Source organism: Thunnus albacares, chromosome 20 (genome assembly GCF_914725855.1).
Source record: "Thunnus albacares chromosome 20, fThuAlb1.1, whole genome shotgun sequence".
NCBI lineage: Eukaryota > Metazoa > Chordata > Actinopteri > Scombriformes > Scombridae > Thunnus > Thunnus albacares.
This window is the reverse complement of record NC_058125.1, coordinates 9382460-9591602: the sequence shown is the minus strand read 5'-3', so window position 1 is coordinate 9591602 and position 209143 is coordinate 9382460. Positions and strand designations below refer to the sequence as shown.

Here is a 209143-nt window from a genome sequence, read left to right as displayed (position 1 = left end):
ACAATGATGCCAGTAAAGTCACCCTAAATTAAAGCCAAATTAAAAAGATAGGTCTTTCACGTCTTTTTAAAAATACAAGTTTGCTGATCTAAGATATGAGGCGGGGTTTTTTCCCTCTATGGCCCATAAAAACCGGAAGCAGCCTCACCAGATTTCTTGTGGGACACCTTAAGAACTTCTAAAAGAAAGGCAGTAGAAGATCTGAGAGTTCTTGTTGGGACATAAAATGAAAGGTAGTTGCTAATATATGAAGGTGATAGGTTATGTAAGGCTTTATATACAAGTAAAAATATCCAGTTTGTATCAAGGACCCTAACACAAGAGGCTAGACTCATGTTTCTTATATTTATTTAACATATTTCATACAAAAAGATGCAATACAATGTGTTACACAAAACATGATAGAAAAAAACAACTAAAAAGACAGATGCAAGTACGTATTTTAGACTAATCAAAGAGAGATTTAGAAAACAAAATTAATAGGGAAAATGACAATTAATACTGCAGGTGAGGTTAAAATATAGTAAAAGTTTCTAGGTGAAAGAATTTTTAAAAAGTAGAGTTTTAAGTTTTGTTTTATCAAACCAACCTCCCACCCCCCAAAAAACCTAAATATTAGTCTTAGGGTGCTAAAAAGTGATAAAAGGCAAACAAATTTATAATATATAAGTATAATATATATATAATTAAATAAACAAAATGTAGTCACAGACCAGCATCCTTCTCCTCCGACTTCTCATCATTGTCGGAGTAATGTAGACGATGTAGGCTATCAAATAAATACGTTATTTTGTTGTACACTTCAATTCTTCTCCTTTTTCCTATTTTCAATATATCAATGCATACAGGTTATTTTTGGATTATCATGAAAACTGTCATCCTTATACATTTCACCTGAGCTCAACTCAGTGAAACTTAATTAAGAATTAAACACTTGATTGTTACAGAATGCAGTGAGAAGAAAAGAAAAAATGAGATGGAGAGCTCATTAAGTATGCAGACTTTATCGTGTTTTATTGAGAAAAAAAAAAAGACTACATCGTCAACACAGTGGCAAGGTGCACACTGAAGGAAGCATGTGGGAATAACAATGTCAGTATGATGAGTTCACTTACACACATCAGTGGGTCTATGAAGATCAATAAACTGTTTCATCGATCAGTTCCTCATCATACAGTATACATTCTGTAAAGCAAATACATGGCAAAAAAGTCCATTCCCTCACAAAATATTTAATACTTTGTATATTACTGTGACCCAACATATTTACATACAATGAAAATGTCAACCCAGAAGGTACATTTTCATGTTGCATAAATTGTGCATTGTACACTAAAAAACAGTGAAACCATGAGGAGTGAAAAATATTCCCTTTCATCAAAAGGTCACTTTACCCATTTAAATCACATACCAGCAGTCAAATCAAAACCAGTGTGGGATCCACGGCTCAGATTGAGCACATCAGTGGGGATCGTATTCAAAGGGACATCTGTATACGTATGTTATTCAAATATCTCATACAAACTTACAGTATATAAATAGCGGTCTCATTTTAAACAGTGACATACTGTTTTGCCGTCACTCAAATGACAAACCCTTTTCCCCAACACGTCACTCTCCCTTCATTCTCACAACCTCTGTTTATCACAATGCCTCTTTTAAAAAAAAGAAAGACAAAAATAATTCTAATAAAAATAGAAATAATATGTTGGTTTTTTTTGGCAAGTCAGGAAGACAACCTGGCTGCTGGTCAGTTTCTTCAGCATCAGGTCAATATCATTTACATTTGAAATTCTTCATTCTGCATTAATCACTGCACTGACTGCAGCACAAACAAGCTCAGAAAAGACCTCATGACACTGTCTGAGCATTCTCATCCCATCTTGAAGGGACATTTCACCTCAAAATGATTATTCAGGTTTTATTTCCTAATTTCCATGTCAGCATAGGGAGTCCTTTGATGTTTATAGTTCCATTAGATGTGCAGTTACTGTAGCCCCGATAGCTCTGTATCAGCCTTCTCCCAAACTAGTGAAGTTAATGAAACAGATTTCAGGCTGCTAATAAAGGCAGTTTACACCTTTAAATATGATACATGCAAACATAGATTTTTAGCTATGCTAGCGGTATGGCTCTTGGGAAGGCAATGCTGGTCCGTTGCTGACTGAAATATCTCTACAACTATCAGATGGATTGCCATGAAATTTTTGGTACAGATATTCATGGTCCCCAGAGGATGAATAATAATGACTTTGGTGATCTGACTTTCCATCTAGCGCCACCAGCAGGTCAAACTTTTCACTTATCCTGTGAAATATCTCTACATCTACTAGATGGGTTGGCACAGATTTTCGCACAGGCATTCATGTTCCCCAGAGGATGAATCCTAATGACTTTGGTGATCTCTTAACTTCTCCTCTACCACCACCGTGAGGTTCACATTTGTGGCTTTGAGTGAAATAATTCGACTTTCAACTGACAACTATTGGATGGATTGGCAATAACTTTGGTGATCCTCTCACTTTCAATATAGCACCACCACCAGGTCAAAATGTTTGTCCAGAACTTTAGTTTATGACCACCTACAAAAACGCTAATTAGCAAATGTTAGCACGCTAAAATGCTAAACTGAGATGGTGAACATGGTAAACGTTATACCTGCTAGAATTTTCATGGTGAGCATGTTAGCATGCCGTCGTTAGCATTTTGTTCAAAGCACCACTGTCTTGTTAGGTTTTTTTGCAGCTTTTGTAATCATTACATGATACAAATCACTTGGATCATGGTGTACAAGATTTGGGAAATTTTACTTCTGTGCTTTTTCATTTCCTTTCATTAAAAAACAATAGCCCCACTCATTCAGTAGTTTGAGAGAATTTGGAGGTCTTATTAACTTCAGTGGAGGGACGTGGTGGTGAGACAAAGTCTGAGTTTTAATTTTGGGGTGAATTATTACTTTAACACAAACACAGACTGGATGCATACCTACAAGGCGTATCAGAATTCCTGCTCCTTTGTGTGTAGATTATGCAATGTTTCCCTGTTGTAGCTAATGTAAAACACACACTGGCACAGTATAAGACATTTATACCAAGAAACAATGGATCCCTTTAATAGAGCAGACTGGTACTGAGACAGACTAGCATGCAGGCTAGTGAGATGTCAGGTTAGGGTGATACTCGGTGTGTTGCAGGGGTCCCACGTTGCATGATTCCCCCTGAAGGCATGACAGCGGTGAAAATCCTCCTGCTCTGTGTTAGATGTTTGGTGCTGATCTGTCATTCGTGACAGTTGGTCTCAGCTTGACCGTGGCGAATGGATTCCCTCCTCTGCAGGGAGAAAATGGTTGAAATCATCTCAAATCCACCAATCCATGGACATCAATAATTTAAGTCTTCAATTAGTCGCAAACAACGGTGAGAATCTGTGAGTGTTTTTGTTAGTTGTGTTAGGTCACTCACCCTAGAAAAGGAGCCTTTGCGGTCCCATTGACTAAAGAAACCTGCTGTGAGGAAACAGAGACAGAAAGACCCTTGAAGATCCAGTGGACACAGAGAAATAACACATAACATTAAACATACACACACACAAACCACTACAGTCACCACGAACCCACACCCTCCCTCCAGCTGTGATAAAAGTCAGTGTTGTCAGACAGGTTTGATTAGATTTCTCCTCAACGGTTTCCCCCCCTCCTCCTCCTCCTTCCCGATCAGAGCTTTGACACATACTTACACTACAACCTCAGACCTCACTAAGTCTGGAATCTAGATAATCTAGAAAGGCTGGCAAGAGACACACTCCTCTTTTTCTCTCACCTGAGGACGATGATAATCTTATCGCCTCCACAGAGCCAAGTGAGCATGGGGAGGATAAAGTAGAGGAACATGAATACCTGAGCTGTGAGCCTGAGGGCTACCAAAGCACATATTTGCTTATAAAATAGTATAAAGCTGAAAAGAAAGTTTATAATCGCTAATAAATACATCAGAGGAACTCTCTTCTGCCTTTGAGTTTGTAGTTGTATGTGTGATGTTGTTTTCATTTTAGATCAGATCAGAGAAGATATTTAAACCAAAGTTTTATCATTTATTTGTTTATTTATTCAGCATGCAGAGACAAGATAGAAAAGGTAAGTTGAATCAAAATTCCTAAATGATTTTATTCTATTTTTCATATGCATATATTTATAATTGACCTCTTTTACAAAGCTCATAGAGACGGCTTTTAATGCGTTCATTAATTACTGCAGAAAAACATGCTTTCCCTTACTCTTCCAGTAGAGAGCAGGCAACATCCAGAAGTCACAGAGCATGCAGCCACAGTAAAGGTTTGTTCCCTGAACTCTGCCTTTCAGGAAGCGACAAACTCTTAAATTCACTATTTAAGCCTAAATTATAGTAAAACATTATTTCAACTTTAACTCGAAACATTTCAGAATCTTTGTAATGCAGGTGTTTCGAATCTAAATGCCAGAAATGGAATTTTCTTATCATCCACATAAACTTTTAAAAACTTTATCTTGTAAATAAAATCTCTTCAAAACATTCTAAACTTGCAAAAGTATGAACACTCACGTCAGGATTAGCGACGTTTTCACTGCAAGCAGACATATGGCATTAAAAAAAATCGATACATACAGTTAATTACAGTGTTGGCAGCAAGTTACATGACTACGTTACTTGAGCCAATACTCCAGTTTATGTTTCCCACTGAAACTGGGAAGCCTAAATCTGTACAGCGTGTCAAAAGTCTGTATCACCCAGCATAAATTGGTGGTAATTGCTGCCTGAGAGGCTAAACTCAGGGAACAAAAGTCCCCACGCAAACGGAGACAAGGTCCACCTTTGCTTTACAGTCACAATAACAAACCTAAAAAGCACAGTCAGCCTGTTCTGCCTTCACTTGAAGGAATGTGTCATGGGTGAAATAAAGACTTTTTGTACTGCATGTGACGTTATTAAAGTTTTTGTCCATGCTGGGCAAAATTCTCCAAAAGTTATGTAAAATTATAACACAACGAGGATGAAATGAGAAAAACAATATGTGGAAAGCGTCGGGATTCCTACTGTATCTCTAATAGTGGTTTATTTCATGGTAAAGCCCTGAGGCAGCAGATACAGAGGACACTGAGTGCAGACAGAGCAATGAGGAAGGTGATGATGAGGGAGAAAGAAGTGTGCCTGGGCTTGTCTGCTGGCTGGCTGGCTGGCTGGACAGCTACTAGTTCATTCTGTATCAGCTGACACACCGTGAACTGAAACTGTGTCTGTACCCTGTTATCCTTTATGCTTCCATCTGTAACTCTGTCTTCATTCCTGAACAGAAGCAAAACCTGGCTGGGAGCATTTTTCAGATGTCTCTTAAATTTGTGAGCCAACAGTTCTCTGGTTGGTCTGTTTTACACGTTTACTTAAGTCTGTATTAGTTGAAAAATTGCAAAGAGGCTCCTGAAGAATGCAAATAAAACATCTTTTTATGGCCAACACATCCTTCAGGTCTTGATAAATATAGTATATTTCCTTGAAGTGGTTTCAGGAATTGAGGTGTGTTTTTGGCTACGCTCTGTTTTAAGGAGGCGATGATTATACAACAAGGCGATGTAGATAAGACAAGATTAGTCAGACCAAATTTATGTGATGGCGTTTTGAGGTGTGGGTGTGAACTGTGTGACATGTCAACTAAGGCAATAAAGATATTGTATCAGGAAACATGGTGTAGAACATTTCTAGAACATGTGAAGGACCACTGAAATCACACTAATACATGGCTGCTGCATTGTATAAGCACAGTTGTCTAACCTTGTCCTTTAGCATAAATTTAGTAATAAAGTAGTAACATAAGAAACTTTTGAAATACTTTTGTACGTTTTGAGAGAAGTGAGGGTGCATGTGTACTTTAATTGCTATTTATGCCCGCGGTAGTTACTGTTTAACAAAAGTCTCGCACTTATCTCGCAAACTATTTCAATGTCTTTTATGCGTGTTGACCGTCATGGTTTTAAAATGTAATGGAATCACCCTGTTTCGACAATGCTAAACATACATATATAAATGGTACAGTATTCCCACATTATTAAAACAAGTAATAATTCATTAATTCAATTCATTTGTTACTTTCTTTTAAAAGTAACAAATGACCAATTAGAGGAATAAACAATGTTAACCACATCCAAAGAATACCTTATTTTAGCCACAACCACAACCACAAAAGCATCTCATGTCTTCTTGTTGCAGAAAAAAAGTTGCTTAAAATGACATTAAAATTACAATATGTTAGTATGTTACAGCGTCAAATCCATAACCATGAACTCATATATAACAGAGTTGTCTGCTCTATCCGTTTTCCCTAAAGCACTTTTTGGACACACTCTTCTCTTAAAAGGTTCTTTGGTAAATGGGAACTTCAGAGCATACATCAATGACATCATTAAACTGCATGTTCATATTGTACCATGCCCACCAGTCATTGATGCTTTATATCAAAGGAAACCAAAGAGATCAAGGAGGCAAAAGATTTAATACTGCTATTAAGGATACTTTCTTTGTTTTGTTCTCATACTTCAGCAGTTCTCTTTCTGTGATTGTATAAACGGACACACACATTTTATAACTCAATAGCGTCGAAGGTAAATGGTGACGGCACATTACGTTGTCCGATCTTAATATTTAGGCCGATGAAATGGGTTTGTTTTTGAAATAAGAAAAAAAAAAATCTTTCTTGTTCAGATTTAATAATTACACCAGACTTCACCAGATCAGGTCCTGGTACTGACCGTGTGCTGTGGCGAGGGTGTTGAGGTGACTGCCGGGCGGGAGGGGAGCTCGTCGCTGTAGTCTGGCGGCGGCAGCAACACCGGCCCCTCCTCATCCTGCTCTGGGAGACTGGCCACACTCAGACTACGCACCGGCGTGCCCATATTGCTGCTTAGACAGGTGACATAAAGGTTCAGCTATCCAATGTCATCTATAAAACAAATCACTGACTCATCACGCAGCATTCTGTAAAGTTCTCTTACCTATTCGATATCACAGGCTCAGTATAAGGTCTGCAGTAAGATGAGGGAAACCAGCCCCGCCTAATATAAGAGAGACAAACATACCACAATATCAATAACAATATCAACAACATCATAAAACAATCTTATATAGCTGGCTGTATAAAGTGTTTATTGATTATTTGGATAATCATTAGTTGTTAAAACTATTCTTTCTAAGATGCAGTATGAGCTATAAATGCTTTTACTACTATTAAAGCAATAACCTCCAATATTCCAACAAAGGTATGATGTACAAAACACTAAATAGAAGTTTAAACCATAAAACATTCAACAAAAAAGATTAGAGCTGAAGCAATTAGTCAATTAGTAGATTAGTCAACTGACAGAAAATTAATCTGCAACTATTTCAATAACTGATTCATCGTTTGAGTCATTTATCAAGCAAAAATGCCAAATGTTCTTGTTTTCGGCTGAGGATTTTCTGCATTTCTCTGTCTTATGTGGTAGTTAACTGAATATCTATAGACTTCTGCCTGTTGGTTCAGACAAAACAAGTGGAGTATTTCATAGACTGAACAATTTAATCAATTAATCAGGGAAATTGTTTATATTGTGGTCATCTGAAAAAATACATCTCTCAATCAGTATAAGTTTATTAGCCTGAGTGGGCTGCATGATGACATAATAATATGCCCAAAAATCAATTCTGCTAAAATGATAAATGAATTATGCTCAGATGCTTGACTTCATTCAATAATATATCAAATAGTAAGAGCTAGAATGACAATGACATTCATTCTACTTTCACGCAAGCGTTCTCCTCCCGACTACAAATAAATCTGTTATTTGGTTGATAATCACTGCTGTAGACAACACATGAGATCGTGATGCACATAACAGATAGAAAATACATCACAGACAGCAGGTTTTGCTCAGTAAGACTCAGAAGTTGTCTCCAAGTCACGTCTAGAGAAAAAGATGGCCAATGAAATGGATTTGTTGCTAAGAAACAGAAAGTACTGTGATTTATTCCCAACATGTCCTCTTCTTGACAAACCGCCACTGACTGCATTAAAACCACTCCAATTCAAAAGGCTCTTAATGACACACACACGCACAGGGAGCAGATAAGGCTCGTGTTAATTTGTTTCAAAGTGGGGATGAAAAAAAAAGGCTCTGACACAAGCTCTGTGAGCATTCTGTAATCCTTTCGCCTACATTATAAGTCCTAATTGATCCAGAGAGGCGTTTAAGATGATTTTGATCACAGATGCAATCCAGAGGCTACTTCACAGATTTATTCCACTGCAGTTACAAATACAAACATGACTTGGTGTGCACAAACAGGCTCGAACCTCATGATTTGTGCAAACAAGACACATTAAGGCCAACAGGTGCAATGTATGTTTATATAGGAGAATATTAAACAGGAAAGAATGAGAACATTTTTCCCTCTCTGCAGTCTGGAGGTGACATACAGTCACAGCTGCTGTACGACTGCCTGATTTTACCATAACTGCTTTTAAAAAATCCTGCCTGATATATTCATTTCACTCACTCATCATCACATGTCTCGGAGGAAGAAAAATCAAACATTTTGTCATTGTTGCGCAACTTATAAAACACCATATTTCTCTTGTTTGTGTGTGCGCACCTGGAGTATGTGTGTATGTGTGTGTGGTTTTGTCATTAGGAGAGAGAAAGATCGAGCTTTACGACTGTCATGTCAAACATACCTGACATACTCTACTGTTTCTAGGCATGATGTATTAGCACAGCGAAATATTAACAAACACATAGCAGAAACTAGTACTGCCACCTGAGGCATGTGAAAAACGCCTGTGTGTCAGTGCTGCCACATATTTGTTGGAATGAAAGTACATTTCCACTTGTGGGTGTACCAAAGGTTGTATTTAAATCCAGCATGTGAGAGGAAGGGATTCTACAATAAAACTTTCTATTTCAAAAAGAACGTTGTGATTCATTTTTAATAAGTTATGTACGACTTAAAAACTATATATATCACTGGAATCATTTTATACTCCATATCTCAATACTTTCCCCCTTTTTTTTTAAAGACCAAAACCAATTTCCTAAAACAACTGGGCACTGTAGATTATAGCAAACATTACTCAAACTGGAATAAATTGTGTGGGGACCATTTTCAGTAACAGATTTTGCATGCTAATGAGTATTTATTGCAGGAGGACGGTGTATGTGGAATTGAGTCAAAATAAACTACAGTGCCTGTGTTCGTGGTAATGAGAGAACATGTCACTAAGTGCAACGGCGTAGCTCATTGATGTGTTTTTAATAGTTTTTGGACAATGGACACCTATGGCGAAGAGGAATAAGCCTTATTGAGGGTTTGGATACACAGACATTATTGTTCTTCGTCTTTTTCTTTCCATGGGACTTGAATAAAATAAAAAGATCGGTAAGCTATGACTCATTGTAAGGGGGAAAAAGCACCAAAATTAACAAAAATCATTTATATCTCCATAAAAAACAATATTTTCATTCATGTTTTTTCTCTTAAAAGTCCCTATCTTTATAGAGCTAACTCTAATTTCATACTCGTAATATGATAACACTCAGTTTTACAAATTGACAGGTTAGGTTAACTGAGCTGAGGTGGCTTAAGCCATCAACATGTCATACAAAAAAGGGATTAATATAACCAAAGTAAAAACTTACTGCCGTGTCTTCTCTAGCTCTCCGTACAGCCAGCCGTCCTTCTCCTCTGAGATGAGCAGAGCGATGATGACGCCGTCGTCAAAGCTGAGGAGTGTGTCGTTGTTGCCCGCCGTGTGGGGAAAGATGGTCCTAACTCGTGGCTTCCTGGCCATGTTGAGACCGGACGATAAGGATGGGGACCTAGACAGACTGCCCTCTCCAAGGCTGCCCTGGTCTGGAGGCAGTGAAGGGTCACAAACAGGAGATTAGAGATGTGATACTGTCAGTGGCATGTCAAAAGTTAGAATTAAAGGTAATTCATTTAAAGGAGTAGTTTGACATTTTGGGAAATACACTTATTTGCTCTCTGGCTCATATCTATCCATTAAATATAAGGGTTCAGCCAGTAGCCAGTTAGCTTAGCTTAGCATAAAGACTGGAAACAGCTAGCCTGGCTCTGTCCAAAGGTACAAAGTCTGCAAACCAGCATCTCTAAAGCTCACTCAGTAACACATCACTTATATATCATTCATTTAATCTACACAAAAACCAAGGTGTTAAACAATAATTTGCTGCTTTACAGGAAGTTAGGCAGCGCCAGACTATTTCTTGGCTGGGAGCAATAACTCAGCAGTTACAGTGAAAAAAAACCCCATCAAATAGTGAGCTTTAAAGCTAAAGCTATCTACCAGCTGCCTAGATTGTTTACATTGCACAAAGCCAAGCTAACTGTTTCCCCCTGTTTCCTGTGTTTGTGCTAAGCTAAGCTAACTGGCTGCAGCTGTAGTCTTACAAATATGGTGTCAATCTTCTCATCTAACTCTCTGTTTTCTCGAAGTACACCAATAAAGCCTGATAAGGAACATATGATCAAAATTTCAATATGTAAAACAGATGTCCCATTCATGGGAGCCAAAAGTGTTTCAGCCGTCTACCTGAGTTTTTGTCTGAAGAGGAGGTGAGTGAAGATCTAGGCTCTTGGTTGAACATGTTGGCTAGTGGACTGATCTGAGCCTTTATTGGCGGTGCTGGAGGTGGCACCGCAGAATCCATGTTGTTCTGAGGAGATGACAGAGAACATGATAAGCAGATGTCATAATGTGACAAAATATGAGTTGGAAATATTCAAATCATAACAAGCGTTTTACTTGAAAGACGTCATGTGCATGAGCGAGGGTAAAGTCCGTATCAAGGCAATGATGTTTTAACAGTCTATGCTGCAATAAACTGCCATGGCCAAAACACTGATTGGACTTTAAAAGAAGGCAATAACAACAGCACATGCAGGATTTCCCGTGGCTGATAGCAAGCTAATGATAGTCAATTTACACACAACAGCGTCCATCTGATACATCAGATATCAGCACTATCACAAGATAAACTACAAGCAACAAAAAGACAAGATCTACATGATTTACACTATTTGTGAACTATCTGGGCATGCTTTCATCCACTGCTTTTATCTGAAGCATCTTGAGCATGAGATATGTGTATGTGATGAAAAACAACACAAAGTAACAGGTGACACAGAGCACACGTCATTGTGATACCAGCTTTGGTGCGTGGTTTAACACAATGAATTCATACATGAACGCTCACCCTGTTGTAGCGTTCAACAAGTGGCGATTGCTCTGGAGTGGTGGAAAGCCCATCTATCATTGTCTCCACCGTGTCTGGGACCTTGGTGATGTCGCTGCACTTTTCCTGCCAGCTGGGGAGCTTCACAGCCAGCATCTCTTTGGCCTGGAAACACCGGAGAAAGAAAGAAAGAAAGAAAGAAAGACAGACCATGTTTAAAAATCTACTGTGTCAGTCTGACTATGCAGGATTACTCCTTCGTCCCTTCTTACCTTCTCATGGAAGTTGCTAATTTGATAGGAGAACATGCAGTGTTTGTCCGCCAGGAAACAGAAACGCCGCTTTTCTTCCAGCAGCGCCTCTCTGCAGCCGTCGGCAATGAACTTCTGCATGTCCATCTGGCGCGATGAGATGGTCTCCATGTACTGTAAACAGTCATGTCATGGGAGGTCAACAGGGAGGTCAGAGGGACTGGGTGTGGGATTCAAATCTTTTCAGGTTTCAAATGAGCAACAAAATTGGAGAGTATTTTCCAGAGGTGCACTGCAAAATTAACGTAGGCGTACAGAATGAATCTACAGGGCATCAATTAGGAGGGATGTGCAGATTTTGTGCTGACCTGAGTGTAAAGCAAGCTCTCAAGTCTCTTACTGAGCAAAAACTGATTAAAGCTAACTCGGTGGCCACAGCTTAATGTTTCCGTGCTTGTGTCCGATTCACTAATCGAGGCACTAATGAGTTTTGTAATCAAAGTCGATAGTTTAACGATAAGTTTCCTGCTGTTCGTGGAGTGCGCTTAGCTCAGTGGGAAAGCAAATTAGTGCGCTGAAAGACACACCTTCCCCACTGAGACTGAGAACGATCCTGCCTGTCACACAGTGCAGACGGGCGACTGGACCTGACAAAATCAAACTCTTTAAAATGACTTCTCAACCCCCCCCCCTTTATTTCACACCCACTCCCCCTATTCTCTCCCGTTCTCCTCAGGTTGTCATGGTGATGGTAAAGCAGCCTGTCTCTAAAGGGCTCTGCTCTACTGTCTGATCTCATTCTCTCTCTCTCTCTCTCACTCTCCCTACGATAGCCTGTCAGACGCTGAATCAAGGCTTTTCATTTCCCATTTTCCCAGCAAACATTCGCCCAGACTCTCAGCGAGAGGTTGGAGAGCAGACACAAAGAACTGAGCAGCTTTCTCAAGCCCTACGCTGCATGATTATTAGAAAGCTGGGGCGGTAAGCCTCACCTCTCTCGTAGAGTGCTGGAGCCATTTCTATCAGATAATAAAAACCTGTGAGGAGGAGGGGCCCCGGTTTCAGCTCACCTAGAGAGCCAGGCACAGGCTATTAAGCTCCACCCAGATAAGAAGACTTATTGTATGGGTGTCTTTTACAAGGTGCCATTCAAGTATAAAAATAAACACGAGACCAATTTAAGCAGCAGAGAAGAAAGGAACAGCGCGCCAAGAAAAGGAGAGAGATGGAAATCGAGTGTCTAAACACCAACGGCCCTTTTACAACCTGCAACCACTTCTTGACTTTTCAATTAAAGGCTCTGTTTAATAATCCTCTCGAAAGTAGCCAGGCTCACACATCATCCATCATTTAAGTGAGGCTATGAAAACAGTCAATAAATTAAAACAAGAGAGGGACAGGATTTATTACTCAAGCATACACACACACAAATCCCTCCTCCATTTCACCACATTGATTTACAAAGCAAATCACAGTCTGAGGTGTTAGAATGATTGTTGCTGACGGACAGTTTGAGTAGTAAAAGTCAGGCCCAATGAGCATCGTACAACAAACCTACTCAAGCAAGGTGATGTCAACACTGACTAGTAAAACAAAGGATTTTCCAATTTTAAGAACATACACACAGCGAGGTGAAGACCAGTGTTGCATCAATGTAAGTCCATCAAAAATAAACATCATACACTATGTTTCAAATGTTTTTGGCACTCTTGACTTTATGCCCGAGATTGTTAAATGAGGAACTAGTCAACTGGATTATACTTGTTCCCAGAAACATGTAGCCAGGTGGAGTAAATATTGTAAAATGTGTCGCAGTAATGTTTGTTTTTGTACACTTGGTTTCTATGGTGATTTATGAGTGTACTGTATAAGGAAACTAAAACAACCTCAGTTACCATCTTGATGAAAGCAAGATAGCCGGAAATATTTGGTGAATAAAGCATTGTGCGCTGGAGAAGAGAAACAAACCTAGTGCAGCTTCCATACTGTAATCTATACTATATAAATCCATCTGTATCATCTGACATTTCTTTACATGAAATCTTCATTCAGGAAATATTGAAGTCACCTTCCTCGTCTCTGCAGGGTCTGGAATTGTGTGTGTGTCTGCATGCATGTGAGCATTCCTGCATACATTTGTGCAAATCTGGGTGTGTACGTCTTCAGTGAAAACACAATCTTCTGTCTACAGCTGAACGCAGGGAGCAGAAGTCTAAGCCCTGTAAGAATCTGCAAACAGCTATAGGTGTGGTGACACCTTTGATGGTTTTAGTCCCTTGTTCTACTTACAAAGGAGCTTCTATTCTGGCTTTTCATCTCTTGTGCTGAGTGTTCAGATCTGAGGACACTTGAGATGTTTTCTTTTTTGGATATTAAGTGACTGCATATGCATCTTAAATGTCTGTCATCAATTCTATCGTGCCTTTAATATCAAAATACAACTATAAAGCAAAACCTGGAAGCATATTTCTACATCCATGAGTGCATACTATGTCTTAAAAGGAAGGAAAAGTTGGGGTGGGTTTGGTTTCAGTCTCACCTCGTTCTCTTTGATCTCATACTTGGATGAGTGCTTGCCCTGGCTTTTCCTCCTGAGCTTCTTCAGGTCTGTCTGAGAGCGCTCCAGGGAGTCCTGCTTCAACTTGTGCTCTGACTGATAGCGCTTGAAGGTGGCCTACAGGAGACATTTGACAAGTGAAGCAAGGGACAAGTGAAGGAGAGGAATTGATGAGATGAGCAGATTGCAGGTTTCATTATACGAACGTTCCACAGATGCAGAGAAGCTGAAATAATGTCTTTGTTTGAAATGAACTTCCTTGAGCTAAACTTATTTTTTTTTTAATCTAAGCTTTGCCTGGGTTGGTTTGGGTTGGTGGATAATTACCCTGAGGTGACACTTACATTCATGTATTTAACATCCATTTCTGTCTTCTTCTCCAGCTCAATAATGACCTCTCTGTGGAATCTCTTGAACTGCAGAGAGAGAAAAAAACACGTCATATTTGTTTCAACATAAATCATTCTGTTCTAAGCACAATGTACAGTTCAGTCACATGGCTTGATGGCAGTGTTATGATAAGAGTGGAGTGACCCGGTGGAATGCATGATAATGAATTTCTGAGAGGAAAAGATTCCACGCACTAGGGAAAGCTTATCAGCCTGTTAAGGTTAAACATTTACAACTTTTCCCCTCTCACAAATACATTACAGTCAGGCAGTCCAGGAAAGTCAAAAGGTAACTTAGAGAAATGAGAGTAAGTCTGTCATGTGCACAAGACGTTATTTGCATGTTTGTGCCTGTTTCCAAAACTCTTCTTACGTCAGACTGCGTGTTGTGTTGCAGTCGTTGCCATGTTTAAACTGGTGACACTTCGATATACCTCCCGTCGCTCGCAGGTATTCGTAGCATTTCACCCACCCCGCGGCGACAGGGTCAGGAATGATTCTGTGGCTTTTTCACCAATGTCAAACTCTCTTTCACCTTTTGCTACGACAATTTGAAACTCTTTCAAATGAAAGGAATGAGCTCAAAGGGTTGTCGAGGTTATGTGTCCAGAGAGGAGAGTGTAACAAATGGCCAATCTCTGTCTATTGTGAAGTTGGCCTTAGAGTACTTCTAGGAATGACAATTGGTCACTCATAGAGGCTCAAAAGGGGACCTGTCCATGTACAAAGTTGTTTTAATGACAAAATTGCAACATAGGAGAGGCTTTTTTCACTTTTTATCCTTCAGTTCTATTATGTTGCTTTCATTCTTCTGAGTCAGGACCAGACAGACTGGAGCGCAGTTGTAGGGAACAACCTAAAGAGAGGCTAGGAGGAGGCAGGGTGTCCACTTTCTATAGTCCATATATTTTCTCATTGTCAATAAATCCCACATAAAGACCGAAGCCAACAATGTGTTAGTCCATTTTTCAATACTTACTACCTGTACTACTAACGTGTCAGTGCCACTCAGCTCATTCATTCCTTCTGGAGGTGTAAATCTTAAAAAATTGTTCACAAAAATAGACTTTTATTTCTAAAAAGGTGAAATAATTTCCTAAAACAGCTGGTCACTGTGGTTCACACACAGCCCACAACACAAAGATATTCAGTTTATTAGTTTCCTAGAAGACTAAAGAAACCAGAAAATATTCACATTTAAGAAGCTGGACCCAGAGAATTTTTTCTCGATTATCAAAATAGTTGGGGATTAATTTTCTGCTGATTAATCAATTAATCAATTAATCAACTAATCATTGCTGCTTTTTTGGGGATTGATGCAAAATAAACTACAGTGGCCGTTTTATGTTCGTGGTAATGAGGAAACATGTCACCCAGCCAACGATGTGGCTCACTAGGAATAAGCTATATCAGGCTTTGGCAACACAGGAAATACTTGTTAGTGGGATCAATTCATTGGATTTGTTGACAGTAAAAACAACATGGAATATCATCAGATGTATCTTTTAAGGCTACTCACGTTTTCCTCCAGTTCATTGTGGACCTTCCTCTGGGCCTCTGCTATCTCCATCAGGACCACACCTAGAAAGACATCAGGAACATCTTTTAATATTTCAGAGAGGTCAGTACAAAGAAAGAGAAACTGGTTTTGTGGTTTTGTATCCTGACTAGGGTCAAGAGGAGTTTTTAAGGGAGGCACACGACAGACAGCAAACAACAAACCCAAAAGCAGTGAATGAAAAGATGCACATTCAAGAGAACTTTATTTTACAATCATTTGTAAAAGAGCACCATCAACAATAAAAAAGTGTTTTCACCAAGACTTGCATACATCTTTAAAGCATATATTTTACAGATGACTTATCTCTTCTCAGTATTTGAACAGCTGTGAATAAGTAATCTGTATGAAATGTTCTGGTATTTTGTGGTCAGATACAGAACAGTCTCCATTCACAGACAGGCTGCACCACAGATAGAGCAGCATATGACATGAGACAATAGCAGTGAGTCAATACTGTAAACAGAGGTGGACAATCGTAGCTAAGCAGTTTATAGAGCTACCTCTATCACAATGGGGCGAAATCTAGACTCAAGGTTTACTATAGGACACAGTGTTCTAGTAAAACCTGTGAAAACTGTACGGGACATCATATCTGGACATGTGACAGTTTAGGACAGTGAGGGAAAAGAGAAAAACTAGAATTTCAACACCTTAAGATGAAGTCAAGACAGCGTTGGTGTCAGAAAATCTCTAAAAGTTGCCCATGTTAGCAATCAGCACCTTAACATAAGTAAATGTGAAAATGAACACACACTCATACACATTTGACCCAACACCTGACATTCCTCCCTGCACCCACACACTCAGAGTAAACAAACGTAATGACCTGCTGATACAGAGCTGTGCTTCTGTGATCCAGCAGGCAGCGTCCAGCTACAACAACATTGCCCTCTGAAGGTCACCAGAACGTACTGGTAAATGCTGCCTTTGTGCTTGGACGGGGAGGGGTGGCGCTGGGCGCGGGGGGCTGTTTGTACAGCCCCAACAACAGACGGCACGGGAATGGAAGGGGGAGGCTGAGAAAGGGCAGGAGGGGGGTTCAAAGGGGCTGTTGTACACCTGCAGGTTTCACCTTTGGGGTTAACAAGGTGTGAAAGTCTGCCTAAAGACGTAATGGGGCATGAATCTGTCAGATGAACAACCTGAAGAGGGTGAATCAGGGTAAAGAGAGAGAGACTCTCATGTTGTAAAGAAGTCAGAGATGCTTGAAGGGTTTCTCTCCATGGAAATAAGGTGTGAGTTGAGGTGTATAAAGTAAAAAAGTGTGAATGACAAACTATGAAAGATAAATCCATGGCAAGAACTGCCATTCATGTTCATCAACTTAAAAGAACAACATCACAAGGCGACGTTCCTCCATTTATCTTATCTCCAATCTACGTCTGTTGCCAACAATTTGTTCTCTTTTGAGGATTTTAAGTACCAAGATAATCTAATCTCACCTAAACAGTTTTAAATACACACCATGTTCACAAGGATTTTTACACAGACCAGTACAGAGTTGATTAAAGATTTCTGTGGAAAGCTGCACCTTCCATGATTCACTCATATGACTTATGATTCATTATTATAAATACTTTGCCTATTCTCTTCTAGACTTGCTCATACAACACCCACCCAGTTTACCTCAAGTTTACCGTATGTGTATGCTGATTCAGATACTGTCGCTCACAACTTAAAAAAATGACCCTTGACCTCTTAATCCATCACATGTTGCTTGCAGATGTGAAGATAAATACTAGGAGGAAATAATATCCATAACCCAACTGTACCTTTACAGTAAATGCTGAAAAGCGTCAAAAATACAATTAAAAAGACACTTCTTTTTGTGTTGTAATGACTGAATTGGTAGTAATTTTCAAGCAATCTTTACGCTCCCTGTATCAAATGCCTGTTTTAAAGGACTGTTGATAGGACACCAAGCAACGCCTTCCACATTGTCAGCAGGTGAAATGATTTATGAGCTGGAAATACCCTGTGCCAACACAGCCAATGCCCGTTTGGTGTCTGATAAGGTAACTGTGCAATATGAGATGACGTTGGTGGAGCAAAACATGACCTGTTTCTCTTTATTTCACCACTTAATCTAACCTGCAGTCCTTCCTCTATTTGCTGAGTGCACACATCATCTGTTCTTGCGGTTTTGTAAGAACTTTTCATGCATCACTGGGCTTGTCTGCGCAGGCTTGCAGTGTGTGTGATAGAGTGTGACCACCTCCTATGTGAGTCAGGATCTCAATCATACACATTCCAGTGCAGGTGGGGAGAGACTTTGTTTGGAGGTTGCCATAGATGAGCTACTCCCTTCCAGTTATCACAGTGATGTCACTGTGATCAATTGTTGAAACACATGAACCGGTGAGTGGTTAAACTCCCTCTACATTCACAGTTCCTTGTGGTAGAGGTTGCACCAAGAGGACTCAGATCTTTCTAACTTTCCTGTCATCCATTGTGGGGTAAAAGAAAATCCTGTCATCTGAGGGAAATAGCACTGCTGTCATTGTAAAAACTTCACAACTCCAATTTTGATAATTGTCATCTACTTGAACCGAACGGAATCTACAACTCCTACAACTTGGAGTACGTTTGAAGAACTAATTGTTTTAACATCCAATCACAACCGACAAAGCTCCAGAACAGCCAATAAATGGACCTTGAGATGAGATTGTTTTCTCAACCGCTGTCTCCAAGGTCAAGACTGAACTTTGAAACTAAACTTTTGGGCAAATTGTGCTCAGAAAAAAAATAGAAGTAGAACATCTACATTTCATGACAACTAGGCCATCTGCCGATGAAGATAATGTGATATGACTGAAAGCTCCATAACCTTGAGGTGAGATTGCTTTGTCAACAACCATTGGATGAACTAAAAGCTGCATTGCTTGGTTCCTAAAAAGCTGACATTTGGGTGATACACATTTTAACACAACTGTACACACAATTCACACACAAATACTAAGAGGCTTGTGTGTGGAGGCTGCTGTCCAAAGAGCTTGGAGCACTTTGCATTATTACCAATCAAATATGCCCCCTTGAGTATTGATCATCAGTTTATCACACTAATGATGATCAAAAAACAACCTTTTTTGGTTTGTATTAATTTATTACTGTTTAGTGGTTTGAGCATCTACTACCATTCAGCATGTTTACTGTGTGTGCTGCAGATCAATACCTGTGACAACTTCTTCAACGCAGAATGATGACCTGCCATCACACACAGAACATAACATCATTTCTTACTAGAACGCATAAAACTAACTGCAGCCTCAAGCATCTCCATTAAATCTCTGTTTATTTAACACAAAAACACAAAGCAAACCTTGAATAACCTTAAAACGGCATGTGTCTTTCATATATTTTGAGAAAATAAAGAACGAGTTGCTGAAAATTTTTATAGACGGTGATTTCCACTAAATACTGGTTGAAATATATTACAGTCAATAAAATGACTCGAATTGCTGAGCAAACAAAGGAGAGGTCAGAAAGAATCATGAGATATCTTTGTGGAAGAACTGAGGTGTGACAAGGTTTTACATTACGGTTTATTGAGCGGTAAGTGAGTCACTGGTCTCTTTGGAGGTCCCTTGGAGGAAACTCCCTGTGTACTGGAGTTGGCTTTAGTTTAATGGTGGGTGCAAAATGAGAGTGTTTGAGGTCCAGTGTGATTAAGAGAGCTGTGGAGTGTTACGATAGAAGAGTCATAACTGAATGAACAATAAGTGGACTATTCGAAAATAACCTCCACCCTCCTGCTTTTTTACTTATTGTTATCAGTCTCTGCCTGCTTTGGTAAAACAATCTGTATATGTGTGGCTGATATTTTAGAGCCTGGATAAATGATCCAGCTAATTGTCCTCAGCAGTTTCCTATACTTCTATCATGAGCAGGAGTAGTTAGGCTAAATGTTTTGGGAAATGCATTTACTTGGAAACAGGGGGAACAGCTAGCCTGCCTACCAGCACCTCTAAAACTGACAAATTAACATCACCAAGTCTCATTTGTTTTATCCAGAGAAAAGCACTTAGCAGGTTCAAATAGAAAAGGCCCAAGGAGCCCACCATAAAGTTCTTAACAAGGAGATATTGATTCCTAAGTTTTGCTCCAGACAACTGTTGATTTTTCCTCTTTTTTTTTTAGCCTGGAGAGATGAGTCTGCTCCAGGTGCTCTCAGACAAAATATGACACGGGTAAAAATGAAGGGAGGTGTATTTTCACTGACTTTTGGGTTTTGACACCAGATGCTTCTGGTGATATTGTGTCTGTAAAGAAAGATGAATTGCCCATCACGCACGCCTGATGATACAGGCAATACTGTGTGTCGTGTCTAGAGAGTAAAACTGTCTCATGAAATAGCTCTAAGCCAGATGGTTGAAATGCCACAAAAACTCTTATTAACCATGACATCAACCTCTTCTCAAAAGCCAAAATCTGTTACAGAAGCTATCTGCGGGAAACACTCAGCGCTCTCTCCGTTCTCAATCAGCATTCTCTGTGGGAAAAAAAAAAAATCGCTTCGGCTGACATTACCATTTTTCTCATGCTGACAGTGTACCTCAATATTTCATAAAACAATTTCGACTGAGGCTTGACAAACAGCGCAGAGAAAGGGTGGAAGGGGTGGGGATCGTGCTATTCTTTCTCCAGTAACATTTTCAGTCCCTCAATACCTGCTGCTTTTCAGAGTGGAATGGCAACTCCCTAAGGAGTCCAGTCATGCACTCATGCACAGGAAGTTTCTAATTGTACACCCACTGAAAACTATGACTTTTAAATATACAGAGTGTTATACGACATACACTGCCACGGCACTGTATTACAGATGAATGGCGACAAAAAGCTATATTTACTAATGTCAAGCTATAATCATGTGTGACTTCACATGTAAAATTAGTAGCCTTAAAGTTGCTTATTTACACATCCAGCAGTTAGGGAGCAACATTATCATTAATTTGGAGATGTGTCTCTCTCCATGAATGATGAATGTTAATCCAATATTCACTCTCTTTTAGCTCTATTTTTGGTTTCCACCAACCCCTGAAGGAAATATCTTAGCTCTTAACTGCTAAATGCTCCACTATGTTCACCAGCTAGTCGGTAACTGTGTCTGTTCGCTGGTTGGTGCTGAGCAGGTAGTGCACAGTGGGGGTTTTTAAGCTTTTTCTCTGAAAACTGCCCAAAAACTGCTCTGTCCAAAAACTATGCTATGAGCGCTTAAAGTGAATCGAAACAGTAAAGTTGGGGACCATACAGCTAAACAATGAGCTGAAACTCGCGATACAGCTCTGTAAAGTTGATTCTTTGTAGGTTCATCACTACAAGTGACGCCTCTCACATTACACAAGGTCATTTGATACATTGTTATTAAGAAAAATATTGATTATAGCTGCTTTAGCTATGACTGAGGGGACCACAAGCAGGAAACAAAAATGTCTTCTGGTTAAGTGTGGTCTGTTTACTTTTTGTTTTACCTATGTGAAAGAAAATCAAATGTATATGACTTGCTAAAATGTAGTGTAACATTTGCACAAGAAGGAGAAGTAGCATAAAGTCAGCAAACTGACTCAGTTTCTGTCAGTTACACAGCAGTATCTTTCCTATGTTACCATTAGCCACCATAAGCCTGTAAAGCTGTAAAACCTGTACGAGGATTGAATTGAACAAGGTTTATTTTATTGCTTATTAATTCAACACTTCATTTGTAAGAGGGATATTTAAGGTACATACTACATTTGTATAGTCCTCACATCATTTTTGCTCTGTCACCAGATCACTTTTTTAACTTTTAACATTTGCAACAGTTTGGTGTAATTGGTTCTAATTGGCCCATTAAATGATCACAGATGGAAGAGCTTAGATAATGTGGTGATTTGAAGTAGGTCATAGGGTGAAATTTATTCTAGGGGTTTTCAAAAGGCTGCCTTTTATCAGAACTTCTGCAAATAACTAGCAGGCAAAGTGGCAGTTTTTTACTATTCCTAAAGTTATGGTAAGAGAAAAGAGATCACACAGCAGATGATTACTGACATCGGTTGCAGCCTTTCACTGTGCATATTCTTTTAGTTTTCCTTTAGGTAGTTTTGACATTTGACTAGACGTGTTTCCTTATTTATAGAACACTTTCACCTCCATTATGGCATCAGCCTGAAAGAGAAAATGTGGACAAACTGTAGTCATGTGGACAAGGAGCAGTGCGGTATGAAATAAAAAGCCTCAGGTGACTTTCTGCAAATACTTGTCAACCACTGTGACGCAAATGCTTTTTTACACCACACCATTCACCGAGGGGGGGAAAAGAAAACAATCTATCACCTTGGAGAAAAAAAATCTTTACAGGTGTCTGCAGTGGAGAGATAGTCAAAACGACATCTATTGTACAAGGTATTTTGTCTATCACTCTTGACAGCGTGCAGTTTAAAGGAAATTATGCTGAATTCTGTGACTTGTACACCTCAATCGTGTATTGTTCTTTCAGTGAGGGAAAGAAGGATTAAAGATTCACTTAAGGCAGTCATTTCCATACAGTTTGAGCCTCCTTGGCCTCTGCAGACAGACAGAAAAGACCGACAGTGGGTTTGGTGAGGCAGATGGAAGAACAGGGGATGAGGAGGGTCAGTGGTGGGAAGAGAGTCTTCTCTGTCTATCTATTTGTTCAGTGTGTTGGCTACTACGCTTGCCGTAGTGTGTGAGAGAATTCACACCGTCTCGTTGTCATCTATTCCAGGCAGTCAAGGAATGACTGAGGCGCCGGGAGTTCAAGACTGCATGTGCCTTTTTACTAGAAACTCTTTTAGATTTTGGGATGGATTTTTATGATTGGGGTCAAATAATATGACAGTGCAACATATTTTTTTCTTTTTATCAAATTTCAGTGGCCAGTTCTGTCTTTTCTATCTTGTTTCATTTTTTTCTGTTAATATTCTGCAGCCACATGTACACTCCCACATACAAATTCTACACATGCTCCCTAATGGCAAACAGAAAAAAGGGAAACTACAGGAGGACAATATAGAAAATGTTGAGATTCGCTGGACTTTTTTGCTATTAACCAATGAGAAGCTTTTCATAAGGCCAGATTTGATGCTATTCACATTGTATTTTTGAGATTAAAGCTGCAATCCATAACGTTCCACATGTTCATGCAACAACTAGTTTGGTGTTTGTGAAGTTGTTTCACCTTGTTGTTTTGCAGTGAAAATGTCACTGCCAGGCCGTGTAAGATGAACATATTATTAAATGAAGTGATGAAATACTGGCATTGTTAACTGGCAGGTGTGGTATTTCGTAACAGCAGTGTAAAAAGAACGTCTCAACAGTAACAGACATATAAAAATAATAATACATTAATTTAACTCTAGCTGACTTGCAGCTAAAGGGTTTTCATACATTTTTCCTTTATTGTCTGAGTATCAAAAGTGGTCTCATGATGTGTAATAAACAGTGTTTAATCATCATTAAAGGATCAGTGTGTAGGATTTAGTGGCACCCTCCCCTTCCAAGAGTGTAGGAGAACCTACAGTGGGTGCAAAACTCGCAAAAAACATGAAAGGCCCTCTCTAGAGCCAGTGTTAGGCTCGTCCGTTCTGGGCTACTGTAAAAACATGGCAGTGCAACATGGCGGGCTCCGTGAAAGAGGACCTGCTCCCTCTGTAGATATAAAGGGCTCATTCTAAAGTAATGAAAACACAGCGATTCTTATTTTAATGGGATTATACACTAATTAAAACATACTTATGAGGGGGGATTCAAGATTGCAGCATAGCGGACAGTCCACATTGCTGAGCTCTGTGCCACAACATTGATAGTATCAATTATTCTCGCACACTAAGTAGTATCAGTCTAGTGCTTTTGCATCAGCTATATTAATATGAGTATCGATGAGTACTTTTTGAGTTGCTCTGACACCATTGAAAAATGCCAAGAACTAAAGCAGGAGCAAATGCATCTTGAACTTGCCTAGCCTCCTACCTAGCAGCTAGCAGCTGCTAGCAAGACCAGTGCACTTGACCTTGCCCTTCGTTAAGCTATCTCTCTGTATAAAGCAAGGAATCTCTGTCTGTATGTTTGTCCTTCACATATCTTGAGAACCGTTCATCTGATCTACTTCACACTAGGCGGATGCACTGCTTGGGACACAGGGGAGTGCGGTCTCGAATTTGGTCACTCAACATGTTCAATATGAATTAACTTGGAATAAATAAATGATGAGTGAGCCGCTCCTTTCTGCAGCAACAGGACAGAGAATTTCAGGGCTGGAGTAGGCTTCTGACCAGGCCCACCGACGGATTAAGGCACTCGAGAAAGAGATGCAAAGCATGGCTGAACACATTGATGACCTCAAAAACAGAGGCAGGAGGAAAAGTATACATATTATCGGACTGCCTGAAGGTGATTAAGGGAGATCAAACAGGCATTTTTTAAAGGCCATAATTCTGGTAATAACATCAGAAGATGTCTGCAATAGATGGTCTTGTGGTGTCCTTGGATGCAGAGACGGCTTTTGACTGTGTCGAATGGGCTTATCTGTTCTTTACCCTGAAGCAATTTGGTCTAGGCAGCAATTTCATTAAATGGGTGATGGTTCTTTATAATCGCCTGATGGCAGCAGTCATAACCAATGGGGTCAGATCAGGAAACTTTGAGGTCCCAAGGGGGAGCAGACAGGGGTGTCACTGTCCCCACTGCTATTTGTGTTGGTGATTGAGCCATTAGCTGAGGCAATTCGGTGCAACCCTGCAATATCTGGGCTGGTTGTTGGCCAGAAATGTCATAAATTGCTTTATACGCTGATGATATTTTATTTTATTATTTTATTATTTCTGTCTAATCCCGCTGCACCAGTTCACCACCTTATAAAAACTATCACCCAATTTAATGCTCTCTCTGGGTATAAAATAAGTCCAGCAGATGCTGGATGAAGCCAATTTCAGTCCATTATTTGTGAAAATCAAGCAGGACCTGGAGTGTTGGAACTCCCTCTCTATATCCTGACTAGACAGAGTCTCATACTTTTTCTGGCTGGTTTGGCTCTTTCATTTGGTGTAAACAAAGACCTCTAATTAAAATGTCCACTTTACAGCTCCCAAGTGAGGTGGGTGGCCTGGATCTTCCAGACCTCAAAAATATCAGTTAAGTGCCCTTTTATAATATGTGATGGACTGGGTTTGTACTTAGACTTCCTCAATCTGTCTGGACATTGAAGCTTCACTGTCTAATCTAGTCTAGTCTAGACTCTGTGTAGTCTTGAAAAACTTGAGAAAACTGTTCAATGTCCTGACATTCTGTGCAAGGAAAAACATATTACGTCAGTGGATTTCCTGTAAGGCTCCCACGATTTCTGGTTGGCATAGGATAATACTGGAGCATATCCCGCTGAACCTCATGACTTACTTGATACTGTGATAGCTGACTCAAAATGATATGAGATATTTGACAGACTTGCCTTTTTGGGGTTTTATTCTGTTTGTTTGTTTGTTTTTTCTCTTTTCTTTGATCATCTGTGCTGAGCTGTACGGTGTTATGTTCTAAATTTTAGATTGCTGTTACCCTTTTAGTCCTGTTATGATGGAAAATTCAATAAAACATATAAAAAACATACTTGTGAATATTATATTCCATTTCTGCCAAGTCAGTTCTGCTAGATGCCACTAAATTCTACACACTGGACCTTTAAGTCTGAAATGTGTATCTATATTTATCTAAACCACTAGTATATATGAGACGAATGCATTAGAAAAGGCAGAAAATGTCTCTGACTAGCAGAGGAGAGGTGATGTCTGGGAGTCTGGATTTTTTGGCAAGGCTGTCCATTTAGCATTATGAAAGGCATTGTTCATAGTGTCATTTTCAGACACTGACAAACTTCCTTATTCCTTTATTTACATCTTAACCAAACGTGGCAGACACACCTAATCCCGTCTCTTTCACACAGCGACAGCTCTGTGAACATCGTTTCACTTTGTCTGACATTTCATCCATTGAAATGCTGTTTATTACTTGAAATATTGCAAATGCCATCTACAAGAAGGGAACTTGGTCAGAAGTAGTAGTAGGAAAATCCACAGCTATATTTTCCAGAGGCAAAGGAGAATGATGTAAATGGCCTTAACATTCACTTTGGTCACAATTTTCCTTTAGGGCTGAATGACAGGATTATCTTTCCATTTTAACTGCCCTGCTCTCATTCGTCACATCAACCTGAGCTCACACGAGGCTAATTTGTAACCCCCCCCCCCCCCCCGCATTATGGTGTGACGCAGCAGAATACAAAAACAACTTGATGAATTATAATAGCATGGACAAAGTACAAAGTAGCTTGGCTCCAAATATTATCGCTAATAAAATAATTGGAGATGAGTCATAGGATGGATGAAAAGCAACCTGCACAAGCTTGATGGCAGCCTGACAGAGGAGATAAAGAAGAGGAAGCACTTCGATCAGAGCGAGAGGTAGACCATGGAAAATAACGAATTTCTGCTGCTGCTGCTGCTCTGCCACAAGGCTTCAATCAGTGTTGTTTCCAGATATTTGTATAGTTAACTCGCATTTGGGGTGATAGTTGCATGCAGGTGTGGAATAGAAAAAGCGTTTTGATGATGTCTGGCTTCCATAATTCAACAGAATGTTTGTAAGAAACAAAGGTGGTTACTGAAGTGATAACATGATCACGACAAAAAAGTCACTTTCATTACTTCATGGTGACTTTAAAGGAATAGTTTCACTTTTTGGGAAATGCACACATTTGCTTTCTTGTCAACAGTTAGATGAAAAAATTGATATTAATCTCATGTGTATGTAGGGTAAACATGAAGCTAATAGCAGCAGCTGATTAATTGAGCTTAGCACAAAAACTGGAAACAGTTGAAAACAGCTAACCTGGCTCTATTCGAAGGCTGTTCGAAGGTAACAGAATCCACCTACAAGCACCTCTAATGCTCACTAATTAAAATTTTATATTGTGTTATTAACAAGAAATAGATGCAAATTGTCATTTTTTTTAAAACAGCCAAGCCAGCTTTTTCTGCTTGTTTCCAGGCTGCTGACTGAAGCCTTATAGTATAATGAATGGGCAAAAATGCCTCTAATTAGAGCTGGGCGATATGGACAAAATTGATTTTTGACCAAATACCTCAATATTGATATTGCGAAAAGGATTATTGGTGCTTTCACAAAATATTTACACAATGAGATTTTTGATAAATAATCATCAGTAATGTGGATATAATGAGTAAGTGGGTAAAGGCAAATAATAGAACAGCTAGAACAGTCTGGTGAGCTCAGAAAATTACATCACTTTACTGTAACGCAGCCTTTAAAACCAGGAAAAGACAACACTTACACCATATCATGATATTACGTTAAGTACATATAAGTAAATCTAAGACAATATCTAGTCTCATATCACAATATTGATATAATATCAATATATTGCCCAGCCCTACTTTTAACTCATCTAACTCTCACCAAGAAAGTTAATAAGTGTATTTTCCTAAATGTCAAACTATTCCGTTAAGTACTTTTCAGCAGAAATGGAGGTCAGGAATCATTATCTTTTTTCCAAGCTCTATTCTCTCAGCAGAGACACTTGAGCGTGGATATGATGTAGACTCCCTGGAGATATCGCTCATTGTGGGTAGATTTAACCTGGGCTCGCATTAAACTCACCAAGCTCCCTGGAGACTGGAGACACGGTAGCGTTCTCTCCTATCTTTGAGACGGCATCGAAATAGACCTTTCCAGCAAGGGTCATCGCTGCGTGGGGAGACAGATACACATCATCAAGTTACTGGCTGGGAAACGAAGACTTCATGTATCAGCTTGTGTTCTGGTGAAATTCATGTGAAGGAATTTTTCAACTAAAGCTGTAGGATTTTAAAAGCTGAGCTGTGTAAGCGACAAAGCTCACATTAAGACGTGTTGATCATTAGATGTCATGTATCTTCATTTTGTCCTGTTTACCTGTGACTGACTTCTCATAGCTCTTCCCGAGGTTGACCAGGTTCCTCAAGCCTGGGTTGAACTGCTCCATCACATTCTGGGACAAAGAGCAGAGATTTAAGATTGTGGAGAAAGCAACAAGCACACAGCTGCTCCTTTCCCAAATTATACAATTTTTAACACTTTTCCAAGTCACTTTCTATTTACACACAAACATCTCTAATGACTTTCTTTTTTTTCTTTTGAAGAAGGTGGCTTGTTGAATGTAATAAAAGTCATGAGAGCTATTTTTGTGGGAGTGGGTGGAGAAGAGAAATACATGAAAACAAGTGCAAGTGTTTGTGCCATCGCTCTATAAATATCACCATGTGAGAACAATAAAACGTTCAATCTTTAACTTGACCCTTCACGTATGCTTTACAAGTCCCTCAAAAGAGCGAAGTCTCACACAAAGTGGCAGCTATTTGTGGCATGAACCTCAGCGCTCTCCCCTCCCACCCCCCAGCCCCCCATATCTCCCTCTCTCTCTCTCTCACTCTCTATTGAAATGCCTCAACAATCAAGTGCTGTTCACCTCCCTGTCTCTATTCCCCTGGCACACCCTCAATAGAACAATGAAGGGGCAGGTATGACTTTACACAGAGAGAAGAACAGAGCTGAGGAGAGAAAAAAAGGGAAACAGGTTCCTTGTTTTCTTTTTTTCTTGCTCTCCCAGCTGAAACTGTGGCACACTGTAAACCACAGGTATGACTCTCTCTCTCTCTGTCTGTCACACACACACACACACACACACACACACACACACACACACACACACACACACACCAGTGAGTATATTCCACAAAAAAATACTCTAACTCTAATTTTACTATTAAACGTAAACCCCAAACCATAAAACAGCCATTTAACTTTTAATCTAAACTGTTTTTTTCTAGTTTTCTTCTGTCTTTTTGTCACACAGAGACAGGAATATACAAGCACACACACCCTGACACACTCTCACCTGCATTTAACAGGTGAGAGGCAGCAGTGTAAACTTGATTAGATTAATTTAGACAGACTAAACTCATCATAAAATGACTCTTGATCAAATCATTGTGTGTCAGGATGATTGATGGGGTAGGCAAAACTTTCTCATCACATGTCAGATAAACAAGAGGGTTTACGGCACTGTGGTCAGCTGTGATTTATGCATCTATAAATAATCAGATACCAGGGTGTTTCCCTCAAGTGACAGCGGTTTTGTTGCACTTTACAGGTTGATAATGAAGTGCTGAATAGTTTCAGTATAGTATAGAATAGTTTCTTTTGTAAACAACAACACGGTTTCAGGAGCTCAATCGGATGTTTTGGAAAGGGTTTTTTTGGCAACGTGACAGCAAAAAAGGAAATAAAACTCCTATAAAGAGTTACAAGTCCTAATAAAAGACAAGCATATAACTCTCTTTAACAGTTTTTAATGTTGTTATTGCTGTGATTTATAGTCAGGGTTAAAATGCAACAAATCACAACCCAACTGTGGAAAGCCGATTTCCCAATTCAGCCTACCAAGAATTAAATCCATCCATTGTCAATATTTGCTCACTCACCTTGTATGTACTTTCAGTGAGCTTGCTCACACCATCTGGAGTGCGAGACATGCTGGCAGGTTTATTTCTCGAGAAATATAACAAAACAAATAGAGAGAAAAAAATGAAAATAAAAATTGTGTTTCGTAATCCAGGTGTTCACTCGGAATGGTAAATCCCACAGCCGGTCCTGCTCTCAGTCTGCAGCTTCGCTGCGTGCATGTGGGCAGAGAGACGCTCAGCAGCCGGCGGCGGCGGACGCACTGATACACCGACACTCTTCCCTGGTGCGTTTAGGGCTGAGGGCGGAGGAGGGAGAGGGAGGGGGCCGTGACGTCACGAGAGGTGTTCTCATGTGGTGAAATAAAAAGTTATGAAGCAGCGACTGAAACTACATGTGTGTTTTGAGTGGAGGGGGGATAAACGTCTTTAGAGGGGATGACGCATTTTGAAATAAAGTGCTCTGATTGGCCTGGAGAGGGCGCTGTAGGTCAATAAAAAACAGTTCATGGAGTCGTGGAAAAACTGAGCCTTTGAATACAAATAGCAATACAATACTACAATATAAAATACTCAATTTCAATCAATTTTAAATTAGTTTTAAAATTCCTTCATTCAAAGTTCAACTTAAGCAACAGTTTGTAAATATTTTCAACAAAATGTAATGAAGACGTCAAACGTAAAAGATGGCTATTCATGATGCAGATTGACTCCATGTTAAAGGATTATCATAATGGATTAACATGATAGCAGCATTTGTATGTCTAATTTGTATAGAAGAAGCATAATATGAAAATCAGGTACTCAAGCACAAGTACTTCAAAACTGTGCTCAAGTACACTTTATTTGTACATATGAATTATGAATAGAGCACTAACATTTTATTTTACATTTTATGAAATGTGAATGAAATATTCCAGTGTGCTGTTTGTTTTCACATGTGGAACGCTGTTTTCATACTGAAAGATGAGATAGCAAATATGTCACATGTAGACTATAAGTTAAAAAGAAATGTAATATGTTGTTAGACACTGAGTAGAAGAGTGGTCTGGTACTTAAAACATACCTGTCAAAGGCCTGATGGGGGTGATCTAATCCATCAATTGAAAAGCTGTAAACGATTCATCTCCAGGCTGATATTGCTGAGACCTGAAGGTATCACATATCATGTTTGGGCTGCATCTTTTCTAATTTAAAGTGTCTTCATCTATATACATAATGTATATTTCACATAAAAGCAAGGCTAATATTTATATTGCAGTCCTGCCATCCCATGTCCTGTTGGCAACATGGTTATGTATGGCTAGATTGATGCAGTTGGGGGTACTATAGGGCAAAAAGGAGGTGTGGGCCCCTACTGACACCACCACCACCACCACCACCACCACCGTGTATCCTATCACTGTCAACTAAACAAATGAAATAGATTTATTCAGGAATATGCTTGTTATGAGCATAATTTATGACACAGAACACCTCCATAAAATGTGGCCTCAAGATAAACTGATAAAGCAGGATCTTGGTCATTTCAATTGATATAAACAAATTTTGGCACTTTAAAAGGTCCTGGGTTATTACATCTCCACACAGTCCTGAGAAAAGACCCAATTAAGCAAAATAATTGAATTCACCGGTGTGGGTTTACTGTGGGTGTGCAGGACCTTTAAGGTATATTTTTAAAGTTTAATTAAGTTTTATTCATGATGGTTTTTATTGGCATGTTGTCTTGAATGTCGTCTGTCCTGCACTATGTGTTCACCAAGGCAAGTTCCTAGCTACATTTGTTGTAGCTACAAAGTTAAGTCAGCTCAAATTTGCAATTATATAAATCACCATAAACCAAACCAAAGCAAACTTTGGCTGGTAATCCAGCCTTTTAATGTCACTATATTTATAGTCAGATAAAACACATAATGTGTTGTCTCCCATCTCTGTTTAATCCATTTTTGTGTTTTTGTGTATATTCTCAAATATTTTATATATATATACTGAATACTGTAAAAATGTATTATTTATATCATCACTTGTATGTATGTTCTTTTTATGTGTGTGTGAGAGAGTGAAAGAGGGAAGATTATGCTGACTCTTACTGTCAAATCACACTATAGGCTTGTCAGAAATATTGATATTTTAATTATCCATATTGACCTGTGTAGCCTGCCAAAGCTGCAGTTGACAGTAGCCCAGTATATCAATCTGGTAATTTAATATTCTAGACATAATTTAAAAATAATCCCAGTCACTAGTTTGAATAATTGCTGGTTGTGTAATACTTGGTTTATTAGCACCACCATGTGGATGTTCCCTGTAGTAAACTGAAATGTATGACTATACCTCGAGTGTACTTCCCAAATTAGCCTTTTGGTCTTATTTCTGTTTCAGAGAAACACATAAATAAAGTTTGTCACATCTGAGAAGATGTCCCACATCACCGACAGGAATGTGACCCAGGACTGAGCCTTGCATTCAAAAGCTGATTGTTGTTCTCCATGCAGACACATGATTGAAACGCATGGTGACAATTTCAAGCCTTTACAGCTCTCATCTGCATGCTCTGAATCTCACAGGCAGTCAGAAGAAGCCACAGCACATCTTCCTTCCCCATGTCCATCCACTCTGCCTTCTTTATTTTTTCTACTTGAGGTCCTCCAGTGATCTCCAGTGAGAGGACCAGCAGATATGGAAAGGTATATCCAACATCTATTAAGACTTTTGACATCTCTTGAATCTGTTTTAAACTTTGGGATGTATGCTTACAGAAAAAATGTTGGACGGATCTTGATGCTTCTCCTCTTGGCTCCCCTGGGTGTGGCAAAGACTACAGACCCTTTGACAGATTTGGGTATGTACTTCAGCATTTCATTTATACTTCTCTTACAGAGGCTTCATAATAAGATATATCATCTTTTTTAAACAGAAAACATTGCTGGGAAGTTGGTTTTCTATCAGATTGAAGGGAATGCCACCTATGTTAGAGACACAGGAGAACTGGCCTCTGAAGTTCCCACAGAGACCATGTTTGAACTCTACGATCCCCAAAAGAATTTCAGCACAGCAAAGTTCACCTATACGTGGGACTTGGGGAACGGGTACGCAGTTTTCTCATACATTAATTCTTCATGAAGGTTTGGATGCTTTTCTTTATCATTTGCACTTCTTCTGATCTTTTTGTAATGCAGAGAGGTGATCCAGGGGACTGAACCGGTTGTCCGGTATCATTACGCTAATTCAGGGAACTACACACTGCGGCTGAAAGTAGGAGTCAATGTGACCAAATATACACCTGCAATCACTGGGGACTACTCCATGGATGTTAAAGTGCTCGGTTTGTAGTGTTATGTTATTAAACATTAGACCAATTAGATAAGTTAAAATCTTTTACATTGTTTGTGTACAGTTTGCCAATTTTCAAAGTTTCATATTCAGTCTTACATCTTGATTTTCTTGAAATAAATCAGAATGGTCAGATGGTTCCAAGTGCAATTTCAGCAAATACCAATATAACACGGCAGAAGGAGGCAGATCTTTCCTTATCTTAGAAAGAATCTTAAAAATTAATCCAAGAAAATCCCCCACAAAATTAGATTTGCATTATGAAATCATCTCCCATATCTACCAGTAGCTGTTCAGTTCAAAATGAACTGGATTTGTATAAAAGTACATGTTGTATTTTTATGATTCTTCCAGAAGTAACGTTAATCCATGTAAGTAATAAAATGACTAATAATTGAAAGTGATTTGCAGATGCCATCAAACACATCGAGCTGAAGGGGCCTTCAGATTATGAGATGTCTCAAAACAGCAGTTTGGCTATTCATGTCGATGGAAGGTGAGCTTCGTTTGGTTTGTTTACTCTCTCTTCATTCCTCTTCGTTCAGGGAATAGGAGAAAACGTTGTTTTATGAAAAGTAATCTGTGTGTATGTCTTCAGTCCTCCCATGTGGGTGTGCTGGCGTATTCTGCCCAACTGCAAGCCGGACAGGACGGGGGGCTGCACACTGACCATGCTGTATGAAAACACCCTGCGACTGAACCACACCTTCACCTCTGCGGGCGTCCACTGCCTGGACATCAGCGTCCGCAATGACATCAGCAAGTTTCAGACCTCCCTCAGCCTCTATGTCAGGAAAAAAAGTGAGTGGCCACACATACACACACACACACACACACACACACACACACACACACACACACACACACACACACACATACACACAAATACCTGCAGGCCATCAGGCTAATTTCCATAACAAAAAGATGGCGAGACAGAAACTTATATAAAGAGATTGGCAGAGACAGAAAAAGGGCCAAAGAATGAATTAAAAGGTGGAGAATTGCCTAATGATTGGCATGCTTTATGGCATGTTATTGTTTTCTGTGTGAATACATTGAAACTTCAGCTAAAGTGATTTTCATAATGGTTTCTTTGGAGGTTTAGGACATTCTTTGCCCTTTTAGAATTATGAAAATATCCCAAAACACATTACATAATCTCAAAAATGCATTGTCATCGAGTTACACAACAAGGTTCAATGTCAAGGTTCTATGTAGATTTAGTCAGTTTATCCACAGCACAGAAGAGGACTGGACTGTAGTTATAGGGTTTAACTCATTCAAACAGTTTCATCAGTTCTACTGAGTAGTAAGGGGAGCACCAGGTATTTGTACTCATTATTTGCAGGCTTTATTCTGGTGAAACCACACAGCTCTTTTGCAAATGGTTGGTAAAACACAGAAGAGTAAACACATCAGGTCAGGACTCAGCAGTGGTCAACCTAATGCCTTGACTGACCTCCTCAATTGTTTTACACCTATTAACACCTTGATCCATGTCACTCATTTTGAGATTTGCAGCTTTTCAAGAGATTACATTGTTGATGATTGCTTTCTTTTTTCAAAACTTAAGCTGGTGCTGCTCTTATATGGGATAATTCTACACACTGGAGGTTGTTCCTTGTGTGCACAAATGTATGTATATATGTATAATCAGAATATGAATTTAATATGATGTATAATAGTGCGAAAATCCAATACAGTGCATTTCTAACCTTAGTAGCAGCTGGTATGGAGGACCTAGAGAGCATGACAAATGGTTAAAAAGTGACTCATTAACTGATGATTAATTTAAAATAGAGGGGAAAAGGACACGAATGAAAAAGTAATTAGCAAAAAACAATTGGGAAATTGATAAAGTGCAAATTGTCCTTTTTCTTTAATTCAGTTAATTATTTATTTATTGTTAATTTTTCATTTATTTTTGTTGTTTAATAGTTTCTTTTTTACACTTTATTTAAATGTTTAATAGCATCATCAAATTTATTTATAAATTCATTCATTTATTCAAATGATTAATGTATCTATGTCCATTAAGAAGTAAGTTGGTGAATTGCTTTTTTTCTCTTTGTAAAATCTTTTTTTTTTTAATCTATTTTCAGATTTTATTATCTTTTTGTCATCCAATGAAGTATTTGTAAATGATTTCTTTACAATTTGATCTGTTTATTATTTAGGATTAATTCTTTGATTAATCCCTTTTTTAACTGTCCAACTGAATATCAATCAATGAACAACTTTATGACCATTTGGAAGGCTCTCTTTGTTTTCTGTAGACTTCGTAGATTCAGCTTTGAATCAAAACCAGTAACTATTTATAATGATTCATTAATTTGATTTAGTGCACGCATACAGGTAATTATTTAGCTAAGGAATAATAAAGAAGATTGATTTTTTCAATTCATTATTCCAATTTATGTTTTCTCCCACCATCTATAGAATCTGTGACCTTTTCCACAATCAAAAAGAATTGAGGAACTAAGAGAAGCTGTGCTGTGTCATGAGATGTTTCAGATAAAACTTACCATGTGCCATTTAACCACATTAGTTCCACAGACAGAGAGGGAACAGAGAAAATCGAGGAATCCAGGCATATCAGAGGAGACTGATCTGACTGGCCAGCACGTTTCTGCTGTGCTCAATTGATTTGCTGTCGTTGCGATCTCACTGAAGTTATGATCAAACTGAAACTCATAATAACGAGCTTTTAGTGTCAGTTTTCTTACTTGCTGGGAAGCAGCTTTTTTCTCAGAGGAAACTCAGAAAAGAAAACACTTCAGTAACACTTTGGTTGACATCTGTTGCTGCGCTATTGCAAGCTTTTCAACAGGCAGCCTCTCATGGTCACGTACTAAACTGTGTCTAATGCCAAACAAGAAATTATAGCAACAGCTTTTACCTGCATTAACCACAACTTCTACTTAACAAAGTGGTGCACTAGCAGCTGGACCAGAACCTTATGATTCAAACACAATTTCCGTCCTCATGTCACCCAGATGCTAAGATGAGATGTAGATATGGTGATTAACACACTTTAATTAAGAGTACCTTTACTTTTACATGTACTATACTTTAAGGAACTAATACTAATACATTCAAACATCAAATGAGACCAAAAGAGTCACTTAACTTCCTATTAACTGAGTAGAAATGATCCCTGCTGGAAAATAGTGACTATGGGCACCATCTGATGGTTTCCATCTCAACATGATTGCCCCTTCAAACCAAAACATCAAAACAAGTTCCAATTCACTAAAGACTTTCTTTGTTTCAATTGGAAAAAACACCAAATGAAGAAATCACTGTTCAAATGTTCAATAGTGACTTTGATTCTAAAAGCTGCACACTCATTACAAGTGACATGTTTTTTTTGTTCTGTCAATTACAGATAGCAACTCCCACATGTTCTTCATCCTGTCCTGTGCTGCCATTCTTGTTGCAACCTTCTCTTTCATCACAGTCATTGCCTGTCGCCCTCGTCATCAGAGCAGATCACAGGTATTGAACGTGTTACAAAATCTTACAGTGACAATTCACAATATGAATAACTTCTCTTTGCAAATGTCAAATATTCTTTCAATATTCATTACCTTGGGTTTAAAGGGTTAAGATGTGGTGAGTATTTAGTGTCCAACTGGGTTCAGCGCATGCCTCTGTACTGCATGTGTGCTATTTTTATGATAATTACAACCAGGAATAGTTGTATGTCAAAAAATGATATTGAAAATGACGCACCTTATCATGCTATCCTATTGTTAAGTGTTAAATGATTAGTTTTGCTGCATATTTGCTAATATGTTTAAATTAGCTCTGATCCCATCCCTCAGTGTATCGAGTATCAGTCATTGTCCTTTGATGCAGATTATGACCACAAGGAGGCTGTCTGTGCCTAGATATAACGTGCATGTTGAGCAACAACGTGTGTGCCACAAAAACTCCCACAAATTTAAACATACTGTAGATGTAGGATGCATATTGTCCCTTTTTATAGTTTGTTGATATGTCTATCTACTCTAAAGGCAACTTTGAACCAAATAGACATTTCATAACTGACTGTCTTATTGTCTGGATATGTCATTTTGCAGATTGCACCTTCCGGTAATGCTCTATTCCTGAAGAACCAAGACTCTGATGGTCAAAGCGCTATTCTTTTTAACTTCTCCACCGCAGACAAAGAAGAGAAAGAGCCACTCCTCATGCAGTATGGGACTCAATACTCCTCTTAACCCTCACATTGTGTGTGTTTGGCAGAAGAAAATGTACAATTATGTACAGAGCTACAGAGCATCCATGTTGTAGATGTATATAGCTAAATTGGATCATTGCACAACAAATAGCTTGATAAGGCATTTTAATAAATCACATTCACGCTGTATGAACAGTGCCTTTATATGTATGTACATGTATTTAGCCCTGCTATGCTCAAACCTTTTTAAATGAATGAGTTAGTTATGTATGTTCAGTAAGCTAGCAGGTCAAGTACTGTCTGTATTTTCCATAATCGAGGTGATAGTGATCAATTATTGAGTCACAATGCTTAGGCTGACATTCAAATGAACTCATAATAAATTAATAGCTCAAGTGAAGGTCATGTTTAAAGAATGAGTGTTAATTTAAGCTTGCTGAGAATGGATCAGACCACTCATTTATTTATGTTTTTCCCACATTAATATACATTTGCTTTGCTTTTGCTTTTCAGAAAAAGAATAAAACATTTATTTCCTTTGTAAAAGTTGTGCTTGTAGTGCTAAACATAAAACAATGTATAACTAAGCTCCATATTGATTGTTGTTAAGAGGAAGCCTAAAATTGGACAGTTGAGATTTTGAACATTTAAAGAAAGGCCTCTTGGCCAGTGCAACATACACGTGCAGCAGTGGGGACATAACACACTAAAATACCACCACTATCACTTTCATAACACTATTGCTACTACTACAGAGAGTAGTGAAAAGTGGGTTTTGTTGGATAGCTGAAATGTTGAGAGGGAGGATGGCTGTGTGATAGAGAAGGCTGGTGATTTCAAGCCTGTTGGACACACAACACAGCAGTTAAGATATGAAGAGTCTTATGGAAACTGGATCGTCTGCAGGGGGAGGAGATTTGATTATAACAATTAAGATTTTAATCAAATTCTCACAACTAAGATTTGAGTCAATTCTAAATTGCATAAAACTGCATGACTCCGTGGTTCATTTTGTGGCCTGGATATGTTGAAGAGGTTCACTCTCATTTTAGTTATCAGCATATTTAACAAGCTTTAAGTCAAGTTAGCGGCTCTGTGAGACTGTATTTAGGAACAGTGGTGCTTTGGGCTAATTGCTAACAACAGCGTGCTAGCACACTCACAATGACAATGCTAACATGCTGATGCAAAGCTAGGTATAATGTTTACCATGGTCACCATTTTAGTTCTAGTTCCCCTTGCTGCTTTAAGTGGGATAAGAATTAACAACAGGGAAGCATGGCACCCCCTACTGTACTGGAGTAGCTGTAAAATTGCCATATATGGTAAGGGTTGGATATCTGACTCCACCCACCCCCTTCGGCTTGGGGTGGGGTCAGACGAGCAGGTCAGTGGGTATTTGGTCATAAACCAATGTATCTGACAAAGTCAACTTTCGACCTGATGATGGCACAAGTTAAATGATTTGTGATTTTCAAAGTTACTGTAATTCATCCTGTGGGTAACATGAATGTCTACCAAATTTTATGCCAAAAAATTTAACTCAAAACCACAAATCAGAACCTCATGGTAGTGTTAGAGGAAACAGGGATCACCAAAGTCATTATGAACCATGAATGTCTTTCCCATCTTGTAGATATTGAGATATTTCACTGGACAAGTAAAAACTTTGACCCTGGCACTAGAGGAAAAGTCAGATCATCAAAGTCATTAGAATTAATGACTTTAATGATAACCTCACACAGAACAAAACCCTTGACTCTTTACCAACTGCGCTGATTAGTTTTATGCCTTTTATTACCTTGATGGTGTTTAATGACAGCTTGTCCTCTGTTAGAGATGTCACAACATTATTAATTGTGAAGTCTCCTGATGAATGCCAGCTGTCAGAGATGCTGTGGGGAGCTGAAGTTGGGAAGATGAATACCTTGTCAACGACCTTGAGCTGTGCAGTGTTTAAAGTCTTTATTGGTCCACGTTTTTTTATCGGTTTTTAGAGGCTTAAACATCTCATGAACCTGTCTACTTAATCTATCACTTGGTATTGTAGTTAGATGCTGAAATCAAAACCAGACACGTAACTGAGACAAATACAAGTAAGACATGTTGGAGCACCTTTACTTGCTCAACTGAAACAACCTTTTGATTACAAGAAGTTTTTTTAAAGTTTCTGATGTGTCAGATCTATTTTCTAGGTTACTGTTTGGGTTTAAATGGACAGAACAGGCTTAAATAACCTCCTATATAAGTAGCATGTCTTTTCAACTAGACCAATATTCAACCCAAATATAAAATAGCTTGTGGGCATAAGCACAACCACATGCTCAACATCTATGACTATTGTTAATATAACCACAGTAAATAAAGAGGCAGCACAACCACAACAACCTGGAACACTTGTTAGCAGTCAACAGAGCAACATGAGTATTCATTTTGACTCTTGTTTCTGTCCTCCTGATCAATATAAGTCTGATATTCACTCTACCTAAAGGTCTTTTTTTGTCTCCACTTGCTCCCAGGAGAAATATCTGGCTCCTTTGCTGATAAATGCTCCTATGTTCACCAGTCACTAGTCACAAACGTCGTCTGCCTGCTGTTTGGTGTTGGACAGTGGCTTTATAAGAGCTGTAGTTCAGTGATTAAGAAATTACTGAGAAATTACTATTACTGCTCCTTCACACACACACACACACACACACCCACACACTGACACAAGATTTTATCATTTTCAACTCTGTTATTTCTATTTTATTAAATTTGTTGTGTCTCACCTTGTCACCGTGATTCTTATGGTGAGTTTTTGCACTTGATTACTTTTTTCGAGGTGTCAGGGTTATATGCTTTTCATTGCACCTCTATCATTTTTAATAAATCCTAACTTTTGAATTTTGTCCTGTACAAATAAGCCAACTATTTACCAACTAACTCTTTTTTTAATCCTTTTATCCAGCTTGTAAAATCAGACACAAAATACGGGCTGATAAGTGTAAACAGATGTAGACTGGCCTTGGACATCTTCTTTTCCATTTCCATGACCATTATTGATGAAATTCAGCTCTGAACAGCCAAATGAAGACTTTTATGTTATTGCTTCTTTTCTTTCAGCCCAGATAAAAGGCTGTGACATATAGAACATCATATGAAATGACATATTGTGAGAACAATAAAGAACGTTATTGTACTGTGACATGAACATTCAAGCTGCATTAATTCTGTCCTCAGATGAGGCCACCTGAAAAACAGTCTGTGTGGATTAATATCATATAAATTAATCAGACGACTTCACTGAAGAGGCTGCAACAACAAAACCCTATGTCTGTCTCCAGAGACACATACTATATAATGTTTTTATATGTAGCAGGCCAGTGTCACCATTTTTTTTTTTTTTTACATATTATCTCAGATATCCAAGAGGTGCATTTAACAGTCACATAGAAACTGTCTGTAAAACCTTCTTTACACATTTTATTTTTTTGAATGTTTGACAGTTGCATTTAGAAACAAAATGTAACCCAAAGTTTTTACTTTAACAGGTTAAGCCGCTCATCTTGCTTTTAAAGAGCTGATAACCATTTAGGATTTCTTTAATCTGGGTTTATGTCACATATATGTAACCGTATCCAGTAATATCAGCGTATTAGTATTAAAAAAACATCATTTTAGCTCTACTTGACATGTTTTCAGAGCAGTGAGTGGTTGGAAGGAGCTGCTTTGTCTGAGGGAATGTGTCTGTGACGTCACCCCTGACCTTTCGGCCTCTATCTTCTGTTAAGCGTCACTAATGCCACACAGGACACCTGTTGTTGTCTTGACCCAAGCCATCGGAGTCAAAAGATCTTGCTCAGCCTGTGTTATTAACTACTCATGTCACTCCTCCTACCAAGAGTGGCCAGGTGATTTTAAACTGGTGTCAATCTGCCATATGCCTAACCCTAACCCTAACCCTGCCAATACAGTTAAAAACCCAAGTGGTGTGTCAATTTCCTGATCAACAGGAAACTTAAAGAGGTCCAAAATATAGTGGTTGACAGATAAACCACAAACATTTGTCAATTAATTTCAGCTGTAGTTTTATTTATTTTCCACACTTTCATTTATTGGCAAAGCAAATCATTTTTCAATGCTTATAAAACATTTAATGGCACTTTAGTCTCCATAGGAAGGCCACAAGACAGGGTGGACGTTGTCTGATAAATATTCAGTTAAATTAACTGTGTAAAGATAACATAAAAAGCTACATAACAAGTTTCCTGGACAGACACTGTAGTAGTACACTTAAAAATGATTATTAGTGTACAAGTACATTCAAAATAGATGCTCAGAGAGTTTTGATCGGTGAGCTAATCTGTTACATTTCTCTGCTGAATGTTTGGTTCGACAATCCACTGTAACAACATTACAAATCACGAGTAAAAATATTTCACAACATTGCAGCTATGAACATATTTTTGACATGATCCTCCATTCAAAGAGGTTTTGTTCAAATGGAAAAGGCAACAAAAAAAAGCACTGTGATAGACTCACTAGTATCACTGGTATCAGGTCTGCGTGTGAAGAATAAAAGAAGGTGAAGTTTTTGTTTGTTTGTTGCAACTCTAAATGGACATTTGTATTTCTACCCAAAAATCAAGTTTAACCAAAGTATTTAATGCCATTACACACAAGCTCCAACTACCAGCCAGAGCCAAGACAAGAGGTTTGATTGATGTTGGCTCTAAGCCCATTCCCTAGTTAAGGAATAGACATAACATTAGCCAGACCTTTAATCTTCCCTCTTACTTACTCCCACACAGCACGCAACGCCGACTCACATGTCGACGCCAAACTGTCAGCTAGTCTGGGCCTCGATGTATTTGTAGTAGTAGCGCTGCATGCATGCGTCTGTGCTGGACTACAGTGGATTTTCATTACTTCAAAGCCTTTGAGGGTGGAGGGAGGGGTATTGGGAGACTGTGTGGGAAGGCGGTTGGTCTTATGTCTTAGCAATAATACCTGAGGGCACCTTTTCACCATGGTAGTAGTACTGAAGGAGTGAAGTATCTTAATTATGGTAGAGAAAGACATGTTAGCTCTCTGATTGCCACTAGAAATGAAACAGCAACCAGTCAATGATGGCATTGATGTGTAAGCCTCCACATCACAATTTGCACTTAAGTGTGTTTTCACGCTCAATGCTACACATCTGATTGTCAAAGTGTTTACAACTATCACGTGTATGTGCCATGCTTTGTTAACACATTTTCCATAAACAGCTTTACAATAAGAGCAGACAATTAAAAAAACAAGCTGAACAGATGGAAACAACAGCTAATTAAATGAGAGGCAGACAGACAGTTTTCAAGCATTGGGCAATCGCTCCTGACACACCTCCAGAGGCCTTTTGAATGCCCCCCTCCCAAAGACCTCCACATTGCTTGCTAGCCAGGAGATCACATTACCGGGCATGTAGGATGTACAGTTGGCCATAGACTGGATTTCAACCGGCTTCAGAACGCGGTCCCAAATGTTTACCTGACTCAGTTCGCCCACGAAAGCCTGTCCAGCATCAAAGCGCCCACCCACGACGTCCTGTAAGAGCCATAAACAGCAGGATGTAAATTTAAACAGCATCAACAACAACATTATCAAAGGTAATAATCTTTTTAACGTGGAGGAGGCAGTCTGTGGGACTATAGATGGACTGGTCATTAAACTTTAAGGTTTAATGAGTGTTATTCCCTTGTTTTGGCTAATCAAGCACATAAAATGGAGCTACAACCTTTGTGTTAATGTCTGTACATATCTCATTCACCAGTGAAAGTGTTGTGATGAAACTTGTGGAAATTATATCTCATTACTCCATTTTGCCCTTTTCAAAATTGCATTAAGTAGCCTAAAAGCGTCACTATGTACAGCGCCTATTTAAAAGATAGGTTGACAGTTTTTCAAGTCTGTCTTAAAATGACAGTGAGGTATCCATATGAACATTGAAACAGGTTTTTCTTGCTATAATCATCCCCCCTGTTCATACTGACCATTAGATGATTCCCTCCAAATGTGCTTATAATGAAAGTGATGGGGAGACCGAATCCACAGTCCTCGTTTTGAGCAAAAATGTATTTAAAAGTTTATCTGAAGATAATGATATGAGGCTTCAGTCATCTGAGTCAGTCAAATAAAGTGGATATCTTCCACAGTTGCTCTCTTTTTTAGTAAAAAATCCCCTCTTTGTGTCTTGATGGACAGTGTTTTCCTGTTCAGATGCAGTGGAAGGATCATAACAAAAAGAGGGAATTTGGTGTTTGGTGTGGATGCACTGTTTATGATACAGTTGGACTTTCATTTATAAGCGCAAATTACAACTGAATAACTTTGTTGCCTTCCAGTTTAGCTCTTCAACTGTACTTAAAAAGGATAATAATTTTTAGGCGCTAGCAGCTCTGTGAGGCACAGTGGTGCTTTGAGCTAAATGCTAATGTCAGCAAGCTAACATGCTCATGGTTAGCAGGTGTAATGTTTCTTCACTATCTTAGTCTTGCATGTTAGCATGCTAACATTTTCTAATTAGTACTAAACAAAAGGTACAGTAGAACGATCGTTTTGTAAACTGTTTAAAGTTTGACGTAAGTTGCTACATGAATGTAATAATTGGTATGAGGAGGTTGAAGAGGAGTGGGCTCAAAGGTTTCTCTCTCATTTCCATTATGACATAAATTCAGACAAAGTTTGAAAGAATATTTTGAAGAGTGTGAATGGTATTTAAAAATTTAAGGCAACCAGTAATGTTGCTGAATAGTTTCAAGTTTGAATGGAGTTCATAGCTAAAAGTATGAAAGATTATATTGGGTTGAAAAAGTTTGAAATCTGATTTCACAGACATTCCAGGACCATGAATGTGTGTGCCAATCCATCCAGTAAATGTTGAGATATTTTACAGGATATTTTACAGTGAAAACTTTGACCTCATGGTGGCAATAGATTAAAAGTTAGAGGATCACCAAAGTAGGTTTAATTGGCAGGACACCATGAATATCTGTACAACATTTTGTACAACATATGGCAATCCATCCAATAGTTATAGAAATATTTCAGTCTGGACCAATATGGTGAACCGACTGACAACAGACTGACTTTGCCATCTCTGATGCATGCTGCTGGAACAAATTTTATCATTCAATAGTTAAAAACACAATGTCTTAAACACTGTTGATTAGATTTTTGCAGAACTTAATAGACTGATGCATCTCATTCCTCCATTCTTTTTAATAATGCATTGATTGGTCCGTAGGGAGACCTCAGCATCTGTGGGCAGTGACAGGTTTACTGTTGTCTTGTTAATTGTTTTGTTTAGATAACCTGCCACTATCTTATTATTTGCTACTTTAGGCCTGGTTGGTTTTCTTGTTTTGCAAAGGCACTCTATAAATAATGTTGCTTATTAGTAGAACAACTTGACATTGTACTTTGAAGTGTTTGGCTTGTGATAATATGAACATGCTGTATTAGACGGCTGATGGTTCGTTTTGTCTGTTCTATGTAAAGAAATGTCACTTCATAAAGACGAGAAGTACTGGTGATGTAATTCCAGGTAAGTAGCTGTTGTCTTTGATCTTGACAAAAGAGGCAGAGCAATGACTAAATCAACAGATGCAGACATGTGTCAAACACAGTCCCTAATTTCCTCTGACATTTTGGGACCCGCTGCACGTCCCTACCTGCTCCTGCCCCAGGATGATGACTCCCCCAGGTTTGATGGGGTGCCAGGCCGCCAGGTTGTCGCCAGTTCCCTGCCTCTCCCCATCTTGGTAAGCATCCCACTGGCCATCCCGTGTGGTCCAGGAGATGCAGATGTGGTGCCACCTTCCATCCCGTACCTCCAAGGGCAACTGGGCAACCTAGAGGCAAAATACACTGTACTTAGCTATGGCTTCAAACTTTAATTTTGCCATTTTCATATTGTGAGTGACCCACAAATAACCATGACTCGCCTTGTCATTGATGAGCAGCTCGATTGGGTTATTGCCCCATTCGATCAGCACAATCTCATTCGCTTGCCCTGGCACGCCGTAAGAGAAAGGTGTCCCTATGCCAGGACTGGCGCTGGACTTGATCCACATGCAGAGTGTGAACGCGTACATCTCTGGAAGGCTCTTGGTGATCCGGCCGTACAGGTAGTTGGTACGCTGGGGGAGGGACAGCTTAAACTGCTCAGGAGACTTGAAGTCTCCTCCTCCTATAATGAGACAGGCAGAGATAGAGGAGACAGGGAGAGGTGAGAAGTGTCCCAAGAGGTTGTGTCTTTTCTTAAACTTGTTAATTGCTGCTTGAGAATGAAAGTGAGGAAACAGCAATGTCACCTTCCCTTTTTGTTTAAGACAAAAAAGCTGCTACAAATTAAAAGCAGAGGCCCTTTTATGTAAAAAATGTGCATGTTTGTCCTCCTTCTTTCACCTTCTGTGATTCATCAGGTCCTCTCAACTCCTTTATTTCTCTGAGTGACTTCCCTTGCCTCCACTCCATTAATGTATAGTACACTTATAATAGGTTTCATGCTTTACTTGCTTTCTCCATCTGTGCAACACCATGTATCATTTTATATTCTTTTCATTTTCTCCTCTATCAGGCTGTTTGTGCCTTACTTATAGTGCTACATACTTCAAGTGAGTTACCTAATCATCTCAAAACAATATTTCATCTTGACTTTATCTCATTATGTAAACCGGGTCGTGTTGCAGTTGTTGGATGAACAGACATTTAGTCATGGTGTTTTCCTATACCTTTCTCCAGCTCACTGATCCTCTCCACCAGGGCGTTCAGCGTGCTCTCTGTCTTCAGCCTGTACGCGGCTGTGGCATTGGACAGCATGCTCTTCTCCTCCTCCAGGTTGCTGACTTTCTTCAGGAGCTGTTTCTCCAGCTCCCCGAGGCGACGCTGCAGCAGGTCACGCAGCTCACTGGGGAACGAGGCGCCGGATACATTGGCCCGCATCTGCTGTTGCTAAGGAAGGATGGACATGGCAACATGAGCAGGAAGTGCACAAAAATAATCAGGGACAGTGAGCCCCATGAGAGCTGCAAGTGATGCTTTTACATCACTGTCACAAGAAGTTACTCTGTCTTGACAGGCCTACAAATGTAGTTTCAGCATTCATCGTGGGAGAAATTGTAAAAAGTTGCAATTTTTGGTCTACTGTATGATAGTTCTGGTCAATTTTCTAATCCTGTTCAAATCTGATGAGTTTCCTCTGGCAATTATATGGCAATAAACAGCAGCATGCATGAGAGGCACAAAGTGAAGAATCAGAATCACTAAAACATTTATATACATATTGTCAGACAGTCACTTTAGGACTGTGAGGACAGTGTTGTTGAAGCTTTTTAAGCGCTGTAGTTGATCAGACAAGCAGAATAAACACATGTGACATAATCGGTCCTGCGTAATAGGAAGTTGAGGCTGGCCAGTTAGACAATTAATCTCTTTCCCACCCTCTGTTTAATCTCCACTATAGGCTCTCTAATTCCAAGAAGTGCAGATGGACTGTTGAGTTGTAAATCGACAATGTATCGTAATCCTGTAAATCCATATTGAGAATTAATCCGTATTTTTACGCATGGCTTTGGCACAACGGTTGTGCTTTGCGCGATTTGAATGCGCCTTACCTCCAGGTTCTCCAACCGGTCCTTGAGCCCCTGCATTGTTTTCCCAAGACTGTCGATCGTGTCGTTTGGATCTCTGGGAACATCTCCCATTGTATTTTGCTTTACTTTACCCCATGAACCCCCCTTTTCGTATTTTCTATCGTCGGTGGCTGAGACGCAGAGAGACAGTTTGGTGGTCAGCTCGTTGATGGTACCTAACTGTTTGGAAATCGTTTCTTTCTGCTGTAGAATTGTCTCCCGTAGCTGCATGACAGTGTTTCTGAGCTCCTCTTCTTGGCTTCCGGCGTTTAGTTCAGGTAACAATGTCACCGGGCAACTGGCGTCGCCGCTAAGGGGTATTGCCCGGCAGATGTACCGCTTCCCATCGTCCACCTGGCCGCTCGCTTGTCGACTGCAACCCAGCGCACAAAAACATAACAATCCGTACAAGAATGAAAACATAACTACAATGTTTACCGTTAAGGAAAGCCGAGTGAAAAGTGAAAAGCAGAACACTAAAGCCTGAACACTCTCTAATGAAATCCAGTCTCAAGTTCAGTGCGTAAAAGTATACCCCCACAGTGGTGGTTTACCCACAAAACATCACCAATAACTATTTTCTACAAAATAGCGCCATGTCAAGCAAACAAAATCAAGGAAAGCCTGAGCAGGAAATCCCATCAAGCATGAGTCGGTCACTGTAAGCCCGGTTAATGTGGCTTGGCTACCGGGACTATTCCTGGCGCAAACAGAGCGCACAGTGTGGTGCTGATCGGACAGCTCCTCTTAGAAAAGAGGATTACCAAAAAAGGTGTCTCTAGAAGCGCCTTGATTGGTTGTAGTAGGTTGACGTCACCAGTCAGGTGGGTCAAACATTTATTTATCGATTTGGAAAGTTAATTAAGCAATGACGAGTTAATTATATGGGGATGCTATAAAAAGTGGAAAGATCTAATTTTGTTGCATCTCAGTATAATTTCATGGCCTCATATTTATTCTGTCTCATGCTTACTGTGATGTTCTCTTTTAGTTTCCTTATAACTTAATTCATATGATAGCTTTATTCCCTGAATGAGGCATATCCAAGTGTCTGACTGTGAATAGTGTCTGGATCATAACTCAACACTGAATACAGGGCAAAATCATTTGATAAGTGAGTTAGGTCAAGATATAAGCATTCAGGTAACTTTTCCTTGCTGTGAAACACGTGACAAATCATTTTTAATGCAGGTGAGTCTCAATAAATCAAGTGGTGAACAAACAGGATGTGGTGGTAAACAATTAGCAACAGCTGCCTGCCTGGCTGTGAAAGGTCAATAAAGCCTGGTGTGCAGACTGGAAGACATACCACTGTGCTTTGAACATGTTTTCCAACCATGCTCCAAATCACACAGTCAATCAGAGATTTCTATGACAAAGTAAAAACAAATTCACAAAGTACCCATTGTTCCACTTTGTGCTTTAAAACAACAGTTTTTTGTATTAGAGGAAGCTGTGAGAATTCTAAATTTGCTCTGAATAAATGTTTAAAAAAGATGTGTCAATAAAAAATGCTGTTATTAGAGTGATAACATATGAAGTTGTTGCTTTTTGTAAAAGGGCATCCAGTTGCAGGCAGTATCAGGTTCAATAAACTATTTCCACAATCAATAAATTTAGTTTGTGCCATTTGAAATGGAAAGCCTGTTCTCAGTATGTCCCCCTCTCTTAAATTATAGGGGCTGTGGTTGTCAGCTAATCAGTTTCCTGTATTGTGACTGTTCAATAAATACCAATTTAACTAAAGCCATTTCCAATGAAAAAATGAAGAACATTAATCTTGAAAGCAAAATTAAGCTTACCAATGTGAGACGTTTAACATTGTGGCTGATTTCATTGATGCATTATGTTTGGATGTACGGTTTCACATCTGGGAATAATAATTTCCCAAAATTCAGTTTTTGGCTGTACAATATTTATTGTGATCATAAATTTCTATTTATACAGTACAACACATAAACTACAACATTAAGTTAATAAATACACAATAAACCCAGCACATGACAAAGAAGAAAGAAAGAAAGAAAGAAAGAAAGAAAGAAAGAAAGAAAGACAGAAAAAGAAATCGACAGAGGTGGGATCTGGCAGCTGTGACTGACTATCAACACCTCCAATTCTCTGTACACAGGGTTTGGTAGCTTTGTGAAGCCTGTGCAAACCAATCACCATCATTGGTGACAGACTCTGCCTCCCTTGGTTAAACACAGAATATTTTACTCTGACATCACACCTATTTTCTGGTTACCAGGTGACAAATGACAAAAGCTACCTGACAGCCCAACATAAACTCCAGCTGATCAAATAGCTCCTTCGTGGAAACGGAACAATTGACTTTAATTAGACTAGGAACAAAACGCTCATTATAAAATGAATATGTTCAATAACGATGATGTGCAGGTCTTTTACACAACTGTTTGTCTGCCTGATTCATAAAAAACATCTCCTCTTATCATACAGACCTCAGGGGTGCACATGGGTAAAAAGAGTGCATGTGCAAGTGAGCTTTCGAATGCATGAATAGATTTTCAGGGTATTGTTGATGATTCAGACTCAGTCTCAAGGAAAGTGCACTTCTTTCTATATGAGAAATAATGCAGGGGGGCATCAGCAGCCGCAGCGGTGCACTGGCAAAACACAGATCTAATGGACAGATGAGTGGTTATGGAAAGCTGGAGAACCATTGTGTCATTTACTCCCCCCTCCGTCCCCCCGTCCCCCCACTCTCAGGATAAAGCTCCTGTCAGAGAGAGAGAAAAAAAAAAGAAGAACCTACTAATGAAACAAACAGGACACCGCAATAAGCCTGAGACAAACATCTTTTAGCAGATCGTTATTACTCAGGGAACAGAGAGCGCGAAAGAGAATGAGAATGTCATATTACATGTCAAATTATCTCTTACATTATGTGCGACATTTACTGAAAGGAATATCTCATTCTGCAGTCTTTTGCCAGTGGGTTCATTCTTTGGAAGGAGGAGGCTGTGAAGGAGAGAATTATGAATTAAACCCCATTAACTAAGCACGGGGCCAGGAGACAGGCTTGATAGATTGAGCAAGATAAATAATGACCATCTTTCAACAAGACTTTATTACTTACAAAGCTGTTGAAACGAGCAAAATTGTGAGACTTGTTGCCAGATACGCATACGTCCATTTGTGAGCCACAGTGGTGTGCATGACAGCAATATCTGACATGACAGCGACTGGTGTCAATGAACTTTGGAGCAATTTTTAGAATGATTATGGAAGGTAATATGCTCTGATTTGACACTGTTTTGCTTATTTGACTGGTCAAGAAAAGATACAGACAAGATTATTCTTGAAAACTGAAAGGGACAATGCTATATATACATTTTTGGCCCCTGTGTTCTCAAATTTGATGATTTCTTACATTAATATAACAAGAACTGACAAATTGAAGATATAAAAAACAAGCATGAAAATGTATTTTGACTGTCCTGACACTGATCAGTATTCCTGGAAAATGATCAGAAAAAAATAAAAATAAAGAAACAGAAAAAATACAGCACCTCTACACTTATCCTCTAGCACTGTCCTGGTCTTATGAAAGTCTCAGTTATTAAAAAAATAATCTCTGAAGATCAAGATATGGGAGCAATTTCCTCTGTTTCTTCCCAAAACATAGGTTTTTATGACAGGCATCAGATAAGAAAAGCGATGTGGAAGTGTAACATTTGCAACAATTCATGCCAACTTCATTACCTGTTATGTTCAAAGGGGTCAAACGGCCTATGCTGGACTCAATTCAAGAGATGAAATGCAGTCCCTGGTGTTCTATTATTCATAAAGGGTTAGCATCAGGTTTTTCTCACGTAAAACATTGAGAATGTCAGAATGTGGAGAGTTCACAGACCTGCAGTCTGCTTCAGTGAGCTGCCATCTTGTGGTTAAAAAACAAACCACACTAATATGATGATCTGTTGAGTTGCTAATTTGCAAAATATACCTCTGGTTGGTGTTTATTCTCCTTCAGCATGACACTTGCATTGTGTTTTTAAATCTTTAATTCATTAGGAAGACCCCTCCACTGAATCATTTGACCTTTGACCATCTGGAAAAGAATTGCAGGACATATGGACCAAAATGAATTTAACAATTTATTAAAATTTACAACTACAGACTGGATTCCTCTAAAACATTTTATTAATGACTTGCCAATAGTTATAACTGCAGAGTTGTTGGCTTATTAGAAAATGTGAAACTTACGATCCATTTTTAAAATTTTTAGTGACATTTGTAGCTGCAGAATTTGTTTTAGACCCATTAGCCTTTATTAATGAAGAGGAGAAACAACAGCAAATGGGATTTTTCACACAACCTGCACATTTGTTCTACTAATGGCTTATAAAGCTTTAGTAAATTTAACTGAATTTATTAACCATTAATTAGAACTTATAACCTTAAACCCTATATAACTCTTATTAGAAAGTGGTACCAAAATCATAATAATACAACTTCAGGCCTTTAGAGTTGACATTACAACTTAAAAATCCTTCTCCAGTCAAAAATCTGCTTGGCTTGTTGCTTATTACTTCAGTTGGATGTTTGAGCTTCACCTTAGATTTGAGTTTAATACATCCATATACGAGCATAGTTTGTGACATCATAACTAGTTTGGAAGCAAATGCCAGTCCAATAGGCACATACTGTACACTGAGAATCAACTTTACACTAAAGTAGGAGAAATGTGTTGTGTTCAGTAGTTTTGAAAATGAAAAATACATTTTTCATTGATTGAGAAGCAGATGAAATTTTAAGAATTTTTAACTATTCAAATGAAATTTTTGTGGAAAAAAATAAGTCAGACACAAATTATTAGTCCAAGCAGTGTATTTTTATGGCTTAAAAACATGTCTGGAGGGGATCTTTAAATCTCTTGCCTAAACAGCAGACTAAGTTTTTATTATTTAGCAAATATATTTAAACAATATATGTCTACACAACTTTACATTCTGTATTGTAGTACAGTATAAAGGTGCTGTTCAACTCTCCCAGATGGCGCTGCCGCAGCGTACCATGCGCAGTTACCCGCAAAGTTACCTCCTTTAGTGACAGTCCCAGCAGTCAGAAGACCATCGAAAACGATGGTCTTATATCCACTGGTTATTACACGATATCCTTCCGCTGGTACTAGAATAAGACGCTTTGACCAGTAAACCCATTTATTTCCACAGACTTGGACATCGCTTGTATCGCTTCTTTGCATTAAACCCACGTCACACAGACATAACTATACTGTATATTTACATTTATAGGGAAAGTATTGTACGCAATGTGCGGAGGGATATCACGCATCTGAGCAGCAGCGCGGCAGCTACAGAGCGGCGGTTTCCTGTCTGCGGCGCTGGGTAAGTGCAGATGGGTTTGCTTATTTTAATACATTTTGGCGATATATCAGGTGCTTTTCACGGCCTCTTGTATGCATGTTGCTTTTGAACAGGTTCTTATCTGAGAAAAATAGATTTCTGCCTTTGGTTTCTGTTTATTTGCTCTCATATAGAGTTTAACGGCAAGGGATGCACGAGCGCTTTCTTTCTTTTGGGAAAGCGAAGTTAGCTTATTAGCTAACTGCAGCGAATGTGATCTGTAAGATTTACCTTATAAGTGACTTTGTACCTTGTAAGTGTGGCTTATGGTGCGGGTGACCAAGAATGTACGGCCTCTAAGTGATAGAAGGGTTCACATTTGACGCCGAAAAACCAGCTTTTTCACAAATTCTGCCGAAGTGTACGAACATTGTGCTAGCTGATGCTTTAAATGACGTCATCATTAAGCGCCCGCTGGGCTTTCGAGGCATGTTTGGGAGTCTGTTACCGGTTTGTTTATCAAGCACTAATTTTTCCTCAACAACATTGATTATTGCCTAAATGTTCAGTGAACATAACTTCTATTTCTTCATTTAGATTAAAATCTCTGCATTGCTGTCAGTACCAATGTTTTTAAGTCTTTTATTTCCTCTTATCTGTGCAGTGTTCATGAGACCACACTGAGATCTGTGTAGTTCTCATTAAACCACACTGAGATCTGTGTAGTTCTCATGAGACCACACTGAGATCTGCCCCCGTTTTCACTCTGCAGCTCAGTCGGTTCCAGCTGCCACCATGGCCTTCGTGCCTGCTCCGAGCCCCACTGTGGTCGACCAGACCACACTGATGAAGAAGTACCTGCAGTTTGTGGCAGCACTCACAGACGCAAACACACGTAAGTTCATTGATCTTAAAATTTATTGCTGGACATGAGTTATGTTAGATCTCTGAAAAATGACACATTCACATTATCAAAGTCAGGTTTTACAAAGTAATTTATTTATAATATAAAAGTCAGTAAATTGAATGCACTTTCTCAGGAGTTTGGTGCTAACCCAAAAAGTTTCTTCCAGCAGTAATGCAACACCCAAAGATGATATGCTGTACCTGCATTGCATGTTTTTCTTCCTTTATTTTTCATTCATGCTACCTTTTGGGCTGATGTCTCACTTTATTGCATGAACAGATGTGGTAGGAACTTGTGTGAGTGCATCATATCCCCTTTGGGTGTCAGTTACTGTAAATCATCAGTTTAAATATTTGTATGTTAGAAAGATAATGCATGTGTGTTTAAGAGTTAATGAACACACACCATAATAGGTCAATATAAAATGTCTTGTTTTGAATTTGAATAATTAAGACTGCACATTCAGACAACTAAATTATTGTAAATAGTCATACTTATTAGTACACACTTCTTGCCAAAGCTTTAAACATTTTTTTGATTATTAGATTATTAATAATTAATATTAGATAATATTAGGCATCTGTGTTAAGCATGGGCGATGTGATGAGAGCGATATGCTTTAGTCCAGTCAAAGGTACGTGTGTCTGGGAGAGTGCTTGTCAGTGTGTGTGAGTTTGAGTGCGAGTGTGTTTCCTGATGTACCTTTTGATAAACTGGGCGCTGAAAGTAAAACTGATAAGATCTGAGAGTCCCTGCTGAGCACATGGAGATGGCCATGAAAAGTCAAATTGTATCATTAGCAGCTTTGATTAATAGTGACACTATGTCCTTCAACTTCCAGCTGATGAAACTAAGCTGAAGATGATGCAGGAGGTCAGCGAGAACTTTGAGGTGAGTTTGATGAATGTTCTCAGTGTGTAATGGAGGGGATTCATTTTCTTCTGTCTCTGCTGATGGATTATGATGTGTTTTTAAGAGGTTTTATGGATCCCACTAAAGAGAAATTCTCCAAAGTTTTTTTGAAGTGGTAACTGAAACTAGAAAAAACATGTTTTTGATTTAAATAAACGTTGACATTGATAAAATGTTGCACAGCGCTGAAACATGACTCAGGATATACTGAGTTCTTCCAAATTCTCCAAAGTTTTTTTTTGAACTGCAAATAGAAAAAACATTGATTTAAATAAATTTGCTGCACGAAAGAAAAAATACATTGATAAAATGTTGCACAGCACTGAAACATCACTCAGGATAGTCGCTTGATGGCCAAAAATGTATTTCTTGTACTATTTATTGACTTGTCCATTTCAGAATGTGACATCTTCGCCTCAATACTCCACCTTCTTGGAACACATCATCCCTCGATTCCTCACATTTCTTCAAGATGGAGAGGTGCAGTTCCTTCAAGAAAAACCTACACAGGTATGTGGCCTCTGCCTACACTTGTCAATTTTTATCGATTAATTAATGTTCAATAATGTAGAACCACTGTAGTCCACTGTAGCATAATGCTAACACTGTAATCCTACTTTTAATTCAGAGTAGTTCAATTCTCTTTGTATTGGAGTTGTTGAAAGTAATTTTGTGTTGTGACTTTCATCACAACACATCACCTGGACTATCACCTCACTGGTTCATATCAAATAGTATATGCAAGGCTCGATTCTTGGCTTTAAAAATTTGGTCTATTTTTACAGCAATTGAGGAAGTTGGTGCTGGAAATCATCCACCGCATCCCAACAAATGAACACCTTCGCACACACACTAAGAACATCCTGTCTGTGATGTTCCGCTTCCTGGAGGTATGAGTCCTGTTCTTTTGCAATTCAACAGAAACATGCTGTTCTTTTTATATTTTATACTTTTGCATCATTCAGTTACTGTAAAACTGCATTTTGAGTATTTTATTGCTAGTAGTGAATTTTGCCTCAAGTTCCAAGCTAATCAGTTTCAAAGCTTAGTAAATGCACATACAGTTGTGGAGAATTAAAATTAACCACGTGTCAAATACTGGAAAATTTAGCCTGTGGCTGTGATAGTTTCCTTCTGTGGTCAACAATTTCAAAGAATTAATAAAATGAGAAGGGTTCATTGGATGAGAAAACTGAGGAAATTGCTTGTGATGTTCGAAATTTATAATTCACTGTGGTTACTGTGAAAAATACATATTAGTTGCATATGCAGTTATTACATACAGACTGGAACTATTGCATGGCCATTTCATGTTAATGTTTTTTCTTGATTTTTTTTTTTTTTTTTTTTTCCAGATTGAAAGTGAGGAAAATGTGCTGATATGCCTACGCATTATTATCGAGCTGCACAAACAGTTCCGCCCTCCAATCTCTCAGGAGGTGAGAATCTCAACCTTATTGCTTTGAAATTCCTCTTGAGTTCATGAAGTGATATTGATAGAGCTGTTCTCAACTTAAGACATTCTTAACTTACTATTCAAATTCAGTGCTTTGATTCAAAAATCTGTGAAATTGTTTTCCCAGTATTGTGTCCGCATGCAGATGAATACAGTTTTCGAAAATTATCTTTTGAATGTAGTGAAGTTCACAAAGTGAAGAGCATTAAAAAATGTAATTAACCAAAAATTACTTAGTTGACCAGGAGCCGAATGAATAACAATAGACGGCAGCGCTAGTAAATACATGATAACTGATAATGATGATTTTTCCCCTCTGGTTTAATCAGGATAGGTTAAGTAAGACATAGAGAAATAATCGCCTTCCTCTTATTCTTTATGAAAAAGAAAAATATTTGAACATTTCCTGAGTTGAATGTTCCTTGCATTTAAATGTTCTCTATAATCTTCTCTTCAGATTCATCACTTTCTGGACTTTGTGAAGCAGATTTACAAAGACCTTCCTAAAGTTGTTGTAAGTACAGCCTCAGCAGCAGGTGGAATTGCATGCAGTGAAGTGTTTGGTAATGATTTGATTGAGCTTTTTACTGGAAGCACTGACTACCATGCCATTTTCTTCTTTTCCTTTGTAAAATTCCTAATTCCCCTCTGTTTCCTCTAACCACTTTGTCTTTCTGCTCCCACCAGGCCAGGTACTTCGAGAACCCGCAGGTGATTGCAGAGAACACAGTTCCCTCCCCAGAAATGGTGGGAATGATCACCTCGGTGTTGGTTAAGACTGCACCTGAGAGGGAAGACAGTGAAACACGAACGGTAAGATGAAAAACAGTTTCTAGGAGTTTATGTGACCACTGTTAAATCTCCATACTGCATTCTTTCACACTACTGTCTGTAACCACTGGATGGTAGTAGTGCGCTGTTAGCAGACTAACTGAAGAGACAACAAAACTGCAATTATTCTCAGATAGAAAATCCATAAAATCCAAACATTACACGCTGTAGTTCATGTGAAACAGGTCACTGAATATGTAATTATAATCACTGACCACTGAGATCTAAATCTCTAAATATATGGAAAGCTGATATTATGTTAGTAAATTCGTGAATCAAAGACAAAGATGCACAAATAGACAGAATGATATTTTTAAAGTCATATTATGCCCCTTTCCCAGTTTGATATTTTCATTTTCGTGGTCTGTTTGCATGTTTTTCTGGTCAAAAAGCACCTAGTTACAGCTGTACAAGCCCTGGATGCAGCCCTTCTGTCTCACTCAGCCTGAAATCTGCTGTTTTGTGTTTGCTCAATGTCCCTCTCTTCTGATTGGTTGACTATTTTCTATTTTCACCAAGGCTAACCACAGGTAACAGATTGTGAACTACTGTAGCTAGGTAAAACCAGGGTTCTGGGTAAAACTCAGTGTTAAATTGTGATGGCCACCACTGAGGATAATGTTATCCAAACTTTGGAAGGCTGTGCAATGACAAATTGGCTTCTTGACATCCAACAACTGTGCAGCGTTTCTTCTGCAGCTGTCTCTCCTCTGCTCCGCTCTGTGTGTGTGTATGGAGGGGTTGAGCCCCACCGCCGGTGAAATACAGAGAGCAGAGGAGAGGAGAGAAACTAGTGCGACGATAAATGACAGCAAAACACAGAAGAGAATCTCACACTGAGCTGAAATGAAACAAGTGCACATAAATTAGGTAAATGGGGGGGAAACACTGAGCGTATAGTTATGACATCACAACATTACGGCAGTCCAAACGACTCGTTTAAAGGCACAGTCTCTGAATACGGGCTGTGTGCATATCTCTGTGGACTGAGCATTTTGATACTTTCACATTATTTATATAGCACCTAGAACTGCTTTATAGTCAAAAAAGAAATGGAAATCTCCCTTTCTACAGTATGTCCCTTTTAATTCATGTAACAGAGATTTCATATGTTTAACTTTAGCAAAGTTGCAAACAAGCCATGTAGCCATACTACTTAATTGTATTCCAAGCAGCGGACATCCAGATTATAGTCAGTGAGGGTCGGTAATAAGGTCAAAAGAATGTTAATGAGGCTTAATAAACAGCCCTCAGCTCTTGGTGAATTAAAAGTTTGAACACCTAAGCACTTTTTTTTTTTAGTTGAATGTGGTGCTGAGTCTTGGAGGAAGTTGTTGCTATACTGACTGCCTGTCTCTTGAAGATCATTTCTCTTGAAATTAAATGTGGTCTTCAGTTGCACAGACTGAAATCAAAACAATTATGGGGTGAGAAAAAAATCCTGAAACTCTACTGTGATGGAAAATGTAAAAGAACTGACAAGTATTCAAACCAGCAACCTTCTGTTCTCTAAATTTGACGTAGTTTAACCTTTTGTTTACTGAGGCAATGGTCTATCTGTCAGAATCACCTTATTTGATATGTATCAGATGTAGAGGAGTGTGGCGAGTGACCAGCATTTACGTCATTCAGTCATTGTAGTCATTAGAGTCATCCTCATTATGTTGTTGACTTTGTTTCTGCCGCTAGCACACCATCATCCCACGGGGGTCGTTGTCTCTCAAGGTGCTGGCGGAGCTGCCCATCATAGTGGTGCTGATGTATCAGGTGAGAGAAATAAACACAGCGACAATGGGGAAATTAAGTTGCTATTTATTTCAAGTATTTTGACACTGCTAACTGAATTGACTCATCTACATTTTTAGATAATTGGAGTCGTGCAAGTTGTAGCATGTTTTCCCTTAAAGTACATATAAAAATATGGAGTCCAGTCCTGGAATTATACCCTTCAGCTGTGATAATGTGTGTGTATTAAAATGAGGTTAGTTTTTCATTTACTGAGGTAATGTGTTATCCCTTCAGCTGTATAAGCTGAACATTCACAACGTGGTGTCAGAGTTTGTGCCCCTCATCATGAACACCATCATGCTCCAGGTGTCCCCGCAGGCCAGGTAAGATGCATCTGTGTGTGTGTGTGTGTGTGTGTGTGTGTTAATGCTCATGCATGTGGGCTGTGCCAGTGTGTCTCAAATAGGAGTTAGAGTGTGCCTTTAACAAATTTCATTTTCACTTTACAGCCTTCGAAATGAGTTTGGGCATGTTTAAGAGAATTGATTTTTTTTTTTTTTTTCTCGCCCTTCCTCCCTAGCAGTAAGTTTGTTGATGGTGTTGCTCGGCACTTTGCCTGCCAAAGCCTGAGTTAAAATCCATTTGGGGAAGTTAAAATTGTAGAAATTGGCTTAGCAGGAGGTGAAACCTCTCAGGGTTGGGAAGAGGGTTGCGTTAAGCATTCCGAACAGGAAGGAAATGGAGCAGAGTTAATTTAGAAAAAAAACCTCAGCAGTCTCTGGCAGGTACGGAGAAAGTTTCTTCCTGACGTGCAGTAACAGCTGTGACACAAACACAAAACAAGTCACCCATGTAGAATTGACTCATGTAGACCCAATTTTTCAACCTCTATAATTGCCACCTACTGCAGGTATACAGCATCGTTAATGTCTTTCATGGGACTAAATGGCTTTTGTATGTAAATTGTGCTGTTTTTCTTTGCAGGCAACACAAGCTTTATAACAAGGAGCTGTATGCAGACTTCATTGCTGCGCAGATCAAGACTCTGTCATTTCTAGCCTACATCATCCGAATCTACCAGGTACGCCTGTTTGATGGAGTGTTTCCACTGTTAATGAATTGGTTTAGTGAGTCATCCTTTGTGAGTCAAAGCCCTTTCACTTCTGTCTGTGCATGGTTATTCCCACCAACATTTTGCCGTATGTGTTATACTTATTTAAAGTTTTAAAATGTTTTAAAAATGCTACTTAAAGTAACTTCTACAAAGATCCCTTAAATAAAAAGATGTAGTAAATGAAGCACACATGTTTTGAGGGATTCTTTTATGGTGGATTTCTTTTCTTCCTGTGGGTGTCAGGTGATTGGCAGTAAGCAGAGCCTAATGTAATGCGCTCAATGATATGAAGACACTGAAAGCTGCAAAGAATAAAGATAAAACCCACACTTTGAAAAACTAAATTAAGACTTTATATTTACTTTAGTTCTGAACATGAAATTGAAATAGCATCTTCTGAAACTATCTCCAACTCTGCTGGCTCAGGAACTGTGTAAAAGACACTAAAAACTTAGGAAATTGGCATGAGTATGAAAAAACATTGATAATACCATAATAATGAACTTCTAACCCACCTAGAAGAATTCCATTAGTATGAGATTTAGTGTACTGTTGTTTTGTCCTCTTAACAGCACCCATCCCCCACCTCTGTCCAGAAACAAAATATTAAATTTAAATGAACAGACATCGAAAGGTTGCTCAAAATATGAGGCATGGCCCTTTCAGTAGAAACATAAAAACAACAACTAAAACCTGACAAAAGGTAAAAGTTGCAAAAGTTGGAATGAAAAAAGAGAGAAAATAAAGTGAATTGAATGTATCACAACATCCTGACAATCTTACCAACAATAAGATGTGAATATATATATATATATATATATATATATATATATATATATATATATATATAAACAAATTTGATTTAATCTGTAAAAATATAATTCATAAGTACATCGCCTCAGTTTGAGATTTTAATCATTTTTTATGTGTGTAGTGCAATTCTGTATTTCCATAGGTAGAGTTTTCCTCCAATGTCCAACTTTGTTCCTGTGTTCCTCAAATTTTATTTAAAGAACATGGCTTGCCAGGTATACAGTCATTTTAAAAATGAACTGCACTTTTTATCATATGTTTCATGTGTGTGTCTCCACTCTATCAGGACCTGGTAGGGAAGTACTCTCAGCAGATGGTAAAGGGCATGCTGCAGCTGCTGTCCAACTGCCCCTCTGAGACGGCTCACCTCCGCAAGGAACTGCTAATTGCAGCCAAGCACATCCTCACGACTGACCTACGCAGCCGTACGTACACACACAAACACACACACACACACATTTATATGAAACAAGATTGTTTTTTTTCTCACCGGTGAAAGCTGGAGAAACTTTAAGGCTAATTGCAGCTTAATGTGTTCTTCCTGGTCAAAACATTAGCAGTCTACATTTTCTTGCCAAGTCACACCTCATTTTTCGTCTTTCACACCTCTGAAATAACATTTTTATTAGCTGTCAAACTGAGCCTTTAGAACCTCATTTTGATTTGGTGACTGAGCAGTGAAAAGTGAGACTGAATGAAATGGAATAAAAGCTCAACTGCCCATCAGTGAAATCTTGAGACAACGATGCACATTTCTGATGATTTTCTGCATTACTCTGCGGCTCAAAACATTTTCAGCAATTCGGCTCACTTTGTACTAGAGATTTTACTTTGTGGAGTCATAGAAAATGGAGGAAATTATTCAACCACAACTGGGTGTTTGGGTGACAGTTATTTGTTTGCTTCCAAAGCAATAAAACAAACAGCTTTGGGTTTTATTATTCTTTGGTTTTGCATTTATTTAGAACTGCAACCTAAATTTGAAATTTCACCTAACATCTTTGAATCCTGCCATTAAAATATATCTTCATGGTGTGTTTCAGAGTTTATACCTTGTATGGACAAACTTTTTGATGAATCCATCCTGATTGGTTCTGGCTACACCGCTCGAGAGACTCTTCGGTGAGTTGTGTGTGTGTGTGTGATTACGATTATTTGATCTCCTTGGCGTCAGTACCCTTTCTCTCCTGGCGGTTCACTGCTCAGCCAGGTGCATGTTAAGTGTCCTAGCATATTAATCAGGCAGATCTCAGCACTGCCGAAATTCTCAGGGAAGCTGAGTAGAACACTGCAGCACAGATCGCACTGTCAACTTGTCATGTACACCTGCATCTCCAGAGGGCAGGCTGCCCGCACATCCTCCCTTATGTCGATTTCAAAACCTCCTTGACCCTCCCTCAGTTGCCAAACTGGCTCACCTCATCAACAAAATAGCTGTCAATCCGCATTAGTACTGCATAGGAAACAAGGCAGTTGGATGAAACCTGGCAGGACTATCAGTGTCACTCATTAGCTCACCTTCTCTCTCTCTCTCTCTCTTTCTCCCTCGCATATGCCAGTTTTACTTGCATCCCCAAGCTACTTTCCATATCTGTCAAGCTTTTCCTGTCTTCTCCTCTCCTGATTGCTATTTTTTTCTGCCTTTTTCAAAAATGGATCAGTTCATCGGAGCACAGTGTTTTTCACTACAATTAAGTCATAAAATCTGATTAGAATTCTACTCCAAATGTCACAGTTACGATGTCTCTCTTCCTTTCCAGACCCTTGGCCTACAGCACGCTAGCAGACCTGGTGCACCACGTTCGTCAGAACTTGCCCCTGACAGATTTATCCCTGGCTGTGCAGCTCTTCGCCAAGAACATTGATGACGAGTCACTTCCCAGTAACATCCAGACCATGTCCTGCAAGCTGTTGCTCAACCTGGTGGACTGCATCCGCTCAAAGTCAGAGCAGGAGAACGGCAATGGACGGGACATCCTGATGAGGATGTTGGAGGTAGGCGGTGCAGAGCTGAGATCAACAGAAAACACAGGTATTGTTGAAGGAATGTTAAATCATTTCTCCCTCTTTCTCTCTCATCAATCAGGTATTTGTGCTGAAGTTTCACACCATTGCACGCTACCAGCTTGTCTCCATCTTCAAGAAATGCAAGCCCCAGTCAGAGATGGGTGTGGTCGATCCGGTGGCTTTACCGGGGGTACCAGCCACACCCACTCCATCCACCACCCCTGCCATTGCACCTCCTGCTCCTCCCACGCCTGTTGCCACGGCACCACCATCAACTGCAACGGCCTTTGACCGACCTGGTGAGAAGGAAGACAAGCAGACGTTTCAGGTGTCAGACTGCCGCAGCTTAGTCAAGACGCTGGTGTGCGGAGTGAAGACAATTACCTGGGGCATCACCTCTTGCAAGGCCCCCGGAGGTGAGAGGACACAGATCCATGCTCAACAACCATTTGTTTAAAAGCATCTTGCAAAGTGTCAACAACAATCACCTTCTAACTTCTGTTTTTTGTTTTCTGTTCTTTTTTTAGAGGCTCAATTCATTCCTAACAAACAGCTCCAGCCAAAGGAGACACAAATCTACATTAAGCTGGTAAAATATGCCATGCAGGCCTTGGACATCTACCAGGTAAGAGAATTTCTTGGCTATACCAACAGAGACCAGATTTGAGCTTGTACATTTTTTGTGCAATATTCAACACAGATATAAGAAAGCACAAGGGTAAAACAAAATAAAGTTTGCAGACTTTTATGCTCCTAGAAGCACTTATAAAAAAAAATCCAACAAATAAGTACATGGCTATGATTGATAAAATGGTTTTGAATCCAACAACAGTGTAACAGCTCTCATGTCTTTTATGACTAGGTACAGGTTGCCAACAACCAACAGACATACATCAGGGTGGCCAACTGCCAGACTGTACGCATGAAGGAGGAGAAAGAGGTCCTGGAGCACTTTGCTGGGGTCTTCACCATGATGAACCCCCTGACATTCAAAGAGATTTTTCAGACTACTGTGCCGTACATGGTGGAGAGGATCTCTAAGAACTACGCACTGCAGGTACACGCTATCTCACATATGGATAAGAAATGTGCTATTAGTTTTGTGAAAGTGTTATTCAGTCTTCATTTATCACTTGAGCTCAAATCTCATCTATTGTTCTCTTTTTCTTAGATCGTGGCAAACTCTTTCCTGGCCAACCTGTCAACATCAGCTCTATTTGCCACCATCCTAGTGGAGTATCTTCTGGAAAGACTGCCAGAGATGGGCTCCAACGTGGAGCTCTCAAACCTCTACCTCAAGCTCTTCAAACTGGTCTTCGGATCGGTGTCGCTATTTGCTGCAGAGAATGAACAGATGCTCAAGGTAAGTCAGCATGCGGTGAGACGGATAGGCTAGTTTTCTCCCATCACATTTGTCACTCCTTAGTAATATGACTACTCCTGTTTCCTTAGCCACACCTCCACAAGATAGTGAACAGCTCCATGGAGCTGGCCCAATCAGCTAAGGAACCCTACAACTACTTCCTGCTCCTCCGGGCTCTCTTTCGCTCCATTGGTGGAGGCAGCCATGACCTGCTCTACCAAGAGTTCCTACCACTTCTACCCAACCTGCTGCAAGGTAAAGCTTCACGCCATTTCTCTCATTTCTCTGAGGTGAAAATCAGTTGTATTTGACAAGTGGGAAAAAGAATAATCGTTTGTATGAACCACACATAAATTCTTGCGTATCACTTATCTTCATGTCATTAGGTCTGAACATGCTGCAGAGTGGCCTTCACAAGCAGCACATGAAGGACCTGTTTGTGGAGTTGTGTTTGACAGTGCCAGTGCGTCTCAGCTCATTGCTGCCCTACTTACCCATGCTAATGGATCCGCTGGTATCTGCCCTCAATGGCTCTCAGACTCTGGTCAGCCAGGGCCTTCGCACCCTGGAACTGTGTGTGGACAACCTACAGCCCGACTTCCTCTACGACCACATCCAGCCTGTCAGGGCTGAGCTCATGCAGGTGCGTGTTTGCTCTCACCATCTCACCGCAACCAGCTGGACACAGTTTTGAATCTTAAAAGTAAAGTCACTTCCCCACATCCATTCATCAGATCATTCTCTCAGTATCAGTTAGCATATCTGCCCTCTAGTGGTCAACACACTGAATCAGGATCACCCACAAGGACCGTGTAGGTTGATTCACACCTTCAACACTAAATTCTTTTTCAGTCACAAGCTTGGTATTGGCCAGAGTTTTTACTTTTTCACCAGCCAAATAGATAAAAAGGATTTCTAATTTAATTAAGGCTACAATTCTGTGAGCTTAGCGTTTTATCGATGTCTAGTAGCGGTAATGATTGTATTCAGTCATTTTGACAGTGATCAGTTGTACTTTTTAAGGTATGCAGCAATGCTCTGGTTCGGTTTGTTCAACATCAAAGCATATATTTTCTCTCTTTTTGACCCTGTGCTCCAGGCCTTGTGGCGTACCCTCCGTAACCCAGCAGAGAGCATCTCCCATGTAGCCTACCGAGTCTTGGGAAAGTTTGGTGGCAGCAACAGGAAGATGCTGAAGGAGTCTCAGAGGCTTCATTATGTGGTGACTGAGGTCCAGGGGCCCAGCATCAAGGCCGAATTCACCGACTGCAAGGCGTCAATACAGCTACCAATGGAGAAAGTAAGACCACACTGCTATTTTCAACAAATGCTTGCATGATGTCCTCCACTTTGTTGAGTTATTTGCGGGGCTCTCAAGAGGAAAGTTTTGCGATCTTTTCGCTCTGCAACACTGCCTAAAATTACTTTGACACTCTCTCCCCCCTTATTGCTTTATATTTCAGCTTTAGAAAGAAAGAATTAAGCGTAAAAGAGCTTGATATTCCTCATTATTGTTCTCCACAGAGAGCAATATATCCTTGTCAGGAGGTTTGTGTGTTTGAGAGACTGAGTGAGGAGATGTGTGTGTCCTCAAGGTAATTAAATTCATCTCCTGTTTCTCCTCCTCATCCCCAGTCAGTAATCATCAATCTAGTGCGGGCCACCATGACGGCATTATTTACTCTCACTAATGGTTGCTCCTTCTTTCTGGCTATCCGTCTGTGTGTTCACCATCATCATAGGCGCAGGCAGCACACACACACACTCGCACACTGCAAATCCACATGCAGAGGCTGAAGGCATGAGTCTGGTAGACTTGTGATGCAACCATATGATTATTTGGCACACTGTGTGAGAGACATTTTAAAGTGCTCTAAAGTAGACACTGAGATCAAATAACAGTGATCAGAATAACTTGAATCTCTTCAAGGTAGGGCAACTTACTGAAGGTAAATATCTCTTCTCCGATTCCATTTTAACTCTTAAATCTTACTTTTTACTGACCACTTCAGAAACGTTTTTCCAGGAATTTCAAGCTCTTAGAAGCCTGACGAGAAAGCCGTGTTTTCTCAGAAGTTGGACCCTTCGATTTCATATCTAAGCACTTGTACTAGAGGACTTGTCAGAGTCCCATTCCTGGCGGAAATATCCTGATATTCTAAAGGACTGACAGGTCTACGATTCAATTACGCTGTGCCCTCAACTCTTCTCATCCTCCCTTTATTCTTGCCTCCCTCTCATCTCGTCCCCTCTGTTATGAGTGGCATTAATTAGTTCATTTTCTCCCTTTTTAAATGCCTGGCTGCTGTGGCTTGTCAGCCCATAATGTAGAAATCATAATGACCTTTGCTCGGCCAGATGGTGCTCTGTTACTTCCTGCGAATTTATCACACACATATATATATATATATGTAGTCATATATCGCAATTTAACTCCCATATGAATAATTTAAGAATATTGGCATTTTGCAACATCCAGACTTGTCCTTTTAAGAATAAATAGAAGTTGTCTTTTGTAGATTTTGAAGTAAGATATGTGTGTTATATTCTTTCCAAGGCGATAGAGACTGCTCTAGACTGTCTGAAGAGTGCCAACACAGAGCCTTACTACAGGCGACAGGCCTGGGAGGTCATTAAGTGTTTCCTGGTGGCCATGACCAGTCTGGATGACAACAAACACTCTCTTTATCAGCTTCTGTCTCATCCCAAGTAAGTAAACTTTCTGGTTTTGATTTTGAACAGGCCCTGGAATATTATGATACATTGGGATTTATTAGCTATTATATTTATTTCAGAATAAGTGATTGTTATTTCAGTTATAATGCATTAATAGAATATCGATATGTGACACTTACCTATTTTTCTGTCATAAAAAGTCTATTTTGTTAAGAAGGTCCTTTGCAGTGTATGTAACTGCATATATTCATTGTACAGTTTTATCAAGGGAAAATGTTGCTAGCCTTGCCTGATATTTTTGTCTTATTAGTTATTCAGTACATATTTAGAATATTTATGTGTTGCTGTATCCGTACTGATAGGTCATGCATCATTACTAAACTCTTGTGGCTGGAATTGTTCAAATTACGACTCATGAATTTGAGCTTTGAGACGTAACACAGTCACGTCTGCTATCAGTCACCCCCTTCTTTAACCTTTTATGTGACTCAACTTGACCTTGACCTTTCTCCCTGCCCACTGCTCACCCCTCTCTCCCTGTTTGCCCTCTCCCAACCCCACCCACCCACACCAGCTCCTCCCTGCTTCCTCCACCCCCTGTCCCGCCACCTGCTGACATGCCCCGCTTTCAGTCTCTTGCGTCACGTCTTCACCACCGCCTCATCAATTCCGCCTCAAGACTGCGAGTTGCTAATTACACAGTCGCAGCCCCCCTACCCCTCCAACCCTCTGGCAGGCTTCACTGCGAGGCAAAGACACATACATGAACAGACAAACAGGAAGGAGGGGAGGTTGTCGGGTGGGTTAGTCACATTACCATCATTGATCCCCGGGCAGGGGCTAATTGACTTTCCCCTGTCTGTTTACGCTACACCCTGCCCCTTACACTCTCCTGTCATTACACACTAACACACACATGCACACGAATGAGTCTGTGTGCACATTTCTGCAGGGATAATGAAGTGTGTCAGTTATGATCAGCGGGGCTGCGCCTGCCGCCTCCTCTTGTCAGATGTCTCGATTTGCAGTGTCCTCTCTCTCGTGAAAGATTTTCTCTTCATTTTTTTTTTCTCTCTCCCTTCATTCATCCTCCTCACACACTCTCTCTTAACCTCAATATTTGGTCACTGTAAATATAGCCTTTCAGTGTAAAAAGAAAAAAAAGACACAGAGCAATTCCTGAAATGCCAAGCGGGGAGAACGGAGCAGCGTAGGAGTGGCAGGCCCCTGAATGAGTGAAGGGCAATTGATCTGACATTCTGTCAACCATACCACCCCTGCCCCCCCCCCCCCAACCTCACTTTCTCCACCCGCCACATTCCTTGCCCACTCCTTTCCTTTCCACTCAGTCCCCCCCCTGCCCACCTCTTCCCTCTCCTCCTCCAAAGAGCAGTCTTTTAAATGGCAATAATGAAATGAAGCGATCCATCAGGTCTGCCCCTGGCGTGTGGCATAAAACACAAGCTCAAGCATGGAGAAAACAGCTGCTCAATCACACCACGGCCCAGTTGTCTTCAGCTGCAGTAAATAACAAAAATACCAACAGGGGACTAAGAGAGAGAAAGGGGGAGGCAGGAGAGTAGAAAGACAAGAGGGAACCGAGAAGAGAGAAAATTAAAGAACAAAGAGAATCAGAGATGCAGGCTGGGGGACTGCAGACCTGATTGTCATTATGAAATAATTGGCAAATGGCTGAACACTAACGCTTAAATTATTGTTGGGATTCCTTGAATTCAAAAAATGTGAATGTATTGTCCTTGTTAATACGCCGTCCTCTTACTCATTGTGTGTGTGTTGTTTTGTTTTTTTTTCCCCCCATCAGCTTCACTGAGAAGTGGATCCCCAGTGTCATCATCTCTCACCGCTACAAGGCTCAGGACACACCTGCTCGCAGAACTTTTGAACAGGCTCTGACTGGGGCATTCATGTCTGCAGTGATAAAGGACCTGAGGCCCAGTGCGCTACCCTTCGTAGCCAGCCTGATTCGTCACTACACCATGGTCGCCGTGGCTCAGCAGTGTGGTGAGGGACTCAAACTCTTCTTACTCTCTACATCTAATATTAGCTCTCTGTTTTGATCTGGGATTGGTGTTTGTTTCCCAGCTGCACAAGAATATCAGTCTCTCTCCACTTTCTTTGATCTCATTAAAATCTTCTTAAGAAATTTAATAAAAATTGAATAAAGCCACCGTATTATTAAACAAGTACATGAGTATAGCTTTAATCTCATATATTTCATATTAAACACAATTCTTTTTATTTTCCTTCATATCTCTTGCTGTCCTCCCCCCCCCATCCCAGGTCCCTTTCTCCTGCCGTGCTACCAGCTGGGTAGCCAGCCGAGCACAGCCATGTTCCACAGCGAGGAGAACGGCTCAAAAGGCATGGATCCACTGGTTCTGATTGATGCCATAGCTATCTGCATGGCCTATGAGGAGAAGGAGCTGTGTAAGATCGGAGAGGTGGCTCTGGCAGTCATCTTCGACGTAGCCAGCATCATCCTCGGCTCCAAGGAGAGAGTAAGTCACCGGGAGGAGTTTTCAGTTTTTTGTGAATTTGTGAAAGTTTTAGTTACTTAATAAATATTCTCCTATGTGTTTGCTTTTTGTTTTTAAATGTACGTAATTTCTAAATGGGAATCAATTATTCATCTTGGCCTGCAGGCATGCCAGTTGCCCTTGTTCTCTTACATTGTGGAGCGTCTGTGTGCGTGCTGCTACGAGCAGGCTTGGTACGCCAAGCTTGGTGGTGTGGTGTCCATCAAGTTCCTGATGGAGAGACTGCCTCTGATCTGGGTGCTACAGAACCAGCTCACCTTTCTTAAGGCCCTCCTCTTTGTCATGATGGACCTCACAGGAGAGGTGAGATAGACTTAAGCTAATGTTTAGCAAATAATGTCAAAAGGAGTAGAATTTTATTACCTCTGTTAACTTTTTATTAAGTGTAAAGATTTACCAGCTTCCATTTGTTCTTTAGACTTCTGTCCTCCTTTGATCATTTACAAACGCTTGCAGCAGGTGCACTGTTACAATTTGTAACGTTCTTTTCTTGTTGGACTGCTGTACTCTCTCTGCTATGGCATTGTACTTATGTATTGATTTTAACTCAGGTGTCGAATGGAGCGGTAGCCATGGCTAAGACCACCTTGGAGCAGTTGTTGGTGCGTTGTGCCACTCCACTGAAAGATGAAGAAAAGACCGAGGAACTGCTGGCTGCCCAAGAAAAGTCTTTCCACATGGTCACACATGACCTGGTCCGAGAGGTGACCTCCCCCAACTCAACCGTCAGGAAGCAAGCCATGCACTCCCTGCAGGTGCTCGCCCAGGTCACCGGCAAGAGTGTCACTGTCATTATGGAACCACACAAAGAGGTGAAGCTGAAGACTGAACTTTTTTTATAATTGTATATCATGATTTACTTGTATGTAAAATGCACCTGTTTTATCAGCTTAAACTTAAAATAGGTTACAATAAGGGAGTGTGTCCCATCACCCTGGACTGATACCTTCTGATAGTCTCTGGACTTTGAATCTTGAGAGTGTAATACAAAATGTCCTTTAATCCACATGAACTGATTGATTCCCTCTCTTCAGGTTTTGCAAGATATGGTTCCTCCCAAGAAACACCTGCTGCGCCACCAGCCTGCAAACGCCCAGATTGGCCTGATGGAGGGCAACACCTTCTGCACCACCCTGCAGCCCCGCCTCTTTACCATGGACCTCAATGTCATGGAGCACAAGGTCTTCTATACAGAGGTATGCAAGATACAGAAGTCAATAGCAATTGAGCAAATTCAGTTTTTCTCTTTGTTTTTTTTTACCTCATTTGTTTTTATGTGTATAAGAACATTTAATCACATTGTAAGCTCTACTTTTAGATGAGCTGATTGTTTTTTTTCCCGTATTAAAATCCATCTGAATGAATGAATCATATATCAATGTTTTATATATTGTAAAGGTGTTTCAGACGCAAATCTGTGTTCCATCACTTTAAACATTTCACATTCTGTGGACTGCTTTTCACCTAAATATCTTAAACGACCACTTTTAGTACACTGATTGATTCTGAATTTTATTGTTCTATGTCTCTTTCTCTAGCTGTTGAATCTATGTGAGGCAGAAGATGCTGCTCTGATGAAGCTGCCGTGCTACAAGAGCCTTCCCTCCCTGGTTCCCCTCCGCATCGCCGCTCTCAGTGAGTAGACCCAGTTTCACTTGATATTGTTTCCTTGTAATGTTGGTATTTTGCAAATGGTGCTTCTTTGTCTTTTCATTGCAAGTCATTCTAAATGAAGCTATATACCTGCTTTCATGCGAACAATAATCCTCAACCTTGTGTCTGGGGAAGATCAATTTGACAGATTTTATTATAATTTAATGGTCTTAAAACTACTCATGTTAGCAGAGACTGTCACCATTTTTACTTTTTATTGCTTTCTTTGCTTTAGCACTGAGTGAATTAAATTAGTAACAAGCTCACTAAAATCTTAAAAGCTTTTTTAAATAATCTGACTTCTCATACTTGAATTTTTTTTATTTGATTAGTTGATTTTCTCTTTCTTGTCACAAAGAGAGAGTCACTGTTATTCATATTCTTCCTTCTTGCTTAGATGCCCTGGCAGCCTGTAACTACTTGCCACAGTCCAGAGAGAAGATCATTGCTGCTCTGTTCAAAGCCCTCAACTCCACCAACAATGAACTGCAGGAAGCAGGAGAGGCATGCATGAGGAAGGTCAGTGCAACATGTCTAATCCTTTTATTTCTGCCGCTTTTGTTTCTCACTTAAGCTTTTCTTCTCTCCACCCGCTCCAACACCAGACATGGAAAATTAGCTTTCCATGTATTCATGAGGTAATTGTGAATTTGCAAATTGTCACGAGGTATGCCGCACCCTTATTATCTGCAAATCCTATCTTAACATCTTTATGCTGGCTGCCAAATTGTTTTAGAATTGATATTAAGATGTTATTGACTACTTGTAGCCCTGCGGAATATCACTTCAACTTCAACTCCCTTTGAGCAAAAACACAACCTTACGACCCGCATACGTGACCTTTCTACAGCTGGATTAAACACTCTGCCCTTTAGCTACAAAGCAATCTATACAGAATCGGACTTGTGGATTTGGTGGCATTCTTTAAATCTTTTCTAAGATCACATTTTCCACACCTCTGTATGGCACCCTGCTTTGTCACCTGTTTTGCCTTCACCTCTTTATCAAGATGTGTCCTTTTCATATTTATATTATCTATTTGTTTTGTTTTTTTTATTTTGTAAGTATAGTTTTTATTATGTTGTATTCCGTCGTCCTCTTCCTCTGCTTCCTGTCTTTTTCTGTTTCTATCATGCCATTTGCCATCTTAGAAGTCCTTTATAAATCCTCCCCTCATCCCATTTCCCCACCCAGTTATCTTCATATGGACTTCCTTCTGCTTTATCACACTCTCCATGAACCAGTCCTGCCTCTATTCATCACAGTATCCATAACTTCTTAGTCTCTATCCATCCACCCCAAGCTCTTTGTCCCCTTTCACCTCCATTTCTGTGTCCTCATTTTCTTTCTTTACCACTGTCACTCCTTTTCACTATCCTGTGATTTTTTTTTTTTTTTTTTTTTTGCCTGCTCTCTCCATTCTTTCATCTCTGCCCTGCTAGCACTAATGAGCGTTGCCATGGCCCGATCGATACAGGATGGAGTGTTTGTTCTCAGCGCTGAGAGGAAAATGAATGTGGCTGCCATGCATCATTCCCCTCCCTTCTGTGTGAGGGTGCGGGTGTGCGTCATCAGTGTTTGGTGTTGGCATGTGTGCTTGTTTACGACTGGCTGTGCCCTCATTTGAGTGGCCTTAGTTCCTTAATGGAGACAGAAGGGTTAGTGAGCAGTTCACAGGGCTAGAGAGCCTGACAAGGCCAGGTCTAATGTACACGGAAAATGATTTGTTTTAATGCCTTGGGTGGTAAAAAGATCTGGTCACAGATGTGAATAATACTTTGAAGCTATAATGGATTTTTTTAAATGTAAGCTTAATAACATCAGAGTAAAGCAGACATGTATTTTTAGTTATGATAATAACGTAACAAAATTCTATAGACATATATTTACAATCTACCCTCAGTATTTGAACTTGTATCTTGTTTATTTAAAATTATTAAGTGTACTAGTTATAAAACATTTATTGAAATAGTAAATGATGTGACTCTGTATTCTTTTGCAGTTCCTGGAGGGTGCTACGATCGAGGTGGACCAGATCCACACTCACATGCGCCCCTTACTGATGATGTTGGGTGACTATCGCAGCCTGACGCTCAACGTGGTGAACCGCCTAACCTCTGTCACACGTCTTTTCCCCAACTCCTTCAATGACAAGTTCTGTGACCAGATGATGGTGAGAAACCTCCTCTTGTCATCTTGCAACATTTGTTTGCTGTCTTGTTATTTAAAACACCCGACAGCACAGCAGTTATCATGGCATCAACATGGAAAACATGGCAATAAAAACCTTTTTAACTGTACTACTAGGACTTCAGCTATAGATTATATGTCTAAGTATTTTATTATGTGCAAAGTTTGAATATTCTGCAGGTTAATCAAATTGTAAAAAATTAAAACAGCAATTAACACAAGACCATGGCTCAAGAACTGCATTTTTACAACATGTCGGTGTTGTTTCTGTGGCATATGGTAGTGAGCATTTAAATGGATATGCCACTAGCAAATTAGCAATTATTGTCTGCACACTCATTTCCTGTATAATAGTTTCACAATGGAACAAAGCTTTGCAGCAGAGATTTTGTTTATTTGTCGAGATTTTGAGTAATTCTTTCAGTCCTAGTCGGTGCGTTGGTCACACACGCTACACCTACACACTGTCTCAATCTTTTCTCTCTGTCTCTGTCAGCAACACCTGAGGAAGTGGATGGAGGTGGTTGTAATAACACACAAGGGAGGCCAGCGGAGTGATGGCAGTGTGAGTATACACAGACAGACAGAGTCCCCCCCGATACACACACACACACACCCTACAGCTCTAAGAAATGTGATGCACATGTAAAGCTTCATTCATAACGTGTAGATGTGTTTTGTTTCTTTCATTTACCTTAGTTGAATTCCTGTTTGAATTCAATACAGAAGGATGCAATACATTAGAAGCAGGTCAATACAGCTATCCATTTTTTTTTTTTGTTCAGTTGATCTGTCCTTCCTAAACCAAACAGCGCTCACTGAGGGGGTCGAGAAATTGTTTCTTATACACACAAAGCCATAGTCACATGTAGACAACACCTTCTCAGTGTGGCCTCCTCCCAGATGAGTAGTGAGTGGCCATATTACAATCAATGATTAATTAGGCGCCAGGCAGGCGGTGGTGGGCCCGGTGCTGCGTCTCCTCATTATCTCCCCGACAGATAACCTTTTAAAGGCAGAGAAAAGGTGAGACAGAAACAGGTGGAAAAAAAACAGCTGTCTCTCCCTCGTAGAAATGAAGAATGTAGAATTTTTTTTTTCTTCCCTTCTCTTTATGAGAGTTCATTCTATCCCATCTCAAAACGGTGCGCTTAATGAAATGCAAATTGGCCCTTTGTCTTTGCCTCACCCCCCAACTCCTGGTCTTTGTGCCTGTTGACAGCAAGGCTGGCAGTGACAATAAAGCCAGGGTCATGGGGTCAAAGACTGATAAAAACTGGAAAAGAGGGATGGACGAGGACCAAGCAGGATGGCCTCAAACATGAAGGCATGAAAGAAGGTTTATATATAGTGTAGGAATGAGGTGTGAGTCTGAAAAATAGGAAAATTAAAAGACTTAATTTGACTGAGTATGAATATGGAACAAAGACACAGCCACACAAACATGCATACATACTGCTCTGCTGACTCTTATCATTGTCTCCCGTTCCGGTACAGCCTGCGTTGGAGGGCGTTGAGGTGAGATGTGACCTGGTGTCGCACCCTCTGTTGGTGACTCTCTGTCAGTGATTGAAACTTAGTTGAACCAAATGTCATGCTGGTGAACTGAACCAATGTCGAGGTAGTGGTGCTGGTGGAGTTGCCCTGTATTTCTGTGTCCGTGTGTTTGTGGTCGTCTTCAGAAACGTTACTGTCATCTCAGCCTCGCTCTAACCTCACATTTTGACTGTTTAGAGATGTCCAATTCGCCCCTTTTCCCCAGTGACATTTCTACCTCCAAGATACATATATGGTTTATAGAAATAATCATGCATACTGTCCTTTATTTGTTTGTGCCCCGTGCGTTTGTAATCCAAGAACTCAGGCGAGTCGAAGTTATCTACCTAAAGAAACACAGACCGCATTTTCAGTCGTTTGACTAAAATTCATCCTAGACTTTTCACAGTGGCTGTCCATCAAGACTGTCTGTCAGAAATGATGTCTGTGTCCAGCACTGTCATCTTTCCAAGACTTACATTCACTCCCTTCTTCCCCTCTGCTCTCTTTCTCTGACTCTCTCTCTCTAGGAGATGAAGATCTGTTCTGCCATCATTAACCTATTCCACCTGATACCAGCCGCACCGCAGACTCTGGTCAAACCTCTGCTGGAAGTGGTCATGAAGACGGAGAGGGCTATGCTCATAGAGGTAGGAAACAAACTCCACTCCAGTTGGACTGAATAGTGATTAGAGAAAGGTAAAGATATGGATAGTGTTATTAGTTGTTTTTAACATGCAACTTTTTTTTTTCTTTTTTTTTTTTACCAACATGTGTTCTTACAGAAGACGTTTGGTGCTTTTGTGGTTCATTATTGCAGTTTTCCTTGGTGATATAAGGCTGTAGTTGTAAAAAAATAAATCCCTTAGGAGAGTTGGATCAGAATTTATTTGTACAATGTAAAAAGATGAGGAAATTGGCATTAAGTGTTATGTAAGTTATGTTTTAAAGTATCTTACAGCTTGGTCATTGACATTACTTTACAGATTGTAGTGTGAAAATAGATTATCAATTTACAATAAATCCTCATCACTTGATAATGATATTAAGGAATGAGCTTCCTAATCCTGTTTGATCTACATCTTATGATAATGCCAATGGCACATTATACTATGCTATTCAGCTTCACAAGGAAGTGATAGAATCTTAATCTGCTTTCAGAAAAATCATTCCCATCTTTCCTTTTTCTGCCTTTTGTCACATTTTTCGCCTTGGTTTCTCTCCTTTCCTTCCACGCTACTATTTCTCTCCCTCTTTTGCCAGGCTGGCAGTCCATTCAGAGAGCCTTTGATCAAGTTCCTGACACGTCACCCATCTCAGACAGTGGAGCTATTTATGATGGAGGCTACGCTCAACGACCCCCAGTGGAGCCGCATGTTCATGGTCAGACACTGGGAGCTCTAAGGAGCTATCCCTTTAGTCTTTTCACAGACAGATTTGCTGTTCAAACAGCATTTTGCTTTTTCGCTGCCTCAGTATGAGCCAAAATCAGGGATTTATTAGGTGTTTTGAGGCTCTGAGTCCTTTTAACACCACATTGAGATGGATCACTCCTAGTACAAATTCCCAATTTTCTGTATCATGTTACTTTAAATGTGTTGTTACAGTTCTTGATCCAATGCAAACATAATTCTCTCTAGCCTTTTGTAATTTGGTGTTGTAGTTACAGTATATGTATGCCTCCATATACAGAGTTTTCTGAAACACAAAGATGCCAAGCCTCTAAGAGATGTGCTGGCCTCCAATCCCAACCGCTTCGTTCCGCTGCTGGTTCCTGCGGGCACTGCAGCCACTGTCCGACCTGGATCTCCCTCTACCACCACAGCCAGACTGGACCTGCAGTTTCAGGCGATTAAGGTATACATGTTGTCATTTAAATTCTTGCCAGGTATACATCCTTTAGACACACTTTTACAGATTAGGATGATGTGGTACTTCATCCTGATCTGAATACTGTTTAACTCTTCCTTCATCCCCTCTGCTCAGATCATCAGCATCATAGTGAAGAATGATGAAGGTTGGCTGGCAGGGCAGCACTCCCTGGTGAGCCAGCTCAGGCGGGTCTGGGTCAGCGAGGCCTTCCAGGAGAGACATCGCAAAGACAACATGGCTGCCACCAACTGGAAGGAGCCCAAGCTGCTGGCCTTCTGTCTGCTTAGCTACTGCAAGTATGTACTCTTGTTTGGACTGTAATAGGGGTGACAGTTGCATAAATGTTGTACAAAGTTGTCATGTGACCTGAAAATGGCCATTTGATATCAAAATCTGGGTTATGAACTGATGAGAAACACAATGCGATTAATTGAAATTAAAACATGATGACTTAAGTTACCCTTTGAGTACAGTTTTCAAGTTATTAGCTTATGTAAGGCCCACAAGCTAATAATGCAATTTATTTAAAGTTAATGCAGTTTCTACCTTTAACTAACTTAATGACATTCCAATGATGATTGACCTTCTCAACCCACTTCTCTGCCTGAGCACCAAGAAAGTAACACACATGGTGCACCAGACACTTGGCAAATGTTAAGTTCAAACCCTGCAATTAACCCCCAACCACTCCAGCAGATAGTTAAGAGTGTATGAAGTAGTCGATTTGAGTAGGGATTGGGGGGGGGGTGGACTCTGAAATATCAGTAGCTTAACTGTGCTGTGTGTGTATTGATATATCCATGGCGCTGTCCGTGGTGCTAGTAGCAGAGTAGCAGATGGATTTGTGATTGCGCCTTTTTCTCCTGTCCTGCCTTTTTTCTTCTGTCAGTTTTTTCTTGGATCTATAATATTCTCTAAACTATTTACTATAAATACTAAATTCTGTAGTATATTGTAGCCTATATACTCTATAGAGTAGTGTCACCTTCATGATCAAAGTGACAAGTAGCAACATGTAGTTGCAGAGGATCATAGAGGCACCCTGCTGCCTGGAGTATTCTTATAATATTTCTATTATCATTCAGTAGTGTCTGTGCTGCTGAAAATACACCCTCAGACCAAGCCACCTCTGTAACAAAATATTTTAGGGGAGACATGACAACAGATGGAGTTTTTAGTATAGATATTTGGTGTAACCTGGGAGTGGAGCAGGTAATGTGACTGAGGAAATTAACGTGCGTGGACTGCACAGTGCTCTGCTGTAAAGTTTACACTGTCAAAACTATGATGTGTTTTGAAAAATAAGCCTTATTAAAATGCCATATCCAGTAAAATAGGCCTACACAAAGTATGTATCTAGCCGAATAGCAGTTCTATCAAAGTGAAATTGTAATCACAATGAGAATATCAAGAATTAGGCTTGGCCTGTATGATAATCCCGCAGTACTAGGGTTAGGGTTAGGTTCATCCTAGGGTTAGGTTATAAATTAAAAAATCACCTACTGAGTGTTTATTTCAATACATATATATTTTTAGGGCATTTATGTGCCTTTATTATAGCAACAGTGGAGAGAGTTGACAGGAAAAGAAGGGGAGAGAGAGAGAGAGAGAGGGGGGTTTACAAGCAACAAAGGTCCGCTGCTGAAATCGAGCTGCAGACGTCGCGGTTATGTAGCATCCATCTCAACCAGTAGGCTACTGGGGCACACCTCAACCTTCTTTTTTAAATTGTGAAAGTAACAAATGACCAGAGTCACATTGTTATGTATCTTATTTGAAAGGTCTGTTGTATAGTGTCATGACATTAGACATATCTCGACCAGTACATTGAACTTGACTGACCCCCTGTCTCCTCAAAAGGCGCAACTACTCTGAGATCGAGCTGCTGTTCCAGCTGCTGCGAGCCTTTACGGGTCGCTTCTTATGCAACATGACCTTCCTGAAGGAATATATGGAGGAGGAGATTCCCAGGAACTATTCCATTGCCCAGAAACGAGCCCTGTTCTTCCGCTTCGTCGAGTTCAATGACCCACACTTCAACGATGAGCTCAAAGCCAAGGTACGTACACCAGCAATCAGAGCAGGAAAGTCAATTTACGACTGCATGCCACAGGGACCTGAAATTCTCCAATGACTTACACAATTTTGTCAACCAGCTTTTAGAATTGACATTCAGATGATGGTTGGCTACCTACCCACAGCCTGAACCAATTCACATTGTGAAACAAGAGAATTTCTAAAGAAGGAAGGAGTACATGACGGACTGAATGAAATTTAATTGAAGGATAGGCTTGTGTTTTTCTTTTTGTACAATGTGTAAAATGTCTGACTTATGGAATTGTATCAATGGTGGTATTAGGATTATAGGACATCAGGTATAATTTATTTTTGTCTGATGAAGCCTGCTAAATAAAAAGATATAATTGAGTAAATATGCTATTGTAAAACTGGGGCACATTTAGGGTTTTATTAATTTATAATATTTGAATCAGGTTTTAGTATTTTTGCATTGTATGGGAGAATAGATTTAAATTCTGGATGCCCATAAGCTTTAAACACATTTTTGACTGGGCTTTTTAGCCATGTCTCCAGCCCCAGACTGAATAAAACACTATAAATCATGTTGCATAAATTCTCAGAGCGTCACCTCAGCTTACTTACTTTGCTTCCTCAATATGGGAAATGCAGGCATTTAGGGACCTGATCTGCGTGACTTTTATGGTTGGTGTGCTTTGTACCAGAAGTTCTTTGATAGAGTCAGGAAGGTCATTTTGTCTGGTTCTAGACCCTTAGAGGCTCACAGATGAATGCGTCTGTCCTCTCTACCTGACCTGCTGCTCCAAGCATTACAATCATTCAGGCTGCTTTTTAATTAAGCTCACTCTCCCGCATGCATGCACTCACGCATACACACACACACACACACACACACACACACACACACACACACACACACACACACACACACACACAGACAGATAGACGCACACACACATATTTTGAACAGCTGTAACAGGCACACAACCTGGCACAGAGGAGCAACAGCACTGCTGTTAAGTACAAACGGGTCAGTGGGGAAGGCCTGCCCTGGCACACCATAGCACATAACCAAATGGCTGTGTGGCAAGAACACACAACTGTACACATGCACACATACACTCAAATACATGATTAGGAAATACTGTATATATATAATTAATATATATCAATCTTAATGTTGTGTTAATGTTCATATTATCATTATTATGATATATATATATATATATATATAGTATATTTGTTAAGAAGCTGACAAATGCACTCAGACCCCAAATCCAAGGACATACACTTGTGTTTATGATGCTGCTCACTCCACCCTGCCCTTTTTGCTCATGTTCATTTTGCATTGTGTCAGTGGCATATGGACTCTGAGAGGAAAAAAAAAAAAGAGGAGACAAAATAAAGGCAGGGGAGAGAGTTCAGCCAACTCACTGTGCTGTGTCTTTCCCAGCTGAAATGCTGTGGTAGAATTTTTAGTAGTTTACTCTCTTAGCTAGCAGAGCTGCAATACCCCCACCCTCTACCCCCCCAACAGAATTTTGCTCATATTGTTGTTTTTCCCTTAATTGTCATCCTCTGGTGCGCAGCAGAGTCTAGCTGTACATGTTGGGCAGAGAGACAGACAGACAGGAAGAGAGAGGATGTGTTGATGTGTGAACATGTTTGTGTTTATTGGTGTACGAGTCGTGAGCAAGAGAACGAGCGTGTGTGTGTTACCTCCCCTGACATTTAAATAATTGCCTTTAGCATTTTCCCAGAGGCATAATATCAAAGGGAAGTGTGTGTGTGTGTGCGCGCGCGCGCGCGTGTGTGTGTGCACTTGCGAGTGTATGTGTGTGTGTGTGTGTGTGTTCTCAGTATGCCTGGGTGTTAGATAGAGGCAAAGTTTCTTGTGTAGCATCACAGGGGTCTGGGAGAATATTTCACTTGGAGCCAGAAACAGGGTACATCTCAAGTCTCTTAATTGCATCCATGTTTCCGTCACTTGCGTCCTTTCCTTGCGTCTTAGTCCCTCCCACCAAGGATGCATGGAGACATGCAAGGAAACCATGAATAAAAACCTGCATTTTGTATTTATACCGTGTACTGTGTCCTGCTCAGAGGCACATGAAAAATTTCTACTGGCAGAATGTAGTAATATTATTTATTCATTATTTGCGTCTGTATTTATTGATATTCTGATTGTGAATTCATTATTTAATAACCCAGAATATGATTTGGGTGTCTTTTGAACGCTGGAAATCATCTATTGGCCTAAATGTTTCAGGGAAAATGGAAATGATGTAACTCATAACAAAACCCTGCACTCAGGATTATATTCAGCCTCACATGTGAATGAACGGAAATGACGAGAATTGATGTCAAGTTAAAATGTGTTTCTTGCTGACAGACAGACTCTCCATTACTTTAACTTTATCCATAATAAAAGTTAATGGGGGAAATAACAGGTCATGAAAAGAAAAAAAATTTTAATAAATGAAAAGTTGTTCATGGTTCTTTTGTTGATCAGACTGACAATTAACACAGATTTTTAACTAGATGGTGAATCAGAAAACAAAATATAAAACATGGGAGTGATAAACTTGAGTTTAATCTGTAATCTGCCTCCACTCAGTGATGTTGTGATGTATCAGACAGTCTGATCAGCTGCAGCGTCCAATCAATAACTGATATCCAATAAGGGGGCGTATTGGCCGGTAAAAGACTTCAGTGAAGGCTGCTCTTGCGTATCTTCGCTCACAGCTCCTCAGAGATCCCTTCTCGCTCCTCAATCCTCGCTCCTCAGCGCAGAAATAAGAGCTTTGAGACTGCCTCTAAAATGGCGGTCCAGATTGACTTACGGTTCATGCGAGGAGCGAGGAAAGATCAAATAAGAGACTTGAGATGTACCCATAGAGAAGAGTGTGTAAGTGAGAGGAGAGAGACAGTGTGGGACAGCAGCAAATGAATCATCTGTGATGGCACAGACTCACCTTATGCTGCTCTTGTATCGCTTCTTTTGTTTTATCCAATTATTACAGAAAAATGCTCTTTGTGCTGCTTTTTGTTCAAAAGTATATGACTATTCATGGAATAGATTTCAAGCAGACAAGCAAACACGTGTATGAAATTTATGAAGCACAATGCATCTGTTTCATATTCTGCTCGAGTGCTTTCTTTTGTTCCCAGCCTGACATATACTGTAGCAGAGTTTTCTACAAAGCAGAATGTGTCTATATGCTGTGCTAGTATCGTTTCCTAAGTGAGGATTGAAATCAAAGTATAATGTTAAGTTGAAACAACTTATGGATATTTTTGTCAGTACCTGTTATATACCTGAGCATGTGTATGTAAACAACAAAATAGATTGAACAGGAGGAATCCAAATTTACAAGTGAAGACATTTCCCTGCAAGTAACTAAAAACCAAAATACGGATCCATCATCCTCTTGTGTAGCAGGAGACCTTATTTCGATACAGCAAATCAAATCTTGCATAAAGCGATAACGTGGTGTTCTATCAGACAGTCACGCTGAGCCTGATAACATCCTGTTACACAACACAAGAGCCACAGACTCCGAAGAACAACCCACATTAGCTTTCCTGCTAAAAGTCTACTTCTTATTGAATTTACAAACATGAACACACATCTTGTTCTGCACCTTAGCTTGTTGAATGAGCCCCCAATTAAACATTCACCGGGAGAAAGGTGCATCGGTAATGTCAGTTAGCAGGCTAGATAGCTAATTAGCTGCTCAGCTGCAGCACAGTAAACAGCATGTTAACAGACCTGAAAATGTCACCTCGGTCCAGTTAGATGCTGGTTTGGTCATTACTCTTCAAAATCCCTGTCAGCAACACACTGTCTGTCCATGACTCGTAGCTACAGCAGTTTGTTTACTTGGTCTTCATTCTGTACGATGTCACACCGGTAGCTTGCCAGCTAATGTCAATCAAACAAACCACTGACATGCCCTCGCAGCTGGCTGAGACAAAAAGGAGCATTTCTGATATTTTTCCAAAGATCTTTTTTCTTCATTCTGATAATACAAAACTATTACCAATACATTTTAAAAAAACATGTTGACATTGTTTTCGACTGCAAAGACGGTTTCAGTTGGACTCAATTGCTTACCTTGATTATGTGAGGTTTGAGGTAGAGATGTGCCGGTATTCCTTTTTAAAATATACTGTGGTATCAATACCGCCAACCATTTCCATTACCTTCATTACCATAATAATCATTGTTTTCAGAGGACAATGTAAACAGTTCTCCTGCCTTCATTAGCAGTTTGATTTTGTTTAGCCACAAGGAAGGAGCTTTCTACTGGTTAAACAGGTGCAGAACAACCCCAACACAGAGAACCAGACTCCTGTCTGTTGAGCTAGATACTCTGGTCATGATCATCTATATTAACATTTACTGTCCATTAGCCACCCACTGAAGCGCAGCTGGCTTTTGCGTGTTTAGTTGTAATGTTCAGTGAGAGAGAGAGAGAGCTGCATTTTACCTGACTGAAAAACTCCCTGCATCAAGATCACACACATCATGTTCTACCTCACAGGTCAGCTTCAGCTCTGCTGCTGTTTGTTAGTGGTGATGTGTGTAGAGAGGCAGTCAGCGCTAGTGGTTTGAGCTAACACATTTCTCTGCCTTTTTAAAAATGAATTTAACTGTTAACAGCCAGAAGATAACACTTACTACAAAGATCTCACGCTCCAGAAATTGATCTGTCAATTTCATCAAGAAAAATACATAAATCTTCAAAATATGAATGGATGCGTATAAGAGACACAGACACTGGGCTGCATTTAAAGTGATTTCCAGTCAACAACCTACTCTTGTTTACAGTTCAAAGTGTTTTTGATTGATGCTGTTTCTTATGACTCCAAGCTGCAACATACAGACCACTATTCAGTGAATAAAATCCAAGGGGATCATGATTATCATGATGATACCGTTTACTGTGATATTTTTACCTACAATAATCATAGTGTGAAAATTTGATACTCCCACATCCCTAATTTGTGGTTTGCCCAGACTGAAATAAGACTAGATAACTTAACCAATCTATTCGACTGGTAGTGGATGATACATATTCTGTGCCCAGCTTGTCACTATCTCCTTCCTAATTTGGTTGGAGAGGAACCCTAGCGGGACCGCAACACACACTCACTTGTTATTTGTTTACGGGTATGGAAATGGGATTTAAGATAATTAAGACACCTGCAGAACGAGATCTAGGCTGCTTGCCCAGAGGTATTGTGTGCGTACACATGCACTAACACACACACCCTGTAGGAGCACATCATCTCATGGTATTACAGAAATATGCTGCGATCGCGCAGTGATTGATGTCAGAGAAGCTCAGAATTAATAGGAACAGATGAGACTGAAGAACAGACCGGTGCTCGATGCATTTTCTTTGTGTCTTCATTTAGGGGTGCATGTGTTTCTGCATGCATGTGTGAGTCTATCAACCATGTGTGTACATTGTGCAGAACGTGTGAATAATGTGCTAATGGAGGAGCTGGAACATATGCTGCCACAGCTCGTTCTCCACTGAGCGATGCCCTGTCCTCCCCAGTGATGGATTGAATAGGGGGGTTCATTAACAGATCGCAGGTTCTTTAATAAATGCAGTCGTTAAGCTGTATTGTGCTCGGGTTATTCTGCATTTTACTAGCTAATCAAGCCTTTGTCTTCACGGGCACATCCCTGGTAACAATCGCTGCAGGTTTGTTAGTAAATAGTGTTTTATGCCTGGCCTCTGTTGATAGTTTGGAAGTTTTTGCTGTCAATGCTTATGTATTAATTAACAGAATATGTCAGAGTAGAAATAGTTTTCTTAACTGACTTTTAAAATGTCACATCATTTATTGCCATTGTTAAGGGTCACATTTGACATTGCTGTGCCTCAAGCCTGTCTTCAGGCTCATGAGTTGTTGTTTTTTTTACCTCTAATGAATCAAAGTTTTTTCACCTCCTTATTATCAATTTGAAAAGGTCCCTGTGTTTTTATTGTAGATTTTTGAGTAGATTACGATTTCATCACTTAATTGTGTACCATGGAGAGCTGATAGTGTGCAGGTTTTTCTTTCCTGCAACTTTTGAGTTTGAGACCACACTAGGTGATTTCACTAATTAGTTCCTCCTCTCTGCTTGTTGATGTGCCGTCAGTGAAATCATCTGTTATTGTTTTTTGGAAACCTGAAAGAGTGAAGGTTGCATATTCCCCTAAGTAAAGTGAGAAATTCTCAGTAGTTTCTTCCATCAGTAAAATGATTTCAACTTGTGTTTTTCCCGGCTAAAAGGTGCTGCAGCACATCCTGAATCCAGCCTTCCTACACAGCTTTGAAAAGGGGGAAGGTGAGCAGCTGCTTGGACCGCCCAACCCTGAAGGGGACAATCCTGAAAGCATTACCAGTGTCTTCATCACTAAGGTACACTTGCACAGATTTGTTTGTGTGCGTTCTTTTTCCTCCTCTCAACATCTTTTTTTCACATTCAGCCCATTTGCCCCCCCCCCCCCCCCCCCCCGCCCTTCCTTTGTTCATTACTCAACAGCTTTGTCTCTCCATCCGTCTCTCTGATTTCATTACCTGCTGCATTTCCTCTCATAATGTTTTATCAGTCCAGCACATCTCCATACTCTCAGTCATCATCAACTACAGCCCACTCAGTTCTGATTCTTCTCTCATGTCCTCCGCACATTACTTGATCACTTAATTGCTGTCATTCCATCTTTCTCCTCTTCCTTTTTCTATTTTCCATCTGTCTTTGTTTTGCCCTCTCCCTCCCATCCTCCCACCATCCCACTGGTCCTCTATTTCCATCACGTTTCATTCATCAGACCAGACTATAATTCCTAGTGTAAATGTCACGGTGTGACCATGCTAAAGGTCAGCATGTTTGTTTGTGCTGTGGCAGATCTCATCACTGACTAACACCAGTCCTAATGGCTGCTAATGGCTCCTCTACGGTCTGGTTAAAACTCATTTTCTCACTCACCTCCCTCTTTCTGTCTGCTCTCCTCTCCTCTGTATCTCCTCTCCAGGGGATTCAGATGGTGATGTGTATGTTGAATGGGGAGCTGTCATTTTCTAAGAGGTTGTCAGTATGAGTAAAAAATAGATTGCTTTGTGCTACACTGCCAATGAAATATAATTTTGGGAAGCCAACATTAGTCAGAATTGCAGTGTACTCAGGCAATTTAAGAAAACAGAAACATTTTTATCTTTCTCATGTATGTACATAAGGGGCATTAAGTAATGTTAGACTTCTATTGACCTCTGTCGGCAACTGGTTATAATTACAGCAACACCTCAACCTCTCATGCCCTGGAAGGACAGTAGCTTGTTGTTGAGAAGAATTGTTCTGCTGCATTTTCCTCACAGAGAGAATTCAGTTACTTTGAACAGACTTCAAAAAGAAACATTTAGTAAAGACATAATATCACAGTGAAAAACTCCGTAAGTACTGTAAAAGCTGCTTTATTAGCTTGAAATTTGAATGATTTGCAAACTCATGCACTCATAGCTTCTACCATTGTAAATCAGCTAATGATAGAAGTATAGTGATATTTCTTTCCATTTTTGTTTTATACACAAAAAATCTCACCACCTGGAAAAATACCACTTGATTTGTTGTGGTATCTATCATCAACATGGTCAAATCCTTGCAGATGTACAGTGTGAAAAAAGTTTCACCCTTCTCACAATCTTTAATCCGGCATCTCTCCCATCCCCTCTCCAAGGTGCTGGACCCAGAGAAGCAGGCTGACCTGCTGGACTCGTTGCGAATTTGCTTGCTGCAGTTCTCCACCTTGCTGGTGGAGCACGCACCCCATCACATTCATGACAACAACAAGTCACGCAACAGCAAGCTGCGGCGCCTCATGACCTTCGCCTGGCCCTGCCTTCTGCCTAAAGCCTGTGTGGACCCTGCCTGTAAATACAGTGGGCACTTACTCCTGGCACACATCATTGCAAAGTTCGCCATTCACAAGAAGATTGTCCTGCAGGTAAGGAGGAGGGGAAAGAAACTCAGTGGAGCGTGGGTTTAAGTTGACACACAGTTAACAACAGAGGACAAAGATAAAATATGGCATGTTTGTGCAGCAGATATAAAAGCACCAAATGAGTTTGTAAAGCTAATCTATGGGAAAACAGGCGAAACAAGCAAAACACCAAGATGACAAAGGCTCAACTGAAGTGAAATTACAACTCATGAATACACGATAGAAAACAAGATACTTACAAGGACACTTAACGTGCAAATAGTGCCTCTTGAGAAAGTGATGCCATAGGGGAATTGAGAATGTGATAGGGGTGTGTATGTGTGTGCTTGTCTACTCCATCTCATATCCCACATCCAATGACATAAGAAAGCGTAGGAAAGGAAATACAGCGGTTGAAGGAAAGAAGGTATGTTACCAAATGAGATTTGGTGTTTGTGCTCTGTTTAGGTGTTCCACAGCCTGTTGAAAGCCCACACCATGGAGGCCCGGGCCATCGTTCGCCAGGCCATGGCCATCTTGACCCCAGCCGTGCCCGCCCGCATGGAGGACGGCCACCAGATGTTGACCCACTGGACTCGCAAGATCATTGTGGAGGAAGGTCACACTGTACCGCAGCTGGTCCACATACTGCATCTCATAGTGCAGCACTTCAGGGTAAGTAGATAGAAAACACACAAAACTACTTGGAGGCGGTCAATAGTGCACTTCCTCTTGCCAGCCCATCATCATTGAATGTATTGATCCCCAGTGTATTCATTCATACTGGGTGTGGCAGAGAGATCAAGCCAAGCGAATCTGAATCCTATAATGTACAGTAATCATGATGGACGTGTCTGTGCGCTCTGCTGTAATTAACCTTCTGTGGCGTTCATCACAATTTAGACCACACAAAGTAATACCTCTCTAAGGATGACAGATTACTGACTATAGAATATGAGCATCTTATACTGTACCTTTTATGGTAAACTGAGGTAAGCTGCTGCCACAGGGAGTGAGAAGACATTGCCACTCTACCGTGCATGCACGGCTATTTGTTGCTGCTGCTGCCAGCTGAGCTCACTGCTCAGTGTGCCTGTGGCAACTGCCGGGAACCACATGGGGGGAAAACAGTGGAGGAGCTATTTTTACTGATTGAGTGTCCTGAATTACCTGTTCACCAGTCGTAACGGGAATGGAGGAACAATGTTCAAAGTTGGATTAATCGTGTTTGGCCCGATTTATAGTTTTCATGACATTAGTTAGCGAAGTTTGAGTTTCATATTGGCAGTAGCCATGACAACAGCGCTACGCTCAAATGCTTCCTACTCAAAAGCTGGATCATTAACTGCAACGGGCAGTGGAGCTAATGGTGACTTCCTGTAATCGCCTTAATGCAGATACATTCTCAGACACACCCTTCACAGCGGTGATCGGCAGAGTCAAACAGTGCCTTGTCTGCAGCCCAAGTCAACACCCCAAAGGATCATTGGCCCTGTATGTTCGCGTTCCTCTTTCAACTTCAAAGACACTTTCTGCCCTCTCGCTCCTTCAGCTGATGTTCACCGCCTCGCCAGTCAGAGAGCGACAGTCTCTCAGCAGAAGACTGACATTTTCCTCAGCGCCCCTCTCTCTCTCACTGACAGGCTGCTCTCACTGGGCCAGATGACTAATCTAATGTAATCACATCAGCATAATTACGCTGGGGAGGAGATAATGACAGACAGATGAGAGACTTTGTGTGTGCGTGTGTGTGTGTGTGCGTGTGTGTAAGTTTGATAAAGAAATAGAGAGATTGTGTGCTGTTTGTCTGTGTGCACACGTGATGGACAGGGCTTAGCCACACTTTCATAAAGGGGCTGTGAAGTCCTGCTCTATCAACTATAATTACCCTCAAACTGAGAAGCTTTAATATTCTTTGACACTGGCAACAGCCCTCAGATAGACATCTCATCTCTTGCTCTTTTGTCTGTGTGTTTGAGAGTCTCAGTTCGGTTTGCGATGAAGCTAAGTGACTCTTGAGTGTGACGCTTGAGAGTGTGAATGCTCCAGGCTAAGTGTGTGTCATCATGTCCTTGAGACTAAGTGGAAATATGACTTCAGAGTTTGCCTCCTCTGACTCAATGTCTCAGAGTGATTGTTCATCTTGTTGAACTTAGTATGTGTTATCACCCCAAAATCTAGAGTGAATCGGCGGTGTAGAAAAATTACACTCTTCTTTTAAATAAATGTAGTTGCCTTTGATTCATCATAATGATGCTTTGTGGGCAGGCTGGCCGGATATCTTGTAGCAAGATGAAGCTGACATGAGGCAGGGGTTCTGGTCAGGTCGGCAGTGATTTTGGAGATAGTAACAGGGTCTCACACTTAAATTGCTTTGGTTGGTTGCCAAGGCAATAGATGTCAGTTTGTGTTGATACTGGCAGGACTATCCATTTAACATCATGGTATAAGGTGAGAGAAGTTGAGGGAAGATGTTCTGAAAATGAAGCAAACTATTAAAAAAAAAATGCAAATCAGAGTAGTTTGTAAGCTTATAATCCTGCACAGTTGGTCACTTGTTTCCCTCTCTCCAATATTTGGATTCGGTATCTGGTAGATTGCATTTTTGCCAAAAGTGGAAGTTCAAGTTTTGGGATGTTGGGATAAAACTAGAGAATGCAAAAAGCAGGCCCCAAGCAACAAAAGCATTTTATGTTGAAGTTTGAGTTTTGAACTTACTGCTCTGTCGTCTGTTCAACCTTGCTGGCTTTCATTGCTCATGTGAACTTCTTCCTTTCATTTTTAACTCTGCCGTTGGCATCAGTGCCCATCTGCCATTGATGCCTTAGGAAAGGGAAATGCAGAAAAGTCCTACCTGACACTTGGTGTTTAGAATGCTAAATATAGAACTATATATTGTGTTGAATCACTATTATTTTTTTATAACATGTATTTGCTTAAAAATGTTGTATATTATTACTTATATTTTTACTGTGGTCCCTCCCCAGGTGTACTATCCTGTGCGCCACCACCTGGTGCAGCACATGATCAGTGCAATGCAGCGTCTGGGCTTCACTCCAAGTGTGACTATAGAGCAAAGGAAACTGGCTGTGGACCTTGCCGAGGTGGTCATCAAATGGGAGTTACAGAGGATCAAAGACCAACAGGTGTTTGTGAATTGCGATAAATACACAGATACAATCGCACCTAAAAAGCAAGCAAAAGAGGCTGTCCCAACTACAGTTTTTTACTTTAACAATTGTCAGTCTTGTCAGCTTGTGACTATCAAAAGCAACAAGACGTCCTGTTGACATACACATTCAAACTGTTTCACCAAATGATGTGTTTAACTTTAAAATGTTACTAATGAATCACTGCAGGCTGTGGATACTTTAAGTTTTACAAGAAAAGGGCATTCATCATTAAGATGAAAACATTTTCTTAGTCATATTCCATAAATACTAATGACTCCTAACCCTGTATGAGCTTCTCAGGAACTTTGACAAGATATACTCATATGTTTCATTTTTTTAACTATAAGTATGCTATCCTGTCTTGTCCTGTCCTGTCCCTTAATTTGGTGTTGCAGCCGGAGTCCGAGGCTGAAGTAGGAACTGGCGGTGAAGGGACAAGTGGCGGTGCTGTAAAAAGAGGACTGTCTGTGGAAGCTGCCACCGCCGGACAGGACGTCAAGAGGTTCCGTACAGCAGCTGGAGCTGCCTCTACGGTGAGCTCACTTGGACATCACTCAGATGCCAGAAGAATGCAGTCACTTTAGAATTGGCGACACAGTAGCTCATTACACCTTGTTAAATTCTCCTAAACCCTCCAGAATTAACAGCTGCATCCTCTTTACCTTCGAGTTTCTCCCTGAATTCATACTTCTCTAAATGATAGCAGAACAGTTTGAAACATAATTTGATCAAACTGCTGTTTTTACATCTGAGACAAAAATTGTCAACAGGAGATGACAACGTGGTAGTTGCTACCTTGATCCATTTTACTGTATAACAGTATTGCAGCCAAACATCTGTTTCATCAAGAATCCCGCTGTGGTCTGTTGTTTTTGTGGTCTCTGGTTGAGATGCTTTGTGGTAAGAATTTGTTCAAATCAGCCACTTCTGATTCTTAGTTGTTGGATTTCACCATGGGCAATCACTGATACACTCAAAAAATAATGTTTTAAAGGTTCTTTGGAGTCCCAGAACAGTCACCTGTTTATCTGTGCTTTGCTGTGTGTTGGAGAACTAAGTTTATTTATATATTTCACATTTTTTCTTTGTGAATTTTGATACATGTAATGAATTCCAAAATGTGAGCATCCCCCATTGACAGCGTGGAAAACATCAAGCCATCAGTCTGTGTCATCTGTTGCTGATGATTCTCTAATAATACTCCTGAACCAAAACTGACATATTTCTGACATAACAACATTTTGATTCTGTCTCTCTGCATATAACTTCCGGTTATTAGCAAAGCATCTCTCATCACAGATTGTGCCTCTTTTAAGATGGAATACTTTTTTATTATGATGTGTTTAAAAAATGGCCTTGATGCTTAAGCAAAAATTATTATTCTTTCATTAATATAATGTAAACAGTATTGGTGAAAATGTCTTTTTTTTTTTTTTTACTTGTTATGAGAAAAGTGTAATAGCAGCATTTGTTTCTGCTTGAGCCAAGGAAATGTTAATTGCTCTGAAAGTTGCCAGGATAATTATCTGAAATTCATAGTTGCAGCCTACTTTTCACTTTAAGTAATGCAGGCAGAAAACCTGACTCGCTGACTGCAGGCTCTTTGATATTTTCTGCCTAAGGACTTCATGCAGCATATGCAGTGCTGTCACAGAGTTTTATTATGAAGTCTGTTTAGTTTCCTAGCCCTCTAAAGTTTAAAATCTTCTTTGTTTATAGATTCTTTCTTTTCTCTTCATTAAAAAAAATATACATATTAGAACACACATAATGTTTGTGTTTTTAGGTGTTTGGCCGCAGCCAGTCCATGCCAGGTACAGAGACCATGCTCACCAAACCTGTCGAGAAACAACATACGGACACTGTGGTCAACTTCCTCATCAGGATTGCATGCCAGGTAACACTCCCACCATTATCATCACACACCCTGCACCGTCACACTCTCTCTCTCACACACACACACATACACCAGGTACAGCTCTGCCATCCATAGCGCCTGCCAGGTAGGACACAACTATTCTAACCCCTCGGTGGCGAAGGTAGGACACACCTGGTGGCTGTACACACACACGCACATACACACACACACACACACACACTCACTCACTCACTCACTCACTCTCTCGCACACACATACACACACACAGTCCTTTATGTGTCTCCTAACACAGCTATCCTTTGGTCTAGTGGCAGCGATGACCTTGGTTATAAGCCTGAAATAGACTGTTGAGATTTCACTCACCTTGACTTTTCCTACTTTCTTTTTTGGGCCAAGCTTCATTCTCACTGTTCATCCAACCATCTCTGTTGAACATAACCTTCTGTATAACCGGCGGGGATCACTCGCTGCTCACAGAAAAGTCTATAAAAACATAATCTTTCCTTTGTGTTTCACTTGATAACAGCGTATTGTGATACTAAACTGATCCCTGTTGAAAAATCGTATCTTTGAACTTACCCCAGGGATCACCATCGACCAAAAAACGCCACAGGACAGTTTCCTTTCTGGCTATGCCACTGTTAGATACATGAATGAAATTGCAACAAACGGTGACAGTCCTCGTCACTCCTTGCCCTGTGTGATTTCTCCCCTTTACAGGACACCATTGTGATATTGAAGATGAAGGACCCATTGTCAGAGATGATGATAATGATACTAACCTTCCTCCCCTCCTCCCTGTTTAGGTAAACGACAGCACTAACGTGGCTGGGTCTCCAGGAGAGCTGCTGTCTCGTCGCTGTGTTGTCCTGATGAAGACTGCCCTCAGGCCTGACATGTGGCCTCGTGCTGAGCTCAAGCTACAATGGTTTGACAAGCTGCTTATGACAGTGGTAAGATGGCATATGTTTTCACAATGAATCAGTCAGATATTGTGACGCTGTTAGTCTGCCTGTTTCATATAGTTAGTTATAGTCATATTGTTTTGGTGACATCTCGGTGCTAAGCTTTTCATACTGCAGTGTTTCTGCACCGCATTTCCCAGAGATTATTAACTTTCTGAGGGTGTCTGGCTTATCTTTTTCATTTAGTTATGGTGACTTGTGCTATTTTCTGTACAGTCCAAAAACAGCATTTGTTTATAGAAGTATGTCACTGATGATTTGAAGCTACTCTTGCAAGTGTATTTTATCAACATTGTTTTAGGAAAACATGTTTGAATAAAAGTCAGAATATTCAGACTTGTTATTGTCACAGCTCCAAGCAATAAGCAGCATACAGGAAAGGACAACTAATGTGCTTCTGCCATTCACCTTCCCAGTGACTGCAGAAGTTTCCCTGTCCCTGCTTAAGCTCTGTCTTAGTGTTTGCTCTAACGCCTCTGAGTCCTTTGTCTGTTATCAGTAATACATGAAGTGAGGCGCCAACCGCCATAATGACAAAATAATGACAGTGGTGAGATAACAGGAGTCTATCCGGGTTGGCCTGTGCCTTCTCGTTCAACGCCCCCACCCCTCTTCCTAAACTCCTCATCCTTGCCTTCTGTATCGCCCCACTGTGCCTCTCTGCACCTCTCCTCGCCTTTCCCTCAGTCTCTTTCCACCACTTCCCCCTCTCATCTCTTCTTTTCTTTTCAGCCTCTTATCGCAGCTGCTCTTTTCTCTCTCTCTTTCTCTTTCCCTCTCTCTCTTTCTCTCTCTCTGTTTTATCTGTCGCTCCTCTCCTTCTCTACTCATCTCTCTGGTCTGATTCGGTGCCACTGTTCAGACAAGGTTATCGCCATGCGCCGGCAATTGTCACGTACTTCCCTTGTTCTCTTTTGGGGATCACTGCATCGACCACGCCTTTCTCTCTGCCTACAAACACACACACACACACACACACACACACACACACGCAAACCCAATCAACTCCTCCAGATCCCTTGGGGATGATCTGACAAACAAGGCTTTCTGTAGGTCTTATGCAGATGCACATACACGGGCACTTCTCCCTTGGGAGCATGCACTACCTGCCCAGCCGTCTTACTCAGACTAATGAACAATGCCCTAAATCGGATTACCTTTTTATCAACTCATTGTACTGGCATGGTTGTGATTGAGAGTCAGAAGGAGTGGTGTGAGAGGGTAGGGGACACGCACAAAAACATGCAGGCAATCTTATGCTAGCACACATACATGCATATTCCCTATCTGCATGACCCCAGAGACAAGGTCCCGTTCTGTTAATACAGTGCCAAATCAATACTACCTTAATATCTACCAGGAGCCTTATCACAAGAGTCACCTTGTTCATTAGCCAAGATTAGCGCCATGGATCTGTCCCAGATTATCCTCTCGACCCCGCCATCTTTGTAAACTGTGATTGCAATTTAGACAAAATTAGGACCCGATGTTGGCCATTGATCTTTAGTTTAGCAGCGATCACATTGCCTCAGTTCTTTTGTGTGAGAAATACCTCTGTGTGTAGAATATTGATTTCTGAGTTGTCTGGATTTTGTATAGAGTAAAAACTGGGGTAATTAATGTATCTAATGTATGAATTCTTGCTTTGTTTCACGGTTTAAAATGATAAGCCGATATTTATCAAGATATGGGGATCATGTTTTTTGAGAACAGTAGATGGCAAATATTCATGTCTTTTGTAAAATTTAACATGTAAGAAAAAAAGACACATTAACCCTTCTTAAGGCATATTAACCAGACAGTTACAAAAAGGACTAAAAGGATATTTTGTGGTCATTGATAAAAAGGCGTCTAAGCAGAAAACCATCAAAAAATAAACATGACGCTTATGCATACACTAATTGTGCCACCCTTCTTTGTTCCATGTACACCCTCTTTTTACTCATCTGTCTCCTGGTTTCACTCCTCTCTTCCCTTCCATGTCCTTTCAGGAGCAGCCAGCACAGGCTAACATCTCCAACATCTGCACTGGATTGGAGATTCTCTGCTTCCTGCTGACTGTGCTGCAGTCCCCAGCCATCCTGGCCCACTTCAAGCCCCTTCAGCGAGGCATCGCTGCCTGCATGACCTGCGGCAACACCAAAGTCCTGCGTGCTGTCCACTCTCTCCTCTCTCGCCTCATGAGCATCTTCCCCACTGAGCCCAGTAAGCTGCCAATACTTAATGCCTAAATACGTCACCGAGTCAGGGCCAGCTACATTTATAAAGTCAGGAAAACGAGACATATCTGAGTTCTAGCTCTGAAATTCCCTGCTATTTTTTATTAATGAAATGCCAAAATATTTGAACTATTGTGTTAGGATGATTGATGATTAAGTTCTGAAGTCTCCTTTTACCATGCCATTTGTTAAAAGGAAGTCATTGGTTTAGATTTTTAGCTTTTCTTTTTTTTGAGGCAAAGCTTGTACTTTTCCTTTAGGCACATCAACAGTGGCATCTAAGTATGAGGAATTGGAGTGTCTGTATGCGGCTGTGGGCAAGGTCATCTATGAGGGACTTACCAACTATGAAAAAGCCACAAGCAACACTAACCCCACACAGCTCTTCGGTAAGACCCTCAGCTCTCCTTTTTTTTCTTCTTCTCATTTATCACTTTCTAGCCCCTTGTGCTCTCTTACTGTGTTGCTCATAAACCCTGTCATTTAAAAAAAAAAAAAAAAAAAAAAAAAAAAAAAAAAATTCACGCTCTCACACTTTTCCCTACAAAACCAAGCTACCTCTCAGTCAATTTCAGCAATTAAGGCAGTGAGTAGGTCGTTAAAATGCAAGCCGATGGGCCATGCTGCTCAGGCTAACATCTGGTCTGTTTAAACAGAGGCCACAGTCCAGAATGGGAAAGGTTTTCTCGGGAAGGACTGCTGATTTCGGCCATCCTCCCTGTACAGACATTACTTTTATCCACACAGATGTCAGTGGGTATTTATGGAATAGCTTACATTGAACCTTATTCTAAAGAAACAGTAATTAGCTTTTCCTTCCTTTTATTTTCCTCAACTATTTTGAAACATACAGTAGTTTTCCAAATACAGGGCTCTCAAGGTGACAAATAGCTATTTGAGAGCAGTCTAAAGGTAATGCTATTTGATACGGTTTCCCAAAATGGCAGTTGTGGTCAATAAAAAGCCTTTGGTATCCTGCTGTCGCAGAGAGGTAGCACTGATGTGATGTATCCGTCTGGCCAGGGGGGGTGACATTTTAACATTTGTCTCCCCTCCAGGGAGCAACAACAGAGAGGGGACATTACTCATACCTATCCCTGTCTCTGTGACACCCTGGAACTTCTGTTAGATTCCCTCCAAAAAATAAAAAGTCAAGTCCTTATCATGCTGTGTGAGAGAACACAAGCTGACTGCAGATGTACATGTGTGTGTTTGTCTGTTACGTTACCCCACAGAGCTTTAGGTTCTTGTCAGATTATCGTATTTCCCATTTTTCCCTCCTTTCATGATCATCCCTTCCCCTTCATCTGTCTTCCAGGAACACTGATGATCCTGAAGTCAGCCTGCAGTTATAATGCCAGCTACATCGACCGCCTCATCTCAGTGTTCATGCGCTCCCTACAGAAGATGGTGCGGGAACACCTGAGCCCCCAACAGGCCAACCCGGGGGTTACTGAGACCAGCACAGGTACATACATGGACATGAATTCAGTCCAAAAATATGAGTTAGTCAGACGCAGTCATACAAGAGAATGCAGTTCACTTTGTATAACCACATAAATAATACAATAGACAGTAAAGTACAACGGAATAACGTTTGTTGGACATACGTAACAAGCATCGCTCAAACAGTTTTAAAGTATACAACAAACACACACACACTTGAGCATGAATTAAAAACCATGGACGCACCCATGTCTCCACACCAACCTCAACACACACACAAACAAAAAGATAGTTTCCAAATCTCAGTAAATCACTGATTCCACAGCAAGGCCTGTCCCACTATCCCTATTTCCCTATTTCAGAGCTCAAAGGTTCACCAGACTGTGCGACAGTCTTACCATTTCAGCTAAACTTATTCTGCAGGGCTACAGATACAACTGGCTGACATTTATCAGGAAGGGTGGTGTGCGTACTTTCCCCAACCTGTGTGTGAGGTCAGTTGTGCATGTGTATCTGAGTGGTGCTTGGCTCCATAAAAAGACTGTATCAAAAGTGCTATATCAGTGGCCCTAGCTGTGTTCTCAATAGCTAGTGGTCAGGGGAGATCCACTCTACAGATAGTCTGGTTTCACAGGTAATGTATTGTCTCCTGGTCTTTCTCTGGGGTAAAGCAAACAGATGGTCACCTTGTGCTGTTTTGCTGTGGATTTGAAAGGAAAGGGGCAGTTTAACGCGGAACTTCTTGACAACTTGCCTTCCTATGTCTGTCAGCAAGGGTAAAGAAAAGAGTTTCTCAGGTTAAAATGTCATTGAAAATAAGTTTAGTTTACTGCAGAATTCACTGACATTTCCTGCTCACTTTCGTCTCTGAGCTTTGCTTCACCAGGTTTATAGAAGTCAGGCAGTACATAATTCCTGTTGCTACTTCTCAGACCAGAGGTAATGGCTGTAAGATGCAATCAGTGCTTTAAATGGGCCTCTAATGACTATATCGGGAAACAGACATTTACCCTCCACTAGGAGCAGTTATAGTCAGACCAAAGGCTATCTGACCAGTCAGGCCTTTGTCTCTTAAGATTGTTCATGTCTCACTAATCTAATAAGTTTAACTGAGGTAGTTTTACCCTGACTGTATTGAAACTGTTTAGTTATATGTTGGCTGTTATCACTATTAGAAATATATTAGGAAAAAACTCATAGTAAATGTAAAATTAGTGATGTGAACTTAAATGTGTCAGCTTGTCTCTTGACTCTCTTATAGCTTATTAATCCACAAACTATTACAAATATTTCTCATAAATATTAATACTGAAATTGCTAATTTTGTGACACTGTTTCATGGTAGCTTCTGATAGTTAACCTCTCTGCTCTCATAGTGACCAGTGAGCTGGTAATGCTGAGTCTCGACCTTGTGAAGACTCGACTATCTGTCATGAGCATGGAAATGAGGAAGAACTTCATCCAGGTCATCCTCACATCGCTGATTGAGAAGTCGCCTGACCCCAAAATTCTCCGAGCTGTCGTCAAGATCGTGGAAGAGTGGGTGAAAAACAATTCGCCTATGGCTGCCAATCAGGTGAGAATTTTTCTCAGTAAGACAGTTCAGAATGTGAAACAATATTAAGTTGTGCAAACAAATAAAAATGCGTAATTTAGCAGATCGCTTTATTTCTTTGAGACTAGCAGGTGTATATCTCAACTGAATCAGCAAAGTACGTTTTTAAAAGGTGCGAAACCTTTTAAACAACAAGCAAAGCACATTTTAAACCCTACTGAGGTTAACATCAACATAATACTCGCAGAGGTGTCTTTACTCTTTATTTTCTTTTAAGCTGTAGAAGAAGAACGAGCCACTAAAGGCTGAGGTGGACAGAGAGATGCATTAACAAATGGGAGATGCATTTTCTCCTCTCCTCCTGCCTGTCACCTTCAACCCTGTATCTCTCCTTTCTAACCAACATTCCTCTTCCTTCCAGATGCCCAACCTGCGCGAGAAGTCCATCTTGCTGGTGAAGATGATGACCTACATAGAGAAGCGTTTCCCTGATGAACTTGAGTTAAACGCCCAGTTCCTGGACCTCGTTAATTACGTCTACAGGTAATTACCGCCATTCATCACATGGCCAAATGGCCGTGCCACTGACGCCACGCCGCCCTTGCATCCATCTTAACAGGGGGGATGAAGGTCAGGGGGTTGAGGCGGGGAAAGACACGGGTGGTTGGGTCAAGGAACAACAGAAAATGGAGATTAGGAGGAGGGAATTTGAAGCATGAGCAGTGTACCATGTATCTTTTTTTTTTAACATGGAAGGCAGGAAAGGGAAAGGCAGATCATAGTGTGATACATGGAAATGGTTAGAATCAATAGGTGATACATGGAATCAGAAGAATGAATTAATAGAAAATGATAAAGATATAAAAGAAAAGGTGGCGGGATGTGGACTTGTGTGGACCGGGGCAGAGAAACAGCAGTTAATGATAGAGACAGATAATATGCAAGGGTCTTTCACAAGACTACAGTGGTGTCAGGACTCAGCCAACTCATGACAGGACACCCAGCAGGTGGGGTCCAGAGGGGAGAGACTGCCCTACTTACTGCATTTCATCAAACCATAGCTGTCTTTGTCTTTCTGTCTTACACACATACACATTTAATCAGCTAAATGTGCCCTATATCCCTCCACCCCATCTGCTCTTCATGGCAAAAGATTTAAAACAAGTAGTAAAGCTGTGATGGACAGCAAGTAATGATAATGGCATGATAAAGCAGCCGTGCCAGAACAATATGTGATTAAGAAAATGGCACAAATAGAGGCAATATGCAGCTGTGGTACCCTTGACTTTATTGTTCCTTTTATACCACTTTCCCTCCCTTCTGTCATGTGAATCATACCCTTGAGGCCCATTCAATGCAGCAGGATGATGTAGAAATGATGACATTTGTTATTAAAGTGTTTAATGTGTGACCGTTGGTGTTTTACTATCCCAGCCGTCTCTGCATTTAAGACACTTAATTTCACCCAATATTCAGTGTTAACTGCCACCTCCTCACTGTCAGTGATCCTCAGCAGTGCATGACACGGCTGTTTAAACATGCTGGCACCTTACATTTGAATATATGTATGAGATTAGTTTACTTATATTATATATATATATATATATTTTGAATTTACCCCTATAATAATCTCAAGCATGTTTGGTTAAAATGTTACCAGAAAATGAGGGCTGCAATTATAGACTACTTTCATAGTATTGTTGAAAATATATGGTTTAAAATCATGATAAAGAGAAACAATATGTTGGCGCTTGTCTCCTAAAAATGAAGAGCGCACAAAGATGATGAAATTGCTGCAACATATTGGTGCTGGCTTATACCGGTGAATATTTGCATATATCACAACTTGTCTTAACATGTCACTCAGCTCTTAGTTTGACAGGGATTGTCTGTGCACTTTCTGCTTTATAAAAGTTTCTTGATGAAATGAAGCTCTGAGGCAGAGAATTTGTATGAAGTTTTTGTAATACTCATTTTGCTTGAGGAACTCAAGTAATTGACTTCAATGCCTACAGCCTTAGATGACCTGCTTAAACATGCTTAACTTCTAAAATGACCATAGAGTTGAATCAGAACCTCTCTGACATACTTTACATATAGCATACAGCATACTTCGCATATGTCATATAGCATCAAAAATGTAGGGCTTATTGCTTGAATGTTACTGACTAAGCATATATTACATTAGATTGTACGGGTGCTCCTACTTTTCTAATTTTCACAGTTGACTTACTGCACTTTTTGGCTCTCTGCATCACTGTCTTGACTACTTTCACTTACAGCAGATGTTCAGAAGTGCAATAAATGTTTAATGATCAACAAAATGCCTGTATTCTACTTTGATGAATAGTGGAAGTAAAACGGGTAAGAGTCAGCATGCGAGCCTTGTCAAGTAAATGTTTTGTCCATCACATTATTCAGGGATGAGAGTCTTTCAGGAAGTGACATCACATCAAAGCTGGAGCCAGCCTTTCTCTCGGGGCTTCGCTGCACTCAGCCACTGATCAGAGCCAAGTTCTTTGAGGTGTTTGACGCCTCCATGAAGCGGCGGGTCTATGAGAGGCTCCTCTATATCTGCTGTTCTCAGAACTGGGAGGCCATGGGCAGCCACTTCTGGATCAAACAGTGCATAGAGGTAAACAGAATGCTGCCTCTGATCATTCAGTAGGCCTTTTAAGCTTTACCCAGCATTAAAAAGAATATGTTGTTGACTCAAAAGACAAATCTTTTGTTTTTTTTCTTTAAAAAAAAAAAAAACTCAACTAACCTCATTTCTGCTACTTGTCAGTTACTGTCACTGATCTTCTGTTTCTTTGTGTGCTTGTTAGCTGCTGCTGGCAGTTTGCGAACGAAACACCATCATCGACACCAGCTGCCAGGGATCCATGCTGCCGTCTATCACTAACGTCATCAACCTGGCTGACAGCCATGACCGTGCCGCCTTCGCCATGGCAACGCATGTCAAGCAGGAGCCGCGTGAGAGGGAGAATAGTGAGACCAAGGAGGAGGTAAGACACAAACACATACGCACACCACAATGAGTCAAGAGACATGCTCTCTCACATAAATTAGCACATTATCCCATTAGGAGTGTGTTACATACTGTGGTCTTGAAAAGAAAAGATTGCTTCTTGGCTTCCGCACTTCATCTGTCTTTAAAATGAGTCCCTGTTCTCATCCTGCACCCATTACCTTGAAGCTGTTGACGGTTAATGTCATTCACATAAAATTCCCTTTAGAAACAGCATTGTTTCCAATATGAGCACTAAATGTCAAGACTCTCCCAAAAGACGACTGTTTTCTTCTGTTCTCTTGTCGTCTCTGGCAGGATGTGGAGATAGACATAGAGTTAGCCCCAGGTGACCAGACAGCCATCCCCAAGACTAAAGATCAGGCTGAGAGAGACGCAGGCAACCAACTGCACATGCTCACAAACCGCCATGACAAGTTTCTGGACTCACTACGAGAGGTCAAGGTAAGGATGGTCTTTCTGGCTGTGATTTTGACAAAACTTGGGGAGAATGATAAGGAATTTATTCTAGCTAAGGAACTGATTTTGACCGGGAACAGCAGTTGAATACAATTAACCACCCACTAGGAAAGGAAACTGGGGGACAAGGATTTAGAACCTTGCTGAGTCAGCCGCTGTCATTTTTCTCTGCTCTATATTAGACGGGGGCACTCCTGAATGCCCTGGTCCAGCTATGTCACATCTCCACACCCCTGGCTGAGAGGACCTGGGTTCAGCTTTTCCCTCGCCTCTGGAAGATCCTTTCTGACAGGCAGCAGCATGTGAGTATAATTTACTGGTGTCACTCCAGTTACAACTGGAACAGAGAAGCAGAGCGAGATAACTTTAGTAGTTGTATTGCTTGGAATACAGTTACAGAAGTTCAGATTTGGCATCAAACTTATTTATTAACATACCATTTACTGTCTTACTATTATCATTCTATTATTATTATTATTAACAAACATGGCAAAAGTAGGCCAGAGGTTGAGGTTACATGTGTGAGCCAATCATCACATATTTCCAACATTGTGATTATTCTCCTCCAATCCAGGGGGAAATATGTAATGTGATTTTGCATGTTAGCAATTGCCAAAATATTTGACCTTCGCCTGACACAGCTTGCATACTTTGTATCTCTTCCCACTACCTCTTAAAATCCAAGATGCGTCCATTGTGTCCAAATCCAAAATGACAATTCAACTACAGTCAGAATATTTATTTTCTTCTCTGCATCTTATTAATTACGTTAGCAAGCAGACAGTAACTCTGACCTTGGCCATCCCATTTCTGTCTCAAAACGTGCCATTCCACTTAATGAGGACAGATTCATTCATGCTAAAAATGGCAACGAGAAAGCTTGAGAGAGGAAAGCTGTAACGAGTTTAACGAACCAGATGAACATATTTTTGAGACTCGTTGAAAGGCCTTGATTTCAAGTGATTGAGCTCTTAAAGATGATCTGAAAGATGCCTTCAAAATGGTGGTATTTTCTTCCTGTGACAGGCATGAAGTCACACATACTGCATGTCACATGTGTTTATTCTGATGCCTGTCTACAGCTCTGCATTTCATGCCACCATCACACCGTATCAATCTATGGTGAATAGAGTGATTACTGCTGCTCAGGCTTTATATCACTGAGCTGATTATTACACAGGAATGATAGAAATGCATCTTCTTCTTTGGAAGAAATTTGATGACATATCAGCCTTTAACACCACCAGCCTAATTAAAGTGACATCAAGGCATTAATTATTCCGTGCTGTCAACGGGCAGTGAAAATTATATTCAATACCAATGCATCATTTATTTCTGAGTGTGTGTCAGTCATGATTATCGGAGCACTAGCGGTCACGCTCTAAGTCTATTCTGTCCAGTTGTGGGCGTTCTGAGGAGCTCTCATTGCATAGAGCAGCCCTGTGCAGTTAGAACAAGCACATGACGCATTTTTTGCATTGCCTTAAATAAAAGTGCTAAATAGGTTACGTTAATTGAAAGCAAATGAGTATGACTAGGAAAAATGGTTGGATAAGTGACTTGTTGATAATGTCTCTTGTGATCTGAATACACGAGAAGACTGCATACAATTTGTCATTTCTCCCTTCGCAGTCCTCATACTTGTTCTGTCTTACTTCTTTCCTGTTTCTTCACTGCTCTCTTACTGGAAAAAGGTGTCACGTTGCATCCCATACATGCAACAGAACGCCTTTATCAATATGCTATATCAGTGCACTGCTGTTAAAGTGAGACTGGGTAGCTGATTATCTCACCCCCCCTCTCCTCCCTCTCCAGGCTCTTTCAGGAGAAATGAGTCCCTTCCTGTGCAGCGGCAGCCACCAGGCCCAGAGAGACTGCCAGCCCAGCGCCCTAAACTGCTTTGTGGAGGCCATGTCCCAATGTGTGCCTCCTATTCCCATCCGCCCCTGTGTGCTGAAGTACTTGGGCAAGACACACAACCTCTGGCTGCGCTCCACTCTTATGCTGGAGCAGCAAGCCTTTGAAAAGGGCCTCAGTCTACACAGCAAACCCAAGCAGAGCACGGAGTTCTACGAGCAGGAGAGCATCACACCGCCTCAACAGGTAATATTTTGATTTAAATTAGCTTATCTTGTTTGAACTAGACTCATTAGCAAAGCTGATCTCAATTAATTAGTTTGATCATCTTACATTTTTCAATTTGTTCTACTTCTCTATAGGAGATTTTGGACTCCCTAGCAGAGCTCTACTCTCTGCTCCAAGAGGAGGACATGTGGGCAGGACTGTGGCAGAAGAGGTGCAAGTTTCCTGAGACCGCCACAGCCATTGCCTATGAGCAGCATGGCTTCTTTGAACAGGTGAGAGAACGTTTTTAAAGGGCAACCATGGACCACTTTCAAATTATGTATGATATCACTCAGTTGGCAGTTCATTAGGTTCACCTAGTTAAAACAAAGGCAGTTTAATACATTCTGCAAATAAATCCTACCTTTCTGAATGTGTTAATTCAATTTTATGGTCATTTTGGAGGCTGTAGTTTGTGTTAATTGCATTGCAAGATATTTCTAATGTTTTGTCTACCTCATTTATATCAATGACGGCAGACTAAGTTTTGCTGGAAGTTCAATTTATTAGCATTATATAACTCGTACTGACAACGTGTCTTTCCAGGCCCAGGAAAGCTACGAGAAAGCAATGGAGAAGGCAAGAAAAGAACATGAGAGGAGCAACATCTCCCCGGCAATCTTCCCTGAGTACCAGCTTTGGGAAGACCACTGGATACGGTAAGATTCCTGGTACAGGAGGGCAGTCTGTCTAACATTAAACATGGCAAATTTTTACTTGAATGTACAAAGTAGATAAGGTTTATTCTGTTCATCATATGAATTACACAGCAGTGCATTTGAAGGACGTAATGAACAAACTGAATTTTTATATGATGTGCATGTTTTTTTTTCCTCCATGATATTGTCTATCACCATTCTTTATGAAAGCATGCAATATAATTTTTGTTGGATGGATGTGATACTGTTGCTGAGAAAATATGTATTTGTCAGCAGGGAATTTTTCATCAAGTCTACTTTGTGATATGTCTGAATTAGATGGCTTCATAATAACAGTCATGGTCTAGGATGACCACCATGCCTCCCTGCAGAACCAAATGACTCTCCCCTGTTGTATGTCTGCCTGTTTAGAATCCAGTATTTAGTGTTTTTTACCTCTTGTACTTTTCTGTATTTACCATGCAAATCATTCATAAAATTAAATGGAGATACACAAATTATATGGGTGAGACAAGGGAGCCACAGGTGGCATCTGCAAATATGAAAAAGTCAAAATGATGAACAGTGAATTTTTAGCTTGGCAAACCTCCCACGGTGGCACCTCCAAATGATGCACTGTGAGCTGGACTAGCAGAAAGGATACATTTTATCACTAAAATATTGTTAGGCACAGCTGTAGCACATGTCAAAGCATGTTTAAAGTTTAAAGTTGCCTTAACTATTTATTTCCTTTGCCTTCTTCACATCCAGCTGTTCTAAGGAATTGAACCAGTGGGAACCGTTGACAGAATACGGCCAATCTAAAGGCCACTCAAACCCTTATCTAGTGCTCGAGTGTGCTTGGAGAGTTTCCAATTGGGCTGCCATGAAGGAGGCTCTGGTACAGGTGAGGAGTGCACAGTCACTATTTAAAAATGCATGCATGGATTTCTACACACTCACTCGGAAAAAGTGCAGCAACTGTTTGAAAGAAAGTAGAAAACTATAACCACCAGTTCTTACTAACGCAATCACAGACATAGTGGAGCCTCAGGGTTTGAACTCAGTGAACCAGAATCTCCACTCTACTTTTTTAATTTTATTCCCGATTTCCGGTACAGTGCTGTAAATTCAGCCCAGGCCTTATGTCAGTGTGAAGTATAGTAACGTGATATTGAGACCGTCCGGCCCCTCAGTAACCCCTCACCCCCACCCCCACCCCCCAGGGGAGAATGAGAGAGCCAACCGTAAAGCTGTAGAAATGCACTTCAGCTGTTTGGTCTCTTAATTTATTGGCCTCATGTTTCCTAAAACAAAGTGTAGACGGGTGGCAAGCGCGTGATAGTACCTGACATATAACAAATACTCCTGCTTTGCTCTTTCAAGGAGACTTGGAACCAATCCATTGAGCCACTCTGTCCTAAGGTGACACCTAATTAAATTGTCTGGATGGCAGCACCAACTCCCTTTCTCCTTGTTTCATTCCTTCCTTCCTCAGTGTACCCATTTCTCTTTCTATTGTTTCGTACTTCTCCAACTTCACTTCTTTACTTGGTCTTCTTTTTGTTATTACCACCCTCTCTTCTTCCAATTCCACCTCCATCTCTTCATCCCTCGCTCCGTGGCTCTGGTTTTAGCAGCTAATATTTACGACAGCTGTGTGCGTGAATAATTACCCCGGCATCTGCTGCAGGGTGATTTGTTTTATGGCGGAGGAGAGGAGCAAGGCTTTTCCGTTGCCTGCCCGCCCACCGCTCACCAGCACAGAGGCGAAGTCCAAATGTCCCCGCTTTCAATTAAAGCTGGCTCTTGATAAGGCCAAGGGCGGCCCTGTCTCCAGGATATTCATGAAGCGCCACCTCTGATAAGTGCCCTTTGACCGATCACTGTAATTTGCTCCAACATCAGAAGAGCCTACACAAATACACACCTATGTTTTCCTACTCCGTCACTCTTTTCACTCTTCCTTGTTTCGGTCTTGTCTCATTCTTTCTCTCACTCACTTATGAACACACAACAACAAAGCACAGGTTTGACGCAGCAGGCTCCCCAGGGCCGTTGTTTGTTTAGTGTTAATGCACTCAGCGTTTTAATCAATAGCAGGGCCTTTTCCTCTCCTCCGCCTCCGTGTCAGACTCGTCAGGTTGATTAGTCATTAGTACGAAAGTCCTGCTGAAACCATTCAGAAAATGAATTGGAAACAGTATTGTTGTGTGTTTGTCCATGTACTAAATTATGCAAGAAAAGTGTCATAGGCCCTTTCCCCTCGGATGTTTTCATTTAATTAAAACTGCCACACTGAGTGCTTGCTTTTCTGCTTGACACACACACAGGAAAACTACGCACCACATACACCAACTGAGTAGCTGTTTCAGTAGAGTATGTCCCCAATTTTTTTTTTTTTTTTTTTTTTTTTAGCTGCAACTAACAGCATCTGTCAGTGAGTCAGTCAGCTGCTCCCAATAATATACATTTTCACTACCATGACACAACACAGCTGTAGTGCATATGAGTCAGATTACTGCATCAAGTCTGCCAAGCTGAGAATTTATGGTAACCTATGGATTGTACACAAAATTAAGAAAAATGCAAAAGTCTGGAGAGCCAGTCTTTTTTGTGCATGCATAAATCTTCTGGTTCCTGATGCTGAATTCTAACATCAGTCAATATTAACAAGGACTGATCTGTCTGTTTACTGCAGGGAAATTGAGACTTTTAAAAATAAGTGCTTAGTAATATTTCCTTAAACAAGATGTTCATTGAGGAGATTAACTGCTTTCTTAATGCTGCCTTTCATCCCGTGCGCTACCAGCAACGATTTTGCAAGAAAACTGGCGGATTGCTTCATGACATAAAAGAGCAAAATGAAGCTATTCCTCTAGTGCAAACACAAGTACAGCTTTGATTTTCCTGGGCACAGCAGATGGTAGAACAAGTGAAAAACTGATGAAAAAAAAACCTCAAAACAAATTAAAGTACATTTATACTCTTTAGATGAACAAAGAGCAAAACTAGCAAAAGTCCCATTTCTGACATTAGCAGTTTTCTTGTGAATCATTTTGATAAGTAGCTTTCATTTTGAGAAACTCAAGCATTAAGACCACTGCTGACTGTAATCTCAATGTCAATCATTCCCTAACCGTTATTCTTTAATAAAACAAAGCTTTAGTTATTCATCAAGTATTTTATTTTAAATCAATAACTCATTTTGTATCCACATGCTTGTATTACTGCATGTTTGTGTTTTAAATCTGGATATTCGCTTTCTGTGCGAATCTTCAGGTCGAGCTGAGCTGTCCGAAGGAGATGGCCTGGAAGGTCAACATGCACCGCGGCTACCTGGCCATCTGCCACCCAGAGGAGCAGCAGCTCAACTTCATAGAGAGACTGGTGGAGATGGCCTCCAGCCTGGCCATCCGAGAATGGAGGAGGTTGCCTCACATTGTCTCCCACGTGCACACACCGCTGCTGCAGGTCAGTACGAAAAAAAATGCAAGAGTTTGACTGTTGAAAGGCTCCAGTTAGACCGAGTCAGGAGGCCAGGAAGAGAAGTGAAAGGAAGTCAGTTTATTGTGATAAGCACTTGAGGAGATGCATGTCAAGAGATTATCAGTAGCCTTGAGACATTACGTTATTCCACCACGAGAGATTACAATAGACAGGAGCAGAGAAGAAAAAAGGAGAATGAGGAAAGAAGGGAGACTAAGGCGATGGAAATTGAAAAAGGTGGAGAGTGAACAGAATGGGGGGGGGGAGAAAGAGAGACGAGGAGGAGGGAAGAAAGAGAGTTAGTTTAGAATGGCTGTAATTACTTCCCTGCCATCAGATACCATTTGATTAAATACCTGCAGCAGAATCACATTTACATGATGAATGGGACGGTCTGAATGAAGGTTAGAAATGGGCCATCAGCTGATATTAACAGATAATTGTGAAAAATATTGTATTGCCTAATTTATTTTGTTTAGGAAGATTTGATTTCGGCAGGGGGGGTTAAGTCTTCAGCACAACTCTGATTCGCTACATTTATCTTTTCAAAATGGGTATTTGAATTGGGTGACTACGTTCTTTGTTATTGTGCGTGCGTGCGTGTGCGCATGTGTGTCTATCTGTGTGTTCTGGTGTGCGTGCGCTTGCATATGTGCAGTCCAATTATTTACTCTAGCTGAGGGAAAACAAGCTATTTATTCCTCTCGCTAGCCAAGCAGCCTGTTGTAAATCTCCATCCCAAACTCTATATCCCACGTTCACGACTCCATGAGCCTCGGAGAATGAGAAGCCCAGACTCTGCAAATACAGAAGGGTTCAAATACCATTTGAATCAAGCTATCATCAAATCCCAGCTCTCAGCAGTGACTGACGATCAATGGATTATCACCCACGCTATCGATTATGAGGGTTGGCATTAATATTGATTGATGAGTAGTTATAATGGAATGATTGATTATATGTTCACAAAGAGGCTTTGGACCAATCAATGAGGCTTCTTTTCACAGAATGAAATAGAAGCCCTCGCTTATCATTTCACATTTTCCCATCTCCTTGTCCTTTTTTCTCTGCCACATTGGAGTCGATTAGCTATTGAAGGAATGTAGGAACACATAATGATTTTTCTCACTAAATTGTGTTGATGGCCTCACCATTTTTTTTTAATGTACAAATTTAGTGAGGGTATTTCTTTTTCCTTTTAAGAAGAATGTTTTTGTGAAATATTTACATATGCAGAGCACCATGTTTCTTCTTCTGATTATTCAATCAAATTGGTCTAAAAAGTGTCAAAGGTTTATAGTAATTTGTGTTGAAGTCTGCTACAAGAGGCTTTGAGAGCATTGTGTTTTTTCCCTCTAGTCTAGCTGTCCTTAGAGGTAAATATGTTCGGTCACTTTGATCTATCTAGCTTGTGGTGGCTTTCAATCCTTGGGATCAAGCCTTAAGCCAGTGATCTAGAGGAGGACAAGCTCTAGCGTTGTCTTTTGTCTTCATAACCGTCAATACCCAAAACAGTAACAGCCCTCTTTTTCATATTATTTCAGTCTCTACCTTTCACTTTATCTTTTATGTCAGTGCCTTTACCTTATTGTCTCACACAGTCATTTTCTCCAGTAATATAGCAGTCTCACTTTGTCTTGCTGTCACATTCCTCCCATCCTCATCCTTTTCATTCTTCACATCTCACATGTTAACTCTCATTTCCACACACGCCATATTCACACTTTCTAACACTGGTATCACCTTCTCTTCTAACTCTAAATCACCTTCCTCCCTCTCCTTTCTTTTCATTTAATTCATTTGGATATTTTTGGAGTTTTTCAGCTTCATCATACTTTACACCACCCACAAAAGACAACAATAAATAACTGCATTTTGTTTTGGAGCATCAACACAACACCAAAAGAAAACAAATGGTTTACATGAGATTTCTCTTTTATGAAATAAGTGACCAGATAACCTTTTGAAGGCAGATGGACAACATGTGTGTCATGCAGTGCACATTTGGCCAGCAGCATCCTTTTTTTGAGATATGTAGACAAAGTATTATCAAGATTAAGTGCAGCTGGTGTACTGTTTGGGCTAAATCTGTGAAACAGACCGTAGAACAGGCCTGAGACCGCAAAATGTTAAATGTAAACAAAACATTTAGCCATTGCAGAAGGACGGGGGGGAGGGGGGTCATTTGCCCTTTGGCTGCTGCTCCAGATCTTCTACCTCTTAGACAGCATAAAAGTTTTAAATTAGAGTCAAAGAGTGAAGTTAGTGTGGTCAAGCTCACGAGAGCGTATAAAAGATCCAACAAGTTAGAGAGCAGACATTTAACTTATAATTTCTCCCCAGGCTGCACAGCAGATCATTGAGCTGCAAGAAGCAGCCCAAATTAATGCAGGGCTTCAGCCAGCTAAACTGGGCCACAACACCAGCCTCCATGACATGAAGACTGTAGTGAAAACATGGAGGAACCGACTGCCCATTGTGTCAGATGACCTGTCCCACTGGAGCAGCATCTTCATGTGGCGCCAGCACCATTACCAAGGTACGACACACACTCTGACACACCAAGTGCTGCTCCTAATGTCTGAAGTTTTCTACCAGTGATATACAGCTTGCTAAAGCACTCTCTTTCTCACTGCAGGACATAACACACACACACACACACACACACACATATATATATTTACCTTGCTCAGTGCTCAGCTCTCTCCCGCGGTGACTTTGAAACCATTCAGAGAGGCAGCCACTGCAAAATGTGATGTCTCAAGCAACTTGAGCTCCAACTCACACTGTGAGGCGCTGAAATAATGATAGCGCTGGTTCTGCAGCACCATGCCAATAAAATCCACTTCATTTATACATGACAGCCTTCAAACTTATGTTAAAGTGAAATGGAATTTTCTTGATGAAATTCATTGCCATGCCCCATTTACTGTTCAATATGTTTAGTGTCCCCAGTGCCCTCCTCTGCGTTATGACAGCAAAGCATTTTAGGATCCTCAATATTCACACATCTTTATGCTCCCCTGTTCTTGCTTACTTCTTCAACTATTCACACTTTTATAAAAGAAAAGCCATGTTCATTACTGTTTTGTTTCTGTCCGCAGCCATAGTGACAGCGTATGAGACAAACACACAACACGATCCAAACAACAACAATGCCATGTTGGGAGTTCATGCCTCGGCTTCTGCTATCATTCAGTATGGCAAGATAGGGCGCAAACAGGTACCGGTTCAAGCTCATAAGCCTTTTTTGATCAGATAAATTTGAAGTGTGAATCAATAAACAGTGAGCACCTTGATTAGAACAATGAAAAGGTTTTCAATTACAGCTCATCAACACAGATTTTACTTGAAGTGTTAAACACCTTTCTTTCTCAGGTTTCTATAAACATGCCAGTTCTGTCTGTGAAACTACATCACACTGTTTTTATTCCCAGGGCTTGGTGAATGTGGCTCTGGACATTCTGAGTCGTATCCACACCATCCCCACAGTGCCCATCGTTGACTGCTTCCAGAAGATCAGACAGCAGGTTAAATGTTATTTGCAGCTGGCTGGCGTCATGGGCAAGAATGAATGCATGCAGGTAAGATGGAAGATCACTCTGTTCTGCTTTCTGTCTCAAATGAGAGAATCTGTTGCCACTTTATGTATTTATTCAACAAATACACTAAATATGCATGCACATGTAGACACAAACTTAAATGACTCTTGTTCTGCCCTTTTTTTTCTGTGATGTTTTACCGCTGAAAACATTTTGAACTGTAGTCACACTTGATTGGCTTAATCTCGGTGTGTTTGGGTCAAAGGATCATTGGGTAGAATCTTTTATTGGCAAAATAATCACACACAGAGCAAAAATCATTTAGTTTGTACAATCTAATTAAATGTGATCAAAAGATAGTTTAAATATATTGTAGCACCTGCATCATAATGCAGCAGAATTTGGATCATGGTAAGATATACTATCATTTGAAATCACCCAGCGTCTACTGAAGAACAACGCATTTGATGTGTTTAGTGTGATTTCAAGTACTTGGGTTGATTTCTGCTGACTATGCCACCAGCTACTGCTCTACCGTTAACTACACCACCAGCTACTGCCGGTGGTGTAGTTAGTGGTACTCTGAGTGGGAATAATAGCAAGAGCAAGAAGTGTTTGGGGTGGCTCTAGGTTACAAGCTATAGCAGCGAGACTTATAAGAGAGTGTAACTCAGGAGCTTGCTCTTAAGCCCATGGAGTACTCTGATTAATAGAAGCAGTTCAGCACACCACAAGTCATTAAAAGTGCCAGTAGACACTCTTCTCTCTCTCTCTCTTTCTCTCTTCTATCTCATCTCCTCTGGTTCTCTCTGTCTCTCTCTTGCGCTACACATCGTTTGTCACAGCGGTACATAGGGGACACCTAATCAGAGTCTCACCATAATGGAAGTTTAGTTCCCTGAACACCTCTTTTCTTACTTCTTAATGAACACCAAGCAGTTTGTTTGTTTTTCACCTGTGATTACGGCCCTGTCTAAAACAAAATGTCGTGGCATCTTCTTGCCACACGATTCCTTTCTCCAGTGTAGACGAAAGTTTCTTCACTGCAGTTTTGTTTGAAGTTGAGCCTCGTTTGTTCTCTTTGCTATCGCTTAGGGTTTGGAGGTGATAGAGTCGACCAACCTGAAGTACTTCACCAAGGAGATGACAGCTGAGTTCTACGCTCTCAAGGGCATGTTCCTGGCTCAGATCAACAAGTATGGACACCAGCTGTCTGGTCTTTGACTAGCTTTGCATAAGCATTGTCACTTTGGAGCCAACTTTAGATTAGCTTCTTTCACCTTTTTTTTTATATTCCAAGTCTATCAGTCTGTCTGTCACTGTCTTCTCTTTGTTCATTATCACATTGTCCTCAAACTGTGTCAGTGGTCCCTTAACTCTCTGTGGGTGTTATCCTGTTGGGATATGGCAGTCATATTTAATCGGCACTTCTTGCCTCAAGCTGACACACCTCTGAGATTATGTTACTAGGTAACCCCCATGACAAGGCTTAGATATTAAGGTACATCTGTGTCATCAGTTTGTGACAGTGTCAGTAATGTGTTTTTTGCTGCTAGGGTTACCTGTGGAGCACACGGCTGTTCTCTCAGTGCTTTGCCGGGCCGCGTATACCCACAGCCACGCTCTGTAACACCATATCAGCGGACCCTTTTTTTTTCGCCCATCATCTTTGACGTGACATGGCATCCTGAGGGGTGAAAGACAAATTGAGGGAGGCTTATTAAATGTATATGCAGCTCAATAATTAACTCCAGGCAATTTGCAGGAATCTCTGGGATCAGCAGAACTTGCCTCCACCTCAGCAGGGTTTATTGCAATCATTAAGTTTCTCCTACACCGGGGGAGAATTAACCGTAGAGTGGGGGTTAGGGGTTGAGAAAGCCTTTATGTGTGTGTGTGTGTGTCTGTGTGCATGTGCAACCGCATGTGCTAAAGATTTTGGGATCGTTCAATTAAACGGGTGTCAGAGATTTGACAGTCTGTTGGGTGCCGGTGCTCCTGTTGAGCCGGGTAGTAGAAACTGTTAATGTACTTTAACACTGGCAAAGTGACTGAGGCAACCCCATTAAGTATTACTGGAGGGTCTTCGGCTCTGACTCCCATAGCAATCAAGCTCCCATTTCTTAATCACATGCCAAAATGCCTTTTATAATAACACATTTTAATTGATTGGCTTGGGAGGCATTTCACTGTAAGTAAGCGGGAAAGTAGTTTTGGAAGCATTCCTAAAATGGAGGTCCATTTACTAACTGCGCCTCAGTAAGGCTTTTTCATTGTCAGGCCTGTCTCCTTGTTTTGACTGCAGGGGTAGTGCATCTTGGGGTGCCTCTTGCATCTTATTTATTAATCAAAGGCTGAAAGGTGCGTTAAAAATTATTCAGCCCGTGTGCCAACGAGTGGTTAGAAGCTGCTTGGTGTGGTGAAAACAGCTGATGATTCAGAATATATTTCCCTGTCAGCATAAATGGTGCAGTCAAAACGTAGGTCTCCTGCCAGATTTCACCTGTCTATTTCTTTGCCTGCTATTTAACAGTCTCCAAATCGAATACTGAAAGTGTGACTGCTAGATTACTGTATAAAAATAAGGATAAAGGGATTAAAAAAATTTCCACAAGGATTCTCAAGTTTATCAGCCCGCAGATTTCTCTAAGCTGTAGCAATGCTCTTCACGGTCAATGTATTTGTATACAGATAAATATAGCCATTACTCTGAGGTTTATACCTTGCTGCGGCACTGTCATTTCTGATAAAATAGGAAGATGTTAAGCTCGTATGTCACCCGGTATTAAATGTATTGATCGGCACAGTATGATAGGGCTGGGTTCAACTCATATCACATTATAGCAAAACGCCTGAACCCTTGGTGACATTAATTCATGCTGGGTTAAATGCTTACTCTGTAATGCCAAGGGGAAAGGCCTTGAAGATTACAGCAAATGAAATATGGTGCTTATTGATGTGTAGTACATAATTCAGAATATGATCATCATAATCTGTTTCTTGCTCACTCAATCTTTCTCATTTTCTTTCGCTCCTTCAACCCCCCTCTCCTCTCTCCGCACGAACATTGCATCCATCTCTTTGACTCTTTCAGCCCCTTTCCTCAGTGTCACTTTCTATTTTGCATCTCTTTTTTTCCTCCTGGCTTACTTTCACTCAATCTAATTTCCTCTCCTTGCCCTCCATCTACCTCCCTTTGCTCACTTGCCCATGACACTTTGTGTTACCGTCGCTCTCTAATGCTCTCCACCTTCCCTCCCTCCTTGTTCCAGGTCAGAGGAAGCCAACAAGGCCTTTTCAGCAGCAGTGCAGATGCACGATGTCCTGGTGAAGGCCTGGGCCATGTGGGGTGACTACCTGGAGAACATCTTTGTCAAGGACCGTCAGCTCCACTTGGGAGTCTCCGCCATTACCTGTTACCTCCACGCATGCCGCCACCAAAACGAGAGCAAGTCCCGCAAGTACCTAGCAAAGGTGAGAAGATGGGAAAGTGGGAAAGAGGCCTTTTGTGTGTGTGGTCGTTACTTTAGATCATGATTTTGGCAAATTGTGAGGACTTCTTCCTGTCAAATGCTAATATCATAAACATAATTGTTTGACTGTTTGATTATCTCATGCCCTCAGTTGCTGAGTAGTTGAGATTTATGAATGGATGCTTGTTTTGTTCTGAAACTACCACATCAGCTACCCCATCCTGCACCTGCAGTAGCTACTGTTTCTATAAAATCAGCAGCCTCAATCAGGCTACAAATTTTCAGATAGGGTCATTATTAATTCCCTGGTTTCCTGACCCCATCCAGTTCATGCATTATTGGTGCTGATGAGAAGAAAGGCTTTTCCCCCCTCTCTCAGCCTCTGCCACAGTTACAGCCAGAGAGCAGTAATTTGATCAATTACAGTCCAGTGGTAGACGGTGTGGATGGGTTCCCACGGCAGATCGATGTCGGAGTGAAGGCCATCCTCTGGCGCGGGGGTTAACGGACTAATGGCCTCCCCTGACACTCCAATCTCATGACCCTCTACATGGACCGACCTTTCTCTAACAGTCGGACCAATGCTACCGTACTTCCCAGTTGAGTGTGGCCTGTGTGGGAGGTAAAGAGATGGTCTCTGTGCTAACAAGCAACCCTCCCTCTTACACCGACACACTCCAACTCATTCTATCGGCTTCTTTACTGCCTCGCCAGAGGTTAGCGTTAGTAACACAGAAAGACCTCTATATGCTCTTTTAATAGGTAAAGCTCTGAGACCCGTTGTGCTTCACCCTACTTAACTCAGATAGACAGATGGTGAACATGTCAGGTGGCACCTTTACTGGAAAAAGAGGCAACATTAAATCAGATAATCACAGCACAAAATTAAAGAAATTTTGGTAAATTCTTGATGTGCTTTTAGCTCTTTTTTTCTCTTAGAAATGATGATTAATGAGCTGGCTTAGAAATTATGAAAACCTTCCTAAACTGCCTGCTAGGATCTCTGCTTTCAAACAGCCTCAAGAGAGTTAGATATGAGAGGCTTATCCAGAGAGTGAAAGTCCAGCTACCTCTATGTGCCATGCTGGATAAATTATAAATATAGTCTTGCCAAGTCCAGTGTTAGCATTATTATCATTATCTGTTCTAATAATGGCTGCTACCAGCTTCACATTCCAATTAGATGTTTTTTTGGTGACCCCTTGGTATTGTGCTGCCAAGCTGGGTTGGCAGTGTTTAGTAGTCCTGATGGATGAAGCGAGATGACCAGTCATTATCAGTAATTATACACAATCTGTGTACCCTGGTCGGCTCACTGAAGAGAGCCTGGGGGGGTTGAGTGGGGTTAATGTCTTCATCATAATGTAGATGCACACACAAGTACACCAAGGGAGGAGAGATCACCTCCATGTTGGCTCAGCTTTGATCATAGTTAGGATTGCCAAGATGTACTTGTTCATTGCTCTGCAACCCCCCCTTCCTGCTGCGACCAAAGCCAGGGAAGCAGTGATGGTCTAATTAATGATAGAGACCTTTCCTCTTGCTACTTGGTGTGTTATAGTTACTTTGTTGGGAAATGTATGAAATATTTTCATGTGGCTGCCTTGGCAGAATAATGGGAATGTTGCTTTTTTTTGTGTTCTTTTTTCATCTGCAGGTGTTGTGGCTACTCAGCTTCGATGACAAGAATACCCTGGCAGATGCTGTGGACAAGTACTGCATCGGAGTCCCGCCCATCCAGTGGTTGGCATGGATACCGCAGCTGTTGACCTGTTTGGTTGGTTCAGAAGGCAAACCTCTGCTCAACCTAATAAGCCAGGTAAAGCCTTTACAAATGTCCCTGGTCCTATAGCCAGATGTAGATCACTATTTGTGCCCAAGCCAAAATCCTCTTCATCACTGTTATCAATGTTTTATCAGTAAAAGCATTTGTCAACTTATCTGACCATTTAGAATATGTTTGAAACTCCCCCTCATCGCTTTTTTTTCTTTTTTTACTTCGTCTTCAATTTCATGTCTGGATGTCTTGCTCACCCATCAATCATTCTCTTTTTTTTTTTTTTTTTTTTTTTGGGCTTCCTCCATCCATTCAGAGGAGCACATCTGGCTGATGTGTTAGCGTTAGTGCTCATGCACGTCTTTCTAATCAAGATAAATTAACTGCATTCACGCCAAAGTGGCCTCTCTCTTGCATTCTGTTTACCAAATTAAGCATTCAGATTCTTTCACTGTCCCTTTTACAGCAATTTATTGGCTTTCACTCGTCCCTGGCGAATTGGTTTTTAAATTATTTGTTCAAGAAATGATTATAAAGTTAATATCGTACGCATCCGCACTGCGGGAACAGAGCAAGTAATTAAACCGAGGACTAATTTGCTTTGCTTAATGGAGTATTATTTCCGCACAATTTGAAGAGGGTGATCTTCAAAGAGTAGTCTGTTATAACAAACAGCCAGTCTCTCAGCAGAGCAGGAATATTGTATAGAGGATATGAGAGAATGTGTGGAGAAGGATAAAGGAAAGAGAAGGAAGAGACGGGCTTTTGAAATACAAGTGGGCAGTGTAAGAGCTGGATGTACTATCATGGAAAGACAGAGTAAGTGTGTGATGAAGTGATGTTTACTTAAGGAATCTTTTTAGCAGGCAGATAAATAGGAATTAACATTAACAAGCTGGCTTAATGTAAATTAGATGTTAAATAAATGAACACAGTAGAAACATTCTATATAGTTTGCTTTTCATGTTTTAATTTTTTAATATAATGTATTAATATTTTCAGGTTTGCTAACACTTGAGCAGGACATTTGGTTGTTACAGCGTTCAAAGTTGTGACTTTTTTTAGTTGCACTTTAGTCACTTAAACCAGTGCCTGCCCTTCTGCATGATTATGAGTGGATGTCAATGGGTGAATGTACAGATTTTCCATCTATAGAGATCCAGTCCTCCCTTTGGTCTGCCTTGTCACCCTGTAATGACTGAAGGATAAAAGGTTGTCCTTTCTTCATCCCTTTTTATGTAAAGAGAGAAACACATTTTAATGCATGGCAGGCTTTATCTCTGCCGCTCGCCTGAATTATTTAGAGTTTCTCTGCGGCGGCGGGATGTTTAAAAAACGTATGCTGAAATATTGATGAAGGTGAGGAGAAGAGTGCCGGGGGGCAGGCGGGGAAGATGAATCAGAAGTTAACAGAGAATCTCAACACCCCTCCTCATGTGCCCCCCCACCACCACCGCCACCACCCTCCCTCACTGCCTCTTCCCTTGTCTACCACTCGCCCTCTTCCCCTCGGCCCACCTCGGCTTCGCCAAAATATGACATTTCTTATCTTCCCATTAGCATGCTGATCTCTGGTTCCTCCTCCTCCTCTCTGCCTTCCTTCCTCTTTCATCTTTAATGCTGCTCTTAGCTGCCACTTAGAACTCCCTCTTCCCGTTACTCCTGACTCTAGCCCTTCACTTCTCATTTCAGTAGTATATTTTTCATTTTAAATATTTCTTTCCTTTCCTCTCTGTTTTTGAAGCATGTGAAAAAGAGAATTGTGAAAATTACAGAGCTTTTACTGTATATGCAAATAAAACTGAGAAATATGAGATTTTAAGAAAACAGCATGTAAACAATTGCAGAATACAGTACATTCATGTAAGGGATGTAAATAAGTATAACTTAATAGGTTTTATATATATATATATATATATATATATATATATATATATATATATATATATATATATATATATATATATATATATTCACTTGACTTTGGAGAAATTACATCTGCAGGAAGTGGAGCCCCCTGTATGGAAAAGGTGACAATAACTTACTTTGAGTTTTTCATGGCTGAGGCTTTTTGTACTTGAGGCACTGTACAGATCTACTTTAGGCACAAAAGAGCAGCTAAACACTTCTCGTGGTAAAGTTGAGGCTGAAGGCGCTCCAGGAAATGGGAAGTGTATTCGTAGCTTCAATTTAATAATGGTTTTCTTTGTTCTCCTTTGTATCATCTCCAGGCTGTCCGGGCTTAGACCCACAACAGCAGCAGCCTCTTTCACCACTTAATCCTATCTGTCTCTCCTGCCTTGGTGCTTCCTGTGCAGCACACCACTGCTGACTGACTGACTGACTGAATGACTGACTTGTGTATAACATGCATTGAGAGAGCTGCATCTGAGCTCTGGTAAAGCTCTTTGAGTGGTCCACTTTGTTTAAGGAAAACTACAGTACACTTTGCCTTGAACTGACCCATTTTCACTCCAGGCCGCTTTGAACCCGAGCTACTTTTCGTGTTATCTTGACATGTGCAGTTTGAGAACCCCTCTCATGACCTGCGCTAGATGTCAAAGGAATGTGGATCCAGTCAGAGAAACCTTAGAGGTTCCAAAATCAATTTACCCTTAGACTAAGTGCGAAAAAGTCCTCTATTCTTTCTCTGCGTCTCTCCTGTATCCCTCCTCCACCGCCTATCCTCGATCCACCTTCAGTGGTATTGAGCTCCGTTTTGTCGAGATGTGGAGGTATCCCTTTCTGCCTCGCAGGCGTATAGGGGGTCTAAAGGGAATCAAATAGCCTTGTAATTGCAGCCCATGAAATTGTGCTCAGAGACCTCAGAGAACCTTGTGGTTTGGTCTTCCAGCAATATCAAATGGGCCTAAAGCCAGATTCGCTGATCTCTCCCACATAGAATTTCAAGGACAATTCAGTGTAAAACTTGGTTATTGTTTTTGTTTTTTTGGTCATCATTTTAAAAAGTATTTTACATTACTACAACCCTGGCAAGGAACATGAGTGGTCAGACAATCCTCCATGTTATAAACAAACCTCCAATATTACTCTGATTATATGAATGTTAAAAAAAAAGATCTTTCCTTAAAGACAGCCACCTTTGGAAAGGTTAAAAAAAAGAAAAGCTGTGGGCAGAGCTTGTTTTACTTTGGCTCATAGTTTTACAAAAAGTGGCAGATATCTATCCTCACCCCTGTACAATTTCAGGGTTCTTTGTCACAGCTGATGTTCTACCTTTAGGCACTCGCTTTGTGCAGTCACAGTGATAGCCAAATGTCACACACACAAAATACATCAGTGTCGAGTTGAGTTTACCTCTCTCATTCAAAGGGTGATTCCTTTACAGTTTCTGCGTGTGATTTGTCGCAGTCGGTGCCCTCTTATGTATTAGATTGTCATTTGGTGACAAGTGTGGAATTGGGATTGTAGCCACAGAAAGGGGGCATTTTGAGAATTAAGCTTTTACTGCATGTTAGGAAAACACTTAGTGTTTGTGTGTTGACAGGGGAGAGCAGAAGGGCAATCTGTCTTAACATTTCTATATTGCCATCGGACCTGGCAGGACAACATGACTGATAAAGGAAAAACTACAGCAGATGAACGTGCCTCTAGTTATGAAGGGCTGTTTGTAGGATGTATAATCTTCCTTTGGGCATCTACTCTCTGAAAGTGCTGGTTGGTGCATCCTTCTCTAATGGATGACTGGCATACAATAGACGACTGTGTACATACACCATGTCTGGTGCCCAGCATGACTTAAAACAGCCCTATAGTAAATACCATACATAATACACTGAACAAAACAAAAACCGAGGATCAGAAATGTCTGCTTTTTCCAAAAAAAAAAAAAATCTGCTTTATTTCCTGGTTTAATAACAGATGTTTTCAATGAATGTAGCAGTTCAGTAAAGTATCTACCTTAAACTACAGGCTACGTAGCTAACTAATCCTGCCTTCCCAACGAACTGTGACCCAAGACAGATATATGAATTATACACCAAAGGTATACCTGATGTATTACTTATCAAAGGAATCCTCCTCCACTAAGTTTGAGATGAATTTGCAATGTATTTCAAACTTGAAACCTCTTATGTCCTGACTTCAACCATTAAGCCTCCAAATGTTGTCAGTGACTTTTCTTGAAAGTCTTGAGGGCAATTTCATCATCAGTCACATTCAGTTTTGTAATTCAGCCATGACATGTTTTTAAGTTGCCTAACTCCCCTGACTCAAAGCTTCAAACACTCCCTCTGTTACAGCAGAGGTCTCTAGCTGTATCAGTATGATCTTTCTCTCTCTCTCTCTTTCTCCTCTCTCTGACACACACACACACACACACACACACACACACACAGTATCTCTCTGTCCCTCTCTCCACCTCTGTCTGCCTCCTCTCTCTCTCTCTCTCTCCCCCTCTCTCTCCGCTGCAGTCCTGAGGGGGAGTCTTTGAAATGTAATCTGTGACCCTCTTTTATCTGCTAGGTGGGACGAGTGTATCCCCAGGCTGTCTACTTCCCCATCCGCACCCTTTACCTGACGCTCAAGATCGAGCAGAGGGAGCGCTACAAAAGTGGTAAGTAAATGGCTGGCTAAAGTGTGTTGTCTCTGTACCACACTCTGAACATTAAAAGCTCCTGTCTGCTTTTACTAAAAAAGTACATATAGGTGCAGAAAATGTGTTTAAGAATATAGAATGTGCTCTATAAAGTTCAGTATCACTTCTCCAGTTGTACCAATAGCATTCCTCCCTACCTCTTCTTCCTCCTGTCACATCTCCATCACTCATCCTTTCCTTCTCCCCTCAGATGCATCCGGACAGCAGCAGCCCACTTCAGTTGGGGCCCAGCCTCACTCGGGGGCCTCTGACCCGGGGCCTATCCGGGCCACAGCCCCAATGTGGCGCTGCAGCCGGATCATGCACATGCAGCGAGAGCTACACCCCACCCTGCTCTCCTCCCTGGAGGGCATCGTGGACCAGATGGTGTGGTTCAGGGAGAACTGGCATGAAGAGGTGAGAAGAACAAAGGTGCCGGTTGTGTTCGTGTGTGACTTTGTTGCTATGTGTGTGTGTGTATGTGTGTGTTTTCAGTGGATCAGATGGTGAGAAAATAATACAGCTGGCGGTGAGAATTTTCATGAATCTGTGCATATGTGTGAAAGCAAGTTGGTGTACACATCACATCAGCGTATTTGTGGGTCACACCACCTGGTCAAACAGATGACCGCAGTTTGGCAGATCCTGTCTCTCTAGTGGGCCGACACATCTGTTTAGTCTATAAGGTTTTTTTCCTGACTTGTCTTTAACCATGAACAGGTCATCACTGCGTCCTATTCTCTGACTGCGCTAGTGTGATGCAACAAACTGACAGACTGATCCACCATATTTATACTAACTTCAACAAAATCCAAGACAGATTTCCCCCTTAACTTTATTATATCTTGTGTGCCAATTTCTCAAATCCCTTTTTTTTAGAAGGGTTAGGTAACATGTCAACTCACCTTGCTAATTGTGTGGATGTCAGTGCAGTCAGTACTCCTGACATTAGTGTCCAAACTAGACTTGGTGCTGATGCAAATTGTTTTAGCCATGCTTGGCAGCATCCATGCAAGGTAGCTGGTCTGTAGGTGGAGGGGAAGACTGGGAGAAAGCGAGGCAGCAGGAAGGGAGAAGACTGAGACAGGTGATGGATGGGTGCAGTGAGCGTGTAGGATGGGGCTAGGGATTTAGGGCCGGAAGTTTGTGTGTATGTGTGTGTGCGCGTGTGTCTGTGTGATTATCTGTGATGGTTTGGGGCACTCAGTAGCAGCTGCAGGCTCTATGCTTCGTTCCGCTGGGCAAGCAGGGGCAGAGGCATGCTATGCCATCATCACCCCCAAACAGCCACCCATCCCCCACCCAACCCCCCCCGCTTTGGTTACTGTATGACATCACATCGCTGCACCTTTGTTCCTTAAGAAACATGTATGTGTGTCTTTGTTTCTTAAATGTGTGTTCATCAAGATACTCAAGCTGTAAAGTTTGTCCATTTGACAGAAATCAGACTCAACATAATGAAGGAAATGATTCGGATCAGAGCAAAAAATTATATCAGACATTTCTAATTAATATTAATATAATATTATTTCTCTTCCACCCTCCTCTCTCTGCAGGTATTGAGGCAGCTCCAACAGGGCCTGGCTAAATGCTACTCAGTGGCCTTTGAGAAGAGCGGCGCGGTATCTGACGCCAAGATCACGCCTCACACACTCAACTTTGTCAAGAAGCTAGTCAGCACCTTCGGTGTCGGTTTGGAGAACGTTTCCAATGTTTCCACCATGTTCTCCAGCGCCGCCTCGGAGTCTCTAGCCCGCCGTGCCCAAGCCACAGCCCAGGACCCTGTTTTCCAGAAGATGAAGGGACAGTTCACAACAGGTTGGTTGGCTTTAAAAAAAAAAAAAAAAACAACTCACATCTGGCTTGTGTAGACATAGAAACATACAGAACAGACAGAAAGAAAAACAAGTGGAAGAGGCCTTTCATTTTGAGGTTTTCTTTACAAACACCTGCCCTCTTTCTCCTGTGTTTACTTTTTGAACTTAACATGACTCCCAGCCATGAAACTTAACTTTTAGCATCACTTGTTTACCTCTTTGAAACTGCATCTTAACACTTAGAAATTTGAAAAGACACAAAACATGACGCACATGATTTCAGGCAACCAACAAGTAGCAAGGTAACAAAACAAGCAACACCTCCAAGTTCTTCTCCCTGCAGCCCTTTATCAGAACTCAACAACCATTCAGCAAACGAGAGCAGTGTTCATTCTACGTCTACAGCAGTTTAAATGATGAGACGGCTGCTCAGCTGGCCTCTGTAGAAATATATTGAACCGGTTGCGTTATATGTGTGTGGACACTCCCGCTGTTCATATCGTTCATATTTCCAGAGCAAAGTACACTGCAGAATTGGTGTTCTGCGATGTAATTAAGGTTTCCAACCAGATGATTTGATTTCAGGGAGGGGTTGGGGCCAGTGACTGGTCAGAAAAAGGTGTGTGAGTGTGTGTCTGTTTGTGTCTTTATTACACTGTGTGCACACACCCACACTGGATTTTGATTATACACAAGTCAGCGGCATTTCTAATCTAAGCTGGAGCAGCACTGTGGCGATGATCACAAGAGGCACCAAACCCGTCCAGGTTTGATGAAATGAAGCAGAAGACTGTGTTTGCTCTTGCCTCTGCTGAAACAGTGAACTCTGGTCTAAAGGTCCAGTCTTTAATCTTTAAATCTGTATAAAAGTATTTGTTCTACTACATCTCTTTACTGAAACGCACTGTAATGAAATAATTGTATTTCTTAGCAGCTTTTTATATCAGTGTGAAATGAATCTCAATGCAGTTTTATAGACTTAAAGTCCACCGGAGGCTGAGTAAAATGATTTCCACCATACTGGCACTGGGCTACTTTTGCTCTTTTATATTGAAATATAAATGTAGTATAACCGCAGCTAGGCAAATTACCACTAGCCACCAGTCAAGTGGTGTTTTATTGTTGCTGGAGCTGGACGTTGTGTCTCTTTGACAAGAAACCAAGAATTGTTTACAGGCTGCTTGCGAAAAAAAAGCGGATATGGCTCATAAGATATTGTAACAGGTAGCTGAATTCAAGAGTCTACCGCTACTTCAGCTCCTGTGGCACAGAGATGAAACCCTTAATTCAATTTCTTTGGTATATATCAGTCTAAAATAACACCAGTGTTGCTGTTATCTCCCCATTACGGAGAAAATCATTCATTAAAGAGTACGATTGGCAATGAATTACCAACATAAACAACTCTCGTCTGTGCAGGTTCAATTTAGTCATCAAGGTAGGATGATATACAAGAGTACCCTGCTGTTTAACATCATTGAGGTGACCCATTGACAGTGTGAATTATAAATTATATGTAGCTTGTATTTCCAAATTGACAACCTTCTTAATCCTGAAACCTCAGAAAATTCCTACTGGCATATTTTCTTCTTTCCCAATCTCTTCTCTGAGGTGTTGTATGCCAATGTGACATCAAAGATTAGGAGTTGGAAGACACTCTGCAATGAGAGACAGTTCTCTCATCTATCCCCAGTTCTAGATTAACATATTTCAAAGCAGAAATTCTGTGATACTCATGTGGATGCTTGTAAGGCCATGACGAAGCCTCCAGTCATTTTGGCCTGCGTGTTGGGATTCATATGCAAGCTGTGGAATCCAACAGGACAGGTGCAGTTTTAGCTTAGCCAAGGCCCCCTCTGAGACATTTTTCTGAAAACAATCATACCCCTGTTTTGGGAAGCCACGTGTCTGTTTTCCTACATTACATAAGGGAGTTGAACCACAGTTCACTGGACCCGGTTTATACAAGGACCGTCTGCAGCTCCCCCAGCTTTCAGCATTCAAATAAACCTCTTTGCTGACTCCGTTTCACTCCTACGGGCTGACTGCACATACATGTTCTCTAAGTTACACTCTCAGTGAAAAGCCCAGTGTCTCCTTTTCATTGCATTTACACACAGCAACTCCTCCCTCTGCTTCTTTCTCCACCTGTCTGCTCTTCGGTCTCTCATGTGCTTTTCTCATCCACTGGTCCTGAGAGTGGCCAATAGAACTAATGTGTTTGGCCCCAGGATAGAGGAGGACAGGGAAAGTGAATGGAAAGTAGCTCGGGAGAAAAAGGATCACCTGACTCAGAGAGAGAAGCCACAATAAGGGCAAGCCAGAACCGACAAGCATAGAAAATTACAGATAAGATGGAAGAAAGGAGATTAGCAAATAGAAAACAATAGGAACGAGAGCCTGAGAGGAACCAAGAAGACAGGTGTGATGGCATTAGCGAGCAAAAGCATGGAAACGGCACATAGACCGACTGAATGAACAGCACAAACAAAGGGTGAGCGAGACTCAGAGCGAGCGCTGCGTTGATGAATCTTACCAGATGTTGCAGTGCCAGCTGTGCTCACGCAGCCAGGCATCACCAGGGCTTCTGCCTCGCAGGGTGCCTGCCGACCATCGCTACCCAGCTGTCCCCACGGCGACGTGGGAGCAGGGCCGACAGAGACTGAAACCACACAAGCCTTCCAGAGCGGAACAAACAGGGTTTACAGAGCTGCTGAGCAGCCAAGCTCCCATTCCCCGCACCACGTTAGTGGCTCACTCGCTTTCACAGGGTTTGTGGGCCGGAAAATATGGGTTTATGTGTGCACATATAACATTTGGCAGCAGGGAGGCATTCAAATCCAATTACGGAGAATGCTATTTGCATGAGTTACTGTTTTAGCAGTGGATCTGTTCCGGAGACTTTTGTCAGGAGAGCTTTTTCTGAAAAAAATTGCACAAGTTTCCTATCTTTTTAATTGTGTGCCTATTGAATACTCATTAAAATGACATTAAGCATAGTTAAATGCAACTCACTTTAATTTTGTATAATAGTTTGGCTGAGTACCTGCGTACCGTCAGTTAGTCCTCAGTAGTAACCTTTAAATGTGAATCTTTACTGCTTGAAGCCAGAAACCCGTCTACCTCCTTCCACACTGCTGAGATGACCTCTGAAACACTCACAACTTCAGCCCACCAATCAGACATAATCAAGTGACTCCAGCACACCACACACATACATGCAGTCCCACACTGAGCTCGGAACAAGGAGGTACATGAAGCAATAATGGTCCTATACACAGAGGTGGGCTACCTCCTGATTTCTGGAGCCATAATTTGGTGTAGCAGTGCAGATCCTCTGTGCTGTGGTCTGTCAGTCAGGCCAGATAGGGCAGAATACCAGCACAGGTTTCTACACACAGGTCAGAGAGCAGCCTGGCTACTTTCCACACCGCACTATTTTTCTCAGCATTCTATTCCCCCTGCTAGCTGACAGAGCAGGGGTCAAAGATGAGTTCAGGGAGAGTGAAAATAACTCTCTCCTGGTCTGGCTGGCTGTATTGCACTCACTACAGAGCACTCCTGTAGTTTCTCTGTGCAACTGTCTACAGTTTTAATCTAGTCAGGTTTAAGGGTTAAGGTTCTCACCATCAAAATGTTTTGCGCAAATTTGTGTGGCAAGGTAGATAATAATGAATATGATGTAACTGTTCCATTGGTTTGCTCTGGCTGGCCTGAGGGTGGCGCTACAATGTTTGTTAGGTTTACAAATTGGATTTTACTAAAATGAGGAGTGATGCATCTCTTGCTGTCACTTCATTTTTTAAAGTTAAACTAAGTGGCCTAAGGGGGAGATAGGTGCTACATCATTTGTTCACACTTTAATATGTGATGCACAATATCTCATACACCACCGATTTGATTTTTAACAAAAGGTGTGGACATGTTGCAGCTCACCACGACATTCAAGCATTCAAATTTGTGGAAAGACTCGTGTTAGAACTATAATAGAACCTTAAAACAAGGTTGCTCATGTTTAACCAAAGTTTTGGCTTCTTAAAATATTTCAAGTCCCCCTCCGCTCAGAAAGATGTTTTTCTTCTTGTCCCTACAGTTGAATGTTTGATCTTCACTGTGCAGAATGATATATATGCAGAGTTTGACACTAGAGGGCTGTTTTCACATTCATCTGCTGAAAGTTTCTTTGAGCTCATTGAAAGAACTATTTTAAGAGGCAGGCCTACAAACAGGGGTTTGTGACATCACAACTATTTTGGAGGCCAATCCTGGTCCAATATTCAACTTACACAAGTGGAATGAGGAAATTTGAGGCCTCCAATGCACAAACACAAACATAAACTTTACAGTGAACAAGGAGGCATCTTGTGTCCAGCAGTTAAACTTTTGAAATGAAAAATATTTGCATATTCATAGATCCTGGAATTTTTAATAAGGGAAACGGATTAGAAGTAATTTTATGGATTTTAATGAGATAATTGAACTTTTTTTGTGGAAAAACATATCAGACACAAACTATTACTCAAAGTAGAATTTTTTTATACATCTTAAAACATGTCTGGTATTCTTTCTTAGTTCTGATAACACAATACATGTGACTTGTGTCGTCTCCAGATATAAACAGCTAAAAGGTTTTATATCAGTCCATAAAGCTGGAATTATATTACTACATGGCTTCATAGCTACGGAGGAGTGGAGCATGCCTTGCCATTTCTATTTGTAAGCATTATACACTTTCATGGCGCTGAATTGTCGGGTGGCAATTTCTCAGGACTGTTTCAATTTTACCTCTGCTGTCGAGGCAGGTGAATTGCAGGCAGACGGATAGCAAAATAGGGCCGCTACAAAAAGAACATTGGCTGTTTTAAAGGGCTTATTTAAAGTATTAGGAGGTCTCAGATTGAACGTGTTTGAAATGGCAAGGCCTTGCAGTTTCATGGATTCATTATAACAGGCGGCACAATAGGGTGTACTGAAATAGGAGATGTAGGTGTGTGTGTGTGTGTGTGTGTGTGTGTGTGTGTGTGTGCACGCATTCATGTTGCAGAGATGTCCTAGGGGCTTTTCTCTAAAATGGAAAACCTGCCTGTCTCACTTCTCCTCCTTCCGTTGTTATTGCTGCAGCTCATCACAATATGTTATATGCAATATGAGTTGTGACTTGAAACAGGAATTTAATACTTTAAGACTCTCATTTTTATAGCTCTAATTTAATCAGCTCCCAGCCTCCACGAGGGAGTTTTAAGTCGATAGAGCAAACAGTTCTCCTTGTACTGCCTGCCTGCCATGAATAACTTATCTGTGAAGTTCCCTTAAGCAAGGCACTGCACCACGCTGCTGGAGTGGAGTGGCCAGCAGTGCAACACAATATTTATAATGGACATTTCCCAGATGTAAGTTTGTGTAGCAACTGCCCTCCCCCAAGCCATCACTATGAAAAACAAGGTGTTCTTAGTCCACGTTACTGGGTAAATAAAGGTAAAGTCAATACCCAGATCTCTCTTTAATTAATCTTAACTGTTTGTGGCCTCGAAACATACAACCTTTTAAACGTTATCCTTTTTGATTCTATTTATTTCCGTTCTATTTCCTTAGCTTTATTTGACTCTACTTTGAGCAGCGTCCCTTGCGTGTATGCTGCCTGCTTGCGTTTTAACCCCTTACAGTGTTTTATTTGGCAAGGTTACTAAGAAACATGTTGATATTTTTAGCACATGTCTGGGAGCATATAGCTGCGGGGGAGGTTAAAGGTTGCACACACACACACAAACACACCTGGGAGCTGCCCACTACTGTTACAGTCTTGCAGTGTTGGCAGCTGAGAGCAGCTTCTCTTTAACAGTTGGGGGGGTTAGTGACTTGCTAAAGAGCATTTTGAGGATAGTTGATTAATAGTTAATTCAGTTTTAAATACCATGTTTTAGTCATTGATCTTAATTCATCAAGCCCACCAAGATCCTGTTATTTAGTTAGTTTTAGAAATCATGATTGGAGGTAGCTGCAGGATGTTGTTTTTTGTTTCCATGCAGTTCTTAAAAAGCGGTTTGAAGCACAAGTGAGTTTTATTTGATTGTCACAGAGAAAGGCCATCAGAAGATTCTTGTTATAACCACAGCATTTCTCCTCTCCTCTCCTCTCCTTCCTACCAGACTTTGACTTCAGTGTCCCAGGCTCCATGAAACTTCACAATCTGATCTCCAAACTCAAGAAGTGGATCAAGATCCTGGAGGCCAAGACCAAGCAGCTGCCCAAGTTCTTCCTCATTGAGGAGAAGTGCCGCTTCCTCAGCAACTTCTCAGCACAGACGGCCGAGGTGGAGATCCCCGGGGAGTTCCTCATGCCCAAACCTACGCATTACTACATCAAGATTGCCAGGTAACAGACTCGTTATTAACATCAGCTACTGTATGAGCCAAAATCAAGGACTTTTTTACTCATTTTGACCAGCTCTGCTCCTTCAGGCACGCCAAAATGTGTCATTATTGTAAGAGAATGTACAAAGTATAGTTAAATTGCTTATTTTCTTGTCCTGTTAAGACTGAATTGTGTTGTAGATTTGGAGTAGAACAATATTTATCCTTAACTTTTACACCTATTGGAAAAAAATTGTATAACCCAAACAGAAAATGAATACACACCGCACACAGCAGAGATGAACCCACAGTTGTCCCTCTGCACCTCTCTCCAGGTTCATGCCCAGAGTGGAAATTGTTCAGAAACACAATACCGCGGCACGTCGTCTCTATATCCGCGGCCACAACGGCAAGATCTACCCTTACCTGGTGATGAACGACGCCTGCCTGACCGAGTCACGCAGAGAAGAGAGGGTCCTGCAGCTCCTGCGCCTCCTCAACCCCTGTCTGGAGAAGAGGAAGGAGACCACCAAGAGACACCTTTTCTTCACTGGTAGGACCAGGGATAAGAGAGATGGGGGGGTGTAGGTGCTTGCAGCAAAAATTCATCAGTATTGTGTCCCAGTGTCGCAGTGACCCTCTCCTTTTTTTCTTCTCTTTCTCTGTCTCCAATACACACACACACGCACACACACAAAATTTCAATTCGCTTTCAAGCACTATTTCCTCTCCTGTCATCCCCTTGTGGTTAGCCTCCACCCAGATGTTTGCCCACTCTCAATTTATGCACTTGATTGGTTTGTTTAAGGGGAAATATGGACGGGGAATTCAACAGTCCCTTCCAACCCATTTCCTCCCAACTGGAATGGCTCGTATTGATTTGATTTGGGGTGCCAGTGTATGTAAATGTTTAGACTGCTTTCACCATGCAGCCCATGCACAGCATTTTACCTCCTTTGACCCCACTTAGTGTTGATTGATGGCACGCCTTCAGAGCAGTTGTTTTCCCAACTCTGGAGTATTTTAGTTGTAGGTTTAGATCTGAGGTTTACACTGTGGTAAAACAGGAACTGTGTGCTAGCAAGTGCAGCCAAATGTTTACAGTTTATGTGTCACTGACGTGGTTGTTTTCGCCTCTTCTCTTTTTTCCCGGGCTTCCCTTCACCTTATCTGCTCCCTCTGCTCTCCCTTCTGCCATCTCTTCCCCACCTGTGCCCTCCTGTCTTCTTCCTCCCTCCCTCCCTCCGTCTCTCCATCTCTCCAGTGCCCCGAGTGGTGGCAGTGTCGCCTCAGATGCGGCTAGTAGAGGACAACCCTTCATCTCTGTCACTGGTGGAAATCTACAAACAGCGCTGCGCCAAGAAGGGTATCGAGCATGACAACCCCATTTCCCGATATTATGATCGTCTGGCAACCGTGCAGGCCAGAGGCACACAGGCCAGCCACCAGGTACGGAGGACGATCTGCATCCACACAAACATAAAATAGACAGCACATAATCCAGCTGTGCAGCCTGGGATAACTTTTAATGCCCTGCATTAATATTCATCCTTAATTCTAATTTAAAAGTGGCCTTTTGTAAGCTTTTATATTAACCAGTCAATGGATAATAGGCGTGTTCTTCTTCACGGAAAACTCAACATTAATCCTTCCTGCAAGTGAATATAATAATATTAAAGTTTGTTTGTATAGTACTTCTCAAAACCAACGTTACAAAGTGCTTTACACACAACAGACAGATGTCAAGCATTAGAGACACAGTAATTATTGCTGGACCAGATGGCTAAATGCCACTACGTACTGTGTTGTCATTCACTCTTATTTCAAGATTACAAACTGTAAAATCATGGTGTTTGTTTCTGGAGATCTTCACCTAAACTATCCTTTTAAAATCAAATATATTTTTTTAAAGTCTAGCTCATTCAGTTGGCAATGTTTTTGTGAATGCATTGCATTCTGGTTTCTGGAGAAATTGTATCTTTTGTGTCTATTATAGATATATCTGTATGATTAAAAGTTAAATGTTGGCACCAGCAAAAAGCCTTCACACTCAGATTCTTAAATACCAAACCCTGACATTTACTGTTAACATTTCAGAAAATGATCTGCTCTCTGGTTGTTCACTTTTGCCCTCTGGAATAAGAAAAATCCAGCAGCAAATTGGAATGTGGACAGTGAATCATGTCTACACATTGGTATCGGCAGCGTGTTCAGATCCAGCGCCACCTACCTAACCTCTCCTCCCTCTCTGTTCCTCCCTCTCGCCACCAGGTCTTGCGGGACATCCTGAAGGAGGTGCAAGGCAACATGGTACCTCGCAGCATGCTGAAGGAGTGGGCTCTCCACACCTTCCCCAACGCCACCGATTACTGGACCTTCCGGAAGATGTTCACCATCCAGCTGGCCCTCATCGGTCTGGCCGAGTTCATGCTTCACCTCAACCGGCTCAACCCCGAGATGCTGCAGATCGCGCAGGTAGGAGACGCATACATACATTCATACAAACACACACACAAGCAGACGCATGTTATCAAGGGCGAGCGGGGATCCATGTGACGGCTAATTCAATAGATACACGCTCTCATAGATGCATTGAGAGATCAGCATTACCCGTTTCATATCTGGCCGTATGAATTACCATTCTCCCCGATGACATTCACGCTAGGCCTATCAGTCAGCCAGCTGCTGTCAATGCGAAGGATGTTTTGACAGAACATTATATGCAGTCCCTCTGCTCTCCAGCTATCAAAGACGTTTCAATTTGAAGAGGCCGTGTTTGTGTGTGCGTCCGCCTCCTGGTTCACACGCATCCGTCTGGATGCTCGGGGTCTGCAGACAGCTTTCTCAAAGTCATTATTAAAGATGATTGTGTCAGTCGGCCACCCCTCCCCTCTGATCCTAATCGGCCTTTGCTGACAGGCGTTCCTCCGGGCAGCTAAGTGCTGGTATTAAGCCCCCACTCTGCCTGTTCCACTCCGCAGATCCCATTAGACACAGGAGGATTATGGTGCGGAGAGTGTACGCACACACACACAAACACACACACAAACAGAGAGAGGCAGAGAGAGTGCAAGGACAGGACATTATAGCCTCAACGTCGCACCCTACCCTGACTAAATAGAGACCTCATGTTCCTTCAAGTTGGGCTCCTATAGAGCCCGGTGATGCTGCAACACAAAAGAAGACACAGCTTTATGAAACACAGCTTGTGTGATCAGGGCTTAATTTTTGAGAATCTGTTGAATTTCCTGGTGTAATTATCTCCTCTGATATCTTTGACATTAGTTCTGAAAATTACCCAGTATCCATCATTTCCCACAGTCAAGCACAGAGTCGCTACATGTGACACTCTAATGTTGCGTCACCGCATTCACACCAGCCCCCAAAAATGAAGCCATCGCTGGCCAGTAGTGTGGCGATTGAGCATTCCAAGCGTTGCCTCCACATCCAACTGTCTGCGGAGCTTATCGGTGCCTCCTGGGGGTTGCTGGTGTCTCAGACCACTGCCTTGAGGCCCTCCGCCAGGGCCTGGAGGAGCAAATGACATGGGAGAGAGAGAGAGAGAGAGAGAGAGAAAAAGAGAGAGAGAAGTGGGAGGGGAAGGGAGGGGGAAAGAGGCGAGACGGAGGAGGAGGAGAGGGAGCACGAGCTGGAATGAAATGCTCCGCTATAAAGCTGTCAGAGCCACTCACCTTTTCATATAAGGGAGCTTATCTTCCCCGGACTGGCTGCTCGTGCAGCGGTCCTCTCGCACATAAATGCAGGCTTAAAGATGAAAACTCGGCTGTATATATTTAAGTCAGCAGAGAGGGATGGGGGGGAGGGGGGGGGGGGGAGTGGGAGTGAGTTGAGGATTATAGATGTTCTGCTGCTGATAGTTTGACATGTTACTGTGTCTGGGGCACACAGATCAATAACAGAAGCCATTTCGTTGGTGTGAGCTTGTTTTGTGCCTCCCCCCAGCCTTTCTGAAGAAGAGTCATTGTCTTATGGTGCTTATGTGGTCTAAGAGGAAGAGCGCCGCATTAAGTGATATTTATAGATCATTTTTCCTTTTTTTTTAGCTTTATGTGCAGATACTTCCAAACAAAGCTTTATTTAAAACATTCTCCCTCTTACAAATACATATATACACACTTGTTTGCAAGACTGCTAACATGTAGCTTAAATTTGACTTCCTCTGCTTCCAGGACACCGGCAAGCTGAACGTCTCCTACTTCCGCTTCGACATCAACGACGCCACGGGCGACCTGGACGCCAATCGGCCCGTCCCGTTCCGCCTGACGCCAAACATCTCAGAGTTCCTGACCACCATCGGGGTCTCCGGGCCGCTCACCGCCTCCATGATCGCTGTGGCGCGATGCTTCGCACAGCCAAACTTTAAGGTAGTTTGTCTGCAAGAGCTTGTCAGCTATTCACAGTATTACATTATTATGATTTTCAAAAAAGCCTTTATTGTAGCCTATATTGTTCATATTATATGGCAATATTGTGTTTTCTGAAATACTACAGCTCAGGGTTGTTTTACAAATCAATATAGTGATTGAATATAGTACGTGATTAGAGGCTTTCCCCTTAAAATACATGACATGAGATATGGAGTGTAAAGTTTTTCGCAATGGTTTCAACTTTAGCCAGTTACACTTGAGCCTTTATAGCGTTAATCAAGCAGGGATACATGAATTAAAAATTGGAATTTCTGTAATAAGGCTGCTTTAAAGGACATATATTCGATGTGTTTTTGTTAAAAAGTTCTGCGAAAAGTGCTAACATTGTCTTGAAACATTCAACCAAACTGTGACAATGTTACATTAAAATAGAAGTATTTACATATATGTGCAGTCACTCGACTTGGAGAAGAATTATATTTGAGAGGTGAGGTTCAGTCAGCTGGCGGTGTCATTGAGGTTAATTTTCATTCTGAGGATGCAGTGAATGATCATCTTGTCAATTTTAAACTCCTGCCGAACTCTCCGGATGTCGTTGAGCGTTTAAACTTAGACAAACCCAGAAAGAACGTTCACCAAACCAAACAAAAAACAATTCAATGAAAAAGACAAGCAGAGGGTGGTATGATGTATCTACAGCAGGGCAGTAATGACGGGCTTGTGGTGTCTATGTATAGCTCAAACTTTAAGATGCAAATAAACAAAACACTCCACTATGTAAGCTAGTTAAAGCTGAATGCCAGAGGCCAGCGTTTCTTGAGGTCGAAGAAAATGTTTCCAGGGAGCGCGGAACAACACAACAAACACGTACCAATCATCCACTCAAATATAGTGAAGCCTTAAACCATATAAACAATCTATTGCCGCCTGAGACCATATAAACACTTAAGGGAAGGGAACTGTGTGTACCTAGTTAGGTGATGATTGCTGGTGTTGTGGCCCCGTCATGATGTAGAGTGTTATATATCTCAGCTCTTTGTCGCCATAATGAGCTGCTAACAACACAGACAGATTTCCCCGAGGAAGATTGACACATCCTAGATTGGAGGTAACAGCTTTGTTTTATGTGTATGTTTGAAATTGGCAATGAGGCTTATATAACCGAGGCTTGATCATGTTTCAGTGCTTTCATTCCCATGACGGACAAAAACCGTTGCAGCATTCTTTAAGACGCATAATTGACAACTTCATTTAAACTTTAATGGTATCCAGTTAGCTCTGAATCTCATCAGCAACTATACAGGGCTGTGAAAAGCTTGAGTTTTTGCATAATTTGTTGCAACACAATATAAAATTTCAATAGTTTGTTTTTAAAAAGAATAAACACACCCCACCTCTAATTTTAAAAAAGACAAAAAATAAATCTTTGTTTCTTCTGTCTCTGATAGGTGGACGGCATCTTAAAGGCAGTCCTTCGCGACGAGATCATCGCCTGGCACAAGAAAACCCAGGAGGACACATCCATGCCTCTGTCCCCAGCCGGCCAGCCAGAGAACATGGACTCCCAGCAGCTGGTCTCACTGGTCCAGAAGGCCGTGACAGCCATCATGACCCGCCTCCATAACCTGGCTCAGTTTGAGGGAGGAGAGAGTAAAGTCAACACGCTGGTGGCTGCAGCAAACAGCCTGGACAACCTGTGCCGCATGGACCCTGCCTGGCACCCCTGGCTCTGAGGAAACAGAGAGAGAAAAAAAAAATGACACGACACAAAGGAGGAGAATTAGGAAGATGAGGGCGAGAAGATGTGTCTTCGTTTACTTTTATGACATATCTGACAAACACAGATGAAGGTTTTTAGGCGTGTGTTGCTCTTCACTGTAACAGAGGCCTGATGCACACGTGGGACTATTTTTTTTCTCTTGACACAAGTACACGCAGATACTCTGCAAAGTGGAATCAAGTTGAAACAAAGGCTCGACCGTCACATTGTTGGTTTGAACAGGGTTTGCCAGTATGCGAATCTTTCTATGAAAATACAATTTCTCCTTCAACTTCTATTTATTTTTATAGCTAAATAACAAGGAATCTATCTGTGACGCCACTCGTCGTGTCTTAAATATGACAAGGAGGCAGAACAAATATGTGTTGGTGTCATAATGAGCCACTCAGTAAACCTAACAGGACTTTTTTTATATAATTTAAGAGACGGGAAAAAAATCTTTTTTCTTTAACTGTGTCCGTGTTGTATTTCACCTGCATCAATAGCTTAAAAATTTTCTACTTGGATTTGTTTTTTTTTTCACAAAATAGCCATTTGTCTTCTGAAACTTGTATTTTTATTTAAACAGAAAAATGTGTAGCTTGTTTTCTATTCCTGCGGAATGAAGAATATTGTGCTCGTGTGAATAATAGATGATGCTCTTGTTTTTTTTTTGTTTTTTTTTTTTTTTACCCACGGCCTGAACTACTCTTCCAAAAGCCATTTTACTTTACATATTTTCTTTCCATCAGTCCTGTTTTAAGAAAAATGTAATAAACTTCAGGGTGAAATAGACACTGTAATAAGCTATAACAGCTGTAATGCCTATATGTCATTCCCAAGCTGGTCGTGTATGCATATTCTTCCTCTTTTTGTAAAGGTACAGAAGCCTTTTTCCAACAGAAGTATTATCTCTTGCCTTGTAAATAAGCATTTTGTTTTAATAAAATGCTCTTTTTTTAATGCGGAAACTGTGTGCAGTGACCTCCCCAAGTGTCTTTCTTTACACTTTAAGACATTTTCAACCAATGAATCTCAAAAATAAATTTCAACTGTGCTCACAATTACCATAAAGCAAAACAATTACTTTTCTACCCGAGTTGTTTCTTTTAAACCAGTTGTAAAACAAAAATAATAACCAGTAATCCCCATCTGTGCTTCCCGTCTACTGCATCACTGTCACAGCCATAATCACCCCCAAGGATGCACTCCTGGATATTATTGCAGTAATAACTCATGCAGTGAAATGACTCTAGACAAACTGTTCTGTGACGTTAAAAAGTCTATTGCCATCATCCTTACGGTTCACAGCTAGTAGACATTTATGGAGAGGCGTTGCAGCGCAGCAGTGTCGCTCTGTCTCTTGGAGGTACAATAACCTTGTGGTCATTCCCTCCCTGTGTTTAGAAAGTCCTGTGGAGGTGCGTTGAGGCGTTTCTCTCCTCCCCTGGTGCGTGATTAATGCGCGCCTGTAGATCTCCGAGTGGGCTTGCCCCGTTGACTTATACACGCTGTCAGCTGGCCCGCCTGCGCTCATAAACAAAGGTTATATCTCTGTTCGCCTCTATAGAATCCACATACACAGCCTCCGCTTCAACATGTTTACACACTGTCTCTAACATTTCTCTTCCCCTCTGATCCACACAGGAAAGGAAACACTGTTTTGTCTATAAGTCTCAGCAGCTGGTAGTTTCCAACAGAATCTACATTTTCTAGTTTTTTCAGAAGGCTGCGGTATATTTTTATTAGGTGCTTAACTGTGTACATGCAGGAAAAGTCTGTGACAGTTTGTACAAATGCATGAAAGATCGTTTGTTCCATCTCGCTTTGAAAACACTCATGGAAGAAGAGTCATTTCAAGTCGCCTGACAAGGTGAGTCATGTCATTTTACAACATCTGACTCATTTGAATTAAAGCTCCTGAAACTTTATTGGCATGAAAAAAGCAAAAAAAAAAAAAGCCAAAGGACAAAGTATATATGGGAACAAAAGTGATTACATCCTGTTGACAAGCGATCATAATATATATATATATATATATATATATATATATATATATATATATAGCAACACTGACAATATGACCTTTCAGATACATCAAACATCAAAAAAGTTGCACAATGGTTATAGATATCACACAAATATATACAGAAATACTTAAAAATAAATATGGTTGAAAGCTTTTTTCAGAGCTTTAATCCAGTGTGCGGATACTCTCCATTTTTCCTTCATTTACTCTGTTATACTGCACCTGGCTTAAATAAGAGGACATCTTTCTGCATCTGCAAATCATGCTTTCAAAACAATTTTCTTCAGTTGCAGTATTTTCTTATGCTGGAGATGTGAAGAACTTGATGATCATTTTGCCTCTGAATTCAGGGATGGCGTGATGGAGCACCTGAATAAGATCATTTTTAATATCTTCCAACATCAGGAAGCAGCTGAGCATCAGAGTTACAGTATTTTATGTCTCCCAACAGTCTCAATGTGCAAAACCTTTAGTGCACAGTGACTCACAGAGTTCTACAAAATGCAAAACAGTCAGTCCTCTGAATACAGCCACCTCATATTAGTTTCAATCCTTCCATCCCCCGGTGTACAGATCACTGAATCCATGCAACATGTGTCCACAATTACTTTAATAATATTATCCTGGCGGTAACATTGAAACATAATTGCAAATTACTTTTTCCTTTTAATAACCATCAAAATGTATCGAATATCTCTTACAGTTATATAAATTGTGGTTTAATGTTATATTTTTTCCAGCGTTACAACATGACTGTAGTTCTGATCAACATATCCAAGGTTTTCTTTAAGGTTTGATGTTTTGAATAAAAAACAAATGTGGTCGATAAAAGAACGGAAAATGGAAACTGATGCAGTAAAACACAATCGCAGTGATGATTTTTCCTCGTGTGAACGTCAGATTTACTGTTTGATTAAGTCCAGACTTCATTATCTATTTCTCACTAATCCAGCATGTTCAGTAAATAAAACAAACCCTACATCATTTTAGATACTGAGTTCTGCATACATTTATTTTTTTTCATTGCTGTCTGTAACCATTAAGATGATTGTTTCAAACTGTTTTGATGAGAATTAGTTCCAGTTTTAAAGCATTGTATGATAATGAGCATTTTAGTTTCAGTCAGAACAATGTCGACTAAACTGTGGATCACTTTTCACTGCTTTGACACGAGATGCATTCAGTGACCACATCTTTAAAAATTTATGAATCATTTTCTTACTACAACTTCAAGCTCGGTTTATTTTCAGTCAAATTTTGCACATGCTTATATACTATTTTAAAAACTGTTAAAATTCACTTCCAAACCTCACATAAAACTAAATTACTCTTACAGTAAAATGTCTGCTATGTGAGATTTTGAGGCCAAAATTAGGAGTATACTGTAAAATACTGTAATTATATCATCCTACTGACTCAGACACTTTCCCAGCACAGTCACAGTGGGTTTCGGCAGCAGTCAGACTGACATTATGACCTGAAACCGATGCCTCTTCAGAAACGAGAAACGATATTCACGTCATGTCTGAGGTCGTTACATGATGGAGAGAATCAGTTTCTGAATGAGAGGAGACGGAGACACACGTCCGGTCTGAAGTTGTAGCTGCCCTCTGTTGGGACAGGCGTCCATTTCACGCCTCAGGTGTCTGTTACAATTTGAGGGAGATTAGGTGAAATATGAAACCCACAACAGCAGAACATACACACACACACACATGCACGCACACACATGCCCCTTTGCCCCTTCTTTTATTCGCATCAGTCCCGCCCTGCGACTGCAGACAGATATCACAGGATCAGAGGTGATGGCTGCAGCCACCTCCACCTCCTCCTTTTCTTTCCTTTTTTCTCTCTGCCTGATATGAGTAAAGTGGAAGTGCAGGGCCCCAGCAACCCCCTCCCTCCTCACTCCCACACCTCCCTCCTTCTGCTGTAGTGTGAGAGGAGTGGAGGTAATTGATGTGCTCCAGGGGGAGCGGAGGTGTAGAGCCTGGATCATCGTCAGCGCTGGCACAGAGCAGAGATCTCAGAGGACACACCAAAGCAGGAATAGATCCTGGCAGGACCAGATGATGAAATCTCCTCCTCCCCCCCCACCTCCTCCAATGATCCCCGCGGAGGATGGGTGAGGGGGAAGAAAGAGGAGGAGGAGGAGGAGGAAGAGCTTAAGGGAGGAACGGAGGAGGGGGAGAATTTTTCAGGAGCTGTCTGTTTGCTTTATCTGGCAACTAAGCTGTCACAACATTTGTCTAGATGCATATTTGGATACACAGCAATGAAAACTTACAGTAGAAATGAGAGTTGCGTGACACAAAAGCTCCGTCTTCCTGATTCCCGCTGATGCAAAGTGTCATTTCACATTACCGCACATCGTTCAACACATCTGTACACAAATCGGCGGCTGTAACACTGAGTCTGCTGAATCACAGAAATGTGGATGAAGCTGTTGTGAGTATAAAGAGAACAGAGGTGAAAAATACCCTCTAATCTTTCCTCTCTTCACAGTTCATCATTCAAGACCAGGATGCCACCAAATCTTTTTTTTCCTGTTTTCACAGCCGGCGCATTGTATCAGGCCTCGTTGCACAGTAGGCGGAAGAATCTTTTTTTTTTGTATCTTCGTGTAAACAAACAGTGTTAATCAAATAACGATTGTGTGTTGTGATCTCTAGTCTGGGAAGCGTCTCATATCAGGCGGCTGAGGATTTGTTTTGTTGCTCAGTGAAGGAGCCCCATTAGGACTTCTAATGGCGTTTTCACTCAGAGGAGTTGAGCTCATTAGTTTTGTGTCTAAAATCTGCCATTATGATTTTAATTGCCCGAACTGCACGCAGCAGTACGGGAGGCAATCAAAGTCCCTTTTTTTCCCTCCCCTCTTGGTGACAGTGATGCAGTGGCACATCAACAACTCACGCTGGTTTAAATATGTACTCATACACTTTAGAGGAGGAGAGGGTTCAGAAAAGAATGGGCTTCAATTGACAGTTTAATAATTTTATAGCAATGTGGAAACATAACTTCTAATGACTGGATCTTCTTCGGTTTGAAACATAATGTAGGAAGCCATTATTACTTTTCATTGTTACTTTTAACTGAGTGGCTCAGTGTCACACTGTCAAATAAAATGGAGCCATTATTAATGTTATTAGTAACACCTGCGCTTTTCCTGCTATGACAAGTCAAAAGGTCTGCGGTGGAAAACGTCCATAATTTACCTAATTATATAAGCAACCAGCTTCCATTCTGACATACAGAATGAGACCAGAGTAATATTTATTCCTTAAACAGAGTTTGTGATTAAACATATTCATGTTTTGTGCTTCCTAAATAGCAACAGTTGTGCTGCAGGCAACTCAATTCCAAGTATCATGTTTGTGAACTTAAAGGGGCCAATATATTCTGTCTGGTTGAATAGCTCTGGAAACTTCCCCCTACACCTTTCTAAAGTTGGATTACAAAGGGCCGTTTCTGTTACTTTCCAAAACGGACAATCCAACGTTCACACTTACTTCACACACGCCGTGATCAGCCAGCTGTGCGGAGGTGAGAAATGAGTCAGGGTTTGAACTTCTCTCTCTGGCTCACTTTTTTCATTTGTTACACAATATTTCAGTCACTGCCAACTCTACCAGGAGAGACTGTCAAAAAAAGAATCCCTATATTTTAACGATATCACGCCCCCTCTCTGTGATGGCCATCTTTTCACTCCACCAGTGTAGCCGCTCTGAACAACTATAAACACTTTTGATTTCTAATGTGGTTGGACAACACATCATATGAACTTCTGAATAAGCATAAACTGACCCTAAAGAAGTTACGTTGGCCATGTTACTGTTATTACTGAACCTACTAGCTAGCATTACAACAGCAGGATTCTATAAAAATATTACATATTTATAACCTCAGTCATTGTGAAGCTGGGCGCACGTACATGAGCCTCATTTCCACTCCCACAGTTATCCATATATGGATGAAAATATGCCCTTAACCAGCCGTTTTCATATCAATTTCTGCCTGCTCTACCAGTCTGTACACCTGGTAATGAAACAAACAGGAAAGAAACATGCAGTTTCACAAATTTCTAAACCAACTTTACAAAGTGTGTCACAACTAAGGATAAAATAAAAAGAATATTAACAGCAAAATACAGTGTTGACTCCTTTGTAAACTAAAAGAATCAAAAGAATCATCAAATGAATCACACAAAATGGATTAATCAACACGCCAATTTAAAGGCCCGTTTGTAAATGCGCCATTGATTGGCATTTTATAAATCTCAGTGTAAACACCAAAAAAATTACACAATCAGTACATCTGGTTATCAACCAAAACAAACTTTTACTCAAAGATTTTGTCGCCCCCTCAGCTGTCTCGCTTCCTGAGGTTCCGGAGGTTTGAGAGTGGCTCTCACAGCTGTCAATCATGACATCACACCCCTTTTTATATCATCAAATAACTAATTAAAAACAAACCTACCAGAAAAATGAACATTTGGACAAACATCAGTGTGATAAGAACTGCCTAAAATGACAGAAACAATGACATGTACTTTGGGGTTTTTTTTAGAGTGGCTCAGGTCCCATCCGCTAACATGGAGGGGGCGGGGTTTATGACCTATACAGCAGCCAGCCACCAGGGGGCGATCAAGATGTTTTGGCTTCACTTAAAGGGAGCACGATGTCCATATGTATATACAGTCAATGATCTGGCCACTGTGTTGATGACATCACGTCATGATGTCGAAGCTTAAACTGAACTAAAGACAGTGATGACATCAACTTCCTGCTCTTAACTGTTGCCATTTGGCAGCGTCAGCTGTAATGGAGTGTGGAGCAGTAGAGCGTGATTAATTAAGGAATAAACTTGGCACTGAATACCGTGCTGAAGTGGTATTAGTGTAAGTGTGCATGAAGTGGTAAGGGTACTGTATTTCACATTGGTATTTTTCAGACATGGGACATAGTGAAAATAAATCATTTTGTAAACAACCTTTTTCCCCTCAAAATAACAAAAGTGTGCATGTGCTTGTTGCTCACATAACTGTATAAGTATCAAAAAGATTTTCTATGCAATCCACTGTATTAATTTATTTAGTTAATATCAGACCTGTGGCTGATCCTCAGCTTTGGCTCACTGTGCACTCTTAAAGTATGGTTAAGTAGGTTGCAGGTGGACAGAGTGCAGGTAAGAACAGAACAGAACAACATTAAAGTGAGATATCAGTACTGACTAGGACAGAAACACATGAAATATGAATGACCCGAGTTCTGTTTTAGTACCGTCTAGCTTGTAGCAGTACCAAAAAGTGTGTTGCTAAGTTTTTCCTTCGAATGCACTCTATGTAACATCATCTGTTGGTCTTTTTCTGTTCTTTGTTTCTGTTTCTCTTAACTGTGGTCCCTTTCATTTCCATGATTAGAAAGCCTTACTCCTTCCTTAATCAAGCATTGTTCTAATCACAGGAGTAGCTGGCTGAGTAGTGTTCACATGATTCCTGATATTGAACATTATTTAGCACATCACAGTGCTTCAGAAATCAATCCTGTGCGGTAGGGCTCAGTGTGAACCTTTCTGCTCCTGCTGCACACATTGATTCGCTGCTACGTATCTGGGAATGTGTTGGATGTTGTCAATGTTACTGCCTGAACAGAACAAGGAGGCTGTCTGACCAGCAAGTCAATTACCAGTGACGGATTTTGGATTTGAATGAAGGGTAGCCCGAAATGGCACCTGAGAGCAGTATGAGGTGGTGTGGCTTCAAACGACACATGTAATGACAAGTCCTTTGCATAGTAGAACATTTCTAAACCATTTCTAAACTTGCTGCAGTTTAATTCCAGGAGAAATGGTGACTGTTGTGATTGTATTTGTAAGAAAAAAATGTTTTCCAAGAGAGAGGAGTAAAGCAGTAATGCTATCTCTTGAATTTATCAGACTACATAATGCAGTCCCTCCAGGAAATTGTGATTTTGCAATCATAATAATTACTGGAATTTCAAGAAATCTCCATAATATTTGAGAGAGCTTGCAATTTTGGCCAAATCATTAGACTGCTTATGATTTAGACCAATTGCTGCATTTCATTTTGCGTTAAGTTAGGTCATTGCAGTGCAAATTCAGCAAGGATTCAGGCGTTAATGGATTTATTTTAATGGCATTATTGACTGATTTTATTTGGTGCTAATGCTGAGGTGAAAGTTAATTTAATAAAGGCTTATAAATGGAACTCAAGTACAATATTTTCTTTTTTACATAACTTTGACCCTATGTTCAGAAAATAAAAGAAATTAGCACTGAAATTAAGTTGCTTCTGTGAGATGCAGTATGCTTTTTATCGAAGGAAGTTATTACATACGCCTCTTAATTTTTTTTAAAAATGCATTATTTTCATTTGCCTGCAATTTAACCACAAAAAGAGCACATAAAACATTACAAATTGTATTTTTGAGAAAAGTCACTGCAAAATCAAGCATTTTTAGCCACATGTTACTTACCACCAGTTAATGGTATAAAATAGTTTGACATTTTGGAAAAAAAATGTATTCACTTAAAGAGTTGGATAAGGGGATCAATACCACTGTATAGTAAATATGAATCTAAACCAGCCAGCCGCCCATTAGCTTAGTTAGCACAAATGAAAAAGGGAAAACAGCTGATCTGACTTTGTCCGGAATAGATAAACAAGATACATGTAGATTTGTGAACTTCAGATACACTCTTAAATACATTTTGTTACCTGCAGACAGAGCCAGGCTAGCTGTTTCCTGTCTCCAGTCTTTATGCTAAACTATGCTAACTGGCTGCTGGTGGTAGCTGCATACTAAAAGACATAACAGTGGTATCAATTTTTCTCATTTCACTCAGCAAGAAAGTGAATAAGAGTATTTCCTAAAATGTCAAACCATTCTTTTAAGTAAAAAGTCTCTCTGAGGTGGTTGACAGTTAATTTCCTGCTCATTTGGTAAATGCAATAAATCATGGTTTTACATTGAGAACCTCCATTCATGAATTATATTATAAAATGATTCACTTTAAATCGAGAGATGTGTCTGTTTCCAGAATACGAGCTCATATCGCACTCATATTTTTCTCCTTTAGCTTCAATGAGCAATGTTCTAATAAAATTTAAACTTCACTCAGTGGACACTTTCTCCAGCATCAATGTAAAAAAAAATGTAAGGTATCTTTCCCAGGTGATGAAATAGATTTCAAAGCTTTTTGAGATAAATGAAAAAGTAATTCAGAGAATATATTATACATGCCAGCAGGAATAAGTAAGTGAACCAGTTTTACTTGATGAAAACTTCACCCCATGATACTCTTACTGTTATGATCAATCCATTCCAGTAGTTTGTGATGAAGTGTTGTAATATACCTTTTGGTGCACATTTTCCCTCAACCTACCTTATCTGCTCTACTTAAGTTAGAGATTTCCCACCTTTCACAAAATCACTTTCAACAACAACCCCACCAGGCCTGAACTTGTGGCACTGAGCAATGGTTTAGCTGTGGAGCTAGAGACGGCAAAGCAGTACTGATGGTGTTCAGTAGTAAGAGCAAAAGAGCATTTTGTTTTCAGTGAAGAAGTTGCACTTTTTATTCAAAATGCAGTGGCTAACACTGAGTTATGCTGTTTCCAAACTGCAGTCGTCCAACAGCATTCACCTGGTGTCTGGTCTAAATCATTCCTTATTAGCCATGTCAAATGAAAAGCAGCAGGAGTGGAGTCAGGAAGCTCTGTTCAGTTGATTGAGGACACTCTTGGTAGGAAAGTTGGCAGTTCTGTTTCTTGTGTAATGGATTTCTTCCTGTATAATTGTTGACAATCAGCAAGAAGTTTTGTTGTATGATCATGAGGCTGTGATGCCAAATGTTGCCTTGATACATTTGATATCGTCACAGCAGCTCATGTCTGTCGGTCAGACCACTGCTTTGTTCCACACTAAAATATCTCAACAACTATTGGATGGATTGCCATGAAATTAGGTGCCAACAACCGTGTCCCACATAGGATGAATTCATCTCTCACCATCATCAAGTTGAAATTTCCAATTGTTTAATACTTTGGTTTAAGATATAAATACCTGAAAACATTCCCATCAGCCTCAGTTGTGCTGTATTTATGTCTAATTGGAAAATGTAAACATGTTACAGATGATGGTGTTCATGATAAACATTAAGTTATACCTGCTAAAAATCAGTGTGTTAACATTGTAATTGTACAGATTTTAGCATGATGACGTTAGCATTTAGCTCAAAGCAATGCTGTGCCTAAGTACAACCTCACACTGCTGCTACTGTGGCTAGTCTTTCTGCTGAACCTCCACAAAATGATATCACATCATTTGTGACTTAATCCATGAGGAGAGGACGAATAGACCACCAAAACATACCTGGAAATGTTAAATCAGGTAGATTTTTTTCAATTAACGTGACCAGTTTTTACTCCACTTCATCTCTGATCAGGCCTTTAATTGCCAGCCATCATGGCTCCGTCATGGACATGGCCAGCAGCAACCGAGTCGTCTCCCACCAGTGCTCCCCTCCATCGCGAACCAATTAATGATTCTCCTCCTAGGATGTCCTGATCAGACCAGGCAGAGAACTGCTAAGCCTGGTTGACAACTGCTCCCCTCCCCACCCCCTGTCCTCCACCCATCCATCCCAGCATCGTCAGCACTCTCCCTCTCCTCTGCGCCCAACCGCGTGATTTAATTTGTTTGGTAATATCAGGATTGGCATGTTCAGCCCAGCTTCACTCCAAAGTGAAATTGGACAAGGGCATTGGAGCCTCACCATGTAAAACCGCCTCACCTTGACAGCTGCTTGAGTGGGCAGCGGATTGCAGTAGAGAGAGGAAGAGGAGGGAGCAGAGGAGAAAAGAGGAATCAAGGATGTACCTGAGAGGAAGACAGACACCAATTCACTTCTCTTTTTTCCACCGGGGAGTTTTGTGTCAGGAAGGGAGCCAGCTATGAAGACTGAAGCTGTTTAAAATGGAGACAAAGCACCAGGTGCTACTGGGGACCAGTCTGCTCCACAACAACATGCTGGAGCTCATCCAATCAGTCCAATCAGCTTCCAAAGAGATTCTGGCAAGACAGCTCATCCTGTAGTGTGTGATGGATCTCGTTATAATTTGTCACATTTATTTTGTCAACTCAGATCTTCAAACTCTGTGTTTGATCACAGATATTACAGAGGACAGCTTCTTATTTTTATGTCCAAACATTCTCAGTTCTCCCAATTTTGCCACTTATTTGCAACAGTTGTTCTCTTTCTTTGTGGTAATCTAAGATGAGATACCGGTAATGATTACGTTACCGGTATCTCCTGTCACCTAATTTCCTGTGAGTAAGGAAAGTTCATTATGAGCATTTTAACAACAATAAAATACAAATAACAACAAAAAAATACAATAACTACAATAAGAATATCATCTTTTCTTGAACATATTTGGAAATAAGCACATTCAATTACTGAAAGTCAACTTTTATGTGATATTTACTCAATGTAATTAAAGTTAAATATACTGCAGACTAGAATTTCTGCTAACAGTGAGACGCAGGGTGACAGCTGTCTCTGAGTGGGTCCAATGAGCTCTGTAGAATTCATCCTGTAGGAACCAGAAATTTCTGTAGAATATTTGGTGCCAATACACCGAATACATGTTGAGATATTTCTCAGGATTAGTGACAACTTTGACCAGCTAATAGTACTAGAGGAAAAGTCAGTAAGATTCATCTTCTGGGCACCATGAATGTCTTTACAAAATCTCATGGCAATCTGTGACATAGATGTTGAGATATTTCACTAAAAGCCAAAAACTGCAACTCAGATTTGCTAGAAGGTCAAGGGATTACCAAAGCCAGTAGGATTCATCCTCTGCAGATTAAGAATGTCTGTACAAAATTTAAGGGCAATCCATGTAATAGTTGTTGAGATATTTCAATGGTGGACTGACCAGAAAACCAGCAACGCCATGTTTAGAGTCACTTAAGCCATTTTAGCAAAGCTAAAAATATGCCTACCAGCACCTCTAAATCTTACTAATTAACATGTTGTATTTTGGTTGTTTATCTTACACACAAACAGAAATGTAAAAATGTAGTTTTGGAGGCTGGAGTCCTTACTGGTAACCTGGAAACCTCACAATGATGACAACATTCCAAGGAAACTATAAAAGAAGGAAGGGTCATTGTCATAATACCAACATCTAATGCTCTGCTTGGTGCCAGACTTTGATGCCAATTCTATTGAAGGCTATGGAAGATGCATGGAGAAGCACACAAAAACCCAACATATCTATGTCGTATGACCTTTGATGAAGAAATGCCTCCAGCAAATGAAAGAACATATTTCAGATAACACTGACTGATTTTTCCAAATATGCGCATTCGTTTATTTGCTATCGGACTCCAAATAGCATCCAAAGATGATTATAGTCATATTTAACAGGGCTCATGGCAAGTCAAATTTAAATGCTCACCATGGCAAATTAAAAAAAAAAAAAGTTGCAAGTGTTAGGGTATTATCACAGTTTAACTAATTTACTAACGTTAGTCTGTTACTAACCTCAATCACATAAGAAGCTCCAGTCTGTTATAAATCTAGCATAACATTGATGTAACTTGCGTGCAAATAAATGATTGAATTACCATTCAAATCGAATGAAATTTACCTTGAAAAAACATGAAACATTAGCTAAATAACAACACAACAAAATACTGGTGCCTCCATCACCCAGACTGATAACCTGTGAAACTGAGAGGGGAGAGATGACAGAGTGGTCTGCCCATTCAACACTATGCTAACTGCGCCAAGAGCTTTCAATTGTGGCACAAATGTGTGTTCACATGCTACACAGTGATGTAATGACCCTTCCTACTTTTACAATTTCCTTGCAGGACTCCAGGAAGTCACTGCCACCTAGCCGCTTCTCACCACGAAACAGTTACAGCATGTAAGTCCCTGTAAAACACAGTATATGAACTTTTTAGTCATACAGTTGGTTTGCCAAGGTCAGATCAGACACCGCACACTATAAAAGATCCAGCTAGTTCATTTGTCATTTCTTGTTATATGACCAACTGAGCACTATAAAATGCATTACATCCACTTCTCAATAGCATTTTAATAAATCACAACACTAGCACGGTCATGGAGGACTTGTTGATATGAATTTGCTATTTGTGCGGAGTGCTAATGCTAACCAGTAACTAGCCAAACATAGATTAAATGATTTCATATCAAAACAGTTACAGCATTTTTACAGTGGAATTCAGTCGCACTAAAATTATAGTAAACGACGTTTTTGCTTCAGTCGTCTTCCCAGACTCATTTTGCACCACCATTCATAAGGTTCAACATTCATCATACACAGAGGAATCCAGGTATGCTAACTAGCTTTATGTAAATGCACATTTGACTGACAGAAAGTTCTTGTTTATTCTCTGGGGAATTTTGAAACTCATCCAGGGAACTACTGAAAGTCACCAAATTAAAAAATACATTTTTAGAGAAAGTTTAAAGGAATGGGAGTGAACTGCCCCACCCACATACCCCACTCCCACCCCACTCCACTCACACACACACAAAATAACTCCTTCAATGAACTTCACAGATCAATTCATAATTAATTCATGTTTTATATGTTTTTGTGTTTGAATGGTAGTTTGATTTTGGCCATTCTCAAATGACCAGAGTTCAGGATTTATTCACACCTGCATTATTGTGAGTGATACCCACCACGTTGACTTAACATTATTATCCTTACAGCAATCCTCCTGAAAAGGGTTTAATAAAAGAGTGCAGAGGCTGAGAGCAGACGCTGTGTATATACTATGTCTGGAGCGACATCTTAACAACCCAGTAGACAGACAAGACAACCGGTGAACCTTATTACGCGTATATATGGAAACTCAAAGTCTGTGTCTCTGCTTCTCCACTGTGACTCAAACATTAAAAGCTCCAGGAGCAGAAACCTGCTGAGGCAGTGAGGAGAGATGGTAATCAGATCAGTTTTCCCAAAACTTTCATTCAAGGTAGATGGCCATCATTTGTGACTATGTCACTCTGTCAAGGCCTCTGTTGTTCCTGATAAGTCATGGCGGCTTGATGGACAGTGATGAAGAGCAGGAAAAATGTGAGTCCCTGAGTGTTTAGCTGACTCTGCTGCTTCAGAGCATTGGATCAGCCTGAGAAAGAATCGAAGGCAATTGCATTCAATAAAATCGTGCTGCAGTTGATCATTCTGTACTTTTGGAAAGTTGAGGCTTTGGCTCACAGATATACACACATGTACCCACACACACACACACAGATATCCACTGCTCGCATCCGTCACGTCAAACGAAGTGAGATGGCCTAGATAGGTAGACGGGGAGACAAGCAGGGTGTTAGAGGGAGCAGAAAGGAGTGGGGATCTGAGGCCAGATTCATTTCCACCTCCAGTGGAGGGAGACCACCTATTTAGCCTGTCTGTGAGAGGCCAGGCCACAGGGAAGATAACAGATCACAGCCCATCAGCTGCAGGGAGCTCAGATCTAACTGATGGCCTTGAGAAGAGAACTCATGACTGCATTTCACGAACTTACGACTTCAATTTCCATATCATTAAGCTTGTCTGCATTAGTGTATTTCAGTGCTAGTCTCCATAAACCCACAGAAACACATAACAAATAACAATTGTCATGAAGGCTACAGTAAAAGTGCTTGTGTTGTTTATAGTTTAACATCCAAAAATGTATGTTTTTCACTCACTGTTTTGTCTGCAATATCACCAGCATATAACCTTGTTATACCTAAGGTACATAGGGGAATTTTACACACTGAAAGATCATTTTCTGTTGTTTAGTGAGTGAAAGAATGGAGGAGGAGTCCCAATCTCCCGTCTTCCCACCTCATTACCCACACCTGGATAGGACTGCGGGGATCCTAATTTAAGTCACTCGTTAGCAACGTCCTAATGTGTTCTGACAGCGACAAGAGAAGGGGATGGAGGGAAGGTGAAAGAGAAAGATCGAAAGGAGAAAGAAGGTGGGGGGTGTGGGGGGGTGGGGAAAAGGCACAGAAATTGTCTTGACAGAGACAACTGCAGGACAGAGAACCAGGAGGAGAGGATGCATCTGTGCGTTACAAGAACTATTCTTATTTCTTGCTTTGATTTCCATAAAACGAGCATCACCCTAAATCATCCGCGCCCTCCGCTGTTGGCCTCATATGCATAAACCATTAGACTCCTTTGCTAATGCACATAAACTAATGAACACAATATCATTTTCCACTACTGTATGCTGCAGCACAACAGGAAATCAAATAAAACCCTGTTTACAAAATAAATTCTTCTGTGTCTGTTAGGTCTGCCTCCGGTTGATTGTATGTTTTGCAGCAGACGCAGCTGCACGGCAGCTACAAACAACAAAGCACATCAGCATGCTGGGTAATGGATCAGAAGAAATTATCAGGGGAGTTGGGGTAAATTTGACTTCTGAGAGGGAAGCCTGGTGAATTTACACCTCCAAATGGGTTTGGAACAAGGTCGGAGATTTTCAGTGAAAGCAAATCCCTGCGTCTGACTGAGATGTGGAAGGATATATCCTCCATTACCTCACAAATGCAAGAACTAATGTTCACTACTACCACAAATCCCATTTGCTGCCCCAGTGAAACATTTTACAAGATTTCCATATTAGGCCAGTTATATCCCATATTTAGTAATTGAAAGTCAGTGAATGTCTCTTCCACAAGACTGCTGGTAAAAGACAATCGTGTGATTCATTTGAGGGGAAAAAGGGGGTTTGTAGGTCTTTACCAAGTAGGGCAGAGAGAAATTTAGAAAGAGTGAAATGAAGAAAATGTCTTTCATCCAGTAAAGCAGGGAGCAAACTCAAATTGTTATTTATTATTTAGCATTAGACAGTATTTTTTTCTAAACTTTTACTTGATTGTAACAGAGCAGAGTTAGAGTTCAAAACATCTGACACAAAGGAAATGCCAGAAAAGGTTCCAGTCTTAGACCAGCATAGTCTCCAGGGTGCCCATTATTTAATAAAAACTTCCATAATTTCTAATCCCTGTGATATTGTGAGTGAAGTCTGAAGTTGGAGTCCCTCTAAAACTTTAGACAACAAACTGAGTAGAGGGCTGGAGAGACAGGGGATCAGCAGGTTCATCTTGATGAATATGAGAAAAATGTTCCAAAGCCACTCATTAATCCTGAGATGCCGTATAATTCTGGCTCGGCAACCTGTCGACGAGGTTCAGTGAGAGGCAGAGAAAGAGACGTGATAGGAGGAGCGCAGAGAAAAAGAACAGCTTGTGACAATATGCTTCAGTTTGGCATTTGCAGATGAAAAGAGACCTCCTGACTTTGTTGGCACCGAAAGATGAGAATGAAAAGAAAAAGAGGAAATAATAAGAAAGTGTCAGAATTAATGGACCTGCAGTGGATATCACTGTTTTTTTGAGGGACACTGACACTTGTTATCATTGACAGCAACCACGGGGCGGGAAGGTTAAAAATAGTAACTCTTTTACAGACATGGCCCTATATAGTGTAAGATTATTAAGCTTATTAAAAAATAATATGTACATTTTTTGAGATACTTTCATGATGTCATTTAATAGAAAACAGACTTTAATAGACTCTGAGTTTTGGGAGTTGAACATACAAGACAAAGCCAAATTTGTTGCAGTGCTCATGTTAAGTGCATTGACTGTATAGGTAGACTGATGGCCGGTGACTGTGACACCTTGTAGCAACTGAATGTTAAGTTAATAATCAGAAATATTTGATGTGATCTGTTGTTAATTAAAAATATTGATAATACTTTTTTTGTTTTTTAGTAAGATGAGGGTTAGGGTTAGGGTTAGGATTAGCCCTAACCCTAACCCTAACCCTAGGATGAAATTAAGAATTCCTAGTAGTGACAGATACACAAATAATTATCACTCAACTCTGCAGTTTCTCTCAGCTCTACTGAGCATTTTAGTGTCTTTCAGCGGAGTGTTTTAGTGTCACAGCTTTACTGTTTTAATTCACTCCCACTGCTCTCAGGTGCTATACATGGTGGAGCATTTTGCAGCTAAAGAGTCAGATATTTCTCTCAGGAGTTGAGACCAAAACAGAGTTAAAAAGGAGAGTGAATACTGGATCGACATTCACCAGGTGGACACAAACACAACTTCAAAACGAATACTGATGTTGCTCCATGCAACTGTTTGCTAACACTTTGGCCATATAAACTTTTATAGCAACAATGCTACTAGTCAATGCTGTTGCACTCATTTACCACTGAACACACATCCAGCAGGTGCAAAAGACATCTGGTTTCAGTTTCACCTGGTTCCCTTCAAATTCAGTCTCAATGATAACACCATAAGCAGCAACAGCAAATGACATATTGTAGCTTGCAAATCATATGTTTCACTGTTATAAATAAAATAAAAAACTTGTGTTTATAATGTTTCTCTGTACTGGTTGAATCATTTAGTGCTGATATTTTTGTGGCTTGCAGAACAGAAATAAGGGCTCTTGTCCAGCACAGCCTGCATGCTTTTCGGCAGGGGTGATAAATATAAATATGCAGTATAAATACATAAGCAATTAATATTTAATCTTGTCCTTACTGTACCCTCCCATGCTGGTAATATGCCCTAACCGTTTACAAATATAGCAGGTCGCTATAGTCACACAATGGTGAATAATTCTCTTCCTGATTGGAAATAATATTGGGAAGCCTGGAGCACAAAGATATGAGTTTTAATTTGGTTTGCTGATGCATTCTGTGGGATAAACAAATAGATAGTGGCGTGATCTTAGACAGAGATGGATTTCCTGGTTATGTTTTTAATGGTTGACTTTGTGGGTGTAGCATGTAGTAACACTGGTAATGAGATTTTTAAGCTGAAAGACGTTTATATACTGGTACATATAAAGATGGGTAAGGGCAGCTAATGTAAAGAGAATATTCATAAATGTATTGAAGTTAATTACTGTGTGTTCAATTTTAGCTACCTGCAGAAGATGAAAAGGGTTCTCAACTGATTGTTGGCTAAAACCCTTCTCTGAACTGTGACTATCCAGTCATAACTTCTAAATTGTAGCAGGCCTGTCAAGCGTCAGCTTTCTCCACAAGTTAAAGTAGTGTGCATGGGGTTGTAGTAAGAGCAATACACTCCGGTTAAAGTCCAGATGAAACAGCATTTTGAAAGTATCAAACTTCCGTTCATCCCTCCAGAAGAGTTCAGAGACTGTAGAATCAATGCCAAGGCTGAGGAACACCATTCTTCAAAAAGATATTCCCTAATTTGGTGTTTTGATGATGGTAGTGGAGAGCGCTGTTGAACACGTTGGTCTAACATCTCCCATAGTTGTTCAATAGGGTTGAGATCTGGTGACTGCAAAGGCCATAGCATGATTCACATCATTTTCATACTCATCAAACCATTCAGTGACTCCTCATGCCCTGTGAAATGGGGCATTGTCACCCTGGAAGAGATCACTCCCATCAGGATAGAAATGTTTCATCATAGATAAAGGTTATCACTCAGAACAACTTTGTATTGATTTGCGGTGACCCTTCCCTCTAAAGGGACAAGTGGACCCAAACCATGCCAACAAAATGCCCCCCACAGCATAACAGAACCACCAGATTCCCTCACTGTAGGGGTCAAGCATTCAGACCTGTACCAGTTTTTCCTTTAATTTGTCACCCATCTGTAGGTGTAAAATATGACCAGGGATGTGATCTAAAAGGGTTAAAAAGGCATTTTTCATTTTATCTTGACTTTAAAAAGTTTTAAAAGTGCTGTTTTTTTTAGCTCCCCCAAACCCCAAAACACAATGGTCTAAATGGATTAAACAGTGTGTTTATATTATTAACTATGTAGCCTACTATCTACAGGAGTAACTGCCCATTTCTTCCAAGGACAAGAGCATATCATTAATTTGTGGCATTACAGGTTACACTTACAAAAATGCCCAATTCACGACTAGCACATCGATTGTGTAGCATTTACATGTGAAAATATGTAGTTTGAAAATAAGAATAAATCACCAAACAGCTTTAGAATAAAATTAAAGCTGCAAGCAGCGTTGAACGGGCCTTCGCGCCCCTGCGCACGTCGGGCCGCGGCGCAGTCGAAGGGCTTCTGTCACGGGCATGTAGATGTCAGACCCGGGCTGTTTTCAGACAGTGCAAGAAGGATATAAACATCACTTCCTTTGTCCACTGTTTTGCCTGCTGCTGGGGCTCCTTTGCTGCAATTTCGTAGGGGGCGCTATTCAGCCAGTTTGCATCACTGACTGAATATTGTCATGAGGACGTGTTCAGGCCGGGACAGACCGGAGCATTTGCACTAAAGTTATAGCATTGTCCTCTGTCATGGCGAAACATGAAAACTCGATGCCACCCCATGGCCACACGCTTCAATGATAGCTAAATTATAGCATATTAGGTACATTACTGCCACCCTCCGCTTCGGACTGTAGATCAAATATTAAATCCTACACATCAATCCTGTCTGTCTAATAAACTCAAAAAAACAAAACAAAACTGCTACTCCACCCACTTGGCAGATTCATTAAAGTTTTAATGCTGAGCTCTGGGACTCTAGTCTTCCTGAGTTCTTCCATCATAAATTGTCTTTTTTGATCATACTTAGTACAATCTATGCTTGCATGTGTAATAGTTTCCTCAGCAAAATGGGAAAAAATATGTGCGTTTCCCCCCAATACTAAGCTCTGAAATACAAACACAATTGTTTCTTCTATTTTCCATGTAGAAGGATCATCAAGCTAGTGAGGATGCTCACTTTTTGCCTGGGACATATGTAGCTTTAGACTCAGTCTTTAAACACAATATCATGTATGTAGCCATCGAGTGCATATTTGAGACACTTTTTACAGGATTCCAGTTTTAAAATGACTTGGCAAAAAAGAAAAAAGTCAGCCAAAGACTTTGTTTGTTTTCAACCACTTCATGGAGCTAACAAGCTTAAGTAGCTAGCTAGCTATACTAGCTGATAAAATCTGCTGGTGATGATTGTTTTTCAGCTGACAAAATACGGTGGCCAACTAGAAATGAGAAGCCTGAGTTAGTCAACCTATGTTTGAACACAAGGACCCATTGTTTTAAAGATTACTCAGAATTTTTATCATTTGTAACTGCATATGCTGTGTGAGGAAGAGAAAACACATTAGCAACACTCAGCTAAGTCTAACTCATTGCTTGCTCAATTAATTTCAGCTTGAAAATCATGCGCAGTTTAGTTTATGTCACTTTGATATTATGCTGATCAGCCTGTGATTCTGCATTTGTTTGCTGTTAGGAACACCTTTCAGGCATCAGATCCAAAGGTAATGACATGAGCCTGCTTCATAATGCTTTGTCCTTGTCCAGCGCACCAGCGTGTGTTTACAGCTAGTTGAGCTAGTTTGAGCCTCTGCCACTGCTTAGAAGGCACTTTCCAGCTATTAGTCTAATTTGTTCTGGGCTCCTGCAGTCCTGCAAGAGGAGGAGTGAAAAGGTTTCGGACTACAGTGTACCTTCACAGGAGGGTTGTAATTAGCACAGATTGAAGCGCTGTGCCTTACCTACCCCTGTGCAGCATGACAGATGCCTGGAATGATAAACACAGCGTGCAGCCATGTGAGACTGCATTTACGGTTGGATTTTAAAATCTGGATAAACAATAAATATTGATGACATTCGGATTTATGGAAGGATATTGCAGTGTGAGTAGGATCACTTAACCTTTTCGTTTAACCTTTTAATGTGTTTTTTTTTTTATTCAGTCCTACTGAAGTGCAATTTAGAAGGGGTCACCCCCTGACCTTCAGCCTCTGTAATAGTGTCAGTATCCTACTAGGGGGACTTGTAACACTGGCTAAAAGATTAAATGGGTTTAAATGTGTGCGTACGTGTGCGCACATGCATGTGTGTGTGCATGTACCTTCTTGTGAGGTGGGTCAATGTCACCGGATCACTGGGAATAGCCTTCTTATCTACCTGCCGCTGCTGTACCACTTGACACAAGGGACGGTTGTCAAATGAATCAAAGTTTAAGGGCCTCCACCACAACAAATAACCCCATTACCTTTGTGGGAGGATTGAGAGATGACTCCCATGGACTCTTCCTTCTAAATAATTAAAAACACTGATGCTGTTGTCACTTTTCATAAATCTTATTTAACAGTATGGCAGTGGAGGGTTCGTGTGCATGTGTCAGTGTGTACTGTCATGTTTGTGTGTGTGTGTGCAATGAGAGGCGTAAACTACAGAGGAAATGACTTACAACGTGACCTTAGCAGCTCGATGATGGATTGCTGTGTTTTTTAACATCCGTAACAGAATTATTTTGATGAGCTGTTGACAACTGAGCGTAAAAAAAAAACTTAAACTTGATGTTATACTCACTCAATAAATGTGCGTCTGTAAAAATAATGGCCAAAACAAAATTTGCTTAATCGGTTTTTATGTTAATGTTGCGTGGCACCAAAGTGAGAGGTTTGTTTACCTGCAAAATGAAAACTAATAGAATAAAAAAACTAAATGTGATATTTATAGAAACCAATTTGCTGGCCGCACAATGAATGGCTGCTGCTGCTGCTGCTCTTGTATGTGTGTGTCTAAAAGAGTCATACAAAACCTTCCTCAGGGCACTCAGCGTTATCACGAAGGACAGAGAGGTAATGTACTGTCACAGTGACACCTGTGTGTCTTTGAGGCTCCGTGCATTCCTGTAACTTTGTTTGCCAACCCATGCATTTGTGTCCGTACACGGTCACATTCTTGTGTGTGTGTGTGTGTGTGCGTGCATGTGTGTGCATGAGTGTGCATGCGTGCAATCACGTCCAGCGTCAGTGTAGGAGCCCATGGGACCTCAGTGATAAATTGTTGACAACCTGCAGTAATTACTGATCTGTGCTCTGATAGCTTCAGCCACCAAGTCCAAGGAGGGGGAGATAAAGCCGCAGATAGTTTTCAATCTACCAGTTCGTCATATATAATGAAGACGTTGTCCCATTTGATCATCACAGAAATCTGATCATACAAATTAATATTGGACTCTATTTGTTTCCGGAGAGCATTTCTCATTTGAGAAGGTAAAAAAAAAAAAAAAAAATCGAACACTTTCCTTGGCTGTTCCTTGGCTTTTAACTTTGCTTTCCAATTTTTCTTCTTCTGTGAGTCACATTCCTTTGACAGAGTCATAATGGTGGTGAGATGAAAATAGATGAAAATAATGAATTCACTGTGCACATTCTCACACAAGGTTCTGCAGCTACAGTGTGCCTGATAACATTTAGATAGTATTTGTGTTTCTCTGTGGGTGACCCGTCTCAAAGAGCAAATCTTCTCTTTTCATCTCACTGAATCTCTAATTACAGTGCAGTGAATCATGTTATTTCCTGCTATTGATAATCTTCTCACTGACTCATTCGCGAGCTCATTCAATTGCAGACGGGGTAGGAAATCAAGTAAATTGTGTATTACTGATGTTTGGGATGTGATGCCTTTCTTGTAGCATCTGTTTTTATTATCAGACCGCATGTTTTCAAGCTTCTTTTTTTTTACCATAGCTTTTTTGGCTGGGCGTGGTAGCCAGCATGCTAGCAAACTAATATAATGGTAAATTATCGCTCAAAGCCAGAGAAAACACTTTGGATAATGAGGCACTTATAATGCAGGTAAGGCATGAATGGGTTAACAGTGCTAATTTATAATTGCGTGACAGGCTCTGATTGAATATATGTGATCTGCAGCTTTGAAGTTTTTAACATACTGTGTATTATAACTGCCTTTGTGTTTTCTTTCATAAACTTTTTTTTAAATGTGTTATCATCAACCTCCAGTGATGCAGCTATTCACCAAGCCTCATTTTCACTCTATTCAACTGTTGTCTTAAGCCCCCTCAAAGACATGCACTCTGTTACATAAATGTGGTCACATTTTTACACGTCATTAACAAGTTTTTGGAGGCTTTTCAGGTGGAACTGTTATTCAAAAAAGAAATATCAGTACCAAAACAATACATATTAGAAGTGAAGCTGAAGATTTTACAAGAACAGACTTGTTTAAAATAAACGAAATTTATACACAATCTTAAAATTTACCCTTTTTTAAATAAAGAAACTGGAGAATATGTTATTAAATCCAGATGCATCTTGATAATGCACACTCTATTTATTAAACCTGCATTAATTGATTTTTTTGCAAGTTGCAAACATGACATTGACTTTTTATCACCTTGTAAAATCAATATGGTGAACATGCTAACAAACAGTCCGCTATTTGCAGCAGTTGGATTTTTTTGGAGAGGCGTTTCTGGCCCACCTGATGAATATAAGTCAAAATTTCACTCTCCTTTTAGCTCTGTTTTGGTCTCCACCAGCTCCTGAGGGAAATACCTGGCTCTTTAGCTGCTAAACTTACTTAGATTAATCAAGCTTTTAACTGGAAACGATAATGGTGAGAATTAATCAAAACAGTGAGGTTGCACGCCATAAAATGTCACGACTCCTTTCACATCATTCATAGTAATTTTACCAATTGATATTGGTGAAAAATAAAAAAATAAAAATATGAATGAGTAACCTGACATGCCAGATGGTTTGTTGCACGGAACCATCTGAGAAGTCATCCTTGGAAACTGTTTGGAAAAGGGCAGGCACTTTCAAAAACAAATACTTGGCAGGTGATTGGATGAACCATCTGTCTATAACTGTCTTGCGAGACAGCTGGATTCTCGAGATCTCGCGAGAATCCTCAAAGGACACTGACTCAGGCGCATAACTTGAAGTCTGACAAGATGGATTCTCTCGAGATGTCGTGGTCCTGCCAATCCAGCTGCCTCACAAGGTAAATCATCTGCTTCAACTATTGATTGTGTTGACTGGAAGACACAAGACACCCACTGTGGCTTTGAGTCGTCGGCAGCGTGAGAGTGAGTTTTTTCCCTTCTTTTTTAATTCCATTTCATTCCCTTTCATTGCTTGCTGCCACCATATTGACACCAAATGTATTATACACAATTAATGGGTGCACTAACATTGTTGAAGTTTTTCTTTAAGAACAGAAATCATGATGTGTCAGCTAATGACTGACAGCGTCATGTTTGATGATAAATATTCACACCAGTGCAAACATTTAAAGATAGTGAGCATAGCAAGATAAAGACAGTAACAAAATGAAGGCGTTTCTTATTTTATCAAGTACTGTATCAACTATTCATGCCTTTATAAAACCAATTTCAACTTTAAAAATACATTTGTCAGTTCAGTTTCATCAACTTTAATCATCTAATTTTCTTGAGTGGCTCTCATCATTGCGGCCAATTATTTTTGGCCAACAAGCCTGCTGTTTGTCACGACACTGGCTGACTTTCCCTGTTCACCAAGCTCTGGAGTGAATAAATGGAGCTCTCGTGACTTGCTGATCTCATTTCTCACAGTGGGAACATATGGTAACATCTTAAAAAACTGAGACTGAGAATCAGTGTCACTTGTTTACTATTGTCAGGTTGAGGAATTTGAAGTCCAAATCCACCAAATCAATGGCTATATTGTAACAATTAACATCAAGTCATGTATCGATAAACTATCACACTACTGCAGCTGGGTACAAGGCCATAGCATGAAGAAGTAAAAATAACTAGCTATTTTTCAAAGAATATTTAAAATTTGATTGAATGATTCACAGTTTTGTTTTTTGGCTTCCTGGGTCATTCAGGAATGAGGCTTAAGATGATCTCACTACCCACAAGCCCTCCTGACCCCGAATTTAACTAAAAAAATAATGTAAAACATGATTGGTTTTGCAAAAACAAACAGCCACAGTTCTGACTGTGTGCCAAATACATTTAGGTTACAGTTTGTAATGTAACCTCTTTCACATTGCAGCACACGGCTTCCTAAACCAATGAAAGGTTAATGTTAACATATCTGATCCCTGCTTGACACTATGAACATTTCTCTGCACTCCATCAACTTCCTGCCCTGCTGTTTTACTGTCAGACGCTGTTTGCAAAAACCTGCACTGCTGATGCAGGATAGATGCAGACTGAGTCGGACTCTAGCAGACCTCTTAAAACGTCCTCTCAGGTGAATATCACATCCAAGAGTGCCAAGTCGATAAATTAGTCCTCGCAGAGAACGCTCCTGTGATGTTATGGAAAAACAAACTTCTCAAGAAAGCAAGATGGGAGAATATCTTTACTGTATGAATTGTGCGTTTTAATGTGACAACATCAATTTGGGCAGAGTTGTTCCTTTGTTCTACTGATGCAGCTGCAGCTGTACTACAAACACTATAGTGCTGTTGGATATTGCATAAATTATACAAGAAACAGGAATATTGATTAAGAATCTCCTATCATCTTGTAGCCTTCTTATCATCTGCAGAATAATAAACTTAAAGATCCAATCCAGACATGTATTAAGACATAAAAATACTCTGCTTGGAACAATAATCCGTGTATGATATGTTTTACACAAAAACGTATAATTACCACTTTAAAATCCTTAAAATGGCATCTACTCATTCATTAAAAATGATAGAATCTATGAATAAGCAAATGTTTCATTCCAAAACTTAACTGCTTGACAGAGGTTGCATACTAGACCATTATTGGCTTCCAAACCAGTGTTGATGCCACAAATAATGCTCATAAGCCCTCACCTAAAAATCTGATTTCCAGTGAGCACAGAGAACATTTCCACTCTCAGCAGATGAATGTGAAAACAGTCTTCTAGTGTCAAACTCTGCACATACATCATTCTGCACAGTGAAGCTCAAACATCCAACTGTGAGAACAAGAAGAAAAACAGTTTTAAATGGAAGTTGCTTTAATATATTCAATGCATCAGATAGTGTCTTATGTACAAGAGAGTGCTCTGATTTTAATTGATACTGTGTTTTGTTTGGTTAATTCATGCCCTCGTTCAAATTATTTTGTGTGCACATGTCATAATCAGTGTGAACTAATTAACAAAAAATGTTTTTAAATTAGTGTGTATTATTTAGTTCATGAAGCAAATTTCTGATTTCCCTTGCGTGCTATGATTAGTTACATTTGCTTGATTGCACAGGTGTATTGATTTTATTTTTTTCATTTAGTGTTTACTAAACATACAAAGTGGAATGAATTGATGGGTATGATATGCTGATCCCTAATCAATCATCAATATGTGTGTGTGCGCACATTAATACTTCGCTACCACGACTACGACTCAAGTGGAGACCACTGCTGGGCTCCGTAGTCAGGTGGCAGGGAGAGTATAACAATTCTAATGCTTACAGTGTATCCTCTATCTTTCTGATGCCACAGCAGCAGTGAACTGAGCCGTGATACAGCCCCTAATTAGACGTGATGGTTTAATCAGCCTAACAAGGCACAGTCAGTCAGTCACTCCGACAGGTTCCTAATGAACCAACAAGTGTTTGCTGTGAAAGGAAACCATCATACTGTCTGTGGAACTGTGTCTGGGTTGTGTGAATGGATGCAGAAGGGAAGGCTTTCTGTTGCCAAACGCTGATCGATGATTCGTGAAGATAACGCTGATAAAAAATACAGAGAATCGGTCTGATTCTTGGTCAGCAAGTGCCTTGAGGATTATACAGACGGGCGGGAGCAGAGGAATAATGCAGACACCTACATGATTCAATATAATAACTGCAGATGTCATAGAGAATGTCCTTCGCTTTATGGAGGGCTATTTAAATAAATCCTATTATCAATATGCTGAGGCAGTTTTTACATCACAGAGAAGAAGACATCGTAGAGGAAAAAGTGAGCGGGAGGAAAGAGTGAATGACAAAGAGGAGACAGATAGACAAGGAGAGAGAGCGAGATGTAAAATGGTGTCTAACAGAGATGAGAAACAAAGAAAAGAGGGGTGGAGGGGTGAGGAGATATGATAATAGATTCACTTCAGAGCCAAACCAATTTTCATTCTTAACCTCATCCAGACCAGCTGATGATTAAGAACTCAGCTGGGTCACCTTGCTCCAGCTCTCCTTTCTCCATCCCAAATTAGAGACACTTACGGATTCATGACATGCATAGAGTGGATAGAGTTGCTCTGAGTTATATGCCAATATATAAATCAGGACACACAAGTTAATAACTGAGACTTTCCCGAGATAAGCATATGTATGAGGGTGCGTTAAGGAAGAAGAATGATCGAGCGTGATCCGTTTCTGTGCTGCATGTGGAAGGTTAGAGGTCAGAGATAATAATCAAGAGACTTAAGTTGCGTTCAAGATGAGTTGAGGTTCACCTGCATGTGACCTTATTGCACAAGGTTATTTTTCAACTTGACGTCCAGACTTTAGTAGTGGATGTGTTAATAGTACATGCTTTAAATTTAAGTTTAAGTTCGCCTTGAGATAAAGTTTGAGTTTCTGTAAGTTATGCTGTTTTCTTAGTCTTTTCAGTCATGCTGGCTATTAATGCTCACACATACTTTCCAGTTCTTTCTGTAATTATTCCAAACAAACCACTTCTGCCACTTTTAAAAACTTAAAGATCCCCCCCAGACATGTTTAAAGATGTATATAAAACACTCTACTTTGAATAATAATCTGTGTCTGACATGGTTTTTTCACAAAGAAAGTTCAATTATCTCATTAAAACCCTTAAAATGACACCTAGTGCTTCTCATTCATTAAAAAATCCAGAATCTATGAATATGTAAAATATTTTTCATCTCAAAAGTTTAACTGCTGGATACAAACTGTCCTCTACTTCACTATAAAGTCTATTCTCAGTGGAAGCACCGGAGGTGTGAAGTTTCCACTTCACACTCCAAACTAATTGTGATGTCACAAATCACACTCATAGCCTTAATAATCAGATTTTCGATGAGCACAGAGAAACTTTCCACTTTTAGGAGATGGATGTTAACACAGCCTTCTAGTGTCAAACTCTGCACATACATCATTCTGCACAGTGAAGCTCAAACATCCAACTGAAGTAACAATAAACCAAACACTGGGAGAGGGACTTCAATGTGCACCAGAAGATTTTAAGCTCGTTAAGCTGCTATATTTCTTGTGTGGCTCCTGGATTTTGTTAGAACAGTTTTGTGACAGGATTTTGTGTTCCAGGACACCAACATTCAAAACTTAATTAAAAGATTAGGGATTTATTGCAGTTGGCTGAAGTAATAGACTATTTCTTGTATCAAAAACATAATTTAGATTATGTTTTAGATACAAGAGTCCACTCCGCAGTAGGATGGACAAAACGAGTTAGTCTCCAAATGCAGTAGTTGTGCTAATTTTGAGGACTTGTAAATGTAAAAAGTGAAGTGAATGAAGCAGTGTTGCCTTCAGTTTGAGAAACAGCAACACAGAGAGTGAATCAGCTGTAGATCCATCTTGACCGTCTTCTCGTTACTGAGGATGTCAGACATTGTGAGCTTGTAAAATGGTCAGTTTTACACTTTCTTATGCAAATAAACCTTTAGAAGGATCAGAGGAGTTTAATAACTTAGACTGAATTATAATTTTTTTGTATAATTTGGATTGGGCTTTTAAACAACCAGTATGTAGGATTTAGTCCAACGGTAACGTTGCAGATTGCAACGAACTGAATACCCCTCCTCCTCCTGTTCCAAGCGTGTAGGAGAACCTACGGTAGCTGCAAAACTCACGAAAAACGCAAAAGGGGTTAGCAGACAGAGTGAAATGGTTTTCCACCTTTGTCGAATGCCTAAGGTATAATAATGATGAAACAAAATGTGACAGAGATAACATTCTATAATATCCTAAAACTTCACAGTGAAAGCTTCACACAGTAATTTGAGTTTGTTGAAATAAGGGGGTGAAATATGTTTAAATGTGCACATGTGCTACAGATGCATGAGTTTACTTGTTGATTCAGTCAGGCGTGACAATGGGTGTATTAAAATAAGGAGACTGCATATGTATGGCACTCAGATTTTTACAACAAGCAGATCCAGTCCTTCTTTCATCTGTCCCTCTTCTCACATTCTTTTCTTCTCTGGACTCATTTATCCCCAAGCGGGTAGCTCCGTCTGAAAAGTAAGGCCAACGCTGAAGTCTTAAACTGCATTCTGTCTAATGATCAGCAGGGGGAGACTCCACTGACTCCAAAAATAAGTCTCATTCTATGGCAGTCTATGAGAAAATTAGCCTACTTCTCACTTGATTTATTACCTTAGTAAACACTTTCCTAATGAGTTTATTTTTATTTTAGTTTTTTCAATACAACATGATGTTCATTTTGTAAATTATGGTCCCATTTACAGTAAAATAGATGATAAAACAGTGTAAGCTTTAGGCCATGGCTACCTTGTGATTGACAAGTCGCTAACCATGGTGTAACCCTGTGTGTTTTTAATTCATGAAAATTAATTGTAACATTTTGGTCACCTCAAAAAGTCTTGTTCAGCGTTTGGTTGTACTAAAAGACCTTTTAAGAAGTTGGCTTTTCAGTTTTTCGGGTAAGTACATTTAGTTTTAATGGTTTTAAGCCTGTTTTTTGCTAATGAAAATTAGCATTAGCATTATCACATTTAACTATAGACAGTAAATGCACCATGCTAACCAAGCTAGCAGCTAGCACTAGCATCAGCCCCACCCTCTTGTCCAAATATGGTCACTTCTGGCTCCAAAAATCAGAGAAGGGGACGGTCACATCTCCAAACTCGAAGCTTCAAAATGGGAGTCCACAAACCAATGGGTGACATCACAGTGGCTACGTCCATGTTTTCATTACAGTTTGTGTTTATCCCATTTGAGTGTAGCTTAGTTTAACTGACTCCTGTGACATCCTGCCCTGCTCCCTAGTGTAAATGAAAATATTGAGAACTTGTAACTGACAAAGGTTCAGGAGACCTGAACCTATGCAGAAACATTTATTGAAGCTCGATCAAGGAGAACAGAGATAAGCAGTACAACTGAAGACACTTTGTAATGCCACCCAATTCTGAAGGTTTCTTCCTGGCAAGGAGTATTTAACCCTTCACTAGACCTACAAGATTTACTATGTGTCCAAATAAGGTTATTCTTTATTCATTAATATATGTGTGAGGATTATATTGGGTATTGGATCCTAAACAAGAAACTATGCTCACTCAAGTTAACCGAAGTCACATTATCTACATTCAGGTCACATGCAATACATTCTAAGAGGAGACAGTCTGACTGTCTGAAACAGAGCACAGCATATCTTCTATGACCATGGTTCCCACAGGAGACAGCCAGCCTTATCAGGACAGCTGCCTTGCCCAGTCATCCTTAGCAGACAGAGAGATGTACTGCTCTGAAACAGACAGGCCATGACCTGCTGCTCCCAGGTTTGCAGATGACCCCGAAAATGACCCGGAGAAACACTGTGTCTTACATTTAAGCCTCAAGAAGGAAAATTCTTTCACGCCAAGGTTATGTTTTTCATTGTTTCATGTCATTCCTTCATTGTTGCCTGATTTTTTTTGAAATACTCACCTTCTTATCTCATTTCAGATACTTCCTGGCCTTGTGTGTTTCCCACCTGTGTGATTGTTTACCCCGCCCCGATTAGTTCCACCTGTCCCTCATATCCTTCCCTCCCTAGTGTAGTTAGGCTGTGTGTTCCCCTCTCAGGATAAGCTTTATTGCATGGTTACCTTGTGATTGATAAGTTGCTACCACGGTAGTGCGTGACGTTCTGCACTTGGACCCTTGAGAGCTCCTCCCCAGCCTCCACGTTCTCGTCCAAATATGGTCACTACTCATCACTTCTGCCTCCAAAAAACCAAGATGGCGACAGTCAAAATGGTGAACTTGAGGCTTCACAACAGGAGTCCATAAATCAACGGGTGACGGTAAGGCTGTTTTCACATTTATCTGTGCTCACTTAAATCCCAGTTAAGACATGTGCATCCAGCAGTTTTTGAAATAAAAAAATATTTGCATATTTATATATTTGTGATTTTTCAGGAGGAGTAGATGTCATATTAAGGGTTTGAACAAGGTAATTGAACTTTTTTTGGAGAAAATGCCAAACTCGAGGCTTCAAAACAGGAGTCCACAAATCAATGGGTGACGTCACGGTGGCTACATCCATTACTTTTATACAGTCTATGGTTTTTGATCTCTGCTTTGTTTTACCTGGACCTCACCTTTGTCTTCTCCTTGCCAAATTTGTTTGTTTTATCTTCTGATTGACTCCTTGTGTACCGAACCTTTGCAAGTAAAGACTGTTTTTGATCAAGATTTTTGTCTCTGAGTCATGCGATTGAGTCCTCTTGCCAGTTATTTCACCAGTTGATACAACTCCAAGTGAAAAGCAGAGCTGAAATTGTTCACAGTAGTGCCTCTATTTCCAGTATTACAGCAGGAAAATGGAATGCTGTCATTTTCATAGGTCTGACCCTCTGTTGTGAGGTCCTTCTGAATCTGTGCAATCCTTGTACAGAGCTCCTTCTGACTCCTTAAGCAATATTTCATGCTCATAACATTTGATCTTATTAACATGTAAGCTAAGTCTTCTGCCTTGTTTGATTCTCATGCAACATTTATTCACCATCAATGACTGTAATATGAGATTTATCTTTGTTAAGACTGATCGACTTATTTCAGTCATTTTTATTGGGATGATTTACATAATTTAATTAGTGGTATTTATATACGTTTTATATTTTAAAATGTCTGTTTTTCAGTAGACTGGGAACTACATAACATTGTGTTCCTTGCCTGTAAGTAATTGTTTAGATTGGTGGAGTGATACACGGTAAAACACTGAATGTTTGTGGTCAGTGTTCTGTTTTCTCACTGTTGCAGTGGACATTAAAGTACACAAGATCGACCGAGGAAGCTGTCCCTGAAAGTAGTTTTTATTGCAGTAACTATCAAGTTAATAGTTAACGCTAGGAGTAACCAGTGTTTCAACCGTAATGGTAACTACGTCATCATTGTAAAGCCATTAGGGGATGTTGGTTTTATCTTTACAACTATAATTAGCCAGAAACATTCAAATAATCCCCCAAATAGTGAAAACACATGTATAAGAAAAGAAACACATCCGGTCCAGAGGACAAAAACAATAAACAGCATAATCAGTGGTGACGACTAGCTGCTCTCTAATTGCTGCATGTGCTTACTCTGACCTTGTTACCTTGTTATCACACACACACACACACACACACACACACAGAGGTAAACTCTCTGACATTACACTGATGCATGTTGGAGATATTTCCATGTGACTTAATGTGTTTGCCATTATGTTGTGGTGAAAAGGGACCATTATCTAATGAGTTTGGATTGCAAAAAAAACAAAAAACCCCACTATCAGTTCAGGCCAGGCCTCTGAGCAGAAAATTCAATGTGAGGATATTCTAAATAAGCGACAGTAATCTCTTGGATTATGTTCCTGATTACAAGTTTGATGAATGCAATACCCCCAATCATATATCACAAATATATGAAGTAGAGTCCCATGCACACACAGCACCTCTCAATCTAATTTTGCTCCACCTGAAGGGCACACATTACATGATTTCCTTTACAAAACACCACATTACATCCTTCCTCCAGTATCCAATTTCCTTGCAGTGGCGGTGCAGGCTAACAGGTTAATAGGTTCAGTGGTAACCCTGTGGTAAATTGGTTGCTCTGCAGTGGTTAAGGGAGTAATCAAAGCGGCTGATTGCGGCCACTCACCTGTCCTGATCCCTGGGGTCGCACCATCAAACTGGCTGACCACACAGACGCCGCTGCTGCTGCTGCTGCTGCTGCTGCTGGTCAGACCAGCAGATGGCTAACTGATCAGGCTGAAGCTTTCAAAAGGGAGATAGAGGAGATGAAAACAAGCTGAGAGGTGGGGAGACAAAGGACAGACATATACAAGAACATATATAGAAGATTTTTACAGGAAGGTCAGCTGCAGAAACTGAGAAATTGTAAATATAGCTGCAAACTCAAAACTGAGACATCAGTTATTGTCCACAGCTGCAACCTGCATCATGTTTTGAACACGTGACTTAAATGCCTTCATGATGAAGCTATTGAAATGTGCCATAACATCAGGCTTGTTTTGGATAACTTCAATTTTGCATGTCTCTGACATGTGCAAAATGATTTCTTGCTGAGGAATATATAAGCATTGAGAAAGAGGAACAGCAGAAAGTATAATTGTAGAAAGGTATAAAGATGTGAGAAATAATGTGAATACACACCTCATGGAACTATGTGACCAACTAAGTTTCTTGTTTGCAGTATAGTTAAAGACTCCCTCCACTCAAAAATGTGTTTTGCTTATTGTTACTTCACTTTGATGTTTGAGGTTCACTGTGCAGAAGGATGCAGAAAGAGTTTTACACTAGAAGGCTGTTTTCACATTCATCTGTGCTCACCTTAAATCTCAGTTTAAGACATATGCATCCAGCAGTTTTTGAAATTCTGATATTCGTGATTTTTCAGGAGGAGTAGATATCATATTAAGGGTTTTAACAAGATAATTGAACTTTTTTTGGAGAAAAAACTGTATCAGACAGAAATTATTATCCGACACTGACTATTTTTACATTTCATTAAAACATTTCTGGAGGGGATCTTTAAAGGATAATTATGTTCTTTGAGTTTTACTTTATTTTTTGTATTCTTGGCCATCATTCTTGTTGAAAATATTACTATTGTACTCACTACTAATTGTATTATTTTAACTGCTGAGATCTGGGAACATATGGCAACAAAAATGAACAGTCCAATAGTCAGAGAGAACTTAAACAAACCCCACATTAACCAGAATATTGGTAGTTGTAGCTAGTAACGTATTCGAAGAGGAAACAGTAAAATTATAACCGTGACTCTCGATTGTTCTACATCACAGTATAACTTCCTGGTTCGACGTTAACTTACGGTTTTTCTAGAGTACTGACTTCTCAGGTGTGCTCTTTTTCAGATATATATACAAATAAAGTATTTTAGATCACTGCTTTGTAACCTTTTTGGCTTGCAACCCTTTAAAGTAAAGCAATGTTTACTAGTGACCCATGTCACAGGCTGCATATATATTACTGTAAGTTGCAAACAGTTCAAACAAAGAGTGATGTTCCCTTCTCAGTTTATTTCATTTGCATAGTTTTTTGAAGATGAAAACATAAAACTAACTATAATACTAAACAATAAAAAAGTAGAAATGAGAGGAACATCAGAAAAGATAAACATAATTTGTGAACAAAACAAGGCTTCTTTTTTCCCATTATTCATCTTGTGACCCTTTGTGGGGTCCCAACCCCCAGGTTGGAACCACTGTTTTAGATAATCTTTCTAAAGTGTTTGCTTCTTCAGTTTGTCTGAATGCTTGACTTTTTCGACCTGTTGGACTTTGGTAGTAGTAGGCCAGTAGGGGGAGGTAAATACCGAAAGAGACCAAGCAGCAGCTGCCACAGCTTGAGGCTGAAGCCAATGTGGAAGTATCTTAAAGTGCAATTATATCAATGGCCACTAGATGCTCCTACTGACTCCCGAACAAAAAGCTTTAACTTCTCTCATGAAATAGTAAGTCTTTTTCTTTTTCAACAAGTCATTAAAGTCTCTAAATTTGGGCCCTCTAATAAATGTGCTGGAGGTCATTTGGGAAATTATTGCTCCGTTAATAAGACTTGAAGACTTATAGTAACTTATGCTGTGTGAGCGTTGAGCGATAGCTGTGATTGACAGCTCACTCACCTATTGTTGCAATAGTCAAAAGTTTAATGTTACTTGATCACAATATCTGCCCTGTTAGCACAATGTAGCTAAAGTAGCTAATGGTAACCCAAGTGTGCAGTGCTCAGTGTTCCCAGTAAGCTAGTGTTAGCTTCGGTCTGCAGTGGCAGGACGTGTTTCCATGAAAGACAACACCCTGTAATCCTTTTGGAAGGTCCTGCCTCCAAACAGATGGTGCCAACCATTCGTAGCATCTCTGGGCTTTAAACCAACTCCAATGCAAACCAATGGGTGACGTCACACCTTGTTACATTCTATCTTTATAAACAGTCTATGAGAGGAGGAAGGAAGGAGGAATTGAGGTGAATAGGAAAGGAGATTTATGAGAATGTAAGTTTAAAGTTTAAGTGAGGCGAAAGCAACAAGATGTAGGCGTTTAAGAAAGTAAAGAGAGAAACAGTAAGACAGAGGCAACTTTTAAATATTATGTACAGAAGAAATGAGGCAGGCTATAGGGTCATTCAGTCAACATGACCTATATCAACCTTTTGCAACACGCAAGCAAAACTCTGTTTGAATAACTACTGCTTTCCTTTCACCCACCACGACCCATGGACCATGGGTTTGAATATTTATAGAGACAACATGGAGAGGAAGAAGCTCTGCTGCACATTATCCCAGTGAGAAATTCATCTGCTATTCCCTCTCGCTGCAATAACTGCTTTACAAAGCATTTTTTGACCTAATAAAAAAATAATAATAATGCACCACATGCAATTTTTTCCCCAGCGAGAGATCCATTTCGGTGCTAGCTGTGGCCAGTTCTCTTGCTCTGATTATCACAGTGGCACTGAGCGTCTCACCTTGAATGTCCAGATGTAGTTGCAGCAAACTTGAAGTAGTTAATGACTTTGGTTTTGAGGACAAAACGTTTGGAAGGAATGGTTTGCAGTGAATCACATGACATATGAGGTATTGTCAGCGACAGTCTGTGAGATGCTAATTTTACTTTGCTGTTTCTTTCTTTACCATTTCATGGGTTACAGCAGGTTGTGTTTATCCTTTGCCAAAATAAAACCATTGTCAATGATTTCATCTCCATTTTCCTGTCACTTGATGTGATTGGATGTGATTCACTCTCTGGCCCACTCAGCCAGACAGCTACTGACAAAAGCAGGCAGGAAGAGAGACAGGTGTGCGCAGTCAGGTAGTCAAATATTCAGGCAGACATACAGGTAGTCACACAGTTCAGCTTTCAGGCAGAAATTCAGGAAGGCTGTCAAACAATTAGGTTTTCAGACACAAAGACATTTAGGAAATTTGATACTGATGCAGTCAAACAGGCAGTTTTACACAGTCAGGTGTTCAGACAGGTGGTCAGTCAGTTCAGCAGCCAGGAAGTATAAAGATGATGACTCAGAACAACTTTGTATTGATTTGCGGTGACCCTTCCCTCTAAGGGGACAAGTGGACCCAAACCATGCCAGCAAAATGCATGACAGAGCCACTGGATCTCCTCACTATAGGGGTAAAGCATTCAGGCCTGTACTGTTCTCTTGGTGTATGCCTCACATGCACTCACCCACTGACTATGGTGATGACTCATCTGATCATATCACTTTTTTCCACATCTCTGTAGACCAGTGCCTAACTCTCAAATGTGCATTCATCTTTGTAATGAGGGGTTTATGCACTGCCACCCTGCTATAATACCACTCTCTATGTAATTGTCGACGGACTGTTCTTGCTGACACAGTCTGATCACGTCCTGCACTGACATTCTCAGTCACCTGAAGAAGAGTTGCTCTTCTGTTTTTCCTTACATATTGTACTAATGCACAAGCATCATGGTCATCAAATGTGCTCTTTCGACCACAATTTCCAACCCTATTTACTGATGTTCTTCCCATAGATCTAAATCCAGATGACACTTGCAGAAGCTCCTTCCATCTGTGCCCCAACAATGAGCCCTCTTTCAAAGTCACTTAGATCTTTTCCTCTTGCCATCTTGATACAAAATCAGAATCAACTGGGCCTGCTCAGCATTTTTATACATACCACAGAACATGATTGGATGTCAGTTGCTTAATTGTACCATGCAGTGCATCTGTGTGGAAGCATCTGCATTCTTTATGTTTCTCTACTCATTTATACTGGTTTTTCCTTTAATTTGTTAACTGCCTAATATGCCAGTCAGAGATACATACAGGCAGTTAGATCAGTGGGTAGGCTGCAGTGTAGGGAATACCAATAACATTCAGACAGTGCCGTTACAGCCCTACAAACACAGACAGCATGGCAGATTAGCCACTCTCCACTGGCCAGAAGCTCTGGATGAGCCAACAGAGCCACAGAGAAGGAATGGATCATTTAACAATAGGCCCCTCTTCCTGGAATGAGTGGAGGGTGGGGGGTTGAAATGACCAATATGGCTGCCAGAAGGACAACTGTGAACACTAAAGGTTTGAGCACGACAAGGTTTGTCTTGGTTAGGGACACAAGCTCTATCTCTAAAATTGCATTTAGAGTGTCTTGAAAGTGAAAACCTTGAGCTTTGGGTAGTGAACGTCAAACACTATGAGGTGTATTCTGTAGTTTATGTGACCACAGTGGAAACAGAGGGCCGACTTTTTAGTTAAATTGACTGGAATGGTGCAATTTCTGCCTCATTAGCCAATCACTGCCCATTAATTCTATTAGAGTCAGTGTTGTGATGCTGGGTTTCTGGTGTGGACATTATCTACGACCTAATCTTCAACAACATTAGTGATCAGGCATTCTTATAATAGGTGATTATGAATGATAGCCTCAGTAACTCAAGTTCAGAAGGTGTAGAAAAAAACTGTAAAAGCATTGTAAGAGCAATTCACACAAATTCCTTACTAAAAATATAACATGACCTGTGGTTGCACTGCACTGTGTTTGACTGAGGCTACTGGGGGTGGAGAAAGTGATATATCTCTGCCTCTTCCGTGATGGATGTTTCTGTTGCTTTTTGATTCTGAGGAGATTTATGCCAAAACTCAGATAGCTGAAATATCTTGATTCACGGGATGAATTTGTTGAAATAAAATCATGGTTAGTATTAGCTGGAGGCAATTTCAACAGCTGTTTCTAAGTTCAGACATTGCCTAGCCATTATGGATGTGAAGAGAGCCCAGTATTTGTATCTATATTTGTTGTGGCAGCAAAATTATTTGTATTTGTAGTCTCATAAAAGTGGAAAGAGGCTTAAAAATCCTGTTTTTGTTTTTATTACACTTTTTAATTTTGTTACAATAAGTGTTCATGAATAAACTACCTTACGAAGGAGGTCCCCACACCAGGTCATGAACTGGAGTCCCCCAGATCATAGACAATTGCGCTGACTACTGAGCTAAAACTTTACTCATCACCTCATTGCAGATTGACCTCTACCTATTCATGCAACCATAACATAGAGACAGCACAGCGTGTAACGTGTACAGAAGAACTTCAAAGGCAATTATTGCTTTGGAGAAGGGGAACAACAGGTTATGGAGAGTCCCTCGCGAGCACTTCGCGTGTGTCAGTAGCTCAGCTTTATCTCTGGGGAACACCCCTAACTCTGAGAGTGATGTCCAAATTAGGAAATGTGCATCATGTAGCAGGTGGATGTGACTCCCCTCGTTGAGACCTGCTGATAGAGTAACAGTGGAGCAGAGGAGAGAGACTGAGATAGCAATGTAACTGACCTGCGTGCTGGTATTTGACTTTTTTTTCCTCTTTCTGAAAGCAAATAATTTTTAAAATATTTGTACAAAATAAATATAAAAACCCCCTGCTATTTGTGCTTTGCCGAGTAATGTATTTGTATTCAAGCACACCCCTACAAGCTATAACGTAAGAGTTTACTGTGTAAGTTCACACATTCCTTAATTAAAAAGGGTTGCATCACACAAACTAGTTCTTATGTAAAGATTAGTTTTACTGTATATTTAATACACCCTGTAGCTGCCAGGTGTAACTGTTGTGTGAGCTAACCGACAAAACCTTAGCAAGCTAATATATGTCCAATTTAGACTGAAGAGTAAAATATGGTCAACATATCAAACACCAACACTTGTCAAATGCTGTTTAATAAGAATGTAAACTAGGAAGAACTTAAATTACATTTAAAAAAAATAACACAATATACCTCAAATTCTAAAATGCTATGCCTAGTGCTGGTTTGGTTAGCATAATCTGATTCAAACTGTCAAACACAAATACTACTAACTCTACTACAAATATTTCTCAATGTATGTATATATATAAATGAAGTTATACCTACATTCACAAAAGATTGAGAGTTAAGTTAATTGTGTATCGTTTGGTCGCCTAAAGCTGTTATTTTTTAAAGTTATGCTACAGCTTGTAATGCTAGCAATGCCGATTTTAGACAGAAAAGAAAGTAGCTCAAATACATGATTAACTTAGACATTTTACACAAGTTCAAATGGTGCGATCTGAAGACACAAGTTTGAAACTAGCTAGTAGTTACCTATAATTTAGGAAGGGATTTAAGAGAAGATGCAACTCAATCCTGGTTGATTTGTTCAGTGAAATAAAATGACAATTCAGTCCGATTGGCCTTTTTAACAGCATTTTGACTCATCATAGTAGGAAAAGCACAAGTGTCCCAGTAAACCATGACAGTGTGACAGTGAGCCAGCATGCACAATACCAGGACCCTGTAACTGAAGCAGCTACATTTCAACCATCATTAATTTTATTATTTACACCCGTGCTTTTCCTTCTGTATTTAAAGGCTCCTTATCATGCTAGGTCAGTATAATAGTACAACAATATGAAACACAAGTTGTCCTGCACATTCTCCTTTATTCTGCTCTTTGGATCTGCATAGCAGGCACAGAGACTTTTAAATATATTCAAAACTTTGCAAACACTAATAGCTCCTCTAAATTCTCCTCACATACCTCCTTCTGCCAGGTTGTTTGTTAAGATATTTTGCCTGCTCACAGCCACTAAATGATAGAGAGAGATTTATTCCAACTCCTGCTCAGGTCAAAAGCCTTGTTTTGCTTCCGGGTGCAGCTTAATAATGCCCATAACGAGGGCTGACAGAGAATTAATATAAATTAAAATGGACCAAAGAGTGCCTGCAAACTTGTCTTCATTAATAGGTAAGTGACAATATAATTTTTGTGGGGTACTATTGCCAAGAGGCTCATACAATAAGCTCTGTACAGACTGCCATCCGATGAGTTATTTCATTGTTTTTGAGCATAATTAGCTTTTGATAAAGCTTTATGAGGGGGTGTAGACGAAGGCAGGAAAGAGGAAGGGTAAAATAAAACTGCTTTAACTGGGTATTAGCCTCTGGGCCTGTCCTCTTATAGTGGGGTCTCAGTTCTTGATGTTGTGTATTAGGTTATAATAATTTGGAGAGTGGTATCTCTTGCAGGAAAGGGGGGCCTCTCTTTGATGTGCTCTCCTCTGCGGTTTCCCCTGAATCATTTTTCATGTAGGTGCTCCACTCCGTATTGATTAGGCCTCATAAATTGTGAAAGAGTATAGGGGCGATGTAGAGGCCTAAAAGCTGCCCTAAATAGGTTAATGCTAGGCAGCAAGAGCCAGCAGGGAGTAGAGAAGCGAGAGCCTCATTTCAGAGCAGCTCATTCGAAGGCACTGCTGAGACCATGTATAATCCCCTTATGAAATTAAAGTAGAAACAGACAACTTTTCAAGTTTCCCCCCCTAGCGTTTCCAAGTGGTATTATTGTTTGCGCCACTGACACAAAGACAATCAGATCGCTTTTCCTCAGAGCCTAGCTCCATGAGGAAATGATGAACACCACTTTGGAAATAAGAGAGAAGAATGAAGCAAGTTCACTGAAGAGGTAAACTGAAGCAAAAGCTATTGTAATGATGTGTATTGCAAAGTAATAACATAGTTCAAGTAACACAAAGAAGTAACTACAGCAGGAGTTGGCGTCAAGGTGGAGGGGGGAGTAATGTTAGAAGAAAACATTCAGAGAAAAAGCACAAGTTTGTTCATTCATTCAGTCTATAATGGAGACATGAAAGCAGATAGAAATTCTTTATGTGTTGAGAAAAGCGAACTGGGTTGGTACCATGTTTCTTTTTACAAAATGAAAGAAACTGCACAACGGAGACAGTGATAACATATTTTCTCTCTGCTGATTTTCATATGAACAAGTAGATCATATGATTCATATTTGTTCATATGATTTTCATATCAGCCTGACTGGATACTTATCCAGTATTCTGTGGCTGTAGGGCTGGTAGTTTAGGTAGTTAGTTAGTTAACTGATTTCTAGAGGGCTTTCTTCCCCTTAGCTACCGTAGCTACCGGACCGAAAGCCCACTAGAAATCAAAAGACAAGTTTATTCAGGTATTACACTCAATGCAACTAAAATGTAGCGCATGCATATACAAGTAGTGTGTCATTAGATTTGCACGTTCAATATTCCACATTTATCATATAGCAGTAAGACAATAGAAAAAGGCTGGCCATCTAACAAATTATTATAAGATATAGCAACCAATAGCTATTGGGTAAAACAAAAGCATTATCCTCTTCCTCTTTTGGTTGTACAATGGTTGATGCATTTCCTTTGTGCTGTAAATCGAGCCTTCATTTTCCCGGGAGATTGTACACGGTGGCAGACAGAACTGCATAGTGAAAGCGAGGTTTACAGGGAACCAATCTAAAGGCCGATGATGTCATTATTATATAGCCATTACACTGTGCAATCAACATTTACTTCATAATAATAAGTTAAAGCAAAAAAGTCTATTTCCACTTTAACTAAACATGCAAGGAGATCTTATCCATGTCTGCCTTTGTCTCATACAAATACAGATATCTGCTACATTCGGTGCACAATGTTGCTGAAAGATTTTCACTCCTGATTTTCAGCAGATTGGATATTTTATCATGGTTTATCATTTATTGTAGATTTTCAATTCAATGTTGGAACAAATGACCAAGAGATCCAAAATGGCTGTATTTGAAATCCCTCATCCACTCATTCGCAGTTCCCTGAATAGCAGAAACTCAGTAGTTTAATTTATTGTGCACTGAATTGAGATTTTGGACACTTGTGGATGATTGTCATTTTGCGTCATAATAATCAAGTGTAGTCCCACAACTGTAGTTTTCTCTTGTATTAAATGTGACACATTGCACTATGGGTTTGTTAGCAGAAAGTACAAGCCATGCACATAACTTTTTTTCGTTTCACTGTGGGAATTTTTGAGGTCACTACATAGAGCAGAATTTAGACACTCAAATAAAATGGCAGACAGCTAAAATATAGTGCACTATATAGTAAAAAGGGAATGATTTTGGAAACAGGTTAGCATATAAATGTATTTGATAAGTCAAACTGAAAATTGTCAGTGTTACCATAGCAATAAAGCAAATTTCACATAATTTTTCACTGCTCCATGTGATTTTTTATACTGGAGAACACCAAATTTATGGTATTACTGGCTGGAGTAACTCTAGGTTCATCCATTCCCCTTGCTACACTGTGTTCATGTTACCCATTTTTCAAACTTATTCTATCGGCGCCACAAAGAGATGTTAAAAGTATATCATTTTAAATTGCATACAGCATCTCATTCCTGGAGAAATACTACTTGGATTTGTAACTGAGCCCAAACTTTTGGTGTCAAATTAGTAATTTCAGAAAAAACTACTAATACCCAGGAATGTTCATGATATTATCATTCTCACGTCTCGGTCTGTACTGAAAGATGACTTCTCCTTTTTGCACTGGAGGAGGCAATCTTTTTACCTCCGTTTTTGGCTTAATACAAAATCATGTGTGATTTGTTCAAACCCTTTCTATCACTGATGGATAGATTCTCTAGACAGCCAAATAAAGTCTTTAAATTATTTTGGGATTTCTTTGTTATTAAATTTTACTCACTGGAGACAATTATAATTTTGTTCTAAGGCCTCTACCAGTGTTCGATCATGACAACAGAAAGAGAAACATCACAGTCTGTTTATACTGATATATTATTTAAAGCGGGTAACACTGAGTAGATATGAACATTCAGTCCTTCACAACAGTCATATGTGAGCAGCAGCAGTCCCCCCCTCCCACACACACACACACACACACACACACACACACACACACCTACAGTGTTGTATGTGTACTACTTTATATCTCTCTTGCTGTTATGTTGTCTCTGTCAAAACTGGATATATGCTTACAGTCATGTGCTCCGATCCCACAGATACTGACGTGTTTAGATTAAACCCACCTCGCTTTGTTTCCCTTTATCACACTAGACTGCTGGCTGTCACTGCTGTGTTCGTGTGGAGAGGACAGAAAGATGGATGGCTGTGTTACACTCTGTGTTTGTTTTCTACAGTATATTACAATGCAGGCTATACGTGTTTCCTCTCTGTTTGTGGTGAATGCCCCGTACGGATACAGTGCGTGTGTCCTCCACCTCATCCCTTGCATGGAAATAAGGTATGAGTTGTAATGGCGTAGCAGGGAGCCACAGTCATCTGTCTTTGTTCAACGCTGATGTCCTGTTATATATCAGAGGCAAAGATGAATGAAGTTAATAGACTGTGACACAGCCATTAACTACAGCTGTAATAGAAGTGTAATGGAATCAAACAGCCATTTCTCCCCTCAGCATAGGCAGGCACAGGTAAATGTTTAAAGACCAGTCGCTGTTGGGGCACCTGTCTCTTCCATTCTCACTCCAGTTATGGTTCTCTTTCATCTCCCTTTTCCTCTACATCCCCTCCTTTCTCTTTTCTCTAGCGTATGTGCACATTTTCATTTTTTTCCACTTGCCCCACCCCTCCTCTGTCCCTACCCTCCCATGGCGTTGCAGTTGTCCTTGAACCTCCATCAGCCTCTTCACCAACATCAAAGCCAGCAGATAAAAGTGTCCAATTGTCCATTTTCCTACTGATACTCACTGCTGCCAGACAGATCCACTGATGTCTGCTTTTATCCCCTGTGTCTTGGGGATATAATGGGACATTGCTCCCCCGCACACCCCATCTGTAACCCCATTTGTAACTCCTTGTATATTCCTGTATGAAATTACCGTATTGATTGGTGAAATTGTCGCTTATGGTCTGGCTCTTGGGTTTCAGGAGATAATGGAAGTCGTGTTATGCACAAACTCGGACAGAAAATCGTTGGAAAATGGAGATCAGTCATTTCTGCACAATAATATCCATGTATGAAGAACACTGGAAAAGTTCATTATGAGCATACATGACCAATTTTTGTACATTGTATGTGATGTGCATCAAAAATGTTCATTATTGATATTGAACTCATACTTCCATTTAGGGCAGGGTTGATATCTCAAATTAATTTGATTCATCTGAATTTTTGTTTTTTCACAATGAGTAAACTGTCTACGTCGTAAAATCGAGCGACTACAATCTGCATAAAAAGGTTCTTTTTAGTCAAAAAGTAATGTAGGTAGTAGCTGTCTACATCAGCCATTTTTATGAGAGTCCCAGAAACTGTGATGTGATTAATCACAGTGCCACCCGATTGTCGTGATTCTGACAGGTAGCTGTCTCTGGCTATCACATAATGAATTTAATGGTCGCATGCATGAGAGGGACAGACTGAACATGATTCTGCGCACTAATCTGTGCTCTTGGTTTTTGTTAGTTGATGAGGTTTCATCTCTGGTTACAAGAATTAAAGCGCTGAGATTCAATGGAATTGTTCCTACCATCAAACCGATGTCTTGTGTAGAAACACAAACATCAGATCAATTAGTGAGCTGACTTTTTCTGCTCTCTGTGCTGAAACTGATTATTAAATTGGATGTGCTCCACTTACTGGAGGGCCTGAATTTAGCGATTGAGATCATAATGACTCATTGGAAAAAAAAAAAATTCTAAATAGAGGTTGATACTTTTTGAAACAATTGGAGCCAGGGATTTTTTGGAGCCAGCATCTAGCAGCAGTCTGTGGCATTGCACTTTAAGATACTTCCACGTTGGCTTCAGCCTCAAGCTGTGGTAGTTGCCGCATGAGTAATATTCCTTAAACCAACAGCTATATCAACTTCTGAATAAGAGATATTTTTGGGTTGGCAGAGGATGCAGTTTTAGGAGGATACAGTGATTCCACAGATGCCTGCAGGTCATTGAAGACACTGCATTAAAAGAGTAATTAACTCATATCTTTCACATTATTGTTTAGTTTTTTCCATCAGCAAAAAACGTAATATATTTCTTCATAGTTTTCACAGGCTAATATCTGAGACAATTCAGAAATGAACCATTGTGATGCTGGTGTGGTGTATTGTATTTGTATCTGTGTAGTAAATGAGCTATGTGACAGGTTGCTTGATTTCTTGTGTCTAATCCTTAACTGTCTTATATTTGACATGAATAAAGTCAGATTTGGTTTGTGCTTCCATGTTTCTGTGTGTGTCCACTGTGTTCAGCTCAAGCCCTCACATCAGAATATCAGCCATTTTCGACCTTTTCCCACATTTCTACATAAGACCAATCAATTCTGAACAAAACATTTTCAATGGCCTGACTATAGCCTAGCATCCTTATATGCACATCTCTCCAATACAGCATAAAATCAATTAGAAAGCACATCTTCTCAAACATATTGATGTTAGCTATGTAATGAGATATGTGTTTGATCCTTTAACCACTGCCTCACCTCTTATCAGCTCATGGATAACTTGAGAAATATTTTAAAAAATTAAATGCTGTTGATATGCCATGTGGGCTGTAGCCCTTGGTGCTTGATTTAAAAATAACCTTTGCTTGATATGTATCTCATTACAATATAAGGAGAAATGTGCTGAAAAGATTAGATTTGTGTGACTTTTTCAGCACCATTGGCTCTAAAGGACAGCATTGAATGTCTTGTGGCTTGTGAAGCAGTTGATGAGATTTTTGTCAACTTGCATGATGGGAAAATATGATCTGAAATGGTCCAAAGTGACTACAGTAAGGCTTTAAAAGGAACATTACAAAAAAAAGAAAAAACACTCCACAACAGCAAAACTCTTCAAGGAGATTTTCATAAGGTCCATGCTAACAGGGACATATTTCGGAAATGATTAGGGTGAATAAGCTCCATCCTGTCCAGCTGAGAACAATCAGCTAGTCATATATGAATTGTGTCTGCTTGCTGTTTACAAGAGCTGTGTAGATGCTTCCTGATTAATCAGACTCACCTGTTTTCAGCCCCGTCTGGGACCGGACAAACCGAGCAGCGCATCATTACCTGGTCTGATTAGAGCTGGATGGCTGCAGACGGCCACCACGGGGCTCTGCACCTGCTTCTCCTGCCAGGTAAAACTGCATCATAACTTTCAGCTGCTGCTTCATTTAGCTAGTTAGCTGATTGGTTTGCCCATTCTTCCTTCTATCCCTTCTTCCTTTAAAATTTCAAATCGTTTAAATTTCACCTCTTTCTCTGAATCTCCCCTGCATTGCTTTACTTGAGTTCAAAATGAGTAACAGTTGTTGATGCAAACAAGAGCAAAGCCTGTGCTGAAAACCGATGTTCAACATCAGCAGGCAGAGCAGCTCCACTGTTGGGCGAGAGGTAAATCAAGCTCAACTTGTCCTTCCACCTACTGTCCCCCCATCAGTGTTACGAGTCATTGCTCTCCGGAGCACAATCCACCATTCTGGCTGCTTATGTGGCCGCCTGCTCAGGATTTAGTAGACTGGTAAATGATGTCATCCATAGTACACACATACACACTCAAGGCCTCTGTCGTTTCTCCTGTCGAAACTCCTGTTAGTCAGACAGATGGAGAATTACAGCCCTGAAAATTGCAGTTTGCTCCCATTCTGCAAACAGGCACTCACTCGAAAAACACACCTACACTTTGACACGGACACGAGCACACAGTCAGGTTAAGATGTTTTCTCAGACAAACACTGGGTTAGAAATGACCGGGGCACAAAAAAATGACTGAATTCCACATTATTATTAGGAGTTTTCATTTTATTCACTGAGCTGTTGAAATTCACATCAGGTGATGCATTTGAGCCTCTGTAATCTGGGGATTCTCTCTACTGGGTGAGTTGTTTTTTTTTAATCAGAAAATAATTGAGTGTGCAGTCTGAAGGGGTAGAAAATGTTGGCACAAGGGCAGTAGAAGAAAGTGCCAATTCCACACACACCAAACCACTCCGCTAGTAAATGAATAACCAAAACATATAAAATAAATAAAACAAAAAAAACAAACAAACAAAAAACTTAAGGAAGATGTTTGGTGGCATGGAAGAACAGCAGCATCCTAATATTCACAGCCTGCTGGCAGAGGAACCTTTACTTGCCAGTGCATATATGTGTTAAATCATAATAATAATAATAAAAAAATCACTCCTAAAATGCAAGCATGCACATAGACACGTACAGAAAGACAGTCAGACAGGCAGGCTCACCTTGCTGTGTACTCTGTGAATGAGATGTAAATGTGCTGCTCACCTTGCCGCTGCAGGATCCCGCTGTGATCAAAGCGTTTTTTTAGAGACATGACTGCACTGCTTACTGTGAAAATCTGCTCAGAAGAATATCACTGCAGGTGGAGACGTGGGTATTTTAATTACATTGTTTGGGTGTGTGTGTGTGAGCGTGCGCAAGCTCGTAGACTCTTGCATGCGTATGTGAATTGTGTTTGTGTATGTGTCTTTTATCCGTACAAATGTTAATATTTTGTTTGCATTCAAGCATTTGCCTGTGTGTTTCTTTACAGTACAGCATGTTTGCGTTTGAGTGAGTGTGTGTGTTTATGTGCGTATGTTAGCAGGCTAAAGAGTGACTACAAGCTGCCAATGGTATCTCAAAGAGGCAGGTGGATCTTGTAGAAGCATCTTTTTTAGCGGCAACAGCAGCCACATCACTCAGAGGCTCAGCCACCTGCTGTTTACATTACAAGCCTCCAGACCATAAAGCATATCATGCAGGTCTGTCTGTCAGCATTTTTAACAATGCTTGAGACTCCTCAGAATGCAGCATTTGGCCCCCTTTGACATATTTTGTAGTTCCCCATTGCAAATTCATTTGAGTGTGAAACGTTGTGCAAAATGCATCTGGGCGGCGACGGACATTAGCAGCTTCATAAACGGTTTATGACACTGACACAACAACAGTATATGAAGCCCATGACTCAAAAGGGGCCCAGAGAGAGAGAGAGAGAGAGAGAGAGAGAGAGAGAGAGAGTGCTGCCACAAAATTCTGCGGTGTCTTGAAGATAGTCAAACAATTTTCAAGACCAGCAACTTTCAAGTCTCTAAAAATTGATCTGTTTGTCATGAGAGCAGACCCATTTGGGATTCCTCAAGCGTAAAATCTTTGTGAAATGGGTGTATCAATCAGAAAAACAGAGACAGAGATTGAAAGATGATAGAGGGAAAGAGAGAGAAAGAGTGAGTGGAAGAGCCAAAGACCAAAAAAAAAGAGACAATATCACTTTAATTTAGTCATTGTCTCAGCTTTCCTAAATCCTTTCAAGAAGAAAGGCAGTCTTCCAGCCGTCTCTCTCTGAGCTAAGAGCAGCGGAATATCACTGCACTGTCAAAGCTGATATGAAAAGCAGTCGGCTCGTGTTACATGTACAAGTGTATGATATCATGTATCTTCTTTATGTTCCTAATAACACAAGGCTGCTGTCGGATAAATGCTTTGTATTCAACAGTATTGGTTCACAGCATCTGTGTAAATGAAACGTGTCGCAACAACAGCATCCAATAGGCTGATTTCTTTTCTGTGGTTGCTGAGCTCAGATTCAGACGGGAACAAAAGCAGCTCAACAAGCATCTTCTCATGTTTGCAAAGCTGCTGGAAAACATTATTCACTAACAAAGTCACATTGTTGACTGATTTTAAAAGCTTCTGAACTGATGTGGATAAAAGCCCCAGTGACAGGCTACATTTGTACATCCACATGTAGCCTAAAAGAGAATAATGGATGTTTATGGAGTGATGGTACCATTTTACGGTAACACAACCAGACTTCTTATTTCTAGTCAGCGATTGTGGGCAAAAATGACGACTGTAGCTAGCAGATTTTATCAGCTGCTATCTAGCATAAACTAATACTAACGCTAAAACTGTGTTGGTTGAAAACTCTGTCTGAAGTTGACATTTTAATTTTCCCCACTCATTCATTTTAAGGCAAAAGCCTGTAAATGCGTCTTAAATGTCGATATGATGGCTACATACATGATATGGAGCTAAGAGACTGAGGCCAAAGTTACATGTCTGAAAAAAAGTTAGCATCTTCAGCAGCTGATGATCCATAGAAGACACGGAGCAGGACTGTTTGCCCTAGTATACATTATTTTAATAAAACGTTACGCGTCAGTTATTTGTAACATAACCCACTGAAGTCATTTGATTCTGTGATGGTGGTTTTGGAGAGTAGGATGCTGAGTAAACTGCAGAACATCATGGACAGTGACTTTCACCCAGTCCATCATGCACTGGTCATGCACAGGAGCACCTTCAGTAACAGACTGATACCACCTTGTTGCAGCACAGAACGCCACAGGAAATCTTTCCCACCGGTGGACATTCATCTTTTTGAGTCATCTACCTCCCGTTGACAGACTGATGGCAGTGACCTTGGTTTCTTGGTGATTGGATTACCATTCTGTGGGATTATACCCTGTTCTGGGACCAATCATTGGACACTTCACTTTCACCATGGAACTTTCTGATATATAGTTTTTACATTTATAACTTGTAGTTTAGTCAGTTTATTTACTTATGGACCTTTTTTAACTAGAGGAGGAAGAATAACAGATATTGGTTTAGTTTGGCAAACGTAGCGCTATAATTTCAAGTATTGCTGGAGATGGAAGGAGTGCAAACTTCCCTGAATCAAAAAAGAGCAGCACAAAGCCACTATTGTTACACTACAGTCTGACATACTAGCACTTGAACTTGTAACCACATATAATTAATATAATTAGCTAATTACATGCTCCTAGCCTAAACACACAGTTCCTTACACTCTTGCTCTTGTACTTTGGTTTTAGAAAAGTAACAAAAAAGACACTATCCTCCAAACTCTTAAGATACTGAGCATTAGAGCTCCATGCACATTGTTCTGGCCTGCAGTGAAATCTAAAGCTTTGACAGGGTTGATGTGCTTGTTACAGTTGCTAATCTATGTTTGGACAATCACTGTCTGGGGCTAGGGTTTAGCAAACGGTCAATTTAGAAAGCCTAATTTTGAAAATAAATACTGTAAAATGAGTACTTCTGGCCTCTAAGTGTATGACGATCAAACTTAAGTTACGTCTGTATGAATGAATAAAAAGCCTTTATAAAGGGGTTAAAAGGACTACAAAAACACAGAGGCATTTCAGCTTTCCAGTCCTCTGAGCATAAACACATCAGGGCTTTTTATTTGTACTATAAAGCAGTTAAAAATAGAGTTTGTCTCTTGTGGAGTGTTTTAGTGTATGAACCCATTAGTGCCTGACATACCTAGTCAATTGTATTTATATAGCACAAGCTCACAGATTTGTTATAATCTTTATGATCTGTACAATGTATAACACATTCTGTACTTAGACCTTCAAACAAAGAAGGAAATTTAAAAAAAGATGAATGACATTGCGGTCATTTGAGATTTCAATGTGCTTTAAGTGTTGTATTTTTTAAACAGTGAAAAGAGTCTGCATATTGTTAAATTCTTTCACTTTTGGTTTTTACTGTCTGCACAAAACCTGACTCTCACAGGGACAGACCGAACACACAGCCATATTTTGTGAGAAACTGGATCCAATGCCAAATCATTTGTTCTTCACTGCTTGGAATGACTGGTCTCAGTACCCTCTGTTATGTGTTAACTTGGCAAGCATGCCAGCGTCGGCTGAAAAGAAGCAAACAAACATAAAATACTTCAGGGCTTACCATCAAGTGTCCTTTGACCGTCATTCTCACAATGTTTGCTGCTCTTCTCAAGGAAAAATGTGGTGAATTGTCCTTTGGAGGTACAAGACTGTTCACATTTACTGCAAGTAAAATTACAAACAAGGAAAATCACATCAGTTAGAATCCAAGAAAAAGCGTTTTTAAGTTACTGCAAGCCTGCTCCTATTATATCTTAAAATAACAATCATGATTAGAGTGCATCAGAATTGCTCTACGCACAAGCACTATGATGCTTTCTGGAAATATTTTTGATGACTGGATTTTGCATCCCTGTCTGGTTTGAGTAAAACATCAGATGTACCTGTAAACCCATCCATAATGTGTTTACAGGTACAATTATGTCATCAAATTATTTTATGCTATTCGGTATTTTTACAATACAATAAGGAAGATCAAATGTAGTACATCAACATATCTTCATACATATGTATCTCTTTAGCTGTTAATAAAGTACACATGGAGGATGCGGGCAGAAAGAAAGACAGGTATGTAAATGTCTGTAATTTATTGACACTTGTGCTTGATGTTATTTACAAGGAGTCCAACAGTATGTTGCCTGTTGGTCCTGCTGAGCTGGTAGTCCCGCACTGTTAGTTACAGTAGATGTGGATTTTTTTTTACAACTAGGCTGTGGTCTTCTTCCACACCTCCCCTTTAAATGTCTGTCATGCTTTCTCAAGGTTGTGAATGTGTTGTCAGGATCAACAGTGTGATGGTCATATCCAGCCTCTGTCTGAGAGGGAACATTCACTCAGTAACAATGCAACTCTAACTGAAGCAGACAATGAGGTGTCATAGAGATGCGATGGCAAGCCATAACAACACTCTCCATCCATTATGGTCACAGAAAGCATCATGATCTTTGTAAGACCTTAAGAACTATATGAGCAACTGGAATACTTGAGCTTGAAAGGTACTATGATCACATGACTGTTATAATTATCACCACTATATATAGCACTAGTATGATTGCTTTTACCATTATTATTGGCAACACGATTCTTTTCCCTGTAGCAGAAGTGGTTGATCTATTGTGTAGTCAAACAGAGCTGATGATGTTCATAGTTTTTTTTTTTGTTGTCACCCTGTATCTGAGATCAAAGCAACACATATAGACAGGAATATTTGATTTCAAAAGCAAGTTCACCCAAGTTAGAGCAAGCAGATAGTTTTGGTTTTATTTTTCCTGGTTTTGAGATATCTGTCTCAGAAATTTATGCCTCAACTTTGACACAATGGTGGTGAATGGAAAAGAAAATTTACATTTAAAAACCTCAGCAGCAACGTGTCCTTCCAGATGAAATGTACTCAGAATAATCAACAGATCACACTGTGAACAGTTTTTATTCAAACCACTTTTTACTGAAGAAATAGTCCCTATGAAAACTATTGACAATGAAGTCTGTGGATTAACAAAGACAGTGTTTCTGGGAAAAAGATATTGCTGTTGATTTGGGTTTTTTTGGGGGGGGGGATTCTCACTTTTTGTGTCAACAAGCAAACTATAATGATTTTGTATTTTCTATGTACCAAAAGAGCATAAAACCATGTGTTAGTGGAACAATGTGTGGACTTCTAGCCTCTGAGTGGGCATTTCCTGTTGTTGACACACTGTTAACTTCTGTTGTCTGCACATGACTAAATAACATCATACTGTATATGCTATGAAAGTTGATGATACAAGGCATTTTCCCCCTTTTTCAACAAGCCCACACTGCTTGTTATGTACTGCAAGTGTTTTAAATTCCCCTCAGAAAGTAGAAGCTAGTTAGACACTTGCTGAGTCATTGGCAGCTCCCACACACTCAGTGTTGTGTTCATCCCACACTATACAAAGGAGGGAAGTCTAGATAGCATTAGATGTATCTCTTTACTGGGTGCAGTTGTTGTAATGGCAAATGTCTAGGCTGTCATATCTAGCAGTGGTCTTACAATGTCAGCACCCCATTATAGAGGTCTTCGTGGGTCCAACGTTTTGGACCCTATCCAAAATGGACCCATGGAAAACCTACCTGATCCTGACGTGCATAAATTAATTTTCAAAGAAGAGAGACCCGACCCGAATAAACCCAAGTCCATGCTCGGGTCTATTAGGATCCACTCGGGCATCGGACATAATGACATACAGATCTGAGACGTACCGCAGTAAAATGAGACCCTACCAGACCTGAATGGACTGAGTAGAATTTGGATCAGTGGACCCGTGAACATCTCTGCTCCATACGTTGCCCCCGTGATGCAAATCACAATAAAGAGTAACATACGGAGTAATACATACAGAGTCTGCTCAAATCACAGATGGAACCAGGCAATTCAACGGCTATCAATGTTGTTCCCCTTAGCTTGTTAAGTGCCAGTGAGGACATTGAAGTGAACAAACTATTTTTAGTGCCCACCAATCACGTTACCAGTACAGAAATCAGCAGTTGGTACTAAAAAATTAATGTAGTTTTCCTGCAATTAAGTACATGTACAAGTCAAAACAAACAACAAAGATATATACAGTATACTATATATATTTTATCATATATATATTGCAAAATTTATTAAAATTTCAGTTTGATTTTAAATGTCAGATTTATCCAAACTATATGTGTGGCTACATACCACTGGACATCATTTAAAAAAAAGAAGTTATTTTGTAATTTGAGTGAACAGATTCAGTTACAGGGTGTGTTGCCGGGTACAAAGGGTGCATAGCTCAACCAGAAAAAGATCTCACTCAGGACTCAGGAAGCAGAGAGTGAGTAGACGCTGCATCACTCTAGAATGTAGCCATTAAGTCTGATTTTAGGAGTGAAGAATGGCAGCTAAAAGCCCTAAAAACTGTCAGTGCTGCTCCCCCACCATAACATGAGCTGAAATGAAGCATGATCCCCCCTCCCCCTCCACCTACCACCACCATCACACACACACACACACACACATATATACACACCATCAGCACCTGCAGCACCTGCAGCTATGCTCCTCTTCCTCCATTTGTCATCAGCCTGGGAGAACAGAGAAAGAGAGAAAGGGGGAGAGAGAGCACCTGAAAATGAGTATGGTGGTAGAGATATAATTGCTTTCTTGTCTTTTTCGGTTCCCCCCCAGAAGGAGGAGGCATAGCTGTGAGTGACTGAGGTTATCTTCACTGCACTATCTGCTGAAGAAGCACATTAATGAATAGTGCATTAAAAGTTTGAGTCTGTGCTGCACAAAAAAACACACTATCCTGCAACTACTGTAATTTAAAAACCACAATAGCTGCTATGCAATCTTGAAAATTAAAAATAAAGGCCTTCTGGCATTGTGCGCAGAATTTATTTCATTCAAAACAAGCAGAAAATAAATAAAATAACATTTACCTATCTGTGGTTACGGCCTAATTGATTCATTTCACAGTTCACAAGTACACACTTTCCTCCAGAGAAACATACAATATAAGCAAACATACATTCAGGTAAACACAAAGATTTGCTTGAGGAGCAGAAGCTTGAGCAAAAAAAAGCAAACCAAACAGGGTTGCAGTGTCTATCGGGCGATCCAGGTGAAATAATGAAACATGAAGAAGAAGAAAACCACCTCTTTCTACACCTTGAACCAGGAAACTGTCTGGGTGGCTCTCTGAACTAAAAACCCAATTACTGTAGCGTGAATGCTTGTTTAATTAGCCTTGTATGATAGGCTGCCCGTGCATTACGTGGCTAATTGCCATCCTATCAGACCAAATAAAACTCACAATCACACTCCAGAGTCTGCATCATTGCGCCAGATGATATAATTTCTTTGTGAATCATCTGGATAACGAAAGGAGGAGAGTGACTGACTGAAGGGGGACTGTGTGTATGCGTGTGTTTGTGTGGTTGTGAATGTGTGTATGTGTGTAAGATTAAATGCAGCAGGAATCCACAGCTATAATTCAAACCTTAAAGCTGGTTTGACAAAGTAGCCATAGCAACAGCTAGCAAGAACTGTTCATCTGTCTTAATCAAGGAGGGACTGTGTTTTCTCTCTCTCTGTCTCTGTTTGTGTGTGTGTGTGTGTGTGTGGTCTTGAGCTCATCTGAACATAGATATGCACTGCACAAACCCTCATCCACAAACTTGCTTTATCTCCACTGCAGTGAGCTGCACTGCTCAAATAAAGGAACTCAACATTCCTGTTCATTTGCCGCCATGAAGATATCATCCAAACTAACCTGCCCTGGAATCAGTTTACTTAGCCAAAAAAAAAAAAAAAAGTCCCCTCCTTAAGCCCTGCAGTCATTTACTCCCATATTTGCTCCTTTCTGGGGGCCACCACAGTGTATTCTCCTGATGAAATTGAAGCTAAAGAACGACTATGAGTAGATTTTCACATCGGCCGGCCCATGTGAAGTAGAAGAGACTGTCATTATGCTGTTCAGTGGAGCAGCAATATCTCTAGCTGCTTGGGGACATTGGGTGCCTGAGCATAGCCGGCATGCCCTTCTGCCTGTCTGCCCACCTGCCTCTAACTGACTGTCTGCACGTCTACCTGCCCGCCTGTCTGTCTGCATGGTTGCATGTGTGTCTCTCTGCTTGTCAGATTATCTGTCTGTCTCTTAGCCGATCTCATCTGGTGTGTAGCTGTGGATTTACCTGTGTGTGTGTGTGTGCATGTGTGGGTCCGAAGAGAGGCACAAGCTGTACCCCGGGGATCGAGCTCTCGGCTCTGAGACAGCATGGCAGATAATAGGAGCTTCTCTTGAAGATTACCGGGCCTTGTTCTGTCCCCATCAGCCTCTCAGTTTCTCCTCCCCATCTCCCAGCTCCTGTTTTAAACCCGGCTGGTAAGGTTGTCGAAGCAATTAAACCGACTCCCTCTCTGCTGCTGTCCTTGTCACCTTCTTTGTTTTTATTTTTCTTTTGTTCGCTCTCCATCTTTTCCCCATCTTCTCCCCCAACTTCCTCTTTGCAGCTTGTGTATAGAATGGCAAAGGTTTCAGGAAGAGAGAAATTGGACATCAGCCACTCATCCTTGTCCCTCTCCTCATTCCTTCCTTATCATCCTCTCCTGTCTCTCTATCTCACTCTGTCCTTCTTAATGTAAGACATACATTCTCAAAGTGTGGCCCGTGGGCCAATGACGGCCCTTGGCAACGTTTCTGACTGCCTGTGATGAGTTACGATGACATGATGAAATGCATGTGTTATATTTGGTCTGGTTCCAGTGCAGTTTTAAACCAACCTACATCACACAGTACTTTGCTTTTAAAAACTTTCATGAGAAATGGAGCAACGCTTACTTTGTTGTACCTCACAGGTCGGATAAAGTGATGTGCCTAATCTGCAAGCAGGTGAATGTAATGCTCAAGGAGTTTAACATAAAGCACCATTATGATACCAATCATAAAATGTACTATAAGTTCACGGACGAGGAACGCAAAACTAAAGCTTGAACAATTTCAAAGAGGCTTAACTGCCCAGCAGTCAGTTTTCACAAATCTGGTAAAATACGGTGAAGCTGTAACACAGGCTAGCTACGTGGTAGCTCAAGAAACTGCCCAGCGGAGCAAGCCGTTCATTTGAAAGTGGCTGACATTGAATACCTGGAACAAAAATCAAAGTTTGTGACATAGGTTTGTTGAATAACACAGTGACACAATGAATCGAAGATCTGGCCAACAATCTTAAAAGAGCAATTGGGACTACGTGTGGAGGGCTTGGGCAAGGGGGCCTTTTCTATAGCACTGGATGAGCGTACAGACGTTTCTGATACTGCACAATTGCTGATTTTCATTTAAACGGTCATGGAGGACTTTGAAATAGGCAAGAAACTGCTAAGCATGGAGAGTATCAAAAACAGAACAAGGAGAATTGACATTTGTGATACTGTGTGTCATAGTTGGTGTCATAACAGATGGAGTACCAGTGATGGTCGGGAGAAAGGTGTGTGTGTGTGTGTGTGTGTTTCTGTCTGGCTGTCTGTCTCTCTCTGTGTTTGCAAGGCACTTTTGAATGACCGAATGTTTGATTAATCTAAAAGTGAACTCTTGAACGACTGTTCTAAAGAGGTTTTTTAGGCCTGGTATGTATGATTGGTTAGGCTGTTAAAGAAAAGATTTGTTTTGGAATTATTTTGTGTTCTGTTTTTTCGTGGGCGGCCCTCAATCCAATGTTGGGTCACTAAATAGGCCCTCAGTCATCAAAACTTGAGAACCTCTTATGTAAGACCTTGACCTTGACAGCTGTCATCATAGAAAGAGACTGAGACAAATACAGATTCTGTCCAGCACCATGATGCATTTTTTGGCAAAGACTTACTGCACAGAAGACCTGATAAATGGTCACTCTATTTGAGTGTCATATCTCGCTCTTGTGTTGATCTGCTGCTGGAGAATTCAGTAAGAAAAGGTTATCTCACTTGCTAGTAAAATTAGCAGACACTGCATTCATGTATAGAAGCTAATTCTTAAATGTATAGTAACATTTAAGGGAATATGGGCATTACTAATCTTGCAGAGAGTTAGATGAGAATAGCAATGCCACCCTCATGCCTATACATTAACTATGTAGTTATAGAGCTGGGACTTGATTAGGTTAGCTTAGCTAAAGCCTGAAAGCAGGAGGAAACAGCTAGCCTAGCTCTCATGAGATGTTAAAACAAAAAGTTGTGGTTTTACGGGCAATTAACATGTTTCTATTTCTTTGAATCCAGTGGCTAACTCCAGGAAGTCACTACCCCCAGCTGCATGACTCCATAACTTTCTGTAAAAAACAAAACTTGTAGGTTTTACATTTAGCTTAGGTTTGTGTACAGATTAAACAAAGATACAACATGTTAATATGTGCGCTTTAAAGGTGCTTGACACATTTGGAAAGAGCCAGGCCAGCTGTTCTCCACTTCTTCCAGTTTTTATGCTAAACTAAGATAAGCTAATAAACTCCCACCTCTAACTCCATAATTAACACACAGACATGATATTAATATCAATCTTATAAATAACTCTAAATCTAACACGTATAAACATATTTCCCATGTTCCTCATAGTGGCACATAATAGGAATTTAGGTAGTTCTTATGCATTTGTGCTGCCACGTGAAATTCATTTATTTAAAATAAATTTCACATGGCAGTGAGTGTTTTCAAATTCTAAGATGCTACATATGTGTCATAATGAAGTAAATATTTGCTATAACTAAAAATACTTTAATTAGATGCTGGTTAATTGACACTTCAGCATAACTTCTGTTTATCCTAAAGAGAGTTTTGAAGATTGCTTTTCTGTGTAGAGTTACAGTCAAAGAATAATTTTCACAAATTATTCTGAATTATATGGTCACTCAATCAATAAATCTATAGTGGACTAAATGTATAAAAAAACAAATGCATAAATTAACTAATGTATGCAATAAATGTATGCACAAATTAGCGAATAAATATAGCGCATAAATAATGTCAAATCAAATCAGTTAATGAAATTAAGGATCAACCAATCAATTGTCGAAAAACAATTAACAGTGACAATCACTAAAAAGCACAGGCCATGGCTTCTGTAGTTGGATTACGTAACATCGCTCATTCAACCCAGACCTGCCAATTTTCTTTATTGTATATTAGAAACACTTAGTGAAATGAGGATTAACTAATGAAACTAAAATTATGGAAAATCTGTGCCAGCGGCCTTCACAAAGTCAATTGTTTATCCACCAGGGCTAAGATTACATTTAAACGGATAAAGTGGTTTAAATACAGCTAATGGAGGTACTTTTAGCTAAATTAAAAGCAGTGCTATTAAAACAGACTTTAATTCATAGTGAGTTTTCTACTCCCAGTGCTAATCCAGGCCCAGTGGTCCTCATCGTGACAGGCAATAAAATCAAGCTCGGCACCCACAGCCCAACATTATTAGCAAATGCACAAGAAACTCTGCCTTTGCCTGCTGGGTCTATCTCTCCCTCCATCTTACTCTCACTCAACACACCAGGGCTACAATTCTCTCTGACAGGTTTGCAGCCCAGTTGTGTGTGAGTGTGTGTGTGTGGAGGAGGGTCTGAGTGTCATGCGTGCCCTGATACTTGTGCTACAGAGCAGCTCTTTTGCTAATTGCAGCTATTAGGCCCTGAGAGACCGTCTCAGAGTCTAGCATGGTTAATGAGGAGAGCACAGTGAGATAAATGAGACATTGTATATCTCATGTTGGAACAATGATCGAGTGACATTAGATGTGCAGTCGAGGGGCACTTGGAGCAGTTATGTTCCTCATCATACTCGTTCAAACAGCTTTGAGGAGGTATTACATAAAAAACGTTTTTTTGAATGGCAATAATTAGTTATTTCTTCTTTTGGGTGCTGATTAGGTCTTTGTCCTAGAGATTGCTCAGAGGTTACAGTGATGTGTACTTTCATACTCTGTTGTCTTCTAACTGTCTAAAGCCATGCTGGCAACTCAGTCTCCGTGTCTGCAGTATCGGTGCTTAGTGATAAAAGCTAACATTAGCATGCTCACAATGACAATGTTAAGATGTTGATGTTTAGTGGGTATAATGTTTACCATGTTCCCCATCTTATTTTAGCATGTTAGCATTATAACATTAGCTAATTAGCAAACACAGAGTGTAGCTGAGGCTGATGGGAATGTCATTATTTTGGTTATAAATCAAAGCACTGGACAAATTACAATTTTCCCCTGATGATGACACTAGATGAAAAGTTAAGGGATCAACAAAGCAATTACAATTCATCCTAAGGGCGAAATGAATGTCTGAACTAAATTTCATGACAATTTATCCAATAAATAAAAACATTTCACTCAAAACCACAAATTTAAACCTCATGGTAGCACTAATGGAAAAGCATGAGGATCACCAAAGCCTTAAGAATTCATCCTCTGTGGAACATGAATGTCTGTACACAATTTCATGGTAATCCACCCGATTTGAGATATTTCAGATGGGACCAAAGTATTGGCCAACTGACCAAGTGGTAGATTGACATTTCTATCCATGGAGCCACTCCACAAGCATGGTTAAAAAATATACAATTCATGAAAACAGCCATGCTTGACCACTCAACTTTCATATGCCAAGGCTTGCAAACATTTTTGAACCCAATGCAGCCCTAAAATGTTATTTTTCAGTAAGGTAAAGTAAAAAAACAGCCTTTATTTATCTTGCATTGGTGAAATGTGATCATGTTTCCTAGTCTGAGTTAAAATCCTGGCAGCACAGTTTTGGATGAGTTGGAGGCGGGAGAGAGATTTTTTACTGATGCCAGAAGACAAGGATTTACAGCAGTCCAATCGACTGGTTATGAAGGCGTGGATGACAATTTCCAGATTTTTGGTAGAAAGAAATGGTCTAATCCTTGAAATGTTTCTAAGATGATGAAAGCAGGATTTAACCATGTTTGTCTAACCTAAGGTTTTGATCAAAAATGACACCAAGATTTCTGCAACGCTGAGTTATTGAATGGGACAATGACCCAAGACTGCTATGACTGTTTGATATTTGGGTATTTGCACTGTCAATATCGCTGTTATCTCTGTTTTACCAGCATTTACCTGCAGGAAATTTTGTGACATCCACTTGGATGTCAAGCGTTCTGATAGTTGTTTGCAGGGTTACATCTTGGATAGATCTAAGTATCGTCTGCGTAAACATGGAAACTGATATTATGCTTTCAATACGGTGGCCTACAGCAGCAGCCTACAGCAATACCAACGCAGAAACACCTGTCTTTAAGGTAGGACCTGAATCATTGCAGAGCAGTGCCACTGATACCCACCCAGGTTTCAAGATGGTCCAAAAGGATATCATGGTCAATGGTATCAAAAGCTGTGCTTAGATCCAGGAGAACAAGAATAGATTTATGGCCAGCATCAGCTGACAGCAGTAAATCATTTATGACCCTCATTATATTGCTCATTTCAGAATCATCTGAACATTGTCAAGGAGTGGTTGTGCTGGAAAGTCAGCGTAGCCAGGTATTGTTTATCAAAGAAACAAAATTTTCTGTGAGCAAATTTGTGCTGTTTTTGTTGGGGTGTCAACTGTCTCTTTTGTATAAAACTTTCCTATTCCAAAATACATTGAAATGATCAATGAAGCTGAAACTGGTGGTAGAACACAGCACCTGAAGCCACTGAATAAAACCAAATAGCTGGCTAAAACCCTCACACCCTTGGAGTCGAAATAGGCCCAGATATTACACATTGTTTACCCAGACTTTCAACAGTTACAGCAAGAAGTTCAATATTATGTTGGAGTTTGATTGATTGTTTATACCTGACGTCATCCACCCATGTGGATGAAGACTGCATGGGTGGATGGGTAGAGCTCAATAATTGAAGGGATGTACCGGGCTATATCCAAGACTTTTGCACCAGAGAAACAGTATGTTCAGCCCCTGGGGAGTTCCACAAAGCGAACAATTGAGTCTCCCACCAGCAGAAACTCCGGATGTGAGACATTGCTTCCATACATGGCAAGATTTGGGGGGGTCTCTGAAGTTGATAACAGGTGCAGAAGGGGGCATTCTGTCAGCTAGAGCTGGACCGGACTGCTGGGCAGAGTCTATTCCATCTAGCTGATGAGGGATGGCAGAGGCCTCCAGACAATAAGACTCGGGCCTGCGGGGCGGAGATGATACCCTCAGACGTTTAGGCTGGAAGGACTGGACAGTGCGTCATTCACAGGGCTAGCTAGGTACTTCGTTCAAATAGCAGGCTCAGGGGCAGATACACTGTTGTCAAATGGTAGATTAGATAGTGGACCAAAGAAATTTGACAGGGGGTGGACACTGTCAACCCCTGGGGGTTCGAAAAAAGGGAGTGACAGTCTCTTATTTCCTTTGACCACTGATGCCCTAGATGACCCAGATGGAGACTTTCTACAGGGGAGACCAAACTTTTCTACGCTGTCATCATCAGGCAGCTTGTTGTCGAGGCCAGCAGTCTCCAGCTCGACCAGCCAGGAGTGCAGTTGAGCTTGCCGGCTAAATAGTTTGCTGATCAGGCTCTCAGTTGTTAGGAGCTCTGCCCTGAGCCCAGGGAGCTCAGGATCTGTCACCATATCTGTGGAAAACACAGTCTCTCAAGTGGATAACACACAATTGCGTTTCAGACACTGGCTTGGATTTCTGACAACCAGCAGCAGAGCAGGTATCAGGCGGTGAAGCAGTGTGAAATCTCCTGGATCTCCTGTCGGATGTTACCTTCAAACGCAGCGAGACAGTTTCTTGTGACTCAAGTAAACTGCTATGTTGGACTGATGTTGACAATAATGAATGGATGACCTTTTGTGAGTTTCTCTTCACAGCTCAAGAGGAAATTAATGGACTTTCAGTGACAAGGTGATCATGTAGTTCACTGTGTGAACACATGATGAGACTATGTATAGGTACAGTATGTCAGAGTAGGTGTGGATGAGTATACTAATCAGCAGGGACAGCAGCGGCTCTGGGGTAGCAGATTGTACAGTTGAGCCCCCGGGGGCTGTCTTTGGTTTAATTCAATGAAACATGGTGCCAGTTTGATAATCTCATGACATGTCCACCTCATCCTTTCATCCAACAACCATACCCAGTTCCTGAATACAAGGGAGCACAGAAATATCTATGCAGTAGCATCAAGTACTGTATATTTTATTTCTAGGAGAAAATGTGAAAGTATGACAAATGTAGATATTCAAGTCTCTTTACTTTTTTTGCACCGAAATAAAAACTATAAACTTACTGCAGCTATTCGACATATTTTTCCATTTTTCAAAAGAGGATAAAACAGTTTTTGGACATATTTGTGAAAACTGATGCTGCTAAGCTTCAAGCCTGAGATGGTGTTTTCCATGGCAGCAATTGACTGACGTTAAAGAGCGTTCCTGGGAGTCTTGCTGTCAGCTTCTGTGGTGCAATATTGAATGGGGAACGTCATATAGGGTATGAACATTGATACTGTTTTTTACCACCTTTTTTCAAGACCCTTACAGCATTCAACACTTGGGAGGACCTCCCAGCGTGTATTCCATTCAAAAGAGTAAGCTAGCAAGCTGGGCTAACTATAGTTACAGTACACCTTTCTGTAACGCAAGGAGCTGCCAATAACTCAGAAGGTGTTGAAATAAAATGAATGAAAAGTAACATTTAGTGATAATCAGTGCTAATGTTAACAAGCAAAAGCTAATTTAGCTGTCTCTCTTTCATTGGTCCGCTTGTGGTGATGGCAAATGACCAGAATGTCAAATTCACAGCAATAACTAGACCTGCTGTAACCATAGCAATCCGTAAATTATGGAGTGCTAACAATGGCTAACAATCTCAGCCCCCATGCTGATTAACAACTTGACGGTTTGTTGGAACTGACGCAGACATTTGACAGCACCAAAAATGAATGGAAATGGCCATTAAAGAAAAATGAATAAAACCTAAATTTCTTCTTTTTTGGTAATTACAATTTTGACAAAATAAGCACACAAGTCAAAACAAACACCAAGGATATATTTCTTTGCAAAAATGTATTCTGATTTCAGTTTGACAAATTTATTCTTAGCAGACATATTTTTCATGTCAAGGAAGATAACTTTTTATATGCCATAACATTCCTATTTAATATGTTTTTTTTATAAATCAGAAGCAGATAGTGTACCTCATACATTCCTGTCACCACAATATTTACCATTGGTGAGATGGGAGGAAATGGGAGATTGTTTTCTAAAGGAGGCAGATGCGTCTTTTCATCTGTGAATCACTGGAGCTCTCACAAGCAGCACATGCACTGTATATACAACACAAACTGCAAATGAAATGAGAAAACTAAATACTTGAGGAAATGTGAAATATTTAGGTTGACATCTTAGACAGCGTACTCCACATCCTTATATTTATGCAAATTGTTGGATGTATAGAAAATATAGAAATGCAGCGTTTCTAGAAATGTGGGAAATTGTCTGACAAATTACTCTCTGTCTGACAAATTACTCTCTGGGGACCAATTTGCAATCAGCACTCATATCACTCATCCGCAACGAATGCTTTCAGTGATGATGATAGCCACATAGTGAGACATGCTAGAGCCATTCATCCCTGTCTCTATTGTCAGTCATAATGAAGTTATACTCTTCATTTTGGAGATTGAGCAACATCAAAGATCTGCTCTTTGTTCCTTCTCAACTCCAGATGAATATATTCATTCCTTCATTCTCAGTCTCCTCCTTTTCTTTCTTGGCAGTTCCTCTCTGTTTCTCTGTTCTGCTTCTCTTTCAGGCTTTAAATCTCTTTGCCGTCGCTCTCTGCTTGCTGATGTTGCCAATTTCTTTTTTTTTCTCTGAAACTCATCTCCATTTGGGATTTCTTGAACAAATCCTCCCTTCTCATCAAAGACCTTCTTGTTCTGCGTTTCTTTCAAGACTAAATCAATACCTGGACACAGCAGGAGGTGTTGAGCAACTACTGGCAGCAACAGACCAAACTATTTGTATCTCTTAATTCAACTAAGAGGTCAGCAGAGGCCTGATTTTTCATACTCTGGACAAACATACTGATCAGCTTAAAGGCTAGCTTGACAGACAGGGCTGCTGTTGATCAAAAGGCCTCATTAACATTTCAATCTGCCGCTGCCCAGATAAGACAACGACGCCCATTTTGAGATGGGCGCCGTCTGTCAGATGTGCTGGGTGGCCAGTAATGATGGTGATATTTCATGTATGTTATCACAATCTCCATGCGTCTATCTTTCAAATAACAGATGCCACTGGCTTAATGTGTCTACCTTCCATTTTAATGAAAACATCGGTTACCATAGGTCTTGTGATTCACAAACAGATTTTCTTTTTTTCTTTTTGCAAATTTAAAAGACAAATTGAGTAATATCTCCTTTGATTTGAAGGTGAAACTTAAACATTAGCCAGAGCTCCACTGGCCTTTAAAATCTTTGAATATTTGCAGATTTGAGAAACATAAATTAATTCAGTAATGCATGTCAGCTCTCTGGACTTCTCCCAGTCTGAGGATCAATATTCCGCATCCTGAGGAAAACTATAGCATGGATTTCTGCAGTGATATGGCTTCTTGAAAAGACTGTGAGAAATACAAGGCCTCAAAGTTGAATTCAAGTTTCACTCAAACCACTGAAAACCAAAGACAAATCAGTTACTTCAGTATATGAAACCCTGATTTGTGTATACTCTCACAGTCATTCAGCAAGACATGATTTACAGTATTTAATTGCTCTACTGTCTTATGGCATGTATTGTGTATATACATTATCCATCCTGCAGCTGGAGAAACATGCTGACAGTCCAATCAAATGAGTTATATTGAGCCTCTTCCCCCTTTCAACACTAGATCATGTCCTCATAATTGCTGGAATGGTGAGGAGGGATGTCATAAATGCCAGACAGAGAGAGAGAGATATATATATAGAGAGAGAGAGTACAGGATGTGGAAGAGAGAAGAAGAAACAGAGGAGACAGGAAGATGTGAGGCAGGCCGAGAGAAAGGAGCAGAAACAATGTGAGTGATAAAATAAAGAAGAGAAAGGCAGAGAGACGAAACTGAAAAACTCTGAAATGTGCCAGGTTGTGAACAAATCTACAAGCCTTGTGAATAATATAAATATGATTTCACCCCCACGTCGACCAATGGAATTATGATTGCTCTTTTGTCAAGGCCAGGGTCTGCAGTGTGTGTGTGTGTATGTGTGAACGTGTTTGACTTGTGTTGCCTGCTTAATTGCAGCTTGACAATTCTGATCATTTAGTGTCACCTTTCTTATACACAGTAATGAACAGGAAACACTTGAGAAAATGAGCCAAATATAATGAAATCAGGAGTCTGGTAGATCTGTTATGGTGCAGGATGTTTTCCTGGCATCATTACATCTACTTAAAAAGACCAACAAGTAAGACTTTTATTGCACCATAGAACAAAATGGCCTGATGTGAGTCGATAAAGGTTGTTGATCAATACCAGTGACTCAAAGATTGCTCAACCATGAAGTCTAAAAAGCCTTTTTCTCCAGCCAAAAAGCAAATGGCAGAGCAGTGTCATTATGCCCGTATTATGCATTCAGTTGTATTTCTTCTGTGAAGATTCTAACGATTTAGTTGCAATTCCTGCTCCTAGATAGAGTGTGATAGAGGAAGAGTTTACTCAGTGCCCCCATTACCAGCTAAATATATTTAGTATTACTGTGGGTGGGTAATGAAATGAAAAAACAACAACCATAATGTGCCTTAATAAGATGTTGCACCATTATAAGCATTTAGAACATTTTTGGTATTCAATTTATAATTATTTTGAACATTACTGAAGGGTATCGAGAAGTTTTTCCATATTACTGTAAATGCCGCAATTTAATGTTCCTGGTGACGCATTTGGTGACCAAGAAAAACCCTGCAACTCTCAGGTTCTCTTACAATAATCTAAAGTCTCCCTCCACTCAATGTGTTTTTCTTCTTGTTCCTACAGTTGGATGTTTGAGCTTCACTGTACAGAATGATGTGTGTGCAGAGTTTGACACTAGAAGGCTGTTTTCACATTCATCTGCTGAAAGTGGACAGTGTTCTCTGTGCTCACTGAAAATCTGAGTTTTAGGGGCAGGCCTATCAGCAGGATTTCTGACATGAGTCTGGAGCCAATGGTGGTCCAGTATTCAACTTACACAAGTGAGATGTGGAAATTAAAAATGAAATATATTTGCATAATCATAGATTCTGGATTTTTAATGAGGGAGAATAAGTAGATGCCATTTTAAGGATTTTAAAGTGGTAATTATAGTTTTTTTGTGGAAATTCATATTAGACACAAATTATCGATCTTTAAGGAAAAAAATTATATTAAATGTATGCTTATTTAGTTTTATATTTAACATTTTTAATTAAATGTTTTGTATGTATTGTCTGTTTCGACAGAGTTGTTGTCAGCAGTCATACAGCTGGACTATTAGGTTTTTGGTATTTGTTAGTGTATCCAATGTTTGGAAATTTTTTAAAACATGTGCCTCCCATAAAAAATGGTAATTCCCCTGTAGTTGTAACTGATTATAAATGATTAAAGATGTTTTTCATGAAGACAGTTTAATTTGTTTAGTTTGAATGGGTACATTTTAACTGAATGCATTTAATAAAAATCCCATTTAAACCAAACTCCAGTAAACACATCCAACCTGGAATTGGTCTTGATTGGCCACTCTCACTACACAATCACTAAAATCAGCACAATCAGGCTGGTGTGCAGTGGTTAAACAGGAAAGCCTACATTCGGTGGATTTTTCTCATTTGATTATAGGAGCTGCTCTCACAGTTTAGTAATCTGATGGCTTTGCCATCAAATTAATTCAATACAAATAATTTTTAAATGGGCATGTGCATGTGTGTTGTTGCATGCTCAAATGCACACATACCACATCTTTCTAGACTTACATCCTGCATCATACTGCTACATTTGGTAGACACATTGTGTGAGATGCAAAGGAATCGAAATATATTTCAGCATGTGAGTGTTTTATTGATTATCTCTACAGTGTTGCATTACATGCTAACGGCAGGGCTGTGGGTAAACTGGGCAGCTAAGTGGTGATATGTAAGTCTGAGAGGATGTGGTGGTGTTGGTGGGGGGCAACACCACTGTCAGCAGAATTAAAACTTGGAGGAACATCAAGAATATTTGTCTTCCAAAGTCTGCAGGCTACAGAGACGCTGGACAGAAAGCGGTTCAGCAAAGTCTTGCATGACTGAATAGGCCGCAGTTTAGCCTACTGTAACTTGCTGCTTGCTGAACTTGCTGAACAGCTGCCACCATGGACCCAAGCAATAACAGAATAAGGTTAATGTTAAAATGTTATGTAACAGCAGCACAAGTAGAGAAAATATTATAGAAACATCAACCCAATGTTTGCTCATACAAACTAAATTTCACCACATAAACTACTGTTCATATCAGACCAAAGACTGGATAAGCAAAACCCCCAAGTGTGTTGAATTGCAAAAGGATGCATTTTATTGCTTATGAGTTCAACAATGAATGTCTTATTTCTACTTTCTACAAAAGTTTTATAGTCTTCTTTAAAGGTAGTCTGTATATGTCTTACAGGGGTGACCAAAGTTCAGAGGCTACTGTATGTTTGTGGAACCTGGAAGTGACTGGATGCATCAACTAAATCAGCTCCTGTCCGTCCCATTTTCCCAATCAATTCCACTTTGGATACTGCAGCAGGCCTCCAGATATTTCCCCTGGCTTGGGATCAATAGTGGGATTGAATGATTGAAGACTACTAATCCAATTGACTTTTTTTAACCCCATTTGACAGAGATCTATTCAGAAGCCCTGAATTGTTTTCTCTTGCTTCCCTTAATTTAAAGTGGGCTAAATGACAGATAGAGACAGAGGGTATTAGTGTCTTTGGGCTTGATTGTGATCACTGGCCAAAGAGTACATCTACGCTTGGTTTGAATTTATCATTGTGCACATACTCTGCTTTTCAGTAGTAGCTAGTGATATCCATTTAGGTGAGTGCTGTTACAAATCAGCTGGCTTTCCACCATATTTACCTTAGCACAGCACCCATTGCTTTGAAATGCGCTGGACGCTGTGGGCACTTCCTTTGAATTCAAGGCTCTTTGGAAGTCAGGGACATACAACACAACAGGGCTCTGGCTCTATTATGTTAAACAAACAAGCAGCAAATATGAGCCCTGCCGAGAACTATTTCAACCTCACCCCTGTTTTAGGGTGATTGCTAGAGTCGTCCATATCAGCACTGATGGAGAACAAGGAGCTCTGCACACTTTATTATGCGCTACCATTGATATTCAGATGGATACACAATCATCCAAATAGCTGGAAAGATCTTGCAGCCTTCCTGGACCACTTGGGATTTAAAAAAAGACCCTGAATCCAACTATCCTTGTACTATACAGACTTCAAGACCTTGGCAGCTCACAATAACCCATCTGAACCGCCTTTTTAATACCTCGTATTCACCCTCTGCCTTTTAGTGTTCATGTTGCATCGTGTCTGCGAAGGACCATCGGTGGAAGGAAATGAGATGCGGCGGGTGGCCTGACAGAAAGCCTTTTACTAGTTTAAGATCAGCCACAGGTATTAAGCTGATCTCAGAGCCCAACAAAGCTCCGGCGAAAAGCCCAGGCAGGCAGGCGGCAGCTCAGACAACAGGGAATCAGATAGAAATCATTGAGATACACTGAAGCAGGCTACCGATGCACAGTAATCTTGGGGAAAATAGAAAGCTGAGGCTTTAATGTTAGTTTTGTGTTCCGGGGGAAATTAGCGTCAGATTGGGTTGCTATTTGATGTCAGAATAGAGATTTTGCATATGCTGATGTTGATACATCTGTGATTGCGCTTTTTTTTCCCTTCATGTTCTCTCAAGCTTAGCCATTCCCATCATCATGTCTATCTCAGTCACAGCTCTATTCTCAGTATGCACCTTTAATCCCACCTCTATCCCCTCCCTCACTGTGTCACACCCTCATACCTCTCTGTGGCTCACATACTTATGAATTTTTCCCTTTTTTTGTTCTGGTAAACCACTGGCAGATGACAGGAAAAATACCCTCTTCCTTTTTCTTTTCCTCTGGCGTTTTGAGCACGTCATCAGTCTAATGCAATCAAGGCCAGCCACCTGCCCTGGCCACCACAAACCACCACCTACACAACAGAGCTTTTGTCTTTACGCACAAAGACATGGGGTCTGTTCTCAGAAGGACTGGGACGAGGAAGAGGAATGAAGGAATGGGAGGTGGAGGGAAAGGTAGTGAGACAGAAACCGAATCCAGTGAAGGTTTGTGCGGCCTTTATGTTTAACTAAATGCGATTAAGTGAGACATAAAAAAACAATAAGCATAACTAATTCGCCAGAGTTTCATTTCAAAGCCCTTTTACATTTTGCTGTTGTCATGTGAAACCCTTTCTTATGTTTTAAATTCAATTGGAGGATTACATGGTTCTTTGTGGATTTAGAAAATTCGAAAACCCTCCAGCGTATGAAACCATTTCAAAGAGAGACAAAAACTGATATCACGCTGAGAAATTAACATTTTTTTATATGTGACGTGGTTTACCTGACAAATGACTGGTCATGTGGGTTATAGTGTTAAGAGAAGAAAAGCCAAAGGAGTGTTCCTGCATGTGTTGATCTATTAAGGGTAACGATTCAATATCTACAGCATGAGCGCACGGAGCTTTAGTCGCTGCAGTCTTAAGGGAAATAAGACAGGAACGCTTTTGTGTAAAGCTAAATCAATATGTCCTTTGAATGGCAAAAACACAGACAGCAGAGGTCTTGGATGCGCTGTCCATTTGATAGTGTTAGCAGTAATAGAGTCTGATGTGTATGTTTTATGAGGCAATAATACCTCAAGGTTTGTCGTATTTTACACCAACTGATCCATATCCTCTATTGCTTTTATTGTGCCAGATATCATAAAGCAAAAATCCTGTAAGCTGCAGTATAAAATCACAAAGACAATAAAATAATGAAGGCACAAAGCGCAGATATAAAGGTATGCATGGTTCATGGCTCATATCACCCAGCATTAGGGAGTACAGTGGAACAGGTCCCATACTCATAATGGTTTCAATTTTTTAATACACTTTCTATCCCTAATGCATTTGCATGGTGAGAACTATTTCTGTAAAAGAAAAAAAAAGTAGAGAAATGGATGAGGGTCAGACTTCATCGTAATTTTGCCCGACATTGGATGAGCGGAGGAGAAACAGCCGCCCTTCTTTCTCTCACTCCGTGTTCAATAAAGCTCCCTCTGAGGCGAGGGAAAACAGCAGACGCACCTTTTCTTTTTACCCTGAGGGGAAAGTACCTCACATTGAGGCGATCACTGAAAGGTCAAGCCTCTCTGAATCTCATGGAAACTCCATTCAGGAGACACACTTCCTGTGCCATACTGGGCTCCGTCCAGCTATCATCTCTGTTACAATAACATTTCCATGACCCGGCAGGGGGATATGAGCTCCAGAGGTGTAGAGAATGTCAGGACAACGTTTTGACCTTTTGATTGTCGTGAATTTAGATGGGTATCTAACACTGTTTATGTCAGAAATGCAACCTGTGTCTTTTGCATTTACTGTGGCCTTTCCCTCTGTCACTGCTCTGTGTGTCTTTCTTCAACACACCCAATTTTAACATTTAAGGATATTTTTATTTATATAGCAGCTTTAAAAACGGGATTACAAAGTGCATCACAAAACAAAAGGAGCAACACACAATATACAATAAACTTAACGAGGGAGCAATGATGTCATTTAAAAGTTGATATTTAATACAAGTTGAATTTCTTGATCTCGTAAGATTTTAAAATCAAGACCCAGAATGTGTTAATTTCTCTGTTATGATCTTGATAATTCAAATTGTCGAATGAAATGAACCACAGATCTGAATCACCACAAAAATTGTTTCTTTGGTTGTTAGCCATGCTAGCAGGACGACAGCGGCAATCAGTTGATTGGTTCAACTCTTTGGTCAGGCTGAAATATCTCAACAATCATTAAATGGAATTGCTGTCTTGAAATTTGGCACAGACATATATGTTCCTTACAGGACGAATCCTACTGACTTAAGTGATACCATGACTTTTCCTCCAGAATGAGGTTGACATTTGTCATTTTGAGTGAATTCGGCCTGACGACTGTTGGATGCGCAGACATTCATGTCCCCCTCAGGATGTATTTCAACAACTTTTGTGATCCCATGACATTTCCTCTAGTGTCATCATAAGATCAACTTATTTATTTATTTTTCTTGCTTATTATTTAACATGCTAACATGCTGTTATTAGCATTTAGCTCAAAGCAGCACTGTGACTAAGTACAATCTGTTTGGCAGAGATGACAGAAGAGGCACAGACAGCAACACCAGCGGAAAGCTAAAAAAAAGAAAAATTGCACATATAAATATTTAAACAGTTATACAGTACATTACAAACACATTCTCAGACATTTAAGACTTGCACATGCACAATTGGACACTTGATTGATGGAGTGAGGTCAGATTTGTGTTAAATCAGTCCTTACTGCTGAATTCCTGCAATTGAAATAAGAATGAAGGTATAACTCCCTTAACTCACAAACTGGAGTTTTGTATAATGGGAAACTTCTACACAAAGTTCATCCTCATACAAGTGCAAGCCAGCTAGTACTCAGAAAAAATGTCGGCAGTAAAACAGACTGAGAAACAGAATGAATGGTGCATTGCTGATCAATTCATCATTGAACATATTGCGGCCATTTGGTTGCACTGAAGTATAAAACGGATCATAAAAGGGCTACAATATAAAACTGTGTTAAGTGTTTTTGTATAGCTTCATGACTCAGTGGCACAATAACTCTCTGAAACTATTTCCTCAAAATACAGTTTATCCATCGAAATCCCTGCAACTGTAGTTTTGTGGCTTTGTGGTTCCAAGCTGTGTGTGTGTGTGTGTGTGTATGTGTGTGTGTATGTGTGTGTGTGTGTGTGAGAGAGAGAGTCTAGAGCCAGACTTGTTCCTCTAGCAGAAAAACAAAGACAAGTGCCTCCTTCACTGTGTCACCGTGACTGATTGTCTTCCCACACAGTCATACATACAGTTGGTGCACACACACGGGCAGCACACCGGGAAGCCAGGGCAGCGTTGCCAAGTGGAGTCCGCTACCTCTTAGAAAGCTCATGTTTATGCAGGCATTCTGTGTGTTTCTGGCTGACAGTGATGGGACTTGGTTGACACATTACTAGTGAAAGGAGGAGAAAAGCAAACACAATACGAGGAACAATGAACGTAAGAAATAATGAGTAGATGAATGAGAGGAAAGGAGAGGAGGTCCCTGGTAAGTCTACAGTGGGGAGTGTGTTGATGTGAGAAGAAGAAATAGATGCAGACGTGGAGACAAACTAAGAGGAGGGAGGTAAGAGTTGCAAAGTCAGCAGTGAAGCGGCAGGTGTGTGTGGGAGCTCCTAGGTGAGCTGCAGAAAACCGCTGGAATAGGCAAGTTAGTTAGTGTGCTAGTGTGTGTGTATGTGTGTGTGTGTGTACATTGTCCACTATGAGTAAAGATCCCGGATGGAATAGGTTCATATATCATCCTCCTAATGGTGTTGGCCCGGAGTCAAATCTTTGAGATATGTCTCTTTCTCTCTCATTATGACTTAACGACTTCAGGACCTGTCTCCATTTAGCTCTATTTTAGCTCAGCTGTCATAACTGTTGAGATTTACTGGAGAGCGATTCCTCCACTCCCACTGCATTTAGCAACCCAAACATGTCTCTACTGAGCAGACAGCTGAATTAATAGTGAGATTTCAGTGTTTTCAAGCCATCAGGATGTTTATACCCCTTTCAGGTCTCAACATGAGGCTTTGCTCTGGCAGCACACCCTTTCCTTGTGAAGATGGGCAACACTAAACCCATAAAATGTTCTAATATAAATGTTGATTTTGTTAGATGGTATCTGTAGAAGAGGTCATGTAAAAGCATGGAGAGAGAAAAAATTTGTTTAGCCAAAGGAGCATGTCAAAAGATAAGAATGTTTTTTTTTACTCAAATGGTGGTTACAGTGATTAATTCAAATATTTGCATGAAATTGAATATTTGGGCATGTGGAAAAATAACATTCAGAATGAAAGGAACATTAGAGTGAGAGTAAGGCAGTTTATACCATATCCTAATGAAGAAATGCAGTAATACTGATCACTTGCTTAAACTTTAGATTAAATTTCAAATTAAATTGAGTAGAACTGGTGAAAAACTTTTCTTGGGTAGAAGTTAGAAATTCCTCATGAGAAGTTTAACTTAAATATTAAGTGTAATTCTACTGAAATTTGATGCAGAAAAAACTTCTGATTAAGGCAGATTCAGTTAAAGTCCACTTCCACAGTCAAATTAATTACTTAAAATTGGGCTGCAACTATTGACTAGTTTCATTAGTATGCTTTAAAAAAAATGCAAAAATTAGGGAAAATTGCCCATTTGCCAAAGCCCAAATTACTTGTTTTGTTCAACCAACAGACCAAAAATATTTGTGATCATGTTGTTTGTTTCCACTTTGGTATTTTATACAGATCAAACAAACAAGATATAACATCTTTATTAGTGAGCTTTGGAGGTGCTCATAAGTGATTTCTTTTATTAAGACAGAGCCAAGCTAGCTTTTCCTAGTCTTTGTGCTAAGCTAAACTAACCGTCTCCTGGCAGCTTAAAGTCCAACTGAAATTAAGATGCCTTTTTTTGTCTACTACATGGCTTTCAACCATAGGCAGAGCAGATGGTCACACTGAGCCTGATAGCATCCTGCTATACAACACAAGAGCCACAGACTCTGAACAAAAACCCACATTAGCCATCCTGCAAAAGTCTCCTTCTTATGTAACTTGCAAACATGAACACACGTCTTATTCTGCACCTTAGCTTGTACAACGAGCCACCAAACAGACATTACCAGGGAAAAGTGCAAAGCTAACATCAGTTAGCAGGCTAAATAGCTAATTAGCTGCTCAGCTGCAGCATCTGTAAGTGTCCCTTTGGACCTGTTAGTTGCTGGTTTGGTCGTTGCTCTTCAAGAAATCTCTGTTAGCAACACACTGTCTGTCCATGACTTGTAGCCACAGCAGTTTGTTTACTTCATCTCAGCTCTGTGTGATGTAACACTGGTAGCCTGCTGGCTAATGTCAATCAAACAAACCTTCCCCTTGGCTGAGACAAAAAGAAGCATTTCTGATATTTTTCTTCATTCTAATACAAAACTATCAACGACACATTAAAAAAAACATGCTGACATTATTTTAGACTGTAAAGAGGAAGGATTAAATGTGATTTCAGCTGGACTTTAATATTTTTCAAACAAAATTCAATCTAAATCTATGCCTTCCTAAAATGTGCTGGCCTCTTCATGCTGCAGCATAACTTCAAAGGTGAACCTGCAGGTCAAGGAGCATCTGAATCAATCAGAGTAAACCTAAACTAACAAATGTACCACATATGACTGCTATTTGGCAAGGATCAGGGAGGGTGCTGAGGGTCTATATCTGGACCTGAGCTGCGAGCGCCATGCTGGGGAGGCCTGGCGGTCAACGGAGCCGCACTCCACAATAAACACATGCTTGTACAAAAATGATCCAAACAGGAACACTCATCCATCCATGCCAACCTTCATTAAAGTGGTCCGCCCAAGCTCTAATTATAGGATTACAGGGCAGCCAGCAGGACAAACACAGCAAGAGCCTCTGGTTGGATGCGACTT

General features: G+C 40.4%; 4 protein-coding genes and 1 long non-coding RNA gene across 7 annotated transcripts; 3 read left to right on the top strand and 2 right to left on the bottom strand.

Moving 5' to 3' along the window:
- Nucleotides 1-988: 988 nt before the first annotated feature.
- Nucleotides 989-29938, bottom strand: baiap2l1a (BAR/IMD domain containing adaptor protein 2 like 1a). 3 transcript variants are annotated; one of them, XM_044338556.1, is made up of 14 exons: nucleotides 29536-29938; nucleotides 27968-28043; nucleotides 27674-27760; nucleotides 15971-16032; nucleotides 14407-14478; nucleotides 14045-14179; nucleotides 11527-11679; nucleotides 11276-11419; nucleotides 10612-10735; nucleotides 9698-9911; nucleotides 7019-7078; nucleotides 6776-6926; nucleotides 3462-3502; nucleotides 989-3329 (listed from the first exon to the last, which is right to left on the bottom strand). In XM_044338556.1, the coding sequence occupies exons 1-14, from the start codon at nucleotides 29584-29586 to the stop codon at nucleotides 3257-3259; spliced, it is 1443 nt and encodes a 480-aa protein (XP_044194491.1). In that variant the 5' UTR covers nucleotides 29587-29938; the 3' UTR covers nucleotides 989-3256. The 3 variants fall into 3 exon arrangements, with proteins under 3 accessions (XP_044194491.1, XP_044194489.1, XP_044194490.1); XM_044338554.1 differs by having other exon boundaries at nucleotides 3462-3505; nucleotides 29536-29937; XM_044338555.1 differs by having other exon boundaries at nucleotides 3462-3505; nucleotides 6776-6923; nucleotides 29536-29936.
- A 1934-nt stretch (nucleotides 29939-31872) lies between these two features.
- Nucleotides 31873-37503, top strand: tmem130 (transmembrane protein 130). The gene is made up of 8 exons (XM_044338315.1): nucleotides 31873-32201; nucleotides 32274-32356; nucleotides 32432-32603; nucleotides 32694-32839; nucleotides 33259-33343; nucleotides 33446-33648; nucleotides 36236-36345; nucleotides 36933-37503. Exons 1-8 carry the CDS (start codon nucleotides 32194-32196, stop codon nucleotides 37071-37073), a joined length of 948 nt encoding a protein of 315 aa, XP_044194250.1. The 5' UTR covers nucleotides 31873-32193; the 3' UTR covers nucleotides 37074-37503.
- Nucleotides 37504-41121: 3618 nt separating this feature from the next.
- nptx2b (neuronal pentraxin IIb) lies at nucleotides 41122-47397 on the bottom strand. The gene is made up of 5 exons (XM_044337944.1): nucleotides 46672-47397; nucleotides 45790-46009; nucleotides 45001-45245; nucleotides 44728-44907; nucleotides 41122-42601 (listed from the first exon to the last, which is right to left on the bottom strand). The coding sequence occupies exons 1-5, from the start codon at nucleotides 47110-47112 to the stop codon at nucleotides 42371-42373; spliced, it is 1317 nt and encodes a 438-aa protein (XP_044193879.1). The 5' UTR covers nucleotides 47113-47397; the 3' UTR covers nucleotides 41122-42370.
- Nucleotides 47398-51972: 4575 nt separating this feature from the next.
- LOC122970839 (transformation/transcription domain-associated protein) lies at nucleotides 51973-135308 on the top strand. The gene is made up of 72 exons (XM_044337125.1): nucleotides 51973-52058; nucleotides 52789-52911; nucleotides 53765-53814; nucleotides 54235-54345; nucleotides 54621-54725; nucleotides 55191-55274; nucleotides 55749-55805; nucleotides 55979-56104; nucleotides 57812-57889; nucleotides 58145-58233; nucleotides 58835-58931; nucleotides 60064-60202; nucleotides 60821-60899; nucleotides 61538-61772; nucleotides 61864-62200; nucleotides 62312-62409; nucleotides 62647-62841; nucleotides 62956-63147; nucleotides 63237-63402; nucleotides 63534-63790; nucleotides 64247-64447; nucleotides 65705-65856; nucleotides 67646-67845; nucleotides 68125-68342; nucleotides 68487-68684; nucleotides 68933-69193; nucleotides 69416-69577; nucleotides 69920-70016; nucleotides 70432-70553; nucleotides 72037-72207; nucleotides 72721-72789; nucleotides 74291-74410; nucleotides 75024-75143; nucleotides 75453-75617; nucleotides 75747-75928; nucleotides 77493-77691; nucleotides 83967-84095; nucleotides 85409-85675; nucleotides 86120-86326; nucleotides 88639-88797; nucleotides 89220-89357; nucleotides 90611-90721; nucleotides 91510-91656; nucleotides 93660-93873; nucleotides 94148-94276; nucleotides 95206-95355; nucleotides 96710-96909; nucleotides 97310-97431; nucleotides 99310-99523; nucleotides 99717-99896; nucleotides 100217-100363; nucleotides 100561-100680; nucleotides 102194-102481; nucleotides 102598-102735; nucleotides 103049-103161; nucleotides 103912-104047; nucleotides 106423-106614; nucleotides 108973-109168; nucleotides 109734-109852; nucleotides 110067-110213; nucleotides 111267-111367; nucleotides 113444-113645; nucleotides 115302-115463; nucleotides 119907-119997; nucleotides 120230-120435; nucleotides 121575-121836; nucleotides 127982-128207; nucleotides 128521-128738; nucleotides 129450-129634; nucleotides 130457-130660; nucleotides 132376-132570; nucleotides 134022-135308. The coding sequence occupies exons 2-72, from the start codon at nucleotides 52812-52814 to the stop codon at nucleotides 134304-134306; spliced, it is 11532 nt and encodes a 3843-aa protein (XP_044193060.1). The 5' UTR covers nucleotides 51973-52058; nucleotides 52789-52811; the 3' UTR covers nucleotides 134307-135308.
- A 28759-nt stretch (nucleotides 135309-164067) lies between these two features.
- LOC122971585 lies at nucleotides 164068-165552 on the top strand. Its single transcript, XR_006399520.1, has 3 exons — nucleotides 164068-164775; nucleotides 164858-165198; nucleotides 165314-165552. It is a non-coding gene; the product is annotated as an uncharacterized LOC122971585 (long non-coding RNA).
- The last annotated feature ends 43591 nt before the right edge of the window (nucleotides 165553-209143 follow it).

Excerpts from the sequence above, each read along its gene's own strand:
- baiap2l1a (XM_044338554.1), bottom strand. The coding sequence starts at position 29,586 with ATGTCTCGCACTCCAGATGGTGTGAGCAAGCTCACTGAAAGTACATAC. Across the intron at positions 14,180-14,406 it reads TGGATGTTAAATACATGAAT|GCCACCTTCAAGCGCTATCA; the intron begins GTAAGTGTCACC and ends TGTCTCCTGTAG. Across the intron at positions 11,680-14,044 it reads ATGAGATCAAAGAGAACGAG|TACATGGAGACCATCTCATC; the intron begins GTGAGACTGAAA and ends GACTGTTTACAG.
- tmem130 (XM_044338315.1), top strand. Across the intron at positions 32,840-33,258 it reads CATGGATGTTAAAGTGCTCG|ATGCCATCAAACACATCGAG; the intron begins GTTTGTAGTGTT and ends AGTGATTTGCAG. Across the intron at positions 33,344-33,445 it reads GCTATTCATGTCGATGGAAG|TCCTCCCATGTGGGTGTGCT; the intron begins GTGAGCTTCGTT and ends GTATGTCTTCAG.
- nptx2b (XM_044337944.1), bottom strand. The coding sequence starts at position 47,112 with ATGTTTTCATTCTTGTACGGATTGTTATGTTTTTGTGCGCTGGGTTGC. Across the intron at positions 46,010-46,671 it reads ACCGGTTGGAGAACCTGGAG|CAACAGCAGATGCGGGCCAA; the intron begins GTAAGGCGCATT and ends ATCCTTCCTTAG. Across the intron at positions 45,246-45,789 it reads GATCAGTGAGCTGGAGAAAG|GAGGAGGAGACTTCAAGTCT; the intron begins GTATAGGAAAAC and ends GTCTCATTATAG.
- LOC122970839 (XM_044337125.1), top strand. The coding sequence starts at position 52,812 with ATGGCCTTCGTGCCTGCTCCGAGCCCCACTGTGGTCGACCAGACCACA. Across the intron at positions 89,358-90,610 it reads CAGCTGGAGCTGCCTCTACG|GTGTTTGGCCGCAGCCAGTC; the intron begins GTGAGCTCACTT and ends TTGTGTTTTTAG. Across the intron at positions 104,048-106,422 it reads TGAAGGAGGCTCTGGTACAG|GTCGAGCTGAGCTGTCCGAA; the intron begins GTGAGGAGTGCA and ends GCGAATCTTCAG.